The 288,358-nt window shown below is 42.2% G+C and overlaps 1 protein-coding gene and 2 pseudogenes across 1 annotated transcript; all 3 read left to right on the top strand.

Moving 5' to 3' along the window:
* Positions 1-63,378: 63,378 nt before the first annotated feature.
* On the top strand, positions 63,379-63,496 carry LOC126238355 (5S ribosomal RNA; annotated as a pseudogene).
* A 5,542-nt stretch (positions 63,497-69,038) lies between these two features.
* LOC126237002 (protein takeout-like) lies at positions 69,039-266,867 on the top strand. Its single transcript, XM_049946726.1, has 7 exons — positions 69,039-69,169; positions 120,542-120,634; positions 219,077-219,224; positions 235,338-235,471; positions 237,382-237,543; positions 263,648-263,825; positions 264,148-266,867. The coding sequence occupies exons 1-6, from the start codon at positions 69,097-69,099 to the stop codon at positions 263,803-263,805; spliced, it is 768 nt and encodes a 255-aa protein (XP_049802683.1). The 5' UTR covers positions 69,039-69,096; the 3' UTR covers positions 263,806-263,825; positions 264,148-266,867.
* On the top strand, positions 155,471-155,588 carry LOC126237951 (5S ribosomal RNA; annotated as a pseudogene).
* Positions 266,868-288,358: the final 21,491 nt, after the last annotated feature.

The following is a 288,358-nucleotide window of genomic DNA, read 5'->3' as shown; positions in this document are numbered from 1 at the left end:
GGTTTATCTCTCCATAATGGCCAAATGGTAGTAATAAAGTATCCTAGTCAGTTGTGTGTAACTAAGAAAGGAAAAAGAAAATTTCATGGAACTGACTCAGTTACACTAATCAGAGAGATTTTACAAGATGAAAAATAGGAAAAAGTTTCCCAATGACTCATAGCAGAAGAAAAATTTAATTATATCATAAAATTTCCCTTACAACATTATGAATTCAGAATTTCTTTTATGATGGGGCAAGGACATTTACCGAGGAAGACAAGTAAAGAGGATGGCTAACATCAGGGGTCAAAGTATGTAGTACTAGGAAGAGAAAGCTTTATTTATTTGAAAGGACAGCTCTAGTCAGAACTTAAAATACACAACAAGCAGTATTGCAAAATTCCTCAGTGTATCATCAAAAATGCAAAAACCATGTACTATACCCAAAAGATTCAAAATTTCGAGAACATGCCAAGGAAATTTGAAGCATTATTATGCAATAAACAAATAAAATCAGCAAGGCAAATGACAATGAAGTCCCAGATGACAATAGCAGCAAGACAAGTTACATGAATTTCAAATCAATGGATACTAAATTTAATGAATAATTCCTAAAATTAGCTGAAGAAATAGGGGCAATGTTTCATCAAAGCAGATCCAGGATACAATAAACCTATACTGGCAAAGCATACTCCTTCAGAAGACATCAGTTTTTCTAACTCACCTACCACAGAGATCACATAAATTATTATGCTACTAATAAGCACCAATTTTTGTAATGTGAAAATATCTTAGCTGAAGTGATAAACTCTTATGCTGACTTAGTGGTGCCATCCTTGAGTTATTTTTGTAACCAGCTGATCTATCAATGCATACTTCCTGAAAACTGTAGTATGCAGTGGTAACACCAATATATAAACTGGTAATAAGAAGCTTCTCTCTAATTACAGACCAATCTCCCTCTTTCACATGTTCTTAAAAGAATTTAAGTAAGTAGCTCACAGGAGAATACTGAACCATATTTCTAATAAATCTTGACACCAGCTCAGTTTGGCTTCAGTACATGCTATTTTGCTGAAGAGGCAATACACTATGTGATCAAAAGTATTTGGACACCTGGTTGAAAATGACTTACAAGCTAGTGGCGCCCTCCATCGGTGATACTGGAATTCAGTGTGGTGTTGGCCCACCTTTAGGCTTGATGACAGCTTCCACTCTTGCAGACGTATGTTCAGTCAGGTGCCAGAAGGTGTCTTGGGGAATTGCAGACCATTCTTCATGGAGTGCTGCACTGAGGAGAGGTATCGATGTCGGTCGGCAAGGCCTGGCATGAAGATGGTATTCCAAAATGCCCCAAAGGTGTTCTATGGGATTCATGTCAGGAGTCTATGCAGGCCAGTCCATTACAGGGGTGTTAGTGTTGTGTAACCATTCTGCCACTATGAACAGGTGCTTGATTGTGTTGAAACATCCCTGAATTGCTCTTCAACAGTGGGAAGCAATAAGGTGATTAAAACATCAATGAAGGCCTGTGCTGTGATACTGCCACACAAAACAACAAAGGGTGCAAGCTCCCTCCATGAAAAACATGACCACACCATAACACCACTTCCTCCGAATTTTACTGTTGGCACTACACATGTTGGCAGATGACCTTCACCAGGCATTCACCATACCCACACCATGCCGTTGGACCACCACATTGTGTGCCATGATTCACTGCTCCACATAACATTTTTCCACTGTTCAATCATGCAATGTTTATTCTCCTTGCACCAAGCAAGGCGTCGTTTGGCATTTACCAGTGTGATGTGTGGTTTATGAACAGCCGCTTGACCATGAAGTCCAGGTTTTCTCACCTCCCACCTAACTGTCATAGTACTTGCAGTGGATCCTGATGCAGTTTGGATTTCCTATGTGATGGTCTGGAAAGATGTCTGCCTATTACACATTATGACCCTCATCAACTGTCGGCTGTCTCTGTTAGTCAACAGACAAGGTCAGCCTGTACGGTTTTGTGCTATACGTGTCCCTTCATCTTTCCATTTCACTATCATATCAGTAACAGTGGACCTAGGGATGTTTAGGAGTGCGGAAATCTCACGCACAGGAGTATGACACAAGTGACACCCAATTATCTGACCATGTTTGAAGAGTGTGAGTTCCCCGGAGCCTCCCATTCTGCTCTCTCATGATGTCTAATGACTACTGAGGTCACTGATATAGAGTACCTAGTAGCAGGTGGCAGCACAATGCACCTAGCATGAAAAATATATGATTTTGTGGGTGTCCAGATACTTTTGAACATATAATATATATGATCCATCAAATTGAATTCTATTAGAACTGAACTATAAAAATTACCCTGTTGGCTCTCTCTGTGATCTTGCCATGGCTTTTAATTGTGGAGATCACAAAATTCGGTTAGGGAGAATAAAGTGGAATGGCACTAAAGGTTTTTCTTTTGTATGGATGGAGTCATATCTTAACCATAGAAACTGGAGTGTCACTTTGTTATATGATGCAACAGGACTAAGATTCAGTTCAGTGGGGGGAGGGGGGGGGGCGGGGGCAGTGCTTGGCCCACTCCTGCTCTTGGTCTACATAAAAAATTCACCCCTCATAAAAAACTTAAGTGTAAATGATGAAATGAGGGACTGAATGTGGATAAGAGTCCAATATCTTAACAACATTGACACCTTTCTCAGTATTAAAAATTTTTTAAAAGTATGTCGCAACTATGATTACTGTATTAGAGGTGACTAGCTTTGGAAATATCATGCCTTTAGTATTTAAGTTTTCTGTGAGGGGAAAAAACAAAAAAACTATAAAACTTCAGGAATTCTGTAGAGAGCATATAACAACAAAAGTGTGTGTGTGTGTGTGTGTGTGTGTGTGTGTGTGTGTGTGTGTGTGTGTGTTTTCTCAAATGAGAAAAAGAGTGAAAACAAAACTCAATGAAAACTTTTGGTGACATTACCTTGATGTGACAAAAGTCACGGGATATCTCCTAATATCATGTCAGATCTCCGTTTCCCCAGTGTACTGTGGCACGTCAATGTAGTACGGATTCAACAAGTCACTGGAAATATTGAGCCATGCTGACTATGGCCATCTGTAATTGCAAAAGTGTTGCCAGTGCAGGATTGTTGTGCATGATCTGACCTCTTTAGTATGTCCCATGAATGTTTGATGGGATTCACATCAGGCAATCTGGGTTGCCAAACCATTCAGTCGAATGATCCAGAATGTTCTTCAAACAAATCACAAACAATTGAGGCCCGGTGATGTGACACATTGTGGTCCATAAAAATTCCACCTTTGTTTGGGAACAGGAAGTCCACGAATGGCCACAACTGATCTCCAAGTAGCCGAACATAACCATTTCCGGTCAATGACTGGTTCAGTTTGAATGGAAGACCCAATGAATTCCATGTAAGCACAGCCCATACCATTATGTTGCCACCTTCAGCATGCACAGTGCTTCACTGACAACCTGCCTTCATGACTTCTTGGTGTCTATGCCACACACGAACCCTACTATCAGCTCTTACCAACTGAAATTGGGACTCATCTGATCAGGCCACAGTTTCCCAGTTGTTTAGAATCTGATCAGGCCACAGTTTCCCAGTTGTTTAGAATCCAACCAATGTGGTCATGAGCCCAGGAGAGGCTGTGCAGGTGACTTCATGCTGTTAGCAAATGCACTTGTGTCAGTCATCTACTGCCACATTTCACTACACTGTCCTAAGGGATATGTTCGTCATATGTTACACATTGATTTCTGCAATTATTTCATGAAATGTTGCTTGTCTATTAGCACTGAGAACTCTATGCAAATGCTGCTACTCTCAGTCATTAAGAGAAGGCCATCAACTACTAAGTTGTCTGTGGGAAAGGTAACGCCTGAAATTTGGTTTTGTCGGTACACAGAATATTCAATTTTCTCAATGAAATGCCCCATGTGTCTAGCTTCAACTACCACTCCATGTTCAAAGTACATAAATTCCCACTGTGCAGCCATAAACATTTCAGAAACCTTTTCACATAACTGACCCGAGTACAAATGACAGCTCTGCCAATGTGTTGCCCTTTTACACCTTGCGTATGCAATACTACTACCATATGTATATATGCATATTGCTACCCCATACCCTGTCACCTTAGTGTATTTCTGATCTTACATGTATGTTTGTATCACCCACAAATCAGTAGCAAATCAGTGAATGTGTTCCTTAATTTTTGTTTGTGTTTTACATTCTGGTTTTCCATTATTGTCAAACAAAGTGAACACATATGCACATTAATAAAGAAGATGAGTTCAGCATGTTTTAAATCAGAAGATTTGTAGTTGTGTTCATTTATAGATAGTGGTTTTATATTATTTCAGGTGTTTTCACTCCCCCTTGTCTTAAGGAATGGTCATCTGGGATAATGTAGCTGAAGTAAGTAAAATATTTATCCAGAAATGTCAGTCAGAATGACTGTAGTGTGCAGACAATGATACGCCTTCCTTTCCAAAGGCCTTTGAAATATCTCAGCAAGTCCTATTCTTACTTCATAATATATTTATGTACTTCTTTATTATTATTATTATTATTATTATTATTATTATTTATTTGGCAGCTGCTTTGATGTAATACAGTTGTTACATGTTGTTTCTTTACATATAGGCAATGTCAGGTCTTATACTTTAAGTTGAGAGCACATTTAAGTTTTCAAATTAATATATAGTTACAGTTAATACTATTATACAGAATAATAATCATACATGTTACAATCACATAGGCTGATAATCATATTAGTCTATCATCATAAAAGTTTATAATCATACATTTATTTATTCATAACTTTGCTTTGTTCAAAAAATTCCTGCATTGAATAAAACAGATTTTCTGTCAATATTTGTATAATATATTTTTTAAATTCATTTACGTTCTCTAGTTGCATAATGACATGGAAGATAGTTATAGAGGCGCATTTGTATGTATGTAAACCCTTTCTCATATCGTCTGGTTCAATGCTGAACTGCCGTTAGTTTCCAGCAATTCCTAGTTTCATATTGGTGTATGTGTTCCTTTATTTGGTAGGGATTACTGTATAATAAGGATACTGTATAATAAGGAGTTTTTTTTGTAAATGGCAGAGTTCTGTAGACATAGACGTTTACTGCTGTTAGGATGTTCAGTTCTTTGAAGTTTGTTCTGCGAGTGGTATGGGTCTTTTGCCTTATCATTATGTGGATGGCCTTTTTCCGTATAATAAGGATTTTATTCATATTTAATGCACTCCCACAAAGTTCAATCACATAGGACATAATGGAATAAAATTGTGTATAATAATATTTTATCAGGGTTTCCATGTTAACAATTTCACTTAACTTCCTGATAGCAAAACAAACTGAGTTAAGCTTATGGCATACAGTACTGTTGTGCTCTGACCATGTCATTTTGTCATCTATGCAGAGACACAAAAATTTTGCACTTTTCACTTGCTCATGTGTACTTTTATTAATTTTAACAAATTTTTTTGGTCTTGCTATTTTTAAAACAGATAAAATTGGTTTTCTTGTAATTTGGTAATAATCTATTATTGCAAAACCATTTATCAAGACAACAAAGACCCCCCTCAATGTTTAGAGCACATTCTTCTAAATTTTCACCCTTTACCATAATATCAGTATTGTAGCAGGATTGCTCATAATTCTGCTTACGATTAGTTTTGCTACAAGCCAGCACTATAGTCATGTCCATGCACTCTGCCCAAAGGACGCCAAGGTGACTGAATACAAATGAAATGCCAGCGTGAAGCAAACACATTTATTAAGGTGATTGAGATGCGTACAGTCGAGCCTGATGTAGTCCATCGCCGACTGCGTGACCGCGGTTGATGGCTTGAGGTGGAGCGGTGCATGATCTGGAGCGTGTACACTCCATAAGATATCACATAGCTGTGTGCTCGTGGGCATTATGGCTCCTGGCATTATCCGTGGAGTGCAGCATTTTTCACGGGTGAGGCAGAAGCAGCTGCATAAACGGATGGGCCGGCATCTGCGTGTGCATATGTGGGGAGCCCGTGATCGCACAACCCATGTGCTTCACAGCTAGGCAGGATAGCTCTTCATGCATTGTGTCTGGCACATTCTGATGCTTGCCTCGCATTTGTTCTCCTTTGTCTTCACATGTCCGGTGCACACCGTGCCGTAGCCGGGCTTTTGGCTAACGGTAAATCTGCGCGCACCCTCGCGCTGCGAATGCTGTGTCAACTGCAATAGTAGTTCTAGAATTTGCACAGCTGTGTGGTTGGCTGCCACAGTATCATGGTCTTATTGGGAAGATCGTTTACATTAATCAAGAAGAGTAACGGCCCAAGCATGCTTCCTTGTGGTACACCACGTATAATTTTCTTTGTATCTGAGTAAAATTTATTTCTTTTTTCATCTCATATTTCCACTTTCTGACACCTGTTTGTCAAATAGCATCTCAAGAAGTTAAGATTAAACATCCAGTTCATGAGAAGCTCATTAGAGACAGACCACAAGCCCTGATTGCAAAGGAAACTTGTCATGTCCTTTCAGAGGAAACACCCTAGCATACACTTTAAGTGAAATGAAAGCAACCTAAATTTGTATGATCAGTTGGGTATTTGAACCACCATCCTCCTAAATACAGGTCCAGTGTCTTTCCACTGCACCACTCACTCGGTTTTTGCTCCACAATGGTATTTCTTGCTGATAATAAAATCTAATGTCAGTTGAATTTCTACTTTTAGTACATGATAATCATAAACTCTTGTTAGCTTTATAAGAAGTAGCAATATTCAGTGTAATCAATGGTTAAGCTTTTTGAAATATCAACAAGATTATGCAGGTATAAATCTAAGTGCAGATTATAAAGAGCAACCATTAAAATGATTGAGGAAATAGCAACTTTTATCAAAGTAGAAGCTTTTATCTTTTGTAGTAATTTTAATACAATAAAAATTTAAATTGTAAGTGCAAGCAATATACTATAGTGATACATCACTGTCAATAAAATGTATAAATTTAAAATCTGTGATGTGCTTCTCTGTGTTAACCTATACTTCAACCTGTTACATCTCTTTGAAGGTCCTCCTACAAGATAAATGATTCAACTTATGAATGACTGAATGAATTGCTACTGGTGTATAATTGAATATACTTTCCTTTTTATTGTATGTTCCTATACTGGCATTCACTCTGGGTCAAAAATATGATGCACTGTGTGCCTCTTCATCAACATGACACCTATATTATCTACCTACCTGGACATAAAATAATTCCTTTCTGTAACTGTAAGGCCTACCTGGTCTGCTTTACCTGTACCTTTATGTTCCCTAATTTCTTCAGAAGATCTCTCAGTTTCCAGTTTTCCTAAAGATAACAATTGTATTAAGCCACTTAATGATAGAATGATGAAATTAATTTATTCTTAAACAATCTAGGGTATTACCACCATTTTGAGCTAAACTGACTCTTATGAGGTGTGTGAAAAAAGGTAATGGACTGATATTTTTGTCTAGCAAAGTTTTTATTTTGTTCAAACAACAATATTGTCCCATTCAAAACATTTCCCTTCCCTGAATCAAATACAGGTTGTTTATTGCATTAAATCTTACCACAAGAAATCATATGTTGTCAAAAAGTTACCAAAGCATTTTGAACTGTCACAATAAATGAATAAATTATACAGCAATTTTTCAGTTTCCATGAGTCTTGCAGAACTTGGAAAAAAGAAAGTGGGGGTGGGACAGTCAGTGAGGCAGTGAGACATTCTGCAACATTTTTTTTAAATTATATGATTGATAATATTTTTAACAATAATAAAGAAAGTATAATTTTTCTTACAAGTGAAAAAACTGCATTCGTTTTCATTTCTTGTACATTTTCACAGAAACATTTGAAGAATTTTGTCTTGCAAAGAGATGTAGCATAGTTTGGAGCACCTGTTGTGACTACCAATAAGTTTTCATGTCAAATGTAACTGAGCTCTAGAACCAGAATTGTATGTTTAACATAGTTTGATAAAAAGTACTCTTTTCAGTAGATTCGTGTTATTTTCAGAAATGGAATAAATGATTTCTGCTTGTATTGACCTACCTATAAGAATCATACATTTTATATCAGTTAACCATTTTTCTCTTCCTCCAGAAATAAATGGATCAGAGCTGCATGCTAAAATAATATTAATAATAAATGTAAAAGCTACAAGAATGATCTTAAGAGAACACTTCCTGACAAGCCAAAGTTTGTACTAAACAATGATTTATCTGTCTTTCTTCATTCTCATACTTTGTTGCATTTCTCTCCATTGCATCAGTGTTTAAAATGCTACACTCCTTTTTTGGAGGTGCAGGCTTCAAATCCCCTTTCAGCTATGTAGATTCTTGATTTAGATTTTCTGTTGTTTCAATAAAACACATCAGCCTAGTGAAAATATTATTCCTTCAACTGTGCCACTGTCTTCAACCTTGTCCAATTCTTCTCATATTTTGAAGGAGGAGGCCTTAATCAGGTAATCAAAATGAGACTTAAGTTTTTTGTTATTTTCCTTAAACTGATATTAGGTAATGAAAGGATTACTCCTACAACTAGACCACATTCCTCATTCTTGTTCATCTCTTGTTATACTCTGCTTTTGATGACACTGATGTTGGCATGATATTTAACTGTAAGCTTAATTTAATTCTCCAAATGAAGTAACGTTTCTGATGTGTTAAGGCTTGCTTTTAATCTTCAGTACAGAACTGCTAAACCATCAACTTTACAGTTCCTTCTAACTTTTGTGCTTTAATAAATAATATGCTATACCTGTCTAACTTAATGCTGGAAGACGTCTATGTGTAATCATGATATCCAAAATTTTGTTTTTTAAGATCAACATTTCTTTGATGTGGAAAGTGATCCAGTTCTGCAAAATCCAGTGACGGTTAAACAGTGTATTTAATATTGATTCTTCTTTTTATATGTGGGCTTGTAGACTTGTCCTTCCTGCCACTTCTTTATAAGAAATAGTGAATTGGCTGATAGCACACTCATAGTTTGTTTTCCTCATTCAGTATGTGTACTACATTGGTATCCACAGGTACACCATAATTACAACTTGCTAATAGACGTGATACTGAACTTCAGTGCTACAAACGATCACTATCGGAATTATTATTATTATTATTATTATTATTATTATTATTATTATAAGTAGTAGTAGTAGTAGTAGGAGGAGGAGGAGGAGGAGGAGGAGAAAGAGAAATATATTATTTAACAGATTATTTTGTGTGTGTGTGTGTGAGTGTGTGTGTCTGTGTGTGAGTGTGAGTGTCATGGGGGGAATGTGCCTGCACACTATTTTCCTATTTTTAGATAATGTTAAACAATGGAAAATCCAGGATGGATTGTAACAATATTATGAAAAGAAAAGTTGCTACTCACCATATGGTGGAGAAGTTGTCACAGATAGGCACAACAGAAAGATTGTCACAAGTAAAGCTTTCAGCCAGTAAGGTCTTCGTCAACAATAGATGACAGACACACACACACACACACACACACACACACACACACACACACACACACACACACACACACACACACACACACACACGTGTGTGTGTGTGTGTGTGTGCAGGTGTGGGCAAACACAACTCACACACACTACAGTCTTAGGCAACTGAAACCACACTGCAAGCAGCAGCACTACTGCAGGAAGGGAGTGGTGACTGGATGGGGGTAAGGAGGCTGGGGCAGGGAGGGGAGGGATGTCATGGTAGGGGTGGCAGACAGTGAAGTGCTGCAGGTTAGATGGTGGGCAGGGGTGAGGTAGGGAGGGGCGGGGGGTGAAATAGTGGAAACGCAGAGAAGTAAAAAGACTGCGTGTGATTGTGGAATGATGGCTGCATAGTGCTAGAATGGGAACAGGGAAGGGGCTGTATGCATGAGGACAGTGACTAACAAAGGTTGAGGCCAGGAGGTTAATGGGAATGTAGGATGTATTGTAGGGAAAGTTACCACCTGCGCAATTCAGAAAAGCTTGTGTTGGTGGGAAGGATCCATATGGTAGAGGCTGTGAAGCAGTCATTGAAATGAAGGATGTCATGTTTGGCAGCGTACTCAGCAACAGGGTGGTCCAATTGTTTCTTGGCCACAGTTTGTTGGTGACCATTCATGCGAACAGACAGGTTGTTATGCCCACATAGGATGCAGTGCAGTAGTTGCAGATTAGCTTGTAGGTCACACAACTAGTTTCACAGATAGCCCTGCCTGTGATAGGGCAGGTGATGTCTGTGACCGGACTGGAGTAGGTGGTAGTGGGATGACGTAAGGGACAGGTCTTGCATCTAGGTCTATTACAGGGGTACGAGCCATGAGGTAAGGAGTTGGAAGCAGGAGTTGTGTAAGGATGGATAAGTATATTGTGTAGGTTCAGTGAACAGCGGAATGCCACTGTGAGAGAGGGGGGAAGGATAGTGGGTAGAACATTTCTCATTTCAACGCACAACGAGAGGTAGTCAAAACCATGGTGGAGAATGTAATTCAGTTGCTCCAGTCCTGGGTGCTACTGAGTTATGAGAGGAATGCTCCTCTGTGGCCAGACGGTGGGACTTTGGAGGATGGTGCCAGACTGGAAAGATAAGGCACTGGAGGTTTGCTTTTGTACAAGGTTGGGAGGATAATTATGGTCTGTGAAGGCTTCAGTGAGACCCTCAGTTTATTTCAAGAGGGTCCACTCATTACTGCAGATGAGACATCCATGGGTGGCTAGGCAGTGTGGAAGGGACTTCTTGGTATGAAACAAGTGGCAGCTGTCGATGTGGAGGTATTGCTGGTGGTTAGTAGGTTTGATATGGATGGAGGTACTGATGTAGCCATCTTTGAGGAGGAGGTCAACATCTGGGAAGGTGGCTAGTTGGGTTGAGTAGGACCAGGTGAAAGAAATGGGGGAGAAGTTATTGAGGTTCTGGAGGAATGTGGACAGGGTGTACTTACCCTCAATCCAGATCACAAAGATGTCATCACTGAATCTGAACCAGATGAGAGGTTTAGGATTTTGAGTTTTTAGGAAGGATTCCTCTAGATGGTCCATGAACAGGTTGGCATGCCCCTCCCCACCTCTTCCCTGCTCCGTCTAACCTGCAGCACTTCACTGTCTCCACCCCTACCACATTCTCCCTCCCCCTCACCACTCCAGTCTCCTCCTTATCTCCACCTGGTTACCACTTCCATCATGCACTGCTGTTGCTGCTTTCAGTGGGGTTTCAGTTGCCTGAGACTTGAGACTGCAGTACTGTGAGTTGCATTTGTGTGTGTGTGTGTGTGTGTGTGTGTGTGTGTGTGTGTGTGTGTGTGTGTGTCTGTCATCTATTGTTCATGGAGGCCGTGTTGGCTGAAAGTCTTTTTGTTGTGCCTATCTGCAACTCGGCATCTCTGCCATATGGTGAGGAACAACTTTGTTGTTCCATTTCATAATATTGTTTAGCTTCAGTGATAATAAATTTAGCACATTTGTCAGTGTGTTCCCTCATTTGGATGAAATGTTGTGATCCAACTTCTGTTGTATTACACACACACACACACACACACACACACACACACACACACACACACACACACATTTAGGTTAATAAAATGTGGTGTGGGTATTCCAGCTGAGCTTTGAGTTTTCTGTGTATGCAAATTCCTAATAGTTGGACTGTTTTGTTATCCTAAGTAGAAGCATTTAGACTGAATACAACATCTTTAGATTTACTGTCCTCTTTCTGCAGTACATTTGCCTCAGGTGGACGTCTGTTTACAAGTACTTCAAGGTAGGTATCACATATGATGAATGTAGTGTCATCTACATACAGCACTGCATCACATACCACAGCTGTAGACAAATCATTTATATAAGCAATGAGAAGGAAAGGCCCAACAATAGATTTTTGAGGCATATCTTTTGCAAATTTAAGACATTCTAATTTATTTACTATTGTTTCCTACTGTTCAAGTAATGCTGCATCAGTCATAGAGAATTCTCTCCTAATCTGTAGTGGTGGAGTTTCTTTCTTATAAGAATACTGTGGAAGACCATATTAAATGCTTTCCTTAAGTCTGACAGTGTTGCACATATTCTGCCTTTATATTAAAAACAACTGTATACCTTTGCTTCCATGCACTTAACTGCTTTGGCTAAAGAAATGCTGGAACTTGTGGTGTAAAATATCACCTAGTAAAGTGATGTGTTAAGCAGTAACAACCTGACCAACGAATGATGATCATGACAGTTGACAGTATTTTTTAAAATTAAGCAGTTTAGAATTACAAACCATCAATAGTTGTCTGGAGATGGTGCATCTTCTTTCTTGTGGGCTGCTTTGATAACAGCTATTTTCAGACATTCAGGTTGCTTATTATCATTTAAGAATTTATTGATTATTTTAATTATTGATATTATAAATTGTTATCTTATGTATTTAGTAAGTAGGAGCTACAAAAATCTTCTGGTCTAGAATTACTGAGCCTAGCTACTGATTAATTGAACACCATCTCTGTAGTATAAGTTCCACAAAAGCTGTCTGTTAGTTTCCTGTTTATTACTGGCAGCAGAGCCTCTGCCATATTCATATACTTCATGACAAGGTTATCTGAGTGAAGACTGACAAGCTGGCTGTACCATCAATGACTGCTATTCAGCATGTATATTGGAGTGATGGGTTGTGTCAGGTGAGGTGGGTAGAGGGAGAAAAGGGGTGGGAGATGGGTGGAAAGATTGAGGAGGGGTGGCTGAGGGCTCAGAGGGGGGAAACATTTTTGTATTGAGATAGGGGCATGACACAAAGGCACCCAAGCCAATGAATTTGTGCAAATGCACTATTTTGTAGTTTAGAAAGTAGAAAGGAAGTAGTGACAGAAATGAAGATGCTAGGGAGGGTCATGAGTTCTTCCTGCATATCTCAGTTGATGATCATGGTGATGTAGAGGAGAGAATTGGGAGAAGGTGAAGGACATGGGAATGGGAGACTTTTGGGTAGATGGTGTGGATGCAGTGGGTTAGCAGAAACTGAGGCCAGGAGCATTACTGCAGTGAAGGATGTGTTGCAGGGATAACTACAATCCTCATAGTTCAGAAAACTGCTGCTGGAGAAGGATGCAGCTGACACAGGTTGTGAAGCAACCATTGAATTCAAGAATGTTGTGATCAGCAGCGTATTCTGTCACCAGGCAGTCAGCTCTGCTTTTGGCCACAATTAGGCAGTGACCATTTATTCTACTGGACAACTGGTTGGTGATCCTACTCACATAAAATGCTGTGCAGAAATTGGAACAGAGCTGGTAAGTGACATGCCTGCTTTCACAGATGCCCTAACTCTGGTGGGAGAGGATAAACCTGTGGCAGGACTAGAGTAGGATGCTCTGGGTGACTGAGAAGGGGGAGGTTCTTTCACAGGGATGTGAAAACTGTGGCAAGGTGTTGGGAGTGGGAGCAATATAGGGATGAACTAGGATGTTGAGTAAGTTGGGTGGGTAGGTAATACCACTTCAGAAGGGGTGGGAAGGAGTGTGGGTAGAATGGCCCTCATTTCTGGGCTCTATGGTCTGGTCCATGTGTGCCACATCCTTATCCTGTACATCTGTTGCCTTTCCCTCCCACATTCATATCCTGGACATATGCTGCCTCCTGCCTCCCTCTGAGCCATGAGCCACCCCTCCCTAATCCTTCCTCCAGCCTCTAGCCTTTTTTCTTCACCTACCCACCCCACCAGACACAACCCCTCACCCCAGTCTATCTGCTGCAGTTTGATGACAACTATTCTACTATCTGATGAGATGGCTCCATTATTTCTAAACTGTTTACATTGTGCCAGATCTGTCCTTGCCATATTGGTAAAATGTGCATTTAGAATATTAGGTAGAACTGTTTTCTCTCTCTCTTTCTGGCTTCCAAAGGACTCAAAGATCCCTTGTCTCCAAATGCTTCTACCTTGTACTACTTCCTGCCAATTATTTTCTCCTATTCTGTTACATGTTGTTTTAATTTTGTTTACCAGTGTACTTCTGGGTCTCCCCATGGGTCTCTTACCAAATGACTTCTCCATGAATATTCTTGAAACCACTTGATCCTCTTTCATTAAGATCAGATAGCCTGCTTATTGAAATCTTCTGGAATTAATTATGTTCATTTTTGTTGCTTGTTGTGATATCATGTGGATTTCTGAGCTGTGTGCTCTCTTCCAGCTTTGTCATTCAATACGTAGTATGGACCACAGATTTTTCCATAAATTTAGTTTTCAAATACTTGCAACAGGTTTTCTTCTGTCCTAGTTCATGTTTCTGCTCCATAGGTTACAACTGCTCTGATGATGGTGTTATATAGCTTCATTTTAGTCCTCATTGTCAGCAGTTTAGAACCAAGATGTTTTTGTATGGAGTGGTGGGCTCTATTACCCCATAACAGTCTCATTTTCACTTCTGCTTGTCTCTGATTCTGTTCACCAGTCATTGTGCCCAGAAATTTCAACTGTTCAATCCACTGAAATTTGTGTTTGTCAATTATTAGATGCAATTTTTTGCCTTGTTTGAATCTACAACTTTGAATTATGATATATTCTGTTTTCTGACTGAGAAGAGGGGACAGAGCATCTCCCTGTCTTAGTCCAGTTTTATTTTTAAAATGGTCATATTTTATTCCATTTAGCAAAACCCTGCTTACATTATCACTCACATTTTACAAAGATTTATAAATTCCATTAGAAACCTCCAAGTCCATCATTACATTCCACAGGCTTTGCCTGTGGATGGAGTCATAAGCTTTCATAAAATTGATGAACAAATACCAGTAATGTAATATTTGTTTACATTTTCATACTTTTCCATTTATTTTCTGAGTACAATATATTGTCAGCAGTGCACCTATTTCTGCAAAAACCATTTTGATAATCTCGTATTATATTTTGTGAGTGTGGTTTCAAGTGGTTTAGCAACAAGCAAGATAAATCTTATAGATTGTGTTAACTAGTGATTTCCCCCTATAGTTTCTAACGTCTTTCCTGTCTCTTCTTTTATGTCTCAGGATAGTTAATGATTATTTAAGTTGTGTTGGTATGGTCTCTGTTTTGCAGTTACCTGTATCAGATGACACAAACATCTATTCAGTGTTTTTCCTCCAAATATTAGTGCCTCCACTGGAATTCCATCACTCCAAGTTGCCGCGCCTTTTTTTTAGGTGTTTAATACTTGCCATTACCTCTTCGTATGTTGGTCCTGAAATTTTGTTATTATTAGAGCTACTGTTGGAATCTGTAATTGGTGACTCTGAATCAGATCAGTTCAGTGCTCTGGATATAAAATCATTTCATAAGTCTAAGGCTCTTCCAGATTCATGAGAACTGCTTTCTTTGCTGCTATTACAAATTGTATATTTACCCATGTATTATGTATTCCTGCCCAACAGTCTTGTTTTCTGTATTGCTGTTACTATTACATTGTTATACTTAGTTGGTTACAGAGTCTGTGGCGGCCAAGCGTTCATAGCGACGTCGCTTTTTGATCCTTCGATGTCGGCTCTTCCTATCATTGCGAAGCAGAATTCGCCAAGCGTTGGATTGTTCACCCACTAATAGGGAACGTGAGCTGGGTTTAGACCGTCGTGAGACAGGTTAGTTTTACCCTACTGATGACTGTGTCGTTGCGATAGTAATCCTGCTCAGTACGAGAGGAACCGCAGGTTCGGACATTTGGTTCACGCACTCGGCCGAGCGGCCGGTGGTGCGAAGCTACCATCCGTGGGATTAAGCCTGAATGCCTCTAAGGCCGAATCCCATCTAGCCATTGTGGCAACGATATCGCTAATTAAAATACCTCTTTGAAGATGTTACACCATGTATATTATTAGTTTATTGTCTATTTTTAGTATTGTTATATATAGTGTAAAACTGACAAGTCACCTATGTCACAATCTTTGATTGTATAAGGCATGTTATGTGATAATAAAAATTGAATTGAATTGAATTGAGTCTTCTGAAGAATCCCATTTAAACACATTCCATACATTCCATGTTCCCAATTTCATGTCTGTTTTCCAGCTTAAGGTCATCATATTTTGGTATCTGGTGCACTTTCAGAATTTTTTTTCTATTTTAATAATTCCCCATGTACTTTTACATTTAATCATAGTGATCAGTACAATTATATTATTTGTTTTGTACTTTGCTGCCTTGATTTCAGACATTACTTTCACATACTATACATCACTGTGCTTTGACCTATCATGATATGGTAGCATCATCATTCTTGTTCTACTAAGATGTGTAAATAGCTTCAAAATTTTCAGTTAATGGGCCTAAAAAAATTTGATTGATTCATTAGCAATTGTGTTGGTTGATATTTTATCCTATTTCATTGCATTCAATTTATTTATCAAATAGTTTAGCTTCGGGTCATTAACTCATCTTTTCACTCTTCAGTGTTCAGTATGGTACAGATTTCAGTTATTTTACAGTTAAGTATTTGGGCCATATTCCCTTATAGACAGAAATTCTTAGTCTGATCCTGTTAAATTTGATTTTGTGTAGATGAAAACTACACACAGTACTATATTTTCTAGGCATGCTGCTTGTCATTTGTGTTTACCCTTAATACACCAGAAATTAACATATCTTGACATACTTAACAAATAGTTAACACTTCTGTTCTTAAATATAATGTCTATGTTAATGTTACCAGCTGTTAATATACTGTAATCTTTATGTTTGAGTAGTAAGTGTATGAATTTCTCCCAGAGGTTAACAAACAAGTCATCATTGTGGTCAGAGGGGCAGTATGATGGAGCAACTATAATTTCTTATTTTGCAGTATTGTGGCTGTAGCTTCAGATTTTGACTATGCACAGTTCACTTACATATATAACTTTATAGACTACTTTCTCACTACCTACGACATAGGCTGGTTGACCACCAAGTTTCACACTTTTTCTGCAGTAAATAGTTGCTAATTCATAACCATATGGCACACTTTTAATTCTCCATGGTCAAGCTAGTCTTCATTTAGTAAAAGCACACTGTAGTTCACATTTTTCAGATAGTATTGACATTCATTAACTTTGTAGGTAAAGGAGCTGCACATTAATGTATAAGAACATTACAGAATGAGATTTTCACTCTGCAGCGGAGTGTGCGCTGATATGAAACTTCCTGGAAGATTAAAACTGTAAGGCTGTGAGGACCGGGCGTGAGTCGTGCTTCGGTAGCTCAGATGGTAGAGCACTTGCCCGCGAAAGGCAAGGCCCCGAGTTCGAGTCTCGGTCGGGCACACAGTTTTAATCTATAAGAACATTACACTTCATGATATTCTACTAGTGCAACTGTATACTGAAACTTATGGAAAGCTCTTCCTCTTCAAGGATGTAAGATTATTACCTTCCTCTGATCCAGATTTTTTCCTTGCTGTTGTCTGCAGTAGGCAGTTCTGAGGCTTTTCTGTGCTCTAAAAAGACTTATTATCTGAGGATGATGATGCTACTTATAGTATCCTAGTCAGTTGCAACAGTATGTCAACTGCATTCCAAACTGGATGTAGGAGCTCATTTTTCAATCCAATGCCTGTGCTTCAAACAACAAGTCTCTCAAATGTCAACCAGATTGAAATGTTTCTAAATCTGTAAATGAAATTGAGAGAGTAATCAAGGTATTAATGAAATGTACATCAGTGTTCTTAAATAAGGGATATACTGAAACATTGAATAAAATAACAATCAGCACAAAAACACTTCACTACGGAGTACATTAAGTCACAGGCTAATGGTGAAGCATACATTAGGCACATAAACATGAATGTCACCATGGACCTGGCATGCCAGTTTATATATGGCTGTTTGTACACAATGCAGCACTTGCTGCGCCATCTTTGCCTATGCACAGTGGCTTCTTTAGCCTGGCTATGGAGGTGTGCACTGTTTAATTATGCATGCTCACTGTATAGGGTTACAACAGCTATTATTCTAGAAGTGGCACACTGTACCATGTCTGTAATGAATCACTGCAACAAGAAACTGTCACAGATAAACTGAAGTATCACATCATTCAACCTTTCTATAAAAAGCCTGATAAAGAGGAAGCAACTAATTACTGTTCAGTTTTCCTTTTAACACTCATCTAAAAAATTCTGGAAGTTGTGCATAGAAGGCAAGTTGGTTGCAACAACAAACACAACTTACTGAAAAATAGTCAGTTTGACTTCCAGCAGAGTATATGAATTGTGAAGGGCATATTCTCACTTACCAATCAAATCTTAGAAAAAGTTAATAGAAGAATCGTTCATTTTGGAATCTTTTGTGACCTGTCCAAAGGATTTGATTGTGTCAAGCATAAAACTGCTTTAAGGAAGAGAGTTTTAGGTTTCAATTTTGTGAGAAATGCGTTCTCATTAACATTGCACATACGAGCTGCCTATGGTACACTAGTACAAAGGGTGTCAGTGAACAGGACATGAAAAGCTTTCGATTTTAGTTCCTTTATTGGAACAGAACAAAATTACATAAAAATTAACCAGGGGAACATTAGCACAGTAAAATTACATAGAATGGACAAAGGGGAAATAACTCCTACACAATACAGTAGCCTAAATGAACTGAAGGTTGCAATGAGCAGAAAGTAACAAATTGTAAATGCCAAACATTATACACAGCAACTCCACACCTGAGCAGAAACAAGAAAAAGAAACTTGCATGCATGCATGTGGTAGTCTATGGCAATCAAGTGACATGCAGCTCACTATTTGCTAGGATAAAGTCATTACTATGAGTTCCACGATGTGGAAGTAGCCTACCAATCCCATGAAATTGCCAAGGAGGGTGGGGGAGGGGGCATGAAACTGTACCTATCCAATTAGTCCATAGGAACAAAATTTTAATACTCTGCCCCTATTGCCCAGCAAGATTTGCAATTGCCGGCAATCATTGTTCAGCTGTAGTGTGCAGTGCAGACTCACTGGCATCATCTTCCCTGCACCCGTACAAGCCCAGAATACCATTACTACATGTCGTGATGAGTCCCTTCTTCAAGTTTACACAGCGCAATAAATGCACTATGTGAGCATATCAGTCGTTTGGTGTCAGCACAAGAAGTGCTGCCAGTCAGAGAGCTCTTTCCATTACATGCTTCTCACTGGAAAAACCCCAGAGCTGCAACAAGGCAGTCCATGGTGGAGAGAAATTCCGCTACTTAGCCTGCTTTGCTCATGGCCAATCTGCTTGTCATCTGCAGTTGCGATCTGCAGAAGCAGACAGGTGGGGCATGAGCAAGAACTGTGGTGTGCCACCACAAGTTGGTCAGCCAAGATGACAGAAAGCATAAGATTACGTTGACCATCTCAGATGGAATAACTGTGTCATTTAAGTGAGGCACTTTCAACTGTGGTGTTCCACAGGCCCCTTTTTTAATCTTTATTAATAACCTTCCAAAGAGAACCAGGTTTGAGACCCATTTTGCACTCTTTGCTGATGACAGGACCGTAATGCTTAACAAAATAGCCACCAATAGTCATGAGGAAATTTCAAATATTGTCTTTGGTGAAGTTCTAAAATGGTCTGATTCAAAGGAAACTTTCTAAATGCAGACAAAACATAGTTCATTCATTTCCATTTTAGCAAGCAATTGCAGGGGCATGTTAACATTAAACATAATGCTCAAAACCTAATGACTGTTCTGTTGTAGATACTGATAATGATATTCTTCAACTGCAAAAAAGCTTAATCCAGCCTCATACATAATGCACTGCTTAATGCTTAATGAGTGTTCCTGGGTGCAGATACTGACAATAATGTTCTTCACCTCCAAAAGAGTTTAGCTCTGCATGTTATCTATCCGTATATTACTTCTGTTTGTAATAGTGATACTGTCAAAACAGCAAACTTCAGCTATTTCTGCCCACTACTGTCTTACAGTACTGTATACTGGGGTAACCAGTCACAGACAACAAAATTCTCGCTGCTTAAAGGAGAGTATTTTGAGTCATGTGTAGAGTTCCCTCTAGTCATTCATGGAGTTATTTGTAGGAATCAGTCTCTTTACATATCAAACACTTCATATCACATCACAATAAGAGAAGAAAGCTTGCCCTACATTGTGTACTAAAGAACTTTAACATGGTGTAGGGAGAAGTGCATTACACCAGTACAAAAGTGTTAAATGCTCTCCTTCCTCATATTACATCTACTATCAATGAACTATCAAAATTTAAGCCACTTCTTGTTGTTGTTGTTGAATCTGTGACTCTATACCATTTGCAATAATTTAATCATCATGAGCTTTATTTTTATTTTCTTTTAAAGGGTTAAGTGGGTATAACTTGTCAGCAAACATTTGACTAAAGCCCACACAATTATTTATCACAGCATAAACAAATACTTTTCAGTATAATCTAATAATTATTAGATTGATATTAAGTATTTACACTAACCAATTGTTCTTTATTTTTACAAAGTCTCTGTCTTTTCAAATATTTGTGAACCTTCAGTACTGAAGTGTTGTTCACTGAACAAGTCTTTATTGTGTGTTTCTTATGTCTCATGTACCTGCTAACAATATTTTAAATAATCTTTGCAAAATGCATTTTTTGACTCATCCTACACAGAAGTAAACCACTCACTAGCTGCAGCATAGGACATGAAGTAAATGAAATCTCTTTCTTTCTATTTGGTATTCTTTCATCCTACCTGTATTATATGCATATTTTACTTAACAAGGCAGTGTACTGTACATTAGCAGCTCTGTGTCAGATCAGTATAGAGTTTACTAAGTGAGAGTACATGAGTCCAAAGTAAAAAAGGTAGCTGTGACTTGTCTCTCTGGTAGTCACTCTGCTGAAGCCAGATGAAGAGGTACCAAACTGCTGATTGTGCCTCCACTGAGTACAGGCAGTTCTTTGTGACGGCCACTTGAGGTATGTTTCATGGTACAAGATAATTGTCATCAGTCTCTAATTCAATACAGTTAACTTCAATCTTGTTATCTTTCTGTTAACAATATAGTTTCTATTGATGTAGTTGACACTAGTTACAATTAAACTTCATATATTTAAGTTACTTATCTACAAACTTACATATAAATACAATCATCTGACAGACAGCAGTAATAGCTTCAAAAATAAATTGAAATATATCTTCCTGACAACTCCTTCTATACCATAGATGAATTCTTGAATAGGAATAAATAAATCTATAAAAATAGTATACGCATTTTGTGCCATTTAAGGGAATGGGATATATATATATATATATATATATATATATATATATATATATATATATATATATATATATATATATATAAAGAAACATTCCACATAGGAAAAATATATTAAAAACAAAGATTCCATGACTTACCAAACGGGAAAGCGCTGGTAGATAGACACAATAAAAAAACACACAAACACACACACAAAATTTCAAGCTTTCGTAACCAACAGTTGCTTCGTCAGGAAAGAGGGAAGGAGAGGGAAAGACGAAAGGATGTGGGTTTTAAGGGAGAGGGTAAGGAGTCATTCCAATCCCGGGAGCGGAAAGAATTACCTTAGGTGGAAAAACGGATAGGTATACAATCGCGCACACACACACACACACACACACACACACACATATATCCATCCACACATATACAGACACAAGCAGACATATTTAAAGGCAAAGAGTTTGGGCAGAGATGTCAGTCAAGGCGGAAGTGCAGAGGCAAAGATGTTGTTGAATGACAGGTGTAGTATGAGTGGCGGCAACTTGAAATTAGTGGAGGTTGAGGCTTGGTGGATAACGGGAAGAGAGGATATATTGAAGGGCAAGTTCCCATCTCCAGAGTTCTGATAGGTTGGTGTTAGTGGGAAGTATCCAGATAACCGAAATGGTGTAACAGTGTGCCAAGATGTGCTGGCAGTGCACCAAGGCATGTTTAGCCACAGGGTGATCCTCATTACCAACAAACACTGTCTGCCTGCGTCCATTCATGTGAATAGCCTTTGATCATTTACACCTTCTGGGTTACAGGACTGGAGTAGGTGGTGGTGGGAGGGTGCATGGGACAGGTTTTACACCGGGGGCGGTTACAAGGGTAGGAGCCAGAGGGTAGGGAAGGTGGTTTGGGGATTTCATAGGGGTGAACCAAGAGGTTACGAAGGTTAGGTGGACGGTGGAAAGACACTCTTGGTGGAGTTGGGAGGATTTCATGAAGGATGGATCTCATTTCGGGGCAGGATTTGAGGAAGTCGTATCCCTGCTGGAGAGCCACATTCAGGGTATGATCCAGTCCCGGGAAGTATCCTGTCACAAGTGGGGCACTTTTGGGGTTCTTCTGTGAGAGGTTCTGGGTTTGAGGGGATGAGGAAGTGGCTCTGGTTATTTGCTTCTGTACCAGGTCAGGAGGGTAGTTGCAGGATGCGAAAGCTGTTTTCAGGTTGTTGGTGTAATGGTTCAGGGATTCAGGACTGGAGCAGATTCGTTTGCCACGAAGGCCTAGGCTGTAGGGAAGGGACTGTCATAATGGAGGTACTGTTGCTTGTTAGTGGGTTTGATGTGGACGGATGTGTGAAGCTGGCCATTGGACAGATGGAGGTCAACGTCACGGAAAGTGGCATGGGATTTGGAGTAGGACCAGGTGAATCTGATGGAACCAAAGGAGTTGAGGTTGGAGAGGAAATTCTGGAGTTCTTCTTCACTGTGAGTCCAGATCATGAAGATGTCATCAATAAATCTGTACCAAACTTTGGGTTAGCAGGCCTGGGTAACCAAGAAGGCTTCCTCTAAGCGACCCATAAATAGGTTGGCATACGAGGGGGCCATCCTGTTACCCATGGCTGTCCCCTTTAATTGTTGGTATGTCTGGCCTTCAAAAGTGAAGAAGTTGTGAGTCAGGATGAAGCTGGCTAAGGTAATGAGAAAAGAGGTTTTAGGTAGGGTGGCAGGTGATTGGCGTGAAAGGAAGTGCTCCATATATATATATATATATATATATATATATATATATATATATATATATATATATATATATATATATATATATGTCATCTACCATTGCAAATCTTTGTCCTTTCAATGGGGTTTCCAACTTTGGAAAAAAAAAAAAAAAAAAGTCCACAGGGGCCAGGTCTGGAGAGTACGGATAATGAGGCAGCACAGCAATTTTGTTTTTTGTGCGATAGTCATGCACAACATGGATGGATGTGCACTTGTGTTATCATGATGCAAGAGCCATGACTTGTGTCATCACATTTAAGGCCATTTCCTTCTTACATTTGTAGGCATTGCAACACATTCCAATAGCACCATCAATTATTAATTTGTCCCTGGGGCATTAATTCATGATGAAATAATCCTTCAAAGTCAAAGAAAACTATCTGTGTGGGTCTGACATTTGACCTAACCTGATGAGCTTTTTTTAGTCTTGGAGAACCTTTCCCAGTGCATTGTGAACACCGAAGCTTGGTCTCAACATCATAACCATAGACCCATGTCTCATCACCAGTAATTAATCTCTTAAGAAATATCTTGTTCTCATTTGCGTGATGCAAAAACTCTTCACGGATGGTGAGGCAAAGGTCTGTCTCATCTTCATTCACAAGACATGGGACAAAACTGGCGGCAACAAGGTGGATTCGAAGATGCTGTGTGAGCGTTTCATAACATGACCCAACTGAAATGTTACATTCTTCTGCAATCTCTCAGAAAGTCAGTGTTTGGTTGGCACATGCACAATTTTGTTGACATTCCTGCCATGAGCACCGTTGGTGTAGCTGTCAAAAGGCATCTTGAACGAGGGTCATCTTAAATTTCCATCCAGCCATTTTTAATCCATGTGAGCCATTTGTAACACTGAGTATGGCTTAAGCATTCATCACTATAGGTTTCTTGTATTGTTCGGTGTTTCTCTGTAAAGGTTTTCTTGAGTTTCACGCAAAATTTAATATAGACGTTTGCTCCCATAATTCTGCCATCTCGAAATTCGCAAACCGTGCATCACAACGTTTTACTCAATAAAGCACTGAGCAGTAGCTAACAGACATACAACAATGAAACTTCAGGTAGTTACACATTAAACACAGGCATGTGCAGGGATGCCAACCGCATTTCACTCCAACATACGATTGGTGTGAAATTAAGGATGTTCTGTAATTTTTTGAACACACCTCATATATAATTAATTTCATTCATATTCAGATATTCTTCAATGATATAGAAGCTGTATGTTGTTAAAGATTGTTTCATTTCTACCTCGAATTCATGGAATTCTTTAATTTTCTTTATTCTATCAGGAAATAAGCAGAAAAGTATTTTGGGTCAATAATGTGCCCTCTTTTTGGTAAACGGCTTTCTCATGAATGTCTCTATGAAAATCATATCTGTTGTTTGTTTTGTGGTTATGAACCTGATTGTTTAACACTGAAAATTCCCAATTAGTTTTTAGAAGGTTCACACATTCATACATGTATAAGCTAAGAAGTGTTATTATTGTAAATTACTTAAATATTTGTCTGCTTGCTTTTCTATGGATAATTACTCTGACAGCCTTTTCTTGGAGTTTGAAAGTTTGTTTTGTTGTACCTCTATTTCTCCAGAAAATCACACTGCACCTAAGTAAACTGTTTCTACTGTGTGGCTATAATTGAAGTGCAGTTACCCACAGAGGTCCAGTGTGGACTGTAATTACCATACTGCAGCCAAACTTGGTAGGTATTCTTATGTCTCAATGAGGAACTGATTTACCTTGGAAAAAATGTGTCGCAGTTCTGACCACCGGGCACTATGAATGCAGGAAAAGTGTATAGAAATGTTTCCATATGTAATGGATTAGGAAAGGGGTATAGGCAAAAAAATCAAACAAATGAGAAAGAAATAATGTTGGTTTTATTATTAACTGCCACTTACTCAATTTGTTCAATTTGCACCTGGTGACCAAAATTGGAACTAATTTTTTCCAGCATAAATGGATTCCACATTAATGCACTGGCATACCTACAAAGTTTTGCTGCCGTACCATAATTACAACCCACGCTGGACCTCCATGAATAGCTGCACTTAATTATAACTAACAAGTAGGCACACAACAATGATCCAGTGCTGCAACAGTCCTGATGCATTGTTTAGACATAACAGTATTTACTTAGTATTTTACTGAAACTTGTAGATGCTTTATCATTTCAAGTGCTCACACATCCATATGTCTAGAAATTTCGTGAATGAAACTTGTGCAGTAACGTAGTTCCCTAATTCTGCTCTAATGCTGCTACTAACTTGACTTCTAGTATTATTGAAATCCATCCATGCCATTTTCCTTATTTACAACAGGAACTACTTATGGACTAAACCCTTTTTCTGGCTCTTTTGTTGTCTTAGAGACTTCTCGCTGTAGAGCATCCTCAGTGTGTCCTTTTACAAAAGTGCTTGTGTCATCAGCAAACATCACTACATCTGCTGCCACCAAACGTTTGGCAAACCATTTACATACACCAGGAACAACAGAGGGCACAACATAGAACACTAGGGCACTCAATAGCTAATGTTTTCTTAATCTGAGAGGTATTCCTTGCCTTCATGATATATTTGTTCTTTCTGTCATCTCTTTAATCAGAGAGGCAGACCCTGAACCATTTAAAGGACAGCTCCCAGCACTGTAGCAATCTAGTTTCGTAAGACATAAGTCATGGCTGATTAGATCAGATGCTCTGAATAAATCTGACCTCATCCCACGGCTTAATTCATTCATATGGCTCTGAGCACTATGCGACTCAACTTCTGAGGTCATCAGTCAATTCATTCATATTCAAGGCATTTAGGGCCATTTTCATGAACTGAATGACCATTGTTTCTGATGATCTGTTCTTCCTAAATCCATTTTGAACATTAGTCAATGTATTATTTTTATTCAGAAAATCAGATAGCCTTTCATACCTAACTAGTGTATGTGGCATCTCAACTTATTGGCTGTCACTGTTTGATTGAAGTGGTTATGGTACAGTAACATGCAGATGAGTCATATAAACATAATGAACTTAGACTTTCAATTTCTAAATCCATGGTCTGCCAATAACAGTGAAATGCATAGCAGAGGATACTTTTTAGTGGAACACATATTATGTTTATTCTCATTACATTTAAATAAGGAGCTTGCAAAAAGTGATTGCTTAAATGTCTATGCAGTTAATCTAGTCTTGTCTTTGTGGTCCTTGGAGGCAGGATAGGAAAGAGGCTATTCTATATTTCCATATTCCGCACTTAAAAAATGGTTCAAATAGCTCTGAGCACTATGGGACTTAACTTCTGAGGTCATCAGTCCCCTAGAACTTAGAACTACTTAAACCTAACTAACCTAAGGAAATCACACACATCCATGTCTGAGGCAGGATTCAAACCTGCAACCGTAGCGGTAGTGCGGTTCCAGACTTTAGCACCTAGTACTGCTCGGCCACTCCAGCTGGCTTCCACACTTAATACTAGTTTTCTAAATTTAGTAAACTTTCACAAGATAGTTGATATCCACCTTCAAGTGTCCAAAAGTTCATGTTTCTCAGCATTTATGGGATACTGTCTTGAGAGTCAAACAAATCAGTGATCATATGTGCTACTGATTTTTACTTGTGTCAAAGTCCTTGTTACTCATAGCTATTGGTCCCAACTTCCTTGGCCAGTATTCTATGATGGGTTATATGAGCAATCTCCTGCGTAGACTGTCTGTATTTTCTCAATATCCTATCAGTAACCAAAGTCTGCCTGCTATCTGGCCTATGTGATTGTCACATTTCATGTCCCCACAAACTGTTACACACAGATATTTGGATGAGTTAATTGTGTACCATTTATACTGATATCACAGTTTCAGTGTTTTATAAAGTGCACTATTTTACATTTCTGATTTTTGTAGCAAGTAGCCAATTAGATTGTTTTAGTTTGACACCTCAACAAGATGTAACTGAATACCGAGTAGCTTTTTTCAGCTATATCTTCTTATGGATAACACCATCATCTGCAGAAAAAACTCTTGAGTTTACTATAAATAATGGCCTGTCAGGCAATAGCTTACAAAAAATACAGCCACAATTCCTTGGACTATACTGGAAGTTATTGCTACATTTGTCTATGAATCTGCATCAAAATGACATGCTGCACACTCCCTACCAAGAAATCATCAATCTAGTCATAAATTTCATTTGATGCCCCGTATGATCAAGAAGCAATTAAAATGAATATTGTGCAACTAGGTTTCGGGCAAAATTGACCAATTAAATATGGTGAAAACCTAAATGTTACACTACAGGCCCATCTATTACCACAAACTTCATTTGGCATTCACATTCATTGGCTTTGCCAACTCACAGCAAACTTATAACCTTTCAACCTAACATAGATCTTGAGCTATGCTACAGATCAGTCTGTCACCATAACAAAATCGACCAAATATAGCTGAACTCCAGCTATACTGCACTTATTTTAGTGACTCATATAGAGGGTGGTCCATTGATCGTGACTAGCCAAATATCTCACGAAATAAGCGTCAAACGAAAAAACTGCAAAGAACGAAACTTGTCTAGCTTGAAGGGGGAAACCAGATGGCGCTATGGTTGGCCCACTAGATGGCGCTGCCATAGGTCAAATGGACATCAACTGCGTTTTTTAAATAGGAAACCCATTTTTTATTACATATTCGTGTAGTACGTAAAGAAATATGAATGTTTTAGTTGGACCACTTTTTTCGCTTTGTGATAGATGGCGCTGTAATAGTCACAAACGTGTAAGTACATGGTATCACGTAACATTCCGTCAGTGCGGATGGTATTTGCTTTGTGATCCATCACCCGTGTTAAAATGGACCGTTTACCAATTGCAGAAAAGGTCGATATCGTGTTGATGTATGGCTATTGTGATCAAAATGCCCTACGAGCGTGTGCTATGTATGCTGATCGGTATCCTGGACGACATCATCCAAGTGTCCGGACCGTTCGCCGGATAGTTATTTAAGGAAACAGGAAGTGTTCAGCCACATGTGAAACGTCAACCATGACCTGTAAGAAATGATGATGCCCAAGTAGGTGTTTTAGCTGCTGTCGCGGCTAATCTGCACGTCAGTAGCAGACAAATTGTGCGAGAATCGGGAATCTCAAAAACGTCGGTGTTGAGAATGCTACATCAACGTCGATTGGCACCCGTACCATATTTCTATGCACCAGGAATTGCAAGGCGACGACTTTGAACGTCGTGTATAGTTCTGCCACAGGGCACCAGAGAAATTACGGACGATGACAGATTTTTTGCACACGTTCTATTTAGCGACAAAGCGTCATTCACCAACAGTGGTAACGTAAACTGGCATAATATGCACTATTGGGCAACGGAAAATCCACGATGGTTGCGACAAGTGGAACATCAGCGACCTTGGCGGGTTAATGGTTCAAATGGCTCTGAGCACTATGGGACTCAACTGCTAAGGTCATTAGTCCCCTAGAACTTAGAACTAATTAAACCTAACTAACCTAAGGACATCACAAACATCCATGCCCGAGGCAGGATTCGAACCTGCGACCGTAGCGGTCTTGCGGCTCCAGACTGCAGCGCCTTTAACCGCACGGCCACTTCGGCCGGCGGCGGGTTAATGTATGGTGCGGAATTATGGGAGGAAGGATAATTGGCCCCCATTTTATTAATGGAAATCTAAATGGTGCAATGTATGTTGATTTCCTACTAATGTTCTACTGATGCTACTACAAGATGTTTCACTGCATGACAGAATGGCGATGAACTTCCAGCATGATGGATGTCCGGCACATAGCTCGCGTGCGGTTGAAGCGGTATTGAATAGCATATTTTATGACAGGTGGATTGGTCGTCGAAGCACCATACCATGGCCTACACGTTCACCGGATCTGACGTCTTTTGATTTCTTTCTGTGGAGAAAGTTGAAGGATATTTGCTATCGTGATCCATGTGCGATCGTGAGCCATATGTTTCTGACTATTACAGTGCCACCTATCACAAAGCGAAAAAAGTGATACAACTAAAACATTCATATTTTTTTACGTACTACACGAATATGTAATAAAAATGGGGGTTCCTATTTAAAAAAAACGCAGTTGATATCCGTTTGACCTATGGCAGCGCCATCTAGAGGGCTAACCATAGCGCCATCTGGTTTCCCCCTTTAAGCTAGACGAGTTTCGTTCTTTGTAGTTTTCTCGTTTGATGCTTATTTCGTGAGATATTTGTCCCGGTCAGGATCGATGGACCACCCTGTATAATCACATTATCATAGTTGCTGTGGTAGCTGCTGCAACAGCAACACTGGTCTCAGCAAAAGTTATACCACTAACAGATGCATCAGCAGATGGCCTTGTTGCAAAAAAACCAGAACAGATTCAGCTCTTACCACAAAGTCCGCAGCTCGTGAGGTAGTGGCTAGCTTTGCTACCTCTGGATCACGGGGTCCCGGTTCGATTCCCCGCCGGGTTCAGGATTTTCTCTGTCTGGGGACTGGGTGTTCGTGTTGTCCTCCTCATTCCATCATCATCCATGAAAGTGGCTCGATTGGACTGTGTACAGATTGGGAATGTGTATGGGCGCTGATGACCACGCAGTTGAGCGCCCCACAAACCACACATCATCATCTTACCGCAAAGAACACAGCCAACATCGTTTCTGCCGCTGCTACCCACGTTCTTCCATTTAATATGCAATAGGAACAGTTGTGTTAATTCTTGGGCAGCAGACCTCGAAGTCGTGAGACAGTATTCGAATTTTCTATGTGAAAATGTGAAGTGGAAAGGTTCGTATCCGAAGTCATTAATCTGTGATGTCTTTCTTCCACGATCTACGAAATTACGTAACCCATCATTGGATGTGGTTTTCACCATAGTGCGAGCAAATGACATAGCCCAAGCAACTGTTCTGTGTGGCAGCAAAAGTTAAAAGGTGCTACATTCGCTATATCTGCATTTGTGGAACCAGTGTTAAGCGATAAATCTAGGAACAGCACATTTTTCCACATGAGCAACATTTCATTTGCCTCCTGTTTTTCAGAAAGCAGATAGCGGTACAGATAGTCCCTTCGTCATTTTTTACAGCTCTTAGTTCTTTGATTGCAAACTTATCTGATGACTGTATTAATAAAGAATTACACAAATAAAATTGAATTTTTCATATAAGATCTGTAATATTTTAGAAACAAGATAAGGTAGTGAGCTTAGCAACAAGAAAATAAAATAAGCTTTTACTTGAACCAGCAATCGCTCAACTCTTTAAGAGATAGTTGTAGCTGTAGAGGTGTCATCGCCTTAGCTCATAATATCTCTTTGCAGAAATAAAATCGTTAGACGAATAGTCGCAACTTTTAGAAGGCGATGTAGAACAATTCATAGCTTTAGGTTGTTTTCATTTTACTTCCTTTCTTGTGCTTGCCCTTCCGATTACGCATGCCTAGCAGTTTCCTTCTTCTTCTTTTCCATACATTTCCGTCAGTTGATTCGTCGTTATGAAGACAGAGTAACTTCACAAGTGTTGGACAAGTGGACACGGAGCAGTGTATGGGCGTGGAACAAGGGCGTCTTCAGTGACCAATTGAACACTGCGGTCTGGAAGCAACTGTCGCTATATGCCTGGAATGATAGGACATAGACACATTTCGTATCTGAGACAATGAAGATGACGTTCAACGCAAGGCTATGCAGTCCAAGAAGGATAGTTTGAGCACAACCTGTATCTTGGACTGAATCCTCTTGATTTTTCTGTCTGGAGACACCTCAGAAGCGAAATGTATAGCACTCCTGCTAATGCCGTTAAACAACTAAAGCATCGAATTGTACACTCTTGTCAAGGTTAACGAGCTGATCTGGGGATGTTTGAAAGAATCTGAAACTCAGTAGAGAGAGGGGCGCAGTTTTGCCTCCAAATGTGAGAATGGCACGTAGGACACTTCCTTTACCAGTATGACTGTACAGTAAATGGTAACATATGACGTGCTGAAGTACTGTTAGTATGATATTTCATGTTGAGGTAGGCTTTTGGTGATATTTTAGCCCAAATAGATGGGGTTTTAATACAGGAGTTCACATCTGAAATACATTTATTCCCTGAATAATGGAGCAGAGGAAACGCATGCTTTTCACTATTGAATGATTGGATCACAGTTTGATAAAAATAACAAAAACAAACATTAAGTGATGGATTTTTTAATGTAGTTTTGAAGTAAACATACTTTAATTAGGGTCGAAAAATAATGTCTTGGAGATGACGTCCTTCTTGCTGGATACAAATTTGAATCCCCTCCCTAAAGTTACACATGGCTCTCTCCAACATTTCATTCGGCATGGCTTCAATTTCATGACGAACAGAATTCTTCAGGTCATCGATTGTGCGAGGCTTGTTCATGTAGACTTTTGATTTTAAATAGACCCACAAAAAGAAGTCGCATATCGACAAGTTGGGTGAGCGAGGGGACCAGCAAACATCACCATATCTCGAAATAACACGTCCTGGGAACATACGTCGAACCACTAGCACGGATGCTCTCGCCGTGTGAGCTGTGGCACCGTCCTCCTGAAACCATATTTCTCTCATATTCACTTGACGCCTTTCAAGTTCTGAATGAAGAAAGTTTAACTTTGTAACGTAGTGCGCTGATGTCAAAGTAACTGCAGTTCCTTCCTCTTCAAAAAAATAGGGTCCAACGATACCCATCTTTGAAATGGAGCACCACACTGTTACTTTTAAACTGTGAAGAGGTCTTTAGTGTAATTCATGTGGGTTCCCCGGCGCCCAATACCGACAATTTTGAACATTGACGTAACCATCTACACCTAAATGTGCTTCATCACTCATGAAGACTGTAGCATCTGCATCTTCCGTGAAAAATTCGTCCATTATGCGACAAAACTCTCTGCACTGCACAAAATCTCCTTCACTAAGCTGCTGGACGATCATTATCTTGTATGGGTGAAACTTAAGATCATCCTGTAAGATGCGGTGAAGCGAACGATGTGACATACCAATCACTACAGCCTGTCGTCTAGCCGATCGTTTCGGACTAGCAAGAACTGCCGTTCTCACTCGGTCTACATTTTCCGGAGTACCAACTGAACGGGGAAGTCCAGGTAGTTTCTTTTTCATCAGAGATCCAGTACTTCTAAAGGCTGCAACCCATCGGAGTACAGTAGTTCATTCAGGTACTGCGCCTCGTCGTCCAACTGTAAAATTTTGACGGAAAAGACGTTTCACTGTGACTACGGAATCGTTTCTGAAGTACTGCTCGACAACGAACACACGATGCTCTACGCTCCAACGCTCCGTAGCGACTGAAACTGCATTGTATGGGCAGTCTGCCAACATTCATTCAAGGTCAATAACCCCCCCCCCCCCTCTCGTCACCGCGTTCTAGCGATTCAAGAAACATGCGTTTCTTCTGCTCCATCCTGCATTGACTAGGGCAACCATACACTCGCAGTTACGTCGCAAGCAACTTGTTTGTAGACCCATGTTCACTGGAACGTTTTTGTTTCTGTTATCGTATCGTAAACTTTCACTTTCACTTGCTGTACATGGTGTAGTTGAATACAAATTTTGCACTTAGATTGGCGTCCCAAGTGGCCGCTTGTGTCGCACCTACCTCAGACTGGTGCGTCTACTATCTATACACTATATAAAGACAATAAGTTGTTTAACGTTCTTACCAAAAATCTCGAAATGTACTTGATAGATTTACTTCCAATTTTTACACGTAACTCTAATAAACATTCGGACAGACAAAGGCGAAATATTTTTAATGCAAATATATATATATATATATATATATATATATATATATATATATATATATATATATATATATATATACACACATCTGCCTGTACTGATTACTGTTTTTGCCAAAAATCTGGAAAAGTTCTTGACAGACTTACTTCAAATTTTTACATGGCGCTGTAATAAACATGCGGACTAATATACAGGATGATTCACGAAGATATGCAAATATTTTAAGATGGTATTCTACAAGTAAAATTAAAGAAAAAACTTCATATAAACATCTTAAATGTTTAGTTACGGAGTTATGGCTATTAAAAAATTTTGCCTGAAATTTAACAGCTTCGCTAATATGAAGCATCACAAAACTGTACGAGATTAAAGTAAAGCACAATTTCCATTTATTTTGTTGTTATTGATGTGGCGAATCTAATAAAAAATGTCTCAGACGTGTAGCTGCAGTTTTCCAGAACATCCAGGGAACCAAAGAAGTAATTTCGAAAAATTTTTGATTCATTAACTACTTGGCCCAATTTGTTTTTTAAATCCCATACAATTGCACTAAGTTTTCAACAGAAGTTGCAGAGAATTTAATTTTGGAAAAATGATGGTAATAACGTTAACTTAAACTGTATGAAAGAGTCAGATAGTCTGCTTTTATTAAAGCGGAAAAAACAAAGCTCATTGTTAAGGACGTTGTACATTGAACATACAATTTCACAATACATTCACAATAAAAGCTCAAAAATGTCTTGCCAACAATGACATAAACGTTTCTACATTTTAATGGAAAGTAAACAAATTTACTTGTACGGTAATCTTTGCTTGTCTGGATGTTCTGAAAAACTACTGCAGATACTCGTCTGGGGCATGTTTCATTAGATACACCAGACCAATGACAACAAAATAACTGGAAATCATGTTTTACTTTAACCTCGTACAGTTTTGCGATGACTTCATATTAGCGAAGTTGCTAAATTTCAGGAAAAATCTTTTATCAGCCGTAATTCCGTAACTTAACATTTGCGGACCTATGTTACATGAATTTTTTTCTTTACTTTTACTTGTAGAATAGCATATGAAAATATTTGCATATCTTCGTGCGTCACCCTGTAATGAGGGCGTGCTGGAAAGTAATGCCTCCGAAAACCTTATGTTAAAATTTTTGCATGAAACAAACGTCATTAACATTCCCCATCTTTACTGATCATATCTGTATATTTACTTCTCAATATAGGCATCCTGGAGACAAACACATTTCTCCCAACCATAGACCACTTTGTTTTTATTGATCGAGCTACAACCTCACCTCTACTTCCACCTCCTAATCACTATGAAAGTAAAGTCCTCGAAGGTGTTCTTTAAGTTTTGGGAACAGGTGGAAAATAGATGGGCTAAGTCGGGACTGTGTGAGGATGGTCTGAAATCAGGGCGTCGGATTGTTGCCGATGTTGCAGCCTTCGCATGGGGTCTGGCATTCTCCTCTCGAAGTAGAGGATACTTCATGTCTGCCCTAACTCATCGAATTCCAAACTAGATTACCGCATGTTGTTTGTCACGCACCATCGTAGTTACGTTACACACCACCACGTTAAACGCTACAGTTCCGGCGCTCTAGCAGCAGAGGGCTTCACATGTGAAGGCCTAGAGAATAAAGATGTAGAATGTTAATAACGTTTGCTTTATTTAAAAAGCATTAAGAACTGTCACATTAAAAATTCGGCGGCACTACTTTTCAACATGCTCTCCTGTATTGTGATATAGTGGGTGGCCAGAAACAGCCTGAAAAGCTTGCAAGGATGCTGTAGTGTAGGTTGTTCTGAGAAATAACTGTTAAGAAAAAAATTCGATACGTTGCCCGATAGCCGAGTTAAGTAACAGTGAATTTAGCCAATCAGTCCGTTGTGCGTGCAAATACAGAAAGCCTGCCAGATACAAGTACGTCTCCTGTTCTCATAGCGTAGATAATAGCGCACGAGACTGCTCAATCTTTGGCTCGAGTTCGATCCTTACTACCATCCCACGTCCAATATTTATATCGCTTTCTTGTTCGGTTTCGGGAAAGCAACCCTAAGGCATGTTTGCGTCACCGTCGTCTCTGGCGCACCGCTTGTATCTGCGCGCGCAACTTTCTGATTGGGTAAATTCACTGCTAATTAACTTAGAAAACTCCCCTGGTAGCTGAGTGGTCAGCACGACGGAATGTCATGTCTAACAGACCGGGTTCGACTCCCGGCTGAGTCGGAGGTTTTTTCTTCTCACGGACTGGGTGTTGTGGTGTCCTTATTACCATTATTTCATCCTCATCGACACGCAAGTCACCGAAGTGGCGTCAACTCGGAAGACTTGCACCAGGTGAACGGTCTACCCGACAGGAGGCCCTAGCAACACGGCGTTTCCATTTCCAACTTGGAAAACGGTGCAACGTATCAAATATTTTTCTTAACAATTATTTTTCAGCACAACATATCCTGAAATACTCCTACAACCCTTACAAACTATTTCTTACCACCCTCTGTTAAGGGGAAACGTGTTAGAAAAAACCTCGAAAAGTTATTGACCGATTTACTTCAAAGTTTCGATAATACTCTAATAATCCTTCAGACAAACATAGGCGATATATATTTTTAACAATATTGTACAGGCTTTCTATTAAAACAGTCCTAGAGATAGAAAATGATGTGATGTGCTTTGAAAAAGTGCGGTTTCGTTTCCTTTCTCGCAGACAGTTTCAACTACAATAGCAGAGCAATTCAATCATTCGACAAATTATTTCTGTCACATATACACTATGTGACCAAAAGCATCCCCCCCCCCAAAAAAAAAACCATACGTTTTTCATTAGGTGCATCGTGCTGCCACCTACTCCATATCAGCGACCTCAGTAGTCATTAGAAATCGCGAGAGAGCAGAATGGGGCGCTCCGTGGAACTCACGACTTCGAAAGTAGTCATGTGATTGAGTGTCACATGTGTCATACGTGTGCTCGTGACATTTGTGGACACTTGAACATCCCTAGGTCCACTGTTTCCGATGTGATAGTGAAGTGGAAACGTGAAAGGACACATACGGCACAAAACCGTACAGGCCGACCTCGTCTGTTGACTGACAGACCACCGACAGTTGGAGAGGGTGATAATGTGTAATAGGCAGACATCTATCCAGACCATCACACAGGAATTGCAAACTGGATCAGGACCCACTACAAGTACTAGACAGTTAGGCAGAATGTGAGAAAACATGGATTTCAAGGTCGAGTGGCTGCTCATAAGACACACATCACACCGGTAAATGCCAAACGACACCTCGCTTGGTGTAAGAAGCGTAAACATTGGACGACTGGACATTGGAAAAACGTTGTGTGGAGCGACGAATCACGGTACACAATGTGGCGATATGATGGTAGGGTGTGGGTATGGCGAATACCCGGTGAACGTCATCTGGCAGTGTGTGTACTCCCAACGGTAAAATCTGGAGACGGTGGTGTTATGGTGTGGTGGTGTTTTTCGTGGAGGGGGCTTGCACCCCTTGTTTTGCGTGGCACTATCACAGCACAGGCCTACACTGATGTTTTAAGCACCTTCTTGTGTCCCACTGTTGAAGAGCAATTCTGGAATGGCGATTGCATCTTTCAACGCAATCGAACACGTGTTCATAACGCACAGATTTTGGAGGAGTGGTTACACGACAGTAACAGCCCTATAAGGGACTGGCCTGCTCAGAGTTCTAAACTGAATCTTATAGAACACCTTTGGGATGTTTTGGAACGCCGACTTCGTGCTAGGCCTTACCGACCAACATTGATACGTCTCCTCAATGCAGCATCCCGTGAAGAATGGGTTGCCATTCTCCAAGAAACCTTCCAGCACCTGACTGAACGTATGCCTGCGAGAGCGGACGCTGTCATCAAGGCAAGGCTGTGTCCTACGTGAGCCACAGAAGCGAGTGACAGCAAACGACTTCTGGATACGCGACGTTGCAGCGACAAGCAGCAGCATCGGGCGAAAAGCTTGGGTGTCCGTTGTGCGAGTGACCATGTCGCGCTATAAGATGGCTACTTAGAGCCAACCAGCTGTTTCTATAAAACGACGTCCCTAACCTGTAGAATACTGTTGCTGGAGAGTAAGGCTACAGGATTAGGTTTACTTAAGAAAATAAAGCGAAAAGGAATGCTGTGCATGAAATTTACAAAGGGAGGAATCTCCATGGAGAATGTCATAAATGTCATCAACTACGAAGATCACGAGACAAATTCTTCGAATACACGTGAATGAGCTGAGAAGCATTCGACTATCTCATCAATAAATTAAATAAGGATTTTTTTTACACGATAAAGAACGTTTAACAACCAATAAATGCGGAGGAATGACTACTACATGACTAACTGCGCTAAATACAAACATAAGTACACAGATTGACACCAATGAACCAAAGCTAACTATGGTGTAGGAGTAGCGTAGAAAGTTCGTGATTACGTGTTAGGAAAAGGTCCTGGGTTCGATTTTGGGCCGTTCTAATATTTTTACTTACTCAGTTACAATTCTGCATACTAAGTTTTATGTATACTGTTTGCACTGCATCGTTAAGTATATTTTTATGGTGTTGCCAAAGAACTTGATCTTCACACCTATCCCAGTATATCTCTCACATTTAATTCCTAATAAATTACAATGAACCATGAAATTTTCAGGTATTTGATGTTGTGAACATAATTCATCAGCAGTCATTGTTAAGGCCAAGGGTTTCAATTACTCTAAATAGTCTGAAAAAGTAAAGCTTACAAAACTTTTGAAAAGAAAGCCAAACGTTTTGTGTAATGATTTGTCTAAAAGTATGAAATAAAAAGTATTAGGGAAACGTTTGGTGCACCTCATTTTCTGTTGATGATTTCGAGAATCATTCAAAGGCACGTAGAACGTTTCTCTGACCTACCTATTTCTTTTACACAAATCATTTCATAAAGTATTTGACTGATTTCTTTCATTTTTTAATTTGAAATTTTATTCAGAAAGCATGATCTTACTGACTTCTCATTTGCCTTCCTCATTTGCCTCTCTGCCAAGGAATCATAAACAACAGTTACATTTTTATACATAGCTATTAATATTTCAGTTAGGGAACTGCTGGTCATTGTTATTTTTCAGTATTGCCTAAGATGAGTTTCCATGACATTAAGTGCTACGCTGACAATTAATTATAAGTCGCCTGTGGTGTGTTACACACCATGACGGAAGACCCTCACGTATAAACAACAGGTTGGAAAGAGTATGTTCCTTAACAATGATCTTCCTTAGTGTCTGTCCTATCGTTCGTTAATGTTCATCAATGACGTTATGCGGTGTATATGAAGTGCAGTAATGGTTCTTAGACGGTTCTGTGAGAAAGTGCTTCAGTATTGTATTTTTGATTTCGTAAATGTTTCACGAAAAAAATTCTTCATTTGAGATCTGTGCTTGTCTACCCTCTCTACCCTGGTTTTCTGATAAGCATTCTGTAATTATGCTACTTTAGAAACCCAACAGCGCTTCACTAGGTATTTATTTGTCTTTCATAATTCAAAAATGTTCAAATGTGTGTGAAATCTTATGGGACTTAACTGCTAAGGTCATCAGTCCCTAAGCTTACACACTACTTAACCTAAATTATCCTAAGGACAAACACACATACCCATGCCCAAGGGAGGATTCGAACCTCCGCCGGGATCATCCGCATAGTCCATGAATGCAGCGCCTAAAACCGCTCGGCTAATCCCGCGCGGCTTTCATAATTGATTGTGTAGATGACAGCATAGAGACGAGTCCTTAATTTTCTGGACTCGCATTCGGGAGGACGACGGTTCAATCCCGTCTCCGGCCATCCTGATTTAGGTTTTCCGTGATTTCCCTAAATCGTTTCAGGCAAATGCCGGGATGGTTCCTTTGAAAGGGCACGGCCGATTTCCTTCCCAATCCTTCCCTAACCCGAGCTTGCGCTCCGTCTCTAATGACCTCGTTGTCGACGGGACGTTAAACACTAACCACCAACACCACCTTAATTTTCTCTATATTCCGTGTAATTGCTCTTTTGGGATGGTTAGACTCTTGCCTATATACTGTACAACGTTAGCTGGCTCTAGCCACAACTGTATGCGGACGGTTTGCCTTGGAACAGGTTTTTGCATTGCTGCTGTGGGTTGTGACACCAGTTGCTGGGAGGATGAGTGCCAGCAACTTCTTGGTCATACGAAGTGGCAGTCCAGCTGAGGTGTCAAATACAGTGTCGAGTTGGTAGCCCCTGTGCGTGTTCGCCTCGCTTCCAGTTGTTCAAGTTAAGGTACCTTTCGGTTCGGGAACCGAAGTGCGTACTTGTGGCGTTTTCCGCACAGTATCGCTCCCTCACACAAACAGCCCATCTGAGCTTAATACGAACTTATTCACTGGGGAGAAAGTCAATGCAATTAGGTCTGAACACGTCATCCAGTGGTATGACCTTCAGGAGGCACACGTAAGTGTGGCAAGGATAAGTGTTACGTCGTGGCGCAGGGAGCAGTGTTTTCATGTTTGAGCTGTGATACTGCTCAAGTTACGTGCTAGAGAAACCAAAATTGCTATTTAACCACAGCTACTCAAAGGAAATAGGAAGTTAGGGACCTTTGCTGATGGACAAACTTATGGTTAGTACATAGTTTTAATTTCAACTAAAGGACAAATTTCACTATCACAGAATTACAGAATCAGAATAACAACACAAAAATTTAATTCGCGCCTTTGTCCTCTTAAGAAAATATAAAACTGACTAACTGTCTGCCCCTTTTATTTATTTCTTTAGTAAAGGATACAAATGGGATTATCAAAGATCAAGTCTTTAGATTTCGGACGCTTGTCCTTCACCAAATTTAGAAAAACTATGTGATTAGATCATGTAATATATAGCAAACAGTATTTTAAAGATAATAATTAGATATGATTGCAAAAGGATCAGAGACATTCACCACCGTAAGCACACTAACAAGTTCATTGCTTACGTAACCAAAACTTACACAACACTAATGATTCAACTTGAGTTACTTATGAAAAGATCTCGTCCGTCCCGGCGGACAGTCCGGATATTTAACTAAAGGATGGAAGCGTGACTTACACACGGTGGTACTCGGAACAAACGAGTAGAAAGTAACCGCCAAGCAAATTCGAAGATGATCAGGCTGCAAGCCAGGGCAAAAAACACGCCCTAACAGACACACGATCTCAGCTTGCCTGCCAAGGCGACAAACCCCATCTGCCCCACATACCAGACCATTTCCGCAACAGCTAATAATTCACGCATCAGACAAATTCAACTCGTGATTCACATTTTTCAAGACCATGCAAGGCTTACTAACTACGTGACTATCTGTAACATAACTAAAAACCAAACAGAGATTTACCGAATAAAAGAACAATTAAAATTACACTGACTTAACAAAAGCTCTGCCCTTCATATTAAAGGGAAGTCTAAAACCAAAACTGGGTGAAGAGCACACTAACATACTACCTGAAATTAACACTGCAAGGAACCTTTAAAACAAGCAGTAGAACTCTATTCCCTTTGCATTTTCCGAAATAACTAGACTCCGCTCCGCGGAAACAACACTTCGCAGCCTTAGACTTCGTAAGTTCCGTATAACACTCTCTTATTCAGAACCATACTTAGCTGATCTCTGGTAGATACATGCCACCATAAGTTTCACAAATATTTACAGGTTAACAGCAGAGTATGAATCATACGTAATTTCACGCTTCAAGTTACGCGATGAGAAGATGTCCAGCATGAGATGACGAACCCGCCACCGTTTCGCACGCAAACGCGTCGACTAATCAGCACCGTACACTCGGCGCACGGCGAGGACGGCGAGGCCCAGGCACAGCGGAGGGAGACGAGGGCTGCCTTCAAAACATGTTGCCTCATTGAACGCCGACCGAAGAGAGACCCGTGCCACACGCCAAGCCGGAAAACCAAAGGCGGGACAGTCAGAGATACAAGATCAGACGAGTGTCGATATCAGCGACGCAAGTGGAGCATAACTAGCGCCAGTCGCCACGGCTCAGTGCTGTATCTCGTTTTAATGCTCCATATTTGTCATTCTACTCCACTTTTCGGAACCAGTGTAGTTGGACGGTCGACATGCATCCTTTCTCATGTACCAATTCTCCTTTACTGCAGCCAGTAGACAGCGACAGCTTGCCTGGGACAAGGCAGTCACTATTACTGTTGGGGCCGGCCGCGGTTGTCTCGCGGTTCTAGGCGCGCAGTCCGGAACCGTGCGACTGCTACGGTCGCAGGTTCGAATCCTGCCTCGGGCATGGATGTTTGTGATGTCCTTAGGTTAGTTAGGTTTAAGTAGTTCTAAGTTCTAGGGGACTGATGACCTCAGAAGTTAAATCCCATAGTGCTCAGAGCCTTTTGAACCATTTGTCCTACATTCTGTCAAGAAAATGCATGTCAGTTTGAAGCTGTTCTTGGTCTACTACATTACACTGGTCTACAAAATTCAACTTCGTAAAATTTTGGAGCACCAAATAGGTTATCCTTATGTATTTAGACCTGCTGAAAGCGAAACTGGCATTGTACTTTCACAGCTTCCACAGTTTTTGTGTAAATTGTACTAGTCACTACCTAATTGTATTCCGGTTTGGTGTTGCTTAAACAACATGATTTCGTCTGTAAAAGCTAATTTATCACCAAATAGAGCATGAAATGCAAATGAAGTATCTTTTCATACATATCTAAATTATTTTTGGACATTTGCGCTCCTCTTATGTGTGGCACTACCATCCTGTTGCAGTGTACAAAACTAGTCAGCTATCACACTTGTTGCACGTTGCCCGTGATAGCGTTGCTCCAGTGTAGATATCGTGTGATGAAATCTTTCCCCACGTTCATCAGAGACTTGTCCAAGAGCAACAGCAGCAAAAGAATACAAGTGTGAGTGAGAACGTGCAGTTTTAACGACATGTTACAATAGAGATTATGGAAAGACTGCAGTACTTCGTTGACTAGCACGTCGCTATTTCCTGCTCTCTTGTTCCCGAAGAAATCAGACACTATTTTAAAAGAATTCCAGCAGTTCAGTTCAAGAGGGCTCACAGCTGTGACAAAATCTGGATTGTGAATAAGCTGTCTAATTTGAGGGCCAACAAATACGCTTGCTTTCACTTTGGCTTCACTTAATGCAGTGCTGACTTAACCCTTTCAGACCTGATTTTTTATTTACTTGTAAAAAAAAATGTCTGACATGATTTTTACATTCCTGTGAGTCTTCTGACAACATTTTCTAAGAAAAAATTTAGCATGATCTCTACTTTTCTAGATATTTAATGTACACAAATGTGTTCGTCAGGTCTCGAGCTTCATGTCATACATTAAGGAGGTTAACAGTACGGATCAATTATGCCACTCTTTATTTCACATTAAAACAGAGGGAACAATAAAAATAATTCCATATTACATTCTTATTTAAACGACAATGGTCAACACCTGATTTTAAGGTTTAGTATGAAACTGCAAAAAACAATTTCTGTCCTTTTGGAGACACAAATGTACTTTACATTTTCTGCACTGAATTCTTGAACGCCCTGTACATTTTGGAAATTTGCAGCGACTTGGATCTCCTACATCATGCAAAGGCAAATGGTGAATGGAATCAAACTGTATCTCTGTAGCTGGTCGTAATTCTCCTCTTTTTCTTGGTATGACTCTCATGCCTGAAGCCAGTCCTTCATCATACGGACGCCCCCTCTTCTTTCCAGTCACTTTCTTTTGGCACAGTATCAATCCATCTGCTATCCTGATACGAAAGGAAAGAAGGTCCATTTGCTTCTTCTTTGGGATAGACAGGTTGTCTGCATCTCATCTGTATTCCAACCAACTTTGCACGATGGCAAAATCAACAGGGTGAAAAGTCATACGCAAAAGCCATTTTCGAGATCTGATGAAAACTCTGTAGTAGCTTATCAATTGATCAAATAGATCCCCACCACCCGTTGCATGATTATATCTTCTCACTATTTCAGGTCTTTCTACTTTCACACATTTATGGTGCTTTTTGTCCCAACGCTCGACTTCATCCACTGAGCCTTTACCAACAAAGTTTGAACACAATACAACTGGCCTATTGTCTAACCACTTACACATGGTAATGTCATCAGCACTAGTGATTTCTTCACAGTAACTTCTAGTTTGTTTCATTATTGTTCTATCATCTGAAAAAGTCATGTTCTTTCCAAATCTGTTTTGACGGGCAATACCTGCTGCATTGATGACTTGAGGTATCAGAACTTGAAACAGATGATAAGATGAAAAGTTGTCAAAGTATAATTTATGACCTTTACCTTTTGAGAGTGGAACAGGAAATCCTAAAACAACAGCAGGACCTAATCCAAATTTTTTACAGCATGTGGTATTTAGTTCACCTTGATACAAAAGGAAATCATGCACTATTCCACCCTTACCACACAACATGAACACTTTGATTCCTCATGGACTTGATTTCCCCTTGGCATACTGCTTTGCAGAAAACTTCCCAGTGAAAGGAATAATTCCTTCGTCCACACAAACATTATCTTCTATAGGAAGTTCACTGTGGCGTTTTCGAATGGCTGTGTAAACTGGCCTGACTTTGTAAAATTTATCTTTATTTTCAGGTGGCTTCTCCAGATTGTTCACCAACTGTAAATTTGTTCGTAATTCTAAAAATCTGTCTCGTGACATGTTTCCCCAAAACACATTTACCTTCAGGCTTGTATCCCAAAACATTCGTAGTCTGGGAAATTTCAAAGCGCCAGTCAGTATACGAAAACCAAATAGCACCTCTAATTCTTGAGTTGTTGTCTGCTTGAATGAGAATTTGCCTTGTTGTAATGCATAAATATTCATATGTGCTGTCATGCTAGTGCACAAATCATCTGGTATATATCTTTTGAAGTATTGTATTGGAGAACACAAGACAGATTCTTCAAAATTTGGAGCTTTGTATGTTTCTGCCACGGTACTTAGAGGCTTGCGTTTCCATTTTATGGATTCTTTATGTGTCACCATTATGTTGTCACACAGGTTATTCAATTCTGGGTTGTTTTCATTGCCTAAAAAGTTCATTTCAGCATCCACCACGTCTCCGTCATCATTCTCTTCAGATATGCTGTTTCTACACACATCATTCACGCCCACTTTATTTCTCCAACACGTTTCACTATTTTTGGAGCTTGCCTTTCAATAAGTGGTTCACTGTCATCCTCATCTCTACTCAAACTAATGTCAGAAACGTCACCATTTTCAATTATGTCCATAATCAAGTCCCAATCTTTCTCCACAGAAAGATATTCTTTATCCATATTTGTAAGTCAAAAGCCATAAATATAAAATAAAATCATGTGTACTGGTCAGTTATTCTCCTCCTTGCTGCTGGTACTGAAATTACTGAAAAAAATACCACACATAACTACCATCGTCATGCAAATACATCTGAGGCAAATTTTAGGTTACGTTTCCTATTCTACACCATTAAGGACCTGTTGTACACAAATGTGTACATTAAATTTACCTGATACATAACACAAATATGGACTTTTCCACTGAAAGAAAGTCTAATGTTTCCAAAAGAAGGAAACCACACAAAAAATTCATTAACAAAACCCACAATGTGACTGTTACAGCAATAAAGTCAACGAGTAATGGCTTCCCACAGAGAGACAACACCAGAGAGTATATTTTACTACGTAGTTCACTGACTGCTCACAAGAGAGCATGGCTAAAATAAACCTACACAAATGTGCACAGTGAGTTTTGATGCACCTGACATTTCTTGTCAGCGAAATATTAGTGAACAAACTTTATGTACACAATTGTGACCACCAGGTCTGAAAGGGTTAAAACCAGGGCCACCTTTGTCCACTCCAACAACGGACGACCTCATAATTCCAAGTTTTAAGTGAAGTGGTGGTAGCAAAATATCTTTCAAGTTCACCTGTGGAACGTTTACTACGTTCTTCCAGCCAGGTTCCATTTGTGTATGGGCAGGCAAATCCGTCTGTCGTAATGGCTCTTCCGGTCACCGTTATCCCATTCGCGAAGAAAACTGCAATGCTTTGTATAACCAGATTGTAATCCTGTAAGTCAGCACAGATTTGCTACTTGTGGCTGTTTACTGAATTTTATTCAACAAAAGTTCCACACTGCTACATGTTTCCTGCAAAATAGTGGCATAAGCTGCGGAAAGAGGAGGATATGCATTGCTGTTGTGAAGGAGTACCGCTCTGAGGCTAGCTATGGAGCCATCAACGAACAGTCGCCATTCTGTTGATACATGTTTCATTGCCATAGCATTAAAAAGACCACTAACGTCATTGCATTATCAGTGTGAGTCTTCCACGTCAAAGAATGATGCGAAAGTGGGCTGACGATGTTGAAAGAAACAAACCTTAGCATCTTCGTCTAGTAAATGCCACTGTTACAGAAGCAAACTCTTGTGTCTTAGAAAGACTCAGGTCCCTAACAAGGCCATTCAGATCATTGTCAAAGATGTGGTATCATTTCTTCGTAATCGAAATCTGAGGTTGTATTCTCAGCGTCTGGGCTTCAGCTTCCAATGTGTCTGGCCGAACAGGGACAAGCAAGGAAGAACTGAGCGGTGCAGGTGGAATAGCTGATTTAATGGAGGGATACTTTATCATCTTTCTGTTCTTGCCCTTCATCTCTGCTATTTTAACTACGCAGAAATTGCGATCGTCTACGCGATTGGTAGGTTCCCTTCATATCATCGGAATAGCAACAGGCATCGCAACTTTACCTTTTTTCTTTGCCCATCCGTTAAGACAGGACGAACAATTCACACAGACAATATGTTGTATCCATTATCGGTGCTGATCACCTAGGCTGCACCCGAAATAAAGATCACACAACTACTTCACTACGGGTGTCACATATCGCCTGCTCGATTTAGTTGTGTACTCCACACAGATGAAGCGAAAGTTATTTGGGTGATTTAAACATACCCGTGACATAGGACAAACAATAACACAAATGCACCACTAAAACAAAACGAAACACTCAGCACAGGGTGTATTTATATCGCACTACCCACGCTCGTGAAGGCACAGCTAAACAACAAAGGAAGCATTTCCCCACGACTGATAAGACCGTAGTGTTCCGGAGCAATAAGTGGGTCACAAGCACTGTTGCCATGTTGTAAACTATTAATTATATGAAAACTTCCGCCAGCTGCTGGTGGCCGAGCGGTTCTGGGCGCTTCAGTCTGGAACCGCGCGACCGCTACGGTCGCAGGTTCGAATCCTGCCTCGGGCATGGATGTGTGTGATGTCCTTAGGTTAGTTAGGATTAAGTAGTTCTAAGTTCTAGGGGACTGATGACCTGAGATGTTAAGTCCCATAGTGCTCAGACTCATTTGAACCATTTTTTTGAAAACTTCCGGTAGCAGTGTCATCAGGGTGGTCTTAATAGGTTGCATTTCCTAGGAAATCTACCTATTTGCTTTTTGTAACCATTCTTAGGTTATGAAATATTTTTAAAACAGGGGGAAGAAAAAAGGAAACTTACTCGTGCTTTGTGTGAGTGTGTGTGGAGGGAGTAAGGGGGGGGGGGGGGCGGTCCATTGTCGTAGTTCCACAAACTTTCCGTCACTCAGCATTGTTTAACATGCGAAGCCGATGAAGAATTCTTTCCCGTCGTAGAAATACATTTTTGTTTGGTTCATATGATGTACAGTTCATGGCGTTGCCATACCACAAAAGTGCATGTAATTTAAACCTGTCATAATGACGAAGTGTCATTAAACACAAAAAACACACTGCTCAGGTGATTATTATCACTGCGTCAACGCCAACAGAGCCGAGGTTGGTAATTGCGTTGTCGACAGTTGATGGCATTACTATCATCTTTTACCCACCGTTACCAGACTTTAACCTTGTGTCACAGTAGCGCGAATGTGATGTGTAACAGATAATCTGTAATAACGTTACAGTAACAGAACTGAAAGTGTTACAGCATGAACCAGCCAGTCTCATATTTATCAAACTTTGTATAAATGTTCGATTTGAAACTGATGTTCATCATAAGTAACAGTATAAGGAGTCACCGTAAATGGGCACGCATACCATCTCCTATTTGTTATTGCATGGAAGTATACAGACTGCGAAAGTCACCTTCAGGAATTTCTTGCCGTGCCCGAAGCACATACTATTCGGTGAGTGATGGTCTAGCTCTGATCGATGAAATTAAAGAGAATCCAGTCACTGACATTTCCCGTTTGGTTTCACTGTATTTTAAGAGCCTATACTCCAATGTTCCAGTTAACGAAACGATAAAGAAAATGAGAAAGAATTGCCGTAAATAGAAGAAAATTTTAGTACAAGAGAACATTGAATTCATTTACTTTTTACAGCTGATTAAAGGTTTAAATATTTCACTTTTAATCATAAGTTTTTTTATATTCAGCACAGCAGTTTAACTATAGGATCCAGCATTTCAGGGATTATGGCTGACATTTTTATCACTGCCTAGAAGACAAAATTTTAAAGTGTGACCAAGCCATCATGAGTAAAACTTCATTATAAACTTGATATAGATGACCCTTTGTAATTAGTGACTGTTTCGATGATGCTGATGAAAAGGTATATAGGTCCTACGATGCCTACTGCAAAATTCAGTTTACTGTAGAGCACGAAGGTGACAGCAGTTTATAGTTCCTCGATTTGAACATTAGAAATCAGGATAATAAGCACACATTCACTGTTTGCAGAAAACCGACAGCTGATGCTGTGGTTCCTAATGATTCATACCATCCACAGGCTTATAAAGGAGCAGCCTTCCGTAGCCTAGTGCACAGGGCAGTCAATATCCCAATGAGCAGGGAGGATAGAGAAACAGAAGATCAGTATAAAGATAACAGTTAACATAGGTTACAAAGTAGACATTGCTAATAAATTGCTGCTAAAAGTAACAAACACAGAAAGAATAAATTTCACCGTGATAAAATGAAAATGGTGGCGATGGTGCACAACCAAATAGTCTCGCTAAAGATCGACAAAATTCTTAAACCGTACGGTGTTAAAATATCTTCCCAGACAAATAATCTAGGGAGGTATAAACTGAGACACGTTGTCGATAAGATGATAAATAACTTCGGAAGATCTTGAGTTCATACAATTCAATACACATCTTGTGACCCAAAACATGTTGGAGAGACATGTACCCATGGTTTGCAGTCTGGAAATGTACACCAACGAAAAGGTCGCGACCTTTCATTCATTACATGTACGGTTTGGCGGATGGTAATACATTGTACCACGAATCCTACCCACTGCGCAGATTACCAAACCGAAAGACATTTGAAGGAATTAATGGGCGCCTCTGTGAATCTGGGAATTTCACACGTCCACCAGGGAACAGGGGTCGACCAAGATGTATAGCACCATAGGATGAAGCAGGTCTTCTCAGTACTATGCAGGAAATTCCTGGTTAGACTTGCAAAGCAGTGTATCGCGCGTGACTATCTGGAGAGGTTTTCATGCTATATCTGTACCATCTGCAGCGGGCACAAACCTTGTGTTCTGCGGATTATCTTCCAAGAGTAACTTTCTATGTTATGACAACAAAGTTTACAGCTATTGTTTGATTTGTACTTGAAGTGATATTCACAAGGTACGGAATCCATAATTATCATAACCAGCGCCTGTGGACGGACACAAACCCCCTTGCATTTATCCAGTCGTCTCACCAACAAAGGTTCCCATTAACATCTGGTCAATCATTGTTGGTGATTGCTTATGGGACCCTACGTCCTTTCAGAGAGACCTACTGGATCCAACTAAACGGATTTCTTGTGTACTGCATTGTCTGAGTACTTAGAAGACACGCTTGCACCTCGTCGATCACTGTATTTCGTGCACGATGATGCTCCCGCACATTTCGTTCTGTCTACCTGAAGGCACCTGAATGCACATTTTCCTGAGTGCTGGATAGCCAGAGGTGTACCGATTACTTGGTCACTCTGTTCGTCCGACTTAAACCCTCTAGACTTGCACTTTTGGTGACACATAAAGTCTCTCGTTTATTCGACTGTTGTTGTGAATGAAGCTACTCTACACGCACACGTTGTGCCTGCCTTGCAGCCGGTAAGAACTACCCCCAGCATTTTTGGGAGGGTGCAGAATTAAATGCGGCGACGAAGGGAGACCTGTATTCGGGAAGGTGGAGGTCACTTTGAACACTTCCTCTGATAGGTAACGAGACTGCACTAACTGGCATATAGTGTAGTTTGTAGGATATACATGTCGAAAAAGTCTCTAATGGTGCTTTTCCGGACCCAAGTTGACATAGCCCTTCTTTCTTCTTTTTATATTTCTGAAGTTTTACCTTCGCGTTTCAGAACACCCTCTACATATGCGCCACACCTATTGTCGCTTTGATTGTTTTCATTTTGAAGACACCTCAGGAGGCTCGCAACTCTTTCGTCAGTATGTGTGTGTAGAGCATCGGGCCCCAAACCGATGCAGCACCAACTTCCTTTCTCGTGCTGTAGTCTTGCATCTCTGACTATGCTTTTTACTCTTACTTACTTTTTCATGATGGCAGCCTTTGATGCTGACCCAGCTACCCACAGTTTCAGCTTTCCTTTTTTGAAGTATTCATTCCTTTGCTTTACATCACCTTTCAGCTGAATTAATTTTTGGTTCCCTTTTGGGTTTGACCGTCATTCACAAAATTTTTCCTGTAGTGTGGTCTGAATGGGGATGACACCTTAAATAGCGTGCAGGGTTAAAGATCATCTGCACATTATAACTGAACAGACTCATAGATGCAATTGAAAGCCAATGCGGTACCCAATACAACATACTAAGGTAGTTATGTACAACACAGTGATCACACTGATGACGAATGAGCTGTTAGCTCCCCATATATGCAATGGTCATGGAGAACATGCCCAAGTTCCTAGGGCATCAGAGCTCCCAGCAATGCCCCTCATACTAGATGCCCCTTGCTGAGGGTGGGTGGCGCCTGGTGGGAGAGCCCTTGATCGGAGTGGGTGGCATCAGGGTGCATGTTTCGCACATTAAACTTATCCAATTAAACTAAACAGGGCGAAAGAAAAGGAAACATACTCGTGCTTATGGGGGGGAAATCCAGTGTCGTAGTTCCACAAACTCTCCGTCACTCAGCATTGTTTATCATGCGAAGCCGATGTAGAATTCTTTCCCAGCGTAGAAATACGTTTTCGTTTGGTTCATATGATGTACAGTTGACGGCGTTTTGCTATACCACAAAACTGGATCTACGAGGGTCACTCCAAAAGAAATGAACACTATTTTTTTTAAATCCATCTTTTATTCTACATGTTAGAAAGTTTTACAGTGCGTAGATAAATCCTTTAGGAACAATATTTTCATTTCTCCACATAATTTCCATCCCTCTCAACTACCTTACGCCGTCTTGGAACCAGCGCCTGTATACTCGCACGATAAAATTCTGGACCAACCTGTTGGAGCCACTGTTTGGCAGTGTGCACAAGGGAATCATCATCTTCAAACCTTGTTCCACGAAGAGAGTCTTTCAGTTTCCCAAAGAGATGATAGTCACATGGAGCCAGGTCAGGACTGTAAGGCGTGTGTTTCAGTGTTGCACATCCGAGTTTTGTGATCGCTTCCATGGTTTTTTGACTAATATGTGGCCGTGCATTGTCATGCAACAGCAAAACATCCTACTTTTGCCGATGTGGTCGAACACGACCCAGTTGAGCTTGAAGTTTATTTAGTGTTGTCACATATGCATCAGAATTTATGGTGGTTCCACTTGGCATGATGTCCACAAACAAGAGTCCTTCGGAATCGAAAAACACTGTAGCCATAACTTTTCCAGGAGAAGGTGTGGTTTTGAATTTATTTATTTATTTATTTATTTTGTGAATTTGCGTGATGCCATTCCATTTGTTGCCTCTTTGTCTCTGGTGAAAAATGATGGAACCATGCATGTTTCATCACCTGTCACAATTCTTCCAAGAAATTCATCTCCACCATTCTCGTACTGTTCCAAAAGTTCGCTGCATACCGTTTTTTCTTGTTTCTTTTTGAGCCACTGTCAGCATCCTGAGAACCCACCTGGCACAAACCTTTTTTAACACCAACACTTTCAGTATTCTGCAAACACTTTCTTGCCCTATCCCAACGTAGCGTGACAATTCGTTCACTGTGATGCGTCTGTCAGCAGTCACCAATTTGTTAACTCTCTGCACATGGTCTGGAGTGTGTGCCGTACGGGGCCTGCCGCTGCGAGGACAATCCTCAATATTGCCGTGCCCGCTTTCATCACGTAACCTGCTTGCCCACCGACTAACTGTACTGCGATCGACAGCAGCATCTCCATACACGTGTTTCAACCTCTTGTGGATGTTTCCCATTGTCTCGTTTTCACAGCACAGGAATTATATGACAGCACGTTGCTTCTGACGAACGACAAGTGTAGCAGCCATCTTGAAGACATGCTGTGACGGCGCCACTCACGGGAACAGGTTGAACTAAGTTTGAAAACAAGTGGGATGGATGTATCTACACACTGTAAAACTCTCACACATGCAGGATGAAAAATGTATTTTTACAAAAATAGTGTGCATTTCTTATGGAGTGACCCTCATAATTTAAACCTGAAATAATGACGAAGTGTCATTAAACACAAAAAACACACTGCTCAGGTGGTTATTACCAGTGCATCAACGCTAACAGAGCAGGGCCGAGACTGGTAGATGCGTTGTCGACAGTTGATGGCATTACTATCATCTTTTACCCACCGTTCACCGGACTATAATCTTGTGTCACAGTACGCGAACGTGATGTGTAACAGATAATCTGTAATAACGTTACAGTAACAGAACTGAAAGTGTTACAGCATGAACCAGCCAGTCTGATATTTACCAAACTTTGTATAAATGTTCGATTTGAAACTGACGTTCATCATAACTAACAATATAAGGAGCGACCCTACGGGGGCAAGCATATAATCCTCTATTGGTTATTGCATGGAAGTATACAGACTGCGAAAGTCACCTTCAGGAATTTCTTGCCATGGCCGAAGCACATGCTATTCGGTGAGTGATTGTGTACCTCTGATCGATGAAATTAAAGAGAATCCAGTCACTGACATTTCCCGTTTGGTTTCACTGTATTTTAAGAGCCTATACTCCAATGTTCCAGTTAACGAAACGATAAAGAAAATGAGAAGGAACTGCCTTAAATAGAGTAAAATTTTAGTACAAGAGACCATTGAATTCACTTACTTTTTACAGCTGATTAAAAGTTTAAATATTTCACTTTTAATCATAAGTTTTTTTATATTCAGCACAGTAGTTTAGCTATAGTGGCCAGTATTTCAGGGACTACAGCTGACATTTTTATTAATGCCTAGTAGACAAAATTTTTAAGTCTGACCAATCCATCATGAGTAAAACTTTATTATAAACTTGATATAGATGACCCTTTGTAATTAGTGACTGTTTCGATGATGCTGATGAAGAGGTATATAGGTACTACGATGCCCACAGCAAAATTAGATTTACCCTGGAGCACGAAGGTGATAGCAGTTTATAATTCCTCGATTTGGACATTAGAAATCAGGATAATAAGCACACATTCACTGTTTGCAGAAAACCGACAACTGATGCTGTGGTTCCTAATGATTCATACCATCCACAGGCTTATAAAGGAGCAGCCTCCCGTAGCCTAGTGCACAGGGCAGTCAATATCCCAATGAGCAGAGAGGATAGAGAAACAGAAGATCAGTAAGAAGATAACAGTTAACATAGGTTACAAAGTAGACATTGCTAATAAATTGCTGCTAAAAGTAATAAACACAGAAAGAATAAATTTCACCGAGATAAAATGAAAATGGTCGCGATGGTGCAGTACCGAAGAGTCTCACAAAAGATCGCCAACATTTTTAAACCGTACGGTGTTAAAATATCTTCCTAGACAAACAATCTAGTGAGGTATAAACTGAGACACGATGTCGGTAAGATAATAAATAAGTTCGAAAGGTCTTGAATTCATACAATTCAATACACATCCTGTGATAGAAAACATGTTGGAGAGACAGTAAGAACACTTTCGAACAAGTACAAGAAATATAAAGATGCATTCATATTAACTAATTATTACAAGTCAGGCATTGAGAATCATGTATACGAAACAGGCGTTCATGAGATAAAATAGAATAAAAACACAATGGACTGTAAGTCATCGTTTGACATGAAAATCGACCTCTGTCAGTGGCCGCCTATTTCACATCGCATTGTGCATCAGGCCCCGACCTAGTGCCCTACTGTGGGCTCCAAGAGTGTCAGGTTGTCTCGCAGAGGTCCGGGTATTGCTGTGAAGTGACATGCCCGTCCGCGGTATTACTGTGTAATTGTAGGTATTGGCTCAACCATAATGCTAATGTTATTGGTATCCTACTTTTTCTCATTTCCTCAGTCTAGGAACGTCAGCTTCTAGCTATTCCGTCAAAGAGGGATTAAAAATTTATAATCATTTAACTCTCCTAAAATAATTCCGGAAAGGCGCTAAGAAATCTCATTTCGTTCTCTTTCACTTGTGCTTTCAGAATATTGCCAGGTTTCTTTTCATGAGTGACGATTTCCAATTCTTCTGGGAAGTCGACTTTTTTCCCTTTCTTTTCGATGTGCAAGATTTATAAGTCCTCCTCCCATCCCTTAAGGCAGGGGTCGGCAACCTTTTGAGTAGGAAGAGTCAGAAACTATAATTTATAAAGTTTCAAAGTTTTAAAAGAACCTCAAAAATTTTTCTTGCCAACAATAAATAGTACTTGCATAAATAAAGTTTTTTGACGAAAAAAACTAATCTATTCTAATCTATTCATTCATAAGAAAAATATATATTTATTCATACACTATAAGTAGTGTTTTTTCACAACAAAATAGATAATATACGTACGGTATTATTACAGGATCCCCTATTATCCAAGTAAAATATTAAAAGCATTAAACATTCACTTACAACACTAACTAGTACTTCAGTAACAAACAATTGAGCAAACAAATTCAATGGGAGCGATGGCCTTGCATGGTTATTCAAGTAGAAAATTTGAACTTTACTAAACAATGTAACATGTACTTAAAAATGAAAAAAAAAAACGATAACATACATTCGAGTGAACAAATTCAATGGGAGCGTTGGATTTGCACTGTTTTAGAGAGTTTGGATAAATTTGGCTCATAACTTCTTGTTTAAAGTTTCAAAAACGGCTCTAAAATTTCATTCGTTAGTTGGCTCCTTACTTTACTTTTAATTACACTCCTGGAAATTGAAATAAGAACACCGTGAATTCATTGTCCCAGGAAGGGGAAACTTTATTGACACATTCCTGGGGTCAGATACATCACATGATCACACTGACAGAACCACAGGCACATAGACACAGGCAACAGAGCATGCACAATGTCGGCACTAGTGCAGTGTATATCCACCTTTCGCAGCAATGCAGGCTGCTATTCTCCCATGGAGACGATCGTAGAGATGCTGGATGTAGTCCTGTGGAACGGCTTGCCATGCCATTTCCACCTGGCGCCTCAGTTGGACCAGCGTTCGTGCTGGACGTGCAGACCGCGTGAGACGACGCTTCATCCAGTCCCAAACATACTCAATGGGGGACAGATCCGGAGATCTTGCTGGCCAGGGTAGTTGACTTACACCTTCTAGAGCACGTTGGGTGGCACGGGATACATGCGGACGTGCATTGTCCTGTTGGAACAGCAAGTTCCCTTGCCGGTCTAGGAATGGTAGAACGATGGGTTCGATGACGGTTTGGATGTACCGTGCACTATTCAGTGTCCCCTCGACGATCACCAGTGGTGTACGGCCAGTGTAGGAGATCGCTCCCCACACCATGATGCCGGGTGTTGGCCCTGTGTACCTCGGTCATATGCAGTCCTGATTGTGGCGCTCACCTGCACGGCGCCAAACACGCATACGACCATCATTGGCACCAAGGCAGAAGCGACTCTCATCGCTGAAGACGACACGTCTCCATTCGTCCCTCCATTCACGCCTGTCGCGACACCACTGGAGGCGGGCTGCACGATGTTGGGGCGTGAGCGGAAGACGGCCTAACGGTGTGCGGGACCGTAGCCCAGCTTCATGGAGACGGTTGCGAATGGTCCTCGCCGATACCCCAGGAGCAACAGTGTCCCTAATTTGCTGGCAAGTGGCGGTGCGGTCCCCTACGGCACTGCGTAGGATCCTACGGTCTTGGCGTGCATCCGTGCGTCGCTGCGGTCCGGTCCCAGGTCGACGGGCACGTGCACCTTCCGCCGACCACTGGCGACAACATCGATGTACTGTGGAGACCTCACGCCCCACGTGTTGAGCAATTCGGTGGTACGTCCACCCGGCCTCCCGCATGCCCACTATACGCCCTCGCTCAAAGTCCGTCAACTGCACATACGGTTCACGTCCACGCTGTCGCGGCATGCTACCAGTGTTAAAGACTGCGATGGAGCTCCGTATGCCAGGGCAAACTGGCTGACACTGACGGCGGCGGTGCACAAATGCTGCGCAGCTAGCGCCATTCGACGGCCAACACCGCGGTTCCTGGTGTGTCCGCTGTGCCGTGCGCATGATCATTGCTTGTACAGCCCTCTCGCAGTGTCCGGAGCAGGTATGGTGGGTCTGACACACCGGTGTCAATGTGTTCTTTTTTCCATTTCCAGGAGTGTATATTAATGCAAGAGAACGCTTGCTCGCACGAATATGTCTATCCGATCATAGTCAGCACTCCAAATGTCAACTTCTTCACCTCACTGTAGCAATATGGAAGACTATTCCATGCGTCGAATATAAGTGCCTCAACTCACGGCATTTATTTTAAAGCTGTCCACTTTTGTTGCATTACGTACATATATTTCTAGACTTCCAACTCTTCAAATTTGTTTTTCAACTCTGTGAATTTTCCACTCCACAAAGCTTTACTTTTTAAATCGATCAATTGCATTTCTAGAGATCCAAATGGCTCAATGTGGATTTCGTTACTATTTGTGTTGAGAGGATTTACTATGAATGCTAGAGTGGATTTGTTGGCTTTGAATTGCTGAAATCTGTCAGCAAATTCATTTTCATTTTTTAATAACTGTGCTGAAGTAACTCGAGTCAACAGTTGCACTGGTTTTATCGCGATATGGCTCAATGTGGATTTCGTTACTATTTGTGTTGAGAGGATTTACTATGAATGCTAGAGTGGATTTGTTGGCTTTGAATTGCTGAAATCTGTCAGCAAATTCATTTTCGTTTTTTAATAACTGTGCTGAAGTAGCTCGAGTCAACAGTTGCACTGGTTTTATCGCGATATTGCTTTAGAAATTGAAAATGAAGTAATTTACTGCTCTGAATATCTTTTGCAAAAATAATTAATTTATCTTCGAAATAAACTAATTCTTCTACCAAAACATGGGCTGGGTTTCCCTTTCTTTGCAGTTTTAGATTCAGCTCATTTAATTTCGCCGTCATATCCACCATAAAGTAAAATGTTTGCAGTCATTCGATGTTCTCTAATTCAGAGTGATTAATGCTCTATTCATTCACTTCATTAAAGCACAGAGCAAAACGTTTCAACACCTTACCCTTGGAAAGCCATCGCACTTTATTGTGACGGAGGATGTCGGAATACTGAGTTTCCATTTCGCTTAAGAATTCTTTAAACTGATGATGGTAGAGTGCTTTTGACAACATGCTGTTAACAATCTTGATTACCAAATTCATGACCTCAACTATTTCGGCCGGAAATGTTTGTGCACATAGCGCTTCTTGGTGTATTACGCAGTGAAACGTAAGAATTTCGTCGTTTGTTTTGCTCTGAAGAATCGTTGTTGTCCCTTTATTTTTTCCTGTCATACCTCTGGGTCCATCAGTTGCTACTGAAATGATTTGATCTGAATCGATCTTATTATCGTCGATGCATTTCTGCACGGCACTCGCTATATCTTCCGCTCTAGTTTGTCCCAAGAGCGGTAGCAATCCTAGAAGTTCTTCTTTCGGAACTCGGGAAGACATATACCTCACAAAAAGGGGAACTTGTGCCGTGTCTTTTATATCGCAAGACTCATCGATAGTAAGCGATGAGACAGAAGCCAGTTCAATATGTTCCACCTGTAAATATGTTACATTTGAAGACATTTTGCTTATTCTGTCTTGTACTATTTTAGCGGATAGTGGCAGATCTTTGATTTTTTTCAAGATTTCTGGTTTGTTTTTGAAATAATGAAATAGTTCTTCAGATGCACGTATAAAACTATCTTTGACATACTCGCCATCTGTGAATGGTTTGGCTTTTCTTTGCAATTTCTAGTGATACCACGAAGCTTGCCAGATTAACATTACTTGTAGATTGCGTCCAGTTACTTAACATGGAAGTTGATTGCTGTACTTGTTTCTGGATCTCGTCGACAGCTTTTTTTTCGTTCTTCACCGGCTGGATATTTACTAACAAACTGTGTATGTTTTGTAGTGAAGTGTCTCTCTAAATTTGATTTATTATTGAGTGCGAGTTTTTCGTGGCAAATGAGACAAGTCGGAAGGCCACCTGAGTTGCATATGAAAGCGAACGACTCTTTCCAATCCCGATTGGATTCTCGAAGCTCTTCTTCAGTTTTTCTCTTTTTTCTGTAGATGCCATGCTTGTGGTGAAGCTGTCATAAAGAATTTTTAAAATCATTATTCAGGTACACAAAACAGCAGACAAGATTTGCAATTATTTACTATGTCAACGTATACCTACGTAAATGCATACTAAAAGTTGGGCTTTAAAATATAATCTATCAAAAAAATTTTACATCGATATTTCCCAATTAAAAATACTTACCTTGATAGAATAAACAATTCTCCAATTATTTAATTATTAAAATGAATAATTCAGACACGAAACACTGTTTGTGTCATTCTGTGGTCGCCTGCCGTGTGCGGTGATCGCCGACTGGCGTGAACGGACTTGACAGAACTCAGAAGGTGATTATCGCGGTGCGACAGTGACGAGTGTCACGGGGGAGGGGTGCCGTGAAAAGCGAGAACAATGGGCTGATTGTGAGGGATAGAAATGGTACCTGATCCTTGTTAATCGATTCAGAACGATTAAAAAATTTTTGTTATAAAATAAATAATATCTGCTATATGGAACTAAAGAGCCGCAGCTTCACATCCAAAGAGCCGCATGTGGCTCGCGAGCCGCAGGTTGCCGACCTCGTCCTTAAGGGGATGTTCTGTGTCGTATACATGATTCTCAATGCCTGACTTGTAATAATTAGTTAATATGAATGCATCTTTATATTTCTTGTACTTGTTCGAAAGTGTTCTTACTGTCTCTCCAACATGTTTTCTATCACTGGATGTGTATTGAATTGTATGAATTCAAGACCTTTCGAACTTATTTATTATCTTACCGACATCGTGTCTCAGTTTATACCTCACTAGATTGTTTGTCTAGGAAGATATTTTAACAACGTACGGTTTAAAAATGTTGGCGATCTTTTGTGAGACTCTTCGGTACTGCACCATCGCGACCATTTTCATTTTATCTCGGTGAAATTTATTCTTTCTGTGTTTATTACTTTTAGCAGCAATTTATTAGCAATGTCTACTTTGTAACCTATGTTAACTGTTATCTTTTTACTGATCTTCTGTTTCTCTATCCTCCCTGCTCATTGGGATATTGACTGCCCTGTGCACTAGGCTACGGAAGGCTGCTCCTTTATAAGCCTGTGGATGGTATGAATCATTAGGAACCACAGCATCAGCTGTCGGTTTTCTGCAAACAGTGAATGTGTGCTTATTATCCTGATTTCTAATGTTCAAATCGAGGAACTATAAACTGCTGTCACCTTCGTGCTCTACAGTAAACTGAATTTTGCAGTAGGCATCGTAGGACCTATATACCTTTTCATCAGCATCATCGAAACAGTCACTAATTACAAAGGGTCATCTATATCAAGTTTATAATGAAGTTTTACTCATGATGGCTTGGTCACACTTTAAAATTTTGTCTTCTAGGCAGTGATAAAAATGTCAGCCATAATCCCTGAAATGCTGGACCCTATAGTTAAACTACTGTGCTGAATATAAAAAAACTTATGATTAAAAGTGAAATATTTAAACCTTTAATCAGCTGTAAAAAGTAAATGAATTCAATGGTCTCTTGTACTAAAATTTTCTTCTATTTACGGCAATTCTTTCTCATTTTCTTTATCGTTTCGTTAACTGGAACATTGGAGTATAGGCTCTTAAAATACAGTGAAACCAAACGGGAAATGTCAGTGACTGGATTCTCTTTAATTTCATCGATCAGAGGTACACAATCACTCACCGAATAGCATGTGCTTCGGCCATGGCAAGAAATTCCTGAAGGTGACTTTCGCTGTCTGTATACTTCCATGCAATAACCAATAGAGGATTATATGCTTGCCCCCGTAGGGTCGCTCCTTATATTGTTAGTTATGATGAACGTCAGTTTCAAATCGAACATTTATACAAAGTTTGGTAAATATCAGACTGGCTGGTTCATGCTGTAACACTTTCAGTTCTGTTACTGTAACGTTATTACAGATTATCTGTTACACATCACGTTCGCGTACTGTGACACAAGATTATAGTCCGGTGAACGGTGGGTAAAAGATGATAGTAATGCCATCAACTGTCGACAACGCATCTACCAGTCTCGGCCCTGCTCTGTTAGCGTTGATGCACTGGTAATAACCACCTGAGCAGTGTGTTTTTTGTGTTTAATGACACTTTGTCATTATTTCAGGTTTAAATTATGAGGGTCACTCCATAAGAAATGCACACTATTTTTGTAAAAATACATTTTTCATCCTGCATGTGTGAGAGTTTTACAGTGTGTAGATACATCCATCCCACTTGTTTTCAAACTTAGTTCAACCTGTTCCCGTGAGTGGCGCCGTCACAGCATGTCTTCAAGATGGCTGCTACACTTGTCGTTCGTCAGAAGCAACGTGCTGTCATATAATTCCTGTGCTGTGAAAACGAGACAATGGGAAACATCCACAAGAGGTTGAAACACGTGTATGGAGATGCTGCTGTCGATCGCAGTACAGTTAGTCGGTGGGCAAGCAGGTTACGTGATGAAAGCGGGCACGGCAATATTGAGGATTGTCCTCGCAGCGGCAGGCCCCGTACGGCACACACTCCAGACCATGTGCAGAGAGTTAACAAATTGGTGACTGCTGACAGACGCATCACAGTGAACGAATTGTCACGCTACGTTGGGATAGGGCAAGAAAGTGTTTGCAGAATACTGAAAGTGTTGGTGTTAAAAAAGGTTTGTGCCAGGTGGGTTCTCAGGATGCTGACAGTGGCTCAAAAAGAAACAAGAAAAAACGGTATGCAGCGAACTTTTGGAACAGTACGAGAATGGTGGAGATGAATTTCTTGGAAGAATTGTGACAGGTGATGAAACATGCATGGTTCCATCATTTTTCACCAGAGACAAAGAGGCAACAAATGGAATGGCATCACGCAAATTCACAAAATAAATAAATAAATAAATAAATTCAAAACCACACCTTCTCCTGGAAAAGTTATGGCTACAGTGTTTTTCGATTCCGAAGGACTCTTGTTTGTGGACATCATGCCAAGTGGAACCACCATAAATTCTGATGCGTATGTGACAACACTAAATAAACTTCAAGCTCAACTGGGTCGTGTTCGACCACATCGGCAAAAGTAGGATGTTTTGCTGTTGCATGACAATGCACGGCCGCATATCAGTCAAAAAACCATGGAAGCGATCACAAAACTCGGATGTGCAACACTGAAACACACGCCTTACAGTCCTGACCTGGCTCCATGTGACTATCATCTCTTTGGGAAACTGAAAGACTCTCTTCGTGGAACAAGGTTTGAAGATGATGATTCCCTTGTGCACGCTGCCAAACAGTGGCTCCAACAGGTTGGTCCAGAATTTTACCGTGCGAGTATACAGGCGCTGGTTCCAAGACGGCGTAAGGCAGTTGAGAGGGATGGAAATTATGTGGAGAAATGAAAATATTGTTCCTAAAGGATTTATCTACGCACTGTAAAACTTTCTAACATGTAGAATAAAAGATGGATTTAAAAAAAATAGTGTTCATTTCTTTTGGAGTGACCCTCGTAGATCCAGTTTTGTGGTATAGCAAAACGCCGTCAACTGTACATCATATGAACCAAACGAAAACGTATTTCTACGCTGGGAAAGAATTCTACATCGGCTTCGCATGATAAACAATGCTGAGTGACGGAGAGTTTGTGGAACTACGACACTGGATTTCCCCCCCATAAGCACGAGTATGTTTCCTTTTCTTTCGCCCTGTTTAGTTTAATTGGATAAGTTTAATGTGCGAAACATGCACCCTGATGCCACCCACTCCGATCAAGGGCTCTCCCCCCAGGCGCCACCCACCCTCAGCAAGGGGCATCTAGTATGAGGGGCATTGCTGGGAGCTCTGATGCCCTAGGAACTTGGGCATGTTCTCCATGACCATTGCATATATGGGGAGCTAACAGCTCATTCGTCATCAGTGTGATCACTGTGTTGTACATAACTACCTTAGTATGTTGTATTGGGTACCGCATTGGCTTTCAATTGCATCTATGAGTCTGTTCAGTTATAATGTGCAGATGATCTTTAACCCTGCACGCTATTTAAGGTGTCATCCCCATTCAGACCACACTACAGGAAAAATTTTGTGAATGACGGTCAAACCCAAAAGGGAACCAAAAATTAATTCAGCTGAAAGGTGATGTAAAGCAAAGGAATGAATACTTCAAAAAAGGAAAGCTGAAACTGTGGGTAGCTGGGTCAGCATCAAAGGCTGCCATCATGAAAAAGTAAGTAAGAGTAAAAAGCATAGTCAGAGATGCAAGACTACAGCACGAGAAAGGAAGTTGGTGCTGCATCGGTTTGGGGCCCGATGCTCTACACACACATACTGACGAAAGAGTTGCGAGCCTCCTGAGGTGTCTTCAAAATGAAAACAATCAAAGCGACAATAGGTGTGGCGCATATGTAGAGGGTGTTCTGAAACGCGAAGGTAAAACTTCAGAAATATAAAAAGAAGAAAGAAGGGCTATGTCAACTTGGGTCCGGAAAAGCACCATTAGAGACTTTTTCGACATGTATATCCTACAAACTACACTATATGCCAGTTAGTGCAGTCTCGTTACCTATCAGAGGAAGTGTTCAAAGTGACCTCCACCTTCCCGAATACAGGTCTCCCTTCGTCGCCGCATTTAATTCTGCACCCTCCCAAAAATGCTGGGGGTAGTTCTTACCGGCTGCAAGGCAGGCACAACGTGTGCGTGTAGAGTAGCTTCATTCACAACAACAGTCGAATAAACGAGAGACTTTATGTGTCACCAAAAGTGCAAGTCTAGAGGGTTTAAATCGGACGAACAGAGTGACCAAGTAATCGGTACACCTCTGGCTATCCAGCACTCAGGAAAATGTGCATTCAGGTGCCTTCAGGTAGACAGAACGAAATGTGCGGGAGCATCATCGTGCACGAAATACAGTGATCGACGAGGTGCAAGCGTGTCTTCTAAGTACTCAGACAATGCAGTACACAAGAAATCCGTTTAGTTGGATCCAGTAGGTCTCTCTGAAAGGACGTAGGGTCCCATAAGCAATCACCAACAATGATTGACCAGATGTTAATGGGAACCTTTGTTGGTGAGACGACTGGATAAATGCAAGGGGGTTTGTGTCCGTCCACAGGCGCTGGTTATGATAATTATGGATTTCGTACCTTGTGAATATCACTTCAAGTACAAATCAAACAATAGCTGTAAACTTTGTTGTCATAACATAGAAAGTTACTCTTGGAAGATAATCCGCAGAACACAAGGTTTGTGCCCGCTGCAGATGGTACAGATATAGCATGAAAACCGCTCCAGATAGTCACGCGCGATACACTGCTTTGCATGTCTAACCAGGAATTTCCTGCATAGTACTGAGTAGACCTGTTTCATCCTATGGTGCTATACATCTTGGTCGACCCCTGTTCCCTGGTGGACGTGTGAAATTCCCAGATTCACAGAGGCGCCCATTAATTCCTTCAAATGTCTTTCGGTTTGGTAATCTGCGCAGTGGGTGGGATTCGTGGTACAATGTATTACCATCCGCCAAACCGCACATGTAATTTAATGAAAGGTCGCGACCTTTTCGTTGGTGTACATTTCCAGACTGCAAACCATGGGTACAGGTAATTACAAACCACCACATGCACAATTTTGCTAACTATTACGGATTCATTAACGTTCCTAGTACTACGTGCCACTTCAGACCAGACTACACACCACAATTAGTAGCCATGGATATGCCGACAGCTACGTATCTAACTGGTGATCGCTGTACTTCATCTGCGCGCTGGAAGATATTCAGACTCACATCACATTAAGTCACAATTTGGTTAGTTGTGTAACACTTCTAACAGGTGTCGTACATTTTACTCTGGCAAACAGCAGTTGTCAGCATGCTCTGCGTAGCAGTAAAATCCTCGAATAGCTCGGTAACTATGCATTGCCGGTCCCACATTGACAGTGATTCTTTTTTTCTTGTTGTGTGAAGAATTCATGCCAACGGCCTTGCCGTAGTGGTAACACCGGTTCCCGTCAGATCACCGAAGTTAAGCGCTGTCGGGCTGGGTCAGTACATGGATGGGTGACCATCCGGACCGCCGAGCGCTGTTGGCAAGCGGGGTGTACTCAGCCCTTGTGAGGCAAACTGAGGAGCTACTTGATTGAGAAGTAGCGGCTCCGGTCTCGTAAACTGACATACGGCCGGGAGAACGGTGTGCTGACCACATGCCCCTCAATATCCGTATCCAGTGACGCCTGTGGGCTGAGGATGACACGGCGGCCGGACGGTGCCGTTGGGCCTTCCAAGGCCTATTTGGACGGAGTTTGGTAGTTTACTTTTAATGAAGAATTCATTCCTGAAGTTTTGCCGTCGAGTTTTGAACCACACTGTATAACAGTCCCTCCAGAACAAACACAAAGCTATGACTGACTAGTACAATGTTTCAATTTCTTGTTACTGCGAGACGACAGCGAGTGCTGCTTAGCCCACTGTTCGGGGCCTCCACCGCTTTGACAGCAGTCTTCAGTACGGTGCATTTCCCGAAACTCGTAGTTGATAGCGGTTCGGACGTTCTTATCATGAAACAGATTTTTTCTAAAATTGCCAATGAAAGTATTTTTCCTCACTTGTTGCCCTTCTGTTATCACTCAGCAATAGTGTGAAACAAATACACTGATGGAAAAAATGAGTTGTGCGACATAAACGAAATTGCGTAGGCGTGTTTCTCCATCTGGAAGAAGATATTTATTCAAATTTCGCGCCAGTCGCGTCAGGATAGCGCCAGTAGCGCCACCATGAGGATAAAAATCAAGTTTACTTTAAATATACGCTGTAACGGTTGTGAGTGTTAGTTACACTACTGTCCATTAAAATTGCTACACGATGAAGATGACGTGCTACAGACGCGAAATTTAACCGACAGGAAGAAGATGCGGTGATATAAAAATGATCAGCTTTTTCAGAGCATTCACACAAGGTTGGCGCCGGTGGCGACACCTACAACGTGCTGACATGAGGAAAGTTTCCAACCGATTTCTCATACACAAACAGCAGTTGACCGGCGTTGCCTGGTGAAACGTTGTTGTGATGCCTCGTGGAAGAAGGAGAAATGCGTACCATCACGTTTCCGACTTTGATAAAGGTCGGATTGTAGCCTATCGCGATTGTGGTTTAATGTATCGCGACATTGCTGCTCGCGTTGGTCGAGATCCAATGACTGTTAGCAGAATATGGAATCGGTGGGTTCAGGAGGGTAATACGGAACGCCGTGCTGAATCCCAACGGCCTCGTATCAGTAGTAGTCGAGATGTCAGGCATCTTATCTGCAAGGCTGTAACGGATCGTGCAGCCACGTCTCGATCTCTGAGTCAACAGATGGGGACGTTTGCAAGACAACAACCATCTGCACGAACAGTTCGACGACGTTTGCAGCAGCATGGACTATCAGCTCGGAGACCATGGCTGCGGTTACCCTTGACGCTGCATCACAGACAGGAGCGCCTGCGATGGTGTACTCATCGACGAACCTTGGTGCACGAATGGCAAAACGTAATTTTTTCGGATGAATCCAGGTTCTGTTTGCAGCATCATGATGGTCGCATCCGTGTTTGGCGACATCGCGGTGAACGCACATTGGAAGCGTGTATTCGTCATCGCCATACTGGCGTATCACACGGCGTGGTGGTATGGGGTGCCATTGGTTACACGTCTCGGTCACCTCTTGTTTGCATTGACGGCACTTTGAACAGTTGACGTTAGATTTCAGATATGTTACGACCCGTCGCTCTACCCTTCATTCGATCCCTGCGATACCCTACATTTCAGCAGGATAATGCACGGTCGCATGTTGCAGGTCCTGTATGGGCCTTTCTGGATACAGAAAATGTTCGACTGCTGCCCTGGCCAGCACATTCTCCAGATCTCTCACCCATTGAAAATGTCTGTTCAATGGTGGCCGAGCAACTGGCTCGTCACAATACACCAGTCATTACTCTTGATGAACTATGGTAACGTGTTGAAGCTGCATGGGCAGCTGTATCTGCATCGGCCACCCAAGCTCTGTTTGACCCAATGCCCAGGTGTATCAAGGCAGTTATTACGGCCAGAGGTGGTTGTTCTGGGTACAGATTTCTCAGGATCTATGCACCCAAATTGTGTAAAAATTTAATCACATGTCAGTTCTAGTATAATATGTTTGTCCAATGAATACCTGTTTATCATCTGCATTTCTTCTTGGTGTAGCAATTTTAATGGCCAGTAGTGTATCTGTGAGATTGGACGTGGTGAGTTGATGTCAGTCGTGAATGCCTTTAAGGCGACAAAGACACCACAATCAACACCTCATGAAGGAGGTCGTGTAATAGGGCTACGAGCTGCTGGATGATCCTTGTGCGATACTGCAGAATGACTTGACAGGAATATAGAAACTATATATGACTCCTGGCAGCGGTGGTCACAAGTATGCGCAGTCGAAAGACGACCGTGCCCCAGACGGCCACGTGATACTACAGAGAGGGAAGACCATTGTGTTCGGCGTATGGCTCTGGCGCATTGTACTGTATCTCCAGCAGTAATCTGAGCAGCAGTTGTCATCACAGTGACACAACGCATTGTTACAAATCGGTTACTATAAGGACAGCTCCGAACAAGACGCCCCGTAGCGCGCATTCCACTAAGACAAGACCAGTGCCATTTGCGATTTCAGTGGTGTGAAGCAAGAACTCATCGGCGAGTCGGGTGGAGGTCTGTTGAGTTTTCTGCTGAAAGCTGGTTCTGCCTCACTGCCACTGATGGCCGTGTGTTGGTTAGAAGGAGGCCGGTTGAGGGCCTGTAATCAATCTGTGTGCGTGCTAAACACACTGGACCTGCACCTGGATTTATGGCCCGTGGTGCGATTTCGTATGACAGCAGGAGTACTCTCGTGGTTATCCCAAGCACGCCAACTGTAATTATATACTTCGGTCTGGGGATTAGACCGGCTGTGCTGCTATTCATGAATACCTTTGCAGGGGGCGTTATCCAAGAGGATAACGCTCGCCCACATACCGCCGTTGTAACCCAACATGCTCTACAGGATGTCGAGATGTTGTTCTATCCTGCTTGATCACCAGATATTTCTTCACTCGAGCACACGTGGGACTTCATCGGGTGACAACTCCAGCGATTCTATACAGTCCGAACCCGTGCAACAGGCAAGGAACGCCATCCCACAAACTGACATCAGGCACCTGTGCAATATAATTCGTTGTGTCACTGTGGTGCCAACTACTGCTCAGATTGCTGCTGTAGATGCAGTACGATGCTCCACAGGCATGCACTTTTACATGCTTGCATTCAACATTGTGGCAGTTATACCGGTTATTAATGCACCAGCATTGCACATTTCCAGTGACTTATACCGTACTTTTATTAGCATGTGATCCTGCAATGTTAATTTCTTAAATATGTTGACTAGACGAATGTACTCTCAATATTTCATTACTCAACATTAATTACTTTTTGATGTTGCAATTATTTTCCGTAGATGTATTTTCCTAGCTTTAAATTTGAATTTAATACTTTAGTGGGGAGTAAACAAAAAGTTTGTAACTGGACCGTGATATAGTTTACGGTTGTTACTCGTGCCATGAGTTGGGCTCACGCATTCAGTTACCGTGAACACTAAACAGTATGTTTATATCAACATTCTTGGCAGCAAAGTGTTGCCTTTTCTTCTGCATCTTCACGAAAACGCGGTGTGGACACCTCCGTCTTCCAAGATGACAAGAGCCGTGTCCAAAGGGCTGCAAGATTACCTTCTGACGTATCTCGTAGCAAGCCTAGATGACAGTAGCGTAGGTTTATTTCTGGAGAAGACTGAGAGGGAGTTACAGCGCACATAAAGAATATTAGTTCACTTTTAGTAAAAATGTTTTATATGGAGTACTTAACTAGAATGCCGTTCATGTCCACCTGAATGACAATAGACAGGTTGGTTATAATTAAAACTTTCGCTACTTGAGAGGGACCTATGAAAAGCGAATAATCGAAGGATAATGAAACTTTTTAGAAACATTAATAAGGACGTGTGGAAGAGAAATTAGAAACAAACAATTGAAAGAAAAATTTTATTTTCCGCGTGAGAGCGTTAAAATCTGGGGATCTTCGTGGCCACACAGCTTGGACCGATCAGCCAGTCATTCGGTTTTCCCCAAATGTGTTACGGAGTAGCAGTGTGACCTCACTAGGAGTGCGTCGGTGCTCGCGAAGAGCACTAGCACTGTTACCGTTGCTTTGATAAAACATCTTTATTAGTAAAGCCCTGCTCACCTTTTCCAGACCTGCGTTGACTTTCCGCAGCTGTAATGCACACTGACGTTTGCGTTTCAACCCTACGTCGCCGCACCAGTAGCGGCGCCTAACGGCAAGTCATGATACTAACACTACTAACAACATTAATCCTGCAGCGTACAGTCTGAACATCGTTCTTAAAAAGTTGTGTACGCTGTCTCAAGTAGCGAAAGTTTAATTATAACCACCCTGTACATTTACGGAATTGTCGCAGAACAAAATAGCTGTTATTACTCCGAATAGCACTGAAAGACACTCACATATCACTGTACATTTAACAGTATATTTTGGGACACAGTTCTGACTAACAATACTAGCTCGCTGCCGTATCTAAACAAGAATGATGGTGCTATCATAACCGGCTACCACAGAATGGGGTAGCGGCGCTGTGGTCTTACGTAAGTAGTCATCCAGCAGCGGCGATGCACACTTCTCGAACGCGTGTCTTCTTCGAAGGCTCATTCATGGCAGTGTCTAGCTTGTGGTTTCGTCGTGAGGTGCCAACTTTACTCTGGGACCTCTCTCTTCCAGTGACACCACACCTTCCTTCTTTGACAAACAGTCACTCTATACCACGTCGTCTGGCACATTAAACCTACAAGTGTACACCCGGACCAATCTGAGCTGGAGTTTCTTGTTTGTTACTGGACATGTACCACCGCAAGTTCAAATGGCTCTAAGCACTATGGGACTTAACTGCTGTGGTCATCAGTCCCCTAGAACTTAGAGCTACTTAAACATAACCAACCTAAGAACATCACACACATCCATGCCGAAGCAGGATTTGAACATGCGACCGTAGCGGTCGCGCGGTTCCAGACTGTAGCGCCTAGAACCGCCCGGCCATCCCGGCCGGCCCACCGCAAGTGCACAGACCGCTGCCACCAACTAAAATTCAGTGTTGAGTGAGATCTGGCAGAGGTGGGATGTCTCAAGTTCTAAATGGTTCCAATGGCTCTAAGCTTAACATCTGAGGTCATCAGTCCCCTAGACTTAGAACGACTTAAACCTAACTAACCCAAGGACATCACACACATCCATGCCCGATGCAGGATTCGAATCTGCGATCGTAGCAGCATCGCGGTTCCGGACTGAAGTGCCTAGAATCTCTCGGTCACAGCGGCCGGCAGCGAGTCTCTGATGACCTCGATCTCGACTGGACAGACTAATCTTCTTCCGTCATCTGGGTTTTTAATGAGCTGCGCCTTGAGAGATGCGCGTTGCAGCGGGGCGCGCGCCCGCCGGCCCTCACAGAGCGCCCTGGCCGGCGTGGAGGGGCGGCGAGGCGCGGCGTGGCGCGGCGCGGCTTTTAGCGGCGGCCGCCGCCGCCGGGCCGGCAGTCGCCCCTGCAGCCTCCGCCGCCTCGCAGCCACAGAGAGCAGCCATGGCCGCCCGACACCTGCTCCCACTCGCGCTGCTCTGCGCAGCCGCCAAAGCTGCGCTCTGGACGCCGCTGCGTAAGCCTCTTCCTCTCTTACTAATTCGTCACTCTACCAAACAACACACGTGGACTGCATCATATTAAAGTCAAATATTACGTCTGAGATGCGCGGGTGGAATATGGGACTAAGTGGGCGCTCTCAAACAAACTGAATATTCACCAAACCACGGTTATTGAGAGAAGCTTACCGGTCACACATTTTGAATCAACTTGTTGTAAGGTATCACACCAAATATTTTTACGCGAAAAGAAAATAATAAAATAGGGGGCAAAACTTTCGACACTTTAGTGCGTTAGCCGGCCGGAGTGACCGAGCGGTTCTAGGAGCTACAGTCTGGAACCGCGCGACCGCTACGGTCGCAGGTTCGAATCCTGCCTCGGGCATGGATGTGTGTGATGTCCTTAGGTTACTTAGGTTTAAGTAGTTCTAAGTTCTAGGGGACTGATGACCACGGCTGTTAAGTCGCATAGTGCTCAGGGCCATTTGAACCATTTTGAACCTACAAATTACTATACAGGGTGGTCCATTGATAGTGACCGCGCCAAATATCTCACGAAATAAGCATCAAACGAAAAAACTACAAAGAACGAAACTCGTCTAGCTTAAAGGGGGAAACCAGATGGCGCTATGGTTGGCCCTCTAGATGGCGCTGCCATAGGTCAAACGGATATCAACTGCGTGTTTTTTTAAATATAGGAACACCCATTTTTTAAGACATATTCGTGTAGTAAGTAAAGAAATATGAATGTTTTAGTTGGACCACTTTTTTCGCGTTGTGGTAGAAGGCGCTGTAATAGTCACAAACGTATAAACGTGGTATCACGTAACATTCCGCCAGTGCGGACGGTATTCGCTTTGTGATACATTGCCCGTGTTAAAATGGACCATTTACCAATTGCGGAAAAGGTCGATATCGTGTTGATGTGTGGCTATTGTGATCACAATGCACAATGGGCGTGTGCTATGTATGCTGCTCGGTATCTTGGACGACATCATCCAAGTGTCCTGACCGTTCGCGGGATAGTTACGTTATTTAAGAAAACAGGATGTGTTCAGCCACATGTGAAACGTCAACCACGACCTGCAACAAATGATGATGCCCAAGTAGGTGTTTTAGCTGCTGTCGCCGCTAACCCGCACATCAGTAGCAGACAAACTGCGCGAGAATCGGGAATCTCAAAAACGTCGGTGTTGAGAATGCTACATCAACATCGATTGCACCAGTACCGTATTTCTATGGAATTCCATGGCGACGACTTTGAACGCCGTGTACAGTTCTGCCACTGGCCAAATGAGAAATTACGGGACGATGACAGATTTTTTGCACGCGTTCTATTTAGCGAAAAAGCGTCTTTCACCAACAGCGGTAACGTAAACCGGCATTATTTGCACTATTGGGCAACGGAAAATCCACGATGGCTGCGACAAGCGGAACATCAGCGACCTTAGCGGGTTAATGTATGGTGCGGCATTATGGGAGGAAGGATAATTGGCCCCCATTTTATCGACGGCAGTCTCAATGGTGCAATGTATGCTGATTTCCTACGTAATGTTCTACCGATGTTACTACAAGATCTTTCACTGCATGACAGGATGGTGATGTACTTCCAACATGATGGATGTCCGGCACATAGCTCGATTGCGGTTGAAGAGGTATTGAATAGCATATTTCATGACAGATGGACTGGTCGTCGAAGCACCATATCATGGCTCGCCCGTTCACCGGATCTGACGTCCCCGGATTTCTTTCTGTCGGGAAAGTTGAAGGATATTTGCTATCGTGATCCATCGACTACGCCTGACAACATGCGTCAGCGCATTCTCAATGTATGTGCGAACATTACGGAAGGCGAACTAATCGCTGTTGAGAGGAATGTCTTTACACGTATTGCCAAATGCATTGAGGTGGACGGACATCATTTTGGGCATTTATTGCATTAATGTGGTATTTACAGGTAATCACGCTGTAACAACATGTGTTCTCATAAATGATAAGTTCAGAAAGGTACATGTATCGAATTGGAACAACAGAAATAAAATGTTCAAACGTACCTACGTTCTGTATTGTAATTTAAAAAACCTGCCTGTTACCAACTGTTCGTCTAAAATTGTGAGCCGTATGTTTCTGAGTATTACAGCGCCATCTATCACAAAGCGAAAAAAGTGATCCAACTAAAACATTCATATTTCTTTGCGTACTACACGAATATGTAATAAAAATGGGGGTTCCTATTTAAAAAAAAAGCGCAGTTGATATCCGTTTGACCTATGGCAGCGCCATCTAGCGGGTCAACCATAGCGCCATCTGGTTTCCCCCTTCAAGCTAGACAAGTTTCGTTCCTTGTAGTTTTTTCGTTTGACGCATATTTCGTGAGATATTTTTCTGACGTCCAAAAGTACATGATCATTGACTTTCGCGTCAAAGATACAAGCATTTCCGAAACGGCTAAGTTTGTAAACAGATCGCTGGCCGCCATGGGTAGAAACGGCACCGAGGCAATTGGGGTACATTATGGGCCACAGATTGGAGGGGTGAATGACGGCTGCAGAGATGCGTACGAGAGCAGAGACGTGCAACTTTTGAGCAACCGATCGCCCAGATGAACAAAGGGGCTGCCAGAAGTGTCTCCCCAACGACCGTTCAGTGAACATTGTTGCTTATGCGTCCCCACAGCAGGCGCCTGATTCATGCACCCGTGCTGACTAACGTTCATCGGCGACGAAGACTGGAATTTGTACGCCAATAATGCAACTGAACGACCGCTGATTGGCTGGAGGTGGACTTTTCAGATGAATCACCTTTTGCGCTCCATCGAACAGATGGCCTTTGGGGTGTACGGCCCTGCAACAATCGACGGAAGGGTCCAAGTCGCGCTATGGTATGTGCAATTATTTAGTGACAGTCCTTGGCCGATCTCGTCATTCTGGAAGGCTCAGTGGATCAACACAGGCATGCATCTGTATTTGGGGACCATGTTCACGCCTACATGCAGTTTGTTTTTCCTCGGCACGATGATATCTACCAGGTGAACAATGCAATGTGTCAAAAAGCTAACACGTGTGGTTCGAAAAAACACCAATATGAGTTTACGGTACTCCCCTGGCCACCAAACACCCCGGATTTAAACCTAATAGAGAATCTGTGGCACTGCCTTGATTGGGCTGTCCTCGCCATGGATCCTCGACCGAGAAACTTAGCGCAGCTCGCCACGGCAATGGAGTCGGCATGGCTGCACATCCCTGTCGGTATCTTCCACAACCTCACTGACTCTCTTCCCGCACGCCTCGCAGCGCTCTGCACTGTGAAAGGCGGTTATTCAGGCTTATGACTTGTGGTCACATTAATGTGACTGGACAGTGAAATACAGCCAAATGCAAAAAATAGCGTTAACTGAGCTTCAGTACATGTGGAAACTTAAAATATTTTCTTACCCGTCTATATTTCACCGTCACGTCCACTCGGTAGCGACCAGCCATAAGTTCAGTTCGTCTAGATGTGCAGCCTCGTTAGAGCCGCTGTCGCTCCCACTTGTAGCAGCTCTGTGAACTGCACCCTGGACTTCTCCAAATCACTTAAAAATTTAATCATGAGTTCTTTCCACAATACTGTATACGCACAAAAAGTAAATTTCGTTGTTCCCTGTCTTAAAATTGAAACAAATGAGCCCTCATTCACAAGTTTGTCTTACTAACCGGGTTTAAACACTTCTAAGAGTGCCTTCATCAGAATTTAAACGTTTAAAGTGGCCTATAACATAATTACAAATTTATGGGAAAATAAATTTTTTATATAAAAGTGCGAGTACTGACTAACAATATAAGACAGAGACGTACTTACGTGTCACGTATAAAATAAATAACAAGCCAAAAGGGCTTTAGTGACTTTAAACGTTTAAATTCAGAAGGCACTCTTAAAAGTGTTTAAACCTGGTTAATAAGACTAAAAATTGTGACCGAGGGCTCATTTGTTTCAATTTTAATTTATAAACGGTCACTGAAAAAAGCAGCCATGTTTAAAACTTTGCGATTCCGTGTCTTTCCTGGCGTTGGAGTTTCAACGGCCAGCAGTGTAAAGTGCTGACCGGTGAAAAAAACCAAATACAATAATTTTATTTTGAGTGGTGGATGTGAAGATGTAGTGGAGGGGCAAATCAGAAAACATATTATGGTCAAGGGATGTTTACGATGAGGCCAATGACGAAAACTTCAGCAACGTAAGCTGCATTGTGACAAGTGATTATTAGCAATGTGGAAAAATGTAAGTTAATGCCGATGAGTAGGAAGTACAAACCTGTAACTTACGGATAAAGTGTTACTAGTGGCCTGCTTGACACAGTCGAGTCGTTTAAATATCTGGACATAGCGCTGGAAAGCGATATGAAATGGAACGAGCATGTGAGAACTGTGATAGGGAAGGCAGATGGTTGAATTCGGTTTGTTGGAAAGAGTGGTTCACCTGTAAAGGAGAGTGCATATAGGACGCAGGTGCGACCTATACCTGAGTACTGCTCGAGTTTTTGGTATCCGTACCAGGTCGGATTGAAGGAGGGCATTGAAGCAATTCAGAGGCGGCCTGCTAGATTTGTTTCCTGTTGGTTCGAACAACACGTAAATGTTATTGAGATGCTTCGTGAACACAAACGGGAATCCCTGGAGGGAAGGAGACGTTCTTTACGAGAAATACTAGTGATAAAATTTAGCCGGCCGGGGTGGTCGAGCGGTTCTAGGCGCTACAGTCTGGAACCACGCGACCGCTACGTTCGCAGGTTCGAATCCTGCCTCGGGCATGGATGTGTGTGATGTCCTTAGGTTAGTCAGGTTTAAGTAGTTCTAAGTTCTAGGGGACTGATGACTTCAGAAGTTAAGTCCCATGGTGCTCAGAACCATTTGATAAAATTTAGAGAACGGCATCTGAAGCTAACTGACGAGCGATTCTGCTGTCGCCAACATACGTGGCACGTGACGACCACGAAGATAAGATAAAGAATTATGGAGGCGTATAGATAGTCGTTTTTCCCTCGCTCTATTTGCGAGTGGAACAGAAAGGAAATGACTAGTAGCAGTACATGGTACCCTCCGCCAAGCACCTTACGGCAACTTGCGGAGTATCTAAATACACTCCTGGAAATTGAAATAAGAACACCGTGAATTCATTGTCCCAGGAAGGGGAAACTTTATTGACACATTCCTGGGGTCAGATACATCACATGATCACACTGACAGAACCACAGGCACATAGACACAGGCAACAGAGCATGCACAATGTCGGCACTAGTACAGTGTATATCCACCTTTCGCAGCAATGCAGGCTGCTATTCTCCCATGGAGACGATCGTAGAGATGCTGGATGTGGTCCTGTGGAACGGCTTGCCATGCCATTTCCACCTGGCGCCTCAGTTGGACCAGCGTTCGTGCTGGACGTGCAGACCGCGTGAGACGACGCTTCATCCAGTCCCAAACATGCTCAATGGGGGACAGATCCGGAGATCTTGCTGGCCAGGGTAGTTGACTTACACCTTCTAGAGCACGTTGGGTGGCACGGGATACATGCGGACGTGCATTGTCCTGTTGGAACAGCAAGTTCCCTTGCCGGTCTAGGAATGGTAGAACGATGGGTTCGATGACGGTTTGGATGTACCGTGCACTATTCAGTGTCCCCTCGACGATCACCAGTGGTGTACGGCCAGTGTAGGAGATCGCTCCCCACACCATGATGCCGGGTGTTGGCCCTGTGTGCCTCGGTCATATGCAGTCCTGATTGTGGCGCTCACCTGCACGGCGCCAAACACGCATACGACCATCATTGGCACCAAGGCAGAAGCGACTCTCATCGCTGAAGACGACACGTCTCCATTCGTCCCTCCATTCACGCCTGTCGCGACACCACTGGAGGCGGGCTGCACGATGTTGGGGCGTGAGCGGAAGACGGCCTAACGGTGTGCGGGACCGTAGCCCAGCTTCATGGAGACGGTTGCGAATGGTCCTCGCCGATACCCCAGGAGCAACAGTGTCCCTAATTTGCTGGGAAGTGGCGGTGCGGTCCCCTACGGCACTGCGTAGGATCCTACGGTCTTGGCGTGCATCCGTGCGTCGCTGCGGTCCGGTCCCAGGTCGACGGGTACGTGCACCTTCCGCCGACCACTGGCGACAACATCGATGTACTGTGGAGACCTCACGCCCCACGTGTTGAGCAATTCGGCGGTACGTCCACCCGGCCTTTCCGCATGCCCACTATACGCCCTCGCTCAAAGTCCGTCAACTGCACATACGGTTCACGTCCACGCTGTCGCGGCATGCTACCAGTGTTAAAGACTGCGATGGAGCTCCGTATGCCAGGGCAAACTGGCTGACACTGACGGCGGCGGTGCATAAATGCTGCGCAGCTAGCGCCATTCGACGGCCAACACCGCGGTTCCTGGTGTGTCCGCTGTGCCGTGCGTGTGATCATTGCTTGTACAGCCCTCTCGCAGTGTCCGGAGCAAGTATGGTGGGTCTGACACACCGGTGTCAATGTGTTCTTTTTTCCATTTCCAGGAGTGTAGATGTAGATGTAGTTCACTCTGTCTGCACGTAACACAGTCTTGGGAAATCCGGACGTTCGCGATCTACATGGTGGACGAGAACATCTAACCCTAGGCGTGACAACACAGAGCAGCTGAGAGTAAACAGATAGGAGGTCGGTAGCTACACGGTGGTACACAGCACATGACGTAATGAATAGATGAGGGAGCGGGTTTTATATTCGAGTAGGTCACTGCGAGAGAGCCGATTTTAAGTTATCTGTTACGGCTGTAATCAGTGCTCTGAGCGTGTCCGTTTTTAATCTGGTTGCCCTACGATGAACAGACAGTAAGTGTGCGCAACCAATTGAACAGGTCTCACCTGCTGAGACTAGACTGCTCGTCAGAGGTTTTCCGCCAGAAGACGTCCTCTTTCTTCGATGTTTACTTGCGCAACTTACATTACGTTTGTCAAAATTCGATATGTTTTCACAAACACAGTCAGTACCATCGCTTTCTATAGATACGCTTTTCAAGAGTGAAGCGTGCAAAAATATTAAACAGCGAGTTTATGGACTCACCTCAGTAAATTGCAGGTTGAGAAAATTTTTGACGTGCTGAAGTACCGAAGCAAATAAATGGAAATTCGCTGCACAGATTACTAGTCTTCACGACACACACTAGCACAGTAGTAAGAACCAAGCCACAGGGCGCAGAGGCAGGCTGCCGAAGTAGACACTGGTGAGGCAAATCATTATGACCACTGCCCACCGGCGTTGTGGGCATTTGACGCAGTAAGGCAAAAATACAAGCAGAGCACAGACGAAAGGAGAACAATTCTAGCGAAGATACGAGTTGCAAATGAAGAAATCTGTTACCAAAAGCGAGTTCGGCAAAGGGCAGATTGTTATAATCTAGCTGTTGGGAACAAGCATCTCGAAAACGGCGAAGCTCGGCTGTTCTCGTGCAACTGCTGTGGCCATCAATAGGAAGTGACTGAACGATGGTTAAAAGACCAGTAGACAACAAGATTCTGGACGTAAACGATTCATTACAGAAAGTGACTACGCTGTAAAGCAGGATGGACATCGATTTGTGGTAGGTCTGGCGATAGGCTGCGGTGCTAGTGCGAGCACAAATGTTCCGCAGCACAGCGTTCAGCGAACACTGTGCAACTCCGCAGCAGGCGACCCCGCCGTGTTCCCCTGTTGATCCTAAGACATCGTCAACTACAAGAGGAGTTCAACAAGTGACTCAACATATTTTTCTGAGAGCGTGTTGAGTTTATTGAGGATGCCAGTACACCATATTATTCCCCAATTTTTTGGCTATAAAATCCTGTTTTCGACTTAATTTCCGTTCAATGTGACGGGCCGCGCGGGATTAGCCGAGCGGTCTGAGGCGCTGCAGTCATGGACTGTGCGGCTGGTCCCGGCGGAGGTTCCAGTCCTCCCTCGAGCATGGTTGCGTGTGTGTTTGTCCTTAGGATAATTTAGGTTAAGTAGTCTGTAAGCTTAGGGACTGATGACCTTAGCAGTTATGTCCCATAAGATTTCACACACATTTGAACATTTTTTTTTCAATGCGACAGCCTTACGCCATGTTATTGGGAGGGCTTGTCTTCCCGCATGTTACCACTCTACAGGTCGACGTCGAAACCAACGTCTCGCTACATCAATAACCTCCCCCTCATCCACGTACTGCTTCCCGCGGAATGCATCCTTCATTGCTCCAAACAGATGGAAGCCGGAAGGTGCGAGATCCGTGCGACATCCGTGCTGTAGGTTGGACAAGGAAGTGAGGTTTTGTGGTCTCCTTTCTGGTGCGTAGAGGTGTGTGAGGCCTTGCGTTATCGAGGGGAAGGAGAAGTTCATTTGCATTTTTGTGGCGACAAACAGTCTGAAGTAGTTTCTTCGGTTTCCTGAGGATAGCATGAGGGAGGACATCAAACAGAATGACCCCTTCAGAGTCTCATAGGATTCTCGCCATGACATTACCGGCTGAGGTTGCGGCTTTGACCATTTCTTCGCCGGAGAAGTGGTGTGAAGCCACTCTGTGGATTCCCTTGTTGTTTCCGGTTCGGAGTCATGAACCCGTGTATCATCGCCTGTGACGATGCTCGACAAATTGTCACGATCAGCATCGTAAAGTGCAAGCAGTTTCGCACAAATGGCTCTTCGTTGCCATTTATGGTCTTCTGGAAACAAAGCGGTCACAAACCGTTGAGTATCTTCACTGGGGAACAAGTTTGTCGGTACTACCAACAGAGAGATCGAGTTGAGCAGCGAGGTGTTTTACTGTGATCTGTCGATCACCTCGGACTAGAGTGTCCGCGCGTTCCAACATTGCAGGAGTCACAACTATGTGCGGCTGGTCGGGGTGCGACAGATCGGACAGGTTTGCTTGCTCCTGTTGCGATGTTGACGGACGCCTCGCCCAACGGCTCACTGAGCTTTTGTTCACTGCCAGGTCTCCGTACACATTCTGCAGGCGCCTATGAATATCTGCAATGCACTTGTTTTCCGCCAAAAGCAATTCAATGACAGCACTCTACTGGGAACGTACCTCAGTTACAGATGCCATTGTGAAAGATACGTATAGCGCCATCAACAATCGGAACTTCAGAAAACCATGGGGGTGAAGGAGGAATACTACACGATGTCCCATAAAAGTTCTGTATTTTTTCAACCGAAACGGGCCGAGAAAAAAATGAGTTTCATTATTGACTGCCCCACGTACGTTTGCAGTGGGCGCGGGATCGTCCAGATGGAACTGTCTAACAATGGAAAAGCATCGCCTGGTCGGATAAATCAGATTTGATGTCACACCAGGTCGACGGACATGTTCGGATACTCTGTTATTCAGGCGAACGGCTTCTCAAAACATGCATCACTCTACAGATACAGCCCGGCAGACATTCATGTGGCCTTCTAGGTGCCTGTGGTAGTAATCGAAAACACCATGACATCTGAGAACTACGTGAACATTTCTGCGGACCAGCTGCGACTTTTCATTGTAGATGTCTTCCCCGATACCGATGGCATCTTCCAGCATATGAACTGTTCGTGTCACAAGGCCAGAAGCGTGCTACCATTGTTTGAGGAGCGCGATAGTGAACTCACGCCAATGTCTTGGCCACCAAATGCGCCTCATACAAATCGGATGGAACACATGGGTGCCAGCTCCACGCACACGAACCACCGGCCAGTAATCTGCGTGAATTGCGCGATCTCTGCGTAGACATCTGTTGTCACATACCTCGGGAAAGCTACAAAGGACTTGTGGAACGCACGCCACGGAGAATCGCTGTTGTACTGCGATTAAAAGATGGACCAACACGCTGTTAAACAGGCGGCACAATGTAATAGCTCCTCCACAGCCTAAGTTTATCCGTGGTCAGGTTTCTGCGTTCTGCTCCCATTTGCTCCCCGAACAAGCAGAATGCCAGATGACATGAGCCGCCATACCAGTGTAGGCTACGAATTTTAAAATTGTTTGAAGACTCTCTTGGACTGCCTGCATCAACTATATCAAACGTCAGACACAATGAGGATATCCTGCGCGGATTGTCTCCTACTAGCACACTGTTATCCGCGCTTGTGGATATACGCTATCAAGAGGAATGGCAATTTTTTACCAGATGGTATGCGTACGACACCATGTGCTACCTATTATGTTCCAAACCGCAGAGCATAAAAACGGAATTTTCCTGGGGCTCATATCTCGGGTTCTATTAGTGGTACAAAGGTAGGGTCAAATGTTTTAGATAGCCCTGGGGCAAGGGGCTATTCGTACGCCAAGCGAAAGCATCGACTTACTGTCCTATAGCACAGGGTCAAACTTTGAGTATTTCACACTTCCTCCAGCTTAGACAAACGGAGCAAATGGATTGGTTCTTTTTCCATTGTACGTGGTCTATGGTGCGCCTTAAGTGGCTTAAGGAGACACCATTTATTTCATTCCTGAGAGAACCCGAAAAACTTTTTGGGTACCACATCAGAGCCGCGGATTCTAAGATGGCTATGAACAGCAAATGACTGAAATTTTTAGGCTATATTGCTAATAATCCAATCTCGAACAGCACTGAAAATTTTCTTCATGTCTATAACCGCTTCCGAGACACAGAGATTCAAATTTACCCCGCTTGTACACGTAAAATGGGCACGTAAAATCTAGCGTGGATGAAAACGTTGTTTCTAAAATGACGAATCAGGGAGGAATAAGCCGAAAAGTGTCTCCTTTATCATCATAAGGGTTCAACATACCCGATGTTGCAGTACGGAAGCACACACAAAATTTCTCTGCTGTGAAATTCGGTATGAAATGCAAAGTTAGTTTGCATTATTTCAATTTTGCATAAGTGAAATATCAAAATTTGAGTGAGCTATAAAGTTATTTTCATATGAGTACCACGCCCTGCTGTAGTGAGAAAATGGAGTTTAAAAAAGGCGAATATGTTCCTGTTTAAAAGATTCTGACTGAGAAGTGAGTTATCAGCTGCGTCATTCTACATATCTTCAAAAATTTTCCCATACTTTTTGGTACGCAAACACATTCGCGCTTTTTTATTCTGGGAGAGAAGTAGACAGTGTTAGTGGGGGAGAGACGGAAAAGTAATAAATACTGGAAGACATTAAGCCGTGCATGTGATATGGAAAGGGCGACGGAGAGAATGGCAGTGTGAGAGAAAGAGACAGACACGTTGGCAGTGGAACATAGTTAACTGTGAGAGAACAGCGCTAGGAAAAGGGTGAAGGAGACAGCGCCAATGGCAGAGAAATAAAGAGAAGGAGAAAGTGGAAGTGGGGGACAGCCACTGATAATGAGAGGCAGAATCTATGACAATGACAACAACGAACAGAGAGAAGTGACGTGCGAAGTAACAGCAGCACTGGGAAGGACTGAGTGAGATACCAGCAGTAGGAGAGGGCAAGAGGAAGACAGTGACATTGAGAGAAGACAGTATAGTAGCACAGAACGAACGAGACTGTGGCTGTGAGACAGCAGACAGTGACAGTCAGATAGACACAAAGAGATAATGGAAATGAGTTGGGCTGAATGCGTGAGTGATAATGGGAAAGTGGGAATGGATGGGTATGAGCGACTGGTGGCTGTGAGCGAGTAGACTCAGGGGAGCATATAAGAGTTGCACGTTAAAAAGAGTGCGAATATGTTTGCATGCCAAAATTTTTAGAAGATTTTCAAACTTGCTGAGAAAGGTAAAATGAGACAGCTGGTACCCCACTTTTCAGTTTTTTAAACAGGGGCATATTCGCCTTTTTTCCTCCGTTTAACTTATTACTGATTAATTTATTGTGCGATTATTTTGAAACAACCTGTACCACAACCAAAATCTGCTGTGAAATAATTTACTGACCTAATAAGCTACATGTTTTTCAAGAGAAACGACTTCCAATAGGCGACAGTGGTTGTAAAGCATATTCAGTGCAGGTCGAATCTGAATATTCTTGATCCGAAATAGGTTGCATAGCAGCTCCTTTTAAGGGAATAAACGATATTTACACGTTTTGGGATTCGCGCCTGCCGATAATCCAGCGAAGGACGCGGAACCAATTATGCAGGCAGCCAGCGAACTAGTCACTGCGGCCGCCGTGTGTTGGAAACAACCTCTGGTGGCCGAGGCGAGAAGGTAAGGCGACTGCAGATACACTTCACTTGGATGTTCGCTAGTTTAGAAGCCAGACCTGATAATAGACACATAGACGATTGCTTGTTTACAGCTATATATCTCTCTCAGTTTGCTCTCTTTGACTTATTACGTATGCTGTTGACGTTTCTGCCCTGTGTACGGTTTCGACTGATTTAGTTCTTCGGATGTTAGGACACTCGCCGTCGACAACTTGTTGTGGCTTGAGTAGAATGTGTTGTATTCCCCTCAGTTTGCGAGTTTTTAAACACCTGAGACCATTACTCTGGAAATGTGGTACCGAAAACAGTTATGCTTTTATGGGCCAGCAGAGATGTGTTGAAGAAAGTGTAATACGTCTTCCTGTCAAATTCCCATACTTATTCATCACTATAATCCTTGACAAGAGTTGTCACCTGTACTTGATATGTAAAGTCACGTGTTGATTGTCGACCAGTCGAAGTTCTAAAGCAACTGGTTTTCATGTTTATTTGATTAGCGAATATATTTCTGGTAGATACTGAAACTGATTCGCGCCACAGAATACAATATTACAAACTCACGGCTTTTTTTCAGTAAGTTTGACAAGAGGTAATTCGGAAGAAGACAAACAAGAGAAACTTGATTTCGTCATACGTTAGACACACACATGAAGACTTCAGTGGGGGACAAAATGAATGTCTACTGTGGCTATTTTCATATATTTCGTGCTCATTCTTCATCCATACCTTCTCGTTTCTGTCTTAAATCGGACTGTCGCGTGGTTTCTTGCTTAATTTTAATGATAGTTAACGGCGTTCATTGGGACGTGTGCCCTTAGCATGTAACTTCATAACAATGATTGGAGAAGAGGCTGTTATCCTTTATTAGAAAACCAATCACGGACTGCAAATGTTTGTTAATCGGGTTATTAATTTCGGCCAACGATGAATCTCTTCAGACGTCACTAAAAGCACTATATTACACAATTCATATAATTGTTTACTTTAATGGTACAGAGATTAGCCAATAGTATTTTTCGTTCCCTTACAGTGTCAATTTATATGGCGTAATGATGTCCAAGGTACCCAAAATTTGTACATTTTTGACGAATCTTGTGTGGCTAACTAATGTACTGTACGATCCAAATACGCAATGACACAAAGTGTGTTGATTACTGCATGTGCTCATGTCTAAAGGTGTTCGTCGTTGACCTAATTAATATCCTGATTAATAGCCATGTGCGGTTCGTGATTGGATCTATAATAAAATAAATAATTCCTGGATCACTAGAGAACCTAAATGCGAATACGTCGCGACTCGTGGGCTATTATCAGATTGAATTTTTGAAAAAAAAAAAAAAAAAAAAGAAGAAGAAGTAATTCTTTAGAGACGGAGCACAGATTAAGATTGGACGAAAATTGGAATGAAAGTAGGCCTATCCTATTCCAAATAATCGGCAAGACATTTGCTCTCAGAGGTTTAGGTGAACCACATATCTGGATAGGTAGGCGGGGATTTGAACCCAGCTATCCCCGAATGCGGGTTCACTGCCTTTACCACATCCATCACTGAATCTTTTAAACAGCGACTTGCGTTTGGCGATCATAGTACTATATTTGCTCCTAATAGTAGCTGAGACACAGGAAAAATTTTGGGAATTTGTGGTAAGGTCTTATGGGACCAAACTGCTGAGGCCCTCGGTCCCTAAGCTTACGCACTACTTAATCTAACTTAAACTAACGAACGCTAAGGACAACACACACACCCATGCCCGAGGAAGGACTCGAACTTCCGACGGGGAGAGCCGCGTGGGCCGCGACAAGGCTATCCCGCGCGGCTGAGATACAGAAAACCTAAATTATGTTCAAGTACTTTCGATACTTGCTGGAGATATACTGCATTTACGAGTATTAGCTATTTATCAAAACGACTTTCTCTTAACTATCATTCGGATACAGAACTATCATTCAGGTGTAGAAAATAGAAACTGACCTCTATTCGAGCCGGCCGGTGTGGTCGAGCGGTTCTAGGCGCTTCAGTCCGGAATCTCGCGACCGCTACGGTCGCAGGTTCGAATCCTGCCTCGGGAATGGATGTGTATGATGTCCGTAGGTTAGTTAGCTTTAAGTAGTTCTAAGTTCTAGGGGACTGATGACCTCAGAAGTTAAGGCCCATAGTGCTCAGAGCCATTTGAACCTCCATTCGTTGGTTGGTTTAGAGATCTCATTACTTTGCGTGGTATGATGCTATTTGAGAGTACGACATAAGAAACAGCTCGTGCAAACAGTTACAGAAGATCATCAGTTTAAGACGAACTGCAGTCGTACTTAACCCGCCTGGCGTAGGAGTTTCGGCTGAAGGAAAATGAGTTTCTACAAGTTGAGTAGTGTGAAGCAGCATAACCGAAAGACGGTTAAAAGGAAAAAAAGTTGAAGTGCACTTGCTTTAACGTTGACTACTATATAAGTCAGCTTCATGTTCGTTGCATTTGAAACGTCCCCTTAGAAAAATTGTTGAATTACTGTGCTGATAAACCCCTTACGTTATTTGATTTTCAAACAGCTGAGCAGAACTGAACGTATTCAGACATTTCTCTCTTTACCTATTCTGATAAACACTGAACTGACACACGATATTTTTAGCGCAACGCAATCGGACATTCAAAATCCCTACAAAAGAATGGCCCTGACTAACATTAACCTATACCTTTCACAAATCACTTACCTCACAAAAATCTTCGTTACTCGAACTACTGCAATACAGCGAGCGCCACTACTGCCAATTAAATAAAAGATTCAAACTACCGAAGGCACTGACTACTGATAGACATAGTTAGCAAATGAAAGATTTTGGTAGAGAACAAACAATGTATTTACCTTAATAATGTTCAAAGGTCATAATATATAGCAGTTCATGACATCCAGTCTTAAAAATTTACTGTCTCTGTCCAGATCATCCGCTCTCAAAACTCCGCCATCTCACTCCCCACATCCACCCCTGCTGGCGGCTCACCTCCAACTGCGCAACGCTACACGCTGTTAACAGCCAACTGCCCAACACTACAATAGCAAATTCCAACAATGCCACCCAGCCACAGACTGCACACAGCACAGCCAGTGATTTTCGTACAGAGCGCTACGTGGCGTTCTTTTTTTTTTTTTTTTTTTTTTTCATCAGTCTACTGACTGGTTTGATGCGGCCCGCCACGAATTCCTTTCCTGTGCTAACCTCTTCATCTCAGAGTAGCACTTGCAACCTGCATCCTCAATTATTTGCTTGACGTATTCCAATCTCTGTCTTCCTCTACAGTTTTTTCCCTCTACAGCTCCCTCTAGTACCATGGATGTCATTCCCTCATGTCTTAGCAGATGTCCTATCATCCTGTCCCTTCTCGTTATCAGTGTTTTCCACATATTCCTTTCCTCTCCGATTCTGCGTAGAACCTCCTCATTCCTTACCTTATCAGTCCACCTAATTTTCAACATTCGTCTATAGCACCACATCTCAAATGCTTCGATTCTCTTCTGTTCCGGTTTTCCCACAGTCCATGTTTCACTACCATACAGTGCTGTACTCCTCAGAGATTTCTTCCTCAAATTAAGGCCGATATTTGATATTAGTAGACTTCTCTTGGCCAGAAATGCCTTTTTTGCCATAGCGAGTCTGCTTTTGATGTCCTCCTTGCTCCATCCGTCATTAGTTATTTTACTGCCTAGGTAGCAGAATTCCTTAACTTCATTGACTTCGTGACCATCAATCCCGATGTTAAGTTTCTCGCTGTTCTCATTTCTACTACTTCTCATTAACTTCGTCTTTCTCCGATTTACTCTCAAACCATACTGTGTACTCATTAGACTGTTCATTCCGTTCAGCAGATCATTTAATTCTTCTTCACTTTCACTCAGGATAGCAATGTCATCAGCGAATCGTATCATTGATATCCTTTCACCTTGTATTTTAATTCCACTCCTGAACCTTTCTTTTATTTCCATCATTGCTTCCTCGATGTACAGATTGAAGAGTAAGGGCGAAAGGCTACAGCCTTGTCTTACACCCTTCTTAATACGAGCACTTCGTTCTTGATCGTCCACTCTTATTATTCCTTCTTGGTTGTTGTACATATTGTATATGACCCGTCTCTCCTTACCCCTACTTTTTTCAGAATCTCGAACAGCTTGCACCATTTTATATTGTCGAACGCTTTTTCCAGGTCGACAAATCCTATGAACGTGTCTTGATTTTTCTTTAGCCTTGCTTCCATTATTAGCCGTAACGTCAGAATTGCCTCTCTCGTCCCTTTACTTTTCCTAAAGCCAAACTGATCGTCACCTAGCGCATTCTCAATTTTCTTTTCCATTCTTCTGTATATTATTCTTGTAAGCAGCTTCGATGCATGAGCTGTTAAGCTGATTGTGCGATAATTTTCGCACTTGTCAGCTCTTGCCGTCTTCGGAATTGTGTGGATGATGCTTTTCCGAAAGTCAGATGGTATGTCACCAGACTCATATATTCTACACACCAACGTGAATAGTCGTTTTGTTGCCACTTCCCCCAATGATTTTAGAAATTCTGATGGAATGTTATCTATTCCTTCTGCCTTATTTGACCGTAAGTCCTCTAAAGCTCTTTTAAATTCCGATTCTAATACTGGATCCCCTATCTCTTCTAAATCGACTCCTGTTTCTTCTTCTATCACATCATACAAATCTTCACCCTCATAGAGTCTTTCAATGTATTCTTTCCACCTATCTGCTCTCTCCTCTGCATTTAACAGTGGAATTCCCGTTGCACTCTTAATGTTACCACCGTTGCTTTTAATGTCACCAAAGGTTGTTTTGACTTTCCTGTATGCTGAGTCTGTCCTTCCGACAATCATATCTTTTTCGATGTCTTCACATTTTTCCTGCAGCCATTTCGTCTTAGCTTCCCTGCACTTCCTATTTATTTCATTCCTCAGCGACTTGTATTTCTGTATTCCTGATTTTCCCGGAACATGTTTGTACTTCCTCCTTTCATCAATCAACTGAAGTATTGCTTCTGTTACCCATGGTTTCTTCGCAGCTACCTTCTTTGTACCTATGTTTTCCTTCCCAACTTCTGTGATGGCCCTTTTTAGAGATGTCCATTCTTCTTCAACTGTACTGCCTACTGCGCTATTCCTTATTGCTGTATCTATAGCGTTAGAGAACTTCAAACGTATCTCGTCATTCCTTAGTACTTCCGTATCCCACTTCTTTGCGTATTGATTCTTCCTGACTAATGTCTTGAACTTCAGCCTACTCTTCATCACTACTATATTGTGATCTGAGTCTATATCTGCTCCTGGGTACGCCTTACAATCCAGTATCTGATTTCGGAATCTCTGTCTGACCATGATGTAATCTAATTGAAATCTTCCCGCATCTCCCGGCCTTTTCCAAGTATACCTCCTCCTCTTGTGATTCTTGAACAGGGTATTCGCTGTTACTAGCTGAAACTTGTTACAGAACTCAATTAGTCTTTCTCCTCTTTCATTCATTGTCCCAAGCCCATATTCTCCTGTAACCTTTTCTTCTACTCCTTCCCCTACAACTGCATTCCAGTCGCCCATGACTATTAGATTTTCGTCCCCCTTTACTTACTGCATTACCCTTTCAATATCCTCATACACTTTCTCTATCTGTTCATCTTCAGCTTGCGACCTCGGCATGTATACCTGAACTATCGTTGTCGGTGTTGGTCTGCTGTCGATTCTGATTAGAACAACCCGGTCACTGAACTGTTCACAGTAACACACTCTCTGCCCTACCTTCCTATTCATAACGAATCCTACACCTGTTATACCATTTTCTGCTGCTGTTGATATTACCCTAAACTCATCTGACCAGAAATCCTTGTCTTCCTTCCACTTCACTTACCCCTACTATATCTAGATTGAGCCTTTAGCATTTCCCTTTTCAGATTTTCTAGTTTCCCTACCATCTTCAAGCTTCTGACATTCCACGCCCCGACTCGTAGAACGTTATCCTTTCGTTGATTATTCAATCTTTTTCTCATGGTAACCTCCCCCTGGGCAGTCCCCTCCCGGAGATCCGAATGGGGGACTATTCCGGAATCTTTTGCCAATGGAGAGATCATCATGACACTTTCTTCAATTACAGGCCACATGTCCTGTGGATACATGTTACGTGTCTTTAATGCAGTGGTTTCCATTGCCTTCTGCATCCTCATGTCGTTGATCATTGCTGATTCTTCCGCCTTTAAGGGCAATTTCCGCCCTCTTTGACAAGGCCGTTGGCAGAATGAGGCTGACTTCTTATGCCGGAAGTCTTCGGCCTCCAATGCTGATTATTTATCAAAATTCAGGCAGTGGCGGGGATCGAACCCGGGACCGAAGACGTTTTGGTTATGAATCAAAGACGCTACCCCTAGACCACGGGTCCCTTGGCGTTACGAACATAAAAACCTAAACAGCCTACTTACACATTCTGTTTTCCTTCTGCGCACGTGTAAGATTTGAACCCATTCGTCATGAAATCATTAGTCATTTCTTTGTCGAATCACTTTTCTTACTGATGCAAAATCATCACACAGCGATCGAAACATAATCTAAAGTACAGTAGCACCAAGGTGATACGAACATAAAGACTCCTGTCTAAGAGGCAAAGACCATATGATATTGTTATCATCAGTATTGCTAGTCGCGTATGCGCATAACATCACAAGCAATACCGAGGAACCAATAAACTGCTGTCATATGTAGTGGATGCTTTGTAACTAATAGCACGATGTTTATAATTAACACTACTGCACACAACTAAACGGTGTAAGTCGCTTATGTAGTTTCCATGGACAACTTCAGGAGATTGCTGCATTTGCTGCCACGCCCTGTTACTACTCTAAACCTACTCGATCTTAGGCTTGCTTCACTTCATATATGACTTCAGTTAGATGTTGATGAGACAGTAAACTCTAATCTGCCTCCTTCCTTTCGTAACCGCCAATCAGGGAAATAGTAAGCATCAGTAAAGAAAGAGAGCCCAAGTTCACGCTATCTGTGGTGACCTACCAGACATAATATTGCTGCTATGGTAAGATCCTAGAGGGAGATGTGTGGTATTGCCTGTTCATGATTTATTCATTATGTATTGCTATTGGTGTGCACTGACGACATAAATGTTGAGGAACCATGTTTTGGATGTGCGGCGCTGTAGTGTTTCTGCAGTGGGAGCTTATTTATACCACGATGGATTTTTAATGTTATTGCAGAAGTGCAACGAAAGAGACGCATGTGTCCTCTTAGCCTCATATAGACACAAGATTAAAATCCTAATACGTAGGGCGGGTAACTAACGTTTATTGTACCAGTTTACATTATACGATGGACCTGTCCTCTGGGCAACTACAGCTGTCTGTATCTAGACATATGTAACCCTCTCACATATCACTTGTCCCTACATCACCAACGTTAACTATAAATATTTACAAAATACGTGCATCTGCATCTACTCATACATACACACATCCATTTCCTGCACAATACCATGTAATGCATGCGAAAAGATACTTTTCATTGTATCATCTCTAATGTTTTCTTCATAATGATATTAGGAAAATAATATCAGAACCTTCATAAGACAGAGGAATAAAAATCAAAGAAACAGGAAGAATTTCTTCGACAGATATGCTCACTACTAAAAAATTTACGTCGCGGTACTAGTACGTCTCACAATTTGAGCACCAAGCTCGTACTGCTCGCTACATGTACAGTAACTTCATACCAGTACGACATTAATAACTGCACTCCGCAAACCGCCGTACAGTGCGCGGAGGCGGTTAGGGATTGAGCCAATTTCCCTTCCCCCTTCCAACTCCATCCACAAATGGCACACTGGAAGATGTTCTCAGCCCTCTGTTAGAGACTAGATTTGTGTAATTTCACTGTCCTGGTCATTAATCGAGATGCCCTCTGGAGGAATGAAAGTGTTCCTTGACTTTTTTTGGAAAGTGAGCTCTCGAACTTTTGCAAGGCTCTTCTCATTGCAATTTGTAGACCATTTCGATGTTACTCTTTCATTAATTAAACGAACCCTTCAGGGAGCGCTCAGTTCTCCTTGGAATGTTTTGCATGCCTTTCGTTGATCCATCTTCGGAATGCTCCCGGAATGTCTAAAATACTGAGAAATTAATTGAACAGGATCTTAGTAAGCGATCTCTTTTGATCGCGTGTACCCTTCCTTAGAATTCTTCCAATAAATTCCACTCCAGCACTCGTCTTCCCCACGGCTAGGTTTGTGTGGTCGTTCCTTCTCCGATTAATCACTCCGGACAAACTCTGTCATATACTTGAGCGGTGTTGGCTGCCTGATCGCCGTTCAGAGATCTTGCACCAGTTTCAATCTTCTGTGCTTCCTAGCGATGTCATCTTCCCGTACACGACGTTACTACAGCAGCTGTTAACAGCACGACTAACTTAGTCATTTACTCCAATTTGCAATGAGTGATAGTGACAAATTATATCTTTAGACGATATTATTCACGTTTAATTCAAATCGAGATGTTTATTCGTCTTGGGGATAGTAGAAGGTAAAAGGACAGATCTTTGAATTCACGGTCCGTAAAGGAGCAGTTCGACCTGTGGCGCTCACAGGAATGGATAGCGGTGCTCTTCTGTAAGTCGTAGTTTATGCTGTTCGGCAGATAGTCTACATCACGCTCCAAGGGTCTGACTTAACTTTACTGTTCGTGTAATCACTCGTTCAAGGTTCTGTCATTCCACCCTGTCTGATACTAATAGAATCAAACGATCTACCTCCTTCAAATACCGTCACGTAGGTTCTCTTCTTTTAGACTGATGACGTTCCTTTTCGTTATAAGATAGAATAAGATTCACGGAGGCCTATTTTTCACTTCATAAAGCACCGTGGATGTCTTCAGGACATTCACGCACAGATTAGCAATCACTAGTAGCTAACCGCCACAGGTATTTTTCTTGATGAGAACAATTTGGTTATCAAAAATTTTCACCGGTGCCTAACTCTGGAAAACATCCGTTAATCGGCATGCACTTACGGGCGCCATATTAAAATGAAACAAAAACGAGCGACATCGCAGTCAATATCGCCCACGGTAGTGAGATCTCAGCAGGATCAGTGCCGTGTCGACGGACCTCTTCGTCACACCGAGTCATACGGCACGGCTGCATCACTGGCAATTAGCATGCTGCTGCTGGAATGTTTCTCGATTCTGTGCGTCGCATTGCTTTATGGCAAGTTCGTCCGTGTGGGGACAGCATTCGCGTGCGTGAGGCGTGTGGCCTTTCATTACAACACGTGATCTGCTTCATTAATGGAATTTCTCAAGGCGCCACTAACACTGGGTTATTAACTGCCTGACGTGTCCAAGAAGTGGCATCATGTTAGGAATAAACAGACAATGCAATTCCCTAAGGTCTTCGCTGCAAAGCAACAGTCCTAGGCCGCATAAGAAAAGTGGTGTCTAGGAGATACGGAAAAAGAAAAAAAGTGATAACGTATATACTGTTCTTAATGGTAAACATGGGATATAACACAAACGTGGTCGAACTTAACATTAGGTGAAGTCGTTGAATTTGAACCAATAGAACCTTGAAAGTTGCAGACAGCGTCCACGCATACCCAAGCAATCGACGGAAAAACAAGTACAGTATGCCTTGTCTCTCCGTCCAGTGGGCACGGTACCTGAAATCTCAGCCGTCCTGTTACCGCATTGGTCACTAACGTACCGCTGCGAAGTACTATTTGTAGTTAAACTTTCGTCATGCAGTCAGAGGTTGTGACTTCCCTAACAAATGAAAACAGTGCTCAGAGAATCTCTGCACCTCGCTAGCAACTCGCGCGAAGGTGAATAGAATAAAAGACATTTTCTAACAAATGGCTTTCAAGACATACAAAAATACTTCTCATAATACATCAGACTGAGACAGTACAACACAGTCATGAAACCAGAGCGTATTTATGGGGCTGAAACACTCATTTTCAACAGAAAGAGAGATAATGAAGGAATCCAAAATAGAAAAAAAAATTATTAGGAGAATTTCAAGTTCATGTTGTATTGAAGGAGGAACATACATACTAAGAGCAAATGAAGGAAGTGAAAACTGTACCAGTATTTCTCCTGATATGAAGAAACTTAGACTCAAGTTCTACGAGCACCCAACCAGATGAACTAGACAGACTGAATCCTACGGAACCAGCAGTAAAGCTACGACTGAAACATTACACTGAAGTGACAAAAGTCATGGGATACGCATTAGTATCGTGTCGGACCTCTTTTCGCCCGGCGTAGTGCAGCAGTTCGACGTAGCATGGATACAACATGTCGTTGGAAGCCCCTGCAGAAATATTGACCCATACTGCCTCTATAACCGTTCACAATTGCTAGGTGCAGGATTGTGTGCACGATCTGATCTCTCGATATGTACCATAAATTTTCGATGGGATTGTCGCCGGTCGACTTGGGTGGGCATATCATTCGCTCTAGTGGTCCAAAATATCATTCAAACTAATCTTGAACATTTTTGCCCGGTGACGTGACGCACTGTCATCCGTAAAAATTCCAACGTTGTTAAGGGACACGAAGTCTGTTAATAGTGGTAAATGGTCTCCATGTAGCCGAACATAAACATTCCCAGACAATGATCGGTTCTGTTGGACAAGAGGAACCAGTCCATTCCACTTAACACAGCCACCGTTATGGAGCCATCAACAGCATGCAAGGTGCCTTGCTGAAAATCTGAGTCCAAGTCTTCATGGGATCTGCGCCGCACTCGAACCCTACCATCAGCTCTTACCAACTGAATTCGGGACTCATTTGACCAGGCCACAGTTTTCGAATCATCTAGGGTCCAACCGATACAGTCACTAGACGGGAGAGACGTTGCAGGCGATGTCGTACTGTTACGAATGGCACTCGAGTCTGTCTTCTGCTGCTACAGCCCATTAACGCCAAATTTCGCCGCACTGTCCTAACGGACACGTTCGTCGGACGTTCCACATTAATTACTGTGGTTATTTCTCACAATGTTGCTTGTCTGTTAGCACTTTTATCTGTCCTTAAGTGAAGGCCATCGGCTACTGCATTGTCCGTGGTGAGAGACAATGCACTCTTGACACTGTGGACCTCGGAATATCGAATTCCCTAACGATTCCCGACATGGAATGTCCTATGCGTCTAGCTCCAACTACCATTCCGCGTTCAAAGTCTGTTAATTTGGGTCGTGCGGCCACAATCACGTCGGAAACACTTTCACGTGAATTACCCGAGTACAAATAACAGCTGCGCGAATGCATTGCCCTTGTGTAAGCGATACTACTGCCATCTGTATATGTGCATAACGCTATCCGATAACTTTTGTCACCTCCGTGTAAAATGGATTTGAGCTGGAAGAGAAGAACTGAAGGACTCAGAAAATACCAAGAAGACCCGAACGACTTGGTCCAATATGCGTAAAAAGAACCCATAGTGAGAGAATGAAAGTAGTATGAGCACAAAGAAAAGCGAAAACAAGACTCTGAAAATGCCATTTCACCAGTGATCTAGTAGGGCCAAACTTGAATAATAATAGTAAGGTGTTTAAAAAGAAAGAGACACATATTGCTATAAGATGTAGTACTGGTCAAAACTAGAAGAAAAGTTCCCATAATAATACGTTTGGAAACCAATATCTGTTGAGATATTGGCCCTTGTTCCCATCAGCCTGCTACGTAGAAGTAGTCATATAACGAGTGTTGCATGTGGTTACCATGCATCCTGACTTATCCTACAGCCCCTCTTCGCCATGAATGACGCCCTGTTTCAGATGCACCTGGATTCATTCGGACTGTGTCACATGCACTACACACGCTCTCGTAGCGTCTGCACATTACCGATGGGTTGGGCATATACAAATGCAACTAAATGCTAACACAGGCAGGAAAGTAACAGACTCAGTTCCAGGGAAACCAAGCTACAAGATTTTCTCGACGAGTCCGTCGACCAGGAAACTTTGAGGTGAGGTACTGTTCCACGGTCCGTAGAAAATGGGATTGTGTCACATCCTGCATAAACGACAGTCATTGTCCTTCTGCGAGGGTAACGTTATCCATTACCGCTCGAAATTAATCGCGCAGAAATGCTTGATAATAGCACCTGTTAATCTGTTTGGTAAAGTCTATGGTGCTGTGAGTCCGCCACCGACAGTTCCTGCCCTTATATTGATGCATCATCTCCACAATTATTCAAAGATTTGCATCTGTTCACTTGTGCGTATTGTGGTAATTTACTGCGCCATCAGTTGTGAATCCTGCTTCGCCAGTCAAATAAAACTGCATGTTCTCAATAGGAATCGGTTACCGGACATTTGTAAGAACTTTCCTTCTAGTTTTTACCGTTATTTTCTTCTGTAGGAATACGTGACACTTATTTTGAAACAGCTCGCCTCGGTAGCCCTCTTGAATTACTCCCAGCATTTAGCGCTGGGGCGTCGACGGCGAGTGACGCCGGCGTCGGCCGCTGCCTTGCCTTAGCGGCTGCTGGTTGCGCAGGTGCCACTTCCGGGTGAGGCGGCCATACGTATGCGTCTCCGCTGCCCGTGACCACACGCTCGACCTTGCCGTGTCTTCAAGGCGACGCAAGCTGTGGAAGATATACTGCCGCCACCAGCACACAGATTGCGCCGGCGCCTCTATGGGAACGCCGTCATCTCGAAACAAAGGGTTAGTACATCAAAGGCTCCGTCAGCCGGGCAATACAACCAAGTGAGAAACTTTCACAACCGTTTGCATTGCTGAGGTTTCTTATGAATACATTCAGTAGTTTTGAGGCCGCCACGAGTAACAATTAGGAAATTTCGAAACTTTGTTTCGAAAAGTCTCAGGCACGGCCTTTGTGGCTTTCGTCTACTGAAATTACCTTATTACGGCGAGCTCTCTCGGTAACTAACCCAGTTTTTTTTCTTTTTTCTGTTCTAATCAATTGCTGCGTTTCTGATGTCCTCACTGTAGACATAAGTTTTAATACACACATCAAAATAGTTTTGCATTACCCCGGTTCCCAAAACTCCTGAAAACAGACGTTGACTGTGGATATTGTATCACAGGCACAGTCTCTTTGACTGTTCAGAGATGTCACTAAACCCGCCAAAAGATGTAAACAATCACGCATGAGCAGCGCATATTAGACGGAGAGGGTCCTACAGCCGACCAGTTAAAGTCATTTCACCACGAAGGAGGTACGTGGCTCGTGTTGTCTGTCGTTCAACCATGCCTAGACGGTCAATACCGCGGTTCGATCGCGTCCGCATTGTTACTTTGTGCCAGGGAGGGCTAGCAACAAGGAAAGTGGTCAGGCCGGCCGGTGGGGCCGAGACGCTCTAGGCGCTTCAGTCTGGAACCGCGCGGCAGCTACGGTCGCAGGTTCGAATCCTGCCTCGGGCATGGATGTCTGTGATGTACTTAGGTTAGTTAGGTTTAAGTAGTTCTAAGTTCTAGGGGACTAATGACCTCAGATGTTAAGCCCAATAGTGCTCAGAGCCATTTGAACCATTTTTTGAAAGTGTTCAGGCGTCTAGGAGTGAACCAAACTGATGTTGTTCGGACATGGAGGAGATACAGAGAGACAGAAACTGTCGATGACATGTCTCGCCCAGGGCGTAGAAGGGCTACTACTACAGCGGATGACCGCTACCTACGGATTATGGCTCGGAGGAACCCTGACAACAACGCCACCATGTTGAATAATGAGTTTGTGCAGCCACAGGATGTCGTGTTACGACTCATAATGTGCGCAATAGCCTGCATGATGCGCAACTTCAGTCCCGACGTCCATGGCGAGGTCCATCTTTGCAACGACGACACCATGCAGCGCGATGCAGATGGGCCCAACAACAAGCCGAATGGACCGCTCAGGATTGGCATCACGTTCTCTTCCCTAAATCGTTTCAGGCAAATGCCGGGATGGTTCCTTTGAAAGGGCACGGCCGATTTCCTTCCCAATCCTTCCCTAATCCGAGCTTGTGCTCCGCCTTTAATGACCTCGTTGTCGACGGGGCGTTAAACACTAGTCTCCTCCTCCACCTCGATCAGGCAGTTCGTGTCATAGATCCTCAATCGAGAAGCCTAGCGCAGCTGGCCACATCACTGAGGTCAGCATGGCTACACAGCCCTGTCGTTAACTTCCAGAACCCCACTGACTCTCCTCCCGCACATCTCACGGCAGTCTGCACTGCGAAAGGTGGTTATTCAGTCTTTTGAGAGATGGTCACGTTAATGTGTCTTGACGGTGTAGGTCTCGTCAGAAAATAAGCCTTAGTGCCACTGCTGTGTCCAGTGCAGTCGTTGTGTGCAGCAGAATCGACACGCCTCTCTCTGATGCCGCGTTAAGGGGAGGCACAACAGCGTTCACCATGCTGACAATCACAAGTTTTACCAGAAGTCGCCATACTGTCCATGTGGGTACTTGTCTTACCGCAAACAAGACCAGTTCCTGGCTCAGGGTGCGTGATTCGACTCTAAGAACCTGCACAACTGAGTGAGCAATATGTCTGTCCTCTTGGGCGCTAGACACAAGTTTTGCTGAGATTACACATGACGTTGAATAGTACCCTCCTGAATACATCGGTTCCATATTCGCACAACAACTGTGAGGTCCCGAGCAGAACAAGCAGCAATATTACGAAACGCTAACTGTTGCACTGTAGACCACCATACTGCTGGTAGACCTTCCTCCATTATAACGTGAGACAAAACACGGTTTTCTCACTACCAATCTACACTCATGCTCATAAATTAAGGATAATAGCATAATGTGGTGCCACACAACGTGGCACAACACAAAACTGGCGCTAATATCATAGGCACATATAGGACACACACGGCACAGATCTGTAAGTTCACGGTATTGGTGATATGTTGAGAAAACCGTCCCAAAACACATGTGTTACAAAACGCCACTGTTTCCTGCGTATGTTCCCCGACATGCACACGTACACACCATGCACACGTACACAGGCCGCACAACGTGTTGGCATACTCTGTATCAGGTGGTAGAGCGGCTGCTGGTGTATAGCCTCCCATTCTTGCACCAGTGCCTGTCGGAGCTCCTGAAGTGTCGTAGGGGTTTGAAGACGTGCAGCGATACGTCGACCGAGAGCATCCCAGACGTGCTCGATGGGGTTTAGGTCTGGAGAACAGGCAGGCCACTCCATTCGCCTGATATATTCAGTTTCAAGGTACTCCTCCACAATGGCAGCTCGGTGGGGCCGTGCGTCATCATCCATCACGAGGAAGAAGGGACGCACTGCACACCTGAAAAGTCGAACATACTGGTGCAAAATGACGTCTCGATACACCTGACCAGTTACAGTTCCTCTGTCAAAGACATGCAGGGGTGTACGTGCACCAATCATAATCCCACCCCACACCATCAAACCACGACCTCCATACAGATCCCTTTCAAGGACATTAAGGGTTGATATCTGGTTCCTGGTTCACGCCAGATGAAGACCCGGCGAGAATCACTGTTCAGACTATATCTGGACTCGTCCGTGAACATAACCTGGGACCACTGTTCCAATGACCATGTACTGTCTTCTTGACAGCAAACATTACGGGCTCTCCTGTGACCAGGGGTCAGTAGAATGCACCTTGCACGTCTCCGGGTGAATAAACCATGTCTGTTCAATCGTCTGCAGACTGTGTGTCTGGAGACAACTGTTCCAGTGGCTGCGGTAAGGTCCGAGCAAGACTACCAGCAGTACTCCGTGGCCGTCTGCGGGCTCTTATGGTGAGATATAGATCTTCTTGTGGTGTTGTACACTGTGTACGTCCCGTACTGTAGTGCCTGGACGCGTTTCCTGTCTGCTGGAATCGTTGCCATAATCTTGAGATCACACTTTGTGGCACACGGAGGGCCCGTGCTACGAATTGCTCAGTTTGACCAGTCGCCGTAGTATTCTACCCCTCGTAACCTCATCAATATGTGTTCTTTGAGCCATTTTCAACACACGGTCACCATTAGCCGTCTGAAAACGTCTGCGGCCGGCCGGAGTGGCTGTGCGGTTCTAGGCGCTACAGTCTGGACCCGAGCGACCGCTCCGGTCGCAGGTTCGAATCCTGCCTCGGGCATGGATGTGTGTGATGTCCTTAGGTTAGTTAGGTTTAATTAGTTCTATGTTCTAGGCGACTGATGACCTCAGAAGTTGAGTCGCATAGTGCTCAGAGCCATTTGAACCAAAACGTCTGCACACTTACTCGCTGCACCGTACTCTGACATGCACCAACACCCATCTGCGTATGTGGACTGCTGCCAGCGCCACCGTGCGACGACCGCAGGTCAGATGCATCGCATGGTCATACCCCGAGGTGATTTAAACCCGCAAACCACTACCAGAACGTTGTTTCACCATGCATCAGCATTGTCCTTAATTTATGAGCATGAGTGTAGATTCTAATACAATATCCGTATGGGACACCCGCTGTTTAAGCTTTCCTTATATACAAAGCGTGGATGTTGCTACCCTTACCTACCAGTGTTAGAGTTTGCGGCCGTGTTGTCGGGAAAGGCTGGTGACTCAAACATTACATCGCTGCAGAGGGTGCAGAACTGAAATTTAAAACTCTCTCTACGCCTCCGGAGGCAGTATTCAACTCGTCTGCTGCACGTAGAGAATGGAATTCCACTTTTGCGGAACAGAATCCGGCAGAGTGTACGTGCCTTCTACGAAAAGTCAGGTCATTCCCGCAATCGACTCGTCACGGAGCTAGGCCCCAGCCTCACCACAGGCCCACGAGATGTTGAGCAAACTTGCTATGAGAATAATTTTCTAAACAGCAGCGTAAGGAAAAACCGCCCCCCGATCACCAAAGACCAATCTTGCTGCGAGAATAATTTTATGAACAGCAACATGAGGACAAGCATTTCCACATTACCTGAGGCCAATACAGGAAGCCAGGTAAACGTAACACCAACGAGGTTCAGCGGAAATAACGTATTAATGTTTAACCTGCATACATGCGAACAAAGAATGCTCTCCAAATAAGCGACTAGCGATCTACTTTGTGTGGTAGCGCTGAAATGTTAATAGTTTGCATAATCAGCATGTAGTATGTTCATGCCAATTTCACGTTTGTTGCAATTTTAATACCATGTAGCGTAAAAGATCGAGGAGAATTTATTTACCGTTTCTGTAAAGGCGATACAACATGCTGTACGGAAAGCTGTCGTAATCTGGTGAGGTGTCACAAGCCGCCGGCAATGCCGACTCAAAATTCCAACCTGAGAGTGCACGGTGTAACTTTCACCATCGGACGACCTTGAGGCATAAGCGTCACTCTCAGCGTTCGGTGTTGACGGAAAGGTCGATACTTGTCGGCGTGCAAAATGCCCCATGATAGTATGGGCAATGTCCCCCTTTGTTAGCCTGGTTAATAACATTCTTCGTTACAGCAGTAACTGAACTTCATGTACTTGTGAACGAAAGCACTCTCGACGTCTCCCGTACATTTTGTGAAATGCAAGAAAATCTGCGAGGGGCGTTCAATGACTGTCTCAGGTAGCACCTGAAGAAGATAGCGAGGCACGCTGTTGAAATATCGTGCGAGAACGACGCGAACATCCGGCTGGATTCCCGAATATCCAAGATGTCAACAGATCGGCGGGAAAGCATGAAGAATTAAAAAGATTCCTTATTTACAAAATCATTATAATTATAATGTAACCCACCACATTATATAATTAGTAGGTCCTTAGATGTTACAAATTATTATAATTGCAGCAAATTACATGTTAACAAGTGAGCTACAGCCAGTATAGATTTACAGATTTGCAATGGGCAGCTATATTATTATGTAAACTCATATTTATAAGCTACTAATATCTAATCACTTCTGCCTCCAGCGTCACAGGTGTGTCAGCAAGTATATAAACCTACTATAGAGCCTTGCTCATCTAGCTAACCCCGATGAGCGTGCCCCTTACACTAGGCACGCCAAAGATGTCTTATCGCTGGAGGTTCCTATTTTAAATTCCTAATTCTAAATCCTACAAACTAAGGTCCTAGTCTATGTCATATTTAGTGCATGCCACGATTCGGTGTTATTGTACCCCGCTCCCCCTGATCCTGCACGTGGCGCATTCCAAAAAAATGGTTCAAATGGCTCTGAGCACTATGGGACTCAACTGCTGAGGTCATTAGTCCCCTAGAACTTAGAACTAGTTAAAACTAACTAACCTAAGGACATCACAAACATCCATGCCCGAGGCAGGATTCGAACCTGCGACCGTAGCGGTCTTGCGGTTCCAGACTGCAGCGCCGCCGGCGGCGCATTCCAACTATGATGTAAGTCGGCCTGTCCACGCACAGGCGGTGTAGGATTAGGGCACTGGACACATTTGGTGTTTATTATTATTCACGGAAGTCCCTCAGATATTCTATCAATACTTTCCGTGATGCATCCACCAAAATTAGTTGAAAAAATGCTGAATTTGTTATGTGTCATTGTGGAATATTTGCGGTTCGGCCCCTGTATGTTCGCGAAGTTCCGTTTGGTGGCGGCTCTATACGTAGCCTCCAAAATGCGCACGTAACGCACTGAGTTTCAAGCAGAGAGCTGTCATCGGGTTTTTCGTTTGACGGAAAACCAGAGCATCCCAGGTACTCGTAGGCGCTCGTAGAATGTCCACGGAGACCTGGCAATGAACAAAAGCACGGTGAGTCGCTGGGCGAGACGTCTGTCACCATCTCAACAAGGTCGTGCAAACCTGTCCGATCTCCCATGTGCTGGCCGGCTGCACGCAGCTGCGACTCCTGCAGTGTTGGAACGTGCGGACACTCTCATTCGAAGATATCGGCGGATCACAATCAGACATCTCACTGCTCAAGAGGACGTGTCCGTTGGTAGTGCTGACACACCCGTCCGCCAGTTGGGGTACATAGAGATATGTGCCCGCTGGATTTCTCACCGCCTAACGGAAGACCATAAAGAACAACGAACAACCATCGGCGTGGAATTGTTTGCGCGTTAATAGGCTGATCCCAAAAATTTTTTGTCGAACATCGTCCCGGGCGTGAAATATGTTTTCAACAATGCGAAACGGAAACAAAACGGCAATCCATGGATTGGCTCTGCACCACTGTCCTCCGAAGAAAAAGTTCAAAGCCGCACCCTAAGTCGGGAAAGTCGTGGCGATTGTCTTCTAGGATAGTGGATGGGTTATACTGTTTGATGTTGTCCCTTATGGTGCAACGATCATCTGTGAAGTGTATTGTGTTACCTTAGAAAATTGAAGAAACGACTCCAGTGTGTTCGTCGTCTTAAAAATGTAAACGGGAGTTTTCTTCTGCATGACAACCCAAGGCCTCAGCGAAGTCTGCGCACCTGAGAGGAGCTCACAGAACCTCACTGAACTGTTCTTCGTCATCCACCCTACAGCCTGTATCTCGTAGTTTCCAACTTCCATCTCTTTGGTCCAATGAAGGATGCATTCCGTGGGGAGCAGTACGGGGATGACGGTAGATGGGGGAGGGGAGTTATTGATGCAGCAATACGTCGTCTCCGACGTCGGCCAGTAGAATGGTACTTTGCGGTCATAAAGGCCCTCCCAGTAACTTGGCGTAAGGCCGTTGCATTGAACGGAGATTATGTTGAAAAATATGGTTTTGTAGCCAAGAAAATGACGAATAATATGGTGTATTAGAATCCAGAATAAAACCAACGTGCTGCCGAAGAAAAGTGTTTCATTACTTATTGAATGCCCCTCCTATTACTATCTCTTCTGGCTCTCGTTTAAAAGATGAGTTCATTTTGCTTTTTCTGTCTCAAGTGATGGTTTTGTCTTGGATCTTCTAAGTGTCGCGTACCTTTCTCTGATTATGTGGAGAATAGCTGTCTTAAAGACTACGGCATAGGTGCTGGTGCGGTGTGGTGGATTGTGCCATTGACTTGACCCACCCATTTCTGGACGGCGTCTATACGTTTAAACACAGCCGTCGGGCTACACAGCGTTCAGTTTGCCTTCTGAGCTCTCCTCTTGGTGACTTTCTTTCGGATATTTCTCTGTCTGATAGGAGAATGCAGCTGTCACTGGATGAAGATCATCAACGACTTTCCAGTAAACAACAGGTGTGACGAATGCACAGATGCTGGAGCACAGCTCTGTGACACGTCTTTGTTTCATCTTCAAAAGACAAACAATTTCTACTAAAAAAGGCTCTTAACAACTCGACACAGAGAGCAAACGGTAGCAGCGCTCCGTAGCACTATGTGAGGTAAAACCCCTCCACAGAAGCCGGGGACGAGGGAGTTGTGTGTTAAGGTTCGTGAGAGTCTCTTGGGTAACTGGTTCATGGAGCGGCTGGGTCTGGAGGGGGGGGGGGAGAGGGCGGGAGGGGAGGGGATGGAGATAGAGAGCACGTACAGTAGAACTATGTTGCATAAAGTTGTAATGATAACTTCTGGCTGGACTGTGTCATCAGGGAAAGGTAAGCATCAACTTTGAAGATATGTACTCCACTTTTAATTCTCTTCACACTTTTTCCATTCTTATTGTCAATGCTATAATCCTTAACACGGGGGCGTCAGATAATTTAGCATGTAATTCTAGTAAACTCAAGCGCGAAGGCCATCACGTGTGTCCTGGAGTCGATTCCATTCCTCTGTAGATGGGAGCCACTTTTCGAATGAGATTCAGTACATTCTTCGCCCCTGTCTTTCTTTCGAGACAAGGAAGTTGCAATACAAGGGTGTTTGTTGGATGCGTTCCTTTGGGCAGATTTCAAGGTTCTCAGCATATGAACTTTTATCTTCACCAGATTAGTCACAGAAGAATAGTTTGTCTAGATCTGTTGGCGTTTGGCTATTTCTTTTCGTACTCGACCATTTCACACCTCTTTTATCGTTCACTGGAGGCAACAGTGACTTCATTATAGCCTAACTTCAATCTGTCTATTGTAAGGACGTACTCACAGCTTGAGGAGTTAGTTTGTCTGTGAATAATACTGCTTGTGTGAGGATGAGAACTAATTTTTTTGCTTTAAAACTAGAGTAGTTTTATTGTCTCGTCCCGTGAAGTGGTGACACACCAAGAAGAATGTTACTGAAACTGTCTTTGGACGCGAAAATGTGCCATTATAAGAGATTAGGGTGTTGTGCAATGCTTCTGATTTCTGCATCTGTTCGGCTTGATGTGATGTATCTGTTTACATCAACAGTGTGCCATTACTCAAGGCCTTGACAGACTTTAGGGTACCTAATATACGTCGCAAATCTTTATTTGTGTAAAAAGGTGGCAGATTTTTAAGACTTACTTTCTCTCTTAACGATCAGAAACACATTATGTGACACGTTAAGTGCTCTGTTACTCATAGGCATTGTTTTCTGAGCTGAAAATAACAGCAGGCTGTCTGAAGCCCATATTAATGACTGGATGTTGTTGCTCCCAGACCGAAAACCCATTTTGTTGAGATTGTTTTTGTATGTTGAATTGGATGTCATGATTATTCCCAAGAGCAACTGGGGATGTTTACGCCGACACAGACGGAGCGCTTCCCATATAAATAAGTAGTTTTTATGTTTGTACCTTGCGAATCAGGCAGTGAAGTCTAATGCCCGCTGCCTGTGACACACACCATTCCGCCACCGGTCCGCACGGTGGCCGCTGTACTGTTGCAGAGGGATGACGACGGTCACCTGTTCCCAGCCGAGCCCCGTACCCGCCAAACCCCAAACCCCTACCAGGCCTAGACTGGCCAAGTTTCGTGAGATGCGCGACCCAGATGCCTCGTGTAGCTTACCGTATGTTAGCCATGCAGCAAGCATTATCCCCACCTCCACACCTTAGACTCGATATTACACCTGACACCGAGAAAGTTGTGAACATGGTGCCGACATTATTTCCACGGGATGTTTGTCGTTCGACCGTTTGACAACTTTAAAACAGTGCTCTCTACGTGTGACTGTGATACGCAGCTTTACTACCACTCGAGTCTCGAGGCACATTCTGAAATGACTGTCTGAAGGCTGTGATACTTAACTTTTTGTAATGTTACGTAACTCCAGTCCAGTTTTAACCAAACCGATTTGTCTGGATTATTTTGGGGGCCACACGAAGGACGAATTACACCTGCCAGCTTATCACGCCCCACACTGTAGGCGCGATGCAGGAGGCAAGAACCGAAGTGAGAAGTTTTAAAGTAAAAAGTATTACAAGGATTTATAAAAACTGCATAGTCTTAGACTCAGTTATCTATGTTATTTATAACAGCACCGGAAATCTGAATTTTGTTCGCTGTGTAGGTTGTCAGTCAGAAATAATGATATTTTATGTTCTCTTTTAATCCTTTTATTGTTACCCAAAACGCAACTTGCGTGTGTTCTCGCTACCACAGCACCTTTGCCGGGGGAAATTAGAGGAGTTCGTCGATGGAAAGTAATGTATATCTAGAGATCAAATAACGGCACTAGCTGCACTTTTACGCTCGACCACGAGGATCTGTTGCGATCGCCGAGGCCATTTTGCAGGGTTATGGGACTAGCGTCGCGAGAGGAAGTGTTGGGAAGTGTTGGGAGCCTGGCTGTTCATGTTATACATTAACGGCTTTGCATACAATGGTACTCTCAGGATCTCTGTAATGAAATAATGTCTGGAAAAAGTTCCACGGGTATTCAGTTAGATCTTGATAAGATTTCATAGTGGTGCAAAGGTTGGTAAATTGGTTTAAACACTAAGAAATGTAAAATTATGCAGTTCAAAAAAGGGAAAGATGGAGTATGATATGTTTACAATAGGTTCTATCAATGGGTTACTGTTGGACTCACTCAACTCTTACAAGTATCTGCTTATGACATTTTGTAAGAATATGACACAGACTGATCAAATAGCACGTAACATACTTGTATCCTTTGGTAGTGTATTGGGGAAATGCAATTAGTCTACAAAGGGGATTGCTTACAAGAAGCCATCCTAGAACACAACTCGAATGTGTTGAACCAATACCAAGTTCGAGTAACATGGGTTTCAGTGTGAATACGTAGAAGGGCAGCACATATACACATTTTCTTGATTCAGGAGCTGAACTAGCTTCGCGATAGTCCACTTAAAAAGATTCAGGAACCAGCATTATACAGTGCAGAGAGACGTTAAAGAAATCATTTTGCTCCGCTCCATAACATACGCGAATTTGACGGAAGTATTAACGGTAAGGCCTTCCTGCTACGCACTTCACAGCGATTTTCACGGTATCGATGTAAAAGTAGAATAGATGATATATCACTTTAGTGACCAAACGAGTAGTTTGAATAGTATTCTCATCTTCTGGTCGACTTAAATAGTCTCGCTAGCTTAGTAGGGCGACCTGTTGCATCACATACATTGTAAGTGAAAGTCAGTCACGTACGCAGGTAATTAGTGCTTGGAGCAGAGATCGGAATCCTTGGCAAGGTCCTAGTGGAGCTGGTTAGCCTTTCCTTTACGCCGACGTGATACGTATGTAGTGTCAGGTATGTATCTCTGTCGTGTGGATGACAGTGATAAGTGGTTGTAAAGATGTTATCTCCATGGTCTTTTCGAAACATACAGGGTGTTCCAGTCATCCAAAGAATCTGCAGAGCGTCGAAGTTATAGCGTCGGCACCTGCCACTAGGCCATAACTTCGGCAGCAAACGTCACGTTGTGCGCTGACGGACCGTAGGCGGAACGTCTCGCAATGTTGTTTGTTATTCAGTTATCGTTTCTGATCGTCCAGATCGGCAGTACACAAGATGGCGCTAGCTGTTGCCTTATCTCCTATGAATGCGATGCTCTGTTGCCTTGTTGGATGACGGTTTCGGACATGGGTTTCCATCTGCAGTTTGTTTTCCTAATGTGTACTGAAAAACAATGGAAATTATAGAGGATTCCAGCAGAAAAATAAACTGAAGATGGAAATACGCGTTCGAAACCGTCATCCACTCTGGCAACAGACCATCACATTCATAGGAGACAAGCCTTCCTACGCAGCAGCTAACTCCGTCTTCTCCATTGGCGATCGCGCCAGTCAGTCGCGATCACTGAGTAACAAACAACATTGTGAGGCGTTCCGCCTACGGTCCATCAGCATACAAAGACACACTTATTTGTGAAGGTGTGACCTAGCGGCAGGCGCAGGCGGCTGTAACTTCGACTCTCCGTACCGTCGTCGGATAAGGTTTACAGACACGCGTTCCTATCCTCGATTTGTTCCTCAAGGCAGCTTGTACAACTCCACCAGTCGCAAAATTTCTGGGACACGCTGTACATAGGTAAGGGAAGCAGTATACTGGTTCATTCTCCTAGGAAAGTACACTCTCGGAATTTTAAGAATAAACGACACCGTGATGTACAAATCCTCTCTGGAGTCGGATGAGCAATTCCGTGATGCTTTTGCACTTACTATACGTAGCTTTGATGAAACATGCTGCTCTTCTTTGGATCTTCTCAGTTTTTCTCTATCAATACTGTTTGATAAAACGTCCCGCAATGACAAGCAATACTGAGGTATCGATCGGACGAGGGTTTTGTTGAAAATACACGTTATGATTCGCCCAGGTCGTTTTCTGTATTTTTTTCGGTTTAATTAACTTCGAAGGCAGACGTACAACACTTGATACCCACGGGACGATGGTATCGGAAGCAACCTTCTCCATCAATGATTTTATCTTCCTAAGAATATTTCAGCTGAGCATTCCCCATATGAAAGGGAATTGTGATCGTTTCTCCTACAACCACTTTTGACGAGTATCGTTCATATTCTACAACTGTGACAGAGAGGTGATGGTGCAGTAAAAACACATATCGCCTTTTCGCATATTTAAGCATATCGCGCTTTACTTTAGCTTGTGTTGATAGGCTGTTGTCAAGTTATGTAACGAGGAATGACCACCATAAGGTTCCCTGTAATTTTCAGCAATCTTCTTACAATGTCATTTCCCTGTAATAAGTGAACGAGCAAACGATATCTGCTTCTAATGAAGAAACATTTCGTAGTTTCATTATACAACATTCAATCGATAAATTGAGAATTCATGACTCATGACATTTCTCGGTTAGATCTGCTCGTGGCATGTGTCTCGCAGCCTCGTTGCTGAGAATATCGTTTCCTTTATGGCTCCTCTGACAAGAATGACCCTCATTTGACAAATGCGTGGTCCACGACCCATGACACAGTTGTCTGCAGTGCTTTGGCGGTCGACCAAGTGCTAGCAAAGCAAGAGAAAAAAAATGAGAATTCTTTGGCATGCGGAGTACTGCTTACAGAATTATAAAGAAGTTATATGGCGACGACAAGTACCATGTTCAGTCTAAGCTGCAATTGCGTGAATTTCTAATGCACAGTTTCGTGTCACGTGTTCGCCGACTGTGTAGATTCGCAGTGCGGAAAGGTACAGGAGGCACGGTGCCAAGGTTTGGTGTCCTCTCATCAGGATTAATGTCTTGTTGCATCCCGCAACAGCTGTGCAAGCGAAACAGGAAACCATCACCCACCTTTAAACCCTTTTCAAAACTTGAAAAAATAGCCCTCGAATATGAGCGCCTCTTAAAAGTCATAATAATTACCCCTGGTTCCATCTTGTTCCCTTTTTGCAGTGACTCGATAAACTCAGGGCCACACACTTTCTGTTTCATGTAGCGTGAACGAAACGTTGCAGCCTCTTTGTTGCCTGTAGTAACCCATCATACAATTGGATACTTGTAGTGTTAATGTGCTGTGGTGAGAGATTCCGTAGTATCCGTCGAGTCTAAATTTTCGAAACATACCGAAGCAACACATGACCACAGTGTTATGAATAGTTGGGTGAAATCTTGAGCTTGGTGGACCGTGTTTCTATAAGGTTTTTCAACAGTCTCATACAGCTGTACCTTACCTTGCTCTGTGCAGATACCCGCTGGTACCAGCCTGTGAGTACAGTTCACAGCTGTCAGCTCCGGTTCTGCAATGTGAACGTACCTGTCCCCATCAAATTTGTGTGATGTCCATCGATTGTTTTATATCATCACACTTCCATTCTGATTGCAGTGCGAGCTTTGTCTAATTTCTGTAGTCGCACTAACGAACTGTTCATTACCTACCTAAAACGGAAGAAAATTAATCTAAACGTTTAAAATGGCAGGACACGTACTACACTCAATGCCATTGGTATTCAGTGCTAACAAATCAGTCTTTGATTTCGGTGAAGTGGAAATATTTAAAGGATATACTGTTGTACAATTTAGCTACTATAGTGTGAGACCTTAGTTCAGTTATAGGCAAAGGCATTTTTGGGAAAACTGAACCGTTGAAACCTCTCTATTTTTAGAATCTTGTAACGACGAACTGTTTGTGACCTCACTTGTTTCTTACATTGATCCTGGTATCTATGTGACTGCACAAATATTTGTTCATTTCAGCCGTAACACCACTGTAACGGCCTTGACAGGTTTTTTTTTTAGGCGGAAGGAAAGATGATAGAGAAACAATACTTGGGGTAGTTGTTGAAATATATTTAAGTATATTAGACAAAAAATTGTCGGAAAACGTTACAAAATTTCGACACTGCAGCAATTCTCCGGAGGCAAGTTGAGTTTAAGGCGATATACGGCACGCCCTGTAACTTCTGCCAATTTGAACCTGGATAAAACAAAAAAATCATGTAATCTACATGAGCGTATCTAGTGAACCACGAAAGGGATTTTAGAAGTATTGATACTTGTATAACTGCGAATGTTTGAATGAAGTTCAATTTTCACCAAAAAAGGATAGTTACTTGTTAAGTGGTTCAAAGGCTCTGAGCACTATGGGACTTAACTTCTGAGATCATCAGTTCCCTAGAACTTAGAACTACTTAAATCTAACTAACCAAAGGACATCACACACATTCATGCCCGAGGCAGGATTCGAACCTGCGACCGTATCGGTCGAGCGGTTCCAGACTGTAGCGCCTAGAACCGCTGGGCCACCACAGCCGGCGAGTTATTTGTTAATAATTATTGTTTAAACTAAATAATCGAAAATGCCCTCACTTTGAAACATCATGATCAAATTTTTAAATTAAAATACCGAAAATTTTGGTGTTATGCTGCGTGCCGTTTTGAAAAATCGTTTTCCGAGACAAACTCGTTTGAAGTTTTGAAATGTGTTACAGACATGAACGAATGAATAAATTCTACTTTTAACAAACTCTTACCAGTAATCTGCTAGCCCATGACTGGACTACCGTACTGTTGGCGTTGCGATCGAAGTCAAATGGAGTAGCTTATCACAGAACGATTGAAATATCGGTCGTGGTAAATTCCATGAATACACAAAATTGTACAATTCCGTTTAGCCCTACTCAAAGCAGGCACATTCGTAGGACGATTAGACGTTTGATTTCTATGCATTTCGCTTAAACTTACTACTTGGTATAACAACTTCTGGGGTTATTGGACAAGCAGCAATTATTGTGATGCCTAAGCCTTGACGACTTCGTTCTTATAACGCGATGTCTGCATTGCACGGCCGCGCGGGATTAGCCGAGCGGTCTTAGGCGCTGCAGTCGTGGACTGTGTGGCTGGTTCCGGCGGAGGTTCGAGTCTTCCCTCGGGCATGGGTGTGTGTGTTTGTCCTTAGAATAATTTAGGTTAAGAAGTTTAAGTAGTGTGTAAGCTTGGGGACTGATGGCCTTAGCAGTTAAGTCCCATAAGATTTCACGCACATTTGAACATTTTGCATTGCACGTGTTATATTTCACGTGCTGAGAAACAACAGAGAAAACAAGAAAATTTACAATCCTATAGCTCAGTCCGAAATTTACATCAAAATCCTGGTCTGTCTTTCAATTTTGTATCAGAGACACTGACCCCTTCCGAATTGCTCTCAGCACTATATCTATTGTTTTTCAGCTTTGGTGTCATACTGATTCGACGCCTCGTTGGATACGAAGTTTTCGTGCCTTTTCTGCCTCAGTTCCCTTATTTGCCACTCATTCCGACTTGAAAGACAAAACTTTATACTATAAGATCACAAATACACTGTCAAAAGTCAATACTGCACACAAAAATCAAGATTCGAAGCTAAAGAATTGTGTTTCTCGTGCACATACTGACGCTTGATGACATCAAGCTAACGTATTATTATTCTGAAATGCTTCTAACTATACCTAGTCAGTACCGGGGGTATCGAGTTGGCGTAGGTAGGCCGCATCGGGTCGTCCGAGTTGCCAGAGAAGGAGCTCGGAATTACATAGGACAGTATTTTTTTTCCAGGGATTAGACTTTTGTCTCATATTTTATAAGGTTCAGAGCATCTGTTAAGCCATTTAATAAACTGATTTTTTAAACGTTCTACAGTTGTGTTACCCCTTGAAGGATGGAGTCGGGAATTAGCATCGAGTGACAGTGAGAAGCTGCACAAGCTGAAGCAGACGCAACATCACCAAGTGGCTCAGTGTTGAAATTCCATGAGCGTGCGCTTCGCGAATTATCGGCAACAAAGTTCTTCCTCTCAAATACGTCTCGCGAAATGAAAACGGAGACAAAATTAAACAAATTTCATCTCATACGGAGATTTGTCGAAAGTCGTTCTTCCCACGCATTATCTCAGAATGGATTAAGGAACGGGAGAAATCATAGTGGTGTCAGATCTGAATTCAGCCACACACCGTGAAGTGGCATGTGAACTAGAGATGTAGATAGACATGTAGAAACTGAAAACTATCACAGTACATAGTTATAATTCAGTATTAGATCTACTTTCTGTCTTCCGTAGATCTGAAGGTTAAGTATGACTTTTTGGTTCCTGCAAAAATGTAATCAGATGCACTTTCACATATTAAATATTCTTTTTTTCTTTAACGGTATCTTTGAAAACATAGCTCTGGTAATCATGTTTTTTGCTCCTCTACGAGGAACGTATGATGAATTCGCCTATTGGGATAAATGAAAAGAAGATGTTTTGGTTCGGCGTGAACGATTATGCATCGCTGAGACAGCCGTTTGGAATTGAAGACAAACATCCATCCTCCATGCACAGCTGTAGTGAACATTTATTTCGTAACAGCTGTTAAGCAACTGAACGTAAACCACGTGTAACTTTTATCGGTTTTCAACTTCACCTTGAGAATCTTCAAGGAAGCGACCCCCGGCTGTTAGTAAATTACACATTGCGTGTGTTACGCCAAACGACCATCTTTATGTGGTCACGAACGGTGGAATTCGCCTGGTTTCCAAAGCCCTGCTGACAGTGTTCCAGCGACAACACACTTCTTAAAAGACTGCTATGCAGTCAGCTTGAGGCGAAACAAAATTTTAAACTTACGAAAAAGACACGAGAAACCACCAGAACGAGTCTGATAGTTCACACGTTGAGCTGTTGACTGCATCAAAATGCGTAATAATGGGAAAAACTGATGGACCACTGAATGAGGATCACCTTGGTGGCGAAAAAAATAAAAATAACATAGGAGTATTTACAAATTTGTACTACGAGTAGGAAAGAAGAACAAATAAAAATCGGGGTGTATTTGTAACTATAAAGATAATTTCAGGTAACATAAGACATTCAAAATAGGAATTTAGTGTGGAGACACATGAGTGAAGACAGTAGTCTACAATATTTAAAAAAACCAATTAGAACAAATATATATAAGATAATATCATGTTACACAGGGGGCACGGACCTTAACAGATTTTCGTTCTTTTTGATAATTCATCAGTTTTATGGTAGTTTGACACGACCCGTCACGAATTCCTCTCTTGTGCCGTCCTCTCCATATCAAAGTAAGCCTTGCACTCTACATCCACAACTATTAGTTGGGTATATTCCAGTCTCTGTTTTCCCTGGACTTTTCTGTACTATGGTAGTTACTACTTGACGTCTTAACAAATGTTCTATCATACTGTCCCGCCTTGTTGTCAGTGTTTGCCGTAGGTTTCTCTTTTCGCCGATTCTACGGAGAACCTCCTCATTCCTAATCTTATCAGTCCACCAAATTTTCAACACCCTTCCATAACACCACATCTCAAACGTTTCGATTCTCTTCATTCCTGGTGTTCCACAGTCCATGTTTCACTAGCATACAACGCTGTGCTACAAACGTACATTCTCAGAAATTTATTCCGCAGCTTAAGGCCTAGGTTTGCAGCTAGCAGACTACTCTTGGCCAGGAATGTCCTTTTTGCCAATCCTAGTCTTCTTTTCATGTCCTTCTTGCCCCGTCCGTCGTGGGTTACTTTGCTGCCTAGGTAGCGGAATTCCTTAATTTCATCTACTTCGTGATCACCAAATCCTGATGTGAAGTTTCTCGCTGTTCCCATTTCTGCTAGTCTTAATAATTTCTTGGCCGGCCGGTGTGGCCGAGTGGTTCTAGGCGCCTCAGTCTGGCACCGCGCGACATATACTGTCGCAGGTTCGAATCCTGCATCGGGTATGGATGTGTGTGATGTCCTTAAGTTAGTTAGGTTTAAGTAGTTCTAAGTTCTAGGGGACTGATGACCTCAGATGTTAAGGCCCATAGTGCTCAGAGCCAGCCAAAAATTTCTTCTTCCGTTTATTCTCCAAACATATTCTGTACTCAACAGACTGTTCATTCTGTTGAAGAGGTCCTGCAATTCTTCTTCACGTTCAGTGAGGATAGCAATGTCACCGGTGAATCTTATCACTGACATTTGATCACTCGGAATTTTAATCCTGCGTAAGATTTATTCGCAGTTCCCTGGCTTTTATTATGTCTGCCTGCCCAACTTTTGCAACTGCCATTTCTAGCGATATCCATTCCTCATCAACTGAACTGCCTATTGAGATGTTCATTATAGCAGTTTCTTCAACCTCAGAGAAAAATGTATATCATCTTTTCTCAGTACTTCGGAATCGCACTTCTTACCACATTGATTCTTCCAGACGATTCTCTAACTTCATTCTTGTCATTACGAAATTATGACCCGAGTCTGTTCTACTACCGGGTACACCTTACAATCCAGTGTCTGACTATGGAATATCTGTCTGACAATGATGTATTCCAGTTGGAGCTTTCCTCTGTCTCCGGCCCTTTTCCAAAATATGTCTCATCCTCTTGTGATTCTTGAACAGGATATCCGCTATTGTGAAACTTCCTGGCAGATTAAAACTGTATGCCAGACCGAGACTCGAACTAGGGACCTTTGCCTTTCGCGGGCCAGTGCTCTTCCAACTGAGCTACCCAAGCACGACTCACGCCCCGGAGACGAGGTACTGGCAGAAGTAAAACTGTGAGGGAGGGGTGTGAGTCGTGCTTGGGTAGCTCAGTTGGTAGCCGGCACAGTAACTCAGCGTGTTCGGTCAGAGCGCTGGTTGGCCTCCGTAATAAAAAAAATGAGTGAAAGGATCAACAACGAACTTGAACCGATGTCATCTGACGTCCACAACGACCAAATACACAAAAAAAAGTTGGTAGAGAACTTGCTTGCAAAAGGCAAAGATCCCAAGGTCGAATCTCGGCCTGACACACAGTTATAATCTGCCAGGAAGTTTCATATCAGCGCACACTCCGCTGCAGAGTGAAAATATCGTTCTGGATCCACTGTTATCATTTGAAATTTATTCCAGAACTCAATTAATCCTACTCCTTTCTCATTCCTACTATCAAGCCCTTTTCCCACAACGCTGCCTTAAATTCCTCCTCTACTACAGCACTTCAATCCCCTATGATTACTGGACAGTTGTCTCCTTTCAGATATTGAATCAACCCGTTCAGTATCTTCACTCACTTTCTCTCTCTCTTCATTCTCTACTTGTGACGTCCATCTGTGTCCTGCATTACTGCTGTTGGTACTGGTTTGCTGTCCAGTCTATAAAGAGCACTCTATCACTAAACTGCTCACAGTAAGTTACTCCCGATATACTATTTTCTGCTGCTGTTGATATTACCTAACCTTCATCTCGTCAGAAATCCTTATCTTCTTTTCATTTCACTTCACCGATCTCCACTATATATAGATTGGGCCTTCCATTTCACTTCTTAGATATTCTAGTTTCCCTGTCACGTTCAAACAATTTACCATTACGGTAGCTTATCTTTGGAGTGGAGGAATCAATAGAGACAGTGACAGAAAGTTTCAGAACAAAAAAATATACTCCCGTGATCACAGGCACCGGCATCAAGTTTACAACACGACTTAGAATTACTGCCCGAACTAGAGGACATCTAGAAAATCGCTGAATGGAGTGGACAGACTATTTCCACAGAATAAGAATAAATTTTTTTTAAAAAATTGGTATAATGCTGAAGAGCGGTAGAAACGAGGGTAGAGATTTAAATATTGAAATTGGTGAAAACGCAGTAGGCGAAAATGAAAATATTGTGCTCAGGGAGCAAAATTACGCAAGATTACAGAAGTAAGGGGGGCACTATCGGACCGTGGCACAATACCATAAGAAAAAGCTGTAACCACTTGACATATTGTGTCACAGAAGAACACTAACAGGTTGCCACATAAATTACGAAATGTTTATGTATTGTCAGTAAAAAAAAAAAAAATCTTTAGATGCCTTACAACAGAATAAGGGATTTTTAATGCGGCATGTTTTACGCAAGTAGGAATAGTTTTCTGTTGTTCTTACTAGGTGGATTTGGTAATGATTGTTTCATCTTTATTAGCACACGAGAATGGTCTGATCATATCTCAGTCCCTCTCATTGTCCTAACATCTGTTATTGCCTTTTTATGTTTTCTCTCTATCAAAACATTGTTTATTTGGTTCTTAGTTAATCCATCCGGTGAGCTCCATATGGCTTTATGTATGTGTTTATGGTGGAATGATGTACTTGCTATTTTCATGTTTCTAGCTGTGGCGAAGTTGATAAGCCTTATACCATTATCATTTGATTCAGCGTGAAGGCTGAACATGCGTATATATGGTTGCCATTGCTGTTCTTGTCCTATTTTGGCATTTAAGTCTCCCAGCACTATTTTGATGTCATACTGTCGTAATCTGTAGCACATCTGGTCTATGGTGCCATAGAATTCGTCTCTTATGTCTTCCTCATTGTCCTCAGTTGGGGCATGAACACTTATTAATGAGATATTTTTATGTGATTCCTGAGTTTCTCCCGGCGTATTTCTCCACGGGTACAGACGATACAGACGTCGAGATACTGGGACAGCGTTGTTAGAGAGGCCATCGAAATTCGCACCAATGACGACCTCATAAACCGTGACTGTGGCTATAATCTTAGCAAGGCTTGGGAACCAGCGATTGGGTTAATCAAGAGTAAATCGAGCAAACGTATAGTTGTGACGACCACGGCGGACAGAGCCATCACACCGACGTCATCTCAGACGCCGTCGCAATCTGTTCCACCGCGCGACCGTGGCGCGGGGCGCGGACGGCGGAGGGAGCGCGCTGCGGGCGGAGGGTTTTTAAATCGGCCGCCGCCGCGACCGAACCCAGTTCCCTCTGAGCAGCCATAGCGTACGGATCTCCGTGCCGGCACGTTCACAGGAGCTCAGTCCGTCAGTTCATCTGATGATAGCGACATGTATGATCGCCGAAATATTGTGCCCGTTGGACACTATAGACCGGCAGCACACCCGTGGATATTTAGATATTTTTATATTTGCCTTTGATTCTGATGTAGCATATTCCTTCATTGACATTTTCTAGTGTCATCACATTGGCCATTATTTTATTATGAACCACAAATCCTGTCCCAAATATATGATGACCATGCTTGTTTCCGCTGTATATGATCGTGTAGTTTTTTTTCTCTGTGCATATCTTGTCCAGGCCATCTTATCTCCTGCAGGGCTGTAATATCCATCTTGTACTCTGTTAGTTCCTCATCAAGTATCTCTGTTTGTCCTGCAGCGTACAGTGTTTTTACTTTCCATGTACCTATTCGTAGTCCTTTATTCATAAGCTTGGATCGTTTCCGTTAGATCCATTCCAATGCGAGGCGTGAGTGTATAGGAACCCGTCAGTTTTTTACAATGTTGGATGGTTAGTCCAACGATTAATCCTTCCACTTTATCCGGGCTTGGGACCGGCTGGAAGGCTAGTTTTCTTCCAGGCGTGGTGAAAGAAAATGACCAGTGGAGAGTAAGGAAAGGCAGAGAACTCTGACAATTATACACACTGCCTGACGTCGTAGCGAGTGCGAATATTAAGAGACTAAGATGGTACGGACACGTGAGGAGGATAGGGGAGAACACGGTAAAAAGGCTGTAATGAATGGAGAAGCTGAAGGAAAGAATGTAATGCTTGCACAATGAGTGATGGAGAAACTGAGTTAGGACAACATTGTGGCCATAAACGTAGGCACGGGTCTTTACACAAGGAGCACTAGCAGAAGATTGTCAGATTATTCAAGTACCTCTGACGAGCAGACGGATGACATCAGCTTAAGTCCAGTCAGAGATTACGGGCAGAGTGTCACCAAGAACCGTCGGGAAAAGACTACTGGAAGCTTGGCTGAGATCTTGAGTTGGCACGCGCCCTTTACCACTGACATCATACAGACAGCACAGACATATACTGTCTACAGACAAAGTTAACTGCGTCACTGAGTGGCATTCTGTGTTCAGCGATGCCCTTCGCTTCTGTTAGAGGCGGTTAGGTCGGGCCAACGCGTCGTGGACGATCTGGAGAAAACTCACAGGAACTAGCGAGTCTCGAGACCGACACCTATCCAACACCTGGAGTCGTGGTCTGGGAAGACTTTGGATATGATGAGACTGCTTTGATAATTGTTGGAACGAGATTGAATACTCTCCAGATGCTGTTGTGCTCTTCAGTCCGAAGACAGGTTTGATGCACATCTCCATGTTGCTGTTTGCTGTGCAAGCCTCTTCATAGCTACTGCAGTCTACGTCTTTCTGAATCTGTTTACTGTATTCGTCTCTCAGTCTTCCTCTACGAGTTTTACCTTCCCCCCCCCCCCCCTCAATCCTACCTCTAATTCTAAACAGGTAATCCCTTGATGTCTCAGAATGTGTCCTGTCAACAGATACCTTCTTTTAGTCAAGTTTGTTGTCTCCCCAATTCAGTACCTCCTCATTAGTTATGTGATCTACCCATCTAACCTACAGCATTCTTCCGTAACACCAAGTTACAAAAGCCTCTGTTCTCTTATTTTCTAATCTTTTTATCGTCCATGTTTCACTTCGATACATGACTACATTCCGGACAAGTACCTTCACAAAAGGCAAATCTATGGTCGATGTTAACAAACTTGTATTCATCAGAAAAGCTTTACTTGCCATTGCCACTTTGCCAGTCTACATTTTATACCCCCTCTGTTTCGACCATCATCAGTTATTTTCCTACCCAAATAGCAAAACAGATCTACTACTTTTAGCGTCTCGTTTCCTAATCTAATTCCTTCAGCATCACGTAATTCTATTCGACTACGTTCGATTACCCTTGTTTTGCTTTCATTGATATTCATCTTAATCCTCCTTTCAAGACACTGTTCATTTCGTTCAATTGCTCTTCCAAGTTCTTTGCTGTCTCTGACACAATTACAATGTTACCGGCAAACCTCAACGCTTTTATTTCTTCTCTCTGTACTTGGATTCCTACTCCAATTTTCCTTCGGTTTCCTTTCCTGCTTGCTCACTGTACAGACCGAACAACATTAGCGATAGGCTACAACCTTGTCCACTCCCTTCTCAACCACTGCTTCCCTTTTATGCCCCTCGACTCTTTATATCTGCCGTCTGGTTTCCGTACAAGTTATAAACAGCCTTTCGCTCCGTGTATTTTATCCCTGCTTCTTTCACAATTTCAAAGACTGTATTCCACCCACCATTGTCAAAAGCTCTCTGTAAGCCTACATACGCTAAGAACGTAAGTTTGCCTTTCCTTAACCTATCTTCTAAGATAAGTAGTAGAGTAAATATTGCTCCGCTTGCACCTGCATTGCTCCGGAAGCCAAACTGGTCTCCCACAAGGTCGGCTTCTACGTTTTCTCATTCCTCTGTAAGGAATTCGTGTTAGTATTTTACAACCATGACTTATTAAACAAATAGGTTCGCTTTGGAATTGGAATTATTACATTCTTCTCTGTGAAGGAATTTCGCCTGCCTCATACGTCTTGAACACCAGATAGAATAGTTTTGTCATGGCTAAGATTATCAGTATATCTGACGGAACGTCTCACCAATATGTTGCAAGAATGGTAAACCTCGTTTCCGTATCCTTCACGACCAGAGTACCAAATGACACGTTCCATCAGGATGATGCGGGACGCCACGCTGCAGTTCACACGCCTTGAGGAACGCATCAATCCTTAACTGGGCTGCCAGGTCCCCTGATTTGTCACTCACTGGGCATATCTGGAATGCCATGGGAAGGCGTCTACTTTTATCCAGAAGTCTTCATGAACGGACACACAATGTGTTTTACACATTGGATGAAATTCCAGATTGTGTCGTTCGGCGAGTATTTGTGTCCATGCCACAAGGAATACAAGTGTGTATTCGTGCCCTTGGGAGTCACAAGGCTTACAGATATTCATGATCGGGTCGGAATGAAAGTTTAAACTCTTAATATCCGTTTTGTGATGAACGTATCAACAAAATTAGACCTGTCAACAAAATTTGATGCGCTGCATCCTGAACTCGGGTAGGCGCGCCGGTCCCGGATCGAATCCGCCCGGTGGATTAACAACGAGGTCCGGTATGCTGGCCAGCCTGGATGAAGTTTTAGGCGGTTTTCCACATCCTGCTAGGTGAATACCGGGCTGGTTCCCAAGTTACACGACTCACAGACATTTGGGACACGTTCGCACTTTTTCATGGATTACACTAGACGCAGACAGCTGAGGTACACTACATACGTCCCAGGGGGTTCGGGTTGGCGGCAGGAAAGGCATTCGGTCACCTCTGCAACTAACCCTGCCAAATCCGAAATAACAAGGCCGAGCCCGCGTGACGCGGGACAAAGGCCTACAGAAAGAAAGAAAGGAAGTATTAACAAAATTTGATAAATATCGAACTGGTTCCTCGTGGTGAAATGTTTTTCTTTTCCATCAGCGCGTAAGGAGGAACTTAGATAGAAGGCCCTGGTGTAATTTACAGCTGTAAAACAGAAAATCAGTAACACATCCCACATATGTACAATTATGGATCCCTGCAGTATTAATGTCGTCACCTTTACTACTGTCTAGAGTAGCTATGTGTTTTTGGTCCTTTTTTCTATGAGGGGCTGTTAGGGCAGCTGCAGTTTGAATAGGCAGAGTCTTATCAAACTTCATTGTTAGGTGGTGTACGAGAGTCAGTCAGAAAGTAATGCCTCCTTTCTTTCAGTTGTCAAGAATTTCTAACGAATTTATATAAGTTGAAAGCTACAACGTTGACGATTAATTTATAATTCTGAAGCCATTCTTGGTAACGAAGGTGCACAAACCTTTGTGTATCCCAGATGTTGAATAATAATCATCACACTGCCTTTACCCAGAGAGGTAATGCGACACAAATCATCAGCAGTCGCCGGAGGATACCACGAATGATGTCATCGACTCGCTGAACGTTGTGTGGAGGGACTGCAGTTACCGGTCTGCCGCGCAGCGTTTCCTCAGCTGAAGGTCATTCGCCTTTCAGTTTCCTTACAGCGGCGAACCCATCGTCTAGCAGTGCTGATATCAACTGCTGCAACGCCGTACACATTTTTCAGTCTTTCTTGAATGCAAATGGGCGTTACAACTTCTGCATTCAAGAACTCTGTCACAGAACGCCGTCTAATACGAACATCTATGTCGGACATTTTGCAGGCGACTCCAGTACTGCCATCTGTTGGTGCAGAAAGTTGCTGCAGCGGATTGAAGATGAAGCATTGGGAAGAGCACCAGATACAAATTTTTCACTTAATATACTGTATTTAGATCGCCGCTCGCGATCTCGCGGTAGCGTTCTCTCTTCCCGAGCACGGGGTCCCGGGTTCGATTCCCCGCGGGATTTTCCCCATTACGGTCGGAGGAAGGTAACGGGAAATTACCTCCATTAGTACCTTGCCTAGTGCCTCGGTGCGAGTCTCCCGCATCGTCGCATCGTTCCCCTACGCTCTGTCAAGAAGCCTGGGACTTAATTTCCATTTCCGTGCTGTATTTAAGGTGAAAAAAAATTTGGAAGCATTACTTCTTGATTTACCCTCTTAATAGCAGGAGCCATTTGGGTGTCATTCTTACGGAATTAGCTACAGCAAGATTGGAGAATTGTGTCTTCGTTTTTTCAGCTGTGAAACGTTTTGGAAGATTGAAGTTTATGTACCGTACCGTTCGATTTAGCTATTGTCACTCTTCCTGCCAGAGCTGTTTAGACAAGACCCACTATCCAACTAATAGCTTCTAGTACCGTACCTCTGTCATACTTTGTCAGGTCCCTTAAAGGTCTCCTGCACATCTTTCTGTAGCACGAAATGGCAAACTTCCACATCGTAATCTTGCTGTGGCAAATTATTGTAATATGTCAGGGAGTTACATTCTACGTACAACCCGCTTTAGAGACAGTCTCATTCTCCGCAACCCCATTTCATTCAAGAATTCCACTAGCAAGATGCGCATCTGCGAAATCAGAGAGGTAGGAGTAAGCTACAGACAGTTAAAAGCTGTGGGATAGGTCGTCAGTCGTTTTCTGGGTAGCTTAATAGAAAACAGCCATTGCTGACGAAAGAGAATGGTCCGAATTCGAGACTAGGTCTAAAATGGTTCAAATCGCTATGAGCAGTATGGGACTTAACATCTGAGATCATCAGTCTCCTAGAACTTAGAACTACTTAAACCTAACTTACCTAAGGACATCACACACATCCATGCCCGAGCCAGGATTCGAACCTGCGACCGTAGCAGCAGCGCTCGGCCACACCCGCCGGCGACTAAGTCTAGTATACAGGTTTAACTAAACCTCATACTCAGCAGCAGTGTAAAACGTTCATTTTGATTCTCAGCTGTTTACTCAGTTGTTATTCTAAAGTGTTAAGTAACAAGTCTGACAGCAAAGCTACGAGTCCGTGTACTTCGCCTGAATTCCAACTATTCTGCTACTGCAAATATTGCTCCCTTGCCTCTTGAGTCACAAATACAATAATTACACAGTACCTATTTCAGTTTACTGCAGTATGTATTGAACTGTATATGGCTTATCTGGGTGAGTTAATAAGAAGTATGTTTGTCAGGCGTATGTACGTACACGCCTTCTCTGCGGAGACATTTCTTAATGAAGAAATAGTGTTCGAACTGAAGGGCGACGGTATATTGAGGTTTGGTTTACTACTGATTTCACAAGTCAGTCATAATTCTTTCTTCTTTTGCTTTTACAGCCAGCTACATCACGCCCTGCTCGCGGAACGATCCCGACGTGAGCGGCTGCGCCCTCAAGTCCGGTCGAGCCGCCATGAAGGACTTCATCAACGGTGAGTGGCCTACGACTCTGCACCCTGTCTTCTGTTAACCTAACTAGTATTGTGTGGGGAACGTGAAAGCAAATGTTGCCCTGGTGCTGGGCAGCTGATTGAAATCCTTTGGTATATCTGTCTCCCTGTGTACGCTAAATACAGCAGCAAGCAGATGGAGCAATGAACGAGGTTTATCCAGAAAATGAAGCTACAGATTTAATGAAAATGAAAGATTTTTTTCAGTATTTCCTACAGAGCCTTCTCCTCCACGGCCTGTACGGTGTGACAGAAATACGAGACTTCATCCATAGTTCTATGGTGTCAGAAAAAAAAACAGTTTGAAAGTGCTGAGCCGTGCCGGTAAGTGGTGATTCTCTCGAGTGCGTCGTGACACGGAAGGAATATGGGCAGTTCACCAGTTACCTGAGGATAAGCGACAAAAATTCGAATGACGTCATACACGCTCCTGGTCAAAGCAATAAATTCAAAACTTCGAACCCGTGCCTTTCACAGTCAGTACTCTTGCCCACTGGGCCATCCGTGCAGGCGACCATCACCGACTCAGAATTCCACCTTGCCGCTGGCTCCCTCTTTGAAGGCGTCGAGAGGAAGAAGTGGAAAAAATGAAGCTTTGATTCGGACTTTTACACTCCTGGCCATTAAAATTGCTACACTAAGAAGGAATGCAGATGATAAACGTGTATTCGTTGGACAAATATATTATACTAGAACTGACATGGGATTACATTTTGTCGCAATTTGGGTGCATCGATCCTGAGAAATCAGTACACAGAACAACCACCTCTGGCCGCAATAACGGCTTTGGTACATCTACATCTACATGACTACTCTGCAATTCGCACTTAAGTGCTTGGCAGAGGGTTCATCGAACCACAATCATACTATCTCTCTACCATTCCACTCCCGAACAGCGCGCGGGAAAAACGAACACCTAAACCTTTCTATTCGAGCTCTGATTTCTCTTATTTTATTTTTATGATCATTCCTACCTATGTAGGTTGGGCTCATCAAAATATTTTCGCATTCGGAAGAGAAAGTTCGTGACTGAAATTTCGTAAATACACTCCTGGAAATTGAAATAAGAACACCGTGAATTCATTGTCCCAGGAAGGGGAAACTTTATTGACACATTCCTGGGGTCAGATACATCACATGATCACACTGACAGAACCACAGGCACATAGACACAGGCAACAGAGCATGCACAATGTCGGCACTAGTACAGTGTATATCCACCTTTCGCAGCAATGCAGGCTGCTATTCTCCCATGGAGACGATCGTAGAGATGCTGGATGTAGTCCTGTGGAACGGCTTGCCATGCCATTTCCACCTGGCGCCTCAGTTGGACCAGCGTTCGTGCTGGACGTGCAGACTGCGTGAGACGACGCTTCATCCAGTCCCAAACATGCTCAATGGGGGACAGATCCGGAGATCTTGCTGGCCAGGGTAGTTGACTTACACCTTCTAGAGCACGTTGGGTGGCACGGGATACATGCGGACGTGCATTGTCCTGTTGGAACAGCAAGTTCCCTTGCCGGTCTAGGAATGGTAGAACGATGGGTTCGATGACGGTTTGGATGTACCGTGCACTATTCAGTGTCCCCTCGACGATCACCAGTGGTGTACGGCCAGTGTAGGAGATCGCTCCCCACACCATGATGCCGGGTGTTGGCCCTGTGTGCCTCGGTCGTATGCAGTCCTGATTGTGGCGCTCACCTGCACGGCGCCAAACACGCATACGACCATCATTGGCACCAAGGCAGAAGCGACTCTCATCGCTGAAGACGACACGTCTCCATTCGTCCCTCCATTCACGCCTGTCGCGACACCACTGGAGGCGGGCTGCACGATGTTGGGGCGTGAGCGGAAGACGGCCTAACGGTGTGCGGGACCGTAGCCCAGCTTCATGGAGACGGTTGCGAATAGTCCTCGCCGATACACCAGGAGCAACAGTGTCCCTAATTTGCTGGGAAGTGGCGGTGCGGTCCCCTACGGCACTGCGTAGGATCCTACGGTCTTGGCGTGCATCCGTGCGTCGCTGCGGTCCGGTCCCAGGTCGACGGGCACGTGCACCTTCCACCGACCACTGGCGACAACATCGATGTACTGTGGAGACCTCACGCCCCACGTGTTGAGCAATTCGGCGGTACGTCCACCCGGCCTCCCGCATGCCCACTATACGCCCTCGCTCAAAGTCCGTCAACTGCACATACGGTTCACGTCCACGCTGTCGCGGCATGCTACCAGTGTTAAAGACTGCGATGGAGCTCCGTATGCCACGGCAAACTGGCTGACACTGACGGCGGCGGTGCAGAAATGCTGCGCAGCTAGCGCCATTCGACGGCCAACACCGCGGTTCCTGGTGTGTCCGCTGTGCCGTGCGTGTGATCATTGCTTGTACAGCCCTCTCGCAGTGTCCGGAGCAAGTATGGTGGGTCTGACACACCGGTGTCAATGTGTTCTTTTTTCCATTTCCAGGAGTGTAGATCTCGCCGCGACGAAAAACGTCTTTTCTTTAATGACTTCCATCCCACCTCGCGTATCATATCTGCCACGCTCTCTCCCCTATTACGTGATAATACAAAACGAGCTGCCCTTTTTTGCACCCTTTCGATGTCCTCCGTCAATCCCACCTGGTAAGGATTCCACACCGCGCAGCAATATTCTAACAGAGGACGAACGAGTGTAGTGTAAGCTGTCTCTTTAGTGGAACTGTTGCATCTTCTAAGTGTCCTGCCAATGAAACGCAACCTTTGGCTCGCCTTCCCCACAATATTATCTATGTGGTCTTTCCAACTGAAGTTGTTCGTGATTTTAACACCCAGGTACTTAGTTGAATTGACAGCCTTGAGAATTGTCCTATTTATCGAGTAATCGAATTCCAACGGATTTCTTTTGTAACTCATGTGGATCACCTCACACTTTTCGTTATTTAGCGTCAACTGCCACCTGCCATACCATATAGCAATCTTTTCTAAATCGCTTTGCAACTGATACTGGTCTTCGGATGACCTTACTAGACGGTAAATTACAGCATCATCTGCGAACAACCTAAGAGAACTGCTCAGATTGTCACCCAGGTCATTTATATAGATCAGGAACAGCAAAGGTCCCAGGACGCTTCCCTGGGGAACGCCTGATATCACTTCAGTTTTACTCTATGATTTGCCGTCTATTACCACGAACTGCGACCTCCTGACAGGAAATCACGAATCCAGTCGCACAACTAAGACGATACCCCATAGGCCCGCAGCTTGATTAGAAGTCGCTTGTAAGGAACGGTGTCAAAAGCTTTCCGGAAATCCAGAAATACGGAATCAACCTGAGATCCCCTGTCGATAGCGGCCATTACTTCGTGGGAATAAAGAGCTAGCTGCGTTGCACAAGAACGATGTTTTCTGAAACCATGCTGATTACGTATCAATAGATCGTTCCCTTCGAGGTGATTCATAATGTTTGAATACAGTATATGCTCCAAAATCCCACTGCAAACCGACGTCAATGATATAGGTCTGTAGTTCGATGGATTACTCCTACTACCCTTCTTAAACACTGGTGCGACCTGCGTAATTTTCCAATCTGTAGGTACGCCTCGGAATTGAGTCAAACAGAGCTTGGATGGCGAGTACAGGTATAGCTGCCCATGCAGCTTCAACACCATACTACAGTTCATCAAGAGTAATGACTGGCGTATTGTGACGAGCCAGTTGCTCGGCCACCATTGACAAGACGTTTTCAGTTGGTGAGAGATCTGGAGAATGTGCTGGCCAGGGCAGCAATCGAACATTTTCTGTATCCAGAAAGGCCCGTACAGGACCTGCAACATGCGGTCGTGCATTATCCTGCTGAAATGTAGGGTTTCGCAGAGATCGAATGAAGGGTAGAGCCACGGGCTGTAACACATCTGAAATGTAACGTCCACTGTTCAAAGTGCCGTCAATGCGAATAAGAGGTGACCTAGAGGTGTAACCAATGGCACCCCATAACATCACGCCGGGGGATACGCCAGTATGGCGATGACGAATACACGCTTGCAATGTGCGTTCACCGCGATGTTGCCAAACACGGATGCGACCATCATGATGCTGTAAACAGAACCTGGATTCATCCGAAAAAATGACGTTTTGCCATTCGTGCACCCAGGTTCGTCGTTGAGTACACCATCGCAGGTGCTCCTGTCTGTGATGCAGCGTCAAAGGTAACCGCAGCAATGGTCTCCGAGCTGATAGTCCATGCTGCTGCAAACGTCGTCGAACTGTTCGTGCAGATGGTTGTTGTGCTGCAAACGTCCCCATCTGCTGACTCAGGGATCGAGACGTGGCTGCAAAATCCATTACAGCCATGCGGATAAGATGCCTGTCATCTCGACTGCTAGTGATACGAGGCCGTTGGGATCCAGCATGGCTTTCCGTGTTACCCTCCTGAACCCACCGAATCCATATTCTGCTAACAGTCATTGGATCTGGACCAATGCGAGCAGTAATGTCGCGATACAATAAACCACAATCGCGATAGGCCAAAATCCGACCTTTATCAATGTCGGAAACGTGACGGTACGCATTTCTCCTCCTTACACGAGGCATCACAACAACGTTTCACCAGGCAACGCCGGTCAACTGCTGTTTGTGTATGAGAAATCGGTTGGAAACTTTCCTCATGTCAGCACGTTGTAAGTGTCGCCACCGGCGCCAGCCTTGTGTGAATGCTCTGAAAAGCTAATAATTTGCATAATCTTCCTCTCGGTTAAATTTCGCGTCAGTAGCACGTCATCTTTGTGGTGTAACAATTTTAATGGCCCGTAGTGTAAATGTGTACGGATGGCTCAATCGGAAGAACACTACTGCTAAAGGCAGCTGCCGGCCTGAGTGGCCGAGCGGTTCTAGGCGCTTCAGTCTGGAACCGCGCGACCGCTACAGTCGCAGGTTCGAATCTTGCCTCGGGCATGGATGTGTCTGATGTCCTTCGGTTAGTTAGGTTTAAGTAGTTCTAAGTTCTAGGGGACTGATTACCTCAGAAGTTAAGTCCCGTAGTGCTCCGAGCCATTTGAATTTTAAAGGCAGCTGTTCCGGTTCGACTTCCAGCCCGGCACACGGTTTAAATTTGGCACATATGTTCAGCGAATAGCTATTATTCTAGTTCTTGTAGTTGTAGCAGTCACATTTAGTGGATTAGGCACACCGAAAAATGGGCCACAATATCTACCACAAGTTTCTTGTTTTGTAACTAGTGAAACTACAGTGCCCTATCGCCAATGTAGTTCTCAAGTGCTACAAAGCCATTTCCGTGTGTTTTATATAAGTCACACTGCAGTAACCTATGTGCCACGTTTCAGGAAGGGTCAGAAGCAGTATCAACGTACAGTCTACTCAAGATATGTGTATGTAAAATCTACAATGGGAACAGCTAACGTCACAGAAGAGAAGTATTGATGCGCTAATATATTTTTATTTATATTTTTCAGCTTTCATCATCATGTAATACGTGGTGTAGTGTTAATGGCAACCAATTGTTTGGTGCATTTGTGGTGTACAATCGTCTTAAGTCTGCACAGTATCTATAATTTTTGAGAAATTTGTTACCATGCTAGTTGGAGGACGTTCCTTTGGTATCATTTTCTGGATGTTCTACCAACACATCAGTATCCCTTGGCGTTCTGTGTGGTCGGTGTCAAAGTGCTAAAACAAAACCCATCCTTTCTCCACTGGACGATCTACATGAGCCTGATCAGCATTAGCTATAAAGAGATTACCGAAAAAGTTAAGATCTATATTGGTGACCAACAAATAGAATAAGGTACTATACTGGAAGCAAAAAAACACATTATGGACGAAGCAGGAGCAGACTAGTACAGGAGAAGAAGCCAATCTTTGCCAAAAGATGTCTGTTACATACTAATATGGGCTTAATTTGAGGAAGAAATTTCTGAGAATGTACGTGCGGGGCTCATAATTGTATGGCAGTGAATTGTGGACAGTGGAAAACCCGGAAAATAATAAAACTGAAGCGTGTGAGATGTGATGCTATTCAAGTGAGAAGACAAGAAACGAGGAGCTTCTCCGCGGAACTGGCGAGTAGAGGAACATATTGGAAACACTGACTAGAAGAAGGAAGAGTATGACAGGACTTGTGTTAAGGTATCAGCGAATAACTTCCATGGTATCAGAGGAAACTGTAGAGGGTGAAAACTGCGGGGTAAGACAGAGGTTGGATTAAAGTACCAACAAATAATTGAAGGTCTGGGGTATAAGTGGTACACGGAGATGAAGATGTTGCAATACGGGAGAAAACCTTGACAGGCTGCATCAAATCAGCACCCTCGTTCTTGCTACAGACGGCCCTGTAATCCGTCAGCCAATGGCGTCATGTGCATGCGCTGTGGAGGGGTGCGGGTTATCTCACCGCACTCCCGGCCATTGTCGGTTTGGCAGACCTAGTGTCGCTGCCATCCTGTCAAATAGCTCCTCAGTAGGCATCATCAGATTGAGTGCGTTCCGTTCCAGTCTTCATAGCGCGGAAAAACCTTGGCAGTATCTAGAATCGAACCCGGGTCCTCTTCTTGGCAAGTTAGCCATGCTGTGCACTCAGCTAGGTAGGTTCGAATGGTTCTGAGCACTATGGGACTTAACATCTGTGGTCATCAGTCCCCTAGAAGTTAGAACTACTTAAAGGTAACTAAGCTAAGGACATCATACACATCCATGCCCGAGGTAGGATTCGAACCTGCGACCGTAGCGGTCACGCGGTTCCAGACTGAAGCGCCTAGAACCGCACGGCCACACCGGCCGGCGCTTGTGACGTCACACTAGCTGCCTGGGGGCCAACGAGATGTACGGGTCCTGTGGAGGGCGTCACAGCACGCGACATAAGAGAACTTACGAGTTGCAGCGACCGTCTCCAGCAGTGAACGAGTTACTATTTCACACTAATTTAGTACTTCGTAGCTGCGCCTTTAAATACAGTCAAATTGTCGAAACTACATTATCAATTAAAGAGGTCAGTGGGTACTTTTTCACCCGTACACACTGATTTACTGTCTGGCTGCGGACATAGCCGAGCGTTCACGATATGTATCAGGCAAGGCAAGAGTGTGACGTCACATGGTCGTTGTGGGACCCGTACTTCTCGTGGGCCAGTAGTTGCCTCGTGTGGCATACATCACAAACGCTCGGCTACGTCCGCGGCCGGGCAGGAAATCAGTAACTTAGAGGGAACATACCCACTAAAGTTCCTAATGTGGGCCGGCCGAAGTGGCCGTGCGGTTAAAGGCGCTGCAGTCTGGAACCGCAAGACCGCTACGGTCGCAGGTTCGAATCCTGCCTCGGGCATGGATGTTTGTGATGTCCTTAGGTTAGTTAGGTTTAACTAGTTCTAAGTTCTAGGGGACTAATGACCTCAGCAGTTGAGTCCCATAGTGCTCAGAGTCCATTCCTAATGTGGTCAGAAATTATCCAGATAGTGAGTATATCTAATCACGCAGCTACGAAGTACATACTGAAGTGGTCTGAAATAGTAACTCGCTCCCCGCCGGAGACGAATGCTGCAACTCGTACCTGTAGTGTCACCTGCTGTGACGCAAGCCACAGGACCCGTATATCTTACTGGCACCGAGGCAACTAGTGTGACGTACGCACTGCAGAGGGAGCAGGAGAGGGCCGACCAGGCTGTGGAGGCATTCCTCAGCCCCGTATCGAGTTTCGGTTGTGACGGTGTGGCTGCGGCCGTGGCCGCGGCGTCTGTGTGGCGGCGTCGGCGTCGGCGTCGGCGGCGACGTCTGGACGGGGGGCTAGACGCGTCGGCGCGCCGTTGCGCACTGCGGAGGGCGGCGCTGGCCGGCCCAGCTGGCTCTCGCTTCTGTTGCTCATCTGGCACGGGGCGCAAAAAGTCGACGGCCTTCTAGCTACACCAGCGTCCGAGAGCGAAGAGCGCTCCGGAAAACACCAAACTGGAAATGGAAGACACGAGCAGTTATTGTAAACTACAAACAAAGTACAATAAAATCTTCACCATACACATTGCATACGAATCATGAGACTAAGATAACATAGATTAGACAGTGGAAACTCCAGGTTGGAATATCTACAAAGGAAAGGGATGGATTGCTATTCACTGTATAGGTGATGACGCACTGAGTTGTAAGCAGGCTCAACAAAAAGACTGTTACACTTTTAGCTTTCAGCCAAAGCCTTCTTCACAAAAGGAAAAACACACACACACACACACACACACACACACACACACACACACACACAAACACACTCACATACATTCATTCACTCAAGCAAGCATGCCTCATGTCGCCACCTCCAGCAATTCTGGTTGCAGCTGCTGGAGATGGTGGTCATGTCTAAGTAAGATGTGCTTGTATGTGTGTGTGTGTGTGTGTGTGTGTATGTGTGTGTGTGTGTGTTTCCTTTTCTGAAGAAGTCTTTAGCCTAAAGCTAAATTTGTAACAGTCTTTTGTTATGCCCAGGCAACGGCGTTGCCGCAGTGGCTACAACGGTTCCCGTGAGATCACCGAAGTTAAGCGCTGTCGCGCGTGGTTGGCACTTGGATGGGTGACCATCCAGCCGCCATGCGCTGTTGCTATTTTTCGGGGTGCACTCAGCCTCGTGATGCCAATTGAGGAGCTACTCGACCGAATAGTAACGGCTCTGGTCAAAGAAAACCATCGTAGCGACCGGGAGAGCGCTGTGCTGACCACACGCCCCTCCCATTCGCATCCTCAACTGAGGATGATACGGATGTCCCGATGGGCAACTTGTGGCCTGAAGACGGACTGGATGGATGAATGTTTTGTTATGCACGTCTGCTACTGAATGTGTCATCTGTACTGTGAGTTGCACTCAATCCTTTTGCTTATATTATTGATGTAACATAGATTAAGATAATTGTAGAAATGTATGGACAGTTATTGTTCCCTTGCTTAATATGCAAATAGAACAATGTATAAAATCACTAATTTTGGCACAAAGTACTCTTTACTATGGCTGTACTGCAGCTTGTGTAGTATTTATGTGTAAAGTGTGTGTAGTGTCGGCAGACTTGCCAACACTACGCACACTAATTGAAAGAGGCGGCCAAGATGCACGCGCTAATTCACGAAGGATGGAGTGAGGTCTGAAACAGGATTCGTAATGAATGCTATAAAGAAAAGTACGTAGCTCCTTGAATACTTAACTTTTAATACATCCTTGTATACATCGTTCTTGATGAGACATCTGGAGATTGTGGCGATACAAGTGAGACTCTTTAGATACAAGCTATCTAAGGCTAATGGCGCCTTGCTAGGTCGTAGACATGGACTTAGCTGAAGGCTATTCTAACTGTCTCTCGGCAAATGAGAGAAAGGCTTCGTCAGTGTAGTCGCTAGCAAAGTCGTCGTACAACTGGGGCGAGTGCTAGTACGTCTCTCGAGACCTGCCGTGTGGTGGCGCTCGATCTGCGATCCTGACAGTGGCGACACGCGGGTCCGACATGTACTAATGGACCGCGGCCAATTTAAGCTACCACCTAGCAAGTGTGGTGTCTGGCGGTGACACCACATTGTGCCCATCTGATATGTGGATAAAGGGCAATATTCGCCACAACAGTAGGGTCAGTCTCAACCTGGGTTCTATGTAATGTATCCCCTTTCCACATTCAATCCTCCCTCAACCAGTCTCACTAGGCCTTCACAAACCATAGTTATCCTCCCAACCTTGTACAAAAACAAATCTCCTGTGCCTTATCTTCCCAGTCGCCCATAACCTCCCATTGTCTCACCGTCAGGCCACAGAGGAGCATTCTCCTCGTAAATTAGTACCACCTAGGACTGGAGCCACTGAATTATGTTCTCTGCCAGGGTTTCGACTACCTCTCGTTGTGCCCTGAAATGAGAAATGTCCTACCCACTATCCTTCCCACCCCACCCATAGTGGTATTCTGCCATCCACCGAACCTACACAATATACTTTCCTTATATTGTGAGATATTCCAGCCGGCCGTAGTGGCCGTGCGGTTAAAGGCGCTGCAGTCTGGAACCGCAAGACCGCTACGGTCGCAGGTTCGAATCCTGCCTGGGGCATGGATGTTTGTGATGTCCTTAGGTTAGTTAGGTTTAACTAGTTCTAAGTTCTAGGGGACTAATGACCTCAGCAGTTGAGTCCCATAGTGCTCAGAGCCATTTGAACCATTTTTTGAGATATTCCAACCTGGAGTTTCCACTGTCTAATCTATGTTATCTTAGTCCCATGATTCCTATGCAATATGTATGGTGAAGATTTTATTGTATGGTAAGACAGTAGAGTAACCGCGACGTTTCGGAAAGGCTGTTCTCTCTAACTGCACCTTCTCACGAAGTGCGGTTTTGTTTAATTTTTTTCCTTTATTGTTATTTCATACCTCTCCCCCCATATCGGGCTTTACCTTGTATAGGTGTAGGCGGCGGGCATTTAAATCCATCAAAGGTCGCTCGACAATAGTTAAATAGCGGCACCACCGGTTGTTTACGTAGCTGGCAAACCCGCGCCCGCTGTCAGCCGGTGCCTTGTACGATGCATGCTGCTGCTTTTCCCGTCTCATTGCTTCAAAGGCGGTTGCCGAGTCGTTCTGAGGGCAACACCGTTATCTCGATTAACAGACGTCTTCGTTACAGGATCATTTAGTAATCGCGAAAGCGTTACGGAGATGATAGATAAACTCCAGTGGAAGACTCTGCAAGAGAGACGCTCAGTAGCTCGGTACGGGCTTTTGTTTAAGTTTCGAGAACATACCTTCACCATATTTGGTTCCCAAATATGTGAGTGGCTCGAAGACTTCTTAAGTAATAGAACCCAGTACGTTGTCCTCGATGGTGAGTGTTCATCGGAGGTGAGGGTATCATCTGGAGCGCCCCAGGGAAGTGTGGTAGGTGGGCTGTTGTTTTCTATCTACATAAATGATCTTTTGGATAAGGTGGATAGCATTGTGCGGCTGTTTGCTGATGATGCTGTAGTGTACGGGAAGGTGTCGTCGTTGAGTGACTGTAGGAGAATACAAGATGACTTGGACAGGATTTGTGATTGGTGTAAAGAATGGCAGCTAACTCTAAATATAGATAAATGTAAATTAATGCAGATGAATAGGAAAAAGAATCCCGTAATGTTTGAATACTCCATTAGTAGTGTAGCGCTTGACATAGTCACGTCGACCAAATATTTGGGCGTAACACTGCAGAGCGATGTGAAATGGGACAAGCATGTAATGCCAGTTGTGGGGAAGGCGGATAGTCGTCTTCGGTTCATTGGTAGAACTTCGGGAAGATGTGGTTCATCTGTGAAGGAGACCGCTTATAAAACACTAATACGACCTATTCTTGAGTACTGCTCGACCTTTTGCGATCCCTATCAGGTCGGATTGAGGGAGGACATAGAAGCAATTCAGAGGCGGGCTGCTAGATTTGTTACTGGTAGGTTTGATCACCACGTGAGTGTTACGGAATTGCTTCAGGAACTCGGGTGGGAGTCTCTGGAGAAAAGGAGGCATTCTTTTCGTGAATCGCTACTGAGGAAATTTAGAGAACCAGCATTTGAGGCTGAATGCAGTACAATCTTACTGCCTCCAACTTATATTTCGCGGAAAGACCACAAAGATAAGATAAGAGAGATTTGGGCTCATACAGAGGCATATAGGCAGTCATTTTTCCCTCGTTCTTTTTGGGAGTGGAACAGGGAGAGAAGATGCTAGTTGTGGTACGAGGTACCCTCCGCCACGCACCGTATGGTGGATTGCGGACTGTGTATGTAGATTTAGATGTAGAGTATATTGCTCCCTCCTACGTATATCTCGCGAAGAGACCATGAGGATAAAATCAGAGAGAGGAGGAGGAGGAGATTTAGTGTTTATCGTCCCGTCGACAACGAGGTCATTAGAGACGGAGCGCAAGCTCGGGTTAGGGAAGGATGGGGAAGGAAATCGGCCGTGCCCTTTCAAAGGATCCATCCCGGCATTTGCCTGAAGCGATTTAGGGAAATCACGGAAAACCTAAATCAGGATGGCCGGAGACGGGATTGAACCGTCGTCCTCCCGAATGCGAGTCCAGTGTGCTAACCACTGCGCCACCTCGCTCGGTGCTAAAATCAGAGAGATTAGGGCCCACACTGAGGCATACCGACAATCTTTCTTTCCACAAACAATACGAGACTGGAATAGAAGGGAGAACCGATAGAGGTACTCAAATTACCCTCCGCCACACACCGTCAGGTGCCTTGCGGAGTATGGATGTAGATGTAGATGTAGAAGATTCGTGGCGGCTCGTATCTCGAATGCCTCTACAATAAGGCTGTCCCCAAAACCATAAACTGGACAGGCGACTAACGTTTTTGTCGACATCGAAGTATCCTTTTGCATTAAACAATGTTCGGCCAGCACAGATTCATTTTCCTACCAGCTCAGGTGTCTAAGTGCAGCGCAAAGTGGTCAGCGCTGCGTTCGTCCAACGTAAGATTCTTCATCTTCACAAGGAATGTAATAGACCCAAGGTATACGAAGTCCGAGGTGATCTTTCGCGCTACACAACAAAAAGATCACTTCGTACTTTCGGATCTTCATGTTAAATGTAAATAAATCAATCAAGTTTTACAAGAATTTTCAGTTAGCCAGGATAAGAGGACATTCTCTTAGCGTACAGACTTAGAGCCGAAATTAAAAAGAAAACCGATTTTGTTCGTTTCAACACGGAGATCATATGACGCATACATACAGAACGCGATTTGACGTTGCAACACAATTTATGGGCGGTTTTGTACAAGATTTCTGGCCCCAACTACATACTAGAAACTGAGAAGGTGATGTCTTGTAATTGTTCCTGGAAATACGCAAAGTAGCTCTAAGATGGCTGACCGCTGACATTCCAGTACTTTTACATGAATCAGTGGAATCATTTGAGAAGCAACACTGTATCTCATTAGGTTTGCCATAAAAATTTTATTCGAATGCTCCGAAGATAAATAACTCTGTTTCCTACAAACACAGTTTTACTGCAGAAAAGTGTTTTTTTCCGATAATTTTTTCACGTCAGATTTAAAAGCTTACTGCCTCATTATATGAACTGCTATTTTTTTGTGAGATGTGTTTCTTTAAAAGTACAATAATTTTCTAACAAAAAAAAGCACTGGAACGAAGAGATATTTTTGTCTAAAAGTTGATATGTTTACACATATTATCAAAGATAAAACCTTGAATTAAGTTAATCGTGATACAGATCTGACTGATATGAATGGGTACACTGGAGATAGAAACTAAAGTTTCTAAATAACATGTCGTTGAAAACTCAAACCTCCGAAATTTTTATGTGAAAGCTCTTAAAGGTTTTTAAATAAAACAAACGTTATTAGCATTCTACATCGTTATCATTCATGTCTACATATTTACTTCTCAACGTAGTCACCCTGGTGACAAACGTATTTCTCCGAACGAGTCCGACTGGACTATAGAGGTCGGGAAAGAGGGACAGAGCGAGGTGTAGCGCGATTTTTGACTACGGAAGGAGTCACAGGAACTGAAATTCATGCCACAGTGTCTGCTGTGTACGGCGAACAATGTATGTCACATGCGCGTGTACACGATTTCAAGAAGTCCGTGTGTCATTGAAAGACGCAGTCGGTTAGGACAGGCTGATCGCGTGATAACCTCTACTGTCATTGCTACGGTGGATACTGCAGGCAGAAATGACCGATGGCGGAAGCTGGAAGACATTCGGCTCACAGTGGGCATCAGTCATAGTACCGCACACGCCATCACGACAGAACATCCGAAGATCTGGAAAATGTGTGCGCAGTGGGTTTCCCATAATCTGACGCAGGAGTAGAAGCTGAACAGAATGTCGACATCACTGCAGCACCTGGAACGGTATCACGAAGAAGAACATCGTTTCCTGTCCTCCAGCTCCGAAAAGTTGTGATGACCTTTCTGGAAAAGTGCGCCACAACTAATGCACTGTGCGGCCTGGACACTTTGCAAAAATTGAAGAACCCCAACGAGTCCCAGTCCCCAGAAATGTTGACGGATAGCGTCATTGTGTTGCAGCATGACACCCGTCCACATATTGCCTAGGTTGTTCCACTACACTGCAGAAGTTTCGGCGGGACACCCTTACTCATGTTCCATACTGTCCCGCTCTTTCCCCTTGCGATTTCCATAGTTTTGGAGCCTTGAAGAAAGACATTCGTGGCCGTCGATTTGCTTCGGACGAAAAGATGTACGCCTGGATACAATCATGGTTCCGTACACAACCGCAAACATTTTTCCACGAAGCCACTGACCATCTTGCCTCACATTTATTTTTTTCCAACGTTTACAAAGTCAGGCATATGCATTATAATTAGCAATTGCTAAACATGTATGCGAATTGGCTATACATCCTGATCTCTTTCTCCCCCTCTTACTGTCCATCTGCTCTTTCCCTCCCCTCCCCCTCGACGGCCGCGGTGGTCTAGCGGTTCTAGGCGCTCAGTCCGGAACCGCGCGACTGCTACGGTCGCAGGTTCGAATCCTGCCTCGGGCATGGATGTGTGTGATGTCCTTAGGTTAGTTAGGTTTAATTAGTTCTAAGTTCTAGGCGACTGATGACCTCAGAAGTTAAGTCGCATAGTGCTCAGAGCCATTTGAGCCATTTTTTTCCCCGCCCCCTCCCTCTCTTTGTCCATTTCCTCTTCCTCCTCCTCTCTCTGAGCCTCATCTCTGTATCCACCCCCTCCTCCTCCATCTCTTACCACCTCCTCCTCCTCTTTATATCCATTCTCCCCCCCCCCCCTCTCCGCCCATTTATAGTTACTGCGAACGAATCCTTGATTGATAATTGCAATTGCTTAAAATCAAAAGGTTCATCGTACAGTGAGTATGACAGACCTGCCTTGCTGCAACATGTATGCACGAACACATACACCCATACAGACACACACACACACACACACACACACACACACACACACACAAACACACACACACACACACACACACTGTTAAGCCAGAGCATTATGGCCGCCACTTTGGATGCCACCTGGTGGCGTTGCGGGTACGTGACGCGATAACAAAAGTGGCGAAGCGGAGCAGACGCGAATGGGGGAATCACTCTAGCGAAGATATGGGCTGCAAATGGGGGAATCCATTGAAATAAGCGACTTTGACAATGACCAGATCTGAACGAATATCTCGAAAACGGCAAAAATGATAGAATGAATGATCACGAGCTACTGTCGTGATCATCCACGGAAAGAGGTAAGAGGACATTGAAACTAACAATAGGCGCTAAATGGTCGGACGTCCACAACTCTTCACAGAACGTGGGGTTCGAAGGCTTGTCTACTCTTTAAAATAGGATAGATTGTGATCTGTGGCATCTCTGCCACAAGAGCACAATGCTGGTGCACGTGCAAGTGTTTCGGAGAACACCGTTCATTATATGTTCTTGAACGTGGAACTCCACAGCAGACCACCCTTGTATGTTCACTTGTTGACTCAACAACATCATCAATTACGATTGCAGTGGGCACGAGACCATCGGGGTTCGACGGTCGATCAATGGAAACGTGTCGGCTCTTCAGATGAATCACACTTTTGGTACACTACGTCGATGGTCGTCTCCAGAAACGCCGTCATAGAGGTGAACGGCGGCTCTCGAGACGTGCAGCGCGCCATGGACGCAGGCTGGTGGGAGCAGTGTTATGCTATGGGACACAGTCCCCTGCGCTTGCATGGGACCTGTGGTAGTAAACGAAGACACGGTGACAGCTGCGAACCATCATGTTCGATGTCTTCCCCGACGGCGATGCCATCTTTCAGCAGTATAATTATTCGTATCTCGGAGCCAGAACAGTGTTGCAGTGGTTTGAGGAGCCTAATGGTAATCTCATGTTAATGTCTCGGCGACCAACTCCGCCTGATGTAAACACTATGAAATCTATCTGGGTCGCTATCGGTCGCCATCACCGCGTATGCAAATCAGCGACCCGTTATTTACGCGAATTACATGACCTGTGCGTAGTCATCTAATGCCATATATCTCCATAAACTTATTAACAAACTGTCGGATCCGTGATTCGCAGAATCAGTTATGTATTTAGTTCCAAAGACGGACAAACAAGCTATTAAGCCGGCGGTCATAATGTTTTGACTCGTCAGTGTGTGTGCGTGTAAGTGTGTGTTTAAATGTCTTGCTATCGTAGTTAAAACTGACTATGGAAAAGAAAATGAAATTGCACATTTTCACAACAGGGCACAACAAAATATTTTTATTTACGCACTCGCTTTTAATAGAAAACCTGCACATTGTTGCTTAAAAAATACACGACCTATTTCTGTCTGAATATTGAGTACTATGTAAAAATTTCAAGCCCGCGGTCAAGAAAATTTCGAGATTTTTTCTAATAACGTTTCGCCTTTATATATATAATAGCCTTTGTCCATCCAATTGTTTATTAGGTTATACTGTAAAAACTTGTGGCGATGAACTTAAAGAATTTTGCTCACAACCTCTATCCTTGCGTTCGAGTGTTTATTAGAGCATCGTGTAAAAGTTTGACGTAAATTGGACAAGAACTGTTGAAGATTTTTGGTAAAAATTTTAAACAACAACTTGTCTTTGTATAGTATATAGATCTACATAAATATTTAAAAAGCGCAATAATTATTTTGTCTTTATGATAATACTTGGGAAGATCTACGACTTACAGAAAATGAGAAACTACTATATGGGCAGCATAAAATTGTTAACATTGTTGTTTTCGCTGGAGACACCATTCTCAGCAGTGCTGAAAGTCACCGAGAACCATATCACGAGCAGAGCAAAATTTATATTATTAGAGGAATAAGTATAAGCAGCAGCGAAAATAAACTTTTGCAATCTCGTAAAGGCAAACTGGAAGCTGAAATTTTTCGGTATACCTCTATGACCTTGTCACACATGCTATTCACGCCCATTTGCCTGACTTGACGGCGTATCGTGTTGTTTGTAGAAAATCTTTTGAAGGACACTCGACAAATTTTGCAGAAAGAAACCGCTAATTAGCTGTTTGCAGTCTTTTTTCTGCCTAATTGTCTGCTGTTGTGAAAGCGTATGCTTCATTACGAAGTTGCTACACTGCCTCTGATGACGGCCTTGTGGCTGTGTACGTCCTCGGCATCGTTATCAGCGATGTTTTGGTAGAGCGGACGAGGTGGAAGGTGGTGGTCCCCTTGAGGAGCGAGCAGGCGGCACGCGAATCAACCAAGGTGGACGGGTCGCCCCGCTGGAGGGCTGCCGTCTCAGAACCTGCTTCGTGCTCCCGCGGTCAGCGGCACACGCTCATACGTTGGTCTCCCATGAGCAGTTATTCAAATTGGATCACGTACCCCTCTGTGTTTCTCCCATACGCCCTCGTACTACATATTACTTTATCAAGGTAAGAGCCGGCCGGTGTGGCCGAGCGGTTCTAGGCGCTTCAGTCTGGAACCGGGTGACCGCTACGGTCGCAGGTTCGAATCCTGCCTCGGGCATGGATGTGTGTGATGTCCTTAGGTTAGTTAGGTTTAAGTGGTTCTAAGTTCTAGGGGACTGATGACCTCAGATCTTTCCGTGCGAGCTCAGATTTTTCATATTTCGGTGATCTTTTCTCCCTGTGCAGGATGGTGCCAACTAAATATTTTCACATTCGGAAGTCCCATAGTGCTCAGAGTCATTTGAACCATCAAGGTAAGACACTAAACAACATCATTACACAGAAATTTTGTGGCAATTGGTAGATGATGTGTGAAGAAAGAGACTCTCGGCTTGAGAAATCCACATCTCAATGTAGCGGAAAGCATTGCTCACTCATTGCCACTTTTCTACATCTACAAGACTACTTTGCAGTTCACATTTAAGTGCCCGGCAGTCGGTTCATAGAACCTTCCTCAGAATACTTCTCTGCCGTCCCACTCTCGAACAGCGCACGGGAAAACGAACACTTACATCTTTCCGTGCGAGCTCAGATTTCTCTTATTTTTATTTCGGTGATCGTTTCTCCCTATGTAGGATGGCCCCAACTAAATATTTTCGCATTGGGAGGATGAAATTGGAGATTTAAATTTCGTGAAAAGATCTCGCCGCAACGAAAAACGTATTGGTTTTAATGATTGCCACCGCAACTCGAATATCATATCCGTGATATTCTTCACTGTACCCAAACTCCTCAGGGTTTCAGAAGCAGGCCAGCGTGGCTATATCACAGCTTCTATCGTTTTACGGAAGTACGGAAAAACAGCCACATTGGAGAATGATGGAGAAGAAATTTACCTTATCGCAGGAAACATTTCGGTATGCCACTGAGGAGATTTAGGGAGGACGATCCATACTTAATTCAGGATGTAGATCTACATACATATTCCGCAAAACAGCGTATTTATTATTTACTAGTGTCCAGAACATAACATACATATATAGCCGTTAGACAGCAATTTACAAACAATATAAGCCCATGATTAAATTCCATATGACATCAATTTACAAACAATATAAGTACATGATTAAATTCCATATGACATCCAAAATTTCGCCGTTTGAACTGCTGTATTATTGGCGATAACGAGATCGTCCATCGGGCATTGGGCTAGTAGGTTTCTACAGTTGAGCAGGTGTTGATGATCTTGCTGTTCGCCACATTCGCATATTTCATCTCCTGGAGAGAAACCCCATTTCTTCAAATTGACCTTGCATCGGGATACACCAGTTCTCAGCCTGTTGAGGACCTTCCATGTTTTATATAGGAGGTGACGTCCTTCAGTAAGCTCTTCTTTAGGGTTGTCCAGTATCTTTCTGATGGTGAGTTACCCCAAAGCTGTAACGACGATTTGCAGGTGATGTTAAGGGTGGTTCTGTTGAACGGAGGAAACTCTTTCTTGATCTAAATCTTGGATGTTGGTATTCACATCCGAACAAGGAGTGTCTTGGATCTATCTCCTGTTTTCGCTTCTCTTTTTCTGCTGCTGTTCTTCTTCTGATATGTGAAGGTGTTATGCCCATGAGATGATATATTTTACTAATAGAGTTGCCCGCAAGAAGCCAGTGACAATTCGTCCTGTTTCATTAAGGGCAATGTCCACTTGTTTGGCATGGTTGGACTTGTGCTACACGGGTGCTGCATATTCAGCAGCGGAGAAGCTTAAGGACAGTGCAAAAAAATGGTTCAAATGGCTCTGAGCACTATGGGACTTAACATCTGAGGTCATCAGTCCCCTAGAACTTAGAACTACTTAAACCTAACTAACCTAAGGACATCACACACATCCATGCCCGAGGCAGGATTCGAACCTGCGATCGTAGCGGTCGCGCGGTTCCAGACTGTAGCGCCTAAAACCGCTCGGCCACTCCGGCGGGCAAGGACAGTGCAGATCTGCGAAGAACATCTGGTCGTGCGCCCTAGTTGTTTCCGAATGATGTTGTTCCTAGCAAATACTTTCATTTTTGTGTCCTTGTAGTGGATTTTGAAGGTGAGGGAACGGTCTGGTTTTACTCCTAGGTATTTTGGGGCATCGTAGTTGGTCAGTTGATGCATGGCGAAGAGTATCTCATACCACTACTAGTCTTCTTCCCTTCCTGTTCCCCTCACAAATAGATCGAGAGAAAAACGAATTTCTACAACGGACGTTCAATATGTAACGCAACACATCTTTTTCTGAAAGCAGGTTAGAATTCCAATACACCATATTATTGCCAAGTCTTTTGGCTTCAAAACCCTTTCAACATAACCTCCGTTCAATGCGATGGCCTTGCGGCACCTTACTGGGAGGGCCTGTATGTCCGTATGGTACCACACTAATGGTCGACGTGTGATCCAACGTTTTGCTGCGCCATCATCGACGTATTCCTTCACGCGGATTGCATTCTTCATTGGTCCAAACAGATGGAACTTGGAAGTTGTGAGGTCCGTGCTGTAGGATGGATGAGGAAGAACAGGCGAATGAAGCTGCGATGTTGACAGACGCCTTTTGATCACTGCCAGGTCTTAGTAAACATTCTGAGATGCACCGGTTTTCCGCCAAAAGAAACTCAGGGACAGCTCTCTGCTTGGAATACATCTCGGTTACACAAGCCATTTCGAAGACTACGTATAATGCCGCCACCTATCGGAACTTCCTGTAACTATAGGGGCTGAAGCACAAATATTCCACGATGTCCCACAACAAATTCTTCGTTCTTTCAAGCGAAATTGGCCGAGAAAAAGATGTGTTGCATTACATATCGAAGGCCCCTCTTATATGCCTGCGTACGAGAATAATTTCTCTTGTCTTCGCACTCGAAATATACGTTGGCGGAGCAGAATCGTTATAGAGTCAGCCACAATTGCTATTGCTCCGAAATACCACTCTGACAGAGAAGACAAAATTGGGGATGGTAACGAGGATGTTTCAAGAGTGGTTAAACTACTCTCACTACAATTTCTTCCCTTTCTCTTCTTCCAGAGGTTCAGTTCTTACTGTGAAAACAGAAAGCTTCTGTAGAGACTGAGTGGTACGGTCACGCCTATAGCTCAGATCGGGTCGTCAGATAGATTAGTTGACAAGACTTTCGTCTGCGAAAGGACTGAGTCCTTTTTGTAGTACCCATGTGGCACAGAGGTTTTTAGTCTATAGGGATATTATGAGAAAGTGAGTCAAGCACAGCGTAATGAATAGGGAGGCTTTCTGTAAGAAGATTTAGCTCTGTTATCTATTTCATCAACCGGATAGCAACTAACTGCATGGAAAATAAAAGCTCAGCACTTACGGTACAGTCTCTGGGACGCGTATTACTTTATAAGATTTTCTTTGTTTTTTGACACAATCGCTTCTTTACTACATAACCCTAATCGGTTTCGGTCAAAATGGCTTATTACTTCAGACGTGGTATTTTTCGTCATCAGCTTGTTGTAAATGTCGTGTGTCTCTCATGGTAGTCGTCAAATGCATTTTCTCGGAGGTTTTCACACTTATTTGCAGACAAGTACGTTCATCACTCGTTTCATGAGAAGCCCAATATGAACGGAAATCTTTTTCTTGTTACTAGCAAAATGTGTTTAAAACTGGAATTTTGTATGACCATTCCATAGTTAGGTAAATAAGTAGTCTCTTGCGATATGCAGTATGTGTTAACAGTGGCAGCAAAACACGAAAAGCCACCAACGTTCCAGCAACGAGTGAATGACACTGCTGTATGGCGGTAGCTATGAGACAGCGCCGCGCGGGACGGAACGTAATACGAGGCGAGATGGAAGAGGAAGACGTGACCAACAAACGTTTACCGACCCTCCCGTGTCGTTTATTGTTATCTACTGCATTAGATACTCGTAGAGTGCAACCGACATAGCCAAAGTAGGTGCAGTGTCACTTTTGGGAGACTTTCACAAAACGCGCTCGTGTTTCAGTTGCCAAATATCTATTGTAGTTTACTATATTTCTGGATCAAGAAGAAAAATTGCATTGCGATGAGACTGCTTATGCTTTCCCAGTGACTACAAAATAGAGGTCGAAAAAAGAATTACTATCGCATAGCGATATGTGGCAGTAATAGCACACAGTACGCTTAAATCAATTGGCATCTGGCAAATAGCGGGCTGAACTGGTTCTGCTAGCAATTCACCAATGAGAGCCTGGCATTGCCATCTTCAACTGCGTTGCCACTTCCGCTGCGCAAAGTGTTGTGCCTGTCAGTTCCCAAGCAAGATACTTTTTTGATGCGAAAATTTCGTCTATTTCAAGGACAAACAGACCTCTGAACCTAACAATATGAAGAGCAGGTTCTTTTTTACGTTTTAGCGATATTATAGAGATCTGAAACGCAAGTCAATTTCAACCTTTCCGCCGGATCTTTTGAATGAAATAGAGTCTTTAAAATTCATACTTATTACAAAATTCAGACTTTCTGACCAAATTTTTAAAAGACACATCGTTTTCTTAACACTGTCCATTAGAAATGCAGTACGAACGATTGAAAAGACTGGGTGCAAGGAGGTATTTTGGTATTCAATAAAAAAAAGAGATGGTATTTTTACATCTACGTCTTCATACATGCCCTGTAATCCAGTATATGGTGCATGGCGGAGCGTACCTTATGTTATTACTAGTCATCCCCTTTCCTGATCCACTCAAAAGTTGAACAAAGGGAAAAAGGCAGTCTATAAGCCTCCATAAGTGACCTAATTTCTTTTGTCCTCGCGTTGCTTACGTGAAATGTGCGCTGGCAGCACCGGAATTGTTGTACAGTCAGTCAGAAATGCCGGTTCTCTAAACTTTCTGATGTGCTGCACAGTGATGTTGTCTCTCGACGACAGATATTGTCGTAGAATGGTTGCCAGAATGTTGAGCATTTGTTACAAGGAACATCGTGCTTGCTAAAAGTCAATTGTTATGCTAATTAATGTATTTGCATCATATGAAGTTTTTGGTTTCAATAAAATCCTAGGTCATTTCTAGCGTGTATGTCAGTTTTCACCTCTCTACCTACATTATAACGTGAAGTTTTCAATTTTCAAATGTTAACAGACTTTTTCGTCACCGAGTAATTTTGAGATGTCGTGACAAGTTCTAAATTGTTTCCCGCATGGGAAATTTGATCTGCTCAAAAAAGAAAAAAATAATAGGAATATAACTGCGGTCCTGATTAACATTGAAAAAATAAAATTGTCATGCTGAGAGACACATTATTTCCGTTTCAAATTTTTATTTGATTTTTGTAGAAATAAAAACTTTAAAGCGCTTTTTATTGCCCTGATGATCGGAGGGCTGTAGTGGCTCCCTGCAGACTGTACTTACCATAATTTACTCACTACTTCGGACCTTAAAGTCGGGATCACTACAGGTACATACTGCAAAAACGAATTGCAGATACACTATGTGATCAAAAGTATCCGGACACCCCCAAAAACATACGTTTTTCATATTAAGTGCATTGTGCTGCCACCTACTGCCAGGTACTCAATATCAGCGACCTCATTAGTCATCAGACATCGTGAGAGAACAGAACGGGGCGCTCCGCAGAACTCTCGGACTTCGAACGTGGTCAGGTGACTGAGTGTCAATTGTGTCATATGTTTGTACGCGATATTTCCATACTCCCAAACATCCCTAGGTCCGCTGTTTCCGATGTGATAGTGATGTGGAAACGTGAAGGGACACGTACAGCACAAAAGCGTACAGGCTGACCTCGTCTGTTGGCTGACAGAGGCCGCCGACAGTTGAAGAGACTCGAAATGTGTAATAGGCAGACATCCATCCAGACCATCACACAGGGAATCCAAACTGCATCAGGATCCACTGCCACAGTTAGGCGGGAGGTGCGAAAAGTTGGATTTCATGATCGAGTGGCTGCTCATAAGCCGTACATCACGTCAGAAAAACCCAAACGACGCCTCGCTGCGTGTAAGGAGCGTAAACATTGGTCGATTCAACAGTGGAAGAACGTTGTGTGGAGTGACGAATCACGGTACACAAAGTGGCGATCCGATGGCAGCATGTGCGTATGGCGAATGCCCGATGAACATCATCTGACAGCTTGTGTAGTGCCAACAGTAAAATTTGAAGGCGGTGGTGTTACGGTGTGGTCGTGTTTTTCATGGAGGGGTCTTTCACCACTTGTTATTTTGTGTGGAACTACCACAGCACAGACCTAAATTGATGTTTTAAGCACCTTCTTGCTTTCCACTGTTGAAGAGCAATTTGGGGATGGCGATTGCATGTTTCAACACGATCGAGCACCTGTTCATAACGCACGGCCTGTGGCGGAGTGGTTACACAACAACATCCCTGTGATAGACAGGCCTGCAGAGTCCTGACCTGAATCGTATAGAACACGTTTGGGATGTTTTGGAGTGCCGACTTCGTGCCAGGCCTCACCGACCGACATCGATACCCCTCCTCAATCCATCACTCCGTGAAGAGTGGACTGCTATTCCCCAAGAAACAGTCCAACACCTGATCGAACGTATGCCTGCGAGAGCGGAAGCTGTCATCAAAGCTATGGGTGGACCAACACGACACTGATCCCAGCATTACCTATGGAGGGCGCCACGAACTTGTCAGTCATTCTCGGCCATGTGTCGGATACTTTTGATCACGTAGTGTAACTGGCGAAACACCAGAGAAAATGCGGCTGGTCACTGTCAGTAGAGCCGGCCGAAGTGGCCGTGCGGTTAAAGGCGCTGCAGTCTGGAACCGCGAGACCGCTACGGTCGCAGTTTCGAATCCTGCCTCGGTCATGGATGTTTGTGATGTCGTTAGGTTAGTTAGGTTTCAGTAGTTCTAAGTTCTAGGGGACTAATGACCTCAGCAGTTGAGTCCCATAGTGCTCAGAGCCATTTGAACCATTTGAACTGTCAGTAGAGGTAGCCGGCACGTGACTGAGTCGGCACGTGACTGAGCCGGCAGCTCACTGCAGTGTTGTGTGACCCTCGGCGCGGCGGTCCGTTTCGGGCGGCTTGGCTCGGCGCGGTGCGGCGCGGCGCATGCCCGTGTCCCCACACTGGTAGCGAGGTGCCGACGCCGCCGCATTGGGAACAAGGTGAACCGCTGCCAGTTCGCCCGACGCCAATTTCTCTGCAAGCGCCCCAGCTGCTGCCTGTAAGGAGTGAATGACAAATTATCGGTAGTGGGATCTGTCTTTTGCAGTACAATATTCAGGCGCTTGGCAGGCTTCGGAGACGTATTGCCTCTGAGGCTCTGAGGTCAGAGGTGGGATTCACGATGGCAGCTATTCAATAGTAAATAGCCAACCCACAGTTATGATTGATGATTTTCACGGGTTTGCAGTCGGGTTGCATCGTCCTGACGACAACACGATATTTCGGCGGACCATCTGGCCGCCATCTTCAGGTGAGATTGAGTGCACAATCACGCCGGAACTGAAGAGACCTCACATTCGGCGGCTCCTTTATACCGCGGGTACTGGCCGTTGCGCGTGTCCGAGCAACGGAAGAGCTGCCCTTTGTGAAGCGAAGAATTGCAGCGGCGCCAGCGGTGAAAACTGTCAAAAGCGAGGAATCGCAAAATAAAAATGCAGCCGGGTGTAGTATGCAAGGGAAGCTCTGAAAGTAGCACACAATAATTTTGTTACTAAAAACTTTAATAGGTAACACAACAAAGACAGATCACAAATGAACTTATATCTTTTACCTACTTCCTAAAGAGTCATCAACGCTCTCAATAATTTCTCCCAACATGGTACCAGTTTCAGTATGGAGTGCTCGTAGAAGTCCGTTTGATTGGAGTACAGCCACCTGCGAACTGCTGATTTCACTTCTACATCCGTCACAAAGAGTGGCCGGGCAGAAATTTCTTCATGGGACCAAACAGATGGGAGTCCGACAGTGCAGCGTCCGGTCTGTATGGTAGATGCTGGAGCACCTTTCACCCAAATTTGGTGATTTGCTCACGAACAGGAGCAGCGACATGGGTGCGAGCATTGTCATATAGAAGTTTGACACCATCAGCATTAATGTGGTGCTGTTTGTCACGAAGGGCACGACACGACTTAACCAAAGATTTAATGTACCCTCCAGCATTCACAGTGGTCCCGTGTTCAGCAAAGTCCGCCAATAATACACCATGCATATCCCAGAACACGGTCATAAGCACTCACCTACCACATTGAGTCACTTTGAATTTCTTTTCTCCTGGGGAACCAGCATGTTTACACTCCATAGAGGCCTGCTTGGCTTCGGGCGTGTAGTGGTACGCCCACGACTCATCACCAGTGACGATTCCTTCCAGAAAGTCATTCCCTTCTGCGGCATAACGTATTAAGTGGTCCAAACTTGTCATCTTTCACTGGCCCTTGTGGCTGTCTGCCAGCTTCTTAGGCACCCAGAGAGAACTAACTTTACGAAATTTCAATATGACATGTACAATATCGTAGACATATCATAGGAAATATTGAACGCTGTCGTTCAAAATTGCTGCCTCAATGGCTCCGACATGCTACTGAGTTGCGGCTGTTACCGGCCGCCCGGAGCGTGGGAAATCAGCAAGGTTCACATGGCGCTCTTGCAAGAATGTACACCATCTGCAGTCGCTGCTACCGTCCATACAGTCGTCCTTATACACGCTACGTATGTCCCTGTGAATTTCACTCGGTTTAGGCCCTTTGGCCCACAAATATCGAACTACAGTTCGCTGCTCTTCACACGTTGACGATGATAACATGCGCCATTTTTGTTTCGTAGTTCAGGTTTCTCTTGCTAGAGCTGTACTTGAAATCAAAATACCTTCTAGACCGCGAAAATAAAACTGTATCGTCGTGAAATTTCAACATTCCAGCTGCAATATCAGGGGAGAAAAGAAAACTGTTGTGTGTTACTTTCAGGCCCTCCATCGTACTTTCAGTAAACATCAAGGAAAAAAACATTGTAAAATATTAACGCTAGCGTACTTAATGTCTACACCAGACCTGAAGTCATATTATTACAAGAAGTGACAAATGACGGTATAGAAAAGATGCTGGGCTATTGCATTCGTATGCAAATGTTGCTACTATTTTTTTATGTTATGTATTTCCCAAAATACTACATGTACAAATATAACTGATGCACGAAGAGAACCGTAAACTCACTGAATTTGTATTATGCCCACCAATTGGCATTACGAGTGCTGTACGTTGACAAAGTGGCGAAAAGGTAAGAAAAGACTTTTTATGTGTTGGAATATGCGAGATTTTTATCTCTTGCAACAGTACAGCGTCCGTTCAGATGGAATTATGGAAAAGAACTACTATGTAAACCCAGCATTGTGCGCTGGTATCGACAACTTAGGGACATCTATGTTAACTAAAATGTAACGGTTGACTAAGTGTGACAGATGCAATGGTGGTGATGGGGGGGGGGGGGATGTTTCATACGCAATCCAAAAAATAAAATCAACGGTCCGCGCTAGCCACGAAATTGAGATACCGCGGCAAACTGTAGAAGATTTTGCAACGGCGGCTCCATTTCAAGTCTTAGCGTCTGCAGTTTGTGCAACAATTAAAACGGAAAGATTATGGCCGGCGTCTTCAATTTTAATCACATTTCAGGAAGCATTTGAGAATGAACATTTCGTCTCCAAGCTGATATTCAGTTATCTGGAAAGGTCAATCGCCACAATGACCGTGTAAGGGACACAGAAGATCCTCATTAAATTGTGATGTATGAACTAGATTCATGAGAGGTTAATGTTTTCTGTGTAATGTCACAGACGGAGCTGTAGGGTCCGTTGGTCTTATGTGAGAAGACAGTGAAGGGTGCATCTTACCTTTGTATGTTGCAGTTGTGGCTGTTTCCGACTGACTGCTGATTCCGAAATTTCATCTTCCAACAAGACGGAGCATTTTGTAAACGACGAACTCTGCATCGGTGGATTGTGCGTAGTGGTGAAGATGTTGTGACCCCAGGTGGCCTGACTTAACGTCTTTGGGGGTGCATGAAGGATCGGCTTTACTTACCACCACTCCCAAGACACTGGAACATCCTGGAGCATGCATCAATATTGCTGTGATGACCACTGACAGGACGTTCCTACGTAAGGTGTGGAACGAACGTAACTAGCGCTTGGACATGTCTTGCGTAATCAGAGGGCATTTGTAGAAAGTAGAATACAAACTTAGCGAGTTTACGATTCTAGTCAAGTCTCGGTCACACTTGAACACTTTATATAGAGCTCCGAAAACGAATGAATCATTTGTAGTAGTCCTATATAGACTAGGAAACTAATTGTAGAACCGCGATATTAGTGAACCCTGACCTTGAACTCGCTCATGTAACATCCCTGAACTAGTGGACGAGGAATTGCGTACCCGATGAGCAACACGTGCCATGTTATCGTCTTTGCGCCATGAAGCAAAGAAAACAGACAAGCGGTGGGTCGTTTCTTCGGTATAAAAATTCGCAAATTGCTTAGAAGTCACGCTGGGCAAACCATCGTAGGAGGCGACAGAGCGAGGTGGTGCAGTGTTCCCACAGTGGACCCACATTCGGGAGGACGGCGGTTCAAGCCCGTGTCCGGCTATCCTCATTTAGGTTTTCCGTGGTTTCTCTAAATCGCTCAAGGAAAATGCCGGGATAGTTGGTTCAAATGGTTTTCAGCACTATCGGAGGTCATCAGTCCCCTAGAACTTAGAACTACTTAAACCTAACTAACCTAAAGACATCACACACATCCATGCCCGAGGCAGGATTCGAACCTGCGACCGTATTCGAACCTGCGACCGTAGCGGTAGCGCGGTACTAGACTGAAGCGCCTAGAACCGTTCGGTCACCCCGGCCGGCCAAAATGCCGGGATGGTTTCTATGAAAGGGCAAGATCGATTTCCTTCCGCATCTTTGAAACAATCCGAGCTTATGCTCCGTCTCTACATCTACATCTACATGGATACTCTACAAATCACATTTAAGTGCCTGGCAGAGGGTTCATCGAACAGCCTTCACAATTATCTATTATTCCAATCTCGTATAGGGATTGGGAAGTACGAACACCTATATCTTTCTATACGAGCTCTGATTTCCCTTATTTTATCGTAGTAATCGTTTATCCCTATGTAGATCGGTATCAACAAAATATTTTCGCATTCGGAGGAGAAAGCTGGTGATTGGAATTTCATGAGAAGATTCCTTCGCTACTAAAAACGCCTTTATTTAATGATGTCCAGTCCAACTGCTGTATCATTTCTATGACACTCTCTCCCATATTTCGTGATAATACAAAACGTGCTGCCCTTCTTTGAACTTTTTCGATGTACTCCGTCAGTCCTATCTGGTAAGGATCCCACACCGCGCAACAGTACTCTAAAAGAGGACGGACAAGACTAGTGCAGGCAATCTCCTTAGTAGGTCTGTTACATTTTCTAACTGTCCTGCCAATAAAACAGTGTCTTTGGTTAGCCTTCCCCACAACATTTTCAGTGTGTTCCTTCCAATTTAAGTTTTTCGTGATTGTAATTGCTAGGTATTTAGTTGAATTTACGGCCTTTACATTTGACTGATTTTTCGTTTAGACGTAGTTCAACGAATTCCTTTCAGCACTTATATGGATGACCTAACACTTTCGTTATTTAGGGTCAATTGCCAATTTTCGCACCATTCAGATATCTTTTCTAAATCGTTTTGCAATTTGTTTTGATCTTCTGATGACTTTAGTAGTCGACAAACGACAGCGTCATCTGCAAACAACCTAAGACGGCTGCTGAGATTGTCTCCCAAATCCTTTATATAGATAAGGAACAGCAAAGAGCCTATACCACTACACTGGGGAACGCCACATATCAGCTCTCTGACAGGAAATCACAAATCCATCCACATAACTGAGACGATATTCCATAAGCACGCAATTTCACTACAAGCCGCTTGTGTGGTACAGTGTGAAAAGCCTTCCGGAAACCCAGAAATACGGAATCGATTTGAAATCCCTAGTCAATAGCACTCAACAAAATGGTTCAAATGGCTCTGAGCACTATGGGACTTAACATCTGTGGTCATCAGTCCCCTAGAACTTAGAACTACTTAAACCTAACCAACCTAAGGACATCACACACACACACATGCCCGAGGCAGGATTCGAACCTGCGACCGCAGCAGTCGCGCGGTTCCGGACTGAGCGCCTAGAACCGCTAGACCACCGCGGCCGGTAGCACTCAACACTTCATGCAAATAATGAGCTAGTTGTGTTTCACTCCTACTACCTTTCTTGAATATTGGGGTGACCTGTGCAGCTTTGCAGTCTTTGGGTTCGGATCTCTAATGCCGACGGATGTTAAACCCCAATCTCCCTTCATTCCCTAGGAGGCGACTATTAACTGTGCACCGTCGGACGAGTCCAGGACCCCACAGCAAACAAATGTCGCCAGTGCAGTTCTGCTGGACAAATTGCAACTGGTAGACATTTATTTATTTATTTATTTGTTATATATTTTTAGTCCTTTATCTATATAAAGGAACAAACCGAATGCTGCACATGAATGAGCTTGGCAGACAGGTGGCTGTAGCTTCAGCCGATCGACCACACAGAGTTCACCTGCTGCTGCCCACTAACACAAAGCAGAATCGATCGTCTCTACGCATCGCTGTGGTGTTCTTATCATATAGTCGACCGCTAAATGTTACCAGGTAGTTTCACAAACCACTTCGCATGCTTGTGCGGCGTACACCTTCATATCATAGTTATATACCTCCGCCAGAGAGTCCTGAAAGTAAACATCTCCAAGACACTGGTCTCCGCGGTGTAATTTTACGTTCATGGGAACAGAGTTGGCAGAAAGAAAAAGTCACGTTCGGCAGGATTCTGATGTAGTGAGATTTTTTTACGAAACTGGCCTTACGGCAAACTGTCAATTACAACACAGAAAGTGCCTTTTGGTGAAGATGAACGTCGGGATTCTACGTGGAATGGCTGCGAGACGCATTAAAGACCTCACCAGCAACAAACGGAGTTATGTTGCCACATAATGCCACTTAAAAGTGAAACATTAGATTCTTATGGCGAAGAAGACGTATTGAATTACTGTTTAGATCGCGACAGAACCAGGCAACAACACAAGAAAATGACCGAGCTACACTATTAGAACAGGGAACATACGGATACACTGCACGGCATTAAATATGAAATACAGTTATATTTTCCAGAAGAAAATCTCTGAAAGAACGCGCCTACTAGTCACCTGCACGACGCGCCACGAGTCCTTAAGGAAACGGACAGACTGCAGCTCAACAAACGTTTCTCTGACAGCGACCTTCACGACGCACTGCGGCGAGTCCAAGATGAAAGCCACCCAAAACTGACAGCCTGCCACTGGAATTCTACCTAGAATTCTGGGACGTTCTGAACGATACGTTCCTAATCCAAAAAAGTCCAAGTAAATACGAAATCTAAAACCTTCGGCCCATCTCACTTCAAAACTGCGACTGTGAAACCGTAGACTGGTGTTTTTCCGGACCTTGTAATACAGTCTTGAACAAAATTATTAGTTCGAAACAAACTTATGCCGTAGAAGGTAGCCAGTTTCGACGCAGTTTTGACATACCGCAATTGTATTGGCTATGCAGTAACCATCCACATTTCCACAGCAATAATATCGATAGACTTCAAGGTCAGCCATGAATATCTCACGACAGCTAGGGACGCTCAAAGATTTGAAGCTGCAGGCTTTACTGACAAATTCTAATTCTCGAGCGATTTTCAACGGAGCGGTAAAACAAGGATGTCCATTATCCATGGGACTATCCGCCATTTCACTCGGCCCATTACGGCGCAAAATCTCCTCATCCTACACGGGTCTGGTCCGAGTGTGGGGAACTCACGCCTAGTTTGTAAAGATTACGCAGATCATCTAGGAAGAGCTTAAGTTGCAGCGATAAACCCTACGAAAACTGTGCTCGTACACGTAGGGACAAACATAAGACGATTCCAGCGGCCTTGGTGGGTAGTAACAGAGGAACAAAAAATCCTCTGAGTTCACGTCCAAGCCAAAATTCAACAAATGACAGCTTTCAAATGACGAACAAAACTATATTCTAACAGGACACTAGCTGAAGCAAACGCAACAAGTAACCTGACGTTCATAGCGAAGGTGAAGTTTACGAACATGTATTTACTATAAAAGTTTTGGTTTATGACTCAAACTACATGCCTACGAAGAAAACGGGGTCGAGCAATAGTACATCCGTTCTCGAGGCTGCTGTGACGTAAGACGTATTGAGGATTGTACTCTAACACCAGAAGAAAGAGGCCTCTGCCTAATTGATTTTATGTCGAAGAGCGTTGCTCGGCTGATACACAGGACATCCCAAATCATAGAAAACAACCCGACCAGTCCGACAGTGCAACACAGAGCAGGAACCCGAATCCGCGTCCATGACCACACTGAGATTCCATTCACACTCTGCCACATGCGACAATACTACATGCAGAAGAGCTACATAATAGGAAGCGCCGTAAGCCACAGAGAGAAGGTTGCAAAGAAAATAAATGAATCAGTCTGAGGCAATCCTCTGAAGAAAACCTCTGACTAAAAATTTCCACAAAAACGGTAAAACATCTTAATAAAAAAAGCCTCAGTGCGTGTTTTAATCACGGGAAATCGGCAGAACGTGGTATAAGATTTTTAACAGAACGATACGGTCCAATGAAAAACTAGCAGGCGTACAGCTGATCAGGCGGATGCCTCAACAAGTGGAATGAACCAGACACCTAGGAGCACGGGATTTTTGTTGGACGAATCAGACGTTTGGAAAACTGGTAAACTAGTAACCTGCCTAACCAATAGAACCGCTCCCAGCCACTTTGCTGCAACAACAATCACAGCACCAGACCTTAAGCCATTCCATGCCTGAAAGATACCTACCACCCCAATGTACGAATATAGTCGCCCCCACAACGCTTTCCACCTGTCAACAGCGACACATTGAGAAATTACAATTTCTAACTTATCGGTGGGACGAACGTGAGAAAACAAGGAAAAGACTAAAATATGAAGAAATTTTTATAAAGTTTTTAACCACCGCATTAGACACAGCCCTTAAAAACACTACGGTGAATTTCGGCATCTGTTTCCATCAACAAACTGTTCTACAACAATAACAAACCGACGGGCTCCTGACAACATCAAGATGGAGACGCAAGAACAGTGTGGGCAAATACCTGGGAAGGACGAAAGCTGCAGCAGCCGCACGATCGGCATGCCTCTACACGGAATCGGCATCCTAGAAACACCTAGCCACAGTGAAATATATCAAGTGTCAAATCATTTCTAATTTACAGTTTTGAATTAACTATGTAATTTCATAAGATAACACTAAAAGTTCATTAAAAAAGTGAGGATTTGCTGGTCAACTTCTACATCTACATCTACATCCGTATTCCGCAAGGCACCTGACGGTGTGTAGCGGAGGGTACTTTGAGTACCTCTGTCGGTTCTCCCTTCTATTTCAGTCTCGTATTGTTCGTGGAAAGAAAGATTGTCGGTATGGCACTGTGTGGGCTCTAATCTTTCTGATTTTATCCTCATGGTCTCTTCGCTAGATATACGTAGGAGGGAGCAATATACTGCTTGACTCCTCAGTATGTTCTCGAAACTTCAACAAAAGCCCGTACCGAGCTACTGAGCGTCTCTCCTGCAGAGTCTTCCACTGGAGTTTATCTATCATCTCCGTAACGCTTTCGCGATTACTAAATGATCCTGTAATGAAGCGCGCTGCTCTCCGTTGGATCTTCTCTATCTCTTGTATCAATCCTGTCTGGTACGCCGGCCGCGGTGGTCTCGCGGTTCTAGGCGCGCAGTCCGGAACCGTGCGACTGCTATGGTCGCAGGTTCGAATCCTGCCTCGGGCATGGATTTGTGTAATGTTCTTAAGTTACTTAGGTTTAAGTAGTTCTAAGTTCTAGGGGATTGATGACCACAGCAGTTGAGTCCCATAGTGCTCAGAGCCATTTGAACCATTTTTGAACCTGTCTGGTACGGATCACACACTGGTCAGCAATACTCAAGCAGTGGGCGAACAAGTGTACTGTAACCTACTTCCTCTGTTTTCGGATTGCATTTCCTTAGGATTCTTCCAATGAATCTCAGTCTGGCATCTACTTTACCGACGATCAACTTTATGTGATCATTCCATTTTAAATCACTCCTAATGCCTACTCCCAGATAATTTATGGAATTCACTGCTTCCAGTTGCTGACCTGCTATATTGCTGCTAAATGATAAGGGATCTTTCTATGTATTCGCAGCACATTACACTTGTCTACATTGAGATTCAATTGCCATTCCCTTCTCAGTGTAGACGTCCAGTCGTCAGCCGTCTTTCTCCATATTTTCATATTTACGCAATTTAGTTCGTTCTATTCTCCCCGTCTCATATCCCTGGCAGTTTTTTGTTTCTTCCTACTTTCATCCTTAGCTCTTACTCTATTCAAGTTTCCTCATGAAAGCCACAATTGGAAGCTAACTGTAGAAGTTCCTCTCAGAACAGGATAAAATGCTTTAAGAGGTTGAAAGAAAACAGCCATCCAGCTGCAAACCAAAGGTTTATTTAGCCCTCGGCCTAGGTTTCGATATTTATAAAAATATCTTCTTCAGAAGGAGTGGGCCTTTTTACACCAAAAAGTGGTAAATTAAATTAGCCGAAGCCGAGCGGCTCTTGTAATATGTGCGGCTAATGTAATTTACCACCATGTGGTGTAACAAGGCCCACTCCTTCTGAAGAAGATATTTTTCTAAATATCGAAATCTAGGTCGAGGGTAAATAAACCTTTGGTTTGCAACTGGTTGGCTGTTTATTTTTCTTCAACCTCTTAAAATTTACGCAGTTCCTTAACCGCAGCCATGTTCAAGATTTTGAAAAAAAAATGCTTGTATCGTTCTCGTTTATTATATTTGGGTGTCATTAAAATAAAGAGAGACGTAGGAAACAGTCCGGTATTTCACTAAGTAATGTGATTATCCGAGACTCAAATGCGCCGAATACAGCATATTATGATTATTATCTAAATGAGGTGGCAGACGATCTTATGCTGTCTTCCACATTTTGTAAGGCACATAGTGTAAAAGGGTGAGCACAGAAAGAAAGCAGGCTACCTGCTCAAGGGGACCCAGCGCGAGGCGGCTTGAATCAGCGTGACAAACGTCCCACTGTTACCTATTGAGGCATCACACAATGGTAATGGCAGTCACTCGGCGGCGCCGACTGGCGCGGTGCCGCAGTTGTTTGCGAGCCGCAATGAACGAGACATTATTCGCCTGCTTTCGGCGCACGGTTGGCGATGCGGTGTGCTGACAGAATCGAGGCGCGCGTCCTGCAATCTTTCTCAAACGATTTTATAACAACTATTCGTTAAAAACATTTGATTTTTACAGTACTTAACCCTTTATATGCCAACGGCCTTGTCGCAGTTGTAACACCGGTTCCCTTCAGATCACCGAAGTTAAACGCTGTCGGGCTGGGCTAGCACTTGGATGGGTAACCATCCGGTCTGCCGAGGGCTGTTGGCAAGCGGGGGTTACTTAGCCTTTGTGAGGCAAACTGAGGAGCTAGTTGATTGAAAAGTAGCGGTTCCGGTCTCGTAAACTGACATTTGACCGGGAGAGGGGTGTGCTGACCACATGCCCCTCCATATCCGCATCCAGAGACGCCTGTGGTCTGAGGATGACACGGCGGCCGGTCGGTACCATTGGGCCTTCCAAGGCCTGTTCCGCCGCAGTTTAGTTTAGTTTTTATAGCTTTATATGTCAGCTTCATGTTGCAATGCCAGTCATCTGTAGGACAATGCGAAATTCGAAAATTTTGCAATTAAAATTATGAGTCGCTATAGTTTTGCGTTGGGTGCATGCTACTCCGTATGTTACTGCATGTGAAATTTAGCTAAAATATTGAATTTTGCTTTAGACTTGGGAGGAAGTTTCTATCTGTCTACAGGCTCGACAAAATGGATTTCATGTCGCATGTTCACTTCCAATCGCAAAAGCGCGAGAATGAAATATTCATAACATACCTCTTAAACCGTTAGAGACATCGAAACAAGATTTTGGCAACAGGTATTATACAAAGAGGAGCGTATTTTAGCATACGGAACTTTCTTATCTACGTCGATGTAGCTGGAGCTATAGTTTCTATTTAATTTTTTTCAGTCCTGTACTGTAATTTTTAAAAAGTCAGGTAGCTAATGAAAAGTATTAAAATAAATGTGAAATTTGTTGTAGCTAGTGTAAAGTATTAAAATAAATGTGAAATTCGTTCTCTTATGTTGCTGCAAACAATGAGGTTTTCTGTAAGGTACTGACGTCTCTAGTCGCTTATTGCTTGTTTGATAAGACGCTCTACTTCAACATTACGCCGCAATAACTATTGCAGAGGTGAGCCCGAGCAGTATATACTGCATTTTGGCAAAGGAGCAAAAGTAAACCTGTCAATAAGAGAAATGTAGCCGTTACTTACATCTGATGATGCTTCTTCAAATGAAAAATTGTTAACAATTCAGACAAAAATGAATCGCAGTTTCTGTTGCAGTTTGGACGGAATCCTGTAACCCATCGTATTTTTAATAGTGAACGGCTAGAATAGTATCTTACCAAAGGATTTTCTCTGAGAAATATGAAAATAATTCACAGCAAATAGTGTACCATATTTTTGTTCCTTCCCCATCCGTAGTGAAGTGGTGAATTTCTTCACCAAAATTATCTTCTAATGGATGATTAGTCTGAAGCGGTTCATTAGGTAATGACTATCAAATTTTCATAACCGTGTTGTCCGCAGATGAACGGGCATCAACTTCATTTTTTCTAAAAGAACTATGCTACGAAATAGAACTGACCCAATGAAGCTCTTTTGTTAACTATGAAACTGTTAACACACTGACGACTTGCACAACCTTGCTAACTATTCGTCAAAGTCAGTATCACTAATGAATTGAAAGATATTTGTAGTATAAAGATTCACTCTCTCACTACGCACAAGGAGAGAAACGGAAAGATGGTACACTATTTGTGTACTTTTTCAGATGTCAAAGACAACAGAAGTGTAGAAATAAAATCGTTCGCTTAGTTTCAGTCCCAGCTGTTCATTGTTAAAGATACACTGGACTTTATGATTCCCCTGGAATTACGGCGTAATTGGCGATTTATTTTCATCCAATTGTTAAAATTACTTTTCAGAAGTGTCGTAATGCGTAACATTTATCTAGATGCCACGACAAATTACGATTAAAAAAAAACAGTATGGTAAAAAATATTTGTACCTTCACTGTGTAGCTTCATAATAAACTATATTTCCATTTTCGCCTATAATCATTAATTTTTTTCAATTTTCTCTCTCTCCTCGGATATTTAAGCTGATGACGGATTGCGGTGGTCTTCACCAGGATCAGTTTACCAATTTCTTGCAAGCTGGTTAAAATATCCATAAAGAGTAAGAAACTACTTTCAAAAGGAATGACTGCAATCTTACGTTTCGTAGATGAAATTCTTTATTGTTATTTTCTCAGTGTAGTGATTATACTAAAAGAGCAGTACCATCACCAGAGAGTAGCGTGCCGCAATTGTGGACTAAATGAGGGATGCCATGTAGACTAAATGCCAACGTCTTGCAAAGGAGGAAGTTCTTCGCGCCCTCACGCAAGAGTCGGATCGCAACTGCTAAAATTCATGACCTTCACAAAAAAATTCTTCCACATCCACGGTATTCGTCGGGTTTGGCTCCTACCAGTTATTTTGTCTTCCAAAAGCAGAAGGATGATAGAGATGGAGGAGACACGGATGGTATTTTTGCGTGGTTGAATGAACTTTGTTTAACTGTGGGTACTAAAAGTTGGCAAACTGTGGTCCTGAATGTTCTGATTTATTGGACGGCTGCGATAAAAAAATGCAACAGAATCTGTTAACTCCTGCTTTTTTTTACGTTTTTCTCTTTTTCAGGTGCAGATTTGTGCGATGTCCCAGCGTAGAGTGAAAGTAAATACTTTCTGTACCTATTTAGGGGAGACTCTAGGCCTTAATTCTTCTCGCTGTCTGCGATTTTTCTTTAATAAACAGATCGGCACTGGAATTGCACGTCTCACTCTTATCTGTACTTTATACTGCACGATACAGTAGTTGATTTTCTCGCTCAGTTGCTTAAGAGCGCTTCTGGGACAGCAGTGTGTGAGACCAGTGAGCAAAAAGTGGTTAGCATTGATCGCCGTCGAGTCGGAGACGGCAGGGCTCAGATTTTGGACTACAAGTTTCGTCATTGTATATTGCCCTGTTTGTGCTGAAATGTGTTACGTTAATAGTGGCACTCATTGCCGACTAATATCCGCCCGTTCTCCTGCTAGTGGTGATAGTATTTCGTAACACATCTCATTCCATGACGAACAGCATACCGTTGAGAAACAATCCTAAACCTGAATAGTGACCAACTTGCAATGCTAGAAGTAACTATTAACTTGAAAAAAGCATCAGGAAAAACTGCTGAAATTTTAGAAGCAAGTAGTCAGAAATACTTACAGAAATATTACAGAACATTTGGCATACTGTGGGAATCCCAAAGAATGGAAGTTTGCAGTAATTAACTCACTTCATAAGAGAGGGAATAAATCAGACGTAAATCACAGCCGGGAATTTACCTCCGTTACGTTAATTATAAAATTTCTCTGCAGATCCATACACAAAAGTCTGAAGAGCAAAAAGACTACCTGACTGGAAAATAGTAAGCAGAGTTTCGAAAGAGAATGTAATATGCAGAGCAAGTCTGAAAACTTAAAACCGTATTTCAGATTAGTAAAGCAAAGCAAAGAGTACAAGTAATTATTTTTATAAATTTCAGACATGTATACATATACCGGCAAAAATTGTTAACATGCAACATGAAATTTAGCAAACATAATTTAACATACATATAAAGTTAAACCTTTACAACTAGCTGAAGCGTTTGAAATACGTAAAGGGATCTACCTTGTTCCCACCAGTCTTCAGTTTAGTTTTGGAAAAAATGATCAGAAAATGGCAAAATGAAACTAATGTTAGAAAATTATCTTTATTACCATTTATTTGCTAACAACTTTGCAGTCCACTCCCACAACAGAAAAAAGATGTCTACATAAAAATATGAGATAGTAGCAAAAGATAGGATTTCGTATTTAACATGAGAAAAACGATATATGGAAGGGAGCAGATCTGATGTCATCAATAAATGCTAAATCTCCGGATTCGAGAGCATATTCCAAGTGAAGAGATTTAAGTAACAAGACGAAATTATTGAACAGTCGTGTGTAAATCGCCAGCCGGCCGGAGTGGCCGTGCGGTTCTAGGCCCTACAGTCTGGAACGCAGCGACCGCTACGGTCGCAGGTTCGAATCGTGCCTCGGGCATGGATGTGTGTGATGTCCTTAGGTTAGTTAGGTTTAATTAGTTCTAAGTTCTAGGCGACTGATGACCCTAGAAGTTAAGTCACATAGTGCTCAGAGCCATTTGAACCATTTTGTCTTGTTATTTGTTTTTACCCTCATTAATTTTGTTTTGTCGTCATTTACCTCTAATCAAGCTTCCTTAGCAATTCGAAATAAATTTCTTGCCAGTGTTTCTCTCCGGTCGTAAATAGAGAACGTAAAGCACGATGGGTCAAAGAATTTTACGAGACACGCTCACTAAAGTACGAGAGCGGACTGAAAAGTAATGCCTCCGAATTTTTTTGCGAGAACTCTTTAAGCTTTGTAAGTACAACAAACTTCATTAACATTCTACATCTTTATTTTTCATGTGTTCATATTTTTTCAACACTCTGCCGCTAGAGGGTTCCTAATTGTAGCTTGTAACATGGCCGTACGTAACGTAATACGTAACCGACGCGTACGTTGGTGTGTGAGGAATCGAGATTCGAATTCGAAGAGTTGGTCCACACATGCAACACCCTCTCCGCTAGCATGACAGTGCTAGACTGCACACGAGCGCTGCGACGTCTGAATTCGGCTCAATGTCGCTGATCATCACCCATAAAGTCTTGAGTTTGCACCATCTCATTTTCCTTTTTCCAAAACACAAAGAACACCTTCGAGGATTTGACAGAAACAAATCGGTGCAAGCAGATGTCAACGGTCAAACATTCTGCAGCGACGATATCAACGAACTTACCTGTCTTGGGGGAAGTGTGTTCGTCGCTAGGGTACCTACGTTGAGAAATAAATATGTAGACACGGAGAATAGAGGTATGATGCTAATAACGTTTGATTTACTTAAAAACCTTCAAGAGCTTTCGTATTAAAATTTCAGAGGCATTACTTTTCAGCTTGCTGTCGTATGTGACAAGTGTGACTGTCGTCTGAATGTTTGTCGTGTGTACCGTCGAGAGTATATTCGATATTTGCGATTGAGTATTAAAACTTAGATCCTAAATGTAGGTCTCATATTGATTAGGAAACACAACCTAATGTTCAGAAAAATTATATTTATTTCGTAACGAAATGGCTTTCTGCGGCTTAGCCCATCCTTAGGCAACAACAAAATGTCGCAAAGAGAGATAAAATGACTTTCCTTTTATACAGATATTGTTTATACCGAAGACAAAACTAATGACATACGAAAGCGTTTATCGTCAATCAGAAATAGTTACATTTACTATTAGGACCATTGAGTGAGGATTCTGCACAAACTAAATTATATACATCAATAACAATAATAATTTTGCGTGGCTCAGTGTGCTGGTGCAAGTCTTCCTATTGGACTGCGTGAAAATGGAATGGGAATCCTGTTGTATCCACGGACCAAACCAACCAACCAACTCAACACGCGCGTCCTGGCCGTGACATCGCTGGCCACAGTTCCTGTCGCGGCCGTCGGCGTCTCAGGGCGTTACTCTTGGATATTACTTGGACCTGTATTGCTGGTGCACGTTTCGTCAGAAATAAAGATAAGTTATCTCTTCACTCTAGCTGGCGCAATTCTTGTCGTTAATTATTTTTCGGCCAACAGACCTAGCTAAATCCTGGTCACTACCCACGCTTTGTACTATTTGTAGGGGCTGCCCCAAAAGTACCGCCGAGGACCTTGGGTTTGGGAGCCGTCACAAAAAATCCATTTACACATAGTGTTTCACAGGTGCGGAATATGCGTGGCGTCTGTTCTTTCAAAGGAACAGACACCTCCAATTCATATAATTTCTATTGGACGCCACTTCGGCGACTTGTATGTGCTAACATGCCCCAGTTATCCAAACAGGGAAAGGGACCTATTGTGGAATGAGGAAACAGAACAACGTTTTGCTTATGGCGATTCCTTATCGTTGAGATGTGAGGATAGGCTAAAACGAAGAGTGAAAAATCCATGGTCCGACCGAGATTCGATACCGGTTCCCATTTACGTGCTTTACCGTTACACCAGCCAGATAGACAGTTCATCTACAGGTTTTGATGAGTGAGTTTGCGAGTATCTGAACACAGGTATGTGACGTAAATGGCCATATATTTTGACTGCAACTACTTACAGTTTCTCACAACGCTAAGGCACCTTTGTACGTGACACAAATTTCAGTTTTGTACCTCTACCCGTTCCTGAAAGAAAGTGGTTTTAAGAGAGTTAGTTAGTTATATGTTCCATTGATCAATAGTACGGAAAAAACGTTATGATGTGGAACGTGTCAAGTGCACAAGAAATGCGCACAGGAAACAAGATTTTTTTTTTACATTATAGTGTTATACCTAAATATTTCTATTATCTATCCCATTCCATTAAATGGCACAAAATTCATATATTATATCTCCAGATTTATTTACTCATATTCAAGAACTGATCCATGGTATAGAAGGAGTTGTCAAGGAGGTATGATTTCAATTTGTTTTTGAAACTATTACTGCTGTCTGTCAGACATTTTATTTCATCTGGTAATTTATCAAAAAGTTTTATAGCAGCATGTTTTACCCCTTTCTGTGCCAAAGGTAGGTTAAGTAAAGGCTAGTGTAGGTCTTTCTTTTTTCTGGCATTGTGATCATGAATGTCGCTGTTGATTTTAAGCTGGTCCATGTTGTTGAGAAAAAATTTCAATACTGAGTAAATGTACGGTGAAGCAGTTGTAAGAATTCCTAACCTTTTAAACAGATGTCTACAAGATGTGCGACTATGAACCCCACACATTATTCTAACTACTTTCTTTTGAGCAGTGAATACCTTTTGCCTAAGAGTTGAGTTGCCCCAGAATATTATTCCGTATGATATCAGAGAGTGTAAGTACGCAAAGTATGTTAGCTTACTAATTTCTACATCCTCAAAATTGGCAATTATTCTGATTGCAAAAGTTGCTGAACCTAGTCGCTTTAGGAGATCCAAAATATGACTTTCCCAATTAAGATTCTCATCTATATACACTCCTGGAAATGGAAAAAAGAACACATTGACACCGGTGTGTCAGACCCACCATACTTGCTCCGGACACTGCGAGAGGGCTGTACAAGCAATGATCACACGCACGGCACAGCGGACACACCAGGAACCGCGGTGTTGGCCGTCGAATGGCGCTAGCTGCGCAACATTTGTGCACCGCCGCCGTCAGTGTCAGCCAGTTTGCCGTGGCATACGGAGCTCCATCGCAGTCTTTAACACTGGTAGCATGCCGCGACAGCGTGGACGTGAACCGTATGTGCAGTTGACGGACTTTGAGCGAGGGCGTATAGTGGGCATGCGGGAGGCGTGGGGCGTGAGGTCTCCACAGTACATCGATGTTGTCGCCAGTGGTCGGCGGAAGGTGCACGTGCCCGTCGACCTGGGACCGGACCGCAGCGACGCACGGATGCACGCCAAGACCGTAGGATCCTACGCAGTGCCGTAGGGGACCGCACCGCCACTTCCCAGCAAATTAGGGACACTGTTGCTCCTGGGGTATCGGCGAGGACCATTCGCAACCGTCTCCATGAAGATGGGCTACGGTCCCGCATACCGTTAGGCCGTCTTCCGCTCACGCCCCAACATCGTGCAGCTCGCCTCCAGTGGTGTCGCGACAGGCGTGAATGGAGGGACGAATGGAGACATGTCGTCTTCAGCGATGAGAGTCGCTTCTGCCTTGGTGCCAATGATGGTCGTATGCGTGTTTGGCGCCGTGCAGGTGAGCGCCACAATCCACAATCAGGACTGCATACGACCGAGGCACACAGGGCCAACACCCGGCATCATGGTGTGGGGAGCGATCTCCTACACTGGCCGTACACCACTGGTGATCGTCGAGGGGACACTGAATAGTGCACGGTACATCCAAACCGTCATCGAACCCATCGTTCTACCATTCCTAGACCGGCAAGGGAACTTGCTGTTCCAACAGGACAATGCACGTCCGCATGTATCCCGTGCCACCCAACGTGCTCTAGAAGGTGTAAGTCAACTACCCTGGCCAGCAAGATCTCCGGATCTGTCCCCCATTGAGCATGTTTGGGACTGGATGAAGCGTCGTCTCACGCGGTCTGCACGTCCAGCACGAACGCTGGTCCAACTGAGGCGCCAGGTGGAAATGGCATGGCAAGCCGTTCCACAGGACTACATCCAGCATCTCTACGATCGTCTCCATGGGAGAATAGCAGCCTGCATTGCTGCGAAAGGTGGATATACACTGTACTAGTGCCGACATTGTGCATGCTCTGTTGCCTGTGTCTATGTGCCTGTGGTTCTGTCAGTGTGATCATGTGATGTATCTGACCCCAGGAATGTGTCAATAAAGTTTCCCCTTCCTGGGACAATGAATTCACGGTGTTCTTATTTCAATTTCCAGGAGTGTATATACACCCATAAACTTAGTATGCTCAACCCTGGCTATTGACTTCTTTTAATGTGTTATGTTTATTGAAGGAATTATACTTTTTGCAGCAGAAAATTTTTCAAAGTTCAGAGCAATCCGATTCGCAGAAAACCATTTAATAACTTCTCCAAAGACGGACAGACAGACCGTTAGATGGACGGCAAGTAGTCAAAAAATATTTGTTATGTGATATAATTACAAATTAACAATTTTCCGGTTTTTTCCTTTACTTATACTATGTAACCTCGCTTCTAGTCAAATTTCTTAATTCGAATTCAAGGAGAAGTACCCGATCTGTTATGATGAGTGGGTTTACGAGTAGCGAAATGTCGTATAAATGGCCGTATCTTTTGATTGAATTGACTTAGAAGTTTCATTTTTTTTACACCGCCACGGTAGAACAGACTTAGTATCTGATATGAATTTCAACGTAGTACCTCCACCCGTTCCTGAGAAAAAAGCGTCTTAATAGTCAGACAGACCGACTGATTGACAGACGAACGGACTGACAACCCGTTGATTCTATAAGTGTTCCATTTTTACAGACTGAGGCACGAAACACTGAAAAGGAAACATTTTTAGGTGGAGACACATTTAACAACTGATGAAAAATGAAGCTGAACTGAGAATTTTAATCTATTAATAGCAAATAAAAATTTATTTGACAGATGCAAAAAAGGAAATTCAGTTTGGTAGTGTGAAACTGAGCTGACAATCTCTGTCATATATTTGTTGATATACAGTAGCTCCAGTAGGATCACTTACTCATTTTTTAATAAAATGTAAAACGCTAACACCCGTCCTCACACCAGTGGCTTTCGGTCAAAAGATGATTGGCAAACGTCGAACTTTTGTTTCTTAATCTCCAGCTTCTCTCATGTTCAGACAACTACTACAGCTCAGCTTGGCTGATCAGTACATTCCTTTCCACAGGGTTTGCATCCGATTTTGTACACGCCACCCTGTACGAAGGATTGCCTTTATTATTTAATAAAAATCGTGATATTCTTATGGTGTTGCATAAGGCCAAGTCACATCCACATGGCTCTGAGCACTATGGGACTTAACATCTGAGGGCATCAGTCCCCTAGACTTAGAACTACGTAAACCTAGCAAACCTAAGGACATCACACACATCCACTCCCGAGACAGGATTAGAGCCTGCGACCGTAGCAGCAGCGCGGTTCCGGACTGAAGCGCCTAGAACCGCTCGGTCACAACTGCCGGCCCAAGTCACATTAATGAGATCACCGCCTACATTCGAAGTCAACGTGCGAAAACCATTCACAACCGGAATGTGGTAGCACTGGCGGTGAAGGGTATATAAAGCGTGTCGGGTTGTGGGGGGGGGGGGGTGCGAGGAGGGGAGCGGATAACAGTGAAGTCGTTGTCGTAATATGGTAACGGAGCGATTTATCTGACGTCCAAAAGGGCTCTGTCATTGGCTTTTGGGCCATCGGTGGACGCATTTCCCTAAAGGCTAAATTTTTAAACTGTTCGACTGCCGCCTTGATTAAAGCACACCGTGCAAGGCAAAATGGTGCTATCCATAACCGGCGCCAAGGCAGCTCTAGTGCACAAAGGGCCGTAGAGGACAGGGGTGAACAACGGCTGTGGAGGTGTGCACGGTCAAATAGAAGTGTAACGATTAGTAATGAATTGTGCGATCAATACTTTTTTATATTTCAAGCTTGTGCAAAATCTGAATGGTCAGCTGCCTCTACTGTGGAAGTATTTCTGCACTAAGTAATGGAGACGTGTAACTGAAGAGCACTAACCACCCAAATGAATCAAGGAGCTGCGAACAGCCTCTCGTCAACGACCATTCATCGAGCTTTGCATCGCTCCACATTCCTGTCAGTACCTTCCAGAACCACACTGAATCTCTTCCTGCACGTCTCTCATAGGTCCGTGCCACAACAGGTGGCTATTCAGGCTTTTGACAGGTGGTCAACTGCACAGCGTAAACTGCAGGCCTGTAGTTGGGAGACCTTAATTTTTTATTATTTTTTTTTGCGACGTCATCTGAAATTTATCGAATGTATGTGGGAGAATGTGTCGGTTTTTTTTTAACTACTGACTTGTTCCTGTTGGCCAGCGTACAGAAGTGGTGTGATATTGCGCTTAATTTTATCTACCAGGGCAAAGTTGTAGCGATTATTAGAAGCGATATCTTTAACAGTGTTTTGTTCTATTTGAAAGGTGGATTGAGATGATACCAACGCAAATCAAGATTTTTATTCAGTATAAAGTCAATCTCCTATCGTTGGCACAGAGTGGTGTATGAAATTCAAGAACAGTGAAAACGTAGGATTTCGTCAGTCAGGCAGAGTTCTCGTAATTAAGTTATCTGAACATGAGAGGAGCTGGAGATCAAGATAAAAAGTTTCAACCTTTGGAAAACATCTTTTACTAGAAAACCACTCATATGGTGTAGAATATGACGTTTCGCATTCTTTTAAGAAAAGCAGACAGATTACCCTACTGGAAATTAACAAACATATGAGACAGAACGTCAGCTTAATATTAAATGACGAAATTTTATTTCCTTTTACCCTAGGTTAAATTAAATTTTAGTGTAAAATAATAGATTAAAATTGTATATTGAACTTTATTTTTCATCAGATGTTAAATGTTCTTTATGATAAATAATGTGATGCTTTCCTACGTAAATACATGTCAACAGTTTGAATCTTTTGTATCTTCTGTATAAACAATACACATGTAAGTCGCGCGTCATTTTTTTGTCTGTGTTTGCATCATTTAGCTGTCAGCTATAGATGGCCTAAAAAGCCGAAAGCCGGTTCCTGATGAAATAAACATATTTTTGCAAAACAGTAGGAAATGTTTCCTATTTAATTTGACAACCTTTTCTGGCAAACACCGACGAAAAATTCCGTTAATGCTGAACGTAACTGTAAAAAGCACTCCAGGATTTAATGTGCATGCATACTGTGAAATACGATAGTGATTCTGAGAATACAAATTTTATAGTTCTTTGCATAAATTTAAGTTCACGCTAAGTGTCTATCTTCATATATGTACGAGATTTAAATCTTATAAAATCGCATGAAACTTTCTGATATACACTTGTATATCGTGCAACATTATATAGTGACAATTCTTAAATAGCTTTCAGCACGTCATAAACAGCAGCCTTAATCCTTAGTAGGTAGGTAGGCAGACTGGGTTTAACGTTCCGTCGACATCGAGGTCATTAGACGAGGAGCACATACTCGGATTGTGGTAAGGATGGGGTAGGAAATCGACCGTCCTTAACCCTTGCTGCAAGATCTAGAACACTATGGTAACATTTCTTCCTTATTTATAAGACAGTGTTTTTTAATATCACATGTAGAAACTGTCATGTCCTATTTTGTGCAAAAATGAACTTAAAATTACATAACACAGACACAAAAATACAAAACTGGTTCTAGGTAGACCATAAATTTGTTATACAGAAGCCTGATTCATTCATTCCCCACGTAAACGCAAATTCAGAATTTAGCAAAATTTAACATCCCGTGCCCTATGTTGTGATGCCGCGATTATGAATCCGACAATATACATGTACATTTACTGCAATCGAGTCATCAATTCCCTGATCTAATCTGGAGTGTTGTCTACGAGAGTTACTTTTGTAACCATCACACAACATTCTTATTAAGTGATTCTTTTCTTTGATACGTAATAAGAGGATAACACAACTTCAGAAGATAACCATGAACTATAAAAACCGGGAATACTTAACATTAATAGTACTGTACTTCCGCTCAATTAGTTTCACCTGCTGCTTACAAGATAATGCTACGCGAGGGGGATACCGACGTGAGAGGGGTACACGAGCCGGCGACTGGTACAACGGGTTGTTCTTCCAAGCGACCACGACAGAGACAGCGCCAAACAGCGTCGCGCACGGTAATTTGAGAACCGGTTCCTGGAGCAGACTCGCTTACGACACTGCTGGAAAGACAGGTCCAGGTTCAGGAACAACGCAGAAGCAGAATTTCTTGCAACAAGTCGTCGTCGCAGGCAGGAATGCATCACTAATCGGTCGCAGTCAACGACCACGTAGCTGATCCCGCATACTCACTACTCTGCTCGAGCTCTCTGCGCTACATTTTTATCATACTGTGCCAACCGCTGCTCTATATGTACTATCTGGACCAAGAACACAAGGCCGATTCTTTATAATGTGTGTCAGTACTAGAACCATGTAAAATTTAAAGCGTTTGCTCTATGGTCGTTGTCACGTCCGTGAGTGACACGTTGGAATGGTTAAATAAAGGGGATACAATAAATGAGTGATTTTCTGATATCCAATAGTTTTCGGAAAAATCCTCTCTCTGGGAGAACCTTCATTGAAGTGGCCCACTCATACTCGCTTCTTGCCTTCAGAAAGTGGTCTGTCGAATTATTTGGTATTGTATGTACTTCTTCAGAAGAATGAAGATCTAGTCATCTATTAATATTTTATCTAACTCCATGCAGTCGTCAGCGGCAAAGAAGAATTCATGTATTTTGTGAGTAGTTTGTTTAAAGGATACTTTATTTTATCCGGTGATACTCTTGCTGCACACTGAAATATACACTACTGGCCATTAAAGTTGCTACACCACGAAGATGACGTGCTAACGACGAGAAATTTAACCGACAGGAAGAAGATGCTGTGATAAGCAAATGATTAGCTTTTCAGAGAATTCACACAAGGTTGACGCCGGTGGCGACACCTACAGTGTGCTCACATCAGGAAAGTTTCCAACCGATTTCTCATACAGAAACAGCAGTTGACCGGCGTTGCCTGGTGAAACGTTGTTGTGATGCCTCGTGTAAGGATGAGAAATACGCACCATCACGTTTCCAACTTCGATAAAGGTAGGATTGTAGCCTATCGCGATTGCGGTTTATCGTATCGTGACATTGCTGCTTGATTTGGTCGACATCCAATGGAGATCCAATGACTGTTAGCAGAATATGGAGGGTAATACGCAACGCCGTGCTGGATCCCAACGGCCTCGCATCACTAGCAGTCGAGATGACAGGCATCTTATCCGCTTGGCTGTAACGGATCGTGCAGCCACGTCTCGATCCCTGAGTCAACAGATGGGGACGTTTGCAAGACAACAACCATCTGCACGAACAGTTCGACGACGTCTGCAGCAGCATGGACTGTCAGCTCGGAGACCATGGCTACGGTTACCCTTGACGCTGCATCACAGACAGGAGCGCCTGCGATGGTGTACTCAACGACGAACCTGGGTGCACGAATGGCAAAACGTCATTTTTTCGGATGAATCCAGGTTCTGTTTACAGCATCATGATGGTCGCATCCGTGTTTGGCAACATCGCGGTGAACGCACATTGCAAGCGTGTATTCGTCATCGCCATACTGGCGTATCCCCCTGCGTGATGTTATGGGGTGCCATTGGTTACACCTCTAGGTCACCTCTTGTTCGCATTGACGGCACTTTGAACAGTGGACGTTACATTTCAGATGTGTTACAACCCGTGGTTCTACCCTTCATTCGATCCCTGCGAAACCCTACATTTCAGCAGGATAGTGCACGACCGCATGTTGCAGGTCCTGTACGGGCCTTTCTGGATACAGAAAATGTTCGACTGCTGCCCTGGCCAGCACATTCTCCAGATCTCTCACCAATGGAAAATGTCTGGTCAATGGTGGCCTAGCAACTGGCTCGTCACAATACGCCAGTGATTACTGTTGATGAACTGTGGTATCGTGATGAAGCTGCATGGGGAGCTGTACCTGTACCCGCCATGCAAGCTCTGTTTGACTCAATGCCCAGGCGTATCAAGGCCGTTATTACGGCCAGAGGTGGTTGTTCTGGGTACTGATTTCTCAGGATCTATGCACCCAAATTGCGTGAAAATGTAATCACAAGTCATTTCTAGTATAATATATTTGTCCAATGAATGTCCTTTTATCATCTGCATTTCTTCTTGGTGTAGCAATTTTAATTGCCAGTAGTGTACATGGTCAACTCATATTAATGTGACCAACACCTATGCTCGACGTGAAAGTGCTATAACTATCAGACGGAACTGGCAGCACTAGCAGTGGAGGAAATATAAAGCATGTCGGGGGGGGGGGGGGGGGGGGGAGCGCAAGAAACGGTGCAGTCGTTACCGTAATGCAGACACGGAGCAATTTATCTGACGTCCAAAAGGATATAATCATTGGCTTTCAAAACAAGGGTGGAAGCATTTCAGAAACGGCAAAGTCTGTAAACTGTTCGCTTAGCACTCTGGTGAAAGTATCCCGTTCATGACTAAAGGGAGCTATTCAGAACCGGCGCCGTGGCAACTCCAAAGCCGGTGCTCTGGCAACTGGGCGAACGACGGCAGCAGAGAAATGTACCAGGTGATAGACGCGCTACTGTTGAGCAACTGACCATTCAAATGAGCCATGGGGTCACTAAGTGTCTCCTCAATGTCCTTTGCTGCGTATGAGCCTCTGCACCGATGCTGACTGCTGTTCATCGGCGACAAAGACTGGAGCCGGCACGACAACACCACAAATGGACGTCCACTGAGTGGTAACAGGTGGTCTTTTCAGATGAATCACCTTTCATATTCCATCGGACAGGTGGCCGTCGGCGTGTACGGCGTGGAACGCCTGAAAGCAATGGGTCCAGGCAGGAGAAGGGAACGTTATAGTCTGGGGAGTGTTTCCGTGGCATTATCTGGGTGATCTCACTATTCTGGAAGGCACGATGGATCAACCCAAGTATGCGTCCATCCTCTGGGGAACATTTCCACCTCTACATGCAGTTCGTTTTACTTCAGAACGATGGCATCTACCACCAGGACAATGCAGCCTGTCATACAGTTGGCAATGTACGTGCGTGGTTCAAAGAGCACCAGCATGAGTTTACCGTGCTCAACTGGCCACCAAATTCCCCGGACTTAAACCCAATCTAGAACGTCGCGCCATTGATCGTCGAACGAGAAATCTTTCCCTTGTGGCTACGGCACTGGAGTCGGCATGGCTGCGCATCCCCATCGGCGCCTTCCAGCACCTCACTGCACGTCTCGCAGCGGTCCGTGCTGCAAAAGGTGGCTGTTCAGGTATTTGGCAGGTTACATTAATCTGACTGGGCAGTGTACATAGTGTTTTACTTTGTTGTTGTTGTGGTCTTCAGTCCTGAGACTGGTTTGATGCAGCTCTCCATGCTACTCTATCCTGTGCAAGCTTCTTCATCTCCCAGTACATAGTGCAGCCTACATCCTTCTGAATCTGCTTAGTGTATTCATCTCTTGGTCTCCCTCTACGATTTTTACCCTTCACGCTGCCCTCCAATACTAAATTGGTTATCCCTTGATGCCTCAGAAAATGTCCTACCAACCTATCCCTTCTTCTAGTCAAGTTGTGCCACAAACTCCTCTTCTCCCCAACCCTATCCAATACCTCCTCATTAGTTATGTGATCTACCCACCTAATCTTCAGCATTCTTCTGTAGCACCACATCTCGAAAGCTTCTATTCTCTTTTTGTCCAAACTATTTATCGTCAACGTTTCACTTCCGTACATGGCTACACTCCATACAAATACTTTCGGAAACGACTTCCTGACACTTAAATCTATACTCGATGTTAACAAATTGCCCGCATCTCGTGGTCGTGCGGTAGCGTTCTCGCTTCCCACGCCCGGGTTCCCGGGTTCGATTCCCGGCGGGGTCAGGGATTTTCTCTGCCTCGTGATGGCTGGGTGTTGTGTGATGTCCTTAGGTTAGTTAGGTTTAAGTAGTTCTCAGTTCTAGGGGACTGATGACCATAGCTGTTAAGTCCCATAGTGCTCAGAGCCATTTGAACCATTTTTTTGTTAACAAATTCCTCTTCTTCAGAAACGCTTTCCTTGCCATTGCCAGTCTACATTTTATATGCTCTCTACTTCGACCATCATCAGTTATTTTGCTCCCCAAATAGCAAAACTCCTTTACTACTTTAAGAGTCTCATTTCCTAATCTAATTCCCTCAGCATCACCCAACATAATTCGACTACATTCCATTATCCTCGTTTTGCTTTTGTTGATGTTCATCTTATATCCTCCCTTCAAGACACTGTCCATTCCGTTCAACTGCTCTTCCAAGTCCTTTGCTGTCTCTGACAGAATCACAATATCATCGGCGAACCTTAAAGTTTTTATTTCTTCTGCATGGATTTTAATACGTACTCCGAATTTTTCTTTCGTTTCCTTTACTGCTTGCTCAATATACAGATTGAATAACATCGGGGAGAGGCTACAACCCTGTCTCACTCCCTTCCCAACCACTGCTTCCCTTTGATGTCCCTCGACTCTTATAACTGCCATCTGGTTTCTGTACAAATTGTAAATAGCCTTTCGCTCCCTCTATTTTACCCCTGCCACCTTCAGAATTTGAAAGAGAGTATTCCAGTCAACATTGTCAAAAGCTTTCTCTAAGTCTACAAATGCTAGAAACGTAGGTTTGCCTTTTCTTAATCTAGCTTCTAAGATAAGCCGTAGGGTCAGTATTGCCTCACGTGTTCCAATATTTCTACGGAATCCAAACTGATCTTTCCCGAGGTCGGCTTCTATCAGTTTTTCCATTCGTCTGTAAAGAATTCGCGTTAGTATTTTGCAGCCGTGACTTATTAAACTGATAGTTCGGTAGTTTTCACATCTGTCAACGCCTGCTTTCTTTGGGATTGGAATTATTATATTTTTCTTGAAGTCTGAGGGTATTTCGCCAGTCTCATACATTTTGCTCACCAGATGGTAGAGTTTTGTCAGGACTGGCTCTCCCAAGGCTGTCAGTAGTTCAAATGGAATGTTGTCTACTGCCGGGGCTTTGTTTCGACTTAGGTCTTTCAGTGCTCTATCAAACTCTTCACGCAGTATCGTATCTCCCATTTTACTTTAACCAGGAAAAATCACAAAGAAATAATAACAGAAAACCAACTTCGTGAATGTAAAGATAGTTCATCGCATTAGACACCTCATGGCACGACGTGAATTAAACGTGAAAACTCAGTCCAGGTAAATAGTTTATGTCAGAACATGAAACATATTTGAAACGAGTAAAGTAAATATAGCAGTTTGGTAAAGCCCAAGTAGTGTACCCAAAACGATGTTGCAGCACAGTATGTTTCACGCGGTTAATAAGTATTTCTGTGATCGCAATAGGAGTCGAAAGCTACTCCTCTTTGCTCTCAGTACAAGAAGGGCCTCGGTGCAGAAGTCGCCTCCGAGATAATCCCATGCATACTCCGAGAGTCAGGTCAGGAAATGAGGCTGGGCTTCTTATGAGCGTAGTTGCTGTTAACGGCGTTGTTTAACTAAACAAGTCATGCCTGCCCTAACATTTTCGTCTTTTAGAATGAATTCATCATCTTCCTATTACGTCAACATAAATACATGCAAAAGCATCAAGTCATTTAGTCAAAGTTACGCGCGAACAGTGTAAAGGTCTGTGTAATCTGCTACAGGTATACTAGCTCATACGCGAGCACCACCTCGTTGAGAGACATAACTTTTTAAAATGCTTTAGTTACCTCGCTATTAACTCATATACAAATTGTGTCTACCTTAACTTACTAAACAGAAAAAATAATTCACAATTACTTAAACGTCTAGACTGAAAACGATTTATACACAATGGGCTTTTGCACAAATTTACTCGTTAGCAAGTTATCTGATAGTATCAAAACTAAGGTCAGACTGTCAAGTCCGCTAGATACTGCACACTGCACAATTTGCGCGTACTACACTCTGTAATTCTCTCTCTCTCTCTCTCTCTCTCTCTCTCTCTCTCTCTCTCTAGCTCTCGCTCTCTCTAGCTCTCGCTCTCGCCCTCTCTATCTTTCTCTTTGGACTGAGAAGGGCAATGAAAATAATGTTGCCTATCTGATTCCATATTTCTCCACCTGATAAATGTAGATAGAACGCCTCCCCCCCCCCTCCCCAAATCCTCATAGATAACGAGGTTTTTAACTTAGGAAAATGAAGAAGTCTGCTATTATAAAAATGAAACAGGTTTGGTACTATCCATCAGATATCTTACTCATCGGATTTTCTAGGAAACATGATACTCTCAAAGTATACAGTAGAGTTTTATTGGTAATTTGCTTTAGATTTTCTTCAACCCACCCTCTTTGTTATGTAAAACATATTAAACTGTTGTGCAGCATTTACTTGAGAGGCGCACTTTAACTGACTTCTCAAATAGCTTTTTGATTACCTCTAGTTGTCTTAACAGTTTATCGTACCCACATAACTTTATTCCTTGACAGAAAATTATTTTCTGAGTGTATCACTGATTTATTCCTACTTATTGTAAGTTAAATCTGCTTCTCGTTCTGTTATGATTGATAGAGCTATTCGTATAATAACATTTTCATATAGCCATAATGGCTAGGGGCAGTACGTCCCAAACGTTTTGAATCGATGCCTGCCAGAGCCCGATTACTATCTGTGGTTATTATTATGATCGCATTTATTTGTAGTTTGAAATTGTGTTTATATATTGTCCTGATGATTTTTCTTCGTTAGTGTCTTACCGTTCACACTGGTCCAGTAGACAGAACCCTTAAAAATAATGTGTTTGCTACAAAATATGTATTATTATTGTGTACTCCTAAATCGACAGTGTTAATTTACCTCTCTCTTCTAAAATTTGGTGTTTGTTTATTCTTTGTGTTCATCGTTATTTTATTATGTATGGGCCAACTGCAAACATCATTGATGATATTACTTATTTACCCTTACAATGCTTCTGATGTATTTTCTGTGTAAGCAGTATGGCTGTCATCAGCAGATAGACTCTTTTGCCCACGATTCTTTGACCAGTGCAACACGTCCGTCTTCCCCCACGAGGCACTGACTGACATGTGCGCAGCCCTTGTCTAAAGCCACTTAAAAAAACATATTGAGAAGTTATTTGCTTGTCTGTGTGTAAGTTTTTGGAGAGAAAAAAGGTAATTTCTTTGTGTGCACGTGTATGTGTGTGTGTAGGGTAGGGTTATCCTGCTTCTACATGGGCCTTTTATGTGATACGAGGGTGCGTTGAAAACTAACGCCTCCGCATTTTTTGTTTGAAAACTCTAAAAGACTTTTAAATAAAACAAACGTTATTAACTTTCTAAATCATTATTATTCATATTTACATATTTATTTCTAAACATAATCACTCCGACGAGGAGCACACTTATCCAAACCAGAGACCAGTTTGTTGATACTGTCACTCTACATCTACATCTACATGGATACTCTGCAAATCACACTTAAGTGCCTGGCAGACGGTTCATCGAACCACCTTCACTGTAATTCTCTTATTTCAATCTCGAACAGCGATCGGGGAAAACGAACACCTGCATTTTCCGTGCGAGCTCTGATTTACCTCATTTTATTATGACGTAAGTCGGCGTGAACGAAATATTTTACATTCGGAGGAGAAAGTTGGTGATCGGAATTTCGTGAGTAGATTCCGCGGCAACGAGAAACGCCTCCGTTTTAATTATGTCTACCCCAAATCATGTATCACGTCAATGACACACTCTCTCTCTCCTATTTCGCGATAATACAAAATGTGCTGCTCTTCTTTGAACTTCTGTCCTATCTGGCAAGGATCCCACACCGCGCAGCAGTACTCCAAAAGAGGACGGACAAGCGTATTGAAGGCAGGCTCTTCAGTAGATCTGTTACATTTTCTGCCAATAAAATGCAGTCTTTGGTTTGCTTCCTCACAACATTTTCCATGTGCTCTTTCCAATTTAAGTTGTTCGTAATTGTAATACCTAGGTCTTTAGTTGGATTTAGGGCCTTTAGATTTAACTGATTTATCGTGTAATCGAAGTTTAACGGATTCCTTTTAGCACTCATGTGGATGAACTCATTTTTTTTTATTTTTAAGGTCAACATGCCGACTTTCGCCAAATACAGATATATTTTCTAAACCGTTTTGCAAATCTTTTTGATCTGCTAATGACTTTATTAGACTATAAACAACAGTGTGATCTGCAAAGAAACTAAGACGGCTGCTCAGAGTGTCTCCTAAATCACTTACATAGATAAGGAACAGCAGAGGAGCTATAACACTACCTTGAGGAACGCCAGAAATCACTTCTGTTTTACTCGATGACTTTCTGTCAATTACTAAGAACCGTGAGGTCTGTAGAGTGTTTGACTTTATGGGCGATGCCTCAAACTCGCCTCTGCTTGCAGCGCGTCACTGTCAAAGTGAAATCTTCGAAGGCGTTTTTTAAATTTCCGAATAGTATGAAAATCGGATGCGGTCAAGTCAGGACTGTATGGAGGACGACCGGTGATGGTGAACCCAAGGCGTCGGATTGTTGCAGATGTCTTAGCGCTTGTGTTTGGTCTGTCACTGTCACTCTGAAGCAGAAGGTGCTCCATGCGTGGACGAACTCTTCGAATCCGAAACTTGATTACAGAACGCTGTTTCTCACGCACCACATAGTTACGTTACACACTGTAATGTTATGCGTTACAATTTGGAGCCTCCTAGCGGGAAATAACTGCAAATATGTACACATGAAGAATAAAGATGTAAAATGTTAGTAAAGTTTGTTTTCTTGAAAAACCTTTAAGAGTTTTAACGAAGAGAATTCGGCGGCATTTCTATTCAGCGGGTCCTGGCAGTTTTCTTTCTGAAGTATGTTATTCGTTATCGGTAATGTTATGGTACTATATTCTCTTTAGAATAAGAGTTGTAAGATGGAAAAATCAAATATTTGTTTCTGATAATGTTTTCCTGTTCATTTCCACACACAACACTACTGTGCGCGGTATTTGTGTTGAATGTGACATCTTTGCATTGATGTAAGGCAATTGTAAACTATACTGTAATGCTCAGACTGAACTTTAATACGAAAAGTGTAACGAACGTGATCCAGAGCGGATCATTGCGGTGTCGTCAGACTAACTAGAGATGACATCAGTGTCTAATGGCAGGGTTATGATGGCGTCAGCAATGCGAAAAATATTCCTGTAAAGAACTGACACTGTGGATGAAATGTCACTAGCGTTTATTATTATGATATCGAGCATTGCGCAAGGAACTTGAAATCTACCCTGCAACTCACCTACCCAGATAGGTAAACGGCCAGGAAAAACAGAATAGCTCCACGCCTAGCCGCACACCTGGACGTTAACCGAGTCGTGTATTCGTACTGAGCCGCAGCGCAATCCTCTAGCTGACTCGCCGCTTGCCAAGACGACTGCTGCTGGCCACTGAGCTGTTGCGAGCCACAGGCAAGAGTCTTGCGTAACAAACGATTTGCTTCACGGTCGGTTCTCACATTAGACTTCAAGTTCAGACTGGCGTAAGATTCGGAGTAAGAAGAGCGTGTTGTTGCTGTGATTTACCTTCCGACGACTGGTTTGGCACAGCTGTTCATGCTAATCTGTCACGTGAAAGTTTCTTCATCTCTTCACACCTACTGTAACCTACAGCAGGCTGAACCGGCTTACTGTAGCCAAGCCTTGGTCTCTCTCTGCCAGTTTTACTCCATCACACTTCGCTCCATTGCCAAGTTGACAATTACTTGAGACCCCAGAAGTGCCATATCAACCAATCACTTCTTTTAGTGCAGTTGTGCTATTAATTTATTTTCTCCCCAATCGATTCAGTACCTCTACAGCAGTCCCAGCTGTACGTATCTAATATTCAGCAATGCCTTTTCCAAAAGCTTCTGTTCTCTGCTTGCCTGAATTGTTCACTTCCCACGTTTCACACCCAAACAGAACCAAACTCCAGATAAATACCTATCTTTAGAAAAGATTTCCACCACTTGAATTTATATTGGATAAAATACACTGACGAGCCAAAACACTATAATTATTTGTTTGATACCGTTATGTTTGGAACCCAGTACAGCAACGATTCTGCATGGCGTGGATTCGAGAAGTTCATGGTAGGTTCCGGAGGTATGTGGCATGAAACGTCTAAGCAGAGATCATACAGTTCCCGTAAATTAAGAACTGGTGGTTTGTAGGCGTGGACATGGCTCCCTATAGCATTCCAGATATGTTCCATTGGGTTCAGGTCAGGCGGATTTGGTGGAAAAGACATCAACGTGACTTCACTGTCATGCTCCTCAAAAAACATATGGTACGATTGTGGCCTGCAAGATGTCATAGCCGTTGGGGAAGACATCAAGCATGAAGATGGGACCAAACTGCTGAGGTCATCGGTCCCTAGGCTTACACACTACTTAATCAAATTTAAACTAACGTACGCTAAGGACAACACACATCCATGCCCGAGGAAGGACTCGAACCTCCGACGGGGGAGCCTTGCGAACTGCGGCAGGGCGTTTAAGACCGCGCGGTGACCTCGCACGGCAAAATGTGTACCGGACCGGGATGAGCATGCAGGGATGCAGGTGGTCCGCAATAATGTTCAGTAATCCACAGCTGTCATGGTGCCTTCGATTACTACCATAGGTTCCGCGGATCCCAGATGGAGCCGTCCGCTGAGACCGAGCGGTTCTAGGCGCTTCCGACCGGAACCGCGCTGCTGTTACGGTCACAGGTTCGAATCCTTCCTCGGGCATGGATGTGTGTGATGTGCTTAGGTTAGTTACGTTTAAGTAGTTCTAAATCTAGGGGACTGAAGACCTCAGATGTCCCATAGTGCTTAGAGACATTTGAACTATTTGAACCATTTGAACCATTTTTGATCCCAGGTGAACGTCTTCCATAGCATGATATTGCCACCACCGGCCTGTGTACCAAACGCGTTGCATATTTCGGGCAGCCTTTATCATAGATGACAATTCGGTGTAGCAACAGTAGTGATTCATCGTTAGATCCAAGGTCCAATGCCGATGATCCTGTGTCCCCTGCAATAGTAATTGACTCTGTCGTTGACTCAACATTGCATTACGTGCGGAGTCCGTCCCCGGTAGGTGAGTGGTCAGCGCGACAGAACGTCAATCCTAAGGATCCGGATTCGATTCCCGGCTGGGTCGGAGCTTTTCTCCGCTCAGGGACTGGGTGTTGTGTTGCCGAAGTGGCGACAAATCGAAAGACTTGGGCGTGGCGAATGGTCTACCCGACGGGAGGTCCTAGTCTCACGACATTACGTACGGATCGTCTGCTGTGGAGGACCATGTTCAACAATGTGCACTGAACGGAGTGGTCTGAAATACTTGTGTGTGTATGGGCATTGTACTCTGTCGTTTATCCTGCTTTACGGAACGTGCCAGTTCTGTGTTGATGGGTGGAAGTGCAACTTTTTGTCACCTGCCCGTGGTTTCCCCATCCGTCAACTATTTTCCATAGATGCTCTCGACAGCAACACGCGAACTGGCGACCAGCTTTGTCGTCTGCGATATGCTCATTGCCAGGAGTAGCACAATTCTACACTTCGACATGACATGCTAGTTTCCCAAAAATGCGCAGTAATGATTATATATGTGGTACGTCCTCAAGCCTTCTAGAGGCGTACTACGAACGCTTCGCTATATACACTAGTGTGAAAACTTAAGGTCGAAAGTATTTTCGCACGTTGTGTCACTGCCAAGTAACATAGTTTGATGAAACTTGGACCATACATAGAAGGAACTAGTACATTATAGTACAGTACAGTACAGAGCGGTACAGAAGGTAACTGATAGAAATACGCAAGAGGACGGACGAAAGTGACACTTTTATTCAATGACAATAATTACGCTGAAGTCACTGCGATTCGTGATGATCCCGTACATTACAAAAGGCGGGATGTGGTTCTTAATAGGGTACGTGATCTCCACGGACGGCAGTCTACACTCATGTTCATCAATTAAGGATAGCTGCAGAATGTGGTGCCACACAACATGGCATACACAAAACTGGCACTAATAGCATAGACACATAGGGGACACACACGACACATCTCTGTAAGTCCGCGGTATTGGTGATAAGTTGAGAAAACCGTCCCAAAACACATGTGCTACAAAACGCCACTGTTTCCTGCGCATGTACCCCGACATCAATACGGGATATGATCACCATGCACACGTACACAGGCCGCACAAGGGGTTGGCATACTCTGGAGCAGGTGGTCGAGCAGCTGCTGGAGTATAGCATCCCATTCTTGCACCAGTGCCTGTCGGAGCTCCTGAAGTGTCGTAGGGGTTTGAATACGTGCAGCGATACGTCGACCGAGAGCATCCCAGACGTGCTCGATGGGGTTTAGGTCTGGAGAACAGGCAGGCCACTACATTCGCCTGATATCTTCTGTCTGAAGGTACTCCTCCACGATGGCAGCTCGGTGGAGCCGTGCGTTATCATTCGTCAGGAGGAAGGTGGGACCCACTGCACCCCTGAAAAGGCGAACATACTGGTGTAAAATTAAGTCCCGATACACCTGACCTGTTACAGTTTCTTTGACAAAGATATGCAGGGGTGTACGTGCACGCCGGCCCCTGTGGCCGAGCGGTTCTAGGCGCTTCAGTCTGGAACCACGCGACCGCTAAGGTTGCAGGTTCGAATCCTGCCTCGGGCGTGGATGTGTGTGATGTCGTTAGGTTAGTTAGGTTTAAGTAGTTCTAAGTTCTAGGGGACTGATGACCTAAGAAGTTAAGTCCCATAGTTCTCAGAGCCATTTGAACCATTTCTGTACATGCACCAATCATAATCCCACCCCACACCATCAAACCACGACCTCCATACAGGTCCGTTTCAAGGAAATTAAGGGGTTGGTACCTGGTTCCTAGTTCACGCCAGATGAAAACCCGGCGATAATCACTGTTCAGACTATACCTGGACTCGTCCGTGAACATAACCTGGGACCACTGTTCCAGTGACCATATATTGTGTTCTCGACACCAGTATTTACGGGCTCTCCTGTGACCAGGGGTCAGTGGAATGCACCTTGCACGTCTCCGGGGGAATAAACCAGGTCTGTTCAGTTGTCTGGAGACTGTATGTATGGAGACGACTGTTCCAGTGGCTGAGGTAAGGTCCCGACCAAGGCTACCTGCAGTACTCCGTGGCCGTCTGCGGGCACTGATTTTGAGCTATCGGTATTCTTGTGGTGTTGTACACTGTAGACATCCCGTACTGTAGCGCGTGGACACGTTTCCTGTCTGCTGATATCGTTGCCATAATGGCCCTGTAACACTAACCAAAACGGCTTTGCTGTTGTGGTACTGCGAACGGCTGAAAGCAAGGGGAAACTACAGCCGTAATTTTTCCCGAAGGCATGCAGCTCTACTGTATGATTAATTGATGATGGCGTCCTCTTGGGTAAAATATTCCGGGGGTAAAATAGTACCCATTCGGATCTCCGGGCGGGGACTACTCAAGAGGACGTCATTATCAGGATAAATAAAACTGGCGTTCTACGGATCGGAGCATGGAATGTCAGATCCCTTAATTGGGCAGGTAGGTTAGAAAATTTAAAAAGGGGAATGGATAGCTTAAAGTTAGATATAGTGGGAATTAGTGAAGTTCGGTGGCAGAAGAAACAAGACTTTTGGTCAGGTGAATACAGGGTTAACATCGAGTATTGATTTAAGTGTCAGGAAGTCGTTTCTGAAAGTATTTGTATGGAGTGTAGCCATGTATGGAAGTGAAACATCGACGATAAATAGTTTTGACCAGAAGAGAATAGAAGCTTTCGAAATGTGGGGCTACAGAAGAATGCTGAAGATTAGATGGGTAGATCACATAACTAATTAGGAGGTATTGAATAGGATTGGGGAGAAGAGAAGTTTGTGGCACAACTTGACCAGAAGAAGGGATCGGTTGGTAGGACATGTTCTGAGGCATCAAGGGATCACCAGTTTAGTATTGGAGGGCAGCGTGGAGGGTAAAAATCTTAGAGGGAGACCAAGAGATGAATACACTAAGCAGATTCAGAAGGATGTAGGCTGCAGTAGGTACTGGGAGATGAAGAAGCTTGCACAGGATAGAGTAGCATGGAGAGATGCATCAAACCAGTCTCAGGACTGAAGACCACAACAACAACAACAATCTTGAGATCACACTTTGTGGCACACGGAGGGCCCGTTCTACGACCTGCTGTGTTTGACCAGCCTCCAGTCGCCTAGTATTCTATCCCTCATAACCTCAATATGTGTTCTTTGAGCCATTTTCAACACACAGTCACTATGAGCACGTCTGAAAACGTCTGCAAACGTACTTGCTACACCGTACTCCGACATGCACCACCCGAGCGTTGTTTCACCATGTTATCAGCAGTACTCTTAATTTATGAGCATGAGTGTAGTAAGGAGCTCTTGAGAGATGGATTTTCAATTCCCCACCACCGCGGGAACAACTGCTGGATAGTCGTTGGTGCATGTGGAGCGGCTGCAATATGTCTTATCACCGCATCCAAACGTGTTCAATGGGATTTAAGTCAATGGTAACGGGCAGGCCATTCTGTTCGCCAAATATCATTGGCATCCATAGAAATCCCATAGAAATGAAGTCTGGGCCAAATGAACCCTTGAAAAGACTCACAAGAGGAAGGAGTACAGTGTCACAATAACGTTCTCTGATATTTGTAACGTGTTCAAAGATTTGGAGATCAGTACGGCCATGCAACATTATGTCTGCCCACACCATAACACCTGGACCACTAAAGCGATCGTGTTCTACAATGCTGGACGTATCGTCATATGGCGAGAGGTGGAAACACTTAATCCATTCAGGAACATTGTCGAACATCATTGTTTGGTTGGTGCAGATATTACAGTGTGGAATGGCATACTGTTGCATTGACCTCAAAATCTTTGAAGGCTCTAGATTCACCAGTCAGCCCTATTGTGGTACTGTACTCTTTCCTCGCGTACGTCTTTTCAAGGGTGCTTTTGGCCCTGACTTTATTCTTACCGATGAGACTGCGCCACCGCATCGAACAGCGCACGTTTAAGAGCTCTTGGAACTAGAGGACATTCGTCGAATAGACTGGCCTGCCCGTTCCTCCGACTTAAGTCCCAACGAACACGTGCGAGATGCGCCGGGGAGACGTATTGAAGCATGTCCACGTGCACCAATGACTGTCCAACAGCTGTCGACAGTACTGGCGGAGGAATGGAACATCCTACCACAGGGACTCCTTACCAACCCTGTGGCCAGCCTAGGAGGACACTGCAGAGCACGCACGGCCCTCTCTGGTGATCACATACCCTATTAAGAACCATGTTCCGCCTTTTACAATGTCCAGGCATCCTTCACAATTCGCCGTGACCACATACATGTAATTATCATCATTTCTGTTCGTCTCATTGCGTATTTCTTTAAAAAGTCTTTCAGTTACCCTCTGAACTAAACCATAGCAGTTGTTTCTGTGTATAATCCAAGTTTCATAGTGCTGTGTTACTTGGTAGTGGCAAATCATACGAAAAGTACTTACGTTCTTAAATTTTCTAGACCTGTGTATTTAATCCCTCGTGACGTTTGTTGTGTCTATACTTTAAAAACTGCTGTAGCATTCGTAACTATTACATTGCGAGCCTGTGAACCGTATAGTAAACGCTAAAATTTAACGGTCTTGTAGCAGGTACATACTTAGCGCACAGAAGTCTTGCCGATCGAGTATTTTTTAGCATCATGATTTATTGAACGCTACGAGTTTGAGCGAATAATTCATCTGAGCACTTGTGGCAGATCTCTGAGATAACCACATACATATATATCTTGAGGCAGAAAATAGATATTTTTGTGCCAAAGTTAACGATAGTGGCACATGTCTGAGTTCCCTCACAAATTTTCGTCACACATTTCATTGCAAGTCAGTAAGAAATTAAGGCTTTCTGTGACGCCAGTAGATTGGTCGTGAGAAGCCAATTGTATACGTACATTCACTTGCGAATATTTTGCATTCTCTAATTATCTTCGTCTAGCTTTATCACAAACGGAGATTTGTATAAGATTTTCTCAGCAATTTCACTGAGTTGGTAAACAGAATTCATTCCACAGACAACGGTTTTACAGGAATCTCACTCTAGATGCGGGGTGATAACGATCCTGGTTAGGCAGTGGTTAGAATGCTGGGCTGGCATTCGAGGCGACGCGGATTCAGATTCTCGTCCGGCCATCCACATTTAGGTTTCACGTTCTTTCACTGAATCTCTTGAGGGGGATGTTTGGATGATTCCTTTGAAAAGGAAGCGGCCGAACTCCATCCGAATCCTTTCCCGTTCTGAGCTTGTACTGCATCTCCAATGACTTCGTCGCCAACAACCTTTAAACACTTTTTTGCCAGTTCTTGTATCACAAACGATACCCACGGGGACGCAGAAATGACTGGTTCGTGACCTCCTCAGTGTGTTTTCGTCTTTTAATGATTCTGGAAGATGTTTGCATTCCGTTCTATATGGACTCTAGCCAGGCAACGAGTACACATAAAGCAAAATTTTCAGCACCTGAAGAAGACGGCTGGGTCGGTTGTCGAAATATTATGCAGAAAACGGAAACAACAACTTAGCCGAACATCCGGAAGTTCATTAGTAATCAATAGCACCGAGAATACCTGAGAGATCCCAGTCTATATGCTTTTTACTTCGCAATTATCTCCACAAAATATCTTCTTTCAAGATAGCGAAGTGTAGGGTGCAGTATGAAAAGACATCATGATGTGACAGATACAGAATGTGGACATTTAGCTCGCAGATTTGTGGCAATTCGCACCACAGTAAAGTGCTACTTCAGACTACGTATTTTGCTTCGTATGACACTAACTGTCTCGAAAGGAAACATGGGCTTTGATTAACCTCACCGACTCTCCAGCACATGGCTACAAGAGATACATTTATGTAAACTGAATAAACTTATACATTAGCGGAATTTTAGAGTCATAGTTTGCAGATCGTACATTAACAAACGAACGTGCGTACCCTCACGTTCAGAAACAGAATAACGAAGCTAAAATATAGAGCCGAGAAAAATATGACGACTTTTAATTGCCGCTAAATACTGTTAACTTTCCCGAAAATACTGACCAGATTTCGGTGAATAACTCGTAGCTTAACTCTTCTCTTTCATGTTGATAATCGAAATCCCTAAACACAGGATAGGATACGAAAAGGAAGTGCGAATCCAGAATAGCAGCGTCATTTGTAATCTAAATGGTTACATTTATTTAACAACCGCATAATAGCATGAGTAAGTAAATACAACACTCACAAATAATTATGAGCGACAGGGTTTACAGTAACAGTCGGCTTTAATAAATGATTTTACGTCAACAAGCCATAAACCACAATGCCAGAACAAATATAAAACAGTAAAAATAAAAAAAAACCTTTCCTTATAAAACAGAAGCTGCTCAAAGAGCTACACCAAAAATATCTTTAATACAACTTAAGGAAAGGTCACGTAAGGCCTTCAAAGGATTTTCGGAAAACTAATTAATCTTTTTAATCAAAAAGGCCCTTAACAAACAAGAGGGGAAACAGACAGCTAAAATCAGCATAAAATCTACTGAAAAATTGATCAAGTACCAAAATACCGAAATAGATTAAGATTATTTACACGTGAGGCAAGTGCAATCCAAATTTAGGCACAAACCAGTAATTATAGTTAACTATTTGAAATTATTCCTGTAACATAATAATCAAGACAGTATCTTGTGCTTAAGCACGTTTAGAAAAACTTAGCTACCCGAAATTCATACCATGGGCAATACAAGCACATTCCAAAGGAGATGTACAACTTTAAGTGAAACTTTAAATAAGATTCTGTAGATCAGAACATTAAGTAATTTAGCCATTACTTAAAATTTATTAGCAGGCGGAAGCGCTTCAAAGACAGCCAATAAACACCAAGGCAGTGTGTTAACAGCAACAAGCTGCCGCGGCCACCAGCCGCTGAAAAAAGCGTCCACGTAGATCACAAGAGTAAGTAGGGATGTTAACAAACACCACTTACGTGAAACATAGGCCAAACAAACTAGTTAAGCAAATATTAATGAACACTGTCTCGACAAAAGGCCAGCATTTAAAAAATTTATATTTAACCAAATTTATAAACTATCAAGAATGCATAGTAATGGCGAAGGTAATGTCTCTTAAACCATTTAGCTGAGTTAAATTTGATACAGGAAAACTTAATAACTGCCCAGACAATAAGATCTGACAACAATTACCCAAACCGCACGGCAACGAACCTTGCGTGAACCATACAGTTCCACAATGAAAATGACAAACTTACCTCTACGAGGCTGTACTTAATAATCAGATCCTACAAACAATGCTTCCTTCCATGGCATTTAGAAACGGAAATGTACAACACATTTTAACATGCGTATTAAATATAGGAAATTTCTGTTGAAGCAAACAAAATGTAAAATAAACGATTAACTGCAAAATCCTGGAAAACACAAGATCACAATTTAATCTGCAAAATTTTTGCCGAAGCTTATTGCCAAAACATTTTCTCAGAATACTACAGCACAAGAAATCCGACGGCCATGTAAATGGGAAAATCTAACATTAAGGTTAACCACTGACTTTAGTCTTTCACACTGGGTGAACCCAAACAAATACCCTACAACGAAGCTCTCAGTAGTACACAGAAATCCCCAATACAGGCACAATTACACATACAGCCAAATATTCAACTGATCACAAATGTAAGTGATCGGAAGCAACAGAGCCTTGGCTCAGACAATTACGCTCAAATAAATGTTTCAGTAAGCCGCCAAGCGGCTTTCCGGGCGGGAAGGAGCGCCTGGTTCCCGGCACGAATCCGCCCGGCGGATTTGTGTCGAGGGCCGGTGAACCGACCAGTCTGTGGATGTTTTTAGACGGTTTTCCATCTGCCTCGGCGAATGCAGGCTCGTTCCCCTTATTCCGCCTCAGTTACACTATGTCGGCGATTGCTGCGCAAACAAGTTCTCCACGTACGTGTACACCACCATTTCTCTACCACGCAAACAAAGGGGTTACACTCGCCTGGTGTGAGACGTTCCTTAGGGGTCCACCGGGGGCCGAACCGAACAATAACCCTGGTTTCGGTGTGGGGCGGCGGAGGGGTGAAGTGGATTGCGGTAGTCGTCGTGGGGTTGTGGACCACTGCGGCTGCGGTGGGGACGGAGCCTCTCTGTCGATTCTAGGTCCCCGGTTAACATACAATACAATACAAGCCACCAAGCGCAGACAGTAGAGGTGGACGTATCTTAGTATGAAACATACTGACCTTAAACGCACAATGCGGCAGATGTTTGATAATCCTGGAAATATCCAATGCGGCCTTCTCGCACGGTATGGAATATCAAGAGGAGGAGGAAATTAGTGTTTAACGTTCCGTCGACAACGAGGTCATTAGAGACTGAGCACAAGCTCGGATTAGGGAAGGATGGTGAAGGAAAACGACCGTGCCCTTTCAAAGGAACCATCCCGGCATTTGTCTGAAACGATTTAGGGAAATCACGGAAATCAGGATGGCCGGAGACGGGTTTGAACCGTTGTCCTCCCTAAGGAACATCAAGACCGGACAAATCGGCGCGCGCGGACAGAAGGACACAATATTCAGTTCAGTTTCGTACCTCCGACTTCACCAGTTACATCAAGTCTTGACATAAACAGAGCTCTTGGCCGACTGACCCACCATGTCCGGAGCTCGGCTTGTGACGCCCTCTAGTCTGCTGTCACTCGCTGCCTGGCTCTTACTGGCGCATCAACGCTGCTCAAGACCTACCTTAGGACTTGCTCTGCCAGAGATAATCAGCGACAAGCTATAATTGATGTGCGCTGCCAATAATAGCGCCAATGAATAATTCCCGAAATCAAGGTACGCAAAATCGATCACGACCCCCACAACTCAACCACACTAGCTCAAAAAGTGGCTATCATTACATTAGATATCGCATCTGTTTAATTAAGGTTTAGTAGCTAAATTTTCTCAAGGTTCACTCAGAAGGACTGTAGTAGCCCTGTCTCTTACTAAAAACAATGACAGTCGGATCGATTAGTACGATGACCTGACTGTCCCCCTACTTCGCACTATCGGCCAAAAGATTTGGCGATATTTCTTCGCCATGATTCTGTGAAAACCGTTTCTCACCAGAGGTATGTGTTATCACATCGACCGCGCAGCATCTGCATAGAATATTGGCCCTACCCGATGTAAACCTCTCCCTCACATGAGACCACCCTATGGAACTCTGGCCCTAGCTTTGAGTCACTGTAGAAGTAGACATGCTGTGGAACAGCAAAAAAGTGAATATTTCTCTATACTGTTGCTTTTGGCACACAGCTTTAATGATTTTCAGGGTATAATTATTGTTTATGTAATAATGCGCCTTTCAGTATGCTGTCCAATTAAAAGTAGCGTTCCACCCTGTGGTCTGCCGGCCGGAGTGGACGAGCGGTTCTAGGCGGTACAGACTGGAACCGCGCGACCGCTACGGTCGCAGGTTCGAATCCTGTCTCGGGAATGGATGTGTGTGATGTCCTTAGGTTAGTTAGGTTTAAGTAGTTCTAAGTTCTAGGGGACTGATGACCTTAGAAGTTAAGTCCCATAGTGCTCAGAGCCATTTGAACCACCCTGTGGTCTTGTGAAGGAAACTGTCATTGTTACATGAAGCTGAGGGCCATTTAACCAGGTGACAATATAACATTCTTTCCATCATTTAGAAGAATGTGGTTTAACTACAGAGGTACGGAACTTTGAAATCCCTTTCAGCTTCTGTACATAATTTACAGTTTTGTTAGCTCCAATTTGAACCATAACGTAACTTAGATCCTTTGAACATAAAACAGCACCTAAGAATTGGAAGAAAGCACAGGTCGCATCAATTTACAAGAAAGATAGAAGAAGTGATACATAAAACTACTGTCCAAAACCAATGACATCCATTTGTTGTAGAATCATAGAAAGTATTATGAACTCAAACGTAACAAAGTATTTCCAGTAGAATGATCTCTTTCGCAGATTCTGAAAACAAAGTCATATGATATCCAGTTCTCAATTTGTTCACATAGCACACTGAAAAACATGGATCAGTTTGTGGAGGCATGAAAATAATAATCGTATAAGCTCGGCAGAAGGTAAAGCAGATCACAGAAATTGTTTTGTTTATAGGATACTACGAAAACACAATTAGTCTATGGAGCAAATTGCTTGTTATGGGCTTGGGCATCCCACCTTAGTATATTTCCCAAGTGGGTGGGACCAACACCAAACAGGACCAACAGAGGGTATCTGTTATCTGTTACATTTATAAAGCAGTGTGTATGTGGATTGATTTCAACCAAATTCGGCACAGAAGGAGCAGGCCTTATGAGTATCAGCACTGTGGGTTTTATAACCTCCTAGCTCCAATATGGGCGAAGATATGGGCAAAACGTATTTTTCCAGCCCATGCCTTATAGGCTACCCTGCATGACACATACATTGTTTGGGAACAGTATTGGGCTGCCAAATCGACCTGCTTTTCAGGACAGCCTATGTGTCAAGGGCAAGAAACAGTTTCCTGCGCCCTGACAAGTAGGCTGCCCTTCATGACAGGCATGACATGTTGGATTATTTTCAACCTGCTTTATCGATCTGCTCTTCATGGTGGCCTCTGCATTAGGAGCAAATAAATGATATTGAAGCCCCTGATGTGTAGTGTACCCTGCGTGATAGATGTATTGTAGGAGTAGTATCTGCCTGCTTTACTGAACTATACTGAAAGGGCTATAAATGCTGATGAGGGGATTGGCAGAGCTAGGGGAGGAGGAAATTGACAGAGAGAGGAGAGTAAGGGGAAATGAATGAGGGAAGTAAAATGTATGGAGGGATAGTGGGTGGGTGGAAAAGGAAGAAGAGGAGTTGGAGATGGAAAGACAGAGGGAAAGAGGATATGGTCAGAGGGAGGGGGAGGAAGTTATGGTCAGATATAGGGAGAGGAAGAAATGGTCAAAGAGAGAGGGAGAACGAGATGAAGAGACAGAGAGAATGGAGGGGAGGGTGAGAGGGTGAGGAGGACAGACAGAGGGAAGAAGAAGTAGGTAGATACAGAGAGGGGGAGGAGGAGGTGTGTTCAATATATGTGTCGAATGCATATACAGGTGAAGCCACGGGGAAAAGGCTAGCTGAACTATAAAAATAATGGCAGCATGAATGCTCATTTGTTCTTTAACACTAGGAGGAGATTCACGGTGACAATGAAAAACCTGGATTGGCATATGATTGGAAAGGAAATAAAGGAGGAAGATCAGGGTGCAATGTCCCATGGATCTTGAGGTAATTATAGAAGGAGCACAAGATCGTATCAAGAATGGGAAAGCAAATCGGCTGTGCCGTTTCGAAGGAACCTCCTGGCATTGGACTGGGGCGATTTAGGAAAATCACGGTAAAGCGAAATCAGGATGGTCGGATGCGGATTTGAGCAGTTGTACTCCCGAAAACGAGTTCAGTGTGCTGACCAATGCGACACCTCGGTCGGTAGAGTACACTCGAAGACAGACGCCAATTATCTTGCAAAAGCCTGTTTGCAAAGCCTTAGGTATCCGAATGAAGTGAGGAATCTGTGTATCGCTTCGGTAGGGACTATGAAGACTAGATTAGTCTAATCAAAACGCTCGCATAGGCACTCGAGCTACCACTCCTCCTGCGCTTCGTAAACGGAAGCTACGACAAGAAGCCCTAATAAACTGTTCAACTGGAACTACTTTCCGTCACGTGCTTCACAGTAATTTTCAGAATATAGAAGGCGCAGTCAAATGAAAGCGAGACTGATGGAGAAAACTAAGTCAATTGGTTAATATTTTTAAAAGTAACCGTTAATATACTTATACCATTGTGAGTCAAGACAGTCATTGCCCTCATGAAACTATGTTTGCGGTTGCATACGGAACCATGATTGTACCAAGGACTGTCACTGGTGGCGTCCATAGCGTGCAGCTGCTCGACGGCGGACAGTTCCCACCGAAGACGGTTTGGAGCCTTTGCACTGACTGGTCGGGCCGCGTGCTGTGTATCAAGTACAATAATTTTTCATACACCTGAAGATTCCCACACTGAAACTGGTACTGGATTGAATAAATCATTACAAAAACTGAAGCAGATGTCATTCTATTAATTACACAACTCCAAAACGAGCACTGGAACCACTCACATCCATTAAATAGGCGGGACTGTGCGTACGGAGCGCTAAAAGTGGAATGGTCATAAAAAAGTAATCGTAGGAAGGGCCAATGCCAGGTCGTTAGTGACGGAGCACAAGCTCGGTTTAGGGAAGAATGGGGAAGGAAATCGACCGTGCCTTTTCAGAGTAACCGTACCGGCATTTGCCTGAAGCGATTTAGGGAAATCACGGACAACGTAAATCAGGATGGCCGGACGTGGGTGTGAACCGTAGTCCTCCAGAATACGAGTTCGGTGTGCTACTAAGTTACGTAATACAGAGGAAATTCATGTTGAGTTGGCATTCGTCAGACCACACAGTGTACTGCCATTGTCTACAGACATTTCACTTTCGAAAATCTAAATACTAACCTACAAGAATACAATACTAACCTACAAGAATACAACTGAAATATGACAGTCAAATTTTCAACGTAGCGAACTGATTTTAAAATTAGTTAAGTTTTGTCAGTCTACCTTCGTCGTAGTGTAAGTGTATGATTTTAATAAATTGCCGTGTTCTGATATTTGATGAGACTTTCCAGGAGACAAATTTATTGACATACACTCCTGGAAATGGAAAAAAGAACACATTGACACCGGTGTGTCAGACCCACCATACTTGCTCCGGACACTGCGAGAGGGCTGTACAAGCAATGATCACATGCACGGCACAGCGGACACACCAGGAACCGCGGTGTTGGCCGTCTAATGGCGCTAGCTGCGCAGCATTTGTGCACCGCCGCCGTCAGTGTCAGCCAGTTTGCCGTGGCATACGGAGCTCCATCGCAGTCTTTAACACTGGTAGCATGCCGCGACAGCGTGGACGTGAACCGTATGTGCAGTTGACGGACTTTGAGCGAGGGCGTATAGTGGGCATGCGGGAGGCCGGGTGGACGTACCGCCGAATTGCTCAACACGTGGGGCGTGAGGTCTCCACAGTACATCGATGTTGTCGCCAGTGGTCGGCGGAAGGTGCACGTGCCCGTCGACCTGGGACCGGACCGCAGCGACGCACGGATGCACGCCAAGACCGTAGGATCCTACGCAGTGCCGTAGGGGACCGCACCGCCACTTTCCAGCAAATTAGGGACACTGTTGCTCCTGGGGTATCGGCGAGGACCATTCGCAACCGTCTCCATGAAGCTGGGCTACGGTCCCGCACACCGTTAGGCCGTCTTCCGCTCACGCCCCAACATCGTGCAGCCCGCCTCCAGTGGTGTCGCGACAGGCGTGAATGGAGGGACGAATGGAGACGTGTCGTCTTCAGCGATGAGAGTCGCTTCTGCCTTGGTGCCAATGATGGTCGTATGCGTGTTTGGCGCCGTGCAGGTGAGCGCCACAATCAGGACTGCATACGACCGAGGCACACAGGGCCAACACCCGGCATCATGGTGTGGGGAGCGATCTCCTACACTGGCCGTACACCACTGGTGATCGTCGAGGGGACACTGAATAGTGCACGGTACATCCAAACCGTCATCGAACCGATCGTTCTACCATTCCTAGACCGGCAAGGGAACGTGCTGTTCCAACAGGACAATGGACGTCCGCATGTATCCCGTGCCACCCAACGTGCTCTAGAAGGTGTACGTCAACTACCCTGGCCAGCAAGATCTCCGGATCTGTCCCCCACTGAGAATGTTTGGGACTGGATGAAGCGTCGTCTCACGCGGTCTGCACGTCCAGCACGAACGCTGGTCCAACTGAGGCGCCAGGTGGAAATGGCATGGCAAGCCGTTCCACAGGACTACATCCAGCATCTCTACGATCGTCTCCATGGGAGAATAGCAGCCTGCATTGCTGCGAAAGGTGGATATACACTGTACTAGTGCCGACATTGTGCATGCTCTGTTGCCTGTGTCTATGTGCCTGTGGTTCTGTCAGTATGATCATGTGATGTATCTGACCCCAGGAATGTGTCAATAAAGTTTCCCCTCCCTGGGACAATGAATTCACGGTGTTCTTATTTCAATTTCCAGGAGTGTATAGCAGGCCAATACTTAACTAACATCTGAGTGATAGGCACTTCATTGACATTGTGACGCTACAGTGAAAGATCATAAATCAAATATGCTAGCCTAGCCACTAGGTTACTAAGATTGTCCGATACTGCAGCACACTATGACAGGTAATCCCTGGGCCTTTTGTCTCTGTCGTCACGAAGGCAGGGTGGTCGACGAACGTAGATAGGCCGAAATTCAACTACATTGCTCTGCTGAGCCTCATTTTTGAGAGTTTTATAGCTTCAACAAACGAGGGCAGTATAAGAGTAGAGGTAAAATAAAAACAAGGACAAAAAAGCCCATCACTAAAAAATTACCCGAATGGGATGGAAATCGGTAGGTATGATGAACATGTGCAGGCAAACAAATGATTGCAATTTCAGTAAAATAGGACTATTTATTCAAGAGAAATAGCATCACAAATTGAGCAAGTTAGGAACAGGCTGGTCCGTCTCTGGCTCTTACGCAAGCAGTTATTCGGCTTGGCATTGACTCATAGAGTTTTCGGATGTTGTCCTGAGAGATATCGTGCCAAATTCTGTCCAGCTCTGTCGTTAGAACGTCAAAACCCCGAGCTGCTTGTAGGACACTGCCCATAATACTTCAACTAGTCTGCTACTCATCATCTTCTGGCGAAGTATCAGAATCCTTTATAGCTGGAGAAATTTATTTAAGGCAAGTTCGACGAAATAGTCTACATTTGCACGTAGATGGTCTATTTTCGTTTATTCTCTCTGTATTTAATAGTTCGTCATTTAGAGGAGATTGCTTTGTAGGAAGATCGCAGAAATTAAATTGTGGGCTATTCTTCACTGTACAGTTCTTACCGAAGAGGAAAGTCAAGTAAGACATGCATGAGAAATTCTGAATCAATTGGGAAAATAGATTAACAACACCGACACATTGTCATTGTAAGTCGTGGCTGAAGAGTATCTGGATAGCTGTGCACCGTCCACTAAGGACAATAGGATTCCGCTCCCGTACACAGTTTCACTGTCTCATTGCCCGAATAGTAGTATTTGGAAACGACTACCACATTTATAGTTTCAAATAACGAGGATCTGCAGTCTCACCTACATGGTGGGCGTGAAGTCCCCGTATCGCCTAGTATCAAATGCTAATTGATGTGGTTCTTCTTTGCACAGATATTTGCTTACGTATTAAGTCTCCAATGTATCGGTGTGTTCCCCGCCTAGTATCAAATGCTAATTGATTTCGTTCTTATTTGCGAAGATACTTATTTACGTATTAAGTGTCCAATGCATGGGTGTGTTCCCCATCATGCTGTACACAGATTTCCATACGCATCCATGTTGTTCTTGACATACTGTATTTTTGCGCATGTTCGGTGTTATAGTGCTAAATGCATCCTCAACAGCATTGTGCAATTCTTCGTTTGTAGCATGACGACGAGCAGTTAAATTGACTTTATGATTCCCCATAACGAGTTGTCAGGTGTGGTGAGGTCACAACTTCTTGACAACCGCTTCAAGCGAGCTCGTGTTGCTGATGAATCACGACATATCCACCGTCCTGGAAAGTGTTCATTTAGGAACTACACTGCAAGAATGTTGTGGGGGAGCGCTCCGTCTTGCTGCAACCATATACGTTCTTCTGAGGTATTAATCATGTGTAAATAATGTGCACGATTCACCGTTCTTTCAAAAAAGTACAGTCCAAGCAGATGTTGTGGTGTAATTGCTGTCCATATCTTTACGTGAGGCGGGTTCCTTTCTAACTCGAAAGTGTAGTACGGATTCTCTTTGGCCCAAACGACAATGTTTCTAGAACATGATCTGCGATAAAATGGCACATTCACCTGAAAACATAATATGACACGGTTCACTGCATTTGGAAATTGAGTTAAGAAAGCACGGCGTTCTAAACGACCCCGTTGCGGTCAGTATCCGATAACCTGTCGGTCGAAAAGCTCTAAGCTTAATGTCTTTTTTCCATGCGATCTTGCATTGTGATCCTCGGTGTACCGAGTTCCTAAGAACGTTTACGTTTCAATTTCATTGGAGATTGTTCAATTGAAGCAGAGACACCAGTACATGTTTCTTCTCGTGTGTTCTCCCTTCCACCTCTTTCCCGACCCAGAAGTGTTGCCTTTCGCGGTGGGTCCATATTAAACCGTCCCTAGAATGCCGTCATAATCTGTCTGATTGTCTGCCCTGTATTTTGTCGTTCATGCACTGACACACTTGTCGCTAAGCGATCTTCAACAGTGTAACTATGACCGCTCACTTCTCCCGTGGCTACAAATTAGATCGCGACTGCGACTGCAAAAACAAGTAAACATGAATTCCAACAATTTATTCCAACAAATGATAAAAAATGACATAGCTACCAACCTGCATAATAATATTTGATGCTAAACAGGTTTTACATGGGTACGGGGCCTTCTCGCACACCCCTTTACATTATCAGCCGGAAATGTATCGAGCTATACATCTCCTACGGATAATATTATTGTCATTTGTGATAGGTTGTTTCATAAATTCGAAGTTGGGATTGAATCCTCGCTCGTTCCTAGGATTTTTGTGCCATTCGCTGGGGGCATGGCGCGCTGGCAGGGGATGCCCCGCAAGCAACCGGTCCCGCCGCACGTGTTCTTCGGTTGAACGCACTCTCAAGGCTGCTGCGCGGATCTGCTTAATACGAATAGCGGAACGAGAGGCGAGTCAACGTTCCACTGGTTAACCGCCACTATATTATACACCGGCTAACTGTAGCTTTCATTTTATCTTCCCGTAACACGAAGAAGTTAATCACTTGTAGGTACCTAATTTGTCGAAAGTCAGCTGCCTGCAGCCAGCTACTACCGAAAGCTCTTCTTGCAAAAGTAACGGTCGTGAAGTCATAGAATGCATCAGCTAAGACACCGAGAGATAGAAGGTAAATTTTTGTCGGAAGGGTGTCCACGATATGAACATGGTAGAACAGGAGTCCTTATCCAAGTAAGGATGTGTGTACAAACCTGCATACTGGAGGAGACACCGATAGAGCGTATGAAATATTACAAAGAGAGCATATTGCTTATGGAATGAAGAAATATCAGTAACTATTCTCCGGAAAACAATGTGGTATCCATAAATCGAAACAAAATTACAGAAACAGCGATAACACGGGAAGCAGCTTACGATGTTTGTTAAGTATTCTGTTACTACAGTAGTTCTGCACAAACCTCCCACAACCAAACCAGTGGCGTTGCAGTCGGCGTGTGTCCTATGTGCCTAGTAGGTAACAGGTAGCAACGGTGTGTGTCTGAGACTGGGGCCATATTTTGTGTTGTGTGGCAGTAGGTATAGTCAACTCTCTCGAAAGGCTTTGAGCTGTTATTTATCTGTCATAATTCCATGGAGAGACGTTGGCAAGTTACAGCTACGTGAATTTCAGACAGAGGTTATTAAATATTCGTCATCGTGGCGAACACAGATGATGGCAACAAATTGTAACCTCAGATATGTTATCCAGAGAGATCAGTCAAAGACCTCTAAAACTTCAGCCGCGCTTCGTTGAGCGGTATTTGCTGTTAAAGCCCCCGTATATGAAGAAACAATTTGTCAAACTTTATTAAGTTTGGCAAAAATTTCACCATGCGTGGCGCTGTTTGACGTATTTGTCAAGCATAGATCGTGTTTGGCATGTTTGCAGGAAATTTTATTGACGGAAAACTTGAGAATATGGCGGACGTCGTTTGAATCAGCGTTTCGCCGCATATGTTAAGTAAAAATAGTTTTATTGCAATTTAATTTATCTCACCATATCATGAGTTTCCACAACTATGGAAACCAAGATTAAGGATGGAAACATTATAGCACTGGCAATTACCAAAACTGTAGCGTTGTCACATCTTTCCCAGCCATATATTACGCAGAAAGAGCTTAAGAAGAAAATCATACTCTACACATAACATATAAGCGGGAGTGCAATGAAATTATTAAAAGATTCACTGACCATTAGTAGAAAGATGATGTAATCATCATGTTCTGAGCGTAAACTTCCTTTAACAGGTTTTCATTTGTATATTCCTCTAATTTTAAACCGTTCCCTAGACAAGTGCCTTGTTTACCTCTCTTTAAATACCAGTCAGAGTTTGTGGTGGAAATGTTTTATCTGCATTTTTAGCCGTTCCTACTAAATAAAACATAAACGAAAAGCATCTGCTTCAAATGTAAGGTTAAATCGACGAACTTTTTTGGTACGTGTATGGGCTTGTTTGACGCAACCGTGGCTAGATAAGAGCGAATTTGACAAAGAAGTTCACTCTCTTAATTATTGAAGGTTTCATTGTCCATCCGAAGAAAGTTTGTGTGTTCATCGGGTTCTGAGATTAATATTTCTTTTAGTAGAGTTTCATGGGTATATCTCTCTCTCTCTCACCCAGAGTGGTGGCAGAGGGAACACTGCGCATTACCTGGCTTTGATTTCCGTCCTTGTTCACGAAATACCGAAATTAACAGTATATGTGACAAGCACTGAATCATGGTTACCCCCTGACTGAGGTTAATTGCCCAGTGTTACGAGTATCTTTACTCGTCAGTGAGTCTTACGAGGTGCACTCAAGTTCTAAGGCCTCCGATTTTTTTTTCTCCAGACTGGAAAGAGATAGAAACATGCGCATTGTTTTAAAATGAGGCCGCGTTCATTGTCAATACGTCCCAGAGATGGCAGCACCGTACGGCAGATGGAATTTTGCCGCCAGCGGCGAGAATGAGAACTGTTTTAAATACTTCAAATGGCGATGTTTTCCTTACTTAAACAGCGTGCAATCATTCGTTTTCTGAATTTGCGTGGTGTGAAACCAATTGAAATACATCGACAGTTGAAGGAGACATGTGGTGATGGAGTTATGGATGTGTCGAAAGTGCGTTCGTGGGTGTGACAGTTTAATGAAGGCAGAACATCGTGTGACAACAAACCGAAACAACCTCGGGCTCGCACAAGCTGGTCTGACGACATGATCGAGAAAGTGGAGAGAATTGTTTTGGGGGATCGCCGAATGACTGTTGAACAGATCGCCTCCAGAGTTGGCATTTCTGTGGGTTCTGTGTACACAATCCTGCATGACGACCTGAAAATGCGAAAAGTGTCATCCAGGTGGGTGTCACGAATGCTGACGGACGACCACATGGCTGCCCATGTGGCATATTGCCGAGCAATGTTGACGCGCAACGACAGCATGATTGGGACTTTCTTATTGTCGGTTGTGACAATGGATGAGACATGGATGCCATTTTTCAATCCAGAAACAAAGCTCCAGTCAGCTCAATGGAAGCACACAGATTCACCGCCACCAAAAAAATTTCGGGTAACCGCCAGTGCTGAAAAACTGATGGTGTCCATGTTCTGGGACAGCGAGGGCGTAATCCTTACCCATTGCGTTCCAAAGGGCGCTACGGTAACAGGTGCATCCTACAAAAATGTTTTGAAGAACAAATTCATTCCTGTACTACAACAAAAACGTCCGGGAAGGGCTGCGCGTGTGCTGTTTCACCAAGACAACGCACCCGCACATCGAGCTAACGTTACGCAATAGTTTCTTCGTGATAACAACTTTGAAGTGATTCCTCATGCTCCCTACTCACCTGACCTGGCTCCTAGTGATTTTTGGCTTTTTCCAACAATGAAAGACACTCTCCGTGGCCGCACATTCACCAGCCGTGCTGCTATTGCCTCAGCGATTTTCCAGTGGTCAAAACAGACTCCTAAAGAAGCCTTCGCCGCTGCCATGGAATCATGGCGTCAGCGTTGTGAAAAATGTGTATGTCTGCAGGGTGATTACGTCGAGAAGTAACGCCAGTTTCATCGATTTCGGGTGAGTAGTTAATTAGAAAAAAAATCGGAGGCCTTAGAACATGAATGCACCTGGTATTTCGTGTAGATTACTGTAACTGTTACTCTCGTTATCATGTGTCGAGACACTCTGAAGAGATTTGTTATCTATTCTGAAACATTGGTGCATGTTAAGGTGATCAGGAACTTCACCTCTCCAACACCTTCAGGCTAATAGTGGTATTAATTTTTTTTCCCCTACTACCTGGTCTCTGGAGTCGGTTACCTCCTAGGTCGGGTTCCGCTGCAATAGAGCACATCAGCAATCTCGATTACGGAATCGGGTTCGTAACACAATAATCATTATTTACGAGGAAACGGCAATTTCAAACAACAAATGAGCAACCTACTTTATTCAAAAAATGGTTCAAATGGCTCTGAGCACTATGGGACTTAACATCTGTGGTCATCAGTCCCCTAGAACTTAGAACTACTTAAACCTAACTAACCTAAGGACATCACACACATCCATGCCCGAGGCAGGATTCGAACCTGCGACTGTAGCAGTCGCGCGGTTCCGGACTGAGCGCCTTAACCGCGAGACCACCGCGGCCGGCCGCAACCTACTTTATTCAAATGGTTCAAATGGCTCTGAGCACTATGGGACTCAACATCTTAGGTCATAAGTCCCCTAGAACTTAGAACTACTTAAACCTAACTAACCTAAGGACATCACACACACCCATGCCCGAGGCAGGATTCGAACCTGCGACCGTAGCAGTCCCGCGGTTCCGGACTGCAGCGCCAGAACCGCACGGCCACCGCGGCCGGCCAACCTACTTTATTAACTCCAGATGAAGGAATGATTTACTTTTTGATTAAGGTCGCATTGGAAGTAAGAAACGTTAATTCTATAATTTAATACGCTAATAGCTGAATAATATATAAGGACTTTTATTTTGTGTTGTATGACAGGAATAATAACTCACATCTTATGATGACATGTTTATTCGAGCGAAAAGATCTATTTAACATGCAAATTGATTAAAAAAGGTTTAATTTTCTTGAAGGTGTAATTGTGATTAATGCCAACATCCTCCTGTAATATGGACAACCAGTATTTTTCGACAAAATTTGTCGTATTTAACTGAAGTCTCCTCTTATGGCCTCATCATGTGTTGCCTTTCCGTGTTCACCCGACGCATGCAGTATCTGAGCACTGTTCTGGCGTGACCTGTCACAGATGCTCCTACAGCAGAGTTTCCATGTAAAAGGAAGTGTCCTATCTGAATGAAGAAGCTATCGTTTGCATTTGCTTTAAATGGTAGGCCTTAAATTTCACTTCCGCCAAAGCTGCATCACATCACACGAACATGCCTGTAACACTGGTTTCGTAGTCCATGTTCAGCATTTAAAATAGGCAGTAGACAGGACATTATGGCAGTTGATGGATGGATGGATGGAATTAAAACTGTGGGTTCAAAATAGCGTGGTCATCAACGTGGTACTTGTGTTCTATTATTAAAACAAGAAGCAAAGCCATATAACTACAGCCAGTCATAAAAAAAATTTCACGTAGGCCTACAATCTCCACTATATATACTCATACCGTGGTCGTACGTTAATGGCATTAATAAAATAATAGATGGCACAAAGATGGATGGATAATCACGCGAGTGGCAAACTATATCCATTAGAGCCATGTAGCTGATAACGGTGCAGGAATCACATACGTAACTTGTCACTTACGAATTTATCAATTTCTGATTTCCGTAAGAAAGAAGATACTTGTCTTTGGTTATGATCTCTTCAATTCAGGCAACTTTTTATCATTGAGTTCATGTTGTTGTCGCCGGAACTGTTTCTATTAGTATCCAATCGCTCCAGAAACCCACTTTAAGGTGGTTTGTTCGAGAGAAATGTAGTAATGATGTAAGGGTCACGATCTTTGTATTATAGCTTAAAGTAGCGGCATCCCAATACAAACGTCAGGTTTCTTCATTTTCCCTTCTTTTGCTGCACAGCTCGTCAAATTTGCAAGAATCTGAAGATGTATACTTTGTTTTATATAGCAATAGCTGTGTGCCATTTATTGAAAGGAACTCACAACCGAAGTCCACGAAAATCTTTCATAGACAGACACCTTCTCGTTCAAAACTGGCGGAATGCTGCTGGAAATATAAGAAAAATTACTAAAAAATATCACCTTATTTGGTTCTGTCAAGGACGAACAATATTTGCGAAAAACACGATTACCTGCTAATATGACCTCATTTATGTAGGGCACACCAAAGAAACCGGTATCGACAATCGCTCTGACCATCATTTCTGTAGCACTCTGGTGATGCCAGAGATGCAGTATCGTGACATTCTGAGTAAAAATAGTAACAGCATGCTTACAAGATTGTTACTGTGAGTGAAATAATATTTAACGTCAAGGATATTTAACGTCAAGGATAAGAATTTTCTTCATGTAATTTCTAGTTCAGGTCTGCTTACTTATACTGAATAAAAATTAGATATATCACGTCTGTTTGCACCTAGTCATCAATGACGATCACTGCTATGTTCAAGTATCAGCAGGCGTGAAAGCTCTTCTTGCTTAGCGCAAACTGTAGATGCTGCGTTTGAATCCGTATTCAGAGCAAAACAGGTCGTGATAGAATGAAGGCTTTCGCGACTGGATGACATTGCTGCTGGTAAGCTTTTCGGGATATAAGGCCGTGGTCCACGAAACTCTTCTGTTCCTAACGTTTCGTCCAGAGCTGTGCTGGACATCTTCAGGCGCGTTGCTCCTCCATTGAGTCTTGCCGACTGGCGGGTCTGACGTGCGGCCGGAGTTAAGCACGGAAGTAAAACAAGAAGGGAGCTCTCATTACGTCACAAATTTGAAGCCGAGGTCCGCCATCTCAAGTAGCCGAAAACATTAGGTTCACCACGGTGATACTTCCCAGTGACGTCACTCTGACGTGCCCATGCCCAGTTTCGACCGCGTTGGGTGCTTTCAGTATCTGGAGACGTAGTTGTTTCTTCAAAAATGCCAGCTTTCGTCGTTTACGGGTATACTAATCGACCCGATCGTAATCTGAAGTTTAAGGCAATTACATTTCATTCATAAGTGGAGCCGTTCAAGCAATGCTTTTTTTTGTATACGCGAATTATGGATCCACTCTTTACTTTTATTGTGGTGATTTTATTTCTGTCATTTGACTTTAGATTTGCGTTACTTTGCTCAGTGTCCATACTTTACCTTCTCCCCTGCGTTTTACATTGCCTTCCAAGTCGAAAAAGCTCCGACATACGAGCCACATTCTCTCATAGGTCTCGTCCCCGCACAACACAAGGCTACGTAACAGCGCTGGTTGGTGGGGCAGCATCTCATGCCATAAATTCCTCCCGCCAATAATTATTCATTGTTCACAATTCCTTCCCGTTTAAAAAACATTCTTCTAGAACGGCCGGAGACAGCAGTCATGTGTGTGTGAGTTTTGTGTGTATGATTGTGTGAACGGGTATGCATCCTTTGCTTCCTTTCTGAAGAAGGCTTTGGGTGCAAACTTCTGTGAATACACTTTCTCGTGTCTGTTTGCTGCTCGGGACATGAGTACCAGTCTATCCGCTTCACAGTGCAGTTATCCCCTCATGAAGTTTGTTGTTAATAATCTACGATATTTCAACAAGAGCAATGATGTACATAATTACAAAACCAGAAGAAAAAAGTGACATTCGTTACGCCACGTCAAGATTTCTGTAGCACAAACGGGGGTTCACAATGCTGCAATCAAAAGTTTTGATCACTAACCTACTGACATAAAATGCCTGACAAACAGCGAAGTAAAATTTGAAACTAAACTGAAAATGTTGCTCTTTGACAACTCCTTTTATTCTGCAGAAGATTATCTATTACTGTGATCGTTAGGAATTACTGACTAACAAGTCTGTCTTTAATTAAAAAACTAACAAATGATCGGCATGGAAGCATGTTTACAAAAAAAATGATGTCAGTATACAATGAGTCGTTCCACATGATTACGATTTATCGCGTAAATGATACGTGGAACATGAAACTAACTAACTAAGTACCTAACAAACTATTGGCATATCAAAAAGCATGGTATAGGCACATATACTTTAAAAACCTCAAAATGAAATTCAGAAGTCAAATCAATCAGATGGTCAAAATAGATGTACATTCAGATTGTGCTATTCTGGTTATTCCTAAAGACTGACAGAGTTACTGGCGACACATATACCGGTAAAGAAAGCAAATAGGCTGCTGATGGAGAGGTAGGCCTATATCATATGCAGATTAGGCTATTATTACTAAAAACTCACTTACGTAGATATTACAGCAAAATATCTATTTTAAGGGGTCTTCAGCGTTTGAAACCAATCCCTTAAACACATTTATAGCACTCCACAACGCTGGAAGATATTTAAAAAATTGAATCTTATTTTTTACACTGTAAATTGCTGTTATTGATCACACACTCAGTGATTTACTATAGGTAAGATTTCAAAATGAGAAGACGTGCTAACTGCAGTGAGACTAATGCACTGACAATCTAATAAAACAAGAATATTCTGCATGGAGGTACTGTTTCTTTGACATTTCAATAATGGTCCACTTCGTTGACACGCACAGGAGCCGATAGCTTCCCTTGCTTCTTTCGGCATTGCACACGTTTGTAGGCTAACAAAACACACATAGCTAAGTGTCTCGCAAACGTGAACATCAAAAATGTTGTGAAAACGAGTTGAAAGCTGAAAATGTAACGAACAAGAAGCAATACCAGTAAGAAAACAAGTATTGATTTCGGAGTTCCAGCTTTATTTGCTATCGACACAAACACAGTGAAAGGGGAATTAAACAGACTGCGAAAGCATGTTTTTCGTATTTTCCTACTCTTCTTGGTTATTCTAAATACACGAAAACAAAAAATTACATTAACGAGACCAAAAGTTTCGTATTACTATATCAAACACGCATTCAAGAACATAAAAACGTTCGAAATTGGCTTCCTGACACTATGTTGTCCATGTAAGTACTGTAATTTTCAGTATTTAAAACAATTGTTGCGTGCACACCACAGAAATAATGAGTAGTAGTCTGCCAGTGTTTTGAGCTACTTAAAATGGCATCAGGCCCAGTCCACTCTGGCTTCAAAACAACGAACAGCGTAAATACACAAAGCCGTCTCCGTTCTTTCTTTACCTCCATGGAGTTACACGTGATAAGCAGAGATGATCCATGTCAAAGACAAAACTTAACTATCGTTTATTGTCTTGTCAAAGTCATAGTGATCCCAGTCAACGAAGTTACACTATGGGATCAAAAGTATCCGAACACCTGCCTGAAAATAACTTACAAGTTCGTGGCGTCCTCCGTCAGTAATGCTGAATTCAATATGGTGTTGGCCCAGCCTTAGCCTTGATGACCGCTTCCACTCTCGCAGGAATACGTTCAGTCAGATGCTGGAAGGTTTCTTGGGGAATGGCAGCCCATTCTTCTCGGAGTGCTGCACTGAGAAGAGGTATCGATGTCGGTCGGTGAGGCCTAGCACGAAGTCGGCGTTCCAAAACATCCCAAAACTGTTCTATAGGGTTCAGGTCAGGACTCTGTGCAAATCAATCCATTACAGGGGTGTTATTGTCGTGCAACCACTGCGTCACAGGCCGTGCATTATGAACAGGTGGTCGATCGTGTTGAAAGATGCAATTGCCGTCGCCGAATTGCTCTTCAACAGTGGGAAGCAACAAGGTGCTTAAAACATCAATGTAGGCCTGTGCTGTGATAGTGCCACGCAAAACAACAAGGGGTGCAAGCCCCCTCCACTACCACCCAATAACACCACCGCCTCCGAATTTTACTGTTCGCATTATACACACTGGTAGATGACGTTCACCAGGAATTCACCATACCCACACCCTGCCATCGGATCGCCACATTGTGTACCCTGACTCGTCACTCCACACAACGTTTTTCCACTGCTCAATCGTCCAATGTTTACCCTTCTTACACCAAGCGAGGCGTCGTTTGGCGTTTACCAGCGTGATGCGTGGCCCATGAGCAGCCGCTCGACCATGAAATCCAAGTTTTCTCACCTCCCGCCTAACTGTCAAAGTGCTTGCAGTGGATCCTAATGCATTTTGGAATTCCTGTGTGATGGTCTGGATAGATGTATGCCTATTACACACAACGACCCTCTTCAGCTGTCGGTGGTCTCTGTCAGTCAACAGACGAGGTCGGCCTGAACTCTTTTGTGCTGTACGTGTACCTTCATGTTTCCACTTCGCTATCACATCGGAAACAGTGGACCTAGGGATGTTTAGAAGTGTGGAAATCTCGCGTACAGACCTATGACACAATTGACACCCAATCACCTGACCACGTTCGAGGTCCGTGAGTTCCGCTGAGCGCCCCATTCTGCTCTCTCACGATGTCTAATGACTACTGAGGTCGCTGATGTGGAGTACATGGCAGTAGTTGGCAGCACAATGCACCTAATATGATAAACGTATGTTCTTGGGGGTTGATCACATAGTGTATGGTTTTTGTAACGAAATATTTTTGCAGGAGATCTGTGTGCTCTTTTCAGCCATTGCATTACTTGCAATTAGTTTCAGTGGGATGATAAATTTTATAAACAACTTGATGGGTAACCCATTAGTCCTGCTAAAGCTAATTTCTGCATGGAGAAATTCGAACAGTCAGCTTTAGGACAAGCAAATAAGGTATCGGTTTGTGGATGACACGTTTGTGGTCTGACCACATGGTGAAAAAGCTTTAGACGAATTCTTTGGTTTTCTGAATAATATACATCCAAAAATCTAGTTCATCACGGAAATAGAAAATGACAACAAAATAGCTTTCTTGGGTGGTTTAGTTATGAGACTGGCCGATGGAAGTCTGGAACATAAGGTTTTTCGAAAAGTAACGCACATGGGCAGACATTTACATCTAAAGCAGGCTTTCGAGGAAAATGGCTACTCGGGGAAAGAAGTAAACAGAATTCTACGACCAAATAACGGCAGGGCGAAGGACAAGCATAAAAAAAATACAGTTCCTCTTGCTGCTATTAAGAAGTTTTTGGATCAGCTCAGAAAGATTTTACAGAAACAGGACATTAAACAGGTTTTTAGACCAATAAAGAAAACAGGTCAAGCATTCCGATCTACAAAGGTTAAACGCCCTCCTCTGTCAGCATGAGGCTTGTACAAAATTCCGTGTACGTGTGACAAGGTTTATATTGGAACACTCAAGAGGAGCCTGAATACATGGCTAAAGGAACACAAAAAATCTTTGCCGACTAGGGAAAATAGACGAATCGGCTGTAGCAGAGCATGCTCTACAACCAGGACGTCAAGAAGAGAAGTGTTCTAAAACAAAAATTTTATCTACGACGACGAACTGCTATAGGGAAGCCATTTATATACATCAACATAGGGATAATTTTAATAAGAAACAAGAGACCATGAAAGTTATCCATATACGGAAAGTACCTCTGCAGAATCGCTAAACAGTTTTTTATCTTTGACAAGGCGTCAGTCGATAGTTAAGTTTTATCTTTGACAAGAATAATCCCTATTTATCACGTGCAACTCCGGCCACGCCCCTTTTTCTACAGTATATACGTCACTTTCAGGCATCCCACTCGTCAGTCGTCTACGCTCACAGTAGGAGCAACGCCTCCGAAGATGTCCAGCGCAGTTCTCGACTTAACGATAGGAACAGGAGAGTTTCGTGGACCACGACCTTATACCTTAAGGTCATGATGTCATTTAAAGTTCAAACATATCACAACTGGCTGCTCATGCTTATCTTAAATTTTTAATCCCACTTTTATGTTAGATAATGAAAGCGTTAGGTTACTTTCGAACTGCACATAGATCCACGTGCTACAATGGATACAGTGAAATTACTAGTGGTACGCTGTTAATGGCAAGGTTTCCATAGAGCGAATGACGGAGTTGATCACGGTTTTTCCAACTGGTTAGTTCATTTAGTTCATTACCAGTTTGTGCAAAACCGCTCGTCAAGCGAACGATAGTTAATAGGTGGTTGGAAAACGTTTTAAAGAACAAGAATACTTCTAAATATCACAGAATTTCGGCCGTCCAGATTAACCTGACAAATTCCTCATTCGTAAAAAACAAGTTTTGAGTCAGGATTGCGGAATTATTGGTGTGGTAGACTTAGGGGCATTATTTGTCTCAGGTACTAATGATTAATGAGAGTGATAACACTTTAGAAATATTGAAAGAAATTTGAGTTTACAAGGGTTAAGTACTGTCACTTCTCTGATATGTTTCTTGATGTCTGTAAGTACCACGGTATTTGATTATATCCAGAGTTACTGCCATGCAGAACAGTGTGCTCTGGTGGACATTTGTTGTACCATGTTGTAGCGAAATGAAGCAGTGTTTCCCAAACTGTGTTCCGCGGAACACTGATGTTGCAGTAAGTGAATAAGTGCTCCGCGAAAATCTATTGCTAACATGGCGATTTTTTCAGCACATTTACGATACTTAATATTTTTTTAATTTATGATTTAAAATTTAAGTAATCACTATGTGACACAAGTTTCCTTATTTTTAAAAATTTTATTAACATTCAGAATTAATGGTGCGTACCATCAAAGTATCAGGGTTCTCAAAGTGTTCCTTCAGAGGAAATGTTTTGGAATCCCTGGATCAGGCAACTTGCAGGAAAGTTGCATTATGTGGGCTGCATGGAAATAAGGCGGAACGCAGTTCAGCTCTCTCGGATACCTTTGAGTGTGATACTACATGCCGTCAAAAATATATTGTTTTTTGTATTTTATTCCCTTTCTGCATTTTGTGATACGTAACCATTCCCTGGCCGAATAGGGTTGTCTCAAATTGTCTAACGAAAATAAGTCTAAAAGAAAATAGCTGGAACAATTCGAAAGATTTCTACCATATTGTGCTAACAGAGAGCCGATAATTTGCTTTGCCCATTAAGTTCACGAACATTTTAGCAAAAAGTTGATGAGCAAACTATTATTTACCGCTCAATTAGCTGAAAAATTACGTCATGGATCTGAATATGAACAGTCTTTCTGACTTCGTGCTATGTGTTAACATGTCTCAGCCAGTGTGACTCCCTACTCATGAAACTGATGTGGTAACCCACAATGCTCGGCGCTCCTTCCTTTGACGTGAGCCAGTGTAATGAAATTTTCCTCCGTTGCTGGTCAGGTCGCCGCTGATGTTAAGCGTGGCACTTCCGTTGCCGCTGCAGTAGACAGAAGAGGGTTGAGGTGATACGTCGCCGTTAGGCCGTCCTGACTGGTGTGTTTCTTGGGTTCCCTAAATCTCTTCAGGCGAAAGCCGAGACACTTCCCTAAACAAGGCAACGGCGATTTTGTTCCTTCACCATATCCAGTCCAAGTTTGAGCTCCCTCTCAAACGACATCGATGACGATGACACGTTAAACTCCAACTTACCTCGTTTGTTTTAGTTCAGATATTCCTCTAATTTCAGTCTGCAGACAGACTGAACGCGCTAACGACGGTAGTGCATGGCATCTGCGAGCACTGTCCACCTTTGGGTCATCAATAGAAGTAGGCTGCTCGGCTTAGTGGGCGCGATGCAAGCTGGGCTCGCAAAGGATTAGCAACGTTTTTGCAAAATTCATCTACCCTGTTGAATTTGGTTGCAGCAACTCATAATACATAAAACGACCGCATTGCAACTAACAGCCTGTTTTCCTTCTTTGCTATGATTAAATCCTTGCGTAAGTTTTGCGCCCGCCTAGCAGTAACTTTCGTTCTAGAGGATGCAGTAAGAGAATTGTGAGAGGCGTGTTGCATTAAGGCCATCATTGAGCAACTGAGGCACTTTGAGACCTATTTCATAACTCTGCCCCTCACCAGCTCAGATTTCGTTAAAATTAAACGCAATGAGCAAGAACGTACCTCTCCAACTACCTTCAACGTTACTTAACAATGAAAAGCGACTGATTACAGGAGTCATGATCACAATCATTATTATCGCCATCATCATCATCATCTGTCATTTGACACACACTGCTGGATAAAGTCCGCCTCTAGAATTTTCTGTGCGTTATGGTCTGCAGCTATCGTATTTACGTTTCACATGACGTCTTGGACAAAACAAAACAAGTATACGGAGGGCCAGTGCGATGATGTCTGGAGCGTCACGCACTGTTAGCATGGGGACCACTGTTGCAGTTTCTTTTGACGTGGCAGCAGAGAGAATTGAACTGTCAGCGATGCGCCCAACGACAGCAGCGGACGTGAGACTGACACTGTGTTGACTTTCCGCATGAGTCCCAGTCCCGCGTGCACTATCACAATGGACGTATCCACGTGTGGAGACTCTCAGGAGAATGAATGTTGGCAGACGAATTTGCCCTCTTCGTACTGACCCAGCGCCTTTGGTAATGGGCATAGCTAGTAATTACCTCCAAGTAACACTGGGGTCAATATGATCTTATAAGAACATTGAAAATATATATCTCACTTATTTTCAAAATTATTATTTTCAAAATATATAACTTTCGCTCTCTGAGTCAACTGTATCCAGTGATGTTTCGTTCATTTTCATATTCGATAAATTAACATTTATTCGTGTTTTTTGCACTCAGTAACCTGCGGTTAATATGATCCAAACTTAAATTGTTTTTTTCCCTTTGTATTTAACATTTATAAAAGTAAAATACGTATTTTATGTGGAACAGTTGTTATACGAAACCTCTTTAACAATGAAAATATTATTTCCCCCTTAGTTTTCTACCCATTGTTAGGGTTGTGTGAAGGGTGGGGAAGGAAACCGGCCGTTCCTTTCAAAGGGACCATCCCGGCAACTGACTGGAATGCTTTAATGAAACCACGGAAAATTTAAATCTGAATGGTCGGAGGCGGGTTTGAACCGCCGTCCCCTCGACTCTGTGTCCATTGTACTCATCACTGCACCACCCCACTCGGTCTTACGGCCAGCTATGGTCATTTCATGTTCGGACAACATTTACCGTAATGGTATCCTATCTGGCATAATAGCCAGTTGCCTGACACGGCCAAATGTTCGCTTTGCGGGAATATCTATTTTGTAATGTATTTACCTTGTTTCAAAATATGGAATAACTGCTTAGACACGAGTAGGCCTGCCTTGTTGAATAATCGGTTTTATGCCGGTTATTCACGTCTTTCTTGCACGATATTTCAACTGTGTGACACGCAGTCTACTTCAGGTGCTGTCTGATACTGATTCCACTTTCGAACGATTCTGGTATTTACGCCTATGTTGTGCCTACGTTGCGCGTCAGGCGCTCTTTCAGTGGTATGCGCCGACCAGTAGCAGTGAGTGTAATGTTTTCTTCCAGCCGCGGCTGTTCCGAACACTGTGCGCGTACTTTTTGGCTATTATCCGTTGACTGCCTTGCAGTAAGAAGCTGTGAATGACTTCCAATTCGAGCCAGACATTTAAACTTCCGATTGTCGCCATTTAAGCCCTCCCTTGATCTAGGACGTTCTGTTACCGTGGCGTGCCTTATCAGGCGTTCCGTCCGAAGTCCGTGTCCGCCAGGAGCGGCTGTAGTGTTATCTTCAGGTCGTTGGAGTTCAGATTGCCGCTCAAGACTCGGTAGGACTTCCCCAGGTGTTGGGTATGTTGTCTGAGGTAGAGGTACCATTTCAAGTGTGTCCTTTATTACATCTTCTGGGCTGTTTCCTCTAATTCCATCTTCATACTCGTGTCCCCTCGAGTCTTGATGTTACCTCCGTTGTGTCTTCAGAAAATCGAGTGCCGGGTTCCAGAAAGAGGTCAACTCGAAACCTGTGTCACGATTAATGAGATTCTCCGTGATCCTAATCTCAATAGATTCCTTGCTGACACTGTCCTAGTATCTCGACATTTGTGTTAGAATCTTGGCATCATTGAGTGACTTAATTCTACACAATGCTCATCAATCGCTGACTTGGTTGCCTGTCAGTCTGGTGTGCCTTTGCACCAGATGTCACGGTTCTGATCGTCTGCCCGATGTATACCATACGACATTCACATGGTATGTGGTGAACGCCCGGTTTCTGTAGACCCGGGGCATCCTTCACATTCCCTAGCAGAGCCTTAACCTTGGCGGGTGGATGGAATAAGCTCTTGATATTATGTTTGAGGAGACTTTTGCTGGTTGTGGCAGATATCGGCCCGATATGTGGCAAATATGCAACCTACTTCGTTTCTTCTTGTACCTCCTCAGGAACTTCTGGCGGAGAAACAGGTAGCAGTTCTTTTTGAATATCTCGAGGAGAGTATGTAGGAGATCTGTTTCCGTCGCCCAATTATCAGGTTCTGAAAGAGTTCGTGCCCAGTTGACCAGGGTTCTGAGTACATCATTTTTCTGTTCTGGATGGTGTCAACTGTTGGCTTGCAGGTACAAATCGGTGTGAGTGGATTTGCGGTCACACTGTAACTGAAGGTATCATCTGCCTTCCTCTTGACTAGTACATCTAGGAATGGGGGTAGACAATCCTTCTCCAGTTCCATGGTGAATTTCATATTAGGTTGGCGTGAGTAGGTGATTCAACAAAACATCGAGCTTTTCCCTCCCGTGGAGCCATATAACAAAGGTGTCATCCACGTAACTTAAAAAGCATTTCGGTTGATCTGGGGCCAATGTAAGTGCCTCCTCTTCAAATCTATCCCATAAAGAGAGAGGGCTGCCCATTGCCGCCCCTTCCGTTTGCTCGCAGAATTGACCCCCATGAGGTCAATATGTGCCTGAATGAATCCAGGAGAGCACCGTCGAACTTCTCTCCAATCAGATGAAGTGAATCATTCAGTGGTATGTGTGCGAACAGGAAGACCACGTCGAAACTAGTCACGATTTCAGAGTCCGTAATCTGTTGCTTCCTGAGGCGTTGATGGAAATCCTCTGAGGTGCGATTGTGATGGGCACACTTCCCCACATATGGCGTGTGCATCTCCTTAAGGCGTTGAGTGGTGAGGTAGGTGGCTGCGCCAATGCTGTTGATTATTGGACGTAGATGAACCCCTTCCTTGTACACCATAGGTAGGCAATAAGGAGTGGGTGATACTGGTGCTTTTACCTTTAGCTACTTAACGATCTTTCGTGGAAAGCCGATTTCCTTTAGAAGAGCCCTGGTCTTCTCATCCACCTTGTCTGTAGGGTCCCTTTCTACCGGTCTGTATGCTGGGTCATCCAGAAGTTTTCGCACCTTATTGTCGTAATCTGTATTTTTTTGGACGACGGTAGTATTCCCCTTATCTGCTGGTAACGTCACAATGCTATCATCTTCCTGGAGTTGTTTAAGGTCAGACGTTTATCACCAGAGGTATTTGTGCACCCTACATGCCTTCTGTCTGACTTCATCAGCCCCACTGGCAGGAAGTTTCAGTGCCACCTGTTCCACTGCACTGACGAAGGCATCAACAGGAACGTTTCTGGAGGTAACTGCGAAATTAAGACCCTTGCTCAGTAATTTCAAGGTGGTGGCGTCGAATTCCTTCTCAGGGTGACGACCGTGCGAGCGTTCTCGTTCTGCTGGGCCTTGTTGTTAAGACGTTCAAGACAGGACGCAGATGTCTTCCTCGTCCACACCGCTTGGGACTAGAAGGTGCCATTAACTCGGTCCCAGTCTTGTCTGGTTAGAGAGTTGCTATAAAAAGGTGGATGTCACATCGTGGCGGTAGTGCATGTCACATACTCTCTCCCTGACCAATACTAAGCTCACTCGACGTTTAATTCTGTTGGCCGCTCTGGAATTGATGTGATGTTTAATTCTAGCAAATACTGGAATCACGTCCTGTTCTCGGCATCTCAGCAGGAAACAGAGAACTCATCATTCTCCCCTTCCTTTGTCCAAGCTTATCCAGCTTTTTAATATTGAGATACATTTCCTTCCCATACAGTCTTCTACGACAAAGTACGCGCACAGCGTTCGGAACAGCCACGGCTAGAAGACAGTCGCTACTATTGGTCGGTTCATAGCACGGACAGAGCGCGTGACGCAGCGCCGGCTGCAGACGGAGCGCCTAGCACAACAAAGGCAGAAATATCGGAGTCGTTCCACACTGGAATCAATATCAGACAGCACCTGAAGAAGGCTGTGAGTCACGCAGATGAAATATCGTGTAAGAAAGACGCTAATAACCGGCAGAAACCCGACTGTTCAACATGACAACGCCTCGCCGGGAAAGGCTGAAGAATTACGAGAGTAGACCTATTTCATGCAATAAATATACTGAGACTGCAGTGTATTCACAGACTGGTGAAAAGCTATGCTGTTTCTTTGTAAGTTTATGTTAAGATACCATCAAAGTAATTAAGAAAATCATTACAGACATCACGGCATTCCCAAGCTATGCAACAGGCGCTGGATGCTACAAGAAAAGAAAATATGCCATTTGCTACAGCAGAGAATCTATTCAATGTCGCAGGAAAAGCATTTAAGAATTCATTAAAAAAGACCTTGATGTTACTGATGGCTGGAAGATTCTTGGGAACTTGAGATGTGCATTCAATCAAGAGCAAAAGAAAGAATTCTTAACGGTGTTTTTCGCATGGGAAGAGGATATCTGTAATTTATTTACCCCACCCGTCATTTCAGCTTGCTGACCGGAATAAACGACCATGTTCATTCAACAGAGAAAAAGGTGATAGGCAAGGATTGGGAGAGACAGTTTGGGAAGAAACATCCCAACATAAGCTTTAGAAAAGTAGATTACACTTCATCTGAGTCTTGTGTTTCCTTTTCTCTATCTCTTGCCACTTTGCTCTCCCTACAGGGTCAATACAATGTTTTTTCTTTTTTTTCTTTTTTTTTCTTTTTTTTTAATATAATGTATACAGTTCATGGATGACAGGTCTGGGTACGTCGTGCCACGCAGCTTCGTCTCTACGCCAAAGTTCATTAGCTGGTAACCCACGACCAGATGCATTTAGTGAGCGAGAGATGTTGAGAACATGCTGGACAGGCAACAGTCGACCATTCTCTGTATCGAGGCAGGTCAGGACAGTGTGGGAAACATGTTGTCTCCTGTTATCTTTTTGAAAGACAATGTCATGGAGATCTCGAAGATAGGGCACACCCAACAGCCTAAACCCTGCTACTAGGAGATTTTTGTCTCACCGATACCATTTAGTAATTTACACTGGATATACTGGCATTGCTTTAAAGAACTAACATGAAAACATACGCTGCAGTTGTTCATTGTAACAGTGATGATTCTGTTTTCATAAGTATTACGTTCAAGAACCAAGACAAGAAATTTGGACTGGGGTCATACTGACTCCAGTGGTACTTAGTACAAAAAAAAAAAAAAAAAAAAAAAAAAAAGTGATGTAAGTATAAAACAGAACAAAACATCATTGGATGCAGTTGATGAACAAAGGAATAGTCATTTATTTTGAAAAAAAGATAGCTTTGACAACAAAGGAAATATTATTTTTCAATGTGCTTATGAGACACATTGTCTGTAGTGGTACTAGGAACGACCGGTTTCTTTCCCCATACCTCACACAATCCGACATTGTGTTCCGTCTCTAATGACCTCGGTGACGGCAGGACGTTAAGGCCAACCTTCCTTTTTTAAGACCGTTAACCCGTTAATAGTTAAGTAACTAAGTTAACGTTTCGGCTAACGGATTTACTTTCAAATTAGTTTAAGAAAAACGTTGACCAAATCTTTAACTTCCCTTAACATTCTTTGAGTTCGCTAATCGTTAATTAGGTAGATACTATTTATGACAGAAATGACGCCACGTAGCCTGCGGAAATCATGTTCTAACAAGTTAGGTTGATGTAGGTGTATGGCTACGTCGGGGTGTTCGCGATTGATGTAAACAATCGAGTGCGAGCAAGAATATTGAAGTGTTGGCTGTTAATTGTTGTTTGTTTACTGAGTTTATGTTAAATACAACTTTTTGTTAATGGACTGACTGTAGAAACAATCATGGAATCGGATGCTAGCTCTACAACTGGTGAGAATTCATGGTTACATTTAAGTGATTCCGCTTAATTTTTATCCAGATCGGAAGAACAAATACTTTTCTATACTGTACTTGCCTAAAAAATTAACAATTAGGGCTCAAACTTCAAGCCTTAAGGTCCCGGGAGCCCCCAGCCAGTTTTGTTTATTCTATAATTCCTGCTATTAGGAACTGTGGTACACGGTACCTTTCAGGCAATAGCTTCTGAGCTGTTGACAGAAGTGGTTGTTCTGCGGTAAGTGATTTATGAGTTTTATTCAATTATTAGTGGAGCGTGGGGTCCGTGTGACCCCACCATACCATTAGTGAAACATTTTTATTAAAAATAATTGATATTGTTTCAGTGAAAAATGGAATATTCACAGCGACTGTCGATGAATGTTAATGATCCTAATTTTCTGGAATGGCTGGAAGGTGCTATGAGCGATTGCGGAAGTGACCAGGGCTTTGATCCAGATTTGGAAAGTGACCATGATTCGAATTCGGAGTTAGATTACGGGAGCGGTGACAATCAGGTATTTCTTTGGAAACTTTAGAACAAGGATGCGGTGTGCAGGAAAATGTTGCATCTCAGGGCATGACAGCTCAGAATTATTTTGGAAAAAATAGGTTGAAGTGGTGTTCCACTCCACCTGCCATAAATGTACGAATCCGTTCCCACAATATACTTGTCCATTTACCAGGAGTTACAGGCCCTGCTAAACTACTTGGAAAAAGTTGCTCTGAGCTATTTTTACATAAGATATTTACGATGAAGTATTATTATGCTCGAACAAAAAAATGGAGGCCATAAGAAATAACTTTACAGATAACAAATGTTTGGAACCAGGTACTGATATTGATATTGTGGAGTTGAAAGCATTCATTCCTTTGCTTTCTCTTTTTCACGGCTATTTTCAGATCAAATGACGAGACTTTGAACTCAATATTTGCAACTGACGGGACTGGCAGAGAAATTTTCAGATGCACTATGTCAGAGAAAAGATTTGCAATAATTTTAGCTGCCCTCTGTTTTGACGACTCAATTACTAGACAAGAGCGTAATAAAACAGACCCAAGTGCAGCAATGGCTCATATATTTAATCTATTTCTAAAAAAGCTGTAAAGAAAATTATTCTATTAGTGACCAAGCATGCATCGATGAAATGCTTATTGTCTATCGAGTCAGGTGTAAATTTAGAATGTATATTCCAAATAAGCCAAGAAAATACGGTATAAAAATTCTTGCAATCATTGGTGCAAAAACTCATTATTTTTTGGATGAATACATTTATGCTGCCAAAGGAAGTGATAGTAATATTTGTCAGAAGAAGAGAAAAATTGTCAAAGCTAACGCAGGCGGTCCTTAGGATGACAAAATCAATCGAAGGAACCAATTGCAATATCAGGGTTGACAATTGGTTTTCATCCATTGGAGTTGTGAGGGGGTTGAGGAAAAGGGGCATTACTTATGTTGGGACTATGAAGAAAAATTAAAAAAGAAAGGAAATCAGGAATATCAGTTTTTGGCTTTGGGGAAAATGTGACTCTAGTATTCTATGTCCCCAAATCAAGAACGGCACTGGTTTTAGTTAGCTTGATGCATCACAGAGCTACTGTTACTGACGAAACTGGAAAGCCTGAAATAATACATCATTATAATGCCACGAAAGGAGGAATCGATGTTCTTGACGAGAAGTGCACAGTATACTCTACAAACAGAAGAAGCAGGAGGTGGGCCCTAACTGTTTTTTTACGCAATGTTGAATAATTATCCTGTAAATTCATATGTGATTTATTCATTATTGCCGGAAAATATCATGGTTTGACTTTATTAAAAGTTTGGAGAGGCAGCTGGTTGAACCGCAACTTCAGAGGAGGGCCACCAATTTGCACTCTCCGCGTGATCTTAGACAATCGATTGCTAGGTTGGTCAATTACCAAATCCCAAAGCCCTCAGCTGTAGCAGGTAAAAGAACAAGGTGTGGGAGGTGCCCAAGGAGCAGGGATAAAAAAGCAAAGGTTTACTGTGCTCGTTGCAATACACAAATATGCATGGATTGTGCCAAGAGTGTCTGTGAAGAGTGACTGTAATAGTGTTTGTGATTTGTATAATATTTTTTTAAATTATCTTTCATCGAATTTTTTAAGGTTCCTTACATAGTAAATAATAGAAATCAATCACTATTTTTTATGATTTTTCATGAACATATGTTTTAATTTTAATGTTTAATATTTTCTAATTTTCATTTTTACAGTTCTGCGTTTTGTTAAATATACTTTTCTATGAAATAAAAATTTACATTTATTGTGTTCAGTCCGATTTAGATAGCTTTACATATGATGTGTGGTTGTAAAAAAAATAGTTTTGATTTTAATTTAACATTAACAGGGAACGTTTTGAATTAACAAATATTGGGGTCCAGGTGACCCCACCTTGCGGGTCATGGGACAACGTAAGGGTTAACTCCACTGATGCTCATAAATTAAGGATAATTGCAGAATCTGGTGCCACACAACGTGGCACTACACAAAACTGGCGCTAATAGCTTAGGCACATAGGGAACACACTCGACACAGATCTGTAAGTCCACGGTATTGATGATAAGTTGAGAAAACCGTCTCGAAACACATGTGCAACAAAACGCCACTGTTTCCTGCGCATGTACCCCGACATCAGTATGGGATTTGATCACCGTGCACACGTACACAGGCCGCACAACGGGTTGGCATACTCTGGATCAGGTGATCGAGCAGCTGCTGGGATATAGCTCCCCATTTTGCACCAGGGCCTGTCGGAGCTCCTGAAGTGTCGTAGGGGTTTGAAGACGTGCAGCGATACGTCGACCGAAAGCATCCCAGACGTGCTCGATGGGGTTAAGGTCTGGAGAACAGGCAGGCCACTCCATTCGTCTGATATCTTCTGTATCAAGGTACTCCTCCACGATGGCGCCTCGGTGAGGCCGTCCGTTATCATACATCAGGCCGAGCAAGGTGGCGCAGTGGTTAGCACACTGGACTCACATTCGGGAGGACGACGGTTCAATCCCGCGTCCGGCCATCCTGATTTAGGTTTTCCGTGATTTCCCTAGATCACTTCAGGCAAATGTCGGGATGGTTCCTTCGAAAGGGCCCGGCCGATTTCCTTCCCCATCCTTCCCTAATCCGAGCTTGTGCTCCGTCTCTAATGACCTCGTTGTCGACGGGACGTTAAACACTAATCTCCTCCTCCTCCATACATCAGGAGGAAGGTGGGACCCACTGCGCCCCTGAAAAGGCGGACATACTGGTGCAAAATGACGTCCCGATATACTTGACCTGTTACAGTTCCTCTGCGAAAGACTTGCAGGGGTGTACGTGCACCAATCGTAAAGCAGAAGTTACGCCATCTCAATTGGGAGAAACTCGAGCACCCACCCTGATCTATCGCCGTGTGATTCTCACTCATTCGGTCCCTTAAAAAACGCTTTGAAGGGTCGAAGATTACTGTGGAACGAGAACGTGCACCAGGCAGTTCTGGATTTGAAGATAGCAACTGTTCCTGAAAGAACAGATACGACTGATGACCGTGCAGCTTCTCTAGGATAAACGATAATTAATTGAAACCCTCAGCTGCCGACAGGTGTTGTTGATATACCTCGTTTGGGACAGCTGAAAATGTGTGCCCCGACCGGGACTCGAACCCGGGATCGTCCGCTTACATGTCAGATGCTCTATCCATTTGAGCCACCGGGGACACAGATGTATAGTGCGACTATTAGGAACATTACGTATGTAGATTCTGGCCAATTGGGAATGTCGATCTCACTGGGAGCGTGCAAGGGATAAGTCCCTGCAGTCGCGCTATTCATCTGTGTCCTCGGTGGCTCAGATGAATAGAGAGTCTGCCATCTAAGCAGAATATCTCGGGTTCGAGTCCCGGTCGGGGCACACGTTTTCGGCTGTCCCCATCGAGGTATATCAACATCACCTGTCGGCAACTGAGGGTTTCAGTTAATTATCAGTTATGGATTTCTTCAAGCAGCAGGGCACGGTATTTTCCCAAAAGTTGTTTCTAACCTGGTGCGTCAGCGGAATGATTACTTCAACGCTCAAGCCGATTTTACCTGACTGACAAACCAATTAGGTTGTATGGCCTTCGAACGAAAATTTTTTGATTACCCCTTATAATTCCTGTAACGACATCCTACGAATTTGTGACAGACACATCACTTTATACCATGACTACCGTTATAAACCTCCAAACAAACAAAAACAAAATTATGTAATTTTATTTTTCAAGACGAAAATTAAAATTTTGTGTCTACGTATTGCAGAAGGGACATATATTTATAAACTTCTACAATTTGCTTTCCTTTCTGTGTACTGCACTCTCCGGCAATACAGTTTATCCATGCTATGGTGACGTGCCTTGGTATTGTTGCAGGGGACCGTCAGTACCGCATCCCATCGCTGAACCCGTTGCGCATCGATACGCTGGCTGTGGACGAGGGCTCGGGGCCGCTGGGGCTGGCCTTCACCGCCAACAACGCAACTGTCTATGGGCTTGCTGACACAAGTATCGATGACGTTAGGTATGCTGCTGAGCCTGAGGCGCAAAATCTTCTACACTTATGAAAATCTATAACATTTCTAACTCTAAAGAGTTTCTTATATAAATTTTAACTAAAAATGCAACTAAAACATACTGTATCAACAAATGTACGTACCTTAGCGCTTGTATGAGGGTGAGTCAAATGAAAACGTTAAATTTGTAATAACAAATCGAAATTTCGCGCCGTTATCCTATAAGTTCGTAAGCTTGCTACAAAAAGCGTGCAGAACTGCCTGTAGGTGGCAGCATAGTGCAGATGCACGCATACCGTCGCAGTATCAGTATAAAGATGGCCGCCCCATCTGCGACTTGCACCAGGAAAGAACAGCGTTCTGTTATTCGGTTTTTGCGTAGTGAAGGTATGAAACCTATTGAAATTCGTCGACGAATGAAGGTTCAGTACGGTGATGCATGTTTGTCACAACAGCAAGTCTACGAATGGAGTAGGAAGTTCGCAAATGATGTGACTTCAGTGGAAGATTCTCCTCGTCAAGGTCAGGCGCAACGAGTTGTGACTCCACAGAACATTGCAGCAGTTGAAGCCATAGTGAAGGAAATCTGCCGAGTGACACTGAATGACATTGCAGCATGTTTACAGATTAGTCATGGGTCAGCACACCGCATTGTGCATCATGTGCTCCAGCTTCACAAAGTGTCTGCAAGATAGGTGCCACGGCACTGATTCCTGAAATGAGAGAATGACGTGTTGAAGCTTGTGAAGAACTACTTCGGCACTTTGAACGAGAAGGTGATGGCTTACTTGCAAATACAGTTCCTCAGGACGAAACCTGGGTTCACTCCCACCAACCGGAAACGAAGAGAGCGAGCAAGGAATGACGCCATTACTCATCACCAAAACCAAAGAAGTTTCGAACAGAACCATCAGCAGGGAAGATTATGCTAACTCTCTTTTGGGACGAAAAAGGCGTCATTTTGGAACATTACATGCCTAGAGGGATCACTGTCACCAGTGCATCATACACAGATCTCCTAAAAAATCATATGCAGCCTGCAATCAAATCAAAGCGACGTGGATTGCTGTCAGCAGGTGTCCTTTTGCAACATGACGATGCAAGGACCCACGCTGACCGTACTACAGTTGCAATAATCATAGACCTGCATTTTGAGTGTCTTCCTCAGCCACCGTACTCACCAGACCTTGCCCCAAGTGATTTCCATATGTTTGGACCACTCAAAGATGCAATGGGAGGAAAGAAGTTCCTTTCTGATGAAGAGGTACGCCACGCAGTGCACGAGTCGTTGCGCAGACTACCAAAAGAATTTTTTACTAAAGGAATTTATGCACTTTGTGGACTCATCCTCATAGTAGTAAGGAATAACAAAAATCTTATAGATGAGGTACTTGGCATTTTTCTGTGTAATGCTTGGGGACATTTGTTAGGATGACAATTGTTCAGACTTTTTTTTTCATTTGAAAATTCTGGAGTCAGCAGTTATTTCAATGGTATTTGATCCAAATTGGAAGTCAAAATTGTCTCATAATCTTTAACATGATAGAAGACGATAACAAATTAAGCATTTTATTCAGAAAAAGAGATGTTCCACAAACACATAATGAATTCACTTATGATAAGACGGTTTTGCATGTCAGTATGGGCATAAATTATAGCAGGTTTCCAACCATCATTTGATCAGATTTGTAAGAGTTTCTCTAGTTTAGCTTCAAGTATAAATACTAAAATGCATGCATAATTGAACATGGAACAAAGTAAGTATGGATTTCATCATTTAACAACAAATACTGTAGCATACATCACAGCTTCTGTGTAGAGCTACAGTTCATTCGCAGTTCTTCTGTTATATCTGTTTGATGGAAAAATCTTTTATAACAGTTTAAGAAGGTGGAAGCACCTATTAGTTTTTAAACATTGTGGCATATCATTGTTTATCACATTTTTGTGATGAATTTTTTAACTTCACTTTCAAGAAAACAATTAGCATAAGTTACCTTCAAGTTTTTCTTGTTGAGTCAGTACTACCAAGTATTTTACAGTTAATCTCATTATATAATATTTATGTAATTAGAAATATGTACTTATTCAGAAAAACATTCCAGTTGGCTACTGAAGTATGCATGAACTGGGCAGAACTGCTTCATACACAAATTTGTCAGCAGCCTTTGACAAAGTGTCTGTACAATCACAGCCTAATACCCAGTTATTCATCACGGAATGATATATTTCATCATGGATGTCTGTATTTCTTTCACAATATGAAAAAGTTGAGTACCTCCTCACAGCACTATTGCTGATGAATGTCAGTTACAGCAGATTTGAAACACGCACCTACTACTCTCCATTCATTTCATTTCACTTAAATTATTTTGGTTTCTGTATTTCCTACCATAGAGTTTCTTTCTATCATTTCTGCTTGAGATTCCACATTATCTAGCTGTTGCTTTCTCTTTGTTAATATTTCCCTACACTTTTCTTGTATTTTCTCTTTTGTTTAGTTTCAGATTACATCTTCATGTTCTTACAATCTCCGCATCTGCTTCTATCTGTATTTTTTATTGTTTCCATATATTTTCTTTCAAGCTAAGCTACCATCTTTGATATATTGACTACTGTAAGGGGTCCATAGGCCCTTACTATAACTTTGCACTTGGCACAGATCGATAGGAGGAACAATCGATTGTGACGTGTTGAGAGAGCGAGTGTCGAGATGCGCCAGTGTGGTTGGCGGTTATATGTGTGTAAAGGCCATTGTTGAAATACAGGGCTTTAATGGAGAAGGGTGTCGCCATCGCCGTGGTTAGACCCCTATGTAATAGATTAATACCGGGAAAGTGAAGAAGTATCATTACGAAAGTTATCAGATACGTTACTAGTGCCGATATTTGGTTTCGCGTCTACCGCGCCGGCCTAACCATGGATTGCAGTGTTGGATGCAGTGATGGATTAGCGTGTGACGATAATGGAAATTTAAGAAAGCCTGTGCTGAGATTAGCCGTAATTAGATACGTATGGCGAAGGCAGTGGCTGTCTCCTTTTTTGTGTTTTGAGACGAATATAAGTTCGTAATTAGTAAAACTATATTGGTGTTCCTCATTACCAGACATTCAGTATTATAGTATTGAGCAGATCGAACTGGAATGTAACAACTTCCGTAGCAGTCAATTCCGATTACCAGCCCCATTAGGTTCACGGTCATGTTAATAATAAATATTGGACTGCTATTCGATCAGATCAGGTCGGGATAAAAACGGAGGTGTTACACTACTAACAGGTGAATATCAATATTATAGAATTTTAAGCCAATTGTGAATAATAAATTCTATCAAGATCTATTTATAGTTTCCCATAGTGGTTTATTTCGTGAAGGTTTCACCTATACACTGTCCAGTCATATTAATGTGACCACCTGTCAAAAGCTTGAATAAATTACCTTCTGCTGCGTGGACAGCTATGAGACACTCAGAAAGAGAGTCAATGATGTTCTGTAGGATGTCGACAGGGATGTGGAGCCATCCCAACTCCAGTGCTGTGCCAAACTGTACTAGGTTTCGCGGCTGAGAATCCAAAGCGCCAGCAGCCCAGTTGAGATGGTCCCACAGATTCTCGATCGGGTTTTACTTTGGAAATTTGGTGACCAGCGAACACATCCTGGTGCTCTTCAAACCGCACACATACACTTCGAGCTGTGTGACATGTTTCATTTCCCTCCAGGTAGATGCCATTGCGCCGAGGAAAAACGAACTACAGTTAGGGTTGCACAAGGATCCAAGGATAGATGCATACTTGTGTTGACTCATTGTGCCTTCCAGAAAGGCGAAATCATCCAGGAAATGCCACAAAAACATTCTGCAGATCATAACACATGAAGGATGTCCAACGAGGCATAAAATTTTATTCGTCTGACAAGACCACTTGTCACCATTCAACTGACGTCCAGTCGCGGTACTGACGTGCAAATTTCGCCACTGATGAACAGCAGTCAGTATAGGTGTGCGATCCAGGCACCTAATGCGGAGGTCAGTATGCAAGTATGTTCGCTGCACGCTGACCCCTTGGTCCATCTGGACTGCAGTTGCCCAGCAGTTATACTTCTATTCACCCGTACACATTTTCGCAACCGTCGTTCACCCCTGCCATCTATGGTCCACGCTGCCTTGGCGCTGGTTTTGGATAGCGCCATTTTGCCATGCATGGCATACTTTAACCACGGTGGCACACGATCAGTTTACTAACTTAGCCATTTCGGTAACGCTTCTATCGTTGGCCTGAAAACCAATGATCACAGCCATCTCGACGTCAGATAAATCGCTCCATTTCCACATTGTGACAATGAGTGCACTGTTTTCCATGTCTCCCCCAACACGGTTTGTGTGTCCTCCTCTGATAGTGCTGTTACCTGCCGTTTGTGAGTAGTTATTGCACGTTGACGACGACCATAGGCGGTGCTCACATTAAACTGACTGGACCGTGCGTAAGTAGGTTAACAGTTGATAATAGTAGGGGCCCTCCATGACAGATGCTGTATTTGGCTGTCAAGACAGCAATGCGTGAAGCCTTCAAGGACTACCGTTGCAGAACACTGTCGCATGATATTTCACAAAACCCGATGGCATTCTCAAGTATGTCAACGATTTTAGTGGCACAAAGTTGGTTTCCAGTCACTTACAGATGACACAAAAACAGAAACTGACAGTAGTGAAACCATATCAGAAACGTTAAACTCCGTTTTCAAATGTTCCTTTAGAAAAGAAAACTCAGACTTGACCCAATTCAGTACTCGTAATGCTAAAAACATGAATGAGTAAGTATTCGTATAACTGGCATTTAGAAGCAGCTGAAATCGATAAGATTGAACAGACCTCAAAGGCCAGATGGGATCCCTGTCATATTCTATGCTGAATTTGATGTTTAGTCTCTTTTGTAACTACAAGCTATTGTAGAGTTCTCAAACAAAAACCATGCAAAGTAATTGGAAGAAAGCGTATGTCAGACCATATAAAATAAATAAAAATAAAATGGAATAAAATATTAATGATTAATTATTCTGTATGTATGATGATTGGTTGTAATTGGTATTTGCTTATCTGGAACGTGGACGTTTAATTATTCGGTATCAGACGCTTGACAATGGCTATTTGGAAAAGGCAATGTAACTCGTAGTTGACCGTGAAAGAAAACTGAAATAATCGGACTTCGTAATTAAATCGTTTCCAAAGACTGCTGCGGTAGGTACGGACTCATGATCTAATCTCAATATTACAATGATTTGCCAGCCATGCCAATACGTCGTACAGAGGTGATTGTCTACTAAACATAAAAAAGTTACACAGTTAGTTAAATCAGATATATTCAATGAAATAGCCTACAGTTCATAATCCTACTTACTTTTATAAATATAAATTCATTACAGAATCGAGTGCCTAGTGTGGTTGCAACTCGCAGTATTCTTCTATAACATGAAAATATGGCGGTGTGCCAGACAATAAAATAAAATACGTGCTTCTCGCACCACTTCTACCTGAGCTCTCCCTTCTCTTAATCAAACATAAGAGTAACATAATTATTCTTTTGTCTTTATCAGCGACACAGCGCTGCAGTTGTGTGCCATAGGCTTTATTTATTAGTCACTGATTATTTATTTAATTAATATTTCGCGTTTCCGCGGAAACTCACGCTCGGCATGCAAATGTGCCTTTATAACCCGTCTGCATGAAGGATAGTAGAAGTGATGCACAAAACTACTATCCAGTGTCCTTGACATCAATCTTTTGTAGAATCTTAGAATACATTCTAAGCTCAAACGTAAAGAGGTATTGATTGATTGATTTGATTTGATTTTGATTGACTTTATTTCAAGTTCCATAGGTCCAACTATGTTGGGATCACAAGGATGTGGAATGAGTCAGTTTTTTACAAATACAGTATGATAATCTAACAGCATATACAGACATTTGAGTATATATTTATATAAAAATTTATACAGTAAATTCTTTGAGCAGCAATACAGAAAAAAGACGATACATATTTTCTTAGAATCATTAAAGCACTATGGAAAAACAGACATAGAGCACATGCAGATACAGAGTTCAAGTTAAATAACATTTTTTGTGGCTTTATGTCAGCTTGTATTATATCGTACTAAAATTTTACAATTTATTTATACAAAAGTTCATCTAGACTGTAAAAAGCTTTTTCTAACAGAAATATTTTTGTGCTTTTTTTAAACTTACTCTTGTTATGAGTATCTGTCTTTATTTCAGGAGGAAGAGCATTGAAGAGTTTTGTTCCAGTGTAGTGAACATCCTTTTGCGCCAAGCTCAAATTTCTATGTTCGCTGTATGTCATTCTTCCTCCGTGTGTTATGCTTGTGATAATCACTGTTTGGTTGGAATATCTCTGTATTTTTACAAACCAAATGAGAGAAAAGTATATTGGCATGTAGTTGTGTATTTTGAGTTTTCGAAAGGTATTTCTACACGAGTCTCTTGGGTGCAATCCACATATAACTCTTAAAGCTCGCTTCTGAGCAATGAACACTTTCCTTGCTAATGGCTGGTTGCCCCAAAAAATAATGCCGTATTCAATGAGTGAGTGAAAGTAGCCATAGTATGCCACTTCTGCAGTGCTAAGTTCAACACATGTGGTGACAACCTCTAAAGCATACGTAGCACAGCTAAGCCTCTTACAGAGATCTACAATATGCGAAGACAAGTTCATTTTCTTGTCAATCTGCACTCCAAGAAATTTTGTTTGTTTCCATTCATTCTATTGGCTGATTACCACATGTCACACTTATCTCTCTCTCTCTTTTATGTTTTTGTACAGAACTGAAGGAAGCTGATCTTACTGGAATTTAATGAGAGACCATTCTCCTTGAACCAATTAACCACATATGAGAGTATGTGATTAATGGATTCCTCAAGATTACTATCTGTTCTACTGCTCATAAAACTCGTGGTATCATCAGCGAATAACGTAAATTTACACAGCAGGCTTGTGCTTGACGGTAGATCATTTATAAAAATCAGGAATAATAGTGGCCAAAGAATTGAGCCCTGAGACACTTCACATGTAATGGAACTCCATTTATAATGTGTGGAAACATCACATACTCCACCTGAGCTACTCAAGGGAACTTTTTGTTTTCTGCCTTGGAGATACGACTGTAGCCTATTGCCAGCAACACTACTCATTCCTACTAATTTTGCTTTTTGCAAGAGAATCTGGTGATCAACACAGTCAAACGCTTTAGACAAATCGCAGAAGACACCAGGTGGAAGCATTTTTTCATTAAGGCTTTCTAGGACTTCATTTGCAAGTGCATAGATTGTGTCTTCCGTTGAATGGCCCTTTTGAAAGACAAAATGGCTTTTGCTGAGAACTCCATTCTGCATGAGATGATCAATAATTCTTACATGTTTCCAGAATGAGATTTTCACTCTGCAGTGGTGTGTGCGATGATATGAAACTTCCCGAGTCCCGAGTTTGAGTCTCATTCTGGCACACAGTTTTAATCTGCCAGGAAGTTTCAATTCTTACATGTATTAGCTTTTCTAGAATTTTAGAGAAAGCTGTCAGCAAAGAGATAGGTCGATAGTTATTTAGTTCAGTTTTATCGCCCTTTTTGTACAGGGTTTTCGCAATGGTATACTTAAGTCTACTGGGAAAAAACACCTTTCTGAAGGGAAGCATTGAAAATATGACAGAGAATGTCCTTTATCCACACACAAGAATATTTCAATAAATTACTAGAAATATTATCAACACTTGCAAAGTTTTTACTTTTTAGAAACATGATGATTTTTCGAATTTCATCTACAGTGACAGGATTAAGGTGCATTTCTGAAATTGTGTTTCAATATACAGCTACACAAAGAGTTACAGCTTCATCTACATTGGGCTTGCAACCAATCTGTTGAGTTACTGAGAGGAAGTGTTTATTGACAATCTCAGCCACACCTTTGAGGTTGTCTACTAGGGTTCCTTCATTTTATTTACATCTTCTTTACTTGTTGTATCTCTTCCTGTTTCTTTTTTTACAATGCTCCAAACTGTTTTCATTTTATTATTAGAATTATCCATTTTCTTCTCATAATGAAAGACTTTTGATTTCTGTATTAGTTTCTTTAAAATTTTACAATATAATCTATAGTGTTCCCACCTTTCCTTATTTAGATAATCATACTACAGCGTAAATTTCCCTTTTGGTTTTGCATGACTGTTTTATACCTTTTGTAATCCAAGGCTTACTTACAGAATTGGAAGCAGTGTTTGTGACCCATTTCTTTGGGAATATTTCTTCAAAAAGAGCACAGAATTAATTTATAAAACAGTTAAATTTAGTATCAACATTATCAAGGCTGCATACTTAAGACCAATCCATTTCTTACAACCTATGGTTGAAAGTTTCTTTTGCCTCTTCGTTCATCACTCTTATTAATTTCCATTGAGGAAATTGTTGTTTGAACAGATTAACATGATAAAGAGTGAGAATTTGTCCATCATGATCTGAAAGCCCACTTATAACCTGCCTGACAGTATAATTCTGATGTCTATCTTCATCTAAAAAAGTGTTGTCTATCATAGTTTGGGACTCAGATGTAATTCTTGTTGGGAGGTTTATTTCCAATATCAGATTTTATAAGGTCATCACAATCTCAAAGAAAATTTTTTTCTTGTTTTCTGTCATATATTTTATGTTGAACTTACCTAAAACTACAATATCCTTTGCTTTTGCAAGTAACCCTGACAGCAGTAGTTCCATTATATGTAGAAAAGTTTTTATGTCACCTGAAGGTGCCCTGTAGACAACCAACACTATTATTGTATAGAATTTAGTTATTACTTCTGTTGCACATGCCTGAAATTGTTGTTCCACACAATGTATCTTAATATCTATAGCTTTGTACGCTACAATATCATTAACATAAATTGCTACTCCACCTTTGTCTTTACTTTCCCTACAGTAATATGTTACTAAACTATAACTTCCCATAGATGGCAGAGCACATTTATCAGTAACATGGTGCTCAGTTAAGCACAAATTCTGAGCATTATTTATACAATCCTTTTCATGAATGTTAATAAGAAGTTGATCTGTTTTGTTTAAGAGTCTACATATCTTTTGATGAGAGAAAGAGATGCCTTCATCTTGCTTTTTTATTCTATTAGTGCTGTTGTTACATGACTGAGAAACCACTGGAGTCTGTCTTGAGACAGGAGGGAGGAGACACTTGACGCTACCTACTGTTGTCCCTTCTTTTTCTTTAGGCCCACACATAAGAAACCCTTGTGATGTTTAGGAGGCTCAGCATTTCTTCTGCTCAACAATCTTTTATTTGGATTGCTTGATGAAGATTTCTTCCCATTTGTTGCATGTGGAATTTCTGTTTTTCCTGTAGATGTCATATCTTTTTCTTCTTCAGATGATGTTAATCTTGTAGGTGAGATCACAACTTCAACATACGAGAGTGTTTCGATTTGTACGCTAACTGACAAGTTATTTTTCTCCATTACATTTTCAGCACCTGGATCTCCTTGTATCCCCATTTCTAGGGCGGCTCTGCCTTGTTTCCCTTAGTTATGTTACTTATATATTCTGTAATTTGACGACACATAAATCGTTTTCCCTTGTTGTTTAAGTGCTTGCCATGCCTAGTATAATGATCCCTTTCATGAGAATTACATTCGAGAAAAGATGCATTAGGAAATGCTTTAGCAGTTTTCTGTAATTTCCTGTTGGTGATATCGATTTCTATGTTGACACATGATGTAGGAATTAAGTCATATCTTGTTGGTATCCTCGAGAGGATCACGTTTACATTCTGTAAATTGTTAGGGTCGCTGTTTCTTTGACAGCCTGTTCAGCTTTATTATAGTACACATCATTAGAACCTCCTATGAAGACAACAACATCATTTATTGTTAGTGTCTCCGATAGTTTACTGCAGTCCTTTGTTACTTCATACATAGGTGCACCTGGTTTTACGAAAGATGTTACGTTAATGTTCATTTCTCTAAGTGTCTTCGAAAAATTTCGATCATGGCTATCAGCTAAAACTAGCACTTTTCTGTCTTTATAACTTATGTCACGGCACTTCATGTTGCCACGAGGAAATGTACTATCCTTGTTATTTAATTTTGTATAATTTATTTGTACTTGCGGCACTTTCATGGGAATGTTCACAGTATCTAGAAATTACTTGGTTTTCTCAATGTCTGAATTATCGTACGGGTACATTTATCATCTGAAATAACTTCAGAGATGTTTTTGGTAGACACAGCAGTTGTAAACACTTGCTGGTATTGTTTCACGCGTGAAGACACTTTCGGCACAATGCATCAGTTCGTATTTTCGCTACCGACACCGTCACTAGATATTTTCACTGTGAGAGATTTTACGACTGTCTCCAACTAGCGAACAAATCTTTTTGCTGCAGTAAAGCCGGGTTCACACACGCAACGAAAGTATCGCCACAAGTCAAGTCATTCTGAAGTGGCGCTGTGAGCTACCGTTCACACAGGACGCCACAAATTCTTCGTAATTGCGCAGTTTGCAAAAAGGCATCACCTGTCTCAGCTGATTAAACGGCTATACATATTACTAAATAAGTTGTTTTGGAAACATAATAAATGTAAAATATTACTTATCAAAGTGTTTCTCGTCTCTCTTGTCTCAACTAAATGTTTTTAGAACCGGTCTGCAGCTTCAAACCAAGCAAGGCTGGGTTTATAAATACTGTCTGTAAACGCACCACTCTTAAGTGATTTCAGTACTTTTTTATGTTCATTCATGTAAGCTTTTGTTGTAGCTACATCAATTCCAGGTACATATTCACGCATACTGTTTACTATTTCAATTAATGCTGCATCTCTCGAATTTCTGTCATTGTATGATTCGCTTTTGTGGTTCCAAAGTCATTCTCTTTCTTGATACACCTCCAAGAATCTCATAATTGTCGCTGTTGACCACTTTTTCGACATATTAATAGCAAACGCACAAACAAAAGCACTATCTACGAACGAATACGCACTAGAAAGGTTTGAATCCAGCCGCGAGGTAGCAATCGAATGACGTTATTCGATTGTGGAGAAGGCAAAATGGCGCAACAAAGTAGAACCAAGTTCAACTTTTTGTGGCGTGACAGAAGTTGCGCTTCTTAAATGGCGCCACCGAAAACTAGGAGTTCACACATGCAACTACAAAGCAACTGCAGTTCGCCATTAGCAGTCACGATACTTTTGTTGCCTGTGTGAACCCGGCTTAAGTTCCTGTTGAAGAGCATCTGCTGTATTTTGTTCTACTTCAAGTGAAAACTTAGTAACGGCTGTTTCTTGAAGGTCACGTGTATCCATGCCTCAGTCACAGGCTTTGTTTATCTTGCTTACACTCGCCAAACACGAAATGGGAACCCACACAATCTGATACCTACGTCAACATTTTTGTTGCAACGTATACATGAGAGATTAAATATATTTCCGATTTCTACAGAACGATTTACCTCAAACAGTATGCCACACTTTGGACACTTCGTTAACGAGGTTACCACTGCACATTCGATCTGCGATGATTTTGCATGAAAATGATATGAGGAATCCAAATTACAAAGAGAGGACAGAATTTTCGCAATTTCGGAACGATGACAGTACCGTTACAGATGGAGCAACAATAAACAATGGCAGTAGTTCCACATTCCTCTGACACAGGAACAAGCTGCCTAACAGCGCCACATACTCACAGATATCCACAACTAGAGCTCCTGTACTATATGTGCAAATTAAGTTGATAGTCATTGCAGTGGCTGGTGGCAGCGATTATTATTGGGAAATGCATTTACAGTCACTCCCACCAGCCACCACATCTAGCGTCAACTTAGTCTGTGCATGTAATACAACAGGGTGAATCGTCTGACATATTTCCCCAACTCTGAGGATTTAGCAACGTTTACCTTGTGGGTAGTTAACCTATTCAGTATTCTCCCATGATCATGCACAAAGTGGATAGTGTCTTTACTGAGTATTGAGATGCAATATTAGTATGTCACAAAAGTGGCATGACAACCAACAAGCTGTCTATCCACATGAATGGCCACCGACATACTGTGACCAAGAAACTAGTGGACCACCCTCTTGCTGAGCACGCTGCCCAACATGACATTGTTCATTTCAATGACTGCTTCACAGCCTATGACATGTTGATCCTCCCCACCAACACTAGCTTTTCTGAAGTGCACAGGTGGGAAATTTCCCTGCAATATATACTATGTTCCCATAACCCTCCTGGCCTCAACATTTGTTAGTCATTGTCCTCATACATCCAACCCCTTCCCTGTTCCCATTTCAGCATTGCACAGCCCTCATTCCACCATCACACCCTGTCTTCTCTCCTTTTTTGCTTTCCTGCTCCCCCGCCCCCCCTCCACCACCTCTTTCCTGCTCTCCATCCAATCTCCTGACTGCACATAGCTGCCCTACCCTCTCTTCAAGTTGTCTCTGCATGCTCCCCAGCAGCACTTCACTGTCTCCCATCGCTACCCTACTATTGCTCCCCTCCCCACCCTGCCACAGTCTCCTCCTTACCCCCACCTGGTTGCCACTCCCATTATGCACTGGTACTGCTGCTCGTAGTGTGGCTTCAGTTACCAGAGACTACAGTCATGTGTGTGTGTGTGTGTGTGTGTGTGTGTGTGTGTGTGTATGCCTGCTATTTTTGATGAAGGCCTTGATGGCCAAAAGCTTATCTGTGACAGTCTCTTTGCTGTGCCTATCTGCAACTTAGCATCTCTGCTATATGGTGAGTAGCAACTTTCCTTTTCATAATATCGTTATGTTCCATCCTGGAATTTCCATTATTTGATATATTCCCTTAAAGGATTTTCATCTTCAACCATAGACTTATATACATGTATAAATTACACATATCTGCCACTGACTGATAAATTGAAAACTGGTTATTTATTATTTATTAAGATCCAATCTCCTATGGGAATATCACTAATCTGCAAAGATATTCAATCATTTTCATCAAAAATTTTCTTCTCTTTGCATAATGCATGTTAATCATTATTAGTATTAGCAATTGTTTTTCAAGTTATGCTTGCTAATTTGTAGGTAGAGTATCTTTTCTTTGTCAGATACAGTGTTTACTTCATATGTGCTACCTAAAATGTTAAAGGATCTGAAAGACTTTTCTTACAATTAATTCATTCTAAAATTGGATATCATTAAGCAGATATTAAAATATGTATTAAAGTAGTACATTACTCACATCAAGGAGTTCTAAAAAATTTGCTAGTAATCCCGTAAGCTAACAAAGTTCTCCTGAACAAATGAAGTTTTCTGCCACTTTCCAGGTCCTTACTAAAATATTTAGAAATGTTGATTGTTCTTTGTGTAGCTTCACCCTGTACCCCAGAATTTCTGTAGTCATTTTTAAACCTGTGGTTCACAGCATATCCCTTTGCTATTGAAAAACTGTTATATGAAGTCTGTGTTGCAATGGGTCCTTCTTTTATTTATGTGTGGAAACATTGGAATAGCATGCTTCAAAACAAATTTCCTCTGCATCCTAGCAGAGAAAGATATAAACAAGATATTCTGTAAACTGATTAGGGCTCATGCCATTTGTGTAACTCATTTTTGATCATCAATTGGGATGAGCTGTTTTTATCTTAACCAATTTGTGTATGACTTTCACATGATTCATGATGATTTATCAAATATGATGCTGTAGTAATTTACAACTTCTGCTAGAAGTACATTTAAATCAAGATTTGTCTACCAACTGATAGGAAAATAGACTGTCAAATGACTTACTTTGATATATAAAGACCAACTGCTATGATTGTAATTTTAATATTTTTATTTTGTGGGGCAAAGGGTTTTACAAGTAATTATATAATTTTTGATAAGTTAATTTTCCTTGTTCAATTGCTCTTAACCACCTTCACTTGTTTTTACATAATGCTCCATAAAATCAATATTTCATACACTATTTCTTAGTTATTTATTCAATGTTGAACACATTCTTATTCCAGAATTCGAGAGTGGACATTATATTTAATCATTTACTTTATTTGAGAGCCACAGAGCTCAACCACCATTAACATAAATAAATAGATAGTGTAATGTAATCACATACTGCTCACCAAGCATAATTTTAACTTATAAAAATGCGAAATAGATGGTTTCCTTGGATATATGCAATTACATTATCCTATTTAATTGTTTTCATTTGTCTATTGAATTAATGGTATCAATCATTGCCTGATGATGCTGTGAAACAGCCTTACACATTTCTTCAGAATTTAACTATGCCTTTTGCTTTTAATAGACTCTAAGGAGGGAAAAATTGCCACACTATGAAGGAGTTAACCAAATGGGATGGAATGGGGTGGAAATTGGTAGATGTGACATAAATGTACAGACAAACAAATGATTACAACTTCAGAAAATTGGATGATTTATTCAAGAGAAAGAACTTTATAAATTGAACAAGTAAATAATACCCAATGCCCTTATGCAAAGAGTAATTCAGCTTGGCATTGATTGACAGAATTGTTGGATGCCCAATCTGGGGAATATAATGCCAATTCCCTCCAATTGATATATCTGGAGTATCCTCTCTTAATGACCATGTAACAGAAGTTAACATGATTCTCATAATCATTTTCATGCAGCTCTTTATGAAGACAGATGTGATAGTGATATCAATGGAAAATGCATAGGACACTTGCCTGATTCAGTCCACTTCCTTATGTGTGTGATTGTGTGGGAGCTTATATAACACACAAACTCACTGTAACCAAACATACCAGCATTGTATCTAGCAATTATGCAGGCTGAATAGCACAAACATGTGTGGTGGTGAACTTATCAAAATATCGGATCTCATAAATGACTCACACTATAACAAACACCACTGAAATTCTAATCATCAAAATCCTGAGCTGGTTGGAGGGCCCTGCCCATAAAGCTCCAAATGTTCTCAATTGGGAAAAGATCCAGCAACCTTATTCATCAAGGTGTGGTTCAGTATGCATGAAGACAACCAGTAGAAACTCTTACTGAGTGTGGGTGAGCATTATCTTGCTTGCTTGTATGCCCAGGATGGCTTACCAGATGGCCGACAAAACAGGGCACAGAATATTGTTGATGTACCACTGTTCTGTAAGGGTGACATGGATGATAACCAAAGAGGTCCTGCTATGAAAAGAAATGGCCTGGAATCTCATTGACCGAAGTACAATTGTCCTCAATGATGAGTCCCACTTAGAACTGAGTCCCAATTATGAGCAAAGATAAATGCAGAGATGCCCTGGAGAGTGGTGGTATACCAACCTGACTGTCACCTGCCATATGGCCTGACAGCCAGGAGCAATGGCCTGAGGTGTCATTTCTTTTCTAAGCAGGACACCTTTGGTTATCATCCGTGGCTCCCTTACAACATAGCAGTACATCGACAATATTCTATGCTCCATTTTGTTGTCCTTGGTGGCAAGCCATCCTGGGCTTACATTTCAGCATGATAATGTCCTCCTGCACATGGTAAAAGTTCCTACTGCTTATTTCTCTGCCTTGGCTAGCAAGTTCGCCAAATCTCTCCCCACCTGAGAACATTTGGAGCATTGTGGGCAGCTCCCTTAATGCATGAGTTAGAATTTGGCACAGTATCCCTCTAGAGGACATACAACAACTTTATCAATCACCACCAAGCTAAATAATTGCTTTCTAAAGGGCTAGAGGTGAACCAACAAGCTATTCATGTACTCAGTTTGTGAAGCTCTTTCTCTTGAATAAATCATTAAATTTTTATGAAATTGTAATCATTTCTTTCTCTATATACAAACATTACATCTACTGATTTCTGTCCCCAGTACAGAGCTAATAATGTCATTAAACTAAGGAAACAGTTGTGACCTATGTTAGTGGTTTAAAGCTTAAACTATATGAAACTTTACAAAATACCAAGAATATTTTCCACTACACATTAGTCTAGTCCATATTAACCTTCACATATTGTACTTCAAAAACTTATGTGACAATACTTGGTAAAATATTTTCTCATGAATTGAGATGAACCTTTCACCATTTTGTAATGAAGTATGTAATTTCAGGATTGATCTCAAAAACCAGCATGTGGAGTATGATTTAACAATGCCACGCCTTGAGCTCCTCTGTATCTACAATGTAAGTGGGAAGGTGCTTCTATTGCCCATTGTTGGGAATGGGCCAGGCAATATAACACTGAGTAAGTAAAGTCAATAACTTCCATGTTACTATTTATGTACATGAACAAGAGTATTCGGTTATACATTTAGTTGTTGGAGTAAGATCATTTTCTGTGGAATGTCCCAAGAGAATTATTCAAAATACATACTAATTGGAGGAAAATCTGCTAAATCTACAAAGAGAGTGCATTGATAGAAGAGATAGTTTGTGTTTATTGCTTATTATTTTCAAAAGATAACATTACATGACCTGATAAGCACTATGATTATATGTCAAGATCTTTATCAAAAACATTACACCTGATAAAATGATAGGTTACAGTGAGCATCCTATGGGTGATCCACACTTAATTGATGCCATGCTGTGGGTGTCAAAAAAGAAAGCTACTGGATTAAAATGGATGTTAGATGTGGCTTGCAGCAGAACAACTGAAAATGCTCTGTGAGAATGAGCATCAGTCAAACAGTCTCTATGGTTTTCTATAGTGAAGAATGCCATTGTCCTTTGGGTTTCTGTTCAAAGTGTGAGTAGAATTTTGGTTGTGCAGTATATGATAACATTGTCTAAAAACAAAGCAAAAGATGAGAGAAACCTGGTAAGTCTTTTGTCATGAATTTCAGAAATACATTTAAAGTTTCACCTGCAGCTGTTTATACCTAAGTGAGCCAGAAAATTTTGATCAATGTAAGACATCATAAACTGAAAAAATTTTCACTTCTGTTCAATAGGTAACAGTTATGAACTTTTTGAACATTTATTTTGTCTAATGACCTGAAGTGCTGTAGTTAAATGTACAGTGTCTCTGCATTTTTTCTAGAGAGAATGTTTGACAAGAACAGTACCCCGAAGCTGTAATGCTAAATTTTATACATATTAATTTGCAACATATAGATGAACTTGAAGAAGACAAGCAGTTTCAACAGAACTGCTATTAGCTGAAATGTGTCACTTCTCTTTCTTAGCTGAAAGATACATATTCCTTGATCATCTGTCCAGATTTGTGTGATGACTTTAGTTACCGCACATGATTTGATTTCATGTGATTTTTCCTTAGAGTATATATATAAAAACAGATTAACAAATACTAACCCTGAATTAATGAAAAATTGAAAAAAAAGATTAAAGTTAGCAAGTTAGAACTCTGGAAAATAATGACCATGCTAAATTAAGATGCCCATCTTATGTACAGGGTACCCATGAAATTAGATACAAATACATAATTGCAAATGAGTATAAGCTAGAAGACAACAAATGAAACACACAATGATTACTGAAAGGAAAGAAGGAAGTTTGGGTTTAGCATCCTGTTGACATCGAAGTTGTTACAGATGGAGCACAAGCTCAGATTGTGTCAAGGGTGGGAAAAGAAATCAGGCTTGCCCCTTCAGAGGAACCATCCCAGCATTTGGCTGGACTGATTTAGGGAAATCAGAGAAAATCTATCTTGATGGCTGGATGCAGATTTGAACTGTCATCCTCCTGAATGTAAATCCAGTAAATTGTTCATTTTAGCCTCATTTTTGTATAAATAAAATAAAGCTTACTATACTGATTAAAATCATCAGTTAGACTATCATGATTGCTGGTAATAGTAGTTGTAGCAGACAAAAGTCATTTATAACATTTACTTTTGTCTTCAAATGCAGTCCTTTTTTCACATCCGTGAAGCTTTTCAGCCATGCTGGGTTCCACTGAAACATTGTGTGAATAAGTGAATATGGAATGACCTATTTGTTCACAGTAGCACACTGTAATCTAATGTACATAATGTTTGGTGGTAGTGATAAATTTAGGATATTATTATGGATAAATGAATGTTTGGCAACACTCTACAACAAAATCTAATAGCTTCACTTATAAGAATACTCAGTTCTTTATCTGTCATGACAGATGTTATTGTATTTGACACATTCCTGATTCCATTTGCAGTTGGTGTGAAGATACGCTACATATATGATTTTGGGTTTGAGTCCCGAACACGTGATGGTGAGACTAAATCATTTGCCATTCCCAAGAACAGCAAATTGGAATACAATGTCACACGTGCCTACATCCACCTCGATAATCTCTTCAATGGTGACAAATTATTAGGTATGTGAAAATTCCCTTAATAATAATTAGTAAGGTATTAAATCTCTCATATGCAACATGTAGCTTTATTCTGTATCATATGATAATACTGGTTATGGAAGATTTATGTGAAATTTAAACAAATGGGCATTTTATGAGAAGTTCAAACCATGGTTTTCCAAAATCACTGAGGGGTCTTAGGACATTCATTACAAATCAAAACTGTGTTAAACATTTGTCAGCGTGCTTTCTGGAATGTGACTTCTACCTGGAAACCTGCATTTTCCATTACAGAGTAGTTGTGCAAGAAGTTCACCATTGTAAGCACAGGACTTGCTTAATTCTGCCTTGGTCAAACATACTTATGAGCCTACAAGTTTAGTGCTGAGGTCATTCAAAGCAAATGAATTTCATATGAAAAGTAGTAGGTACAACTAGTGGGGACAGGTCTCTGATTTTTAGGACTCCATTGTATATGAGAATTTTCAGACACTTACAAACCTATAATTTTATAAGTTGGCAGTATGAATGTTTTGAATATGTAACGTATTTCATAGCAATTAGCATTTGTGATTCACAGTTCCTATGCAGTTACTGACTGGGACTAGATCACCCATGAACTTTTTGTATATCAATGCATATAAACATGCATTTTTGAGAAGTTTCAGAAGCTGCCATTGTTCTGTGCGTAATATAATTTGTAGCAAATCGGTGTTTCTGATTTAGTTACTGTAGCAGAAAATATTATTAACAACTTGTTATAAGTATAGTTTACCCTTAAAAAGACGTAGCCCTGTACATCTACATTTATCATAAATTAACTATTTCTGTGTTTATTAACAACTAGAATTAACCACAAAAAGTTTTAGCAAACTAGTTCTCCTTTCCACAGGTTTTTCTGTTGTCTTAATAGAAACAGGGAGTTAGCAAACTTTTAATTCAACAGATTAAAAGATAGCCAGCAGGCTTAATTTAAAGTTATTTGTTCATTGCCCAGTAATATACTGCCCAGCTAAAATGCACCTCCACTGAGAATGCTTTGCTTGAACACAGAATGAGTTGGTTGGTATTCATAATCAGCTGGAAATCACCCTAACTACTGTCAAATAATTGGCAGTTGCTGTGAGTTGTTGTGTTGGAAGAGCTCCTGAGAGTCATGTGCCTGGGTACTGGTGCCAAAGATACCTCAATTACTATCCTCTCCTGTATGTCATGTCTCCTCTGCAGAAAGTACAGAATATGTAATTGCTCATACGTTTGACTGTGAGTGGCATTTCAGTGGCAGATTTTCACATCCTGTTCAGGGTGGACCGGGGCCAGGGAAGACTCGGGTGTTGCACCAATCCCACTGACCAACAACTCTGAGGTGCTGTCTTTCACGGAAACTGAAACTGAGCCAGTGGGACTCACTTAACCTCTTGTGGGGAGACCTATTCTGTCTGGTGTCAAGAGGAGGCAAATGCAGAAGGGTAGGGATCTATTAATCAGCAGCAGCTCAGACATACTGTGAATGATGGTATGCCTTAGGGAAATGCACCAAGAGACAGGAAAGCACACAAGTTGCACTCTGTGTGTATGCCTGGGGGTCTCATTCAACATGTTGATGAGGCTATTCCATCAGCCATTGAGGGAGCAAGGTGCAACCAACTCCAAACTGTGGTGCACCTTGGAACAAATGATGCCTGTCATCTGGGCTCTGATGTCATACTTGGTTCATTCCACCATCTGGCAGAGAAAACTGAGAAGATCTGCCTTGCATGTGGAATTTCATTGAAGCTCACAATTTGCAACACTGTTCCCAGAACTGATTGTGGCCCTTTGGTTCTGAGTGAAGTGGAAGGACTTAATCAGATAGTTTGAAGTTTCTGTGACAATTTAGGCTGCGACTTCCTAGACTTGCAACATAGGGTTGAGAACTGTAGAGTCCCCCTACATAGATGAGGTGTGCATTACACATCTGAAGCTGCTACTCAGGTAGCTGACTGTGTGGGGTGCATACAAGGGTTTCTTAGATTACGTGACTCTCTGTTCAGTCCATATAACTGTGGATGTAGGAAACCCAGAAGTATCAGTGTAGGATTGAAATATATGCATCCCACTGATGAGAGTATTAAAATCCTAAAAGTTAACTACCTCACTCCTTGATTGGTGGAATACTGGGCAAGTACAATCCTTCTACAAATGAGACTGCTTACAAATAATTCATGCAACTGGTTCTAGGATATAGTGTGTGGGGCCCATGCCAATAGGACTGACAGGGGATATTGCAGGGCAACATAAATGGTCACACATTTGTTTGACCCATGTGAGACTGTCACAGAGATACTGAAGAAACAGAACAGGCAGCCTCTTGAAGATAGATGTGAACCATCCCAAGGAAGTCTTCTAACAAAGTCTTAAGAACCAGCTTTAAATGATGGCTCTAGGAATAGGCTACAACCTCTTACATATTGCTCACATAGGGATCATGAGAATAAGATTAGAATAATTACATCACCCACAGACATATTCAAACAATAATTTTTCCCATGCTCCATAAAAGAATAAAATGGGAAGAAATCCTTATAACTGGTTCAATGGGATGCACTCTCTGCTAAGCACTTCATGGTGGTTTGCAGAGTATAAATGTAGATGCAGACGTAGATTACCAACATATTACAGTTGACTGAAATTTCTGTGCTCCTGTCTATATTTAATGGTATTTTTAGTAATTCTGAATCCATACTAATAATAAATCTGTAAAACCAACATGTCTGTTTGTCTTTGAACACACTAATCTCCAAAGCTACTAGAAAAATTTTCATGGGGTTTTCACATATAACTTGAGTATAGCTTGGGATACCATATAGACTTTATTTAATCACACCTGGATTATAGAAAAATATTGCCAAATGTATTATGAAAATGTGTGTATTTATGTATGAAAATATGTTCTATTCTTCCTATGAACCTACTTGATTGATTTCAGCCAAACTTCGTGCACATGTCACTTACTGTGTGGAAAGAATTTCTGTGGGGATAAGAACCACCTACCTTCCAGAGGGGTTGGGATGAAAAGGAAGTGTAGGCCACAACATGTGAATGCTCGGATTTTATTCATCCAGTATTTGAGATGAGAGCACAAAATTTACACATAATTTGAAATCTTTAGAAAACTTTTTCTTGCTGGCACCTACATCCCTCCCACAAAATGATGAAATAAAAAAGGTTTATCACTTACTACACTTTTGCTATTCATTTTCACATCAGGTACAACGTTTTAATTTATTATTACTAACCAACTAACTGATATCATTGAAATTTGGTAAGGACGTGAGGAAGAACATAGGCTACTTTAGACAGTTTGTAATACAAGACACTTATTGAGTCAAAGAATTTTATGGTTATTAGGGAAAAATATCTACTCTTTCTAAAAACTATTTACCCTTTGACTTTTCATTTTTATCATGTTTGTGAAAATGCATTTATTGCTTGATGTGTGCTATATAATATTATTCAAAGTAATTACTACAATAGGCCTACAATTTTCTGTGTGTTTAATTCATACTTCCACACTATTTGTTACATAATTTACATGTATAATGTATACCTATTTCAAATGCACAGTGCATAGATGTATGCTCCTGCCCATGAACCTCTGCACGCATTGCTTGGCATTGATGCTGCCAATGCCAATGCATCATGCATTGGTTGGGAGTGGAGATTGGGGAGCAAATCATGAGCTGTGCTTACCCAAACAAGCAGACATGTAAGGGTAGCTCATGTTATTACACATACAGTAGCTTACTTAGTTACTCACCATCACTCATCATAACAAGTAACTAAATGTAAAATTAATCCTGAAATTGTTATTATGTCATTCCACAATCTGTGAAGTACTTTGAGACATATGTTGTCGGGACCAATGACAGTCGCAGTCTGGTCCCTTTAACCCCCACAAACCAACCAACATATGTTGTTTTGACAGTGAAGACATAAAGAAATACATAATTACACAACTTTCCAACAGATCTTTTAACTGGCATATTAAAAAAATGAAAAATACAACAGAATAATAAATTATAATTTGAATACATAGTACTAGCCATGGAATTTTATGTACACCTGATAGGCAAGCTTCCACGATTATTCTGTGAGAAGAATGGTATTTTTCTGGAATGGATGTTCAACAAAATGCCAGAAATTCATCTCTGAGCTCTTCCCTGGATTCTACTTTCTAGTATCAATACTTCTTTCTAGTGCTTGTGGCATGTATTCAAAACTAACATCTACCACTCGAGTAGCTTAAATTGTGACATATCTATTCCGCCACATTGGTGTAGTTTATCTCTGAGTGTTGGCATATTTTATCTGTTGAAAACAGGATGCAATGTTGTAAGAGTAAGCTGAAAGGGCTGATGTGGGATGAGGTATGTGTAGAAAGAGATGCTAAAGTCAAATTCAATTTATTCCATGGTAGATTTCTGTCAGTATTTGAAAGTTGGTTCCCTAAAATATAATCCAGAAGATCCATTAAAAAAGCGAGTAAGTTGTGGGCAACTAAAGGGATTAAAATCTCATGTAAGGGGGAGAGGGATTTGACTTGGATACTACAAAAATACTGTAATATTTTATGGAAAGTCATTAAAATGTCAGAATATGCATGTCACAACAGAAATAAATAATGTGAATAGTAATATTAAAATTATATGGAACATTGTGAAATGGGAGACAGAACAGTCAGTTGGTGTACAAGATTCCGTAACAAATAAAGTAAATGACAATGTTGAGACTGATAATTCACAAGGTGCAAGTACTTTTAACAATCAATTTCTAAATGTAGCAACAAATATAGGATTAAGTGGTTCAGTTGAAGAAGCAAGAGAATATACTAAAACTGTAATTTCATGATGTTTTAAGGAACTAGAAGCAGCACCAGCATCCTTCACTGAAACTGTCTGCAGCTTGTGCTCTAGTGGCTAGTGTTGCTGCTTCTGGATCACGGCATCCCGGGTTCGGTTCTCGGCTGGGCTGGGGATTTTCTCTGCACAGGGACTGGGTGTTTGTGTTGTCCTCATCATTATTATCATCATCATTCATGACAGTGGCTAGATTGGACTGTGTAAAAATTGGACTGTGTAAAAATTGGGACTTTGTACTGGTGCTGATGACCATGCAGTTGAGTGCCCCACAAACCAAACATCATCACCATCCACTGAAATTAATACAATTATAAAAATTCTAAAAAGCAAAAGCTCATTTGGGGCTGAGTGACTTTCTTATGGAATTCTGAAAATTTGTTCGAACTTAATAACTAATGTTCTTAGTGATATAAGCAGTGCATCACAGGCACAGGGAATTTTTCCAGACAGGTTAAAATATGCAATTTTTAAACCAGTTCATAAGAAAGGTGACAAGACAGATGTAAACAATTATGGTCCAGTTTCCTTACTGACATCTTTTTCCAAAACATTCAAGAAAGTAATGTATCTGAGAGTAGGCACACTCTTAAGTGGAAACAATTTACTTGGCATCTCACAACCTGGATTCCAGAAGGCTTCCTCAACTGAGTGTGGTATTTATACACTCACTCATCAAATAGTGCAAACCTTATACACAGACAGTTAGTATTGTTAATACACAGACAGTTAGTATTGTTATGTGATCTTCCCAAGGCATTTGATTGTGTAGATCATTTTTCTCTCTTAGATGAACTCAAGTTTTATGGAACTGATGGCTTTATACACAGCTGGTTTGAATCATACTTAACAGGCAGAATGCAAAAGATTTTGCTTAATAATTCAGACAATGTCAAAAATGTAGAAAATTTTAGTGACTGCGGAAAAAAAAAACACAAAAGGAGTCCCACAGAGTTCAATTTTGGGTCCACTCCTTCTCTATATACAGAGTGAAGAAAATTTTGTGGACTTTGACTTCACAGCATGCTTCCTCACATACTAACTACAAAAATGTCTCTCACAAAATTTCATTCCGCACATATTTCGGGCAGTAAATGGATGTTAAGGACTGGCAAAATGGCAACACTATAATCACATATACAGTAACTACCTCTATCAAGAGGTAGCAGTATTACTGTGCAGTTGGTGCAGTGAATAGTGTTTTGGGTTATCATGCAGGAGGTAGAGGGTTCGATCCTGGATCAAGGCTTATTTGTTTTTATTTGCAAAAAGTAGTCGATGCAGTATGGTATATGGTATCTTAACCATCATACAGTGATTACAGTGGGTCTTCCACAAACCATGTGCACTTATATATTATGAACACAGTAATTTTCATTGGTCAGCTTTTAAGGAAATCTTTTATACATCATGTATGCAAATTGTTTCACACCACTGCATCTACTGGATTCCAGACTTCTTTGTGTGCCACCCCCCCCCCCCTACCTCCATGGTCCCATCAATTAGGATGTGGGCATAGAACCATAATAACACACTTTTAGAGTAAGAACTAACATTTATTTCGACAGTGAACATAGTGATACAGAAGTGGATGTCGAACATGGCGCGAGTGAACAAAGACAGAAAGCAAAGCCAAACAGAGTAATCAAACAAGTGTCTCTTCACATCAGATACACCACAGAGCGGGGACCACTGCGGGAGCATACACTTAAAACCGGTTTGGACTCTAGTAGATGCAGTGGCACAAAACAATTCATGTCCATGATGTGCAAAAGGTTTCTTTAAAGCTTACCAATAAAAATGATTGTACTTACATTTCTGTGTTCATAACTCCAAACATTTCATAGAAGACCCACTGTAATTGCTGTGTGATGTTAAGATGCTAAGTACCATAAGATGCAGACTGCATTCAGTAAATAAAAACAAATAAGTCTCAGCCTACAATCAAACCCTTGACCTCCTGTATTCAAACCCAAAATGCTATTCACTACACCAACTGCATAGCAGTACTACTATTTGATGACAGAAGTACTTACCGTACATGTGATTACAGTGATGCCAGATTGCCAATCTTTAACATCCATTTATTGACCTAAATATACGCAGGATGAAATTTTATGACAGATATATTTGTCATGACAGAATGCAAGGAATCGCACTGCGAAATCTGAGTACACGAATTTTTCTTCACCCTATTTGTGTGTGTGTGTGTGTGTGTGTGTGTGTGTGTGTGTGTGTGTGTGAACGACCTAACATCCAGTAATGAGTCTCTGAAAATGGACTCTCCCTGAAGTTTGAAGAAATCACACTACATTCAGCTCTGTACAAAAAAAAAAAAAAAAACAGTCGTACCAACAACTGATATGGCACATGAGCAGGAGACTGTAAATAGAGTGGAATGCTCCAAGTTTTTGGGTGTGCATAGTGATGAAAACTTTAACTGGAAGAAGCTTATTATTGAGCTTCCCCGGCAATTAAGTGCAGCTACTTTTGGTCTTTCTATGATTGTTAATCTTGGAAACAAATGTTTCATCCTCCTGACATGTTATGTATATTTACACTCAATAATGCCATACAGAATAATATTCTGGGGTAACTCATCACTTACAAAGCAAGTTTTGATTGCGCAGAAGTGAACAGTAGAACAGTATATGGTGCTCATTCATGGGCATCATGTAGGTATGTCTTCAAGGAGCTACATGTTTTAACGGTGCCATCACAATACAAATATTTAGTAGTGAAATTTGTCATAAATAATCCATCTCAATAAAAGAATTATTCAAATGATTTATGGAACATGTAACTAATTAACTTTGCACATCCCTATTCTCCATCATGAAAACACTCCAAATGGTCAGATATACAAACCTCTTCCACAATGGAGGCAGACAGTCTTTTGAGCATGTGAATTTTGTTCATGGAATGTATCCTAGCTTTTCTGTTGTGTGTTTGTATATTTTCTTTTCCCACTGCTAACTGGCCTTTTCCAAGTTTTGCACTGAAGTCTTCCAGTAAGATTTTGGTACTGTTGATTATAAGTGAAATGGAAAAGTACAATCAAGTACACTGTATAGGATGTATCACAATTAATAGTAAAAACTGAGACAAATGAAATTATAATAACTGAAGCAAAATCATTCCATTACTCATGTGTGCACATATGTGCAATTTGTGAGGTAATTGTGAATGTATAACTATGAGCTGTCACTGACTTCAGTATGAATTATTGTCCTAGTTAGTATGAATGTATTTGAAATGTAAAACTTTCATCAAGTTTTTATATAACTCACCTCAAATTTCACCAAAGATCTATCTTAATAGAAATTCAATACTGCTTCAACACATTACCCTTTACAATTTACTGTGCACTCATGCATTTGCAATGAGCTGTTCCATGTGTTGTCATCACCCGTACATGCAAACCTGCATTCATACCTACAGTGAGTTTATCTTCTAACACTCATAAATCATAAATCTTGACTTGACTGCAAAATTTGCCACTACATTTCTTCAACCTTACCAGCATGAGTGGCGAAGACTTCAGTTTTGAGATGACCCTATATGGAAAAATGTAGAAGATTTAGGTAGGGTGATCTTGGAGTCCAAAATAAAGGCCACTGCTAAACACCTTGGTCATTAGAGACAAAGCACTTGCTCTGTTGGATATGGATGAAGAAGTAAATGTTTCATTGCCTATCTAAAGGAATCGTTTTGGACATTCTTGGGAGCAGTGTGTAGAATGAACTATGTGAAAAGTAACAATAATATTATTGAAAGTATGGATTGCTGCTCACTATAAAGACGACACATTGAGCTGCAGTCAAGTACAATGAAAAGATGGTTACTCAATAGCGTTCAGCCACAGCGTTCTTCAGAAACGAAAACACATATGTATTCACACAACCAAGCCACCTCCTGCACATATGACTGCTATCTCTGGCAGGGAAGGAAATTGTTTGCTGCTGATGATTTATAGCTAACCATAGAAGTTGGCAACAACAAGGAAACCCATACCTGGGGGGAAGGGGTACCATGCCCCACCCCCTCCCACACTCTGAACAAAAGAAAAAAATACAATGTAGTCAGCTGATTTTCTTTCAAGAAAATGATTTAAAAGTCAGTATTATGCAGGTATTTAAAAGTGCAACTTTTTTTTGACTACTTAAAAATTGACATTCATCTTCCCAAATATCAAAAATACTATGGGTACCCTTGGGCAGCAATATGTGAAAACAGCAATAACTTGTCTAATGCCTAGAATGGAGTTTTACAGTCAGGCAAAAATGTTCTAAGCAAGATGACCACAAAATTTAAGGGTTGCAGCCTGTCATATTTTTGCCATGGTATTTCAGGTGACAACCATTCAGCCATATTCAGGTGAGACTGGAGTCAGTCTGACTCAATGAGTTAGACTTATTAGTAAACTTTGATGTCATCTCACTCTTCACTAGTTTCCCTCTCATGAATTCACTGTCATTCATCAGCAGTAAATTCAAAACTGATATAACAATCCTATTTCATCATTCCCTTTCCTCAACATTCTTTTTATTCAACAGCGAATATTTTGAGCAAATTGATGGTGTTCCTATGGGTAGCCCTCTCTTCCCTCTTGTTTTTGCGTAACAAGCTAGTCACGCCACACTGAGGAGGAAGCCGAAAGGCACGCGTACACACATGCCAACTGGCGTCAAGTCTGGAACAGGATAAGTAATGACTGCTATAAAGAAAATACGTAGCTTTGGAATATACTTAACTTTTAATGCTTCCTTTGGTACATCTCTCTTGACTATACAAATGAGACTCGTAAGATACATGCACTGATACAATTGGCGCCTTGCTAAGTCGTAGCCATTAACTTAGCTGAAGGCTATTCTAACTGTCTCTCGGCAAATGAGAGCAAAGGCTTCGTCCGTATAGTCGCTAGCAACGTCGTCGTACAACTGGGCGAGTTCTCGTACGTCTCTCGAGACCTGCCGTGTGGTGGCGCTCGGTCTGCGATCACACAGTGGCAACACGCGGGTCCGACATGTACTAATGGACCGCGGCCGATTTAAGCTACCACCTAGCAAGTGTGGTGTCTGGCAGTGACACCACATTCCTCCCCCGCAAATCGGCGAACGGTCGTGTTATAAGGCTTCCGCCCGCCGTGGGGAGGACCCCATGTTGACGTATGCGATGAGGTGGGGAGCCTAACAACAGGCGAGGCTGTGCCACCCGCACCCGGCCATTTGGTCCGAGGGGAGCTAGGAAACGCCTGAAAACCTAGTCCAGGGTGCACGTCAACATGCGGTGTATGCGCCTGTAGAGAGACAGGAGGGGCCGAAGGGTCGACCTCCATGTGGTCGGGGCACCCGACGGGCGAAGACGACATCTGGTCCGTAGCGGGCAAGAGTTCCATGGCGGAGGACAGCTGGTCACGGGAAGCGAGCGGCGGCGCGTGACCCAGGGAGGCGCCAGGCAGTTGCAGCGACGCGTCCACTGCGGGCGGCGCCGGCGGGAGAACAGGCGGCGGCGGCGGCGCGTCGCCATGAGGCAAAATGGAAGGTAGCATCGGTAACACCTGGGGATGAGGCGAGCCAGTAGATGGGTCCCCAGGGCGCTGACCGGACGGCACCGTCGCTGAAAGAGGACGGGGAGCGGCAGAACCCAGGCGACGACAGAGGCGCAGCTGATTGTGATGCCGACGCACCTCACCAGAGGCCCCCAAAACCAAATACATCGCGCGGCCAAGGCAGCGAAGAATGCGCCCTGCGAGCCAACGCCGTGAACCGCGATAGTTGCGATAGAAAACAACGTCGCCAGGAGCAAAAGCAGTAGTCTGCCGCTGCACTGGAACCTGATGCGGCGGATGCAGCAAAGACATCAAGGTTCGATGAGGACGACCATGGAGCAACTCAGCCGGCGAGCGACCATCGCGGGGCTGAGAGCGATACGAAGACAAAAAGAGCAACAATGCGTCCTCCCTAGAATGCGACTCTTTCAACTTCAACATCTGTGACTTGAAAGTCCGGACCAACCGTTCAGCGGCACCGTTTGACTCAGGCAAAAACGGCGCGGATGTCAGATGTTGAATACCATTGGCCTTGCAGAATAACTGAAATTCTGCGGACATGAATTGTGGGCCATTGTCGGAAACAATAGTCTGGGGAAGACGTTCAATGCAAAAAATAGCGGACCACGCTTGAATGGTGGCAGATGACGTCGTGGAAGACATCCGGACAACAAAAGGAAAATTACTGAAGGAATCCACCACAACCAACCATCGAGCATTCCAGAATGGACCGGCAAATTCGATGTGCAAGCGTTGCCAAGGGGAAGTGGCTGTTGGCCATGCAAAGAATTTCTGCGGCGGGGCGGATTGGTGTTCGGCACACGCCACGCAAGAAGAGCACATATTCGTAATCGCAGCATCGATTCCGAACCAAGTACAGTGCTGACGAGCAAGTTGTTTCGTGCGCAGTATACCCCAATGTCCCTGGTGAAGAAGCCGTAAGACAGAGGACTGTAACGAACGTGGGACCACGACTCTGGATTGATCATTATCGGAATGCAACAACAAAACACCACGTCGTACAAAAAATCTCTCCTTGTGAGCAAAAAATCGGCGAACCAACGGATCCTCGATCCATGACTTTGACAAGGGCCATTGCGAAGCAACAAAACGCAAAACAGTAGCAAGGACAGGGTCAGCAGCTGTGGCCGTAGCGACACGACGAAAATCAATCGGAAACGATTCGACCACGTCATCGGTTTCCGCATCAATGAACATGCAAGCAAGTTCGGAAGAATCGAATGCTTTATCCTCAGCAACAGGCAAACGGGACAACACATCAGCGTTTCCGTGCTTAGCAGTGGACCGATACAAGATATCGTAGCAGTACTGCGAGAGGAAAATAGACCAGCGAATGAATTTCTGCGCTGTACGCGGAGGTACAGGCTTGTTCAGATGAAAAAGCGATGTCAAAGGTTTGTGGTCCGTGATGATGGTAAAGTGACGACCATACAAGAAATCATGGAACTTAGTAACACCAAACACGAGAGCTAAAGCTTCTTTCTCTATCTGGGAATAATTGCGTTGCGCGGACGAGAGCAATTTTGAAGCAAAGGCAATAGGACGATCATGCGATCCATCTTTGTGCGCAAGCACAGCACCGATCCCGAATTCCGATGCATCGACCATCAACGAAAGGGGTTTCTGGGGATCGAAGGGCGTAAGGCAAGTATTGGAAAGCAACGCCGATTTCAACCGGCGAAAGGCGCGTTCGCATTCCGTCGTCCAGACGAACGGAACACCTTTACGGCGTAAGCGATGAAGCGGAGCTGAAATGGAAGAAGCGCGCGGCACAAACCTGGCATAGTAGTTAATTTTTTCCAATACACTCTGTAGCTGCTTCACATTCCGTGCCGAAGGTAACTCCTGTATGGCACGGAGGTGCTCTGGACTCGGATGTATGCCTTGTGCATTTATGACATGGCCCAGATATGGTAAGTCACGAGCTAAAAACACACATTTGTCCTTCCTCAAGCGAAGACCATTTTGTCCCAAGACCTGAAATAACGTTCGTAGGTTGGCCAAATGTTCGGCTTCTGTCTTTCCGGAGATCACAATATCGTCCAGATAGTTCGCAGCAGTAGGGACCGACGCACAAACAGTTTGTAAATATTGCTGAAACAATGGAGGGACGGATGCACACCCGAATGGCAGTCTTTTGAAGCGATACAACCCAAGATGCGTGTTAACCACCAAGACGCGCTGGGATTCTTCGTCCACCGGTATTTGCAAGTACGCATCTGCTAGGTCCAATTTCGAAAAGTATTTACCCGGGCACAGTTTATCAAAAAGATCTTCCGGGCGGGGCAAAGGAAAAGTTGCAGTCACAAGTTGTGGATTCACAGTTGCCTTGAAGTCCACGCAAAGTCTCAATTTTCTGGAAGGTTTTGGCAAAATTACTAAGGGTGAGGCCCAGAGAGAAGCCTGCACACGTTCACTTACACCTTGAGATTCCAAACCGTGTAATGTTCTTGTGACCTCATCACGCAATGCGTGGGGAACATTGCGCGCTCTGAAAAATTTCGGTTGCGCGTCCACTTTGAGTTCCAAATGTGCTTCATAGTTCTTAGCGCAACCAAGGCCCGGTGCAAAAATGTCTGCAAATTCTTCACAAAGACTAGAAACACTGGCGGAAGGCACAGTCTGATTCACGGATAGGACCTGATTGACTATCGACAAGTTAAACAACTGAAATAAATCGAAACCAAACAAGTTCACTGCAGTAGAAGAACGAAGAACGTAAAATGACACAAGTTTTGTTTGTCCCTTGTATGTTGCAAGAAGGCTGCACTGTCCTAACACAGGTATCTGCTGTACTAAATAACTATTGAGCTGAACATTTGCGGCACGCAACGGAGGTTTGCCCAGTTGTTTGTACGTGTCTTGATTGAGCAATGAAACTGCAGCTCCGGTATCGAGCTGGAATGGTATCACTTTGCCCCCAAAGTCTAAGTCGACAAAAAGTTTATTGTCCTGCTGACGACAAGAGCGACTGTCACATGCAATTTGAACTGATACAGGTACAGAAGCACTTGCGACTTTACGGGAGTTCCGGCGATGTCGACGCACACTTTTTGTGGGACGAACACAGTCACTGTTAGATAAAGTGGCACTGGACGGGGTGGAAGTAACGACATGAATGTCCATGGGCGAAGGTCCATGAGCCTGATTGTCCCTGGTTCAATTCCGGCGCGAAGCAAAGGGCCTGGAATGGTTTTGATTGTCTGATCTTAGCTTTTTCTGGCAAACACTTTGAACATGTCCTTTCTTATGACAGTAAAAGCAAATAGCTTGGCGTGACGGGCAATTGTCACGCGAATGTCTAGTTGCACACCGCGGGCATGATTTTAGAACTGCAATGGCATGCTTACGCGGCACACGTGTTTGCGAGCTAGGCTGCAGCTGCGCGGACGTGCGCGAGGGCCGGTTAGCGTCCCGTGCTGCGCACCCGGCGGGCCGGTCAATGCGACACACTGCTGGCGAAGTTTCGAATGATTCCTGAGCAAAGTCAAGTGTGTCTTGCCTATCCAATATGTCTACCACTTGTTGAAGGGATGGATTAACTAGTTTCAAAATCTGTTCCCGTATGCGAACATCAGAAACGTTCTGTGCTATTGCATCACACACCATAGTATCTGAATAAGAGAGGCCACAGTCACACTGAAAATCACAATCCCTAGTAAGTCCTTGCAATGTTGCAACCCACTCCCTATTAGTCTGACCGGCCGTACGTTTGGTACAAAAGAACGTATACCTTTTTGCAACTACATTAACTGTTTCTTTGAAATAGGCATCTAAAGCAGACAAAATTTCTTCATAGGACAGAGTTGCTACGTCGCGCTGGGGAAACAATTTCACTATCACACGGTAGGTGGACACACCGACACAAGAAAGCAAAAACGGCTGCCGCTCATTACCTTGAAGTCTGTAGGCGGCTAGATGGAATCCGAATTGTCGGGACCATTCAGTCCACGACTCTTGGGTTGAATCACAATGATGGAAGGACGGTGCAACGGCTTGGTGTGGCTGCGGTAGCGATGAAGCGGCGGCGGCCGCATCGGGGTGCAGCGCACGTTGACCCTGGACGAGCTGTCCAAGGGCATCCAATAACGCCTGCATCTGCTGATTCTGCAAGCGATAAAATTCGGACAGTACATCTGGAGATTGTGGCGAAGCCATGACACAAATAATGCAGAGCAAAGCAAGTAGAAAGAACACGATCCTGTAATCCTCGTCGTCAATCTGTTGTGGCGTAACAAGCTAGTCACGCCACACTGAGGAGGAAGCCGAAAGGCACACGTACACACATGCCGACTGGCATCAAGTCTGGAACAGGATAAGTAATGACTGCTATAAAGAAAATATGTAGCTTTGGAATATACTTAACTTTTAATGCTTCCTTTGGTACATCTCTCTTGACTATACAAATGAGACTCGTAAGATACATGCACTGATACAATTGGCGCCTTGCTAAGTCGTAGCCATTAACTTAGCTGAAGGCTATTCTAACTGTCTCTCGGCAAATGAGAGCAAAGGCTTCATCCGTATAGTCGCTAGCAACGTCGTCGTACAACTGGGCGAGTTCTCGTATGTCTCTCGAGACCTGCCGTGTGGTGGCGCTCGGTCTGCGATCACACAGTGGCGACACGCGGGTCCGACATGTACTAATGGACCGCGGCCGATTTAAGCTACCACCTAGCAAGTGTGGTGTCTGGCAGTGACACCACACCTCTCATAGCAAACTTTCTATGGAAGACTCTGAGGAGAGAGCACTTAATTTAGCAGATCTGAAACCAGAAGTCTTCTGGTGATATGTGGATGATATTTTTGTATGTGAAGAAGAACTGTCACACTTTTTGCAGCATCTGAATTCCATCCATGAGAATATCAAATTTATGATGGAAGTGGGGAAGGACAGCTGTCTGCCATTTCTGGATTTCTTGGCCAGTCAGAAAGTGGAGGATCATTAGGACATTCCATTTACTGTAAGCCAGCACCTAAAGGTCTGTATTTGCAGGCATCTAGCTGCCACCAACCAACATGAACTATGGGCATCCTTTGAACATTAGTGTATTGGGCAGATGTTGTGTCTGATGTTGATGAAGATAGTTTTACAAAGGAGCTGGAAATCTACCATCAGTGCTCAAAGATAATAGATATTCTCTACATCAGATCAGCACAGCTTTAAAGAAGAAGAGATGTGACCATCCACAAGATCAAGAGCAGAAGGAACAGTTCAGGTTCAGGACCTTCTTCCCATATGTCAGCAATATTATGTCAGGAAACAGCATACCAAAGTAATCTTCCTTCCATCTACAAAGACTTGTGCTCTTCTCAGTTTGGCAAAGGATCATCTGGGACTGCAAAAGGCTGGAATCTACAGAATACCTGGCCAGAGTGGTAAAGCCTACATCGATCAGACAACATGCACTGTGTTTGAAAGATGTGTTGAATATGATTGCCACACTCACCTTTCGCTGCACAATAAGTCAGCAATAGTTGAGCATTGTACCTCCACACGAGGTTCCAAGGATTATTCTACCATGGAAATATTGGTCTCGATGAGATCCTTCTGAGATTCAATTATTAACAGTGAAAATACATTTAATGCAAGACCTTATTAGTCTCAATGGTAGCTTTCAAGGTGTAGGACCTGGTGATTTCTATACTTTCTTCACAAACATTTTGTTACCAATGACTCATCATGTGACATCTAATTTTATTAATTTTTTGCATCTGAACTTTAACTCATGGAGCAATACCTGAAGATGGTCTGTAACTTGACAGAGATTGTCCATGTAGTGGCTGCCTTTGCGCATACATTTTCATGCTAATTTTTTGTATAAAGGTAGCAATGTGAACTATCAATCTCCAGTGCAAAACATGCAACTGAAGATGGATGAATGGTTGTCAGCCAAAATATCATGGTGAGAAGTCAATATTATGTGGCTGCAATCCCAAAACTTTCCAGAATACTCTTTATAGCAGGAAAGTTTCCAGAATCCAAAATGACCACATAATTAAAATAAGAATTGGTAATCCATCAAGTAAAAAAGTAAAATTCATTGTGCACTCATTTTATAAATCATCTATTTATCTGTTTTTTGAGCTTTTAGTGCTCTAATTGATATCTACACATACATCCATACCATACAACCACATCATATGACTATATTTACAGTGTATTTGCCCTCCATTTGTGTACAGAGCATGGGAAGAGTAGCTACTAAATTGCCTTGAAGCACAATGTAATTAATCTAATCTTGTTTTTGTGGTCACTATGGGAGAAGTATGTAGGGGACGAAATAAAACTGTCTCAGAAAATATTTATAATTAGTCTGACGCAGGACTGACACTTGCTGAATAAAACCAGAGAAGATGCTAGAAGTGGCCACCATCCATGATGAGCCAATGCTGTGCTCGATTTATTGAACTGTGAAATATGCATAGCAGCTCTGCCTGAAGGATAACAACAATAACATTTTCAGTCTTCTGATGCAGCTCTTCCAGTACATGAGGATTATTTGAATATACATGACCATTCAATTTTTTCTCCAAGTAAAAGTCTCAGGGAGAGAGATCTGATGATTGTCCTCTCCTCAGCAAACACCTCATGCACTTGTGACGTGGTTGCTGAGGTGGTGTGTGCTGTAGCTCTGTCTTGCTGAAAGTATCCATAGAGTCATTCATCTTAGATGAGTTGATTCACACCTGAATTAAAGAGAGTCTGGTCATAACTGTTATCATTAACAGTTTGATGAAATAATCATGTTATGATCTGTACACCAGATATTGTGCACCAAACATCAGTCTTGAGAGTATGTGATGGCTCTTCAAAGTAGTGAAGGGGACTTTGTTCTAGACTTTCCTTCATTTGACAAAAGTTTTCTGGTATTTGAACACCTTTCAGAAAGTGCCTGTTTTGTGCCATTTTGCCACTAAGTTTTGCATTACAGACTTTGCTGGAGGTTTTACTGAAACACTTACAATCTTAAAATTTTGGATATACATTCTGCCGATATTTATTCTACCCCCACTGTGCACAGGGGGCTGTAGTATATTCTTAAATTCCCTAATGGTTTCTTGAAACTTTGAAAGTAAGCTTCCACAGCTTTTTGACATCTTTCTTCAAGTGTCTGCCTTTTCTTTTCATTATTTTTGTAACACACTCCTGTGAGTCAAACAGACCTATGAGCATACATACTGCCCTTTATGCCCTTTTTTTAAATATACTTTTGGTATCGAGAATTACTCTTATTTCATACATCCTCCACACACAAGTAATATTTTATGATGGGTAGTAAGGGTGTTTAGTAAACAATCTTCTTTGTAAACTGAGTGTGTTTTTCCAGTTTTCTACCAATGAACTGAAGTCTGTTATTTACTTTACCTATAACTGAGCCATAGGCACTTCCAAAGGGGGGGAAAGAGGGCCCACTTTCCCCACCCTGCAATCTGGAGTACAGAGTTTGTATTTCTTATATGATTCTCATACACTTCTAGAAGTGATTTTGTTTTATTCCACTACACCTCTTATTTACAATACAGGAAAAGATAGGGTGCTACTTACTGTAAAGAAGACACATTAACTTGCATTCAGGCAGAATTAAAAGACACGTGCATAAAGCTTTCAGCTACTGCCTTCATCATCAAAAGAGAAACACACACCATTCATACTCACAAGCAAGCACACCTCACGCACACATACTGCCAGCTTCTGCAGATTGGTTCACTCCTGGTTTCTGCAATGGAACTACTTCTTTGTTGCCAGTTCCTCCAACCAAAAGCAACCTCATTCCAACATTGAACCACACTTCTTCCAGTTCATACCACCATCCAACTGTGGTCTTCCTCCCCTCCCACCTTACCACCTGCTGGTCACCTTCCAGGAATTCCTTACCTCTGACTTAGGCTCACTGCCCTGCCCCAAGTCCCTTCTTCAGAACACCAACCTTTCAGTAGCAGAAAGAATAGCTGTACACAACCTCAAAAGAAATTCTGACCTAATCATCCTACCTGCAATCAAAGGCTTCACCACTGTTGTTATTAATTGCAGTGACTACCTGGCAGAAGGCCTCCACCAATTGTCTGGCTCCTCCCTCAATAAACTCTGTTAGTGAGACCCCATCCCAGAAGTTCAACACAACATCTGGTTCTTGCATAAAGCCTTAGACCCTTCCCATAAACTCTCCCCTGAATATTTTCCCCTCCTCACCCCCCTGACACCCCACACACACACCTTTTACATGCTACCCAAAATCCACAAACACAACAATGCTCAACATCCCATTGTGTCTGGTTATAGTGACCCCACTGAAAAAAGTTCGGCCCTCCTTCACCAACAACTCCAACTAATTGTCCATAACCTAGTCTCTAATATCAAAGACACAACCACTTCCTCAACTGACTCCCCATCATCCCCAGCTCTTTATCTCCTGTATCCTTACTCATCACTGTTGACACAATCTCCCTGTACACCAACATTCCTCATGTCCATGGTGTCACTCCTATTGAACACTACTTTTACCAATGTCCTTAAGACTCCTGATCCACTGTCTCATTCCTCATACACCTTATTAACTTTATTCTAACCCACAACTACCCCTCCTTTGAGGGGAAGGTATATGAACAAATCTACGGCACAGCATGGGCAACCACATGGCACCCTCCCATGGCAGTCTGTTATGGGCCATCTAGAGGAAACATTCCTAGCCTCCCAAAATACCGAAACCATTGTCTGATTCAGGTTCATTGATGATATCTTCATGAACTGGACTCAGGACCAAGACATCATATCTTAGTTCCCTCACAACCTTAACACCTTCTCTCCCATCTGCTTCATGTGGTCCTCCTGAATGCAGTGTGCCACCTACCTAGACATTTACCTCTTCCTCTCTGATGGCTCCATCTACACCTCTGTCCATATTAAAGCCACCAACAATATCGGCATTTTGACATCTGTTGTCCCTTTCCCAAATCTCTCCCATACAGCCAGGCCACCTGGGGATGGTGTACCTGCAATGACAAGAACTACCTTGCTCAGTATGCTGAGAGTCCCACCAAGGCCTTCACAGACAGATACTTTCCCCCAGACCTCGTACACAAGGAGGTATCCTGTGTCCGTTCTCCTCACACCCCCAATCGTTTCACTACCCCTAAGAACCAGCCACAAAGGAGTGACCCCTTCATCAGCCAGTACCACCCCAGACTGGAACAACTGAGCTACACTCCATCCTTTGCTGGGTCTTTGATTACTTGTCATGTCGTGAAATGAGGAACATGCTACCCAAGATCTTTCCAACCCCTCCTAAAGCGGTGTTTTATTGCCCACCGAACCTGCCCAACATTGTAGTTCATCCCCGTATCACACTCAATTTCAACCCTTTGTCACAAGGATCATATCACTGTGGAAGACCCAGGTGTGAGACCTGCCCAATCCACCCACCCAAGACTTCCTATTCTAGTCCTGTCACAGGTTTATTCTACCCCATTAGGGGCGAGGCCTCAATGTCATTTACCATCTCTGATGCAATCTTTACTCATCTTTTTATATTGGTATGACTACTAACCAGCTGTTTACCAGGATGAATGGCCACTGCCAAGCTGTGGCCAGGAGCAGATTAGACCACCCTGTGGCACAACATGCACCGGAACATAGCATGCTTGATTTTAATGGCTGCTTCACTACCCGAGCCATCTGGATCTTTCCATCCATCACCAGATTTTCTGAATCACACAAATGAGAGCTATCCTTACAACATATTCTCCACTTCCTTAATTATCCTGGCCTCAACCTCTGGTAACACACTGTCCCCCCACCCTCCATTTGACAGTTTCCATCCCCTCTGTCTTATCATCTCCTCCATCTCCTCTCCTTTCTCATATCTCACCCTCTTCATTTGCCACCCTCTGCTAATGCACCAGCCCAACTTTGCCCCCCCCCCCCCCTCCTTTCCTTTTTCTCTCATTTCTTCCCCACCTCCATGCCCACAACCTCCTGACACTGTGCCTGTTGGCATTCTAGTCCCTGTGCACTCAACCAGACAGTGTTTATCTCTCCTCCACCCCCTACACTACTATCCCTTCCTTGACCCCTCCAGAATTCTGCTTGTATCCCGTGTGATAATTGCATTCTGGTCTGAGCTGCCAGGGTTGGCAGTCATGTGTGCATGAGGTGTGGTTGCTTGTGTGTTTCTTGATACTGCCAATACAAATATCTATGTCACACATCTTTGCAGCAGTGTAAGAATTACATTGGGGCAGTACTCCTTTGCCAATGGCCTTGCTGCAGTGGTAACACCAATTCCTGTCAGATCGCCGAAGTTAAGCGCTGTTGGGCTGGGCTAGCACTTGGATGGGTGACCATCTGGTCTGCCGAGCACTGTTGGCAAGCGGGGTGCACTCAGCCCTTCTGAGGCAAACTGAGGAGCTACTTGATTGAAAAGTAGCAGCTCTGGTCTCAGAAACTGACATATGGCCAGGAGAGTGGTGTGCTGACCACATGCCCCTCCATATCCGCATCCAGCGATGCCTGTGGGCTGAGGATGACATGGCGGCTGCTCAGTACCTTTGGGCCTTCATGGCCTGTGTAGGAGTAGTTTAATTTATTTTTAGTACTCCTTTATTTTCCTTTTAAAGAAAGGTTTGAAAATGGTGTGCAAAATTCCTGGTTTTGCTTTGCTACTCTCAGCTTCAGTGTCTGTCATCCTTGAGTTCCTGGACACTAGGTTTGGTGCCACTAGCAGCCTTTACATATGACCAGAATTTCTTTGGGTTTTGTGAGACATCTTCTGTTAAAACTCTGCTACAACTGTCACTGAAGCCTATCCCTCTCTGCGTAGCCATATGCATTTGATTCAGACGCTGTTTGTTTTCCTGTGTTTTGTTTCACACTTAATATACTGTATTGTCTATTTCTTTAGAAGTTTTTTTTCAGTGACTGTATACTATGGAGGGGTCATCCCACCATGAACTGTTGTACTATGTACATGGTATGATAAACTACTGTTTATAATTTGAGCCATATTTCTACTACGTGGAATTGTCCAGAGCTAAATGTTTCATATTGTTTGCTGAGGTATAATGCTGATACCTCTGTACGTAGTTTCCTGAACAAATAAACACTTCTATTTGTTTTAGTTCCCTTTATAGTTTATTAATAATTACTGCTGTAACTGCCTTATTGTTAGTAATACTAGTTTCACGATGCAAATCCCTAAAAGGGTAAAGACTATTTGTTGCCACTAGAGCCAATGTAGTCTCTTCATATTAAATACTTTTAATACCACACATGAAAAATACAAAAGAAGTGTAGCAAATAAGACAGTCATATACCATGTTTCATACTAGTCAATGAGTTTCCAGGCCAGCTGCCAGAGATGCTTTTGATTGGCTTCAGCAATTGTTCTTTTTATCGATGCTCCATGGGAGTAGATGGTGAGAACTTCTTCGCTCAATAGAGGCACCTTTTGAGTAGTATTATTTTATTGCAATTTATAAGTCTCAAGTCTTACTTATCATCACCATGTATCTGTAAATAAATATTTTGTATTAAGAGTTATACAGGTTCCAAAAATATGCGTGCTATCATGGCTGAATTACCTGAAGACACACATGTAAGTAGTTCAGATGAATATTGCCACAGCCATTCTAACATTGATGACCCTAACATGATAAGCTTAAGGATACCAGAAGAAGTTAGTTGTTAACAGGATTTTCAGATTAGTAAAATGCAATACTCTGTGAGCACTAACACTCTGAGAATGTCACAACTTGCTGTGTGATTGTCCCCATTTTGACCTCATAACCTGGCACTCTGGTTTGTGTAGGTGGATGTTAGTTTTCATTTTGTAGGAATAACCACAGAGTCTATGGTGTTTTCTCTAGTGCTCAGTCAACTCAACCAATACAATGTGGCCAAGTTGAAGTCATTATCACAGCACCTGCTGCACAGTATTCATAAAGTAAAGTGAAGACGGGGGTGATTCACTGGGTGTCAGCATCACAAGAGTTGCATATGCATCAGGTGTTAATGCAAGAAGTCATCAGAGATAGAAAGCTGTCACAATATTCGAGGCACATGTGTAGTAAAATTTACTCTGGAACTGTACTGAACATATTACTTTATACACCCTGAAGTAGCCATCTTAAAGCTCAGGTTAAAGCCATAATGGAATCTTAGACAGAAATGCCCTTGGACACTGCTGCATATCTGGCTGACAGGATTCAAGGTGCAAGAATGTCCCATCAAATAATATTTTGAAGGCACCATGCAACAGTGTCTCATTGCCAACAGTGATGCAATTGGATTACAATTCCCTCTCAGACAAAGTGAATGATTTCGCTAGTGTAACAAATGAAATGTTGGCTCAATGCAGTTACCACAAGGATAGAGGTCTTTACCACAGAAAATCCTGCAGTAATTTTAGAACAAACTTGTTAGTACTATGTGGCACAGAGCAGTTACCTGTGTGTTGATTTCACCAGAAATTTGATCAGACATGCAAGTGCACCTCATCTTGCACCTACCCCAATAGAAGCAGCAGTCAGACACAGGAACATCTGATTGTCAGACCATCTTTAAACATCTATATATTAGTGAGTGGAAGATATGATGGAAATTCCTTTTGGACATGGACTTGTATTTGTGCTTTTTCCCATGAATTTTTTTGTATAATTGCAGCTACCAATTTTGTTCTGCCTTTCTGCCACTGACACATTGTCAATAGCCACTTATGGTATAGAATATATTGAGATGAACTTGAGGCTGCATGATGCCTTAGTTTGGAATTTTACTGTTGTGGATATCATGGAGCCTACGATTGAGGCCAACTTCCTGGTGTTTAATGATCTGTTACCTGATGTAGCAAATGAATCGCTCTTTGACAACATCACCAGGCTTTCTGCTGTTGGATTCATGGTGCCAAGCTAGTGCAGGTAGCAGAAAGCTGATACATCAATTTGCTTGAGCAGTTTCCAGCCGTAACCTGACCACCTAGCATGCTGAGGGAGGTATGTTACAACCCTGTGCATTTTATCAAAACTTCTGATGGCCCCCCACAGTTTCATCTCATTCTACATGTTTAGCTCCCAACTATCTCACAATTGCAAAGGCAGAGTTTAGGTCAATGCTCAGGGAAGGTGTTGTTTGCCCTTTTTGTAGTACTTGGTCCTCTCCCTACCATCTGGTAACCAAGAAGGGTTGCCTGTGGGGTGATTTACCATTTGTTGAATGCAAGGATAATTCTGGACTAATATCCAATGCCTCTATTAAGGGATTATAATTATGCTCCCAGTGGTGCAACTTTATTTAGCATACTTCAGTGTCCAAGAGCTTTTATGCATATTCCTGTGGTGATTGAAGACGTTTCAATGACTGCAATAATTAGTCTATTCAGCTTATTCAAAAGTCTTTATATGATATTTGGTTTGCAGAATGACACTCTTATCACAGCAGTGGTTCATTGTCTCTGTGCTCCTGAGCCTGTTATTCTGCTTTGCATACTTGGATAGTATCCTCATCTTTTCTGCCACAGTGGAACAGCATCAGTAACAACTGCCTATAACAGCATGGTGTGGTGTTGAACAATGCTAAGTGTGATTTTGGTAAACCTCAGATCAGCTCTTTGGGCCATCTAATTTTGCCTGCAGGATCACTGCCACCACTAGAGAAAATGGAAGCTATCATAAAGATCCCACAGCCAGAAATAATCAATAAGCTATACTGTTTCTTGAAAATGTTGAATTTTTACTGGTAACATTTGCCCCACTCAGCCAAAATGCAATAATCGCTAACTGCAACACTTACTCGACCCAAGGCTGAAGGGGATTCACTCATCCACTGGACAGATGAGATGAAATCTGCTTATAATGCTGTGAAGCAAAGCCTAGCAAATGCAGCACTCCTGGCAGACTTGCATTGGATGCACCACTCAAATTAGTAGTTGATGCTAATCAGGCAACCACTGGTGCAGTGCTGCAGTAGTAAATTGATAGTACTTGGCAATCACATGCCTTCATCTCATGTAATCTCTTCTCTTCACAATGTAAATGGAGTCCTTATGGTCATAAGCTTCTGTTTGTATGGCTACAGTTAGAAGCCAGAGGATTTATGACCATTACTGATCACAAGCTGCTTATTAATGCCTTCAGACAGAACAACAACAAATATTCACATTGGCAGTAAAACCATCCAGAATTTATTGGTCAATTCAGCACTGATATCTGTCATATTTCTGGTATAAACAATGTCGTTGCCAACTGTCTGTCAAGGGTTAACAGTGTGACAAGATTTTTTATTTTATTGAGCTCACAAAGGCACAGAAATCTGATGAGGAACTCAGAAGCTGCTCCATAACATATCATCCAGCCTCCAATTACAACTTCTTGATATTCCTGTTTCTGACATAAAACTGTATAGTGACATTTCCAATGGAAGGTCTTGCCTGTTTCGGACATCCACTTTTTGCAGATGCTATCCTAGCATTAGAACATCAAACTGAATGGTGTCAATACATTTTGTCTGGCCTGACTGCAGAAGAATTTTCGTGAGTGGGCTTGTGCATGCCTTCAATGTCAGCACAGTAAAATAGCCTGTCATGTCCATGTACTCATTGGAGAATTTCCAGATATGATAATGTGCTTCATGCGTGTGCATATTGATGTTGTAGGTCCACTTCCTCCTTCTAATGCTCAACATTATCTGTTCACTGCCACTGATTGTTTTAACCATTGGTCAGAAGCTATATGAGTTGATAACATATTGGTGAAGACACTAACTAGCCTATGTCTTCCTTGCTCACTTTTTTTGTCTGCTGAACTTTAGCCACAACCAAAGACAATGATCTGAGCTATTTAACCAACTCAGCAAATTCTGCAATGCTCTCCCACCACTGACAGCCTGTTACCACCCAGTGAGTACTGGCATCTTGGTACAATTGTTTAAAGGCTACATTAATGTTTGACACTACCAGCTGGCCAACTGAATTACCTATGGTCTTGTATGGCCTTTGCAATACATAAAAAATGGATGTAGACTCATTGTCAGTCGAGCTTGTATGTGGCGAAACACTCTGACTACCTGCCGAATTCACTGATCCAAGATCCACACAGCTACCAGACCATAACCCATCAGATTTCATTTGTTGTCACTTGAGGAACCACACTGCACACATTCACCCACATCAAGCCTCCTGACATGAAACAGCACCTACATTCATGCGTCATGATTTGCAAACATGACTGCATGTTATGTTGCATAGAAATGCTGTCAAACCATCTCCACAAACTCTGTACACAGGAACAGACTGAGTGAGCAAAAGAGAAGAATAAACATTGCCTACTGTACTAAATGGTAAAACTACTACTATCTCAATCAACAGGCTAAAACTGGCATACTTATTTCCAGAAATGCCACCTACATTTATACCTCTAAGTCAGCCTCAGCCTCAAACAAAAGCGCTACCATCTACTTTTACCACATCATATTTTGAATGGAAATTGTTAAAATGAAATAAAAGAAATAAAAAAACTGTAAGTCACAGTGCACTTGAATAGGTTTTGATTCAACTAAATATTGTGTTGTTTACTGTGAGGGAAACATGTAATGGCATTACAGTCCTGTTATTGTGTTTCATTTGTCATCAAGATGTAAATGCTAATACACAGTTTTTTGCAGGGGAAACAACAAATAGAGTACTGAATGAAAACTGGCAAGACCTCGCTAAGGAAGTAGGACCTACGATAGCAGAGGCCATTGGAGAAGTCATGCGACAAATTCTACAAAATATTTTTGATGTTGTATCCTATGAAGATGCTTTCCCTGATAAAGTGTAACAACAACACACAGTGATGGAGTGAGTGAAGATTAATTATTTCGCTACTGAAAAACAAAAGAATAAAGAAAAATATAATTTCATTTGAGAGCTCTAACGATGCGCGTTTCTATGAGGAGATGATAATGCTTAAAAATGGAAATGTGTGAACTTAAAACTGCTGCTTTCTGCTAATATACTAAAGTTTCACTGGGACAAATATGTCAGTAGACATAGATTTTTTAAAGTATCAGTAGTTTATGGTTATGTGGATACTTCATGTTTGTGTCTTATCATCAATATCATTGCTGTCTGTTAGGAGCATAAAGTAACATGGTGTTCAAGTTTGTTTTTGTTTCGACAGGATGTTGTACACCTATGCAGTGAAGCAACAGAGCTCCAGTCTGCTGAATCCACATACCTATTGGACAAGATTAATCAATGTACTGTATACCAGCAGGCTATTGTCTTGCTGAACAAACCTAAGAATAACAAGGGTGCTACAAGTTTGCTCTTTACTTGTGCAATTTAATTCATGCCAGGACTGAGCATGTACAAGATACTTGGTAACCTACCCAAAAATTTATGTACTTGTTTATTAAAAAGATGTGAATTAACTTGTAAATGGATACTGAGCAAAAGGTACAACCAGGCTTTCTTTGTGTGTAAATAATTGTCATTTTTGGGAAGAGCAGTCCTCTTGACCTGTTACACAGATTGAGACACGTAGGATGTAACACTTTTTTTATTTCATGAATGGTTCCAGATATTGAAACAAGGTTTTCTGCTGTTTAGAGTATGCTGAGGGGTACATAATGTTTTGTATGGATAATTCTCTGAATTCTGGTCTCAACTGAAGTGTTGAAACAAGCATGTTTTTTTTATGGAAATATATACTATTTATAACTGCATTGAGTAGCTCTTGGAAATACAGTTACATTGATATAGTACTTCTTAATATAGATGTTGAGCCTTTCACAAAAGCATCCATGAGAGGTACTACAATGGGAAAGAAATGTGGTCAGAGCCAGCTATTGTGGTGTAAACAATACTGAGCAGAGCTCTCATGCCAGGCTCCATCATCATAAGCAGCAGGATAGGCCTATGTTACCAAGATAAAACCTCATGTAGATACAGTGCCTGGAGACACCTGAATGCAAAGATAACACACCTGCTGTTGGACAAATGTCTCTATAAGTACTACTCAAAAATGTAATTAGATGGAACTTACTTTAAATAAACTAAACATTTTATGTAGAATGACTGACAACATGTCACCCACAAATAAATACTTTTATTAATGAAATATAGTTGAACACTTTACTTAAACATGCACTCAAATTGTTTACCATTAACTGCAAGGCACATCTGCAATCACTGTTCAAGAGATAGATGAAGATATGAAAGTATATTTGATGATATAACATTGCATGCTGTGATGAATAGATACTGCATATCATCTTGTGTATTTGGGGCTTCTTAGTAAATTCCATCTTTCAAAGCTCCCCATAGAAAGAAATCAAGTGGAGTAAAACCAGGAGCCCTGGCTGGTGATTGTACTGCAGTGTTCCATCCTGTCCAATGGCCAGGAAACATTCCATTCAGTGTTTGCATTGCAACACAGGAAGAGTGAGCTGTTAGGTGTCATGTTGAAACTGCAGACACTGTCGCTTCACCAATGGTACCTCTTCTAGAAAAACAGGTAGAATGTTCATAAGATAGTGTGTGTACATACTTCTGTTTAACATCCTTAAGTAAGGTCCCAAGATGCTGCACCCTATGCTTATGCTCTAAGGTTGTTAGTGTTGTACCTAATGAAGTCAGAGTGGAGTTTCTGCTGCCTAGTAGTGTATTTTAAATAAATTTATGTTACTGTGGTTTATAAATGTTGCTACGTTTGTAATGAGAATATGTTGGAAAACCTAGTGTTGCCTCCCATGTGATGTGGAGTAAGTCAGCAAAATTCTGTGTGTCCTCCAAGTGCCTGATGTAATGACAGATGGTAGGTCTGGACATTATGACAATGTAAGATGCAAGTGACACTCATCTGGCTGATCCCACATTTTTCAAATTTTTTTGCAACACATCTCATGCACTATGTGCATTGATGAACATCACAGCCAGACTAACTTCTTCATGTTTTCTGTCAGTTGTAGTCTTTGCCCTTGACCACTCTTATCTGTGTTAACTCTGTTAACTGTATTAACATTGAAGCTGCCTATTTGCACTAATGACCTAAAAATTCATGCGATTGCCTGGTGTGACAGACAGAAACGATCAGTGTAGACATGCCTATATCACTGTACCATTTCAACAGCATTTCAGTGACATTTGCTGTATAAAAGTAATATGTATAACTTCTCCTTATTGGTGTATATCTGCATGCAAGGAATTTTGAAGCAGAAATGACCAGCCAGTAGATGAAATGGTTGCTGCTAGTTGTACAATGCAAACAAGCATACAGTCAAAAGGCTTACTCCAATAATGTAGCCTGACATGAGAGTGTTTACAATTCAATAATTGATTCCAGCCAACTTGCTTCTCAATTTTAAAATATTTCTCAGATTCTGTTGCAAAGCATTTCAACCTCAAAATTAACTATCGCTGTATGTGTCCTTAAAAGCACTTTTGGATAGCAATAAAAAGTAGTATATCATTCTATTTAAAAAATCGTACTAGCTTCAATATATTGATTGCTACAAGAGTTAAAACTTCTTATCACATAACAAAAGTACATGACCCTAGTGCACTATCATTTGCTGAATACTTGTGTTGATATCTGGAATCATTCACAAAATGAAAGGGTTGTTAGATCTTATGTGATTCACCCTGTATAATTAGTGTAAACTACAATATACTTCCATAATTTAAAAAAAATTAACACATTTTTACACTTAATGAACACTGGTTGCCAAGCAAAGTGTGAATAATTAAATTTTTGCTGTAGAGTACTCCAGAAGTCTGAAGCAGAATGAAGAGTATTATTTTTATAACGTGAAGTATGTGATAAATGTGAAAAGTTCATAAAAACTGCAGTGTTACACTGATGTAAATGACAGGGTAAAATAAAGTATAAATACAGTATTCTGTCATCAGTAAACTATTCAAACAATTTCTTTACCAGTACCCGTTAATTTCCTTCAAGAAAGTGTAAACAAACCTGTGAAACATTGGCTAGAGTCTAATAAATCATAGATTATGTAAACAATAGTGTAAAACACAATACCTGTGTCCTGATTCCAATTGTAGAAGGGAACTGAAATTTTTACCTTTTCAATGCTTGTTCAACACTGTACTGTATCTGAATCTTAAGAAAAGTACAAAAAAAACCAGTCTTGATTCATATATCATATTATAGAATTATTGATACTGCTGCAGAAATAAATAAGAAACTCCAGGCTGATAAGAAGTGCCACTTAATTTCTCCTAATAACAACATCAACTGTCATGGCCACAACCACTCTAAAAATTGTGGCTGTTTTTCTTGCTGACTGGACAAGTCTACAGCAAGATGCTCTAACTAGACAGAAGGGGGCATGCAATTTGCAATTTACCAGCAGATAGTAGTAGAGTTCATTTACTAGAACACTAGTATGCATATGAGAACTTCTAAGTTTTCCTACATAAATATTTATTCTTGCAGGAGAAGCTCAAATTTTTTTTTTTTTTGAAAATGTGTCAGTAGTGCTGTGCTCTCTGACTATCCACATCAGACAATTACAGAATGAAGCATCAGGTGCTTGGATAATTTTTGGCTTAATAGTTAGCTAAATGTTTACTGGATTTACTTAGAGTGCAGGAGCTCTGCTCAAAGAGTTTCTTTTTTCTTTTTTTAAATTACACCCAAATATTTCAGTGACACTAAATAACATTTTTGAACATTAATGTAAACTGGAAGCTGATTTCACAGTACGTCACATTGCCTGAATTGTGCTTTACCCAGATGATATACATTGTTAATAAATATATACCTATTCTGAGCTATTTCTAATTGCAACTGTTGAATACTGGGTTGGTATTTACGTAAGATCATGACCATGAGCACCACTTGTTTCCTTCTGACAAAGGAGGTATGAAATTTAAATCATGTTTCATCCTCAGACATGTGTCTAGGTCTAAAAATACATGACTAGACACTTTGGATGAGCCATATTGCCAGAGAAATCTGCACTTGTATGCAAGAATTCAATATTTTGTTGTTCAATACATTGTGTAAATATATGTGGTGACTCATAATGATGTTTTTATTCTTTGTGAAATATGGTTAACTTCGCAGCTTTTATTTTCACAGACCTAAAATGTGATTAGAATTACTTAATAGAAGTGGTGACCCTTTTTTACACTTAGTGACAGATAAGAAAGTAAGAATATCAGTAATGTAGTGACTTTTAAGTAATTGAACAAACTCTTTAATAAGTAAAAAGTGCTCAAGGGCATAAAATGAAAACTCATGACAAATATAATTTACTGGCAAAAGTTAATAGTTGTAAATGACCAAGTGCAAAACTCAGCAACTCATTCATTCATTCATTCACCCCATCGGAAAGATTAACCTCCAGGTATGTGGAGTGAGTCAGGGTACAGATTAACAAAGGCAAGGAAATCACAGAAACTTAATCTTTACACTGCATTGATAATAAACCATCACTACACTGTTTAATTTAATTCATGCTTAAGGGAATGTAAATTTAAATAATTAAATAATGATGCTAGCTGCTAATTAGATAAAAGCAGCTACCTCTTCAGTTTTATTACATAATTGTTTTCCATTTGCTATTAGCAGCCTCATATTTATTCAATTAAAATGATACTTTTCCAAGAAAATATTGTTGTTACATCTAAAGATGAGTAAGAAAGTACATAAATACTTGTCAAATAGTGTTATAACAAACACTGTTAATTGCTTTGTAGCTAAGAGAACTTTTCAGTCCACAAATCTAAGTATTCAGATAATTTGCAGAAAGAGTGGATAATGAGCTATGTCTTTAATTTTCTTTTGAATTGTTAGGGAGTCTCAATTCGCCACTCAATATTGGATAGAATTTTGTTGAATATTTAATCTCCAGAGTACTTAACTTCATTCTGAACCTTGGACAAGGAGGCAAAGCATACATGAAAATTACCTTTGCATCTTCTATTGTGATTTATATATACACATAACCAAGGAGGAAACATATTGGCAAGTGAGTATAAGAATTTGAAGATTCTTAAAAAGGCTTCTGCTAGATGTTTAATTATCTGCTTTACTCAATATTCTTACTGCTTGCTTCTGCTGAACAAATATTTAATTTCCTTTAGATGCACTGCCCCAGGACATAATTCCATAAGACAATAGGGAGTGAAAATGTGTGGAAATAAGCTAACACTCTTGTCTTTCGGTCAACCCAATGATAGATGCTTCTAAGGGCATACCATACTGAACTGAACTTCTCCATTAGTTAACCCTTGTGTTAACTCAGTTTTCACTTGTCCAGTTGGAGCTCGAGGAATTTCATACACTGAGCTTCATTCAGTGTATGACCATTAACATCTGTACCTGGTGCTAGAAGGTCATTACTGCTTGTGTGAAATTCAATAGTATGAATCTATATCTGATTAATACTTAAATTTTTAACTTTGAACAACTTGTAGGCCTGTCCAACTACCATATGAGCTATGTCTACTATGGTTGAGTTTGGATACTTGCATCATATGCAAACATTATAGTTTTTGAACTGCCAATTAAAGTCACTAGAATATCATTCATGCATTTATGTTGCTTAGGTGGCCTCAGTACCAATCCTTGTGGCACTTCACATGCTATGTTCTCCCATTCTGAGGTTAGTTTCATGCCTGTTAACCATAGTCTCTGCTTTCTATTATGGAGGTATGATGTCATCCATGTAAGAAGGATGCCATTAATGCTTTAACATTTTAGTCATCTAAATAGAATTTTGTGATAGCCTACACACAATCAAAAACTTTGACTAGGTCATACAGTATAAAAATAGGATAACTTTTCAGTTTAGCTCTGCTAACACTTTATTTAAGATGTCTTGTATTGCTATCGCTATGAAGGATATTTAAGTAAGCTGCACTGGGAGGCAAATAATAGCTTCTGCTCAGTTAAATGTGTCAGTGTTCTGTCATTAGCCACTTGCCCAGAAATTTTTGAAAAGACTGGAAGGAGTGTATACATCTGTAATTAGAGGTTGTTTGCTTATCTTCAGTTCTAAGATGGGTATTAGTTCCTGATATTTTAGCCTGCCAGAAAATATGCCCAAAGTCATTGGTTGATTACAAACAGGGGTAATGCTATCAAGCTAGCAAAAGATTTTAATATTCTGCTAGAAACACCATCATAACTAGCAGAATACTACTTCATCTACATCTACATCTACATGATTACTCTGAAATTCACATTTAAGTGCTTGGCAGAGGGTTCATCGAACCACAATCATACTATCTCTCTACCATTCCACTCCTGAACAGCGCGCGGGAAAAACGAACACCTAAACCTTTCTGTTCAAGTTCTGATTTATCTTATTTTATTTTGATGATCATAAGAAAAACGTCTTTGCTTTAATGACTTCCATCCCAACTCGCGTATCATATCTGCCACACTCTCTCCCCTATTACGTGATAATACAAAACGAGCTGCCCGTTTTTGCACCCTTTCGATGTCCTCCGTCAATCCCACCTGGTAAGGATCCCACACTGTGCAGCAATATTCTAACAGAGGATGAATGAGTGTAGTGTTAGCTGTCTCTTTAGTGGACTTGTTGCATCTTCTAAGTGTCCTGCCAATGAAACGCAACCTTTGGCTCGCCCTCCCCACAATATTATCTACGTGGTCTTTCCAACTGAAGTTGTTCGTAATTTTAACACCCAGGTACTTAGCTGAATTGACAGCCTTGAGAATTGTGCTATTTATCGAGTAATCGAATTCCAACTGATTTCTTTTGGAACTCATGTGGATCACCTCACACTTTTCGTTATTTAGCGTCAACTGCCACCTGCCACACCATACAGCAATCTTTTCTAAATCGCTTTGCAACTGATACTGGTCTTTGGATGACCTCACTAGACGGTAGATTACAGCATCATCTGCACACAACCTAAGAGAACTGCTCAGATTGTCACCCAGGTCATTTATATAGATCAGGAACAGCAGAGGTCCCAGGATGCTTCCTGGGAAACACCTGATATCACTTCAGTTTTACTCTATGATTTGCCGTCTATTACCATGAACTGCGACCTTCCTGACAGGAAATCACAAATCCAGTCGCACAACTGAGATGATACCCCATAGGCCCGCAGCTTGATTAGAAGTCGCTTGTGGGGAACGGTGTCAAAAGCTTTCCGGAAATCCAGAAACACGGAGTCAACCTGAGATCCCCTGTCGATAGCAGCCATTACTTTGTGTGAATAAAGAGCTATCTGCATTGCACAAGAACGATGTTTTCTGAAGCCATGCTAATTACGTATCAATAGATCATTCCCTTCGAGGTGATTCATAATGTTTGAATACAGTATATGCTCCAAAACCCTACTGCAAACCGACGTCAATGATATAGGTCTGTAGTTCGATGGATTACTCCTACTACCCTTCTTAAACACTGGTGCGACCTGCACAATTTTCCAATCTGTAGGTACAGATCTATCGGTGAGCGAGCGGTTGTATATGATTGCTAAGTAGGGAGCTATTGTATCAGCGTAATCTGAAAGGAACCTAATTGGTATACAATCTGGACCTGAAGACTTGCCCATATCAAGCGATCTGCGTTGCTTCGCAACCCCTAAGGTACCTACTTCTAAGAAACTCATGCTACCAGCTGTTCATGTTTCAAATTCTGGAATATTCCATTCGCCTTCCCTGGCGAAGGAATTTCGGAAAACTACGTTCAATAACTCCGCTTTAGCGGCACATTCGTCGGTAACAGTACCATCGGCACTGCGCAGCGAAGGTATTTACTGCGTCTTGCCGCTTGTGTACTTTACATATGACCAGAATTTCTTCGGATTTTCTACCAAATTTCGAGACAATGTTTTGTTGTGGAACCTATTAAAAGCATCTCGCATTGAAGTCCGTGCCAAATTTCGCGCGTCTGTAAATTTTAGCCAATTTTCGGGATTTCGCGCTCTTCTGAACTTCGCATGCTTTTTCCATTGCCTCTGCAACAGCGTTCGGACCTGTTTTGTGTACCATGGGGGATCAGTTACATCTCTTACCAGTTTATGAGGTATGAATCTCTCAATTGCTGTTGCTACTATACCTTTGAATTTGAGCCACATCTCGTCTACATTTGCATAGTCAGTTCAGAAGGAATGGAGATTGTCTCTTAGGAAGGCTTCTAGTGACACTATCCGCTTTTTTAAATAAAATTGTTTTGCATTTGTTTCTGGTAGATTTGGAAGAAACAGTATTGAGCCTAGCTACAACGACCTTGTGATCACTAATCCCTGTATCAGTCATGATGCTCTCTATTAGCTCTGGATTGTTTGTGGCTACTTATTTAATTGAGTCTGTAATCCCCTTGTAGGCTATGTTTTAGAAAGTGTGGTACAAAAAACAAAGGGCTGGGGATTTTGTGGGTGTAAATACTTAACAAGTTTTAAACACATTTGTTAGTAACACAATTTAACAAACCAGTGCATGAGAAAACTTAAAAAACAAGGAAAATGACCAGTGCTCAATCCAGTAAATACACATTAACTTAATATCTAATGTAACATGACATTGCAGTAAAATTCCTGTCTGCCAAAACAATAGGAACACTATCATTTATGACTACACAAACTAGAAGGAATGACAAGAAAAATAAAATTGCTGTGCTCTAGCTCAGAACACAATATCCAAAATAAACCAAGTAGAGCTAACATAACAAAGTGCCAGACTAAAATGCAAAATCTATTGATCAACAAGAGGTAACAGCAAATAAATAATTAAAGTGCATGGAACCAGCTACCCAATTCTGGAAAAAGGGCCAAATAAAGGAGACCAGTAATTCAAAATAAAATCTGTAATTTTACATCAGAAAGGTAAGTCAGTTAAGCATAAATGACAATATAATAAGGTACACCACCAGGATCTAGTTTGCTAGAATATTCTTCAACTGAAATTTATTTTTGGTAACGCCACTAGGCTCCTCACCTTCATGACAATAAAACTATTGGCACAACTGATGCTCAAACACTGCAAGACGCAGTCATATAACAACTGGTATACCACTCTTTCGTCACTGCTATTCAAGAGCAAACACCATGGTTCACCTGTACTTGTGTCTTATCAACATGACTTCTGCAGTCAAGATATCAGGTAATGTCCACTTTCCTAGACAGACAGTGATGCCTCATGCTGACAAAAATTCACTGCTAGCTCAGGCCCAGACTCCAATGGACTGGTCCCAGTGCAGGCCACACTTACTTGTTTCTCCACCAATACTGCTGACCCTCTCTTGGTTGCTCCCTTGTTGACTTTCCTTGTGGTTCTCTGCTCCAAGTCCTCATGACAATAACTGCTGCCCCATCCTCCATACATGTGGGGCAATTATCACTGGAACCCAGCATCAAACCACTCTCTGTTTTCACACGCATCACTACTTGCCAGCCAGATCCTTGAACCAGCCACCCCAGGATGTACATGAGAGTGGATGGTGAGCAATCCATGGACCAGCACCACACACAGTCATGTCCTACTGCTGCAGCCCACAGCCCATGCTGATGGTTTCAACTTGCCAATTCCTTGCCCCACAACAGACTGTTGTCCACTATCACTCACAGTCACACCTTCCTTCACTGTGGTCAATTGTTTTCCAGTTTTCCATATGCTCTGATGCAGCAGAAATGCATGTTCTCCACTGGCAACTACTTCCATGTGTGGCAGGACTGCAACTGTGGCATGAATCACTAATTCATGGCTCAAAAATAATGTCTTTTGTTGATACATATAGTGTCTGCACATGTAAATCTAATGCATCTGTATTTTGTTGTTTATTACTGGCTCCAGGGTCTGCAGCCACTGTGAGGTAGTAATCACTGAAATTGGCAGTGAAATACTTGAAAATATCACCACTGTTGCTGGAGTTATTTTCTGTGGGCTCATTTTCATCTGGACAAGTAGTTTTGTTTATTTTTCATTTAATATTGTTCCAAATAGTTTTACCTTATTGTGGTAGTGTTTAATTTTTTGAGCATATCAAATGAATGTTGCTTTTATAATGGCAGAGTTTAGGACACAACAGTACTGGTGGTAATGGTGTTTCAAACCTTGGCTACTGCTTTTTTTTTGGTGAAATACTAAGATCTCTCTCTTTCTAGTGCATGATACTTTAATCCCGGAAGTTATCCACTTCTTATACTTTCTTGTGTTCAGTTTTTCTCCTATTTGTTTCTGGAAAAAGCAAAACTCAAAATGCTATGGGTATATGTTTAAGAAAGAGTTAAAATATCCATCAATACAGTCTGCTTTATAAATATTTTTCCCCAACATAATCCCATAATTTGCCTCCAAACATCATTATCATGTTGTTATTTATGATTCTACAACACTTCTTTCTATGATCTGCATAAGTAGTCAGTAAATGATTTTGTTAAAGTTTGACCATCATGGTCAGATAAGTCATTGAGTATTGTTTTTGTAGCTGACTTGCTGAGGGTTGCAGGGTCTAAAACAAATTGTCAGTAGCAGTTGCACTGTGTCCTTCAATCATCACAGGGAATTTTACTGTGGGAAATAATCTAGAGCTTGACATCCATAACTCTAGGTGCCCTTGGTCAGCACTATATGACAGAAAATCAATATTAAAGTTATAGTCTACAAACAGTGATACTTCAATAAAGTCTGCATAACCTTATCAGAACTGTTTCTAGCTGCTTTCTGACACTTGAGATACTCTCTGCTACTGGCATGTAAACTGTCAGTAGTACAACATAGTACTGGTATAAAGTTAATGATATGGACTAGCAGTCTCCAATGCTGTATACTCACCTGAAGATGTCTGAATGGTTGTCAGGCAAAATATCATGGCTACAAATCTACATTAATTTGCTCCAATCCCAAAACTTCATGGAATACCTTTTTCCTCTTACTGGCTCTACATAGTATTGATATTAGTTTGTATCTATCAAGATGAATCTGTTCAGTTTCACTGCTTTCCATTTAGTCTTCTCATATGCACACTAAGTCTGCTGAAATACCACACATTTTAATTTCCCTGAATGGATAATTTTTTAAGCTTCTGGTATTTCAGTGAAAGATACTAAATGTATTGCATTTAATATCTTTGGCTTTGTAGAAGTTACAGTATTTTGTTCTTTTAGTAGTTTTTAAAACTGTAACTATCTGTCTTTCAGATTAACACATTCAAAATCACTGTGACTGAATGGACACTGATTTGGCCAGACTAGATTCTTTACCCCAGAAGTTTTGACCCCTAAGCAATTTTTCAAGATCTGCACTAGAAGCATGTAAACTAGTAATTTATGGCACCAAACACAAAAGCTAAAACCCAATATAACTGACATGCATCCAGTCACCAGAAAATGAAGACAGTGATGCATCTGATGTTAAATTGATGTGGAACCATCATAGAACAAAGACTTTGACATATAGCAGCTTGTGGCAAGTTTATTATCTCTGTTCACAAATAGCATAGAGAAAAAAACAGTCAAGAAATTCTCAGTGCCTTTGAAATGTGCTGCCTTTTTTCCCAGCACTAAAGTGACCACTAGCCTGAACTGTACCTAGAAAAATACATCATCTCATGTGCTTTTTCCTGCAGTCATATAAAAGTGTGGTCTCATCAGCAGGGACCTATATTATCTTCCTCCTCGTCCTTCTCCTCCTCTTCCTCCAATTCTTCAAGGGTTACACAAAGGCTTTGATGGCTAAAATAGTTCTTAGTGAACTTGACACTTTCAATTTGAATAAAATCCCAACCTTTAATAATTGTTCCTGTTGAGATCAGGAACTAAGTTTAACTGTTGTAAAACTGCCAATGATCCCCATTGTCCCATGGAAGGAATCTGATTGGCTAATTTATGTCATCATGATCAGATTTTAACCAAGTTTTATATGACACATTAAATGAGATTTTTTATTCAAGGACTTGCAAAAGACTTTGTAGAATATATAGCGCATGTTCCACTGCCAATTATTCTTTGATGTTCTGAAAAAGGAAGGAGGAAGATCAGGGTTTAACATCCAATTGACAACAAGGTAATTAAAACAGAGCACACAGTCATACTTTTCTCTTATTACTAAATTGACTGATGCTTCAACACAGGGAGATCTCTTATCCCCTGGGAGATTTATTAGCCTTTCAATCATACATTTGCCCATCTGTCATGAACTGAAGACCTAATCATGAAGAGGAACCTTATGGAGAGTGAACGCAGTCGAGTTATAAACAGTATTACGAATTTATTTTCATTAATGAAATAAATAGCGTATAACTTCATTGTTTTAATACAGATTTCAGAAAAACAGCGTAACTTTATATCAGAAACTTGCCTATATACATTTGTTTATAGGCCTAATTCTCGTAACGTTTTTGGAGAATCAAAGTTAAAGTACCTCGTTTAATTGTCCTTTTTTTCATTCAATCGAGTGAAATATATAATAAATAGCGTATACCTTCATTGTTTTAATACAGATCTCAGAAAAACAGCGGAATTTTAAACCAGAAACTTGCTTATATACATTTGTGAATAGGCTTAATTCTTGTAACGTCTTTTTTGATTTTCGGTAATTTAACTGATTTATTCTAGCTAAAGTATTATTTTTGCCATGAGTGAGAAGTGCCTGACTTGCCGTAGAATTGTTAGTTCTGGGGTTTGGTGTGATGGATGTAGTAGTTTTTTTCACTGGGGGGATTGCAGTGGCGTGGGTGTTGGGAAAGTGGATCAGGCTCATCAGTGGTTATGTAGGATTTGCAGCAGAGATAGGAAGATAGTGGAACAGGAGGGGAAAATTGCTGCCCTTCAGGCTGAGCTAGATCAGGCTAGGGAAGATCTGGACAGGTTAAGGAGGGAGAAGGGCAAAGAGAGGTGGGAAGTGGCAACAGGTAGCAGAAGGAACAGGCCTAGAACTAAGTCTGACAGTTTTGTGGTGAATGTCAAAAATAAGTTTGACCTGTTGCTTCAGTTAGAAACTGATGAGCCTGAAGCAGAGGTAGGTGTAGACAGGACACAACAAACTTTCAATAGGAAATTGAAAAAGAATGTAGGAAAGTCATCGAAAAGGAAGAAAGTTTTGTTGTTAGGCAGTTCTCATGCCAGAGGTGTAGGCCAACTTCTGGAGGAGGAATTAGGACCAGAATACCAGGTCACAAATTTTTTCAAACCAAGTGCTAGTCTGGATCAGGTGACAGAGGATTTAGGTTCACTCTGTAAAGGATTTACCAGGGAAGACACCGTGGTTATTGTGGGAGGGCCAGGGAACAGCATCGACAGAGATCCTGGGTACAGTATAGAGTGTGACCTGGTAAAGATTGCGTCGGCATCGAGACACACCAATGTTGAATTTGTATCTGTCCTGAGACGCCATGACCGGCCTCATTTGAACTCTTCTGTTGGGAGAGTTAATTTGGAGTTGGAACGGCTGCTTGGGTCGGGTGCGGGGGCTCATATTGGTGTGGTTCCTGTTGATTATCTCAGTAGGTGGGACTATACCAGGCACGGCCTACGTCTCAACAGGAAAGGGAAGGGGAAACTGGCTGGGGTAATAGCAGGAAATTTAAGGGGGGGAGGCACTGCCATGAATGGTAAAATACCAGTGGTTACAGGTGTTGGAGCAGCACCTCTTTTAGGATAGGTAAGACAGAAAGATGTCAAGTTCTACGAGAGGTCAGGATTGAAACAAATCTTCAGTTTAGGAAAGAAATTAAACAGCACAATTCTAGCACATTGGATCACCAATCACAGCTATCAATTATAAATTTTCACCAATCACCAGAAATTTTATCTCCACCAAGTTGTATCTCAGTCCTAGGTAATTGCATTGATGAATTAAAGTCACCCAACCCAGTTGACATAATCTGCCTCTCTGAACACCGTGTGACCACTGGTATAGGAACTAGGCCTAAGCACAATGAGAAACTCAGACAGGAGAGTACTGCAAATGTTAGAATAAGGAAAGGTTCTCATAAAAGTATAATTAAAAATAGTGTAAGTATATTTCATCAAAATATTGGGAGTTTAAAGAATAAAGTAGATGAGCTTCTGGTTTGTTTAGAAGTTTTAGAAGCTGAGAATGAAATAGATATACTATGCCTGTCTGAGCATCACATTGTTACTGATATGGATAAGGTAAATGTAAGTGGATATAAGCTCTCTGCACATGTAATGAGAGAAAATATGGAGAAAGGAGGAGTTGCCATATATGTCAAAAGTTATCATTGTGCAAAAAGTATAGAAACAAAAAAGTTTTGTGTAGAGAAACATATAGAAGCATGTGCCTGTGAGCTTAAATTAAATAAAGGCACATTTATAATTGTAACTGTATATAGGTCCCCATCAGGAAATTTTCATCTATTTCTGAAAAATTTGGACTCCTTGTTGTGCTATCTGTCAGACAGGGGGAAGCAAATTATTATTTGTGGTGACTTCAATGTAGATTCTCTGAAAGAGGGTAATAGGAAAAATGACCTTGAAGTATTACTCGGTTCTTTCAATTTGACACCCGTTATTGATTTTCCTACTCGGGTGGTAAAGGATAGCAGCTCACTGATAGATAACTTCTTTATAGACCAAGATAAGTTTAACCAGATAAATGCTCAGCCTGTTGAGAATGGTCTTTCTGATCCTGGTGCACAGCTAGTTACAATATATGACATAGCTCCATTCAGCAATACTAAACAGTCCTCCAAAGTAGTACGTCCAGTCAACGATTTAACAATTGCAAATTTCAGGGAAAGCCTACAGCAGTTAGACTGGGATGAGGTGTACCGTGAACCTGATGCCAATTTAAAATATAATTTATTTCATGACATTTTTGTAAATGCATTTGAAAACTGCTTCCCCAAGAAAATAGTTAAATATACTCGTAAGAAACCTTGTAACAAACCATGGCTTACTAAGGGTATAAAAATATCTTGTAACCGGAAAAGGGAAATGTATCTGACAGCAAGAAAGAGTAGTGACCCAGAAACTATCAAAAATTATAAAAACTACTGTGTTATATTAAGAAAAGTTATTAAAAAATCCAGGAGTATGTGTATCATGTCTGAAATCAGCAACTCTGATAATAAAATTAAAACAATTTGGAATATTATTAAAAGAGAAACAGGTCAACCAAGAGCAGAGGAAGACAGTATTACCATCAAATTGAATGAAAACTTTACGAACAAAAAGTCAGAAGTTGAAAATATTTTTAATAATCATTTTCTAAATGTTGTGGATATAGTAGGATCCAGGTGTTCATTAGAAGATGCTAGGCTGTTAATGGAAGAGGCCATACCTGTGCAATTTGCTACAATTGAAATCTCACCCACTTCTCCCTCTGAAATTAGGAAAATAATAAACTTGCTTAAAAGCAAAAACTCACATGGAATTGATGGCATTTCCAGCAAAATACTAAAAGCTTGTTCTCAACAGATAAGTAAGATTCTCAGCCACCTGTGTAATAGCTCTCTGGAACAGGGCATTTTCCCTGATAGACTGAAATATGCTATTGTTATACCTTTGCATAAAAAGGGGGATAGATCTGATGTCAACAATTACCGTCCAATCTCCCTTCTAACAGCTTTATCCAAAATTTTCGAGAAAGTAATGTATTCAAGAGTAGCTTCACATATCTGTAAAAATGAAGTACTAACAAAATGTCAGTTTGGTTTCCAGAAAGGTTTTTCAACAGAAAATGCCATATATGCTTTCACCAGTCAAATTTTGAATGATCTGAATAACCGAACACCACCCATTGGGATTTTTTGTGATCTCTCAAAGGCTTTTGATTGTGTAAATCATGAAATTCTGCTAGACAAGCTCAAGTATTGTGGCATGAGTGGGACAGTGCACAAATGGTTTAATTCGTACCTAACAGGAAGAGTGCAGAAAGTTGAAATAAGTAGTTCTCGTAACATGCAAAGATCAGCACATTCCTCAAACTGGGGAACTATCAAGAATGGGGTTCCACAAGGGTCTGTCTTGGGTCCTTTGTTGTTCTTATTATATATTAATGATTTGCCATTCTATATTCATGAAGAGGCAAAGTTAGTTCTCTTTGCTGATGATACAAGTATAGTAATCACACCTGACAAACAAGAATTAACTGATGAAATTGTCAATACTGTCTTTCAGAAAATTACTAAGTGGTTCCTTGTAAACGGACTCTCACTGAATTTTGATAAGACACAGTACATACAGTTCCATACAGTGAATGGTATGACGCCATTAATAAATATAGACCTTAATCAGAAGCATATAGCTAAGGTAGAATATTCCAAATTTTTAGGTGTGTCCATTGATGAGAGATTAAATTGGAAGAAACACATTGATGATCTGCTGAAACGTTTGAGTTCAGCTACTTATGCAATAAGGGTCATTGCAAATTTTGGTGATAAACATCTTAGTAAATTAGCTTACTACGCCTATTTTCACTCATTGCTTTCATATGGCATCATATTTTGGGGTAATTCATCACTGAGGAATAAAGTATTTATTGCACAAAAGCGTGTAATCAGAATAATAGCTGGAGTCCACCCAAGATCATCCTGCAGACATTTATTTAAGGATCTAGGGATATTCACAGTAGCTTCTCAGTATATATACTCTCTTATGAAATTTGTTATTAACAACCAAACCCAATTCAAAAGTAATAGCAGTGTGCATAACTACAATACTAGGAGAAAGGATGATCTTCACTATTCAAGATTAAATCTAACTTTGGCACAGAAAGGGGTGAATTACACTGGCACTAAAGTCTTTGGTCACTTACCAAATAGTATCAAAAGTCTGACAGATAACCAACAAGTATTTAAGAAGAAATTAAAAGAATTTCTGAATGACAACTCCTTCTACTCCATAGAGGAATTTTTAGATATAAATTAAGAAAAAAAAAACAAAAAAAATATTTAAAAAAAATAAATAAAAAAATAAAAATAAAAAATAAAGAAAAACAAAAAACACAATAAAATAAAGTTGTTATATTAACTTAAGTATGTTGTTAAATTAACCTAATTATGTCATGTATTGGAAAATTCGACTCGTTCCACATCATTACGAAATATCGTATTCATGATCCATGGAACTAGTATTAATCTAATCTAATCTAATCTAATCTTAAATTCCTATTAATTATTTCTTCTTAGCTAGATTGAATTCAGTCAAAATCTCCTGGCTGTAAAAATAAATATATTTAATTTTAAAACTCTGTTGCTTTCTCAGTCATATAACATATATCTTATGTTACGTATCTGTTGTTAGCTTAACATTTGCTTAAACAATCTACCTAATTTATGGCACTTGATCCCTGTTTATTGTGAATATTGCTACCAGTTAGGCACTGAATCTTCAATCCTTCAAGATGAGCAGAATATCCTCTTTCCATAGATCATCAAAATTATCCTGCATCACTATGCCCAGTTAGTGTTGTCAAAGCCTTTTTCAAAATTTATTGATGTCAAGTCTGTTACACAGTTCAATTTTTGTCCTCCTTTGTTTTTTCAAGGTGAATAAGAGGGTCAGTACATGACCATCATTTCCTTAAACTAGCTTGTTTGTTAGAGATTAAATGGTCGCTGATAGATTAATTCTCAGTTCATAATTCTTGCATATAATTTATAAGGAATATCTAGCTGGCCTACTCCTCAGTAATTGCTTTATTTCGAGCTTTTTCTTTTCTGAAGAATGGAAATTGTTTTGATTGAAATCATTAATATGAGGTTTTATGGTTCCTCCAGCAAACCTTATTGCAATGATGAAACAATGTCTCTCTATAGTTAGGAGGTCTTTATTTACTTCATTTATGGCCCTTTTCTTTTTTAAAAAATCATTTTTCACATCATTCTTTGGTCTTTCCTACATTATGTTGACGATTTCCTTAAGAGATTGTTGCTTCTGTAAAATCTATAGTTTCCTTTAGTGATTTTCACTTCATGACAGTCAAATCATTGGTACAAGGGACATGTGAGCATGATACTCTCAAACTGGTTGTTGCGCAATTAAGGCAGAGTGAGTGGTCACAAGATGGACTTCAGGCAATGGTGGCAAGAAGAGTAAGTCCCAGTTCTTCCAGAAGAACTACACCATGAGAAGGCTACAGATTGTTTGAATGGCTTTGATGAATAAACAGATGGCTACAGCACAAATCTGAGGAGAGATTACATGCACATTGTTACTGTAAATCTTCAGGAATAGGTTACTGGAACATGGGGTGAGGTCTTGAGCTGCCACAGGCTGTTTACTGCTGACAGCATTCCGCAGAAAACAGGGACTTGCATAGTGTAGAGACAGAGTCAACTGGAACATCTAGTGGCATTCTGTGATGTTCGGTGATGAATATCAGTTACGCTTATGGGGATCAAATCAATGTCAGCATGTCAATAGAAAGCCCATGTAAACACCTGGAATAATGGTGTAGAGAGCTACTGGATGTGGCAACAAGACTGATTTGGTAACTGTTGAAGAGGGGCTGAATGCTGTCCAGCATGTGGCAACAGTGCTGAAACCTGTTGTCATTATGCTTCAAGGCCAGGATTCCAAACGGCAAACTCTTGAAGGGTAATGAAATATCCCACAGTGCAAAACCACAAACACATTGAGGAATGTATGGATCTTTGACTGGCCTGTCTCATCCAATGATTTGTTATCCATGGAAATTGTCTGGGATACAATGGGCAGACAGACTTTCATACAAACCTCCAGCCATCAATATTCATGAACTGAATTAACATGTCTTTCATCATGGCAAGAAATTTCTCAAAATAACATTCAGTGATTATTTTTTCACATTTCACAAAAAAGTAAAGATCATGGGCATTAATTCTGAATGGAACGAAAGTTGTTGACCCATTATGTGATGAACCACACAATACAATTTCATAAATGGTAGACTGGTGTTTCATGGGGTAATATTTTCCATTTCTGTTAGTGTAGCTGTTTTTCCAAACCAAGAAACAAATGTTTCTTTTGCAATCTTTAACAGATAAATTTTGAAGTAGGGGGAAATAGATAGTATTGCTTTCCACGCGACCATAAAAAAATTATAAAAATTATCATGTAATAAAATCATTTGATTTTATTTATCACTGGTGTTCAATTGTCTTAATTTCTTAATTAACATTAATATGGTAGCTGCATTAATGTAAATATATGTGTGCTAGGATAGTGTTACCAAGTTTCATTTTACCTGTCTCACATTGTGGAAATTTGTGGTAATGTCTTAAGAGACCAAACCGCTGAGGTCATCGGACCTAAGCTTACACACTACTTAATGTAACTTAAACCTATTTATGCTAAGGACAACAAACACATCCATGCCTGAGGGAGGACTCGAACCTCCGACGAGGGGAAGTCACACGAGATGTGACAAGGTGCCTCAGACCGCACAGCCTTTCGCATTGTGCGGGCGGAAAAACGTCATCTCTAGAATTTGGCCTTCAGGTGGAGGAGAGATCATTCCATATGATTCCGTTTTTGCTAAAAGTGCACCACAGCCTTCTTTTAAACTTTGTAGCTCTGTGCTTTGTTTCTTAAAACAGAGAATTAAATTCACCGGCCCCACATTCACATGTAACGAAACAAACACATCATCCCATTTCACGTGCAAACATGATAATCATCAATGAGACACATAACACTCAACCAATTATGGGCTGGTTGAAGGGACTGGCAAATCACCCCCATCAAGGTACTGCCAAAACAAAAATGTATAAGTTTGTCCCTCCTACCCCCCTAAAAAAATCTGTTTTTGAAACTCCCTCAGTCTCTCTTGCACTCCATGAAATGACGCAAAGTGATAGTGTCTGCAAATTAAAAACATATTAATTGACACAATTTTTTATACTGGATTTATACCAATGGTTAATTAGATCCTCTTAGGATATAATCCTTTTTTATTTCTTTATTTTCTTTACAGCTACATTTCAAACCTCTTGTATCACTTCATCTGAGATAAAATGATCATTGTATCATATACTAACAGTTTTTGTGTGAACTGAGACAAACAAAATATTTTTTGTAAAAACTTTTTTGTCACAAAAAACTTAGGAAACATTTTTTGGACATTGAAGGCAACCATAGCTATGACTCACTGGCCTTGGAAGGCATGTGGTAATCTCAAGAGGATATACAATGCTTGACTACTTCTTGGCCATACAAAATGTCTTTATGACACCTGTATTGTTCTAGGAAACTTAGTTCTATGACTCAATTACACTCACTACTAGTTTCTAACACACATGAGGCTTGCAAACAATACAGATTGCTCTATTTTCTTATGTGGTGTTTTAGTTTTACTACAAAACAGTTTCCTATTCTGAGGCCAGGAATGAAATTCTGGGGTTGGTTCAACTACATCAGTTTTTATCTGTGAGGCATCCATATAGTATTCTTCATCTTCATCATTCATGTCATGAGACATTTCCAAATCTTCTTCTGATTCTGGATAATCCATTCTGACATCTTTGATACATCTTCATGGTTCAACCTGGAACTTTTCTTTCCTGCTAGTTCTTAGTCTTGGTTCTTCTTTTGCCTAACAGAGCTACTGAAGCAGACCTTTTATAGATTTGTCTATGTTTTCATCAGTTCTAACAGTATTTGCGTCACTCATTTGTTAGGCAGCAGATTCAATATTTCTTGATGGTTGAACTGAAAATGCCCATTTTTCTGGGACCACTCCTGATATTGTCTCCACATATTTAATTCAGATTTTCAATGAGATTTTTCACCATTGGTATAAAATGAGTATTAGTTAGAGAGGCTTAGTTACACTGATTTCTCAACTTTTGAAACAGCAATCTCAAATTATTTTTCAAAGTTTTAAAAAAGGTATCCTCTAGAGGCTGGGCCAGATGAGTTGAGTGTTTGGGAAGCATCAAAAACATGGTTCTGTTATCTCCACAAGATGTCAAAACAGCACCATAAAAATGGCTTGAGAGACTGTCACCGATAAGGACTCTTGGTTGTGGCTGTTTGTACAGCTAAGGCAAAGAAATTGTAAAATATCAGTCCTCAGAATGTGTTTGGTCAAACCAGCCACTCCTTGAATGAAATTTCCACTGTACAGCAGAATGTGCGCTGATATGAAACTTCCTGGCAGATTAAAACTGTGTACCGGACCGAGACTCGAACTCGGGACCTTTGCCTAGGAGATGAGGTACTGGTGGAATTAAAGCTGTGAGGACAGGGTGTGAGTCATGCTTGGGTAGCTCAGTGGTAGAGCGCTTGCCCATGAAAGGCAAACGTCCCGAGTTCGAGTCTCGGTCCGGCACACAGTTTTAATCTGCCAGGAAGTTTCAGCCACTCCTTGTACACATGTAATTTGTGCTCTTAGGCCCTCCGAAGTACCATGAGCTATACAAATGTTTGGCTTTGTATACAATGTAATTCAGTCACAATATTCCATCACCACTGCAAAGCACATCTTATCTGCATCTCAGAATAGCCATTCTCACAAAAACTTTTTCTCAAGTGGTGCTGTTTGGCAGGTAGGCTCTCCCTGCCACATATGTGTTATGCTCTGTGCATCAAGGTGGTGAGCATGGATTTGTGTTGTGCTGGATGGTGACAGCTACTAGTGTTAAGGTACAGGTCAGTCTGTGCCTTCTTCCTGTAAACAGAATGACCTAGCATGTGATCAGTCTTCTTCTTCATCATCATGATGTCAAGGAAAGGCAGACATCTGTTTTCTTCTGCCTCTATGGTAACTTTAATTTTGTCATGTATGCCAGTGAGGTGATTGAGAAATTCTTGTAGATTTTCTTCACCATGCAACCAAATCATGAATGTGTCGTCCACATAGCAGTAGAACACTTTTGGTTTCAAGTGTGCCAGGACATGAGCCTGACACTTTGCCTGAAGATGGCAAGTAGGGAACTTGTTGAAACGTTGCTACAAAACATTGCCTTGACTCAGTTGATAACCCAAGAAGACTTCATCACTGATATATGGCTGTTAATTTGATTCCAGTGGACCTCTTGTAAAGCCTGGGCATTTTTTCCAGCTGAAAAAACAACAAAAATCATATTCAGTAGAATTTAGGTTAAATGGGGTGAAGTGATACATGTATCACTTCTCCCTAGAAAGAACCATGATTTTTAATTTTATTTTTTAAAAATCTTTTTTAAATTTTCAATAATAATAACAAGTTATTAATGACAGATATATTTCTTACCTTTCATAAGAAATTCAGATTAGTTCTAATGCAAGATATATCACTTGTGAGTAAAGTTTCCAGTACCTCAAAAACTGCACAACATAACCTCTCAAAGTAAACAATAGAAATGAGCATGAAAACTGGTGGTATAAATCAGCTGACTATCAGAGACTTTATAACTATCCTAGATTGTCAGGGAAACACTATTGTTGCCAATATTTACTTTGAATTGCCAATACAAATAGACGTGGGTACTTGCACAGGGGGGGGGGGGGGCAGTAGGGCAGCTGGCCCCCATGAGAATTCATTTAGTTGAGGTATGGCAGTAGATGATGTTGCAGTACATTCTGACACCAGAGGTAGAGGCTTGGGGTGTGACCTTATAACATTATGGTTATGGTATTAGTAGATTGACTAAAGCTTTCTAGTTCATCTTTACGATCTTGAGGAAATACAAGTCTTACCACTTAATCTGTTCCAACTCTTCATGCAATATTTAGATAGATAACATCTCTAGCCAGGTCTGCTTGTGTCTGTGTATGTGCGGATGGATATGTGTGTGTGTGCGAGTGTATACCTGTCCTTTTTTCCCCCTTAGGTAAGTCTTTCCACTCCCGGGATTGGAATGACTCCTTACCCTCTCCCTTAAAACCCACATCCTTTCGTCTTTCCCTCTCCTTCCCTCTTCCCTGATGAAGCAACCGTTGGTTGCGAAAGCTTGAATTTTGTGTATATGTTTGTGTGTCTATCAACCTGCCAGCGCTTTTGTTTGGTAAGTCACATCATCTTTGTTTTTAGATATATTTTTCCCATGTGGAATGTTTCCCTCTATTATATTCGCATCAAATAAGTTATATATACAAGAAATGTAATATATGTATTTTACAGCTTATTGAAAATTATCTTTCATATAGGCTTACAACAAAATTTGCAAGGAGGCACCAAATTCATATTCGTGAAGAAGAAATCCATATTTCACATAGCACCTAGCATCCAGGGCACTTTGGTCTGTTAGTTGTTCATTTGATTTCAAAATGCATCCCTATTGGTTTTTGATAATTTCTCAACACATTTTAAGGTGATTTCTTAACGAATTATAAGTTGATTTTTGAATGCTGGCATGTTGTTGTCGTTGTTGTGGTCTTCAGTCCTGAGACTGGTTTGATGCAGCTCTCCATGCTACTCTATCCTGTGCAAGCTTCTTCATCTCCCAGTACCTACTGCAGCCTACATCCTTCTGAATCTGCTTAGTGTATTCATCTCCTGGTCTCCCTCTACGATTTTTACCCTCCACGCTGCCCTCCAATGCTAAATTTGTGATCCCTTGATGCCTCAAAACATGTCCTACCAACCGATCCCTTCTTCTAGTCAAGTTGTGCCACAAACTTCTCTTCTCCCCAATCCTATTCAATACCTCCTCATTAGTTACGTGATCTACCCACCTTATCTTCAGCATTCTTCTGTAGCACCACATTTCAAAAGCATCTATTCTCTTCTTGTCCAAACTGGTTATCGTCCATGTTTCACTTCCATACATGGCTACACTCCATACAAATACTTTCAGAATCGACTTCCTGACACTTAAATCTATACTCGAGGTTAACAAATTTCTCTTCTTCAGAAACGATTTCCTTGCCATTGCCAGTCTACATTTTATATCCTCTCTGCTTCGACCATCATCAGTTATTTTGCTCCCTAAATAGCAAAATTCCTTTACTACTTTAATTGTCTCATTTCCTAATCTAATCCCCTCAGCATCACCCGATTTAATTTGACTACATTCCATTATCCTCGTTTTGCTTTTGTTGATATTCATCTTATATCCTCCTTTCAAGACACTGTCCATTCCGTTCAACTGCTCTTCCAAGTCCTTTGCTGTCTGACAGAATTACAATGTCATCGGTGAACCTCAAAGTTTTTACTTCTTTTCCATGAATTTTAATACCTACTCCAAATTTTTCTTTTGTTTCCTTTACTGCTTGCTCAATAAACAGATTGAATAACATAGGGGAGAGGCTACAACCCTGTCTCACTCCTTTCCGAACCACTGCTTCCCTTTCATGCCCCTCGACTCTTATAACTGCCATCTGGTTTCTGTATAAATTGTAAATAGCCTTTCGCTCCCTCTATTTTACCCCTGCCACCTTCAGAATTTGAAAGAGAGTATTCCAGTTAACGTTGTCAAAAGCTTTCTCTAAGTCTACACATGCTAGAAACGTAGGTTTGCCTTCTCTTAATCTTTCTTCTAAGATAAGTCGTAAGGTTAGTATTGCCTCAC

This window comes from Schistocerca nitens, chromosome 2 (genome assembly GCF_023898315.1).
Source record: "Schistocerca nitens isolate TAMUIC-IGC-003100 chromosome 2, iqSchNite1.1, whole genome shotgun sequence".
Lineage (NCBI taxonomy): Eukaryota > Metazoa > Arthropoda > Insecta > Orthoptera > Acrididae > Schistocerca > Schistocerca nitens.
This window is presented reverse-complemented; position numbering and strand designations above follow the sequence as displayed.

Excerpts from the sequence above, each read along its gene's own strand:
- LOC126237002 (XM_049946726.1), top strand. The coding sequence starts at position 69,097 with ATGGCCGCCCGACACCTGCTCCCACTCGCGCTGCTCTGCGCAGCCGCC. Across the intron at positions 120,635-219,076 it reads CATGAAGGACTTCATCAACG|GGGACCGTCAGTACCGCATC; the intron begins GTGAGTGGCCTA and ends GTATTGTTGCAG. Across the intron at positions 219,225-235,337 it reads ACAAGTATCGATGACGTTAG|GATTGATCTCAAAAACCAGC; the intron begins GTATGCTGCTGA and ends ATGTAATTTCAG.